The sequence below is a fragment of the Bos grunniens genome, chromosome 11 (assembly GCF_055505025.1).
Source record: "Bos grunniens cultivar Pamir isolate PY7600 chromosome 11, Bosgru_T2T1.0, whole genome shotgun sequence".
Lineage (NCBI taxonomy): Eukaryota > Metazoa > Chordata > Mammalia > Artiodactyla > Bovidae > Bos > Bos grunniens.
The window spans coordinates 104,457,846-104,738,361 of record NC_141175.1 but is presented as its reverse complement, the minus strand read 5'-3'; the positions used below and the strand labels follow the sequence as shown (position 1 = coordinate 104,738,361).

Genomic DNA, 280,516 nt, shown 5'->3' with positions numbered 1-280,516 from the left:
ACATGCCACCAACCCTTCAGGCTATCTTCTCCACCTGGAACATTCTCCCAGATCTGTGTGAGGCTCACCCCTTGCTTCATCTAAGCCTCTGTTCAAATGCTACCTCCTTGAAGAAGCCTTCCCCCATCAGACCACTCAAAAGAGTTTGGCCCCCATCCCTCTGTCCGTCTCCTCATCTTGCCTTGTTTTTTTCTCTGTAGAACTTAACTGCCAGGTATTAAAATAAGGATTTGTGTATTTTTTGTTGTCCTCACACTAGAGCTTAAGCTCCAACAGGTCAGGGTATTTGTTATTTCAACTGGCAGTCCCAGTGCACTGCAGGCACCGGATGCAGGAAATACTTGTTGAATGAATGAATGAATGGGCCTTACCAGAAGGTAAGCACCGGATTTTATTGGAGGGGAGCACGCTACTCCTATAACCTTGACTGAACCTAGTAGAGATGGTCGAGGAAAACTGGCTGGAGGAAGTGACGAATATAGACTTGAGAGAGGAGGAGGAGTCAGGGGTCACACACGATAGTTTTGGGTTTAAAACTCAAGAATGAATATTTCGATAAAACATGGAAATGTCTTGAGCTGAATGGCCAGAAAGGAAAATCACCCATGGGGGACCTGAAAGTCTGGTGACAAGTGTCTCCACCGATGCTGTGATAATGGACCAAAGAATGGTGCAGAGCCAAGGAAGACAGAAGCTGGTAAAGTGGTGTGGGACCTGTGCTGTTCATAGAAAGTCATTCATGGGCAACTTTGTTTGCCCTGTGCTGGATCCTTTGGGTCTCATGGTTTAAATCATCATTTGTGTTTTCCAAGTGTGATCTGATTGTTCTATCCAAAGGTTTCCCTGCCAAAATAAGTTACAGAGTTGTTTTCCAAGGGAGTCTGAGACCAGAGGAAAAGTAACTTGTCAGAGGTCAGAGCCCTGTGTAGATGTACTGGGCGTTTTTCCCACCTTGCCTCTGGAACTGTTCTTTGCTGGTTAACTTTTCAGGCATGTGGCTCATTTCAAGCTGTTGTCCATTCTATCTGTGTCAGCATTTTTATCTGGACTTAGAGACAGAAGTGTGAACCAAAGGGACTGAATCTATTATTATTTTTTCAAAAGAGGCATGCCAGTCCGGTGGAAAGGGTCAAAGGTCATAATTGCTTCTGCTGGCAGCTTATTCTGGAATTTTTCAGACAATACTTATGTTGGTCACTCACCACAGGTTTACTCATTTTTGTACATTACCTTCCACACAAGTATATTTCACTTAATTGTGACCGCAGTGCCTAAGCTTTTTAATAGTATTTTTATGACAACATATGTGTTTCTATACAGTCCTTGCAAAGACCATTTTAAATGACACGCATATGGATGGTCTTATCAGTCTACTTATGTTAGGAAAGTTGAAAATACATAAAAATGTAGAAAATACAAAAAAAATCATTTTGTTGGGACATTTATAGAGAAGTCTTGTTAGCTTGTCTATTTCCTTCCAACCAGGCAAAGTTCACATATAACAGGTTGAGGAACATTCCATAATGTCAAGCACCATACAGTCTTCTAAAACAACAATCCGGGGAGGATCCTCTTGAATAGTTCCTGTTGGTCGTTAGGAATTATTTTCCCAAGGATGCTCTGCTAGAAGTGAAGTGACCAGATACAGTAATTTCTGACAGAGATGCCAACTCCTAGTGTGGCTGGGATGGCGACAGGGTATTAGGCTGATCGCTTTGGAACCCATCATCCGTGCCCGAGTAGTGTTCACTTTTCTCTGGTAAAGTGTATTAATAACGAAGTAGCTGCGAGGATCCAATGAGGCAGTGATTTCGTGTGTTTAGGTACTTCGTTCTCTCTGGCAGGGGTGCAAGTTCATCTAAGGAGGGACTGAGTGTGTGTCACGTCCCAGACCCATAGCAGAGTCGCGCGCGATCAAGGAATACTTTCAATAAGCTTTAGCTTCCGACGCCCGGTCGTCGGTTCTTTTAGCCCTCTTCGAGATTTGGGTCGTTGGTGTCTGGGAAAACGGACCATCTCCCTTCGTTAAATTCTCTATCTGCAATTTCAGGAGCGCCACTCCTCTCGGCGGCCCAATTCCCGAGCCAGGGACTTCCCAGAGTACGGGCCTGGCCTCCCGGCGCTGGGGACGGCCGAAGGGAACTAGATCCCCGCGGAGAGCGGGCCAGCTCGCCGCCCAGCGTCCTCCGGGTTCTGCGGCCCAGGCCCACAGGGCCGAGAGCCCCACGCCCCCAGCCCGCCCCGGGATCGCGCCGCCGCTTGTTTACTCCCCGGCGCAGCCTAGTCCGACCCTGGGGCCCGCCTCCGCCCGCCGCCTATTGGCTGAAAAGACTCCAGGGCTGGCGACGATTGGCCCGGCGGAGGCGGAGAGGTAGGCTGCGCGGGAGGCCGAGAGGGGGCAGCAGGCGATGGCGGCGGCGGCGGGTCGGCTAGGCTGGTTGCTCGCCGCACTCTGCCTGGGCAATGCCGCCGGGGAGGCGGCGCCGGACCCGCGAGTGCTGGGCGTCTGTCTAGAGGAGGACGGAGCGGCGGGCGCGGGGTGGGCGCACGAAGGGGAGGTGCGGGCCGCGCCGGAGGCCACCTTCCGCTTGCGCCTCTTCGGCTCGGGCTTCTCCAACAGCTCCTGGTCCTGGGTGGCTCCTGAGGGGGCGGGTTGCCCCGAGGGGGGGCCGGCCGCAGCGCCCGACGAAGCGGCGGCCCCCACGGGCGAGTGGCGTGCGTTGCTGCGCCTGCGCGCCGAGGCCGCGCGCCCGCACTCTGTGCGGCTGGCGGTGCGCGGGGAGCCGGGGGGTTCGGCGGCCGAAGAGGCGGCAGCCCTCACGGGCGAGTGGCGCGCACTGCTGCGCCTGCGCGCCGAGGCCGCGCGCCCGCACTCGGCGCTGCTGGCCGTGCGTGTGGAGCCGGGCGGCTCGGCAGCCGAGGAGGAGGCGCCGCCCTGGGCTCTGGGCCTGGGGGCGGCGGGGCTGTTGGCGCTGGCGGCTCTGGCGCGGGGCCTGCAGCTGAGCGCACTGGCGCTGGCGCCCGCCGAGGTGCAGGTGCTGCGCGAGAGCGGCTCGGAGGCGGAGCGTGCGGCGGCGCGGCGCCTGGAGCCCGCACGGCGCTGGGCGGGCTGCGCCCTGGGCGCGCTGCTGCTGCTGGCCAGCCTGGCGCAGGCGGCGCTGGCGGTTCTGCTGTACCGCGCGGCCGGCCAGCGCGCCGTGCCGGCCGTGCTAGGCAGCGCGGGGCTCGTGTTCCTGGTGGGCGAGGTGGTGCCGGCCGCCGTGAGCGGGCGCTGGACGTTGGCACTGGCCCCGCGCGCGCTGATCCTCAGCCGCTTGGCGGTGCTGCTCACCCTGCCCGTGGCGCTGCCGGTGGGCCAGCTGCTGGAGCTGGCGGCGCGGCCAGGGAGGCTGCGCGAGCGCGTGCTGGAGCTGGCGCGCGGCGGCGGCGACCCCTACAGCGATCTCAGCAAGGGTGTGCTGCCCTGCCGTACAGTGGAGGACGTGCTCACGCCCCTCGAGGACTGCTTCATGCTGGATGCCAGCACCGTGCTGGACTTCGGCGTTCTGGCCAGCATCATGCAGAGCGGCCACACGCGCATCCCTGTTTACGAGGACGAGCGCTCCAACATCGTGGACATGCTCTATCTCAAGGACTTGGCTTTCGTGGACCCCGAAGACTGCACGCCGCTCAGCACCATCACCCGCTTCTACAATCACCCACTCCACTTCGTCTTCAACGACACCAAGCTGGACGCCGTCCTGGAGGAGTTCAAGCGAGGTAACTGTTGGGGAATCGCGGAGGGGACTCGAATGTCAGCTCTCTCTCCCCAGAGAAAGAGTGGGGTTTAGGGAAGCCTTGGGGAAAGGTCCCAACCCGGTGGACGACAGGGAGGCCTCTGCGCGGCCTTTTAATGAAGATGATGGTTTTTTAGCTCCGAATGATCCTGCCTTTGGTTCCGAAAATGACAGTACTGTAGACAACAAAAATCTTTTCCGGGCATGCTCCCAGTTTGGGGAGATATGTGTACTTGACTAACTCTCCAGCTTTTTACCGGGTCATTTTTGTGGGCTTGGGCTTTGTGGCAGGTCCAGACTCGGATACAAACTGAAAGAACATAGAGTATACAGTCTAGATACCTGGACGCTGCTGTTTGCACATGTGTAATACCAAATTAGCTGAACCTGTGATGTTTCCAGCGTGTCGTTGTTAAGGTCAGTGATGGGCTATTGCCTTCCTGGTTACAGAAAAGGGTATGATTGATCATTACTTCCTGTAGTGTGAAAGAAACTTCCACTTTAACCAGAAGCAACTTGATGGAGGCCAGTCAGTCTCCCCTTCCTTTAAAAAAAACAATAACCCAAGTAAGGGCTCAAGTTCTCTTAACTCCACATTTTTGTCCTCTCCTTTCACCTGCGTTCAGGTGAAAACTGAGACCCTCCCATTGTGAAGGTTCGGGTTCCCCTGCAGTCTCCCTCTCTGTGATTGGGCTTGAGGTCCTCCCCAGAGCTTGGTCATGCTTCTCACACCTGAACTTCTGTGGGGACACTTGTGGACTCTGAATGAGCTTGACCATAAAGACTGCATAATTGAGGCCGAGAAGTGAGCAAGGCCCCCTCATAATGACTTCCTGACATCTGTGAAGTCTCCAGGTCCCAGGATCCCATAGGAGGTTCCCTGTGAGCCCCTGGACTGTCAGGGCAGGGAGGCAAAGCTCTGCCATAGTGACCATTAGTACTGCTGTATGCCAGCCGCTTGGAGAAGGCAATGGCAAGGCACTCCAGTACTCTTGCCTAGGAAATCCCACGGATGGAGGAGCCTGGTGGGCTACAGTCCATGAGTCGGTCGTGACTGAGCGGCTTCACTTTCACTTTTCACTTTCACGCAATGGAGAAGGAAATGGCAACCCACTCCAGTGTTCTTGCCTGGAGAATCCCAGGGACCGCAGAGCCTGGTGGGCTGCTGTCTATGGGGCCGCACAGAGTCAGACATGACTGAAGCAACTTAGCGGCAGCAGCAGCATGCCAGCCACTAGTGGGCACACTTTAATCCTTTCAAAAGGCTGGGGTTTTAAAGAATTAGGCAGTTACTGTTACTACTGTTTCTCGGGATTGGGTGGGAGACTTTGATGGGCAGCTCTGGCTGCTGCACTGGAGAATCTCTGGATACTTCTACTTGTTTCCTCAGAATGTAGCCATGCAGCCCTGCTCTGGGGAGAGGAGCCCGGGATCCCGGCAGGCAGAGCCTCCCAGGAGCAAATGCTCCATCTCTGAGTAATACGGTATTTTCTGAGGCAGTGGTGGTTCTCGTGGCTGTGTGGCCAGCTGGCCTGGCCCTGGAGTCAGCAGGGGAGGGTACCATCTTGCCCCTGCCATCTTTCAGCTTGAGGCCAGGCTTGACCACCAGGGTGGTGGCTGCAGGCAGAGCATAGCACCCTGTTTAAGTGGTTTCCACAGATCACTGACTGGTGTGGAGACCAGAGTAGGGGGGTCCCCGTGGTTGGGGGGCCCAGTGAGGTGATGGTAGCCTGAACAAGGGTGCTCAGTGAGCATAGAAAGGAACACCCAAGAAGGCCTTGGAAGGTGGGCTTAGGATTTTGTGGTTTGCTGAGGGGTTGTGGGAGAAGGCAATGGCAACCCACTCCAGTACTCTTGCCTGGAAAATCCCATGGACCAAGGAGCCTGGTAGGCTGCAGTCCATGGGGTCGCTAGGAGTCGGACACGACTGAGTGATTTCACTTTCACGCATTGGAGAAGGAAATGGCAACCCACTCCAGTGTTCTTGCCTGGAGAATCCCAGGGACAGGGGAGCCTGGTGGGCGGCCGTCTCTGGGGTTGCACAGAGTTGGACACGACTGAAGCGACTTAGCAGCAGCAGCAGAGGGGCTGTGAGGCGGGAGGAGGAGCTGGGGATGAATGTGGGTTTGGCTTGGTGGTGGCCCTGCCTTTCCCTGAGACGGAGCACACGCAGGGAAGAGAGGGCTTGGGGTTGGGGCCGGGGCGGGCAGATGAGTTTGTTGTGAACACTGGAATTTGTGTGCAGTGGCCTGAGATGTGGGTTGCTAGGAGCAGCCCACGTGCAGTGAAGCACAAGTGAAAGTCTCAAGCAGGAGGGAAGGATCTGGATGTCGGTAGGGAGGTGGTCCTGGGGAGTGATCCTAGAAAGCCGAAAGAGAGGCACTAGCAGGGCAGGGGTGGATGGGCAGTGAGGACGGGTACTGAGGACAGCCAGGGCCCTGGAATGTCCTGGAAGCTGAGGGAAGGAGAGTGATCAGGAGAGGAGGCTTACATCATGTCCTTTGGATCCAACAACCAGGATACCCTTGACCTTGCAAGAGCAGTTGTGGCATGGCGTGGGGAAGCCGGGGTGGGGGCCAGCAGTGAAGGAGGACGGCCCAAGGAGACTAGAGAGCGGTGGCTCGGAGAGGCCCGGCAGGGCGGGAGGCCTTCTGCTCTGGTGGTGGTTTCGCGCCTTTTCTTCTTTAGCTTTTAAAACATTCTTAATTAGAGGAAAATTGTTTTACAATGTTGTGTTGGTTTCTGCTGTACAGTAACTCCAGCTATAATTTTACATATGTTCCCTTCCTCTGCTGTTTTTATTTATGTATTTAATTAGGCTGTGTGGCATGTGGGATCTTAGTTCCCTGACCAGGGATCGAACTGCAGCCCCTGCGGCCAGAAGCGTGGATCTTAGCTAACCACTGGACCACCAGGAACGCCCTGCTCTTTGGTTCTAGTATGCGGGAGTCCAGTAGGCTTAGGTCTAAATGTTGGTAGGAAGTTGCTGGTAGGGAGGGACAGCCACAGTGCAGGCTGGGGTGGTGGCCTTGGGGCAGCTCTGGAGAGCCCCCTTCTAGAAGGTAGTGGGTGGGGGTACAGTGTGGAGGTTGAATGGAGGACTCTTTGGTCCCCTTGACCTTCTGATTCCTGTGGACAGTGAGGGCCATTCTCAGGGCAGGATAGCCTTATCTTTCCTGTGTCACCTGAACTCTCTGCTTCTCCTATGCAATGCAGTCCTTTGGCAGCTAGCTTTGTGTTTCCTCACTGAAGTCCTCATTAACCCAGCCCTCTTCTTCATTCCTCTGCTCATGAACGTAGAGCATACTGTAGCCTCCGTGGTGCCCGAGGTTTTAGAAATCAGTCCCCTTCTTGTCTCTCTGCCAAGGGTATGAGGCAGGGGTCCCTCTGAATTCCCTGAGGCGGAAGGCCCTGGCATCTTGGCAGTTACCATTTCAGGCCCCATTCCTTTCTCTCTTCAGATTGTGGTTTGTTCTGGAACTTTAGAGTCTGGAAGAGGCCCTTTCCCCGGTGAGGTGCCCCTCAGTCAATGTGCAGACCTGAGGTGACAGCTGATTGTTTTGTGCACACGTTTCCAGGAGGAGTGTAGACTTATGGAGGTGTAGTTCAGTTCAGTTCAGTTCCTCAGTCGTGTCTGACTCTTTGCGACCCCATGGACTGCAGCACACCAGGCTTCCCTGTCCATCACCAAATCCCAGAGCTTAGTCAAACTCATGTCCATTGAATCGGTGATGCCATCCAACCATCTCATCCTCTGTCGTCCCCTTATCTTCCTGCCTTCAGTCTTTCTCAGCATCAGCGTCTTTTCCAATGAGTCAGATCTTCACATCAGGTGGCCAAAATATTGGAGCTCCAGCATCAGTCCTTCCAATGAATATTCAGGACTGTTCTCCTTTAGAATTGATTGCTTTGATCTCTTTGCAATCCAAGGGACTCTCAGGAGTCTTCTCCAACACCACAGTTAAAAGTATCGATTCTTCAGCTCTCAACTTTTTAAAAAATTTATTTATTTTAATTGGAAGCTAGTTACTTTACATTATTGTAGTGGTTTTTGCCATACATTGACATGAATCTGCCACGGGTGTACATGTGTTCCCCATCCTGAACCCCCTTTCCACCTCCCTCCTCATCCCATCCCTCAGGGTCATCCCAGTGCACCAGCCCTGAGCACCCTGTCTCATGCATCGAACCTGGACTGGTGATCTGTTTCACATATGATAATCTACATGTTTCAATGCTATTTTCTCAAATCATCCTACCCTTGCCTTCTCCCGCAGAGTCCAAAAAACTGTTCTACACATCTGTGTCTCTTTTGCTGTCTCACATACAGGGTTATCGTTACCATCTTTCTAAATTCCATATATATGTGTTAGTATACAGTACTGGTGTTTTTCTTTCTGGCTTACTTCACTCTGTATAATAGGCTTCAGTTTCATCCACCTCATTAGAACTGATTCAAATGTATTCTTTTTAATGGCTGAGTAATACTGCATAGTGTATATGTACCACAGCTTTCTTATCCATTTGTCTGCTGATGGATATCTAGGTTGCTTCCATGTCTTAGCTGTTGTAAACAGTGCTGCGATGAACATTGGGGTACACGTGTCTCTCTCAATTCTGGTTTCCTCAATGTGTATGCCCAGTAGTGGGATTGCTGGGTTATATGCCAGTTCTATTTCCAGTTTTTTAAGGAATCTCCACACTGTTCTCCATAGTGGCTGTACTAGTTTGCATTCCCACCAACAGTGTAAGAGGGTTCCCTTTTCTCCACACCCTCTCCAGCATTTATTGCTTGTAGACTGTTTGATAGCAGCCATTCTGACCAGCGTGAAATGGTACCTCATTGTGGTTTTGATTTGCATTTCTCTGATAATGAGTGATGTTGAGCCTCTTTTCATGTGTTTGCTAGCCATCTGTATGTCTTCTTTGGAAAAATGTCTGTTTAGTTCTTTGGCCCAGTTTTTCATTGGGTCGTTTATTTTTGTGGAATTGAGCTGCAGGAGCTGCTTGTATATTTTTGAGATTAATTCTTTGTCGGTTTCTTTGTTTGCTGTTATTTTCTCCAGTTCTGAAGGCTGTCTTTTCACCTTGCTTATGGTTTCCTTCATTGTGCAAAAGCTTTTAAGTTTAATTAGGTCCCCTTTGTTTATTGTTGCTTTTATTTCCATTACTCTGGTAGGTGGGTCATAGAGGATCCTGCTGTGATTTATGTCAGAGAGTGTTTTGCCTATGTTTTCCTCTAGGAGTTTTATAGTTTCTGGTCTTACATTCAGATCTTTAATCCATTTTGAGTTTATTTTTGTGTATGGTGTTAGAAAGTGTTCTAGTTTCATTCTTTTACAAGTGGTTGACCAGTTTTCCCAGCACCACTTATTAAAGAGATTGTCTTTTCTCCATTGTATATTCTTGCCTCCTTTGTCGAAGATAAGGTGCCATTAGGTGCGTGGATTTGTCTCTGGGCTTTCTATTTTGTTCCATTGATCTATATTTCTGTCTTTGTGCCAGTACCATACTGTCTTGATGACTGTGGCTTTATAGTATAGTCTGAAGTCAGGCAGGTTGATTCCTCCAGTTCCATTCTTCTTTCTCAAGATGGCTTTGGCTATTCAAGTTTTATTGTATTTTCATACAAATTGTGAAATTATTTGTTCTAGTTCTCTGAAAAATACCATTGGTAGCTTGATAGGGATTGCATTGAATCTATATATTGCTTTGGGTAGAATACTCATTTTCACTTTAGTGATTCTTCCCATCCATGAACATGATACATTTCTCCATCTATTTGTGTCATCTTTGATTTCTATCATCAGTGGTTTTTTTTTTTTTTTTTAATTTTTTTTATTTCTACCTGCACTATAAGCACTTTATCATCAGTGTTTCATAGTTTTCTATATATAGGTCTTTTGTTTCTTTAGGTAGATTTATTCCTAAGTGTTTTATTCTTTTCGTTGCAATGGTGAATGGAATTGTTTCCTTAATTTCTCTTTCTGTTTTCTCAGTGTATAGGAATGCAGGGGATTTTTGTGTGTTAATTTTATATCCTGCAACTTTACTATATTCATTGATTAGCTCTAGTAATTTTCTGGGGGAGTCTTTAGGGTTTTCCATGTAAAGGATCATGTCATCTGCAAACAGTGAGAGTTTTACTTCTTCTTTTCCAATCTGGATTCCTTTTATTTCTTTTTCTTCTCTGATTGCTGTGGCCAAAACTTCCAAAACTATGTTGAATAGTAGTGGTGAGAGTGGGCACCCTTGTCTTGTTCCTGACTTTAGGGGAAATGCTTTCAATTTTTCACCATTGAGGATAATATTTGCTGTGGGTTTGTCATATATAGCTTTTATTATGTTGAGGTATGTTCCTTCTATTCCTGCTTTCTGGAGGGTTTTTATTATAAATGGATGTTAAATTTTGTCAAAGGCTTCCTCTGCATCTGTTCAGATAATCATGGTTTTTATCTTTCAATTTGTTAACATAGTGTATTACATTGATTTGTTGATATTAAAGAATCCTTGCATTCCTGGGATAAAGCCCACTTGGTCATGGTGTATGATCTTTTTAATATGTTGTTGGATTCTGTTTGCTAGGATTTTGTTAAGGATTATGTTCATCAGTGATATTGGCCTGTAGTTTTCTTTTTTGTGGCATCTTTGTCAGGTTTTGGTATTAGGGTGATAGTGGCCTCATAGAATGAGTTTGGAAGTTTACCTCCCTCTGCAGTTTTCTGGAAGAGTTTGAGCAGGATAGGTGTTAGCTCTTCTCTAAATTTTTGGTAGAATTCGGCTGTGAAGCCTTCTGGTCCTGGGCTTTTGTTTGCTGGAAGATTTCTGATTACAATTTTGATTTCTGTGCTTGTGATGGGTCTGTTAAGATTTTCTATTTCTTCCTGGTTCAGTTTTGGAAAGTTATACTTTTCTAAGAATTTGTCCATTTCTTCCAAGTTGTCCATTTTATTGGCATACAGTTGCTGATAGTAGTCTCTTATGATCCTTTGTATTTCTTTGTTGTCTGTTGCGATTTCTCCATTTTCATATCTGATTTTGTTGATTTGATTCTTCTCCCTTTGTTTCTTGATGAGCCTGGCTAATGGTTTGTCTATTTTATTTATCTTCTCAAAGAACCAGCTTTTAGCTTTGTTGATTTTTGCTATGGTCTCTTTTATTTCTCTTGCATTTATTTCTGCCCTAATGTTTATGATTTCTTTCCTTCTACTAACCCTGGGGTTCTTCATTTCTTCCTTTTCTAGTTGCTTTAGGTGTAGAGTTAGGTTATTTATTTGATTTCTCTTCTGTTTCTTGAGGTAGGCTTGTATTGCTATGAACCTTCCCCTTAGCACTGCTTTTACTGAGTCCCTTAGGTTTTGGGTTGTTTTGTTTTCATTTGTTTCTATGCATATTTTGATTTCCTTTTTGATTTCTTCTGTGATTTGTTGGTTATTCAGAAGCGTGTTGTTTAGCCTTCATATGTTTGTATTTTTAATAGCTTTTTTCCTGCAGTTGACATCTAATCTTATTGCATTGTGATCAGAAATGATGCTTGGAATGATTTCAATTTTTTGAATTTACCAGGGCTAGATTTATGGTCCAGGATGTGATCTATCCTGGAGAAAGTTCTGTGTGCACTTGAGAAAAATGTGAAATTCATTGCTTTGGGGTAAAATGTCCTATAGATATCAATTAGGTCTAACTGGTTCATTGTATCATTTAAAGTTTGTGTTTCCTTGCTAATTTTATGTTTAGTTGATATATCCATTGGTGTGAGTTGGGTATTAAAGTCTCCCACTATTACTGTGTTACTGTTAATTTCCCCTTTCATACTTGTTTGCATTTGCCTTACATATTTTGGTGCTCTGATGTGGGGTTCATGTATATTTATAATTGTTTTATCTTCTTGGATTGATCCTTTGATCATTATGTAGTGTCCTTCGTTGTCTCTTTTCACAGCCTTTATTTCAAAGTCTGTTTTATCTGATATGAGTATTGCTACTCCTGCTTTCTTTTGGTCTCCATTTACGTGAAATATCTTCACTTTGAGTCTGTGTGTCCCTTGTTTTGAGGTGGGTCTCTTGTAGACAGCATATATAGGGGTCTTGTTTTTGTATCCATTTAGCCAGTCTTTGTCTTTTGGTTGGGGCGTTCGACCCATTTACATTTAAGGTAATTATTGATAAATATGATCCCGTTGCCATTTACTTTGTTGTTTTGGGTTCAAGCTTATACACCTTTTCTGTGTTTCCTGTCTAGAGAAGATCCTTTAGCATTTGTTGGAGAGCTGGTTTGGTGGTGCTGAATTCTCTCAGCTTTTGGTTTTCTGTAAAGCTTTTGATTTTTCCTTCATATTTGAATGAGATCCTTGCTGGGTACAGTAATCTGGTTTGTAGGTTTTTCTCTTTCATCACTTTAAGTATGTCCTGCCATTCCCTTCTGGCCTGAAGAGTTTCTATTGAAAGATCAGCTGTTATCCTTATGGGAATCCCCTTGTGTGTTATTTGTTGTTTTTCCCTTGCTGCTTTTAATATTTGTTCTTTGTGTTTGATCTTTGTTAATTTGATTAATATGTGTCTTGAGGTGTTTCACCTTGGGTGTATCCTATTTGGGACTCTGAGTTTCTTGGACTTGGGTGGCTATTTCCTTCTCCATTTTAGAGACGTTTTCAGCTATTATCACCTCAAGTATTTTCTCATGGCCTTTCTTTTTGTGTTCTTCTTCTGGGACTCCTATGATTCGAATGTTGGGGCTTTTGACATTGTCCCAGAGGTCTCTGAGGTTGTCTTCATTTAATTCTTTTTTTTTTCCCTCTCTACTCTATTTATTTCCACCATTCTATCTTCCACCTCACTTATCCTATCTTCTGCCTCAGTTATTCTACTGCTGGTTCCCTCCAGAGGTTTTTTTTTAAATCTCATTTATTGCATTATTCATTATTGATTGACTCTTTTTTATTTCTTCTAGGTCCTTGTTAAACATTTCTTGCATCTTCTCAGTCCTTGTCTCCAGGCTGTTTATCTGTAACTCCATTCTGTTTTCAAGATTTTGGATCATTTTTACTATTATTATTATGAATTCTTTTCCAGGTAGACTCCCTATCTGCTCCTCTTCTGTTTGGTTTGGTGGGCATTTATCATGTTCCTTTACCTGCTGAGTATTTCTCTGCCTTTTCATTTTGTTTAGGTTGCTGTGTTTGGGGTGGCCTTTCTGTATTCTGGCAGTTTGTGGTTCCTCTTCATTGTGGAGGTTCCTCCCTGTGGGTGGGGTTGGACGAGTGGCTTGTCAAGGTTTCCTGGTTAGGGAAGCTTGTGTCCATGTTCTGGTGGGTGGAGCTGGATTTCTTCTTTCTGGAGTGCAATGAAGTGTCCAGTAGTGAGTTTTGAGATGTCTGTGGGTTTGGTGTGACTTTGGGAAGCCTGTATATTAAAGCTCAGGGCTGTGTTCCTACATTGCTGGAGAATTTGCATGGTGTGTCTTGCTCTGGAACTTGTTGGCCTTTGGGTGGAGCTTGGTTTCAGTGTAGGTATGGAGGCTTTTGGACTTCCCTGGTGGCTCAGACGGTAAAGCGTCTGCCTACAATGTGGGAGACCCGGGTTCGCTCCTTGGGTCAGGAAGATCCCCTGGAGAAGGAAATGGGAACCCACTCCAGTATTCTTGTCTGGAAAATCCCATGGACGGAGAAGCCTGGTTGGCTACTGTCCATGGGGTCGCAAAGAGTTGAACACGACTGAGCGACTTCACTATCTATCTATCTATGGCGGCTTTTGGATGCGCTCTTATCGATTAATGTTCCCTGGAGTCAGGAGTTCTCTGGTGTTCTCAGGTTTTAGATTTAAGCCTCCTGCCTCTGGTTTTCAGTCTTATTCTTACAGTAGCCTCAAGACTTCTGCATCTGTATAGCACAGATGATAAAACATCTAGGTTAATGGAGAAAAGATTCTCCACAGTGAGGGACACCCAGAAAGGTTCGCTGAGTTACATGGAGAAGAGAAGAGGGAGGAGGGAGATAAGGGAGATGGAGGTGACCAGGAGGAGAAGAGGGGGAATCAAAAGGGGAGAGAGCAGGCTAGCCAGTAATCACTTCCCTGTGTGCTCTCCACAGTCTGGATCCCTCAGAGACATTCACGGAGTTAAACAGAGAAGAGAAGAGGGAGGAAGGAGACAGAGGTGGCCAGGAGGAGAAGAGGGGAAATCAAAAGGAGAGAGAGAGAGAGCCAGTCAGTAATCAGTTCCCTAAGTGTTCTCCACAGCCCGGAACACACAAAGAGATTCACAGTGTTGGGTAGAGAAGAGAAGGGGGAGGGAGGAGATAGAGGTGACTAGGGGAGAAAAAGGAGAGTCAAAAGGGGAAGAGGGCAATCAAGCCAGTAATTATACTCCTAAGTAAAAATAGGTACTAAATAAAGATTGGATTCTTAAAGGTACAAAATTGATAACAAATACTAAAAAGCAAAGATTAAAAATCTAGAGTAGAGGTTAGACTCTCAAAAGTACAATATTAAAAAAACAAAACTAAATCACAAAAATTATAAAAAATATATATATAATTTTCTTTAAAAGTAGGGTATTTTTTTTGCAAGGTAATAGGTTACAAAAATGAAAATTAAAGGAGTAATAAAGGACTAAAATTTTTTTTTTTAGTTTAAAAAGTGATAATAGTAAAAATATATCTAGGAATTTCTCTGGAGCTGTTGTGGGCAGTGTGGGGTCAGTTCAGTTTCAGATAGTTCCTTGTTCTAGCTTATACTTCTCAAGGTCTGTAGGCCCCTTCCAGTGTAGTTGGTGCTAACTATAGGGTTTTAATCTGTTGCACCTGTCACTTCCAAAGCGGTTCCCTGTTCTTTGTTTATTTTGGCTTCCTCTGTTTGCAAGTCTCTTCAGTATCTAACTTCCGCCCTGACACAGGGGGGCGAAGGGGGTCACTTGTTTAGGCTAACTTGTTCAGTTGTGCTGTGGGGAGGGAGGAGCACTGCAAACAAATATCACTGGTGTGTGTGGGGAGTGCTTGCAGTGTCTGGGCCACACTGGGTTTGCCTCCACTCACGGCGTGTGTGCTTTCCCGGTCTACACTGCTCAGGCTCCAGGTTGTTCTGCAGGGGGACTGTCTAAAGGGGGCCCTGGGCTGCGTGCACTTCCCAGGTCTAAGCCCCTCAGGTTCAGGTTCTCGGGTACTCCACAAAGGCGCAGACTCAGTTGGGCCTGCGTTTGTGCCCTTCCCAGGTCTGAGCAGCTCAGGCGCCCAGGTGCTTGGCAAGCGCGCTCTCCCCAGGTGGGGCAGGGCGTCTTATCGCCTCCCCCGTCCCAGCCTCTCAGTTTCGTAGTCTCAGGTGTGCTGTGTGTCTCCTCTGGGGAGCTGATCTCTGGCTGCGACCCTCCTGGTGGATGTCAACCATCCAGAATCCCAGGAAGACTTGGTTAGCAACTGGGAGCCTGCTCGCAGTTTGGTAGAGGATGCCATCCCTGGGGCCGAGATTGCCCCTCTCCAGCTCTGGCTGCAGCCCGCCTGCCTCCCTGCCTCTGGTGGGGCATGGGCCGGTCCGCAGCTGGCTAGCTCTCCTCTGGTATTCGCTCAGTCCTTTGTTCTGTGAGCGGGCCTGGCAGTGCCCTAGGTTAGAGCTTTTTGCGGAAAAGTTCTTTCTCTCTCTCTCTTTTTTCTCTGGCTATGCACAGTCTGGGTTGCTATCTCACGTTATCTCCCTCAGATTGCCCTCAGGGCATTCAGTGCCAGTCCTTACCCTAAGCAGTGCAGGACGCGCCTCCCTGTTCAGCCCCCGCTTGCTGGTGGTGGATCCCAGCGTCTGGGCTGATCCCAGCCCAGCTGGGCTGGATCCCAGCAACTCCGCTGGGAGTTGCCGTTAGGCACGTCTGTTTTATTTATTTATTTATTTATTTATTTTTCCTCCTGGTTATGTTGCCTTCGGAGATTCCAAAACTCCCCACAGACCCGCGGGTGAGAGGGTTTCCTGGTGTTTGGAAACTTCTCCTCTTTAACAACTCCCTCCCTGGGATGGGTCTCCATCCCTAACTCTTTTATCTCTCTTTTTATCTTTTATATTTTGTCCTACCTCCTTTTGAAGACAATGGGCTGCCTTTCTGGGTGCCTGGTTTCCTCTGCCAGTGTTCAAAAGTTGCTTTGTGGAATTTGCTCAGCGTTCAGATGATCTTTCGATGAATTTGTGGGGGAGAAAGTGGTCTCCCCATCCTATTCCTCCATCATGTTAGGACTGCCCCCTCAGCTTTCTTTATAGTCCAGCTTTCACATCCATACATGACTACTGGCAAAACCACAGCTTTGAGTAGACGAACCTTTGTTGGCAAGGTAATGTCTCTGCTTTTTAATATGCTGTCTAGGTTGATCATAGCTCTTCTTCCAAGGAGCAAGTGTCTTTTAATTTCATGGCTGCAGTCACCATCTGCAGTGATTTTGGAGCTCAAAAAAATAGTCTCTCACTGTTTCCATTGTTTCCTCATCTATTTGCCATGTGATGGGGCCAAATGCCATGATCTTAGTTTTCTGAATGTTGAGTTTCAAGCCAACTTTTTCACTCTCCTCTTTCACTTTCATCAAGAGGCTCTTTAGTTCCTCTTCGCTTTCTGCCATAAGGGTGGTGTCAGCTGCGTATCTGAGATTATTGATATTTCTCCTGGCAGTCTTGATTCCAGCTTGTGCTTCATCCAGCCTGGCATTTTGCATGATGTACTCTGCATAGGAATTAAATAAGCAGGGTGACATTATATAGCCTTGTTGTACTCCTTTCCTGATTTGGAACCAGTCCATTGTTCCATGTCCAGTTCTAACGTGCTTCTTAACCTTCATACAGATTCTCAGGAGGCACATAAGGTGGTCTGATAGCCCCATCTCTTTTAAGAATTTTCCGCAGTTTGTGGTGATCCACACAGTCAGGGAGACCCGGGTTCAATCCCTGAGTTGGGAAGATTCCCTGGAGAAGGAAATGGTAACCCAGTCCAGTACTCTTGCCTGGAAAATCCCATAGACGGAGGAGCCTGGTAGGCTATAGTCCATGGGGTCGGAAAGTGTCAAACAAGACTGAGTGACTTCACTTTTCACACAGTCAGAGGCTTTGGTGTAGTCAATAAAGCAGAAGTAGATGTTTTTCTGAGATTCTCTTGCTTTTTCAATGATCCAACGGATGTTGGCAATTTGATCTCTGGTTCTTCTGCCTTTTCTGAATCTAGCTTGAAGCGTGTGAGATGTGTGCAATTGTGTGGTAGGTTGAACATTCTTTGGCATTGCCTTTCTTTGGGATTGGAATGAAAACTGACCTTTTCCAGTCCTGTGGCCACTGCTGAGTTTCCAAATTTGCTGGCACATTGAGTGCAGCGCTTTCACAGCATTGTCTTTTAGGATTTGAAATAGCTCAACTGGAATTCCATCACCTCCACTAGCTTTGTTCATAGTGATGCTTCCTAAGGCCCATTTGACTTTGCACCCCAGGATGTCTGGCTCTAGGTGAGTGATCACAGCATCGTGGTTATCTGGGTCATGAAGACCTTTTTTGTATAGTTCTTCTGTGTATTCTTGCCATCTCTTCTTAATATCGTCAACTTCTGTTAGTAAGTAACAGATGGTGTAGTAAGTAGCACATACTTTCTGTAAAGCCATTAACCCCTGCCTTCTTTGTCAACCCTCAGTTACCTCAAGGACATTCAGCCAAAGGAGGAATTAGAAGAGGGGAGCTTTTCAGAGTCCATTTCAGATTCGCTGAGTTCTAGTTCATTGTTTGGCAGAAACCAAAGGATTGTCTCAGCTCTGAAAATAGTTAGACCTGCTCAGGCATTTGTGAGGGACGATCACACGGTACTTTTCTCATAGGATACATTCAAACAGTTTAAAAAAAAAACTGAAGTGAGAAGACAGGAATTTTAACTCCAATTGCATTTTTAGGAATGTTCTAGAAATTAGGTCCTCTAGCATCCGTGTCATTGGTGAGGGTTCTCAAGCCTGCTAACTAAAATGAGAACTCTGGAGCTTTCCCCGGCTTCCTGGTTGGTATTGGCAGGTATGTGGTCCATCTTGGCCTTTTGCAGGGAGCGTCTGTCTTGGGGCGTGTATCAGTGTTTGTAGTCAGCCAGCCAGGGCCCCGTATCTTGTGAGCATTTTACCCGGTCAGATGAGGAACTTGAGTCTCTCCAGCTGCCCTTTCTCTGTGTGCCTCTTAGCCCTTTCTCCTGGTTGCCTCCTGGACCCCTCAAATGTTCTGTCTTAAGGTTAAGTCACGCAGCCAGTGTTTGAGGGATCTTCCAAGGCTCTGCTTTCTTCTGTTCATTATTGAATCATCTCCTCACTGAGAACTGAGCTTCTTCTGTAGAAGTTTAAAGCATGGGAGGACTTTGTCATTTCTGTAGTTTCCTGGAAGGAAGGGGATCCTCTCTGCTCCCAGGTGGCCATCTCGAACCTGAGCTTTGGTTCTCAAAATCCAAAAAGACTGTTGACCAATATTCTGTGTTGAGGCTCAGGCTTCCTCATGTGGCCTGATGAATTTATATTCAGTGGTTGTCTCTCCGGGACCTTCGTAGCAATGCTGCCTGCCCACTGGTGTCAGCCATTCCCAGCTCAAATATCATGGGCTGGGAAATGTGTAGAAGTTCCTCATTTGGTGTCTGTGTCTCAGCAGGAATGGGCGGGCAATGCCCCAGGCATCCCTCACCCATTCCTCATGGGAAGAGGGGAGGCAACTTAATGTGGGCTTTTCCACCTTTAATTTTTGCCCCGGGATGGTGGAACCCCCTGAAGAAGGCTGCTTGCATCTCTCCAGCTGGGCCCTGTGCTGAGGATGGTGCCTTGGCACCATGCGTGTCACCCAAAGAGAATGAGGCTCCTGAGATCCAGTCTGTTGTTCTCTTCAGTGAAAGTCACTTGTGCAGGGCATGAGGAGAGTGGACCCAGAGCCAGCTGTCTGGGTGCCAGATTGGGGGGGGCGAACACTGACTCTCTTGGCCTCAGTTTTCTCTGTAAACCGTAAAATGCAAATAAAAAATACTATGTGCCTCATAGAGTTAGTTGCCAGAGATTTGATAGGTTAATCAATGACTAAAGCACCTGGTGGCTGACACTCGCAGGCAAGCATACAGGACAGGCACGCCTCGGCTCCAGACCACCGTGATAAAGTGAGGCATGCAAATGGTTTGGTTTCTCAGTGCATATAAAAGTTATGCTTATGTTGCAGTCTGTTAAGTGTGCAATTGGCATTAGGTGTGAAAAAAACTATGTATCCTAGTTTAAAAACATATTATGGCTAAAAGATGTTAACACCATCTGAGCCTTCAGTGAGTTATAAACTTTGATGGAGGAGGGTCTTGCTTCCATGTCAGTGGCTGCTGGCTGATAATTATGGGTGGTGGTTGCTAAAAGTTGGCATGGCCACAGCAGTTGGTTTTTTTTTTTTTTTTAATTGGAAGGTAATTGCTTTACAGTATTGTGCTGGTTTCTGCTACACATCAATGCGAATCAGCCACAGATTCACATGTGTCCCCTCCTGCCCACCTCCCGCCCCATCTCATCCTCTAGGGTAAGCGCCCGACTGGGCTCCCTGTGTCACACAGCGTGTTTCCACTGGGCACCTGTTTGACACATGGTAATTCGTGTGTCTCCTTGTCCCCCTCTCCTGCCCCCACTGTGTCCACACGTCCCTTCTCTGTCTGTGTCTCCATTGCGGCCCTGCAGAAGGTTCATCCGTACCGTCTTTCTAAATTCCATGTATACGTATTAATACATATTTGTTTTTCTTATTTTGACTTCACTGTGTATAACAGGTTCTAGGTTCATCCACCTCATTAGGACCGACTCAAATGTGTTCTTTTCTATGGCTGAAGAAGAGATAAGAAAGCCTTCCTCAGCGATCAGTGCAAAGAAATAGAGGAAAACAACAGAATGGGAAAGACTAGAGATCTCTTCAAGAAAATTAGAGATACCAAGGGAACATTTCATGCAAAGATGGGCTCGATAAAGGACAGAAATTGTATGGACCTACCAGAAGCAGAAGATATTAAGAAGAGATGGCAAGAATACACAGAAGAACTGTACAAAAAAGATCTTCACGACCAAGATAATCATGATGGTGTGATCACTGACCTAGAGCCAGACATCCTGAAATGTGAAGTCAAGTCGGCCTTAGAAAGCATCACTATGAATAAAGCTAGTGGAGGTGATGGAATTCCAGTTGAGGTATTTCAAATCCTGAAAGATGATGCTGTGAAAGTGCTACACTCAATATGCCAGCAAATTTGGACAACTCAGCAGTGGCCACAGGACTGGAAAAGGTCAGTTTTCATTCCAATCCCAAAGAAAGGCAATGCCAAAGAATGCTCAAACTACCGCACAATTGCACTCATCTCACACACTAGTAATGCTCAAAATTCTCCAAGCCAGGCTTCAGCAATACGTGAACCATGAACTTCCAGATGTTCAAGCTGGTTTTAGAAAAGGCAGAGGAACCAGAGATCAAATTGCCAATATCCGCTGGATCATTGAAAAAGCAAGAGAGTTCGAGAAAAACATCTATTTCTGCTTTCTTGACAATGGCAAAGCCTTTGACTGTGTGGATCACAATAAACTGTGGAAAATTCTTCAAGAGATGGGAATACCAGACCACCTGACCTGCCTCTTGAGAAATTTGTATGCAGGTGAGGAAGCAACAGTTGGAACTTGTCATGGAACAACAGACTGCTTCCAAATAGGGAAAGGAGTACGTCAAGACTGTATATTGTCACTCTGCTTATTTAACTTCTCTGCAGAGTACATCATGAGAAACGCTGGGCTGGATAAAGCACAAGCTGGAATCAAGATTGCCGGGAGAAATATCAATAACCTCAGATACGCAGATGACACCACCCTTATGGCAGAAAGTGAAGAGGAACTAAAAAGCCTCTTGATGAAAGTGAAAGTGGAGAGTGAAAAAGTTGGCTTAAAGCTCAACATTCAGAAAACGAAGATCCTGGTATCTGGTCCCATCACTTCATGGCAAATAGATGGGGAAACAGTGGAAACAGTGTCAGACTTTATTTTGGGGGGCTCCAAAATCACTGCAGATGGTGACTGCAGCCATGAAATTAAAAGATGCTTACTCCTTGGAAGAAAAGTTATGACCAACCTAGGTAGCATATTCAAAAGCAGAGACATTAATTTGCTAACAAAGGTCCGTCTAGGCAAGGCTATGGTTTTTCCAGTGGTCGTGTATGGATGTGAGAGTTGGACTGTGAAGAAAGCTGAGCGCCAAAGAATTGATGCTTTTGAACTGTGGTGTTGGAGAAGACTATTGAGAGTCCTTTGGACTGCAAGGAGATCCAACCAGTCCATTCTAAAGGAGATCAGCCCTGGGATTTCTTTGGAAGGAATGATGCTAAAGCTGAAACTCCAATACTTTGGCTACCTCATGAGAAGAGTTGACTCATTGAAAAAGACTCTGATGCTGGGAGGGATTGGGGGCAGGAGGAAAAGGGGACAATAGAGGATGAGATGGCTGGATGGCATCACTGACTTGATGGACGTGAATTTGAGTGAACTCTGGGAGTTGGTGATGGACAGGGAGGCCTGGTGTGCTGCAATTCATGGGGTCGCAAAGAGTCGGACACAACTGAGCGACTGAACTGAACTGAACTGAATACTCCATTGTGGCTGTTTCTTAAAATAAGACTACAGTGATGTTTGCCACATCGATGAACCCTTCCTTTCACCAGCAGTCTCTCTCTAGCAGGCAGCAGAAATGTTTGGTAATGTTTTACCCACGGTAGACATTCTTCCAGATTGGGAGTGTGTCCTCTCAACTCTGCCAGCCCCTTATCAGGTAACTTTGTAGAATGTTCTAAATCTCTTCTTGCCATTTCAACAGTCTTTGCAACATCTTTAACATGAATAGCGTCCATCTCAGGAAACTGCTTTCTTTCCTCATCTATGAGAAGCAGCTCCTCATCTGTTGAAGTTTTACCACAAGATGGCAGCAATTCAGTCACTCTTCAGGCTCCACTTCTAATTCCCATTCTCTTGCTGGTCCCACATGTGCAGTTACTTCCTCTAGTGAAGTCTTGAACCCCTCAAAGTCATCCTTGAAGGTTGGAATTATCTTCTTCCAAACTCCTGTTAGTGTTGATATTTTGACCTCTTTTCATGAATCATGAATGTTCTTAATAGCTTCTTGAATGATGAATGTTTTCCAGAATATTTTCAGTTGACTTTGCCCCGATTCATTAGAGAAATCTTATCTATGACAGCTATGGCCTTATGAAATGTAGTTGTTAAATAATAAGACTTGAAAGTTGAACTTCCTCCTTCATCTGTGGGCCACAGTATGATGATGTGTTAGTAGGCATGAAAATAACATTCACCTTGTTGGACATCTCCATCAGAGCTCTTTGGTGACCAGATGCATTGTCAGTGAGCAGAACTACTTTGAAAAGAATCTTTTTTCTAAGCAGTAGGTCTCAACTGGGCTTAAAATATTCAGTAAACCACATTGTAAAATGACGTGTTGTCATTCAGGCTTTATTATTCCATTTGTAGAGCACAGGCAGAGTAGATTTAGTGTAGTTTGCATAGGCCCTAGGATTTTAGGAATGGTCAGTGAGCACTGGTTTCAACCTGAAGTCGCCTGCTAACTGCATTCAATTCAGTTCAGTTCAGTTGCTCAGTTGTGTCCAACTCTTTGCGACCCCATGAATCGCAGCACACCAGGCCTCCCTATCCATCACCAACTCCCGGAGTTCACTCAAACTCACGTCCATCGAGTCAGTGATGCCATCCAGCCATCTCATCCTCTGTCGTCCCCTTTTCCTCCTGCCCCCAATCCCTCCCAGCATCAGAGTCTTTTTCAATGAGTCAACTCTTCACATGAGGTGGCCAAAGTACTGGAGTTTCAGCTTTAGCATCACTCCTTCCAAAGAACACCCAGGGCTGATCTCCTTTAGAATGGACTGGTTGGATCTCCTTGCAGTCCAAGGGACTCTCAAGAGTCTTCTCCAACCCAACAGTTCAAAAGCATCAATTCTTTGGTGCTCAACTTTCTTCACAGTCCAACTCTCACATCCATACATGACCACTGGAAAAACCATAGCCTTGCCTAGACGAACCTTTGTTGGCAAAGTAATGTCTCTGCTTTTCAATATGCTATCTAGGTTGGTCATAACTTTCCCCCTGACAAGAGGGTCAGCCTGTCCTTTGACACTTTGAAACCAGGTCTTGACCTCTCCTCTCTGACTGTGAAGTTCTTTATGGTATCTTCTTCCAATAGAAGGCTGTTTTGTCTACACTGAACATCTGTTTTTTTAGTGTAGCCACCTTCATTAATGATCTGAGCTAGCTCTTTTGGATAACTTGGTACAGCTTCTACATCAGCACTTGCTGCTTCACCTTACACTTTCTATGTTATGGAGTCAGTGCTCCTTAAACCTCATGAACTGATCTCTGCTAACTTCAAAATTTTCGTCTATAGCTTCCTCACCTGTCCCAGCCTTGATAGAATTGACAACAGGTTGTGGCTGGTTTGATCTTCTCTCCAGACCACTCAGACTTTCTCCATATTAGCAATAAGACTGTTTGGTTTTCTTGTCATTCACGTGTTCATTGAGTTGTTCAGTCGCTCAGTCGTGTCTCAGTCTTTGTGACCCCGTGAACTGCAACACGCTGGGCTTTCCTGTTCATCATCTCCCGGAGTTTGCTCAAACTCGTGTCCATTGAGCCAGTAATGACATCCAGCCATTTCATCCTTGTCGTCCCCTGCTCCTCTTGCCCTCTGAGTACTGCATTTATTTATATGCTTGTTTGTGTTTATTTTGAGGGAGTAGCTCTTTTAATTTCCTTCAAGAACTGATTGTTTGCTCTCATGACTTGGCTGTTTGATGCACGAGGCCTAACTTCTGGCCTGTCTCAAATGAGTCAGCTCTTCGCATCAGGTGGCTAAAGTATTGGAGTTTCAGCTTCAACATCAGTCCCTCCAATGAACACCCAGGACTGATCTCCTTTAGGATGGACTGGTTGGATCTCCTTATAGTCCAAGGGACTCTCAAGAGTCTTCTCCACCACCACAGTTCAAAAGCATCAATTCTTCGGCGATCAGCTTTCTTTAGAGTCCAACTCTCACATCCATACATGACTGCTGGAAAAACCATAGCCTTGACTAGATGGACCTTTGTTGTCAATGTCTCTGCTTTTGAATATGCTATCTAGGTTGGTCATTACTTTCCTTCCAAGGAGCAAGCGTCTTTTAATTTCATGGCTGCAGTCACCATCTGCAGCCTAGAAAAATAGTCAGCCACTGTTTCCTCTGTTTCCACATCTATTTGCCATGAAGTGTTGGGACCAGATGCCATAATCTTAGTTTTCTGAATGTTGAGCTTTAAGCCAACTTTTTCACTCTCTTCTTTCACTTTCACCAAGAGGCTGTTTAGTTCTTCAATTTCTGCCATAAGGGTGGTGTCATCTGCGTATCTGAGGTTATTGATATTTCTTCTGCGTATCTGAGGTTATTGATATTTCTTCCGGCAATCTTGATTCCAGCTTGTGCTTTATCCAGCCCAGCGTTTCTTACGGTGTACTCTGCATAGAAGTTAAATGAGCAGGGTGACAATATACAGCCTTGACGTACTTCTTTTCCTATTTGGAACCAGTCTGTTGTTCCATGTCCAGTTCTAACTGTTGCTTCCTGACCTGCATATAGGTTTTTCAAGAGGCAGGTCAGGTGGTCTGGTATTCCCATCTCTTGAAGAATTTTCCACAGTTTATTGTGATCCACACAGTCAAAGGCTTTGGCATAGTCAATAAAACAGAAATAGATGTTTTTTTGGAACTCTGTTGCTTTTTCGATGAAACTAAGCTGTGTAGGGCTACCTACATGTGAAACTAGTTTTGATGAAACTAAGCATGTGTAGGGTCGTGGTGGAGAGATCTGCCAGAATGTGGTCCACTGGAGAAGAGAATGGCAAACCACTTCAGTATTCTTGCCTCGAGAACCCTATGAACAGTATGAAAAGGCATAAAGATAGGACCCTGAAAGATGAACTCCCCAGGTCAGAATGTGCTCTATATGCTACTGGAGATCAGTGGAGAAATAACTCCAGAAAGAATGAAGGGATGGAGCCAAAGCAAAAAGAACACCCAGTTGTGGATGGGACTGGTGATAGAAGCAAGGTTCGATGCTGTAAAGACCAATAGTGCATAGGAACCTGGAATGTTAGGTCCATGAATCAAGGCAAATTGGAAGTGGTCAAACAGGAGATGGCAAGAGTGAACATCGACATTCTAGGAATCAGCAAACTGAAATGGACTGGAATGGGTGAATTTAACTCATGACCATTATATCTACTATTGGGGGCAGGAATCCCTTAGAAGAAATGGAGTAGCCATCATGGTCAACAAAAGAGTCCGAAATGCAGTACTTGGATGCAATCTCAAAAACGACAGAATTATTTCTGTTTGTCCAAGGCAAACCATTCAATATCACGGTAATCTAAGTCTATGCCCTGACCAGTAATGCTGAAGAAGCTGAAGTTGAACGGTTCTATGAAGACCTACAAGACCTTCTAGAACTAACACCCAAAAAAGATGTCCTTTTCATTATAGGGGACTGGAATGCAAAAGTAGAAAGTCAAGAAACACCTGGAGTAACTGGCAAATTTGGCCTTGGTGTACAGAATGAAGCAGGGCAAAGGCTAACAGAGTTCTGCCAAGAGAACACACTGGTCATAGCAAACACGCTCTTCCAATAACACAAGAGAAGACTCTACACATGGACATCAGCAGATGTTCAACACTGAAATCAGATTGATTATATCCTTTGCAGCCAAAGATGGAGAAGCAGTTGGTGGTGCCCCCCAACAACAACAAAAAAATAGTTACAGTAGAACATCACAGATCGCCACAACAGATACTATTATATCTTGTTATATCTTATTATTACAGTGAAAAAGCTTGAAAATCAGCAAAAATGACCAAAATGTGACACAGGCACTGAACAGATGCTCTTGGACAAATGGTGCCAGCAGGCTTGCTCAATGAAGGGATGCCATAAACCTTGCATTTGTAAAAAAAACGCAGTGTCTTTGAAGCACATTGAACCATGTAGGCCTGTACTGCATCTCATCATTTCTCAGATGCATGATTTTTTTGCATTTTAACATCTCTCTAGTCTCATAATTGATGATGTCTTGGATTTGATGAAATACAGTAAATGTGATCTTTTTATTCTTTTACAGCCTCATTCCTTTTTAAAAAAAAAATTGAGTTCATTGTGTTGGTTTTATATATGTATAGTGGTTTGAAGTTTTTTTTTTCTTTTTTTACTTCATATGTTTTTTTAAATTATTTATTCAGTTTTGGTTGCGCTTGGTCTTTGCTGTGGTACTTGGGCTCCTCGCTGCGGTGGCTTCTCTAATTGTGGAGCATGGGCTCAAGGCCTGCAGGCTCAGTAGACAGGCTTATTTGCCCTGCAGCACGTGGGATATTCCTGGACCAGGGATTGAACCCTTGCATTGGCAGGTGGATTTCTTTACCACTGCACCATTAGGGAAGTCCCTTATTCCTTTCTTGACCATCTGGTTAGTGGTCTAGTAGTAATAGCTTTTGGTTGACTCTGGACAGTTTCATTCCATCCAGCTTTGGAGCAGCAGCTGCTGTTGCTGCTAAGTCGCTTCAGTCGTGTCCGACTCTGCGCGACCCCATAGATGGCAGCCCACCAGGCTCCCCCGTCCCTGGGATTCTCCAGGCAAGAACACTGGAGTGGGTTGCCATTTCCTTCTCCAATGCATGAAAATGAAAAGTGAAAGTGAAGTCGCTCAGTCGTGTCCGACTCTTTGAGACCCCATGGACTGCAGCCTACCAGGCTCTCCCGTCCATGGGATTTTCCAGGCAAGAGTCCTGGAGTGGAGTGCCATTGCCTTCTCTGGCTTGGGAGCAGAGGTCTTCCTATATCTGATTACTGGGGGCAGGGGAATGGGCTGGTGAGGAGCGTGGAGCATAGATGCTGAAAGAATGAGGCAGGGCGTGATGCTTCCAAAGAACGTGCTTCTGAACCCGGTCCCCTGCATTGGCACTGAACCCAGGGCATGTAAAGTAGGATTCACACACAGACGTGAACTTGCCTTTCTGCTTTGCCAGAAGATTCCTGAAGCAAGCACACCTTTGTGTGCAAGTCCAGGCCAGCCTCTACCCTGCGCTTTTTTCACTAGTGACAAAAGGCATGGCTGAGATGAGTTTGCTCCAGTTCTTGTACCCAGATCTGCACAGCCTGGGCCAGTAGTCACTACCCACCTGTGGCTGCTAAGTTCTTGAAAGGTCACCAGTCTGAATTGAGGTTGAGGTGTGCAGTGAGTACCGAACACAGAGCAGATTTCCAAGACCTAGTACCCCCCAAAGGCAAAGTATCTATTCATATGTTTATGCTGATTGCATTTTGTGATATTTTGACTGTACTGAGTTCATCATAATATATTATTAATTTCTTTTTATATTTTTTAATACAGCTACTCAAAAATTTTGCTTGGCATTCTATTTGTTTGGACAGGCATAAAGGTTTATAGCTTCCCTGGTGTCTCAGTGGTAAAAAAAAAAAAAATCCACCTGCCAGTGTAGGTTGTGGGTAAGTCTCTGGTTGGGGCACCCCACAGTCATTCTTGCCATGACAGAGGACCCTGGCGGGCTACCGTCCATGGGGTCACACAACTTAGTGACTGAAGAACAACAATAACAGGCTTATAGAGGGGAAGCACTTAGCTGAAGCAGAGTAAATTCTTGAGGTTTCCGCAACAGTCCCCAGCATTCTGAGGCTGGGCTTCTCTCAAGCTTACGTTTTCTCTTTAAATGAGCAGCTGCCTGACCTGAGGAGGAAGGACGAGAGTCACAGCCTCATGCTCTTCCTCCACACAGTTTGGGCTCTAACTGCCCAGGTTACCACTGTCTTCATACCCCTGCATGACTTTCGTGAGAACAGAGGGCAGCGTTCAGAATTGGGGACGCTTCCCTTGGAGACTTCCGACGTGGCCCCCTTGGCTCCTGCGTCCAGATGGTCCCTGGGGAGCCGGCGTCTCTGGCGTCAGGGCCCTGTGTCCTCAGTCCAGCTGCTCATTACCGTGTCTGTTCTGGTCCAGACGCCTCCTCGGCTAAACCATGTTTGCAGCGTGGAGTCACGCAGACCTGGGGTGACTCCAGCTGTGCCGCTGCCTGGGGGTCCTTGGGCAGGTGGATGTGGGGTCTGAGATTTAATCCTCACAGGCACTTGGAAAGTTAGGTAGTGAGAATCTAGGAATAATCTCTCCTGATGCATGGTGCGTCGTGGGAACACAAATCGGCTTCCGTCCTTCTGGTGGGCTTGTCAGTTGGGACGAGGGAAAACAAGAGGCCTCCAGCAAGCTGTAATGTTAGCGTCCTCTCCCTGCAGGGAAGTCCCACCTGGCCATCGTGCAGAAGGTGAACAACGAGGGCGAAGGTGACCCCTTCTACGAGGTGCTGGGCCTGGTCACCCTGGAGGACGTCATCGAGGAGATCATCAAGTCCGAGATCCTGGACGAGTCTGAAGACTACCGTGAGTCCGGGCGTCTGTGTGTTTCCAGCTCATCTGGTCTCAAGTTTATGGAGACATGTGTATATCAGAGGCTGGAGGTGCCCATGTTGTTGGAAGTGGGGCTGGATCTCGGGGCAGAGCTGTCATGTCCCCAGGCCCGTGTCCTTACCCCTGCAGGGGCTGGGATTGCCTCTCACTGGAGGTGGGGCTCACCTGTGGCTGGACTGTCCCACTGGTGGCTTTGCAGTCCCGGCACTGGACCAGGCTCTGGCCTGAATGGGCGCTGCCCAGTCTTCCTCTTCCTTGCAAGGCCTCTTGTGCTGTTGTACATTATAGAAGTTCTCAAAGAACCCCCAGCTTTACTGCCGAGAGGTTCTTCCCCAACCAGATGATCTTGGGGCCTGTGGTTGTGTCTTAGGAGGGCCTGCCTCTCAAGTGGCTGCGGTCTGCAGGGCAAACACAGCCCGTGCTTGGTGGGGACTCACAGGGGCCCCAGAAAACTAGCTGCCCGCCCCTGTGAGTTTGCACGTGAATCTCTTTACCCGTGTGCCTGTTCCCCAAATGCGACGTCTCGGTTCGGCTCCTCAGACAGCCATAGGCACGGGGTCTGCAGATCAGCGGCTGTTTGGCACGAGTGATGCTCATACTCACACTTCCTGGAGGGGGGCTGCTGTTTTATGTAAGCTTTTTGCTGTTACATCTGCATTATCTGCTCCCAACTTCAAGGAGGGAAGCAGGCCTTTCTGCTACTTCTCAGGCCATCCCTGGAACGCAGGCCGCTGCCCCTCTGACACGGGTACTGGATCATTGGCCTGGTGGGGGTGGCAAGGCAGGTTCCGGCAAAGCAGCGGTGCCCGGGACAGGGCCTGGGGTCCTGACGCCATTCCCGCAGGAGCCCCAAGGCCTTGGAGGCGGGAGCGGCAGCAAACCCCTCTGTCCGGTCGTGTTGGTGGAGAGCTCCTGGCGCCTCAGCAGGCCCTCTTCACCCCACCCCAGGAGACACCATAGTGAAGAAGAAGCCTCCATCTCTGAACGCCCCTCTCAGGCAGAAAGAGGAGTTCTCCTTGTTTAAGGTGTCTGATGACGACTGTAAAGTGAAAATCTCACCTCAGCTGCTCTTGGCCACCCAGCGCTTCCTGTCCCGAGGTGAGAGCCGGGGTGGGCCTCGTCCCTGCTCTCTGGCTCACCCCGCTGCCCCCTGCCGTTTCTGGCGTTCCTCTCTTCTGCCCTGTCAGCATTTTGGTTCACCGGAGGGTGGCTGTCCTCTGCTGACGACAGAGAGCCGCATCCGGTGGGTGTCGGGGAGGCTGGGGGAGCTGAGACGGGCAGTGGTGTGCTGACACAGGCTGTGCTGGGCCCAGAGGACAGTGTCCCCATCCCTCTTTCCCGCTGTGGGGCAGAGGTGGACGTCTTCAGCCCGCTGCGGGTCTCTGAGAAGGTCCTCCTGCACTTGCTGAAGCATCCCAGCGTCAACCAGGAAGTACGGTTTGATGAGAGCAACCGCCTGGCCTCCCACCACTACCTGTACCAGCGTAGCCGGCCGGTGGACTACTTCATCCTCATCCTGCAGGTACGTGCCAGCCGGCCTGCAGCCCACCGCTTGCCCAGGATGTGGGGAGGGTATAGGAAGAGGAACATCCAGGTGCATGCCCCCTGGATAGGCGGGGTCCATGCTCTCTCCTCCTGTTCTTTGCTGGCAGGAAAGGTGACCTGTCCACCCCTCTCCCTGTCCACTTTTCCTCCCTCTCTCCTCGCACCTCCCAGGGCAGGGTGGAGGTGGAGATCGGTAAGGAGGGCTTGAAGTTCGAGAATGGGGCCTTCACCTACTATGGGGTTTCCGCCCTGACAGCACCATCCTCGGGTAAGCTGGGCACTCCTCTTGTTGCTGGAGGTGGGGGTGGGTGGGCACTCTGGGGGCTCCCCAGGCCCCTCTTGCAGGGCGGTCTGCCTGGGGACCTGCTGGCCCTTACCGTCTCCTGGCTGTGTGGAGGGGAGGGCAGGGTTTCTTCAGGCCTCGTCTTTGCTGTTCTTCCCACCCCTGCCAAATCTGTCCCCGGAGGAGCGCATTTGCCCTCCTGTCCGGAGTGCCGGGCTGCATTCCCTCGCTGGGGTGATCAGTAGGGTGGCTCTCAGAGGCTGGGCAGGGCCTGGCCGCTCCCCCGTTGACAGCTGACGTCACCAACTGTCCTTTCTGCAGTTCACCAGTCCCCTGTGTCCTCGCTCCAGTCCCTCCGCTACGACCCACCGCCCGAGCCCACTGACGGCACCTGCCTGTCTGCGTATTGTCCCGACTACACCGTGAGGGCTCTCTCGGACCTACAGTTCATCAAGGTGACCATCTGGGTTGCTCCTTAGTGCTGGCTTTTAACCAGCTTTGTGTCCCCAAGGGCTAGAGTGGCTGGTCACACGTTAAAATGGATTAAATCGTGATTGAGTCTCAGAACAAAGCCTTGTAGCTGCTCTGAAGGACAGGTTGCCTGGCCGCTCTTTCTGCTGGCGGCCTAGGCGCCCAGAGTCCTTGGGGACCTTAACGCCGTAGCCAGTGGCCCCGGGCGCTTCCTCTCCCCTTGTCCTGCAGGCTGTGGCTCCACCCCTAGTTTGAGTGCTGGAGGGCAGGAGGGGCTGCTGTGGGCCTGCGTCTCACTTTGCCTGCCTGCCCGCACGAGTTGCAATGCTTCCTGCACCCCAGGTCACTCGGTTGCAGTACCTCAATGCACTCCTGGCCACCCGCGCCCAGGCGCTGCCACAGACCCCGGAGAACACAGAGCTTCTGGCCATCCCTGGCAGCCAGACAAGGCTCCTCGGTGACAAGGCGGCCACAGCCCCAGGTAAGCCCGGGTCCTGCAGTGTCGACCCAGGGTGAGTGTGCCCTCTGCCCTCCCGGCTGCACACACACGGTCCTGCTCTCTGCCTCGCCCTGCCCTCCGTCCGTTCTTTCTCCTTTCATCTCCCCATCCTTTCTGTCTCCCTTCTTGTGTTTTTAATAATTTGGACAATACTGAGCTACAGCCCAGCTGTCATTTTGAGTAGAGCGCATAGGTCAGCATTTCCTCTCAGGGGCCTGCAGTGGGGGTTGGCTTATTTAGGGAACACAGTTAACCCTTGAATAACATGGTAAGGGGCGCCAGTTCCCTGTGCAGTAGAAAATCTCTGCTTGTCACATGGTCAGTCCTTTGTATCCGCAATTCCACATCCACAGATTCAGTCAGCTACAGCCTGTGCAGTGCTCTAGTATTTACTATCGGAAAGAAACCCACATGTAAGTGGACCCACGCAGTTCAAACCTGAGTTGTTTAAGGGTCAGCCCTAGTTGCTAAATGGGAGTAAGGGTGGATTCAGACACACTATTGGTCATTTAGGGAAGATCCCCTGGAGGAGGGCCTGACAACCCTCTCTAGTATCCTTGCCTGGAGAATCCCCACGGGCAGAGGGGTGTGGTGGGCTACAGTCCTTGGGGTTGCAAAGAGTCAGACACAACTGAATGACTAAGCACAGCACAGTGCCTGGAAAATGAAGATTTAGGTCCAGTGGGCCTGACTCAGAGATTGGGTGGCAAGTAGACCCCATCCCAGAACCAAGAGGGGCACCTGCTGAGGCGTTTGTTCAGTGTACCCCTCCAGTGGGACTCCGCTGGGAGCAGGAGAAAGAGGACTCTGCAGGGGGAGAGGGGAAACCCCACCCTAACTGTGTAAGGAGGGAAAGCAAAAAGGAGTCTAAGCTAGGGGCTTTGGGTGGGCGTGGCAGGACAGGTGAGAGAGCTCTCCTGGCCTGGTTGTTCAGGAAGCTCCCGGGTGCGGCCCTGAGGGCCAGGGTTTGTGGGGCTTTGGAGAGGCCGCAGGGGGCCTGCAGGGGTCTGACTCCCCTTGCTCCACCCCCCAGCGCATCCCACCCTCCAGTGGGGACACCGAGATCTTCCTGAAGGCTGCCTGTGCCTTGCACTGTTTTGAGAGCCCGCCCTGTCCTGACTTGGCTAAGATAACTTCCCTGAAGCTCTCAGAAGTGGTAGTTGTTACACCCATTTTCCGGATGAGAGTTGGAGCCCAGGAGAGACAGGCACTCTGGCTTAGAACCTGGGCACACCCTTGGCCAGTGGGTTGTGGTGCCTCACAGGAAATGGGTCTGGTTACTGGAGCCACAGTTGGGAAGAAAACATGTTTCAGTAATGGCCAGGTGCTTCCTGAGATGTCGGGGGCAGAGCCCACCCCGGGCCTCGCTGTGGCTCCACTCCATGAGTCTGGTGCTGGTGAAGGACTCCTGGGTTATACTGGGTCCTGGAGCCGGGCACAGTCTCAGCCCTTTCTGAATGAACAGATCGTTCGTTCCCTTCAGCCCGCTCCCGTGTTTACCCACCGTGATCTTCTTTTATTTTGTGAGACACCCCCTGCACAGAAATTCACACCATCTCTTTAGACTCAGGTCTCGAAATCCAGGGTGATTTTGTTTTTCAGAACGTGAGCCCTTTGGTTTTAGTTTTCTCACGTGTGAGCCTTTTCTGGCGAAGCTCTCCAAGCCCATTGCTGCCTGAGCGGGGTTGCCAGGGAGAGCCGCGCTCAGTGCTGAGCCGCCCAGGCCCCTCTGGCTTCGTGGCTTCGCCTCAGCCGCGCTGCTGATCAGGGGCCCTGCGGGTTCAGCTCCGGAGCTCGCATCCTCTCTCTCTCCCCTCCTCCCCACCTCTTCCTCTGCTCTCTCTCTAGCCTTCCCGGTAGACCTTTCCCTCTTTGGCACATTTGGAAACTGCAGTTGATAATTGACTGTGGACTAGTGAGCATTTTTTGTTTAAGACAACACCCCAGGTAAATATCTCTCCTTTTACTTTACCTCCTCTTTGCTTCCCTTCCCCAGCCTGTTAGCTACTGGCGGGGCCCTGCAGACCTCTCCCCCCAGAAGGGAGGCTCTTCTCTGTGAGGGATGAGTGGCACTTCCTGTCCCTTGTTGCTGCTTCTCGGGTCATTTTCCTAGAAGGCAGGAGGCCTGGCAGTGACCGTTCCTGCTGGCGCCAGGTGTGCTATCAAGGGCAGGTGTCTCCCCCCTGGCCGTGTGGCCTTGGCCTCCTGTGGGCAGCAGCCCTGCCTCCCCTGCCTCTCGGTGATGGCCTCTGTCCTCACAGTGGTTTTCTCTCATGAGGCTGACCAGGCTGACCATTTTCCTAACTAAATCCTCCCGGCTCTGCCTCAGTGCCTCCCGAAGAGGCCTGAGGCTCCCCTGCCTCACCCGCCCACTCCCTTCCTAAAGAGGATTTACACCTGATTTCATAGGACCCACTCCCTTGATTGATGCTCTAACGCTGACTCTCCTCTCCTCTCTAGGATCCAACCACAGCAGACCCGGCCTCCCAGCAGAGGAGAGCCCCGGGCGGAACCCGGGAGTTTAGCTGCTTGTCAGGCAGCCCCAGGTCTGGGGAACAGACAAGCACGTGGGGAACTGGAGCAAGCCGGAAAGCAGCTTCCTGCCAGCCCATCCCGTCCCCTGCAGGCCACGTTTTAGATGGCCTTGTACATGCAGGTCCTGGCTGTCCTCCGAACCAGACATCAGTGCCAGGAACCTTCAGCAGGTTCTGCGCCCCCACCCCTAGAACATGGGGGTCAGTGGGGGCCAGCCCTCCAAGTCTGCTTCCGAATGGAATGAAAGGAACAGCGTCATCTCCAGTCCCCAGGGCCAGCCTCCCTGTGACAGTGTATTTATACCTCTTCCGGCCAAGCCATGATGTGAGCGCGGTAACTGCCTTCCTGTGGCCGTGACCTGTACTCTCTCTGCTTTATTTGCCAACCTTCTGCTGCTGGCAGCATTTCTTGAGCAAACCAAGAGCACCATTGTGGGCTGGGGGTTCACATCCATGGCCTTGGCCACAACCACCTTGTTGGCTTCCCTTATGACACTATGCTTCGGAGCACGCACCTGGCCTGTCCCACGTGCCAAACCTGGAAGCAGCTGTGTCCCTCCAGGCCCGCTGCCTCCCATGGAGGTGGCTTTTCCTGCCCTGTCCCAAGCCCAGAGCGAGCACACTGGCCCCTGGGGGGCTCAGGAGCCCCTCCTTCCTGCCGCGCCTCCACCTGCCTGGCTCAGTGACCACTAACAGTATTGTCGTTTTCCACGTGTTAAGAAGAGGGAGGTCACAGGTGAGGGGAAGGGCTGCTGTGATGCGCCTGGTCCGCTGTCGTCGGATCCGAGTGGGTCGCCGGTGGCCCCCGAGGTGCTGTGTGGCTAGAAGGCGCCTAGAGAGCAGCAAGGGAGGCAGGGCTGGGTGTGGCCCAGGTAGACCCCCATCACCTTTCTCTGGAAAAAAGGTGACATCACAAGTTTTTCTTAGAGCTCTGAAACATTTTAAGCTCTTGGCTTCATTCCCGTTCCAGCTCTCTGGGGCTTTAGAGAAGTGGGAACAAGAAGGCGTTTTTGTCGTCTTCCGGTTACCTACATCCACCTTCCATGGTGCTTTAGCTGTGCAGAAACTGGGGCATCATGGGGACCCCGGGGAGGGAGGCAGGAGGATTTCTGGAACCTTTCTCAGTGGCATTTGGGTCCTTATCCAGGATCAGTGGGCGTGAAGGCCAAAAACAGTGGCAAGCTCACTTAGAAACTCTTCTCAAGGAATTCTCTCCCAAGAGCAAACCCAGGTGGGAAATAGATACTTGAAAATTTTTTCTCTCTGCAGAAGAGTGTTTGTTAACCTTGGCTGCACGTTGGAATCACATGGCAAGTCAAATATACTGCTCCCTGGGCCGCTCCCCCCAGCCCACCCACCCAGGGGTTCTGATTTACTCAGTCCAGGCATCAGGATTTTATTCTGTAAAATTATTTTATATTCACAGATCATGCCTGCTTACCTGAATGTTAACATCTTCTATAACCTTGGTGCACTTATCAAAATTAAAAAATTAACATTGGTACAAAACTATTAACTAAATTACAGACTTCACTTAGGCTTTTATCTAATTTTCCATAATGTCCTTTTCTGTTGCAGGACCCAGCCCAGGACACCAAGTTGCATTTAGAGCTCTTGCCTTTTCCCCTATTTTCTCCTATAACTTTCTACTTTGAAATAATGACAGATTCATAGGAACTTGCAAAGATAGAGATCCCATGTAGCCTTCCTCCAGTTTTCCTCCATGACGACACTGTCTTGCATAGTTAGACTACAGTATGAAAGCCAGGAATCTGCCTCTGGTGCAATGTGGGTATGTAGTTCTGTAGCATCTTATCACATGTAGGTCTGTGTAACCACCACTTCAGTCTAGATGCAGAACTGTTCTCACTAGGATCTCCCCACAACGGACAACAGACGCTCTTAACGCCACACCCACCCCCTCTGGCCACTGTCCCCAATCCCTGGCAACCACTAATCTGTACATCATCTCTGTAATTTTGTCATTTCAAGAATGTTGTATAAATGGGATCCTACGGTATGTAAGTGTTGGGACTGGCTTTTCTCACTTGGCACATTGTCCTGGAGTCTCCTCCAGGCTCCTGCACGTGTCAGTCAATCATTGCTTTGTGATTGCTGTGTGGTATTCTACCACAGGCTCACTGTCCTGTCTAAGGACATCTGGGTGGTTTCCAGTTTTTGGCTATTCCAAATAAAGCTGCTATGAACATTCATCACAGGTTCTTGACGCAAACATTGGTTTTCTTTTCCCTGAGGTAAATGATTAGGCATGCAGTAGCTAGGTCTATATGGTTATTGCATATTTAGGTTTTAAAAGAAACTGCCAAACCTTTTCAGAGCACCTGTACAACTTTACATTCCCACCAGCAATGTGTTGAGTTTTTCCATGTCCTCCCCAGGACTTGGTGGTGTCAAGTATTTTAGCCCTCCTGGTAAGTGTGTAGTGCTGTCTCGTTGTGGACTTTATTTGCATTTCCATAATGTGTATTTTTTCATGTGCTTACTTCACTTTGTGAAAAGTCTGTTTGTCTTTCGTCCATTTTCCAGTTAGATTGTTTGGTTCTTTTACTGCTGAGTTTTGAGAATTACTAGGCTTGATTGGGTTTTTGGTTTGCAAATATTTTCTCCCAGTCTGTAGCTTATTTTTTTTATCTTAACGGGATTTTTTATATAGCAGAAATAAATTTTGATGAATTCCATTTTACTCATTTTTTATGGATCATGCTTTTGGTATCATGAAATGGCAGCCCACTCCAGTGTTCTTGCCTGGAGAATCCCATTGACAGAGGAGCCTGGCGGGCTACAGTCCGTGGGGTCGCAAGAGTCAGACATGATTCAGCGCCTAAACCACCTAAGAAATCTTTACCTAGTTTTTTTTTCTTTTTTTCTTTTTTTAATTTAGACTTGATTGTGAAGATTGTTTTTATAAAGTGTTTATAGTTTTTCATTGCATTTAAGTTTGTGATTTTTTTTTTTCTTAATCATTTGTTTTTGGCTGTGCTTGGTCTTTGCTGCTCGGGCTTTTCTCCGGTTGCCAAGAACGGGGCTGCTCTTCGTGGCAGTGTGCAGGCTTGTTGCCAAGAACGGGGCTGCTCTTCGTGGCAGTGTGCAGGCTTGTTGCCGAGAACGGGGCTGCTCTTCGTGGCAGTGTGCAGGCTTGTTGCCGAGAACGGGGCTGCTCTTCATGCAGTGTGCGGGCTTGTTGCCGAGAACGGGGCTGCTCTTCATGGCAGTGTGCGGGCTTGTTGCCGAGAACGGGGCTGCTCTTCATGCAGTGTGCGGGCTTGTTGCCGAGAACGGGGCTGCTCTTCATGCAGTGTGCAGGCTTGTTGCCGAGAACGGGGCTGCTCTTCATGCAGTGTGCAGGCTTGTTGCCGAGAACGGGGCTGCTCTTCATGCAGTGTGGGGCTTGTTGCCGAGAACGGGGCTGCTCTTCATGCAGTGTGCGGGCTTGTTGGGGTGGCTGCTCTTGTTGTGGAGCTCAGGCACAGTGGTTGTGGCTCATGGGCTTAACTGTTCATGGTATGTGGGATCCTCCCAGACCAGGGATCGAGCCCGTGTCTTGTACATTGGCAGGTGGGTTCTTCACCACTGAGCCGCCAGGGAAGCCCTTTGTGATCCATTTTGAATAAAGGGTGTTTTTTCTTTTTTTGCCTATAGATGTCCATTACCTTAAGTACCATTTGTTGTAAAGCATATCTTTCCTCCAGTGAATAACTTTTGGATCTTTTGGCATATTAATCTATTTCTGGGTCATCTCTTCTGCTCCACTGATTGATGTGTCTCTCTCCATTGGTACCACCCTGTCTTGATTACTGAGTGCTGCTGAGTGACTTCAGTCGTGTCCCCACTCTGCGACCTCATGGACTGTAGCCCACCAGGCTCCTCTGTCCATGGGATTCTCCAGGCAAGAACACTGGAGTGGGTTGCTATGCCTTCCACCAAGGGATCTTCCTGACACAGGGATCAAGCCCACGTTTCTTAACTGTCTCCTGCATTGGCAGGCAGGTTCTTTACCACTAGCACCACCTAGGAGCTATTTAGTAGTTCCCTGAAATCAGTAGACTGATTTCTCCCATTTTGTTCTTCTCCAGAGTTGTATGTTTTAAATTTTCAAATAACTTGTCTAATCTACAAAAAAAAAAAACAACAAAACTTTGCTGGGATTTTATCAGGAACTGGTTAAACCTGTGTATCAATTCAGGTGGCACTGACATCTTTATTATAACTTTCAATCCGTGCGTATGTCTCCATCTATTTAAATTTGATTTCATTCATCAGCACTGTGTAGTTTTCAGCCTGCAGGCCCTTACACGTTTTGTAAGACTCACACCTAAGTGGGTTTCCTTTTTAGCAAATCGTAAGTACTACTGTGTGCTTTAGTGTTCAGAATCATCACTAGTATATAGAAAAGGGTTTTGTATCCTGAGAGCATTCTAGGTGCTGTTTTCATTTTTTTTGAAAAGAAGATTCCTTAGGATCACCTTCATAGACAGGCATGTCAACTGTATAAAAATGCTTATTCCTGGGCCCACCTTGGGGTTCTGATTTACTCAGGCTGGACATCAAGGCTTTGTGATGTTTTAACCTTTTGGCCATACGGCATGCCGGATCTTAGTTCCCTGACTAGCGACTGAACCCCTGCCCCCCTGCAGTGGAAGCACGGGACCACCAGGGGATTTTCAGAATTCCCTGAACGTCAGGATTTTTTCAAATTAATTTTTTTGACTGTGCTGAACCTGCGTTGCTGCGCTGGTTTTCCTCTAGCTGTGAGTGGCGCCATCCTAGCTGTGGCTTCTCGTGGTGCTGAGCGCAGACGGTAGGCCTGTGGGCTTCAGTAGTGGTGGCTCCCAGGCTCTAGAGCGCAGGCCCAATGGTTGTGGCTCACAGGCTTAGTTGCTCTGCATGTGGGATCCTCCTGGACCAGGGATTGAACCCTTGTTGCCTGTGTTGGCAGGTGGATTCTTAACTCCTGAGCCACCAGGGAAACCCAACATGAGGATTTTTGAAATCTTTCCTCCTCATTCTAACAGGCAGCCTAGCTGAGAAACACTGCCCTGCCTGCCTGCTCTGCTTTCAGGGGCTGGTCTTGCTCTCAGGCCAGCACGGTGATCAGGCCTGGGGTTTGCTGCTGAGGAAGACGAAGCCCAGAGCCAGTGGAACTGGCCCTTCTGGCCCAGAACAGACAACCAGGCCATGGTGGATAATCAACCAGTTTTAATGAACAAAAAATAGTGATGCGTATAAAAAGGTATTTCTGTCACTTAAGTGTCCCCATTTTCTAGATGGGAAGTTGTCTTCTCCGTGGACTTGACCACCTGTTCACCTGTGGCCCCCATGTCTGGGTGAACGGGGGGCTTTGTCACAATAGGGCAGGAGCTGCCCGTGTGAGGGGAAGGCGTGCGGCCGTCCTTCGGAGCTCTTGCCAGCTTTTGCACCGAGTAGAAATTGCCTTGTCCTCAGCCTGAGAAGGCGGCCATTGAGACGAAAAATAACTGCTGCAGAGTGGCTATCAGCCCAGGCTCCTTACGTGAGGGAGGCTGACCTCCGTCCCGGAGCCCATCGCTCTGCCTGTGGTTCTCCATTTGGGGCAAAGTTGTTCTCAAAGGTTTGCTTTCTGGTTTCTGGCATTAAAGGGCCCAGCCCCGCCAGCCGTAGAGGTACAAGTCTGCATGTGCGTGGCGTGACCCGGGAAGGATGGTGAGAGGAAGCTTTGGGGAGTGTGCAGGGAAGGATGGTGAGAGGAAGCTTTGGGGAGTGTGCAAAGGCTGTGCCTTCAGCCACCTCATCAGGGGAGAAGGGGAAGGAGCAGGCGAGCTCAGAGCCCTCCACGTCCTGCCCTGAAGGAGGGCGAAGTGGCGTGGCCACAGGGGCCAGGCCACGGTGCCGCGCTCGGGCCAGGCCACGGTGCCGCGCTCGGGCCAGGGGGCGTCCGCGCCCAGGGCAGAGCAGGGTTACGGGCCACCGCCCCAGAAGCTGAGTGGGCCACAAGCAACCCCCAGCACCTGGGCACTTCTCTGCAAGGAGCTGCCAGCTGGCGGACGAGTGCGGCAGGCGGGCCTGACCGAGAGCACAAGGCTTCCCTGGGGTAAACGTTAGCTCCAGCTCGTCAGCCCTGGGGCTGCTGAGGCAACCGGGCTGGGGCTGGCCTTCTGTACTGGGGGGCTCAGACCCGCTGAGCAGCCCCCTCCAGACAGCAGACCCAGCTCAGAGCCTCAAGGCTGAAGCATCTGGAGCCACTCCGGACGCTATCAGGGTTGCTGCTGATAGGAACTGAGGCCCCTGGAGAAACCTGTGCCTAAGGGCACCTGTGTGGCCTGGATGGCGGTGGCCATGCGACATGTCACCCCCTGACGGCAGGTGGGCCCTCGTGGAGGGCTGAGCTGGGTCATCTCCTGGCCACAGGCCTGGTGGACACTGAGGAGCTGTATCCTGCACTGGCCCTGGAAGCCTGGGGCTCGCTCCCTTCCCGTTCCATCCTGGCGCCAGCCCCCTGCTGCCCCTCGACTGGACCCAGTTTCCTGCCCTGCATACCCGGGTCCTCTGCTTCGGCCCCCAGCTCGCGCCCTGCTGGGCACGGCTCAGCCCCAGACTGCAGGTAGGAAGGCTTTCCTACCTGTCCCCCTCGGAGTGGCCCTGTCTGACAGGGCTGCCTGGAGACGAGGGGTCAGGCCGGGGTGGGGGGTGTACCAAGGAAGGACCACGGGGAGGGCGGGGGGTGATGGGGCTGGAATGAGGCTGTGAGTGGCCCGCAGGTCGTCAGCACCGGGTCCGGGTATGCCTGACATGGGCCTGCAGTGCTTCCTGAATGCCCCTCTGCCAGTCCCGGGCCAGCTGCACTGGGGTCACTGAAGCCTGGAAGGAGGGCGCTGGCTCAGTGCCCAGTCTCGTCCCTGAGCCACCCACCCCGCCCAGCCGCCCGCCCGCACTCACCGCATTGCGCACGCCCAGCCCAGCTCCGTAGAGCAGCAGCAGCTTCATGGCTCTGTAGCGCCCGTGCCGCACTGCCTCGTGCAGAGCCGTGTCACCTTCCTGTCGAGAGGGATGGGGTGTCATCCTCCTCAGCCCCGCTCCCCGGGAGGGGCAGGCAGGTCAGCAGGCGCCACGCGTGGCTGAGCTAGGGCTCCCTCAGTCCCCGGCCGCGGGGGTGAGCATCCCCAGCCTCTGGTGACCAGACGCTGACCTTGTCCTGCGCGTCGATGCGGGCCCCACAGGCGATGAGGTGCTCCAGGCAGTCGCAGTGTCCCGTGCGCACGGCCACGTGCAGGGGTGTGCTCCAGATCTGAGGGAGCAGCGAGGGGCGGCAATGTCATCACAGGCTGGCACGGCTGTGTCCCGACCCCAAAGAGCATCGGGCTTCCCCCGGCCCGTGCCCTCACCTTGTCTCGGGCGTTGACCTGGGCGCCCCAGTTTAGCAGCTGTTTGAGGATGTCCAGGTGCCCTCTGCGGCAGGCCCAGAACACTGGGGTCCTGTCCAGCTGCAAACAGAAGCACCCAACTCACCCTGATGTTGGGGGAAGCCAGTGGGAGGCTCGCCGTGGGGGTGGCCCTTCCCTGAGTCTCACCAAGTCCCGAGTGTCCACGGCCACACCTGCCTCCAGCAGCTTGTTCACAAGCTCACAGTGACCCTTCAGACAGGCCCAGTGCAAGGCCGTGCGGTGCAGCTGGGGAGAGTGTGGGAGGTCAGGTGCAGGAAGCTTGGCCACCCTTGGCGGTCCCACTCCCTCCCCACTCAGGAGGCACCATGGGACTTGAGCCCCATGGAGCAAAAGCCCTGTGGTTTCCGAGGCATTCACCATGCCTGCACCACCCTCGATACCTTGTCATGGGCATTGGGGTCCCCTCCGTCTGCCAGGTACTTGTCAATCAGGGCCTCCTGGTTCTCAGCAGCTGCCTTCAGGAACACCTCCAGGCCCACGGGTTCCAGCTGGGCCTGTGGCTGCGGCTGAGTAAATTCAAAGTGTTAGTCGCTCAGTTATGTCTGACTCATTGTGACCCCATGGACTACAGCCGTCAGGCTCCTCTGTCCTTGGGTTTTCTGCAGGCAAGAATACTGGAGTGGGTTGTCATTTCCTACTCCAAGGGATCTTCCTGACCAAGGGATTGAACCCTGGTCTCCTGCATTGCAGGCAGATTCTTTACCATCTGAGCCACCAGGAAAGCCAGTTAAGTTCAAGGACAAGGCCCACTCACTCGAGAGGCTGTTGGGATGCACGGCCTCACCAGCCTAACCAGAGAGCCGGCTGAGGACCAGCGCACTATCAGCTTATACAAACAACAGATTAAAAAAACCTGCCCCCAGGGACTTCTCGGGTGGTCCAATGGTTGAGAATCTCCCTTGCAATGCAGGGGACAAGGGTTCCATCCCTGATGAGGGAACTAAGATCCCATATGCCACGGAGCAGCTAAACCCACACACCAAAACTACAGAGCTTGTGCACTTTGAAGTCCGAAAGCCACAACTAGAGAGTCCATGCGCTGCAACCAAAGATCCAGAATGAGGCAATTAAGACCCCACACAGCCAATTACGTAAATAAATATAAACTTTAAAAACACAATCCTGCCCTCAGAAGACTGACTGAACAGGTATGGGGTGGGGTTATGGATTGAGCTGTGTCTCCTCCAAGCTCATAGGTTAAGGTCCTAACCCCAGCACTCTGAGCATGACCTTACTTGGAAATGGGGTCACTGTAGCTGTAATTGTTTAAGATGAGGTCATCCTGGAGTAGGTGGGCCCTGTTCCAATATGACAAGTCCTTACTGAAAGGGGACATTTGGATACAGGCATGCACACATGGAATGCATTGTGGACTGTGTGAGCTCAGAGCAGAGACTGGAGCAACGCATCCACAAGCCAAGGAAATGACAGCAGATTACCACCAACCCCTACGCCGGGGAGAGGCATGGGCAGATCCACCCCCCAGAGCCTCGGGATGAACCAGCCCTGATCAGAGATGAACCCTTGATCTCGGACTGCCAGCCTCTGAGCAGACCGTACATACACAGCTGCTGTCTAAGCCCCCAGCTTGTGGTACTTTGTTCTGCCAGCAGCCGAGGCAGACTGACACCGGTGGCAAAGGGGTCTCCAGGTGGGGGCTGGGCAGCTCCTCCCCAGGTCTTTCATGGGGACAGGAGGCTCCAGCTCATGAACTCCAGCCCGGGTGTGGCACCCTCGCTCACCTTGACCTCAGGCTGGGGTGCCTTGGGGGGGACCCTGCGTTTCAGTCGCTTTTCTTTCCGTCTTTGAACCAACTTTTCCAAATCAGCCAGGTTCTCCAAGTTAGTTCTGGAACTGTTAAATCTTTCAAGCTGTGGCAGAAACAGGACCATGCCAGCCGTCAGCCGCTGGAGCCCTGGGGCATCTCTTGGTTGGTCTCACCCTCGTCTTTAGGCAGCAGGAGTGCCCACCCAGGCCATCAGCCCCTGAGCCCCGCCGCTCAGCCTGCCCGCACCCAGCCCCCCGGGCCGCCACCTCTGGCCACTCACTCTCCTCTTCTTCTCCTCGTCCAGTTTCTGCCTCTCCCGGGCCTCGGCCTCCTGGGGCCCCAGCCTCCAGCTGCGAAGGCCCCCTCCAGGATCAGGAACTCCATGTCCACATTCCAATTTCGTCCTTTCAACTCTCTCTCCACTTACCTGTAGGAACAGATGAGGACAAAGACTCAGGAAAATTAGGAGGAGCCCTAAGGCAATGGCTACCCACTCCAGTCTTCTTGCCTGAAGAATTCCATGCACAGGGGAGCCTGGTGGGCTGCAGCCCATGGGGTCGCAAAGTCAGACACGACTAAGTGACAAAACTTAGCAAACACAATTGTGCTGGACGGGGTCCTGCCAGGAGCTGACACGCAAGATCAATGAGCCTACCTGGACCTGTGCAGAGTGCCGTGGCGGTCCACCCGCTCCTTGTTGGCTCTCACCACCTACAGCATCGTCTGAGACCCAGGAGGGCAGCTGGCTGCTGCCCACTCTGTCCTGTCAGCAGAACCCAGCAGCAGGCGCCTGACACCGCATCTATTTATACTGCTGGGCCGCATCCAGGTGAGCTCAGGGCCTCCCTCGTGGGTGGCTGTCCTTAACATTCCTACCAGATCACGCCACACTGCCACCTGACCCCAGGTGGGGGCAGGGGGTAGGGGGACCGCGGAGATGCTCCTGGGTAAAATGCGAAATCCCCGCATTCACTGGCTCTTTGGGAAGCTAGCTCTTTCCTCCCGGTGCCGAAGATGAAATGAGTTACTGGGGCTGCGCTTAGGGTGGAGCCCATTGTACAGCGAACCATTTTCTCCCTCCCCTGGCCCCTGCCCCCAGGATTCAGAAGCCGGCGGCACCCAGGAAGAAGCAAATTGAGGAGAGAGAAGAGGCTGGGACGATAGGATGGCAGAGGTTATGGCTTCCAGCCACATGGAACTATTCCATTGCCTTCTAAAGTGAACTCAGGCAATCAGACAGTTCCTGGGCCCTGCAACCCGCCTCCCAGCACAGGCTGAACTGGCTGGCAGTGGGGCTGGGGGCACAAAGTGACCCCTGCGGCCTCCATGCCCGGCCTCCTGCAACAGACAGCCTGAAGCGTCACCGGCGTCCCTGCTTCTCTCTCTGCCCAGGGAACGCAAGCACCTTCTCCCCTTCCCCAGGCAAGGCGGTCAGACCCTCCAGACCATTTCCCCAGCAACGACCAGCAACACAACCCAGCTCAGCCAGCACCTGGGCCATACTCGTGTCTCCCGGGGTAACGTGCCACTTCCCAATCCTCTTCTGCCATCATAGTCAAGGGCAGAACCCACTGAACTCAAGGAATTTCTTGTCGACCATTGCCTGGCCCCTTCCTGTCTCCTCCCTCTCTCGCTCCCTAGCCCCTCCAGTGAGACCTGGGCAGACCGACCAGAACGGAACCACATGTTTCTACTCCTCAAACCTCCAGAGGCTGCACGAAGCAGCTGCCCAACACCCTCGTTCTGCTGAGACAGTCCCGGGGTGCCCAAACCACTGCCCGGCCCCTGCCCCAAGTCCTCACCAACTGCTGGATGCTGAAGTTCATGGTCCCCCCACTCTTCAGGCCCTCAGTGAGAGGAGCCGAGCAGCTCAACCCTTTTATAGTAGAGCCAGCCGGGGGGCAGGGGGAGGGCAAGGCAGAGGCCTGGGCCCAGGCCAGATAACTCTGTGGCTCTGTAACTCTCACCAAAATACTGCCTCGGGCACTTAGCCTGTGCAGGCAGGAGAAAGAGCTGTTCTCAGCTGAGTCAGCTGCATCCTCAGACACCCCCATCCTGCACCTACTCAGAGGTGCTTCAACCAATCAACACACATCCTGGACGCGGGGCCACCAGCCCAGGTTCAAGGGGAAATATCTCCCATTCTCCCAAGTGTGGGCTTCTCAGGCAGCGCTAGTGCTAAAGAATCTGCCTGCCAATGCAGAAGATGCTGGTTTGAACCCTGGGTCAGGAAGATCCCTTGGAGGAGGGCATGGCAACCTACTCCAGTTTTCTTGGCCTGGAGAATCCCAAGGACAGAGGAGCCTGGCAGGCTACGGCCCATGGGGTTGCAGAGTCGGACACAACTGAAGCGACTTAGCACACATACATGCTCCCAAGTGTAGACACCATGGAGAAAAAGAAGTGTGAGCCTCCGTGTTGCTGTGGAGGGAGACCCTGGGAGACAGCGCAACTACCCTGGCAATAGGAGGCCAGAATCCTGAAGTGGACCTCCAAGGGAGAGACCGAAGAGGCTGATTTCTGCCTCAGGAAGCTCCCTGGCTCCTACAGGAAGAAACCAAGTGACTTCCCACCTCTCGGCCAGTTTCCAGCCTGAAACCCGGCTGCTCCCACTGGTTTCCTTCCCCAGGCAACCCCCTGCCCCCTCACCACTCCAATGGTCAAGGTCAACATCCTAAGCTAGGCCACCTCAGGAGCCAAGCCCAGTCTGTCATTGGCACCTCACGCCTCTGGAAGAGACTTCCATGGCTCACATGCAGGTCCCCAGCCAGATGCCCTGCCGGGTCAGGGGCACATCCTTCCCCAGCAAGGTGAGGTTCAGATGCGCTCCAGGTCTAAGAACAAACGTTAACCATTAACCCAGTTGCAAAGCGATTCATCTGCAGCTACTGGTCAACCTTCCTGATTCTCCCCAAGACACCAAGCATGCCTTCCACCCAGCTGTGCCTTGAATTTCTGCCTTGACCTTTGAAAGGAAACCTGATAGCTGGTAAGATTCGGCCTGGAAGCCATATGAGCAGAGATGAGCAGGACGGGTGGCGGGGGAGGGAGAGCCGTGGGTCCAGGGCCGCCGAGGGCCCAACTGCAGTTGGCTCTGAGCACCCAGACCTGGGGAGCCCAGGGCTTTTTAGAGCAACTCTTCTGTGCTTACGGCCCAGGGTGTTTTTCTCAAAGGTGACTTTTGGCCTGTGGTCCTGAGGAAGGGAAGAGTTACCTGGAGGAGAGTGAGGTGAAACCGACAAAAATAAGCAGGATTTGAACTCGGACTCCACTGCCTGCCACCGACACCACGACTCCTCTCCTCCAACATCCCAGGGCGAGGATATCGACGCTGTATCTGAAATGCTCAGCGGAAGACCGTTGGTACTCACATGGAGCTAACTAGTATTAATTTATCGTTGGTATTACTTTATTGAAGAAAAAAATTACCTCTTATAAATAAGTCCACACATAGCAAATCACGCTCAGGACCCCCACCTGGGGAAACAGTGGGTGCAATTTCACACACCTCCTCCTGAGTGTGTGTGAGCGTGTTTGAGTTCCTATGTGGCTCTACCTACTCTACTGTGGTCACGACTCAGCACTCTCTCCAGGTCAGCACAGGCTGCACTCATGGCTGGGAACCTCAACTCTGCCCATGTGGCTCCAAGACCGGAGTCTTATTTGTCCCCCTGTTGGGAGCACTGGGTTTAGCTCTACTTTTTTTCTTCTTTTTTAAAACATTTCACCCCATGCTCCGGTGCACATCTTTGTAAATGCATCTGTAAATAAACATCTTTGGGGACTTGCGGTTAAGACTCTGCTTCCAATGCAGAGTACACAGGTTCCATCCCGGGCGAGGGAACTAAGATCACACACACACACACACGATAACTTTGTATACATGGATATTTCTCTAGGGAGCTACAGAGAAACTAGAAGTATTGGTCTTGCTCACTTAAATTTTCGTAGATATTGCCAAACTGCCATCCACTGTACCAATTTTCATAAACAGGTAACAACGAACACAGTTAAGACAAGAGACAGCATGAAAAAGATATATATGGATATACATATACAAAACAAAGGATCAATGTCCAAAATACATAAGTGACTCCTATGAATCCAGGAAAAAATTTTTTTAATTTTAAAATTTAAGTTTGAACAAGGTCACAGAAGACAGGCATTCAACCTCACTGGCAATTAGCAATGAATGCAACATAAAACAACAGCACCTTGTAGTCTCAGACGGAGAAGGCGATGGCACCCCACTCCAGCGCTCTTGCCTGGAAAACCCCATGGATGGAGGAGCCTGGTGCGCTGCAGTCCATGGGGTTGCTGAGGGTCGGACAGGACTGAGCGACTTCACTTTCACTTTTTACTTTCATGCGTTGGAGAAGGAAATGGCAACCCACTCCAGTGTTCTTGCCTGGAGAATCCCAGGGACAGGGGAGCCCGGTGGGCTGCCGTCTCTGGGGTCGCACAGAGTCGGACACGACTGAAGCAACTTAGCAGCAGCAGTCTCTCAGACAGTTAACATGAATGGAATTATGGTATAGATGCAGGTGCGGGTCAGGTTTTCGGGAGGTGGGAGCTCAAATGCTGTCTGCAAGGCTCTGGGCGCCCCCTCAGTGCTCCTCAGATCTTCACTTGTCTCATCCCCACAGGGACCCCACCACAGTCACTCCTATCTGAGCGATGGAGACACGGGACACAGCAGGTACCGTGACTTGTACCGAGGTCGCCTGGCTAGAAAGCAGCTGTTCATGTGTCCCATATTCCATAGCTTCTTCTCATGCTTACATAGATTTATATTTTCAGATTTGGGTCTTAACTCCAAATTTATTTTTGTGCAGGGGATGAGGTAAGGCTGTAACTTTATTTTTTCTAAATGGATAGATGTTTCCACACGAGCTAATTTAGAATACGATCATCTGTCCAGGCGACAACCCTGGCAGCCCCCGCAAGCTGAATTCCCTCGCTTCGAGGGGTCAGAACGTGGCTCTGCCGGTCCTTCGGCCTCAGGCTCTCACCCTGCGGCTCGGGTGCTGTCCAGGCGGGGGCTGGGAGAGCTGTCCGAGTCCTCAGTGCGCTGCTGAGACAGGAGGCGGCGACTCAGCTGGCCAGCAGGTCCCGCAGGTCGCTGTTGCCAGGCAGCAGGTCGCAGGCGAGCCGGGACTTCCGGTCCCGCACAGCCTTCAGGGCTGGGCTGTGCTGCAGCAGGAGGGAGCAGATGTCCACGTGACCCTTCTCGGCAGCCTGCGGGGAGAGGAGCCCGATCAAAAGCTGAACCCCACTGCGCCCCGCTCTTTCTTGCTCTACGTCTGGGGCTCTTTAGGTCCTAAAACAGGTCTTGCTGGCTGGCTGAGCAGATTTCCCTTGACTCCGGCCAATGATGTGTGTGCAGGGCGGTGGGGCACCCTGGTGCTGCTCGGGCAGTCGGCTTGAGCTTTCCCTCCTGCGCCCTTTGCTCAGGGGCCATGCTTCTTTGCTGAAGCCTGCACATTAACGACAAGTACAGAGGACGTCCCTGGCATCCAGTGGTTAAGACTCTGCACTTACACTGCAGAGGGTGCAGGTTCAATCCCTGGTCCAGAAAAATTCCACGTGCCACAGGGATCTGGCAAGGAACCAAGATCCTACATGCCGCCAGGTGCAGCCAAAGAGGGGAAAAAAGAAAGAACAAGTACAGTGGACCACAGCCTCAGTGGTCCAGTGGCTGAGAATCTGCCTGCCAATGCAGGGGACACAGGCTTAATCCCTGGTCCAGGATATCCCACATGCCACAGGACAACTGAGCCCACATACCTAGAGCCACGCTCTGCAACGAGAAGCCTGTGCACCACACTAGAGTAGCCTCCACTCGCTACAACTAGAGAAAGCCCATACACAGCAACAAAGACCCAGCACACGCCAAAAATGATAAAATTAAAAAAAATAAAGAACAGCATCTATACAAACATGCGTATTGTGTAGAGGGGGCACCATGGGCACAAGAACATCAGACATGGCCCTTGTCCTGGGGAACTTTCAGATGAGCAGAGAGAAATAGGTCTACTACCCAGGTTTCTCCTCTTCCCTCTGAGATAAACAGTTCAGATGTTAATTCTAACCCACATCCTCCAAAAAAGAACAGAGTTAGGTGACTTACACAGATTATCTTACTCAACGTCTCCAATAACCATCAGAGGTAAGAAATACTATTGTTTCTATTTTATAGATGAAGAAACTGAGGCTTATAAAAATTGAGTAACTTGTCCAAGGTCACAGAGCTAGCGTAGCAGCCTGGGGAGTTCTAAGTCAGGTCTGTCTGACCCCAAAGTTCGAGCTCTCAATAGCTGTATCACTCACTCTATTCCCCGCTTCTTCCAACAGACAAGGGCTCCTGAAGGATATCAAATATTAGTACCCAACACCATCTCAAATTTGAATCTAAATCTTTACTAGGCATAAATATCTTGATGAGGACAGACCCAGGGTTCTGAATATTATTGCTTCAATTCAGGCAGGTGAGTTATGAGCAGTTGTGAGACGAATTCCAAGTAATTTTTAGCAAAAAAAAAAAAAAAAAACCAAGGTGCCAACATTTGCAGAAGGGAGGGAGGGAGGGAGGGAGGCTGGAAGGAAGGGCCGGGTGATTCAGATTCCTCACACATACTCGCTCTCTGAATTTCTCGAAAATGCTGCAAGCCGTGGGTGAAAGCAGCTGGTCTGTCCCCGGGAGTGTCCTGCCTGTCAACACTCATCGCGGGCGCTGTGGTGGTGAAACACTCGAGCAACACCGGTTCAGACCACTGGGAAATGAGCAATCTGCCTCTCCAACCGGCAAGGGTCTCCACACAAAAGGGCCCCCAGCTGGTCTCTCAGCATCTGAGCCTGGTGCTCTGGCTGCAAGAGGAAACAAGGCCAACTCCAGCCGCCCCAGTGAGAGAGGCAGAGATCATGGAGAGGGGGCTCCAAGAGGGAGGAGGCAGGAGGCAGGTGCAGGGTGCTCTGGGCATCCGGGTGGGGGAGCTGCCCTCCGCAAGGAAGAGGAAGGTCTCTGAGCGTGTGATGGTCCAGAAAGAACACACACAAGCCAGAGGGCAAAGGGAGAGGAGAGGCCTCCGGACAGCAGGAGCCGCTGCCTGTGGCTTGCAAGGGATACAGAAGTGGGTTCTAGAGACGGGAGACGGGGGCTTCCCTGGTGACTCAGTGGTAAACAATCTGCTGCCAACACAGGAGACACGGGTTCATCTGGGAAGATCCCAGATGCCGAGGAGCACCTAAGCCCGTGGACCATGACTGGAGCTATGGTCTGAAGCTGGGAGCGGCAACCACCGAAGCCTACATCTCTACAGCCTGTCTTCCAGAACTAGAGAAGCCACTGCAATGAGAAGCCGCTCACTACAATGAAGAGGAGCTCCTGCTTGCTGCAACTAGAGAAAAGCCCACACAGCACAGCCAAAAATAACCAAATAAATACAATTACTTAAAAGAAAAAGAAAGAAAGAAACTGAAGACAACAAGCGGGGCCTGAGCATAACAGGCAAGGGGACGGGAAGGAGCTCAGGACAAGCCAACAGGCAGGCAGGGGCCAACCCCAAAGGCCTGTTAACCAGCTTAAGGACTTGGTAGAAGCAAGCCTTCAGAAGATTCGAAGGCATAGTGTGGTCCGAACTGCGCTTTAAACCATGGCTCTGGGAGAAGATCAAGTGGGCTAAGAGAGGATCAGATTATACACACAGGCCTTACAGACGCATCAACTGCCTTTCAAAGATAAACAAGAAATTGGCAAAAGGGGACGCCCTAACACATGACTGACCAGAGACATATCAATACGTTTTCAGACAGTGATACAGTTAACTCACTGTGCACTGCTGGAGTTAAAACTGATCAGGGTTCATTATATAACATAACCGTCGGCATCATTTACATTTTGCTCCATTAGGTTCCTGTCCCAACGCTGTATATGCTATAAATGTAAAATTTTCAAAAATGATGCATCGAGAAATTTTGAGTGAAGAATTTTTTGGTGAATTTTATGAAGATACTTTCTCCAATCCTCCAAGTGACACATATGCTAGTGTCTAAGAAGATGCTAGTTCTCCAGAATAAAGCTCTGATTCAGACGATACGAATGTTAGACCAACAAAAAGACAGAATGCTCCTTTGCTTCTACAGCAGAGTGGACTGAAGACAACGTGTCACAAAAATCAGAAGCCTTTACAGGTGTGTCCAGTGGTAACTGCTGAATGTAATAACCCACAACGCGTGTGCTCAGTCACATCCGACTCTGTGCAACACCATGGACTGTGGGCCGCCAGGCTCCTCTGTCCACGGGATTTCCCAGACAAGAATACTGGCGTGGGTTGTCATTTTCTCCTCCAGGGGAATCTTCCCGATCCAGGACCAAACCCACATCTCTTGCCTTGGCAGACGAATTCTTGACCACTGCCCCACCTGGGAAGCCCAATAACTTGCAAAGTGTTGGTGAAATAACAGAATTAATTTTTGGCCAAAAGAAAAATCGCCAGCCACAGGTGTTAATTTCTGCAGAAAATCCCCTCAGTCAATAAAGTGACCCAGAAGACTGAGCTGCTGGGAAGGGGGGCGGGGAGCGAAATTTGTGTCCAGAGCAGGTATTCTGTGCTCCTCAAGCTGTTCACTGCGGGTACGTGTTTCTAGGCAGAAAACTTTTAATTAAATGATCACTCTGGTCACAGTGTGGAAAGTGGACTAGAAGGACAGGCAAGGGTAGGTACAAGTTTCAAAACCTACGTGAAAAAAGCATTGAGGATGCATCACTAAAAGAAAGAAAATGACACCTTATGTTTTGCACTAATTTACGTGCACAGGAAACTGGCTGGAAAATTATATGTTAATCCTCAAGTGATGATAGGCGAGCACTGAGATTACAAATGATTCCAATTTTCTACTTTACGCTTTGCTGTTCTCCCCATGTTTCCTGCCATGAACATGTTATACCTTTTTTATTTTTGGCTGTGCCGTGTGGCCTGTGAGGTCTTAGTTCTCTGACCAGGGATGGAACCTGGGCCCAAGCAGTGAGAGTGCCACGTCCTGAACACTGGACAGCCGGAGAGTTCCCATGTTCTAGGTTTTACCATGACAAGAGACAGGTTCTCGCGGCCTGTGAGACTTCTGAGCGGCCACGCACCTTGTGCAGACTGGTCATGCCGTCGGCGTCCACCAGCCTGGGGTTGGAGCCGTGCGAGAGCAGGAGCCGGGCAATGTCCGTGTGCCCGCAGTAGCTGGCGCGGTGCAGGGCGGTGGCTCCCCCGTGGGTCTGGGCGTCACACTTGGCCCCACTCTCCAGCAGGAACTGGCACACGGCGTAGTGCCCATTGCGGCTGGCGTAGTGCTGCGGTGAACAGAGCCGGGGTCAGGAGGCAGAACCCTGGGCGAGGGCCACAGCGGCGGCCGGAGCCCCCTCTGGCAGCTGGGTGACCAGGGCGAGCCTGCATGCCTAGCTTCAGATTCAGCCACTGGAAAGTGGGAATAATAACCATTCCTTTTAAAAATATGTTTGTTTATTTTGGGGTGTGTCAGGTCTTAGTCGCGGCATGCGGAATCTTTCCTTGAGGCACTCGGGCTCAGCAGTTCCCAGGAATGTGGGATCTTGGTTCCCCAATCAGGGGTAGTACCCGTGCTCCTGCATGGGAAGGTGAAATCTTAACCACTGGGTTGCTGGGGAGTCTCAGTAATTACCACTCCTATCTCACAGCATCATTATGAAAGTGAAGAGTGAAAGTGTTAGGCGCTCAGTTGTGTCTGACTCTTTGCGACCCTATGGACTGTAACCCAAGAGGCTCCTCTATCCATGGGATTTTCCAGGCAAGAATACTGGAGTGGGTTGCCATTCCCTTCTCCAAGGGATCTTCCCGACCCAGGGATGGAACACAGGTCTCTCACGTCTCCTGCATTGGCAGGTGGATTCTTTACCGTTATGAAAATGATGTTAAACAATCAGTGAAAAGCACCTCGGCTAATTAAAAAAAAACCAGGTTCATAAGATGCTTAAACAGAAACCCTGCTGGGAGAGAAGAAAGAGTGGGAGAAGACAGAAGGCAAACACCATCCCCGCCCAGAGAGCAGGAACCCAGAGCTGAGGCTCCTCCCCAACTCACTAGAGCCGTGTAGCCTGTGGAGTCAGGCTGGCTGGGGTCCACTGCCTTTTGGATTAAATACTTCACTCGGCCCAGGTCTCCGTTCAGGGCTGCTGACCAGATTCCTGCAGAGGCAGAACCCAAGCATTGAATGATGTTCACGGACTGGGGGCTTCTAGCACTTCCTTTACCTCTCGACCTCAGTCTTCTCATCTACCAAATGGGAATTCGTCTGCTCAACAAATGTGAACTGAGCACCTCCTCTGAGCTGTGCACTGAGGGGCGCTGGAGCAAGACAGACCAGGGGCGTGTCTAACCAGGACAGGAGACTGGCCAGACACAACTTCCCTTCTTCCCCACTTCAAACACACCAGTGTTGGATAAAGTACTATTTAAGATGCTTGAATATACAGTCACAACCGAACACTGTCAGGTGTCAGCCCCAAGTGAAAACCACAGGCAAAGTGGTGAGCAGGCATCTAATCTGTGGAATCCTCAGAGTCCTCGGAACCCTACACACATCTCAGGGGCTCTGGCTGGAAGGCCTGAGCAGAGTCGGGGTCAAAGGTGGCAGGCCGTGCGGGTGCTGGGGAACCAGACAGAGCAAGGCTCTGCGCACACAGCTGTGGGCACCATGGACAGTCTGGGGCAAAGGAGTTACCCCGCTTGACGCACACGTAAGGATGACACCTGCAGTGCCGACAAACAGCCCGGAACAGCGCAGCCCCCTGGTCTGAAGCTCCATACCCTCGGGGTGGGTGCAATACCCTGGAAGCAGACTCTGCCGCCCGGTCCCTCTCAGACCCCGGAGCGGGCCTGGGTGTCCCGGGGTCGCACCAGGTGGAGAGTCGGATCCCGCCGCACCACTGCGGAAAGTTACCGAAGCCAATGCCTGTTTCTCGACCTGCAGACGAGCCGGCGTTTCTATTGCCAAGCTCGCGCCAGGTCCCCGGCGGGCTCTCATTACGCGGGAGCTGCGAGCCCACAGCCGGCCCGCGCTCCGACCAGACCCGCTCCCACCCCCACCCCGGCCGCTTCCCTCCAGGGATCCCGGTTCACGGCCACCTCCTTGGCCCCGGGGGCCTGCGGACGCCGGAAGGCGCCGGGCCGGCAGAGCCGCGCGCCCCCTCACCCCTCTCGAAGTCCATCTCGTCCAGCGTCTGCTGCACGCCGGGCGCCGCGCTGGGGTGGGAGCAGCAGGGGCCATCCGCGCAGGGCCGCGGCGCCGCCATGTCGCTCTCAGCGCCCGCCCACCGGCTGCCGGGCGCGGGCACCGCCACGGGCCAGCCTGGGCGCGGTCTCGGCGTACCGCCCGGTCTGACCATTCGGCGTCCGCACGAACCACGGGGCCGACCAATCAAGCGTCTGAGTCTGGGCCCGGGAGCCAATCGCGACGGCAGGGCGGGACCTGCGGCGCTGTGCCGCGCCGGCCCGAAGCGGCCACGAGAGGGCATCCCAGGCTAAGCGGAGGCCCGGGCGCGCCCGCTGAGACGCAGGACCGACGCTTGGGGAGGGCAGCCGGCCTTGTATGTGCCCCCCCTCCAGGTTCTCCTGGTCCCACCGGGATCCCCAGGGTCAGGGGTCACCAGGCGGGCCCCAAGGCCCTTCCCCACCTATTTCCCCCACCATCTCGGGCTCAGATTGATGGGTCCTTACGGCCGCGCAGTGACCAGTTGAAAGGCCAAGACCCCCTCCTTCCTCTTCTGCCCACTTCCTTCTGCTGCCCACTTCTTGGAACGCCATGGGAGGCAGATGGTCAGAACTTGTATTGGCTCCTGAAACCACCTTCAAGTAGGCCCGGGGTAGCGGCTCGGGGGGCAGGGAAAAGAAACTGGAACCGTCACCCCGCAGTGGACACCTAATTTACTGAATCAACTTCCTTCGGCTGTGGGTTACTGACCGTGCAGGAAGCTAGCTGCTCAAATCAGCACATGTCAGGCCTCTGTTACAGCAGGACACCGCAGCAGCTTGTTCCAGCCGCAGCAGGCCCCTCAGACCGGTCAAGGGTACAGAGGACTCTTCATTTCCACTGCCTGTGTGTGGGCGTGAATTATAGAAGCCAGGCTAGGTCCTGGTTTTCTTAAAAATATCTTGGCCCTGGACAGGCTCCTTCCTATAGCAAAGGGGCTTGGTGCCTACCTGTGGCAGTGGAGGAAGTCCCACACTGCATGGTTATCTGAAACATTCAAGACTAACATTCCTGGAGGGAAAGGCTGCAAGTAATCATTCTCCTCTTAAAGTGGCGGGGAGCCCCATCCTCACATGAGCCAGTCCACACAAGTTTAAGCTGCTTCTAGGACGTTCCTCTCCACAGCCCCCACTCCCGTTTTCCCTTCCCAGAGTGCTGGGAAGCCAGCCCCCTCCCCCTCTACTGCTTCTCTCCCCCAAGCCCCGACTTCTCCCTTTGGCCAGAAGCCACGGTTGGCTCCCCAGAGGCTGTGGCCCTGGTCTGGTTCCCAGCCGACCCACCACTGTGGGAAAACACTGGAGCCTGGCCTCTGGACCCCGCTCTAGAGGGGCACAAGCAGGAGGGGGGCCGCTGAAGGGCGGACTGAATGAGGCTGGTCCAGCCCCACTCAGCCCATAGGGAGCCTCCCTCTTGGCATCCAGGTTTCAGCCCAAGTGTCTTATCTCCATGACAAGAACGGTTTCATTTTCTCCATTTTATTTGTCAATATAAAAATACTCAAATATTTACAACAAATAAATACGCGGGGACACAATAAGTTACACTGCTGGGAGCCCTCCTCCTAGGGCTGGGAGAGGATATGCCAGATCCACAGCATGTCCACCCCTCTCGCCTCCCACCCCCTCCCCCCCACACACAACCTTTCCCAGCCCTGCCAGGGAGGACAAGTATAAAATACCACTGAACCCCAGGGCCAAGTGGGAGGCCCCTCCCAACCCTTCCCCCCAAACACACAGGAGGCTGCATCTCCCTCCCCCCCACCCTGAAAACATTCGTAGCCCTGGGAGCAGGACCAGGCCCCACCCCAGAGCCCTGACTCCCCCAAAGGGGCACAGCACCCTGCCCAACCCACCCCCATATGTACACGGCTGCCCCCTACTGGGGACAGGTGGGGGCAGGAGAGGCAAAGTGCTGCGTCCCCTTCCCCTTCATAGCTCCAATGACCCACCAGGAGGACCCCAGGTCAAGGGAAGACTTGACAGAAACAGGAAGACTGCGTCTCACACACGCGCACACACACACACGCACACGTGTGTACGTACATATGCGCACACATCTGCATTCACACACATACGTACACAAACACACCCACATCTGCAACTTCTGCCTTGAAAAGTTTTGGCTGTTGGGGTCCCACGCGTCTGTGATCCACAGCCTCACAGAGGAGGAAGGTGCCCTCTGCAAGGCTGGTGCCCTGGTAAGCCACACCAAGTGGCAGTGCCCGTGCTGGCAGAGCAGGTCCTCATGGCCGGGCGGTGCCGGGCAGAGCAGGTTGCCCACGCCATGTCCCTGAGGTAGCTGGTGCCTGTGCAAAACGTAGGGAGCCATGCCTCCCAGGCTGCCGCCCGAGGGCCCCTCATACTGAGGACTCCTCGGGGTTGGAGTCCGGCAGCGGCTGGCGCTGCTGCAGTTTACGCCTCAGTTCGTCGGCAAGCTCGGGCAGAGGATGCCCGAGGCCGCCGCGGTCCTCCCCTCCCAGCTGGAGACGCACGTAGCCATTGGCATTGGAGTTCCGGCCACCTCCCAGGTGGAGCCGTGTCGGAGAAGGCAGGGGCTGGCCGGGGATGCCGGGGGGCGGTGAGGGGGGCCCACCGCCGGGCTGGCACCGGGCGTGGCCAGGCACGATCTTGAGAGAGCCATCTGAGTAGTAGTAGCCCACAGGGTCCCAGAGCTTCTCGTCTGTCTCAGGGCCAGGCCGGAAGGGGGTGCTGGTGGGCTCCTTGGGCAGCTCCAGCGGGTACACCAGGGTCCTCTCGGCCGCCTTGGCACCTTTCTCCAGCTCCTCGCGCAGCCGCCGGCGCAGGGACAGAACCAGCAGCAGCAGCACCAGGCACACGGCGCCCAGGGCCACCACAGCCAGCCACACCAGCCCCAGGTTCTCCAGCGGGGCCCGGGCCTCCAGCGTCACCGATGGGCCCGCCACCACCGCCACGAGGTAGCCCTCGGCAGCCAGCCGGGCCCCCTGCTCCTCCGAGAAGCAGTGGTAGGCGCCGGCGTGGCGGGGTTGGGCAGCCATCACCACCAGGGCCTGCAGCCGGGCATCGTAGAGGAAGGAGCCAGGCTGCTCCGCGGGCAGGTCACGGCCCCCGAAGGTCCAGCGGGCGTGGGCGAGGTTGGAGGAGAGACGGCAGGGCAGCACCAGGTCTGTGCCTGCCACCACCGTGATGTTTTTGGGTGTGAGCCTGACTGTAGCGGCAGAGAAAATGAGAGTCAGTGGGTGCAAGACGCCCAGGCCAAGGGGGGACAATGACACCCCGGTTCTGGTCCCCCGAGGCCCGTACACCCTACAAGGAGGACTAAGACAACAGCTCACCTTTCTTACTGCCCCGGAAATTACAGATGCTTGAGGTATCCGAGACCGTCACGTGCTGGATCAGCAGGGACCTGGTGGGGGGAGAGGGATCCATCAGCGTCCCAGGTCCTGCCACCCTCCTCTCCCCGCTGGTCCCCGCACACGCAGAAGCCCCCCTCACCCGGAGTGACCGCCCACGGCCACGCAGCGGCTGCTGTTGGCGTTCCAGGCACAGTAGGGGTCCCGGGCGAGCACACAGTCGGCACAGGAGCGGTACTTCATGCAGTCGGCTGGGGGCAGCTGCACCAGCTGGGAGCGGGAGCCCGCGAAGAGCAGCTTCTGCCAGAGAAGCACAGGAGGGAGACTGAGCCAGGTCCGGACACGGCCCGGGCGGGGGCTCGGATGACTGCCAGGGCGCCGGGGCCCAAAGCAGGAAGTGGGCTGTGCTCGCGTCCCAAAGCGGGAAATCTGAGGGCTGGGAAGGCACGGAGGGCTTACTATAAGCCAGGAGCAATCCTAAGCCCCTTACAGCCGTGACCTTGTTAGAAACAAACAGCAGACCTGGGAGGCTGAGAAGTATCCTTGTGCCTGCTCACTCACACCCATGTATACACATTCTCACACTCACACAAACCCACTCACACACACTCACAGTCCCCCCACACACAAGCGCACACACATACTCTTACACTCACACACACTCACTCTCACATACACTCTCTCTCTCTCTCTCACACACACACACGCACGGCTCCAGAATAGTATAAATAGCGCAGGAAGTTCAGTTTCCGCAGATCCCGTCAGCCTCACAATAGCACCAGCAAAGCATAAGGCATTTTCCTCTGTTTCAATGGAGATCGCCAATCTGTGTGTTTCTGCAACTACAGGCTTTCTTTCTGCCATGGTTCCACGTTCTGGGGAACAACCCGAGCCTCCAGAGTTGGGAAAAGCCAAGCATGTGAAAGTGCCACAGACACGCGGGAAGAGAGTGGATGGGGGAGGGAAGCTTCGAGTGGCACTTCAGGGAACTGCTGACTACGCTGGGGGCCGGGGCTGGCAGGCAAGGAGGCATCACGCGGGCGTCAGGAGCCACAGTGGCACAAGGCCGGGCGGGTGGCGGCACAGTCCCCTCAAGGGGCCCAAAAACAGCTGACAAGCGCCGTCAGGACCAGGCTGTATAGAAGATAGGGCGCCCGCAGAGTGCAGATTCCACGAGCGTTCTCGCTTCCCTCTCGGGCATCTCCCCGCCCCTGGACTGGCCAGGCACACGACTGGGGGCCATGCGGGGACACGGTGGGTGGGGCCTGATGGCTACCTTGCTCCGGGACAGGACCAGGCTCTCCACAGGCTCCTGGTCAAACAGCTGCAGCTCCTCAATCAGGTGAACCCAGGGCCCCAGGCTCACGGCCTTGAGCAGCCAGCCGTCTCCTGCAGGGGTTGGGGGGAACAGGTGTCAAGAAAAGGGCAGGAGGGTCCCGGGGTGGGGCTGTCTCTGGATCTCCCTGCTTCGGGCACACAGGCCTTCGCCTAGCCCTCAGCTGCCACGCCCGTACCCACCTGTGCCGATGAACAGCACGGTGTAGGTGGCCCCATCGAGCCCCGTGACGCGGTCCGCCACCAGGTGGGTGAGGTTGGCGTTCTTCTTCACCAGCAGGGGGCGGCCCCAGCGAGGCCGCACCTGCTCCTCCATCAGCGGGTGCTTCTTGATGAAGTTGAGGATGTTGTCGGGCAGCTCCAGGGAGCTGGTGTAGCCGTGGCGCCGGTGCCAGTTGTTGATGCACTGGGGGGGGTGGGCAGGGTTTGGGGGGCAGCTGTCAGCCCAGAGGGCAAGGCACCAGAGCGGAGAACGTGCGCGCATCCCCGCCTGGGACAACTCACCGAGCCGGGCCGCGGGCTAGGGACAGGGTCAGTGTAGCGGCCCCACTTCTGGGCCTGCTCGTGGTACTCCTTGTAGGGCCCCTCGAACACCTTCTGGATCTCCTCCAACTGGTACTCGCACACTGCTGACAGGTCCATGTCGCCCCTGTCACAGCAAGGGAGGGACCCCAAGGGTCAGAGCTGGGGTGCCCACAGCTCAGGGCGTGCAGCAGAAAGGGAGGGCCCACAGGCACAAGAAGGCCATGGCCACGTGTGATGTGGTGGCAGCTCAAAGCACCACTGGGGGCACCTCTCACGGAGGGGTGGTGAAAAGGGCGGGAACCCAACATCATCCTGGACCCCCAGGACCTCCCCCAGAGGCCTGCCCCATCAACCATCCCTAACCCACAGACCCGCTCCTCCCCACCCCCAAGGGCTCCTAGCGAACTCACCACCGCGCCCGAAAAACCCCGAAGAAGGTGGTGTTGTGCCAGGAGGCATCCTGGAGCGTGTGTAGCGCCTGCAGCCGGTTGAAGTAGAGCTGCCAGTCGGGCGCGGAGCACACCAGCCGTGCCTTCAGAAACGTGGTCCACTTCCTCTGCAGCGTCCGCGCGCCCCCCACGTCGCCCTGGCAAACAGCAAGGGGACGCCACGGCCGGTCAGCCCTGCTGGGCTGCCGGGCACACAGGGCGCCCGCCCCGGCGGTCTGTACCTTGCAGACGCGGGCCACGCGGGCCACCACCTGCTCGGCGTAGCAGTCGTACTCCACAGCACGCTCGCTGAAGAAGAAGTACACTTTGTCGTCGTCCCCCGTGTAGCTGCCCACGCTCTCCGGGACGTAGGCGGAGCCCACGAAGTGAGGCTCTGGGGGGAAGGGGGGGGGTGTGTCAGCCCAGACATCGGGCCCTCCAGGTGCCTCCCACACCCAGCTGGCTTCTCAGGTCTCACCGTTGAGCCAGAAGGCCAGGTACTCGGTCTTCATGGCGTGATGGGGCCCCATGTTCCGCAGGATGACTGGCTCCGTGCCCAGGAAATTGTTGAGCGTGGCCGAGTACAGCTCACCGTCTACAGGAGACACGGGGTCAGCCCATGCAGAGGCGAGGTGCAGACACTCAGGCCACGTGGTCCCAGAGTGGGAACAAGTCCTGGGCACCCCCAACCTGCAATGCGACAGCCACTCACCCACAAGGAGGCCGGTGTGGCCCTTGGCCGGGTCATAGGGGCACTTGCCCTTGCCATCCTCAAACTCACTCCGCTCCAAGGTGAAGGTGAGCATGTCCTAGGGGTGGGGACAAGGCCGTGAGAATGCAACAGGGACAGGCCTGGGGGCTGGGGGAGAGGAGCAGCACTCACAATGTAGGTGCACTTGGGCTGGAAGGCATAGGTACCGCACACGTACAGGTGGGATGTGTTATATGGCTGCAGGAAGCGGATGAAATTGAAACACTCCGTCTGGGGACAGAGAGGCATCTGTTAGTCTGAGTGCCTGGAACACAGGGACCCCAGGACCCAGACCAGCACTGGGACGGAGCAGAAAGAGCGTGCATCATGCACCCCCCGCCCGCCAGCAGGTCCCAGAGAGCCGACCTGGTTACTCTTCCCTTTCTGGATACACTCAGCCTTCTTTTCCACTGGCGCCTCCCATGAGATCTGAGGACAGGGAGGGAACGCGTCAGCATCGCTGCAGGTACACACCAAGCATGTGTCATCAGCGCGGCTCGTGGCAGCAACATGGGGACTCCAAGTGAGAAGACACTGTCCCCACTCTCTGGGAGCTTATTCCAGAGAGGACCAGGGCCCCCGCTCCCCCAGCGCAGCGGTCCCAGCGAGTGCTGCAGACTCGTGAGCGAAGCGACATGCTCACCGGGGAGGATGGGGTGGGGGCGGCCAAGCCCAGGGGACAGCCTGTCCAAGCGAAGCCCCCAGGTCCTTCCTCTCTCACCCCCATGTGCCTCCCGCTCCCCCACCTCTCACCACTCCCTGCAGCTCCAGAGCCTCCACACTGAAGGCAAACAGGGCCTCCCGGGCCCCGACGTACAGGAGCCCCGTCTGCTCAGTCAGGGTCAGCGTCAGGAAGTCCTGGATGCCCGTCTGGGAGAAGCGCCGCACCACCGTGGCCAGCTCTGCAGGAACAAGGCCGGAGTGACCAGGGCTGGGGTGAGTGGACCTTCCCGGGACTCCAGGCATCCCCTCTCCCCCAGAATTAGCCCTCCTCTGACCAGTGTGGTCACCGCACATTAGAGCCAGCACCCCACAAGCAAATGCCAGCCAAGCTCCTCTGACCAGCAATAAAGGGCATTTTCTGAATAGGCTTTTGACTCTGACAGCTCCACCCAGGCCTCCCTGGCTTTCCCCACCCAGGGAGGCAAATCTGGGCTGGAGAGGAGGAAGGAAGGATATCTCAGCCACAGCTTCCGGCCAGAGGAAACCATCAGACTGATGGCTCTCACTCTCAGGGTCAGTAGCCACCTCCCCATCCCGCCCCCACTTCCTTCTCTGCTCTGTTGCCCACTGCCCCCACCAGGGTCCAGCCTTGCCCTGGCTCCTGATCCAGCTGGGCAGGATGGACGGAAGTTGAGAGCGTTCCTTGTCTTAGAGAACCCTTCCCTCCAGTGGGTCCCAAATGCAGGCTGCTAGGGGTACGAGCAGAGCCGGCCATGGGATGTGGAGACGGAATCGGGCTGGGAGACCAGGGATAGTGCTGCAGCCTGGGGCTGGGGAGACCTGCTGCCATCCGTCGAGCAGGGTGCCACGACATTCATGTAGCCACAGGATTCCCACGTCAACCCCCAAAACAGCTGCTGGACTGTCCTCAGGGTCCCCCTAAACCACCCTTAGTGTTTGGAGCCAACGATGGGCCCAGACACAGACCGGCAAGGGAGGGCTTCGTTAGCACCGAGGAGCCTGTGGGAGGTGAGCTCATCCCAGGTCCCCAGAGCGCACGGATGATACAAACACCTGACATCACCTCTGCATCCAGGTGTGTGTGCACAGAAGGGCTGTCAGGCCCACTGACCCCCTCCCCCACAGGAGCATGTGCACACACACACCCCACCCAGGGCCATCAGATGGCACGCGTATCAGGTCAGCAGAAGGGGGAGTCTATCATATCAGGGTTGCTAAGGGGGCTCCTGGGGGCACAGAGCTTGAAGACTTGGGAGTGGGCAGTAACACCCTTTGCTTCGTGCTTATCTCGGCTCAGGTTTCTCTCTTTAGGCTCTCAGTGCTAGGGATAATTCCAGAAGTGAGATGTGGGGAGAGAGGTGAAGAATGATCACTCTTGGATAACAAGGCAGCCAGGTCCTAAGCGTAAGGAGGGCCACCCCGGATCCTGGCCTAGACAACCAGTTCTGGGTTCCTAGAGTCACTCATATTTCTTAGAAAGCTGTGTCACGTACATGAGGGCCTTGAGCCCAACTGCAGAATGAAGCCAGACGTTCCAGAAGGCAATTACTTAGCACCCATCTTCCCCCAGCAGTCCCTCCTGGCCTTCTGCTCCCCAGCCTTCAGACACTCACCCCCAGAAGATACCGTCTTCCGGGGTACCAGGTTCCACCACACCTCAGCCCCAAGGCCCAGGCCCCACAGCTCCAGTACCAGCAGCCAGACGGCCCAGTGTGGGGCCATGGCACACGCCCGGGCGCCGAGCTCCAGGCCAGCTGCCCTGCTGGGGGAAAGAAAGGGTCAGAATCATAGCCAGAGAAAACAGACCGGAAGGGGGCCCACACAAGCCGTGCCAGGAGGCACTGACAGAACAGAGGATCTGATCGGGCCTCCCAGGGCTCCCCCCACTGCCCCAGCCCTGGGAGCCACGACCTAGTGTCCTCCCGCACCTGGCCTCCCTCCCCACAGCTTCCAAAGGACCGTGGGGTCTCCCCGAGGGAGCGGGGAGAGCTGAGTCAGCTGTAAGAGTGGACACTCAAAGGTCCTCCGGCCCTCCCCCACTTCTCGACAGGAAGTTGTTTAAGAAAATAAAGAGAGGACCCTCCTCCTCCCCCACTCGGGCCTGACAGATTGGAAGGACTTCTTAAAATAACCTCTGCGATCAGGACCTGGCCCTACTGGGGCTCCAGTCAGCCCAAAGGGGATGAACCTGTAAGTGGGGCAGGCGGTAGGAAAGGCCCCCGAGAGGACTCGGTGCATCAGGCCTGCGGGGGTCGCGGTCCAGCCTCTCCCCTCCCCCAGCGCAGACAATAGCCGGGCAGAGCCCAAAACCCCGTTCCACATCACAGGGCTGAAGTGGGGCCGGGAGCTGGGCCCCCTGCTTCCCGAGGCCCCTTTGTTGCCCAAGAAGGCAGGCAGGAAGTGGAATGGGATGGGCGTGGAAAGGACCGGGGCTTCATCCTGTTCCACGCACAGCCTCCTAGGAGACACCAGCCCTCGGGCTGAGGGGCCGCGGGACAGATCTCTGGTCTCATCAGGGATCTTTCCTGCGGCGCTTTCAGGCGGGTGCAGGGGCAAGTAAGGACCTGGTGGGGAGCGTCGGGGGGTTCCTCCTGAACCGCGGGGGCGCCCGGAGCAGGGCCAGCGCCTGCTGCGCTCTCCCGGGGTCTGATGAGCCTTCCCAACTCAGGGATCGCGCCGGGACCCCGGCCGGGGCAGGCCATCTGGATTAATTTCCACTGCTTCGGCCCTCCAGGGCACAGAGACACAGAAGCTGAGGATCTGTTCACCCCAAAGCAAAGGGTCCAGTTGGGACCCCGTCCTGGGTTCCCCCTCGATTCTCCCCTCCCCCAGCTCCGGGGATTTGAATGCAAACAAAGCGGAGGCTCTGGGAGCGTGGCGGAGCCCGACTGACGGACGCCCCCTGTCGGCCCAGTTCCCCAGCGCGGGAAGGGCGGCGGGGGGCGGAAGGGGGGCGGGGATGCGTTCACCCCCCAACCCGTCCCCAACACACTCCCAGCCTTCCCTCGGTTCCTTACCCCAGGCCCAGGCCGGACCCCGCAGCGCGCTCCGAGGCTCTGCCGGCACTACTCCTCCCTGGGCGGCGGAAACGGGCAGCCCCGGGGGGTGGAGGTGTGTAGAGGGGTGCGGGGTCCCGGCGGCGCGACCCCCACCCACCCTTGCCCACCCCGAGCGGCGGGCTGCGGACGGCGCCCCAGCAGCTGCAGGGCGAGCGCTCCAGCGGGGACTGGGCGGCGCGGCTCCGGAGCCTGGCTTTCCAGGACAGCCCGCCTCCCCAGCGGAGCGGGCGCGCGGCCGGGGGCCGCGGCAGGGAAATCCGATCTCACAACATCGGCCTCCGTCCAAGCCCGCCCCAAACTTTCCGTCGGGGGTGGGGGAGCCGGGGGCAGTTCGGGGGCCTGGAAAAGATCGCGGGCGTGGACCGGATAGTACGAGGGACCCCCCCCCCCCGGCACCCTGAGCCCCATTCCCCATGGCCAGTCCGTGCCTCCGGACCCTGGGGCTGCGGGCGACGCTAGCCCCGCTCGCGAGCCCCCGCGAAGCAGCCCGCGGGGGGCGCAGGGAGGCGCTCGGGCGGACAGCTGTCCTCGCCGCCGCCCTTCCCTGCGCCCCCAGACCCTGTCCCTCGCGCGTGCGGCGTCCCCTGCTCGAGTCTGGGGACAAAGCGGCGGCCCCGGAGAGCCCCTTGGCTCTGGCTCCGTGCAACCCCGGCCTCACTCACCTCTTCTTCGCTGCTTGAATCTCTGGGCGCCGCCCTCGCGTTCGGCTCCGACCACGGTCCGCCTCTTCCCGCGCGCCGCCGCCCGCCCGCCCGCGCGCGCCTGCCCGCCCTGCTCCGCTGCCCCTCTGCCACCGCCCCTCGGCCCGGCTCGGCTCGGCGCCCCTGGGCTCGGGCTCCCCGCGCCACCGCGGCGGGCGCCGGCTCTTTCTCCGCCGCTGCCGAGGCTCTCCGCCACCTCCCCCCTGACGTCAGGCGGGGTGGGGGCTGTCGTCGGAGGCCGGGGGCGGGACGCGAAGGCCCGCCCCGGAGGGGGCTGCGACCCGCACGCCTCCCTGTTCCCTGCCTGGGGGCTCGGACCCCCGCCCTTCCCGGTGCCAGGCCGCCCCGCGCCCAGCAGCAGAGATCTGCGCCACCGCGCCGGGAGGTGGGGCGGGGGAGGAACATCGGGCCCTAGCAAGGCGGGTGTCGGACTCACCCGGTTTTTCCGAAGTGTCCCCCAAAGCCAACCGTGCTGGCTGGGCAGCCCGGTTCGGGAAGGGGTCTAAAAGGCTCCCCACGCTATGGTTACTGGAAAGAAGGCGGGCGGGCCACCTCCTGGAGAGTATCCCAGGCTTCTCTTTGGGGCGCACCAGAGTGGTCTTTTGGTCCCCGATTCTGTTTCCTTTAACTCCCACTGACCCCTGCGATCAGACCGGAACGGGCCTCACCAGCCAGGAAGACGGACACCCCCCCCCCCCGCCCCCGCCTCAAATCTCCCGAGACCTTGTGTCTCTTGTTTCTCGAGCTCCAGAAGGGACCCGCTCAGCGACCCCCTAGTCCTGATCCGGGTGAAACCACCCTCGACTCCAGTTGCGCTGAGCTTACCCTCAGGAAATGACTCCTCCTGGTGCCGCTAGAAGGCTGAATAACAAGTGACATGAGCCCTGACGTTCAGATGAAAGGGACTGAAGGGAGCCACGCTGGAGAAGGACTCGAGCCTCCGCCCACAGCCGCTCCTAGAAGTATCTTGTAGCTCTGGCCTCCTGGGTGGTGCTGGGCTGTCCTCCTTGTCAGCTAGTTAGTCCTCTGAACTGGGCAGGTGAACAGAGGAACCCCAGGGAGGCCACCCCACTGGGACCTGGAGACAGGTGCCACCTCCTGGTCAGGGACAAAGGGCAGAGGTGAAGAGACTGGCAGCCCAGTGGCTTGGGTGGTAACTTTAAGCATGGTGCAGCCCTGGAGGGGAGGGACCCTTTAGGGCCTTGTCAGCAGATCTGGATTATAAATCAGTCCCGACAGGAGCTTTTGTTCTGGGTTAAAACTTGGCATCAGAAAAAGTGGAGACCAGAAGAGTAGTGGAGATAATTGGGAAAAGCAGCCCAGTTTGGATTCAGTAACAATTGGGTCTTTGCTGGTATACATAAAGGCCCCTTCTCCTGCACTGGCCACAGCCACATCTCCCAGCTCCTTTGCACCAGAAAAAGAGAAAAAAAAAAAAAAATGCTGAGGCCTTGGAGATACTGGAGATAGGGGGTGAGCCAGTGAATCAGCAGGGGTGGGCAGGGAAGGCTCTGTTCTAGTTGACAGGGCGGGAGATGTGTGACCCCCTTGTCCCAGTTAGACCCTGCTTCCTTAATTTAAGGGCAGGTAAATCCATAGGCAGGTACGCTCACATTTGGGTCTGTGCTTTAGACTTTGGAACCTGCCTTCACTCTGTCCTCATGACCACCCTTTACAAAGTAGGTACTGCTTCTCTCATTTTATAGATCAGAGGAGTGGCAGAAAGGCATAGCCTGCCCAAAGTCACACTGATAACTAGCAAGGTCAGAATGTTAAATCAGGCTTTATGACTCCTGATCCCATCTCTCCACTAAGTTATGGGATATCCTAATGTTTAGGCCACGGACACTTCGTTTTCTGCTGTCTTTCCTCACCTCTAGGTGTGAGGATTACCAGGCCAAGACCTGAGCTCTTGGCCCCACTTGCAAGACTGGCCCCAGTGGAAACTCTCTGAAGGGGTTTGGTTTCACTGGCAGGGACGTCTTCTGTAGCTCAAGGCGGGCTTCTTGGTTCCTTATCACAGAGCTGTTCCCTTTCAAACGCTCCTTGTGTGCTCCCCTTTTCTACCTTGCTCATTTCCTGCTAGATTCTCTTCCTTTCCAGTGCTCGCCTTTTCCGTGGGTGGGTGGGCAGGGGATAAAGTTTCCTGCATGACTGTTTGCTCGTGATTCATACTTTAAAATGAGGGTTTCCCTGGTGGCTCAGATGGTACAGAATCCGCCTGCCAATGCAGGAGATACGGGTTGGATCTCTGGGTCAGGGAGATCCCCTGGAGGAGGGCATGGCAACCCACTCCAGTATTCTTGCCTGAGAAATCCCATGGACAGAGGAGGCTGGCAGGCTACAGTCCATGGGGTCGTGCAGAGTCAGACTGAAGTGCAAAGTTGTACTTCAGTGCAACTAAGTGACTGATCACACTCTTATGGAAGGGGCCCAGCATTCATACCTTAGGCCTTGACAGTCCCTCTTACTTACCCCATTTGTTTAACTGCTTGTGGCCAAGAAAAGGCAGATGTGCTAAATGCCGCGCCCCCCTCCCCCTCGGCCGCCAGGTTCCCTAAGGACCTACTGGCAGCTCATGCTGGTCCCTAGAGACAGATCTGGGAGTCTTATCTAGATAGCTAGGCCCCCCTTGTCCCCATGTCTTGGTCACCCGCCATGGTGCCCGTTCCTTTTAACTCCAGCTCGCCAGAGGCTGCCTTTTGCCAGGAGCGGGGCCCAGGGTTCACGGTAGGGTTCTCTAGTCCACACTGCTTGGCCAACTTCCAAGGCAGTCAGGAGCTGCAGTCAACCCACAGCGGGGAAATGAAACAGCCTGGGTCAGCCACCCTTCAGGGATCTGGGGGCCTGGGGACCGAGGTGAGTGGGGACAGAGGAAAAGGACTTCCTCCCTCCACTTCCTCCTGAAGGAGGGTTATCAAAGCTGTCCACCTGGGAAGCTCTTCCCTTCCAGCCCCTCCCTGCCACCATCACCGAAGGAAGCAGGAAAGCATCCGTCATCACAGCCCCGGATGCTGCGTTTCCAGTGGCCTCCATCAGGATATCCCCCAGCCTTTTCCCAGGCGCTCAGGGATCTGGAAAGGGTGAGTGGTGAAGTTGCCAGCATCACTGTGAATTTCTGGCCTCAAGGAGGCTGACTCTTTCACTGGTCCTGGACTGATTTTAGAAGATCTGGTCAGCTCCAAGCCAGTTCCAGAGAGGGCCCATTACACGTCCCGAGGGATACCACACGCCCTTGGGTGACCTGAGTGCACACCTCTGCTCAGGTTACAGTGGGGCCTCTGGAGGGCCTGAGCTGGCACCCACACCTCCTCCCTCCTTGGTGTCTGTTTCTCTCTCGGGGGTGAGTGTGCTTGAGGGGAGGGGGCGGTGCACAAGAGCCCGGCCTGGAGAGGACGGGGTCCTGAGCTGGACACTCGAGCCCTCTCTCTGAGCCTAGCAGGGGCGGCTTCGAGAATTTGGAAAAATCCCCACTTCAGTTTCTTAGGCCTCCCTTGGCAGCGAGAACAAAGAAGGGAAATTTCAAAGGTGATTTCCAGGTTTCCAGAGCAAACTGAATAGCCGAGCACTAACCGTCAGGATGTGCAGTGTCAGGAGCCGGGGCCGCCCTGAAGGGGGCTGAGGAGGTGGCTTCCCGCAGCCGCCACTCTGTTATCAGAGGATCTCAGGCCTACCTGATGCTCCTGGGGCCTCAGCAGCGCCCTGGCTGAGGGGGCCTGTGACATGGCCAGGAAAAGAAACCAGAACTCCCAGGCAAGCTGCCTGCGCCTCCAAGCCTCCCTGGCAGAGAGCTTCTCCACCTCTCACCTGGCAAAGGCAGGGAGACAACCTGCATGGTGCCTGGCGCCCTGCTGTGAGCTCATGCCCTTTGAATTATAGATGCCCCTGACTCCCAGCAGCTCCCCAGGTGATGCAGTGGTAAAGAACACACCTGCCAATGCAGGAGATGCAAGAGACATGGGCTCGATCCCTGGGTCGGGAAGATCCCCTGGAATAGGGAATGGCAACCCACTCCAGTATTCTTGCCTGGAGACTCCCATGGACAGAGGAGCCTGGTGAGCTAGTCCATAGGGTCGGAGTCCGACACACCTGAGTGACTGAGCCCACACACCGGCTCACAGCATTCTGGGGACCCAGTGAGGACCTCCAACAAGCCCAGGGAGTGATGGGCTGCCCTTCCGGTCTGCAAACTGAGGCACTTGGCCTGGAAGGGCCTTTATTTTGGGGGAGTCTCTCTCCTCCTTAACCAGTCTTAACTTGGCATGACAGAACAGAGGAGAGGGACAAATAAACAGAGACAGTCACAAGCACAGCCATGGTGAATGCGGGCAGACGCTAGGGGCTGAGCTGGATCATGGGCACGGGCCCAGTGCACAGGGCTACTTCCTCTTCAACTCCTGTGGCCCCTGCAAAACCCTTTCCAACCTAGAAAGGCTGAGGAAGGGCCAGAGACTAGCAATGGATTCTCAGGGCAGAGAGAGAAAGTGATACCCAGAGAAAGTGATACCCATGGATATCCTGGGGGTGCCGAAGGATACCTGCTCTCAAAGGGAGCAGGTCGAAGACATCTAGCGCCCCTTTAGGGATCAGGGCCCACAAAACCTGATCTTGGGTAAGGCCAAGAGAAAACAAAAAGTATTGGGAACTAACCAACCCCGCTCCCAACACCTAAGTCTGGGAGTTGATTTCAGAGCTCAACAATAAACCGAATTAAGGGTAATTACAGCCCTCATCTACCATTTCACCCCATGGCTCTTCCCCAGTGGCAGCAGGGGGGTGGTTTCAGACTGGTCCAAACGGATGTTCCCCACCCCTGCTCCCAGGGTTTCTGACAGCTTTCAGGCCATAGCCAAGACTATTCATAAACCCTGAAGGTTTAATAAACAGTCCTCTGCTGCAGGGGGCAGGGCAGGGCCTGAGACCCAGTCACACAACTGGCCCCGGGTGAGAATTCTGCAAAGCACAAGCGGAGAAATCAGGAAACTGGACGCTGGGCACAGGCCCTCAGTAAAGGATCGGAGGAACTCTTCTAAACCACTGATGCTGAGACTTTAGTGTGCAGAAAGAACCCTCACATAAACAACACAGGGAGAAGTGGAGGAGGGTGGGGAGGATGGTGGCTGGGGGCTTGGGAGGCCCAGGGAAACCAGAGTTTTGGAGACGATGGTCTTGGGGAGCAGAGACAATGGGGAAGGGATGGAGACGTGCAAGGCAGAACCCTTGCCCAGCGGGCCTCAGGGCAGCGGGGGAGGCAGGCGCTCGCTTCGGCTGGTTGGTCTTCCCCTGGCCTCCATCCTCCATGACTCGTTACCTAGGCCGTGTTCAGTTCTTGCGAGCCAGAAGCACCAGGCCACCCTTGCCCTGCTCCATTAGACACCTTCCCAGAGGCTGAAGTACTGGGCCTGCGGCAAAGAGAAAAACATGGTGTGATGGCCTGGGCCCGTGGGGCCCACGGACCTGATGTTCCCTGACTCTCCATTGCCCCTTGAACATCCACCAAGGCTTCCTCCTGCCACTCGCTAAGCCCCAGGGCTCCGGGGGCTCCTGTGCAGGTGAGAATGCGGCAGGTCAACAGGCCGCCCGGCCACAGCTCTGCCTTGTTTCCCTCTACTGCCAGCTCGCAGGCCCAGGCGGTATGAGGGGAAGCTGGGGCCTGGCCCTGGCTCGGCCAGGCCGCCAATCATGTTTCCTTCTTCTCCTGACAAGCACACCGCTTCCCACCAGAGACCAGTGTGATCTAGTCCCTCAGGGGTGGAGGGTGAGGCTTGCTCTCCAGCTTTCTCAGAGACTTGTGCAATCTGAGACCCAAGCCACAGCTTGTGGCTGATGTGTCAGCCCCAAGTCAGAGGTTACGGGCCGCTGGGGGGTGGGGCACGGAGGGGAAGGAGAGCTGGGGGTTCAGGGGCAGTGGGAGGGGAGTTGGAGACAGAGTTCTTAGGAGACCCAGCTCATCTCTATCAGGGGCTGGGGGTGGGACGGCTGCTTATTGGCAGAACCGACAAGAGGCCAGAAGCCAGGCTGCCAGAGGGGCTGGACCGTGCTTAATTCTGCAGGCGTGCAAGTCAGGCTGGCTTGGTGCCTTGGTCTTGATATTTGCAAGCCACAGCCTGCGTGATGGAGCAAGCTGTTTAACCTCTCAGTGACTCTTCGCTAGCTTGACCATCTGTAAAATGGGATCGCAACAATACCTGCCTCATGGAGGGGGGCGGTTATGTGGATTTATGTAGAAGAGGATCTTTGTTCAATAAATACTAGCTATGAATATTATCACAAATCAATCCTAAAGGAAATCAACCCTGAATATTAATTGGAAGGACTGATGCTGAAGCTGAAGCTCCAATACTTTGGCCACCTGATGTGAAGAGCTGACTCACTGGAAAAGACCCTGATGCTGGGAAAGATTGAGGGCAGAAGGAGAAGGGGGCGACAGGATGAGATGGTTGGATGGCATCACTGACTCAATGGACACGAGTTTGAGCAAACTCTCGGAGATAGTGAAGGGTGGGAGCGCCTGGGTTGCTGCAGCCCATGGGGTCACATGCAAAGAGTTTGACACGACTGAGTGACTGAACAATTATCACTCCGAGAGTCTGAAAAATCAGGAGCGCAGGATCACTGCTACAAAAATTAGGAGGGACCAGAGCTGCTAAGAGTCGGGCCCGACTGAGCAACTTTACTTTCACTTTTCCCTTTCATGCATTGGAGAAGGAAATGGCAGCCCACTCCAGTGTTCTTGCCTGGAGAATCCCAGGGACGGGGGAGCCTGGTGGGCCACCGTCTCTGGGGTCGCACAGAGTCGGACACGACTGAAGTGACTTAGCAGCAGCAGCAGCAGAGCCGCCTGGGTGTGTTCCTCCCAGCAGAGTGGGAGGCCAACCTCAAGCCTGCAGGACAGCTGGGCAGAGGGTGGACAGCTGGTGCCTCTGGTGTCCCTTCCTGGCACCGCTCTCGACAAACCGGCCCTCTGGTCTAGGCGCCTCCCTCTCTCTGGGGTGAAGTTTCTCTTTGCCTTTCCCCAGGAGTCAGCTTGTCTGTGTCCCCCTCACTGCACCCTGCCTGCCCTGGGCACTTGCCCCTTGGTAAGAAGGACGACGGTCCACCAGGGATGCATCTCCCCCACCCCCACTGCCCTCTCCCATCTCCCAGCCAGGAGCCTGGCAGCTGCAGAGGGGGTAGACACTCTGCGGGCTCTGGTCAGTCAACTGACCACTTCCCTCCCCTTCCAAGCCTGGGGGCGAGTGGGGTGGGGGCACCACCTGGGGCTGGCAGTGTGCCAGCAGCTCCTGCCAGCGGATGTAGGTCTGGGCAGCTAGGTCCTTGAGTGTGGTCTGATGCATGGCCTGGGGGCTCTCCCGGATATGGGTGTTGATGTGGCGGTCCAACTGCATGCAGAGCAGCTGCAGCTCTCCCTGCAGAGGCCACGGGAGGGCAGGGAGGGCGGGCCACAGGGTAGGGGAGGGGAGCACGGAGTTAGAGAAAGAGGAGGATGGGTTTGAGTGACTGCTCAGCAGTGGGGCAGGAAAGGGAGGGGAGGCATGGGCGACTGGGGGCATGGGTCAGTATCCCTTCAGAGGGCCTGCTGGGAGGAGGATGAGGCCGGCTCCCCCAGGCCTGCTCTTTTCTCAGCCTCCCACTCTTTCCAGTTCCTGGCAGTGGGCTGGGCTCCTCCACCGCCAGCCCCAGCCCAGCCTCTCTCAGGAGACTCACCCACTGGTCTGGAGTAAGGTCCTGGCAGCTGACCACCACCCCGGCCAGGGTCAGGAGGCTGTGGCACAAGTAGCAGACCTGGGGAGAGACGGGCTTCCTTGACTCCACTGCTGCAAGCCCAGCCTGGGTTTCCTGTGCCAGCAGTGTCTGGGAGGCATCTTCCAAGAGGGGTCTGGGCCCCACTCACTCAGCACTCTCTAGGGCCCTGATGAATGACCATCCTCTCCTGCTTCAGTAAAGGAAGAACTCTCTGCCACCTGGAAATTCACACTGTCCCCCAGCCCTGGGGCTCCCGTGGACACCCCTTCACAGACAGATGTGCAGGTCAGTCTGGACACCCTCGCTGTGCTGACCTGAGGAGGCACAGAGGGAAGGAAGTCTGGTTGAGCATTTGCCCCCTCACCCACCTACTCATGCCCTTGCTCTTGCCCCCTGGACAACCAGGGGTGAACTTAGGACCAAGGCCAGTTCTATCTGATAAGAGGATGCTTTGATCCCCTGGTCCCCTTGGAGGCTGTTGGGGCCCATTCGTTTATGGGACATTCACCTGCTACACAGAGGGAATGAAGGGCAGGGCTCACCTGCCCCGAAGACGGGCGAGGCTCCTGCTGTGAAGACAGCCAGCTCCTGGCACCCAGCGGGCACACCCCTCCCCCACTCAGAGGCTCCCACTGCCTCGTCCCCTTCAGGCTCCTTCTAAGATAGGAAGGGTGGCAGGAAACACCCCACCGTGGTGCCCCGGGCAGATAAGCCACCCCGAGGCTGTGCTGGGAGGGGACAGACAGGCTCCAGAGGTGGCCAGCCGGGCTCCGGCTTGGTGATAATGAGGTGGGAGCTCAGAGTCAGCCGAGGTTCCCCTGTTCCCCCACTTCCCCTGCCCTTATCACCCTCCCCCTTTACAGCATCTGGAGGTGCCCCAGAAATAGTGACAGCCTCTTTGCACAGAGTCGGCGGCCTCCTAGGGGCAGAAGCTGGAGCCATGTTTGAGGACAGCAGACACTGTGGAGTGTAGACATTCTTCTCCCACTCAAACACCATGTGCAAAATCCGAGGACACAGGCCACCTGCCCCGCTCCTCCAGCAGCACCTGTGCTGCCCAGGCCCCAGCCTGCTCTTTAGCACAACGTCTGAGGCCTGCAGGTGGCCGATGCCATGGGCTGGCCGGGTTGGGACTTGACACCTGGCAGCAAGGGAAAAGTAGGAGACCACTGGGTGTGCCTCCAGGCCATGATGCCCCCGGGGGTGCTGGGGAACGATCCAGCATCCCTAGCCAGCTCCATCTGCAGGATTCCCCTTCCCCAGCCTGGCCTTGCCCTCGGAGGCCCAGGGCATTTGGAACTCCTGAGCTCTGCAGTCCTGGCAAACGGCTCTTTCCCGCCACCTCAGCCCCAGAGAGCAGGCTCAGGCCTGTGTACCAGACGCTGTACCCTGACTAAGACACCGCCACAAACACCCAGACGCTAGAGGGGAAAAGGTACTTCAGGAAGGCAATTGTCTGGTCCATGAATACTGAATGAATCTCAGCTTCGCCTTGGCCGGGAAGGAGAAAGGGTCCTTCCACCTTTCGGGGAAGGAGGTCGCGGCGATGTGTAGTAGTTCTGAAGGCTTCAGGGAGGAAGTGACTAAACCCAACCAGGCCCCAAAGGAGCAGTAGGATTTGAGGTGAAGATGGCCCTGTGGGGGCAGGAATCACACCAGCAGATAGACCCCAGGGGTTGATGCAAGAAGCTGAGGCAGGGCTCACTTCTGGGAGACCGATCGCTGCTGGGGAACCAGCTGAGCTGGAGCAGAGGGAGGGAGGGGCACCCTGGAAACAGCTGGCTGGCGGCACAGGGGTCAGACAGCGGGCAGTGGAGGCCACTCAGAGCTGCTCTGGAGCAGGGAGACCAAGCAGTGGGGGACAGAGGGGGTTAGGGGGCACGTGGGGAAAGCAGACACTAGAATCTGTTGGGATAGAATCCACCCAAGTGGAACCACCAATCTGAGAAGAATTACAGCTCCTCCTTCATCTTTTTTTTTTAAGATTATTTCTTTACACTGTGTGTGCTTTCCTCATATAATCAGAATATAATGAAAAAAATTTTACATTAATTTTAAAGGAGACAATGCCAATTATAACTGACCATGTCCAGTTCGGTCTGGGGTGCGTGTGGGGCGGGGCAGAGGGCGGAGACCTTGGAAAGCACCGAGCCCGAGGCTGGTCTTGGAGAGGGGCTTTGAGCAAGTGGAGGGAGAAGCTGAGAAGGGGGGACGCCAAGGAAAACATCCAGGGGCAATGACTGCAGGGAGGGTGGCTGGGAGGGGCAAGCTTGGGAGTGTGGCAGAGGGCAGAGAGAACCTGAGGCTTGTAAACATTTACTTGTTTACAGGTGACATGCCAGCTGGACCACTGGCTCAGGTGGAGGCTCTGGCCCGCCTTCCCCTGGCCCCTGACCCCCAACTCCTCTCAGAACTATCTTCCTGGCTGGGAGGCGTGGTGAGGGTGGGCCTGGGATCTGAAAACAGCCCTGGAGGGAAGTCTGTGCAGTGGGGAATTACTGAGAAAAAAAAAAACAAAACAGGTTTCACAATTTCATTCTTATGCCGATTCCCATCATTGAATCTGGAGGGAAAATCCCAGGAATACGATCCTGAATATGGGGCTTTTTTTTGGCAGGGGGAGGTGAGGGATTGGAAGGAAAGCTGACCTTTTCCAGTCCTGTGGCCACTGCTGAGTTGTCCAAATTTGCTGGCATATTGAGTGCAGCACTTTCACAGCATCATCTTTTAGGATTTGAAATAGCTCAGCTGGAATTCCATCACCTCCACTAGCTTTATTCGTAGTGATGTTTCCTAAGGCTCACTTGACTTCCCATTCCAGGATGTCTGGCTCTAGTGATGTGAGTGATCACATCATCGTGATTATCTGGGTCATGAAGATCTTTTTTGTATATTTCTTCTGTGTATTCTTGCCATCCCTTCTTAATATCTTCTGCTTCTGTTAGGTCCATACCATTTCTGTCCTTTATTGTGTCCATCTTTGCATGAAATGTTCCCTTGGTATCTCTAATTTTCTTGAAGAGATCTCTAGACTTTCCCATTCAATTGTTTTCCTCTATTTCTTTGCGTTGATCGCTGAGGAAGGCTTTCTTATCTCTCCTCGCTATTCTTTGGAACTCTGCATTCAGATACTTATATCTTTCCTTTTCTCCTTTGCCTTTATTGTCACCCTGCTTATTTAACTTATATGCAGAGTACATCATGAGAAATGCTGAATGAAGCACAAGCTGGAATATAACCTCAAATATGCAGATGACACCACCCTTATGGCAGAAAGCAAAGAACTAAAGAGTCTCTTGATGAAAGTGAAAGAGAAGAGTGAAAAAGTTGGCTTAAAACTCAACATTCAGAAAACTAACATCATGGCATCTGGTCCAATCACTTCATGGCAAATACACGGGGCAACAATGCAAACAGTGAGAGTCCTTATTTTTTCGGTTCCAAAATCACTGCAGATGGTGACTGCAGCCATGAAATTAAAAGACGCTTGCTCCTTGGAAGGAAAGCTATGAACACTCTAGACAGCATATTAAAAAACAGAGACATTACTTTGCCAACAAAGGTCCATCTAGTCAAGGCTATGGTTTTTCCAGTAGTCATGTATGGATGTGAGAGTTGGACTGTGAAGAAAGCTGAGCGCTGAAGAATTGATGCTTTTGAACTGTGGTGTTGGAGAAGACTCTTCAGAGTTCCTTGGACTGCAAGGAGATCCAACCAGTCCATCCTAAAGGAGATCAGTCCTGGGTGTTCACTGGAAGGACTGATGCTGAAGCTGAAACTCCAATACTTTGGCCACCTGATGCAAAGAACTGACTTACTAGAAAAGACCCCGATGCTGGGAAAGATCGAAGGTGGGAGGAGAAGGGGACAACAGAGGATGAGATGGTTGGATGGACATGAGTTTGAGTAAGCTCTGGGAGTTGGTGATGGACAGGGAAGCCTGGCATGCTGCAGTCCATGGGGTCGCAAAGAGTTGGACAAGACTGAGCGACTGAACTGAACTAAGGTGTGGGAACAGCAAGAAGGAATAAGTAATTCTGAAGAAAAGCCCTTTAAATCACCTTTTATAAGTCGATTTTCCAAAGGACAACACCTACCTGGAAGGATGACTGGGAGCATGTGAGGGTGACCCCTGCAGGTGGGCCTAAGTGAGCGGAGGCCCTTTAGGAAAGACTGCTCTGATTGAAGGGAATAAGGTACCACCTGTGGTCAGAAATCAGGACCCAGACAGCAGTCTTGACAGTGGTGCTTTAGGAAAAAGGGGGCTTCCCTGGTAGCTCAGACAGTAAACAATCTGTCTGCAATGTTGGAGACCAGGATTCGATCCCTGGGTTCAATCCCCGGGCAGGGCATGGCAACCCACTCCAGAAATCTTGCCTAGAGAATCCCATGGACAGAAGAGCCTGGTGGGCTACAGTCCATAGGGTTACAAAGAGTCAGACGTGACTGAGAGGCTGAACACTCTAGAAATAAGGACTTTGTTAGCAGCAGAGTCGCGTAGACCATTCCTCCACTCATACCCCCTAGACCCGCGGTCTCTGCTTTGAGGGGACGAGGGGAGGTAAGGCAGTGTGTGTCCTCTGGTTCAGACACAGGGACAGACCAGGGCACTGGGGGCCTGCCAGGATTCTCCTGAACCCCCAGCCTCCCCCAGGCTCCTCTCCCCGGCCCTGTTTCTGTGAAGGTCAGAATGTGAGCGCAGAGGGGGCTCCGGGAGGCCCTCGGGGAGATGGGGTGGTTCGGGTTGGGCAGGAGACAGTGAACAGCCAGGTGTGAGGGCTGCGTTTCCTGCTCCGTTTGAGCTGTGACCAATTCCTGAACTCAGCAAGCCCCATCCTGTCCTGCTGGCACCACAGAGACGTAGGGAAGGGAAGCTGGGCAGAGGCCAAGCCTTGGCAGGCCAGGGCCGCAAGCGCTTGGTGGCCCTTCCTCCAGCCCGCGCTCCCTTTGTTGTTGTTTCATCGCTCAGTTGTGCCTGACTGTTTGCGACCCTGCGGACTGTAGCCTGCCAGCTCCTCTCTCCTTGGGATTCTCCAGTCAAGAACACTGGAGTGGGTTGCCACTTCCTTCTGCAGGGGGTCTTCCCAGATCCAGGGATCAAACCTGAGTTTCCTGGGTTAGCAGGCGTGTTCTTTAGCCCTGAGCCACCTGGGAAGCCCAGGTCCTCAAGGGCAGGTGTGTTTGTGTATGCGGGGATAGGGGTCGGCGTGGCTTCAGGGTCACCCAGCAGTGCGGGGGGCATGCCCCTGGTAGGGGTTCGTGTCCCTCCAAGCCTGGACATCTTGTCTGTAGAATGGGCCCCTCCCCAGCTCCACAGCTCAAGCCACCCAGTCCCTCCAGACTGGCCGTGAGTGGAGGCTGAGAAGCCCCCATGGGAAACAGGGCCTGGAAACCTCAGTCAACAACTTGGGGAGAGGCAGAGTCTGAGACACGGGACGTGCCTGAACCCAATGCTGACAAGAAAGGATGGTCCCTTTCCACCGCGGCCAGCGGAGCCTGCGGCTTCCATCTTCTGGGTCTGGTGGGCGGGCTTTTCTGAGAAGAGCTGTGCTGGATGCCTCCTTCCCGGCTCCAGAGCCTGGAGGCCGCCCTGTCCTCCCCCTGGGGAAGGATGACAAGGCAGAGAGATAGGAGACAGGCCCGCAGGGCTTGTCACCGTGAGGGGCTGGGGGAGGGGAAGGCCACTGCCTCCTTTTCTGGCCCAGCTAGTTCCAACCCGGGAACTGCTGGCCAAGTCTCCGTTTGTAGAGCTTTCGTCATAAGATGAAGGGAGAAAGGGTGGACGTTTCCCAGGAAATTCATGCTTTAGAAAATTCCCCTCTAGCTAATGCCAAGGGAGCTGGCTGTGCGTTATTTACCCTAAGAAAGGGCAGAGAGGGGGAGGGAGAGGATGTCCCAGGAAGCCTCGAGAACTGTGCAGTTTCTCCCACCTCGGATCTGACCAAGAGCCTAGGATCACCCGAGGTAACCCTTTGAACCCAGCCCCCTCCCCAGACGCTGCCAGCCTGGGGCCCGGGTGAGGGTGGGGTATGGGAGACCTTGCCCTTGGTTGGGGGATCCTTCAGGAGCAATCCAGCCAGGCTCTGGGGTGGCTGCTGTGGGGGGTGGGAGGTGGGAAAACTCAGGCTGACCAAGGAACACCCGCTGGGAAGGACAGACTGACTCAAAGGACCTTCTAGCCAGTCTGCCGGGGCCCAGGAGCACACGATGCACAGGCATGGTTCAGCAAGCTGGCCTTCAAAGCCGACTGCTGCCCGGGCCCCTGCCTGGGGTGCCAGGACCCCAGAGCAGCTCCCCTGGGCTCGCCGCTCCATGCTCACAGGCTCTGGGAGAGAGGCTGTCCTGGGGCCACAGTCCACTCTGCTCTCAGCCCCATTTGGAACACCTGTGCCATAGGTCCCATCGCTACCACCTGTGGGTCCCCTCGGGGGGTTTGATCCCTTGGAGATGTTAGGTAGGTAGAATAGGGAAAAGGAGTCCAAAATGGCCGTGGCTAAAAAAGACAAGGAAGGTCCGAGGACCAGAGTGAAGACTTCAGGCAGAACAAACAGAACAAACAGCACTCCTGGCTAAGCCCAATTTGCATAGGGCAGGCCCAGGTGGAGGAAAAAACTTATAAAAGGAGGAGCCAAAGCGTTTTCTCACGGACTCTCTCTCCCGCGTGCATGCGCGTGTGCTCTCTCTCTCTCTTTCTCCCTCCCCACGCACTCCTCCACTCTCTTCTCTTTGAGTCTTGGATTCTCCTGCTATCTTCTAAATAAAATGGAGCTGTAACACTAATTTGCCTAAGAGCTGTAACACGGTTTGTCCAAGACCCGAGAGCTGTGATGCACCGAGGGCTTTAATGTCCGTTGCTCCAAATCTTTGTTGTGACAAGACAAAGAACCGAGGAACATACACTCACATGACATCTATAGAAGATAGAACATACACTCGCGTGACAGAGACACACACATGCTGAAGGTTGGTTCTAGTACCAGTGAAGTCTGGGAAAGACTGAACCATTTCAAGCCCAAGGCTAGAGCTGGGTCCTAATGCATTCTCTTCCTTGCTTTCTCCATTTGTCAAACTGAGCCCTATAGCCCCACTGCACAGTACCCTGACCCAGCACACTCCCACAGAGGCCACAGTAGATGTGGAAGCTGAGCTTAGAGAGGTCCCCTGACTGCATGACTACCTCCAGTAAGGCTTAGGAGTGAAACCGATGTGCGTACATGCTCCCTTAAGCTGGACGAGCTGTGAATGTTTCCTAACAGATTTAACCCTGGGGGCTGCAGGCCAGAGCCCCAGGAGAGGCTGGGCAAATAACAACAAAAATAACTAGTCATGAATAATCCTGAAGTGGGCCTCCCCGGTGGCTCAGTGGTAAAGAATCTACCTGGAGTGCAGGAGATGTGAGTTTGATCCTTGGGTCAGGAAGATCCCCTGGAGGAGGAAATGGCAACCCACTCCAGTATTCTTGCCTAGGAAATCCCATGGACAGAGGGGCCTGGCAGGCTACAGTCCATGGGCTTGCAAAGACTGGACACAACTGAGCGACCCCAGGGGCTCATCAGGTAAAGAATCTGCCTGCCAATGCAGGAGACACAGGAGAAGGGGGTTTGATCCCTGGGTTGGGAAGATCACCTGCTAAACAACAACTAGAGGAGAAAATGGCACCCCACTCCAGTACTCTTGCTTGGAAAATCCCATGGACAGAGGAGCCTGAAGGGCTATAGTCCACCAGGTCGCAAAGAGTCAGACATGACTTAGCAACTAAACAACAGTCCTGAGGTAGGGTACGTGCGGGGTCCCAGGCCAAGAGCCTCAGTGTGGTGACAGACAGATAAGAGGGGATGCACTTCCCTGGGCAAGCTGCTTCTGGACCTGTCCTGGAGGGTGGTACCTTCCAATACCTCTAGGATGCTATTTCTTCCTATCTTCTTCCATCCCACAAGTTAACTGCATGATTTATTCTTCTTGCTCAGGCTGCTCCTGCTCCAACATCACACTCTCTGACCTTGGCTTCAGTAAGCCCCAGAAGCAGCAAGTGGAGGGCGGTGCCCAAACGAAAGCCGAGTTTGAAAGTGACTGACCAGGGCAGGTCACTGGTCACAAGTCCCAGAGAGAAGGAAATGACAGGGACGCACGCAGCATCACCAGGAAATGACATGATGACACAGCACCTCTTCCCAGCCCAGGGTCCCTGAGAGCCCAGGCCACAGAGGCCAGAGAATAGACGTCACAGCCGCAGGCCTGCCAGACTCAGCCCGGGGGCCTGCGAGGCCAGACACTCAATGCTGTAAATGAAAGCGCCTCTTTAGGCAAGGGCGTGGGCGGAGCCCTAAACAAGGAGCAGGATGAGGCCGACAGGGTGATGGGAGATGGGCTGGCAGCCTCCAGTGGGACCAGGACTTCTGGCTCAGCCGCCAGGAACGGCCACCTCCTAGACAGCTGCTCTCAAAGCCCCAGCTGGGCGGAGAGATGTGATATGACGTCTCTGTTGAGGCTGTGAGAGGACCCCGGGGCCCAGCCTGGGTCCCCCTCTACAGATTCCTCAGAAGATGAGCCCCTCACCTGCTCTTTTAGCTGTCTACAGGAAGTGCGTTCACAGACCTGAGACCCTGAGCTCACTGGAAAGGGACGGAGGGATTCTTTTTCAGCTGTATCCTGAACTTGGAATTGGACCTGGAGTGGCCCTGGTCCCTGGGCTCAGCAGTGAGATACGGAAGGAACTGGGTGCCTTGGTGGGGCCAGGTGGGAAGGAGATGAGTGTGTTAGACGCTCAGTCGTGTCCGACTCTTTGAGACCCTATGGACTGTAGCCCGCCAGGCTCCTCTGTCCATGGGATTCTCCAGGCAAGAATACTGGAGTGGGTAGTTGTTCCCTTCTCCAGGGGATCTTCCCGACCTGGGGACTGAAGCTGGGTCTTCCGCGTTGCAGGCGGATTCCTTACTGTCTGAGCCACCAGGGAAGCCCTGTGAAAGAGATAAGCTGAGGCAAAAGCAGGAAGGCTGAGGGATTTTTGTTCCTGTGGATCTGCTGCAGGGGGTTATCTGGGAACATCTGCCCCGTCCAATGTCCACGGGTGGGAGGAACCAAGGGGCTGTAGGCAAACCCTTGTGAGCGCGCTCCCACCCAGCCTACTCTTCCTTTCTGGCTTCCTGCTGGCCATGGGGTCAGGGGAGATGACAGGCAGGGACTGACAGCCCTTTCTGCTTCTTGGCTGGGACAGAGACCCTGACCCCAGGGGGATCTGGAACCGAGGCCCTGCTCTGCCGGCTGCCCTGAGAGGGATGGGATTCTCAGTGCCTCTGTCTGGGAATCTATGTCTGGGTGTGCGCGAGCACATCAGTGCATGGGTGCACTGCAGGGAGCCCCTGAAACTAGCCGGGGTGCGGGTAAAGGCCTCCTCCAGGAGAGGAGAGGCCCCTTGGAGCAGTGGCTTCCTGCTTTCTCTTTCTTATCTTTCTTACTCACTGAGTTGTTGGGAAGCACTTCCCTCCTTACATTTCCCAAATGGGGCTCTGAAGACCAGAGGGATGCTGTGGACACTCAGGTTTCCCAGTGCCCAGGATCCCATCCCCTCCTTCTGTCAAGTCCCAGCCTCCCGTCCCCAACACCCAGGCCAAGGTGCCCCATAGTGGGGACTTCAGCCCTGACTCCAGGTGAAGCCCAGTAGTCTAGGCCTGCCAATCACTGTATGCCTGGCTATGTGACTGGCTGAGAGGTGAGCACACGACTCAAGCCAAGCCAACCACACTCAACTGTGGGACTCTGTTAGGATCTAGCACAGAAGCTCTTTCTTCTCCCTGGCTAGGGAGTCGGCTTAAAACTCTATATTAAAACAACTAAGATCATGGCATTCGACCCCATTACTTCATGGCAAACAGAAGGGAAAAAGGTGGAAGCAGTGACAGGTTTCTTCTGCTTCGGCTCTAAAATCACTGTGGAAGGTGACTGTAGCCATCAAATTAGAAGACGACTGCTTCTTGGCAGGAAAGTTATGACAAACCCAGACAGTGTGTTAAAAAGCAGAGACATCTTTGCCGACAAAGGTCTGTATAGTCAAGGCTATGATCTTTGCAGTAGTCATGTATGGATATGAGAGCTGGACAATAAAGAAGGCTGAGCACTGAAGAATTGATGCTTTTGAACTGTGGTGTTGGAGAAGACTCTTGAGAGTCCCTTGGACTGCAAGGAGATCAAACCAGTCCATCTTGAAGGAAATCAATCCTGAATACTCTTTGGAAGGACTGATGCTGAAGCTAAAGCTCTAATACTTTGGCCACCTGATGAGAACAGCTGATTTATTGGAAAAAACCCTGATGCTGGGAAAGACTGAGGCAGAAGAAGAAGAGGGCAACAGAAGATGAGATGGTTGGATGTTGTCACTGATTTAATAGACATGAATTTGGGCAAACTCCAGGAAATGGTGAGGAACAGGGAAGCCTGGCGTGCTACAGTCCGTGGGGTCGCGAAGAGTGTGCTCTCACTGCTGGGCCCTGGGTTTGCTCCTTGGTTAGGGAACTAAGATCCTGCAAGCCGGCCCTGCTCCCCTCCACTGGCCTTCTCGAGACTGGTGGGTGGGGCTGGGTATACAGAGATGGGGAAGGGTTCCTCACCAGACTGTACCTGCTCAGGGCAGGCATTTTAGTGAGCGCATTAGACCCTAGCCCCTGCCCTCAAAGGCGACTCTGTTCAGGCGTGTGAAGAAATGGGCGGACAAACCAAGGGCTGAATAAACAGACTGCAATGATCACCAAGGACAGAAGAGACGGGCCAGGCATCACCAGGAAGGAGGACCAGCAGGAGCAAAGACAAAGGCCGAAGAGCAGCAGGTTTCTGGGAAGGGCACCCGTTGCTCGGAATCAAGTGGAGTGGTTTGATTCACAAGAGAAGAACTGCATGGATGGAGCAGGGTGAGCTGACAAAGCCCTTGGATGGTGGGGTTTGAATGTGATGTGACAGGCGCTCAGGTTCACTTTTTCCTAAGAAAGAATAGGAGGAAGACGATCACAGAGTTGTCCAGGAGGACTTGAAGGAGGAAGAGATGGAAGTGGGCTGTTAGGTCAGAAGCCGATGAGTCACCCGCCTGGGATGAGGACTGAGCTTAAGGAGGGACCCTTGAAGGGTCCTCAGGAGAACTGAGCCCAGGGTGGGGCAGGGCAGACAGCAGGCCCAGAAGCTGCCGAGGAGGCCAGCTGGCTGGGCTTAGCAACAGCTGCCTGCAGAATCCACGCCTCTCCTCCCAGCTCAATAACATCACTTGAAGCCCGGCTCACACACTTGCAAAGAAGCCAGAATTCCTGGGAGTTGGAATTCAAAGTTGGTCTCAGCCCTGGCCCCCTGTGCCTTCAGATGCTCAGAGGTACCCGCTCGGAAGAGGCCTGCAGCCACTCAGGTGGCTGTGACGTGTGGCTGGGGCACAGGCCTCCCCTTAGGGTCAGCTGCCCAGAGGCCACCTCTTCAAAGTTTATTTCAAAAGATGTCAGATGTTCCTCGTTTTGGAGGAAGTGAGGAGGAACCCACAACAGACTAGCCAGGGAAGGGATTCAGGAGTCCAGAATAGCCACAACCCATTCTTCAAAACCAGCCAGTTCTTCCCAACCCTCCTCCTCTTGGCCTGACCAAGGTCCCCAGCCCTGTGGGCACAGCTCTCCCTGTGGTGCAGGGCAAGGGGCAGAAAGTTCAGGGAGAGGCAGAGAGGGGAGGGAGAGGGAGGGCTTCCCCCTCCACCTGCCCTTCTAGGTGACACGGGGCTAGATGCCTGTGCCCCAGCCAAGCCTGAGAGACTCCTCGTCCCCTTGCTGGTGCTGCCTGCCTGCGCGAGAATGTAGGGTGCAGAGGCGGCTTGGAGAGCCTGAGGGCAGCGGCACCCTCCCTTCCTCTCTCCAAACTCCCCAACCACACCCCAGTCACTTAAGGCCGCTCTTGGCAGGGTCACCCGACACAGGGACAGGCCGGCGCAGGAGCAAAAGTGGTATAACTTGTCTGTCAACTCCATGAACACCTGGGCACACCATGAAGATATACACACAGGGGATGCACAGGACACACACACACACCCGCGCACGCATACACAAGACATATGTGCACACGCATGTGTGGCAGGCCCGTGCCCTTTGCAGAAGATGTGCAGAGATACGCAGAGGTGCAGAAATCCCAGCAGTGAGTTCAAAGGAATCCATGCAGTCGGGTGGGGTTCACCCCAGAGCTTTACCCGACCTCAGAGCACACCCCGCCCCTTCACCTCTCCATGAATGCACTTCTCCTATAAACAAGCCGTCCCAAAGCCTCGTGAGCACAGATACGGGTCAAAGGCCCCGTGCCCGGTGAGGACGCTGATGGGGGCTCCTGCAACTGCCAGGCTCAGTTTGGGTGGGGTGGCTTCTTGCAGCTGGGCCCTGGAGGACAGGGACCACCACAGAGGCAGAACCTCCAGTGGGTCCTAGGCTGTCTGTCCCGTGAGGACACTGTCAGACCATGAGGAGGATGCAGCCTGGAGGCAGAGGAGACGGGACTGGCTCCACACAGCCCCAGCCTTGGGACACCTGGCTCCATGGCCTTTGGTCTTCTTTCTACACAACGAGAGATAGTTAACTTCTCGAAATCTCCAAGTTCAACCAAACCGAGGGGTAAACCTCCACCCTACCATAAAGATCCTGGTTCTACATGTGGTGTGTGCTAAGTCACCTCACTTGTGTCCAACTGTACACCCCTGTGGACTGCAGCCTGCCAGGCTCCTCTGCCCATGGGATTCTCAGGCAAGAATCCTGGAGTGGGCTGCCACGCCCTCCTCCAGGGGATCTTCTCTGCTTGGGGATCGAACCTGCGTCTCTTACACCTCCTGCACTGGCAGGCGGCTTCTTTACCACTAGTGCCACCTGGGAAGCCCTCTTGGTTCTATAGACTTTCCAAATCCCTAGGGGAAAAACAGAACCCCAGATTCCTTCATGGTAGCATCGGTGAAGAAGATAGCCCTGGGGAGAAGCCAGAAAGGGCAGGGGAATGCCATCAATAGGAACATCACACGTAGCGGAGTTTAACATGACCAAAGCATCAGTCATCTGGATAAAAGTGAGTAAGTCAGTCTGGCCAAATATGGTTTACACATGTCGGCTACAAGAAAACAGAAAGCCCCCAGGAAACCCTTGGTTCCAAGCTGTATGGCTGAGCTGGCTGCTCTGAGTCCAGTTACATGAAGTCTGTCTGCACAGGAGCCGAAAGGACAGCCTCACACACATGGAGGCTGCTTGCTGACCTGGTGCCCATGGACCAGAGGGAAGCACCTGGAGGCCAACTCCCAGAGCACACACGTGCACTGAGACACCCGCTCCCACCTGCAGACCCGCAGGGCCCCGGCCCATGCAGGTCCCCAGATCATCACTTTGACCGCAGTGATCCTTCTCTGGGAGACCCTGCCTTCTCAAACCAGGCAAGCCCAGCCCCGCCCCGCCCCCCCTCCCCCCCCGCAAAAGCACCCAGGGGGCTGAGCAGCTTCTTTATCCAAAAGCACTTTAAATATCGTATGACATCACGTATATGTGGAATCTACAGAGAGATGATACAAATGAACTTACAAAACAGAATCAGACTCACAGACTTGGCGACCTTATGGTTGCCGGTGGGGAAGGACGGGGGAAGGGATACTTAGGGATGGACACGTACACACTGCTATATTTAAAACGGATAACCAACAAGGACCTACTGTGCAGCACAGGGCACTCTGCTCAGTGTTATGTGGCGGCCTGGATGCGAGGGGAGTTTGGGGGAGAACGGAAAGATGTGTGTGTATGCGTGAGCCGCTCCGCTGTGCATCTGAAATGATCACAACACTGCTGATCATGCTAAGTCGCTCAGTCGTGTCCAGTTCTTTGTGACTCTATGGACAGTAGCCCGCCTGGCTCCTCTGTCCATGGGATTCTCCAGGCAAAAATACTGGAGTGGGTTGCCATTTTTTATTCTATGGGCTACCCGGCCTAGGGATCAAACTCATGTCTCCTGTGTCTCCTGCATTGGTAGGTGGGTTCTTTACCCAACTGAATCACCTGGGAAGCCCTAGGCAGGAATCTTACTAGCTGATAATTACAAACATTGGCTGTGATTGGTTTTCTCATAAGCTGGTGACACTTCTGAAGTCAAGGGCCTCCCACAGAAGAAGCCCAGGCCATCAACCCTTGTAGCCTTAATGAAACGAGGACATTAGAAGACAAGGAGGCCTGCCGGTAAAGGCTGGTCTGAGGGCAGAGGGCATGCAGAGGGAGGGTGCTCTCCAGCGGAGGGGTGGGAGGCCCAGAGCGGGTGGAAGAAGAGAGTTTAGACAGGGAGACTTGCAACTGCATTCATTCACTTCTTCACTCATTCCATCATCTAGTGCCAAACCCAGCAGGCGATGCTGGGACAGCAGCTGTGCCCACAGTCTAGCCAGGGAGACAGACAAGTCAAAGGACAACTGCAAAGCCAGGGAACCCGAGAGGAGACAGAGTCATGCCATGGGCATCTGAGCACCCAGCCTCTCGGGAAGCAGCTTCCCAGGGGAAGCAGGAGCTGGGCCAAGGCCCCAGGCAGAGACAGGATGGGGGAGGTGGGATGGAGGCTGGCACGAGTGTTTATCCGCAGCTGGAGAAGGGCTGTGACCCGGCAGCCTTGGGCAGGAAATCTCCTAGACAGAAGGGAGTGGGAGCCCAGGGGATGGGGCCCAGCGCTGGGAAGGGCCTGTCCCCCTTTTCTCCAGGCTGGGTTGCCTTGGGCCAGCCTCACTCTGGCCTTAGTTTCCCCTCTGCACCCCAGGGAGAAAGAAGGCAGACACTTTGAGCTCTGCGGATAAAAGCTCAGCGAGCCCCGACCACCACTCCCTGTAAAACAGGGCGGATGACGCCACTGCTTCTTTTGGCTGGTGAGCAGCCTGATCACCTTTGAAGATGAAACACGCTGGGGCCTAATGAGGAGTCAGTCAGCTGAGTGGGGAGTGGGGCTGGGTGGCGGGAGTCTACTTACCTGCCCCACCTAGCCCCTCCCAGTCAGAACAGTCCCCGGCCCAGGGAAACAGGATGCTTCACATTGCTGTGCAGACCCCGTGTCCCCCCACCAGCCCTGCCCCTCCTCTGGTGTAGGCTCCCCACCTCTTGGGCCAGGATCAATCCCATGGGCTCGCGCTGCCACAGAGGCATGCAAGAGCTGCCTTGGCCTCCCTAGAGCAGCATACCCTACATGTGTGGGGCGCCTGGCCGAGACATGCCTGCCCCTTTCAATATGGCAGCCGACCAAGGGGACACTTCACAGCATCCTTCACATGCGTGAGTGTGTTAGATGCTCAGTAGTGTCGAACATTCTGCGACCCCATGGACTGTAGCCCACCAGGCTCTACTGTCCATGGGATTCTCCAGGCAAGAATACTGGAGTGGGTAGCTGTTCCCTTCTCCAGAGGATCTTCCTGACCCAGGGGTCGAACCCAGGTCTCTTGCATTGCAGGCAGATTATTTACCGTCTGAGCCACCAGGATTACATGCATGAAAACAATCCTCAAGAATAAAAGGATACCCTGAGCCTGCTACTCCCCTCTGTTCCCAGGCTTTTGAAGGGACATCTCCTACCAGACGAGCTCTGGAATGCAATGAGCCAAATGGCACCCTCTGGCCAGGCAATGACACCACCTCTGCGAGGCAGATGAGGCCCAGGGGTGGCCCCAATGTGCCTTGGCCAGACCCAGACACAAGCCTCCACTCTCCTCTCTCAACCTTCCCTTCTTCCTGTCACTTTTCCCATCTCTAGCCCAGGCCTGGGGCCTGCCCACTTGTGTTCTGCTCAGACGTACCGTCCCCATGGGCTGACCCCACCTATGTTCTCGAGCCCCGCACCCCTCATCCCTCAACAACCAGACTCAGTCTTCGTAACAGGCTCCAGATTCAGGGGAAAGGGACAAGAAAGAAGACAGGCTCTCCTGGGAGGCAGCAGCCTCATAAGTGTGCTCACGTCAGGCTCAGCTGAGAACCTTCTCTCCATGTTCCAGGAGAGGAACGTACACCTGGGGGTGATCACATCTTCTTAATAGTTCCTTTGTGTTCATTAAGTAATTAATTCCTTATCTGATTTTGAGAATGATGCCCAAAGGCTGGCCTCCTGATCGTTAACATCCAACCTCCAGGAGAGCTTTAGGAATTAACCACCTTCCGAAATTAGGAAGATGCCTATCTGCATCCTTCATCCCCCATTCCCCAGGGATGGAGGGATGGGGGTGCTCATTGAGGGAGCACAGCTTGGGAATCCCAGCCTGAAGGCCCTACACAGTCACCCCGGCTTGACATTCACCCCAGAGGCCACAGGCCTGACCATTCCAAGCCCCACGACCTGCAGGCTCTGGGGCTCCTTGTTGCTCCTGACTTACTCCAAGTGTAATTTTCAGGCAAGCTGAGTGAGGTCTGGGAAGCCACTTTGGAAGAACTGGGAAAGCTTAGGACTCGGCCTTAGTGAGGACCACAGGCATAGGAACAGGGAGCTAGACTCGGCTCTGATAGCCAGAAACAGGCAGCTTCGTGCGTGAGAATGTTCCCTGTGTTGCTTGTCTACGGCACTCCTTCCCACCCCACTCCCCTCACCAGCAATTCAGTTCCTGTGTCCTCTCCAACAAAGCCACGCCAGGCTGCAAAGGACGCAGCAAACCCCACAAGCCTGCGTGCCTGTGCCCACAGCGCGCCACCTCTGTGAGGGGTGCCAGGGACAGGCTCTGTGGAGGTGGGTGGGAGCAGCTGGTCGGGCGTGGTCCTGTGCGGCAGGGGTTTTGGGAATGGCAGCCTTAAGCTCCCGAGGCTGTGACGTGTGGACAGCCCTGCCATCCCTGGGGTGGCGCCCTGGTGGAGGCGGGCAGGGGCTGGGTGCTCACCTTGTGGTCGAGCTGGGCACTGGCTTTTGGCTGTTGCTCCTGGCCAGGCAGCACGGTCTCAGGGCCCAGGTACCGCCTCAGGGATGATGGCCTCATGAGGCTCAGGAGCTGGCAGAGCGAGGACAGCTGGGGAGGAGAAAGGGGGCGTCACTCACGAGTTCTTGGGGCGCTTCGGGAATGCGTGGCGGGGATACTCCGGCTGGCAGGAATATGGGCTCTGGAGCCAGACCGTTGGCTCCTCTCCCTTGGGAGTCGTGTGGCCTCTTGGAGCCTGTCCCCAGCTGTGGAGTGGAGACAAGCTCCCCCATTCTTCCTGGGGGAGGAGGCTCACGTGCTCATAGGTAGTGGCCCAGGGCAAGCATCCTTGAGACCAGGGGGCCCCAACCTCTGGGATCTAATGTCTGATGATCCGAGGTGGTGCTGATGTAATAATAATAGAAATAAAGTGCATAATAAATGTAATGCGTTCAAGTCATCCCCAATCCCCGCCCCTCCAATTCAACCAGTCCATGGAAAAACTTTCTTCCACAAATCTGGTTCCTGGTGCCAAAAAGGTTGGGGGCTGCTGCTTCAGACAAGTGAAGGAGGACACGCAAGCGCTTTAATCCACAGCCCGGGACTGAGCAGACACTCGGTTTAGAAGAAACAAGACCAGAAAGAGGGTCTCCGCCGCCGCCGGACAAGACCTTCCCACTCTGAGCTGCTGCTGCTCAAGCCCACTGGTTACTATGGGGGTTGTCAACCCTATAGGAAATCAACTCAATATTCATTGGAAAGACTAGTGCTGAAGCATCAATACTCTGGCCTCCTGATGCAAAGAGGTGGCTGACTGGAAAAGACCCTGCTGCTGGGAAAGATCGAAAGCAAGAGAAGACGACGCAGGATGAGGTAGCTGGATGGCATCACCGACTTGATGGACATGAGTTTGAGTGAGCTCTGGGAGTTGGTGATGATCAGGGAGGCCTGGCGTGCTGCAGTCCACGGGGTCGCTAAGAGTCAGACGTGACTTAGAACCCGAACAACAACACAGGGCTTTCAATGCTCTTGAAAGAAAAGAGGCTGAGAACTGCCCCCAAGCCCATGTCTGAATGTGAATGATGACTGCACTCATCACATCCTCCCCAACCCCTCCAACCTTTTTCCTTCCAGAGAATTTAAAAGCAAATCTAAACCTCAGATCATTTTACCCACAAAGATCTTCTAACAGAAAAGGATAAGGACTTTTTTCCCCTTGTAAAGTAATCACATTATTTTCTTGCCCAACACAACTAACAAGCATTCCTTACACGACCCCACACCTGTGCTCAGGTTTCTCTGATCGTCTCAACAATGTCTGCACGCAGTTGTTTTGTTGGAATAGGATTCCCCAGGAGGTCCACACGGTGCCCTTTGGTTATTATGACACTGGGCCTGCTAGCCGCCCTGCCCTGCACCTAAACCGCCCACCCTCTGTGAACGTGGGCACACGCAGCTTCCTAAGTCAGGGGTCTGCAGCAGGCTACCCTTCCTGCCCAGCCCTTGCACCTGGTCTCGGCAGTCTCGACTGGGCCCCAGCAAGGACAACCAGCTGCCCCAGGGTTGACTGAAGGCTGGGGCTCCAGAAGGCAGGCAAGTCTTGGGCCCCTCTGAGGCTGCCTATAGCCCTGGGGAGGGAGGACCCAGAACGAAGGTGTGGGGCCAGGGAGGTTCACAAAGGCGCCATCTCTTCAGATGTAGCAGGTGTGGGCTGGCCCAAAGGGCGAGGGCTAAGCCCTGGGCCAGCTCCCGCCTGATCACAGCCCGGTCCGGCACACCTGGCTTCCTCCCCAGCTCAGCCGCAGACACCTGCTCAGCACCTCGGCCAGTCACGGGCTGAGACAGCCCACAGGAGCAGCTGGGCTGGGTGAGGGCTAGGAGTCAGGCCCGGGGCCCTTGGCTGCTGGAAGGCGGCCAGGGCTTTTTGGCTGAGCGTCTGATCCCTGCAGAAAGGGAGAGCAGGCAGCAGGGAGACAGAGCGGGGAGGTTCTGGGCAAAGACAGGCACCATCTGGATTCTCACCAAAACCAGGGCTGTGCTGCCTTGCTCAGGCCTTCCAAGTCTGTGGATAGTTTCCACAACAGTCCTGCCTGCTCCAGGCTCACAGCTGTGCACGCACAGGGCGAGCTTAGCAGCCCACAGCCCCAGAAGCAGCCCTCCGGCGGGCAGCTCCACCCCGGCCAGGACCCTGGGCAAGGGTGGGGGCAGGCAGGGGCCCACAGGGCAGCGGGCTGGCTGCTCCCATGTTTTTCCTCTCCAGGAAAACAGCTTCACTCTGCTCAGCATGGCAAGCTGCTGCCTTCTGATTGCTTATTCTCTTTTGTTCCCAGCTCTGGCAGCCCCAGCCGTTCCCTCTCCAGCAGACACACCCTTCTCTGGGATGAGGACTTATTTGGGCCGCATGGGTCCCCGGCAGGGCCAGGCTCTGACCAGCATGTATCCCCGCTCCACCCCTACTGCTGAGAGCTGTCTCTGCAAACAGTCAGCCCTTCAGGACAGACATCCCCCGGCAAGAAGCAAACTATCACCCAAAAAGGCAGGCCTCCGCTGGCCTCAGCGGTTCGTCTGGCCAGAGGCAGCAGACCGTTCCCAGCCAGGCAACTGTCCACACAGCGGTCACTCCTGTGCTCAGACCCCAGCATCTACTTCTGTTAGCTCAGTGGAGAAGGCCAGGACATGAACATATTATTGACCAGAGATGTATTCGTATGTCTGTTGATACCCGACCTTTATGAGCTGCAAAAGTTTCAATATTCACTTATCAGAAACTAAGGCCACAGGTACTAGTTTCTGCAAAAATCCTCTAGTCAGTAATGAAAGTGTCTGCAAGGCCCAAAGTGCCCCTACTGTTCCCCGGAGCCTGTGCCCTGCGTGGACCTTCTGACTCGACACTGCGTGGCTGCCCCGACCTTCTTCCAGCCTTCTGCCGCCTCCCCCTCCCGTCTATCCTGCGGGCCCACAGCACCTGCACTTGCTAATCCCCTTCCGGCATGACTTTTGTTTTCCAAGCAGTTAGCACCTTCTGACACTGGACAGGAGGCAGTGATCAAGATCATCCCCAAGAAAAGAAATGCAAAAAGGCAAAATGGTTGTCTGAGGAGGCCTTACAAATAGCTGTGAAAAGAAGAGAAGCAAAAGGCAAAGGAGAAAAGGAAAGATACACCCATTTGAATGCAGAGTTCCAAAGAACAGCAAGGAGAGATAAGAAAGCCTTCCTCAGTCATCAATGCAAACAAATACAGAGAAACAATCGAATGGGAAAGACTAGAGATCTCTTCAAGAAAATTAGAGATACTGAGGGAATATTTCATGCAAAGATGGGCACAATAAAGGACAGAAATGGTAAGGACCTAACAGAAGCAGAAGATATTAAGAAGAGGTGGCAAGAATACACAGAAGAACTATACAAAAAAGATCTTCATGACTCAGATAACCATGATGGTGTGATCACTCACCTAGAGCCAGACATCCTGGAGTGTGAAGTCAAGTGGGCCTTAGGAAGCATCACTACAAAGCTAGTGGAGGTGATGGAATTCCAGTTGAGCTCTTTCAAATCCTAAAAGATGATGCTTTGAAAGCGCTGCACTCAATATGCCAGCAAGTTTGGACAACTCAGCAGTGGCCACAGGACTGGAAAAGGTCAGTTTTCATTCCAATCCCAAAGAAAGGCAATGCCAAAGAATGCCCAAACTACCGCACAGTTGCACCCATCTCACATGCTAGCAATGTGATGCTCAAAATTATTCAAGCCAGGCTTCAGCGGTATGTGAACCATGAACTTCCAGATGTTCAAGCTAGATTTAGAAAAGGCAGAGGAATCAGAGATCAAATTGCCAACATCCATTGAATCACTGAAAAAATGAGAGAGTTCCAGAAAAACATCTATTTCTGCTTTATTGACTATGCCAAAGCCTTTGACTGTGTGGATCACAACAAAGTGTGGAAAATTCTGAAAGAGATGGGAATACCAGACTACCTGACCTGCCTCCTGAGAAACCTGTATGCAGGTCAAGAAGCAACAGTTAGAACTGGACATGGAACAACAGACTGGCTCCAAATAGGAAAAGGAGTACGTCAAGGCTTTATATTGTCACCCTGCTTATTTAACTTATATGCAGAGGACATCATGAGAAATGCTGGACTGGATGAAGCACAAGCTGGAATCAAGACTGCCGGGAGAAATATCAATAACGTCAGATATGCAGATGATACCACCCTTATGGCAGAAAGTGAAGAAGAACTAAAGAGCCTCTTGATGAAAGTGGAAGAGGAGAGTGAAAAAGGTGGCTTAAAACTCAACATTCAGAAAACTAACATCATGGCAAATAGATGGGGAAACAATGGAAACAGTGAGAGACTATTTTGGGGGGCTCCAAAATCACTGCAGATGGTGATTGCAGCCAAGAAATTAAAAGATGCTTGCTCCTTGGAAGACAAGTTATGACCAACATATTAGACAGCATATTAAAAAGCAGAGACATTACTTTGCCAACAAAGGTCCATCTAGTCAAAGCTATGGTTTTTCCAGTAGTCATGTACAGATGTGAGAATTGGACTATAAAGAAAGCTGAGCACCGAAGAATTGATGCTTTTGAACTGTGGTGTTGGAGAAGACTCTTGAGAGTCCCTTGGACTGCAAGGAGGTCCAACTAGTCTATCCCAAAGGAAATCAGTCCCGAATATTCATCGGAAGGACTGATGCTGAAGCTGAAACTCCAATACTTTGAACCACCTGATGCGAAAAACGTGTCTCATTTGAAAAGACCTTGAGCTGGGAAAGACTGAAGGCGGGAGCAGAAGGGGACAACAGAGGATGAGATGGTTGGATGTCATCACGGACTCAACTGACATGAGTTTGAGTAAGCTGTGGGAGTTGGTAATGGACAGGGAAGCCTCGCGTGCTGCAGTCCATGGGGTCGCAGAGTCGGACACGACTGAGGGGCTGAAGTGAACTAGCACCTTCTGATATGTGATGCCATTTACTTGTTTGCTATGTTTATTATTATCTGCTTGTCCGTCCCTACTAGGATGTCAGCTCCACGAGGGCAGGGGTGGTCCCTGCAGTGTTCCCAGAGCCGCGTATAGCAATGGCGCCTGGCACAGCTGTGTCCCCTTATCCAAAGTTTCACTCTCCATGGTTTCAGATACCCGTAGTCAACCAAGATCTGAAAATGTTAAATGGAAAATTTCAGAAATAAATAATTTGTGGGACTTCCCTAGGGGTCCAGTGGCTAAGATGGGGTTCTCAATACAAGGGGTGTGGGGTTTGATCCCAGGTCAGGGAACTAGATCCCATATGCCACGAGTAAGAGTCCACGTGCTGCAACTATGACCTGGCTCAGTCAGGCGCCCACAAGCAGCCTGCACCGTACCTCCCGTGGAGAGCAGGGGCTACTGTGTGTGCTTAATACGTGTTTGCTAAATGAGTGAACAGATGAACAGCAGGTCAGGTCTGCAGCTGGTCTTTCCACAATAGATGCAACTCTTTGTCCCCCTTGATTTCAGCCATTTGAAGCCTATATTTTCCAAACTCCAGACTGGAAGGCACGGCTTGACAAAAGAGGCTTATGGTGTTGCAAGAGGTGGCCTGGGATAAGAAAGAAACTCCCAATTTCTCTCCAAACCTGTTTTGCCTATATCTTGCCTGTCTTAGTAAAGGGCTTCTCCATCCTGCCAGTTGCACAGGTTCTGGAGCCCTCCACGTCTCCTTTCTCTTACATTCTACTTCCCGCTGGCTGTACTTGGGAAATGCGCCAAGAACCTAACCTGCTCACCACCTCCGTCACCATCTCCCCAGGCCACATCGCCAACAGCTCTTACCAGGATTACTGCAACTGTCTTTTTCTACCCCACCCTAGGGGCACTAGTGGTAAAGAACCCACCTGCCAATTCAAGAGACAAAAGAGATGCAGGTTTGATCCCTGGGTCCGGAAGATCCCCCGTAGGAGAGCATGGCAACTCACTCCAGTATTCTTGCCTGGAGAATTCCATGGACAGAGGAGCCTGGTAGGCCACAGTCCATGTAGTGACATGGAGTTGGACATGACTGAAGTGACTCAGCATGCATGTACCCCACCCCTAACAGTCTAGTCTCAATGCAGCAGCCAGTGTAATTGTAAAAGATTTTTATGAATCAAGTTATGTCTCTCCTGTTATCAACACCTTCCTGCAGCTCTCCACTTTGGCACGGAAGTCCAGCTCTCTCCTGAGTCCCCACTTACCCCTCTGGCCTCAACGCCTCTTACTCCACTCTCAGCCCTCTGCTGCAGCCACACTGGCCTTGCCTTTTCTCTAATCTAAGAGGCCTTTGTCTGCTCCAGTGCCTTTACACATGCTGTTCCCTCTGCCTGGAATGTCTTCCCCCCAAGAAACCTGTGTGACTTCTTCAGGTCTGTGCTCAGATGTCCCCTTCTCTGTTCATTACTATAAAGCAGCGTCTTCTCCCAACACTCCCTTCTCCTCCCTTCTCCTCTTTATCAGGCTTTATTTTTCTCCACAGCACTTAGCACCATCTGGAATGCCAAAGATTTGCTTCTCTCCTGGTGCCTGTGTCTGTCTCCCGGAGAGTTCTAGGAGGGAGGGACTGAGCTCTGTTCAGGGCTGTGTCTTCCACACCCTGAGCTGTGTCTGGAGCACACTGGTGCCTGGAGTCCAAACCCTGCTGTTTCTGGGATATTCTCAGGATTCACAGGAGCAACAAGAAAGAAGCAGTTTGATCCTAAGACTCTCCTGGAAGATGCAAGCCTTGGGGCTGGTGTGTTCCAACCACCTACAGAAGTCCTGTCACTCAGATTCAGTTCTCCAGCACCCGCTTCTGCTCCTGGGGCCTTAGGCTGCAGCCTCAGACAGAAACGCAACCCATCCAGGCCCTGGGGGCTCCTCCTGCCCAGCAATGCCCCGAAAGCCCCTGCCTGGGCACTCACCCCAGACCTTCTCCTCTGGTGAGCCCGTTCTCACCCCTTGAACTGCCCTTCACGGTGAGTCAATTGCTAAGGTTTATCAAGCAAGTAAGACAGAGATTCGATCCCTGGGCTGTGAAGATCCCTCGGAGGAGGAAATGGCAACCCACTCCAGTATTCTTGCCTGGGAAATCCCATGGACAGAGAAGCCTGGAGGGCTACAGTCCATGGAGGTCACAAGAGAGTCAGACATGATTTAGCGACTAAACAACAACAGCAAAAATCAAACCTGTATATATGGATGAAGGAAGTGGGAGGGCTGGCCCTTGTCCTCCTGTCTGCCGTCTGGGACCAAAGTTCAAGGCACCAGCTGGGTGCATCGGCATGAAGCAGCAGGTATGGTTCAGGCTGTCCCCACAATGGGAGCCGAGGAGGAAGGGGCTGGACGAGCAGAGGCGGCACGCTGCAGGGGTCCAGGGCACAGACTCTGCAGTCAGGGCACCTGGGTTTTGCATCCTAGCTTCACGGTTCTTCCACCTCATGACCCTGAGAAATTTCCTAGTTGTACCTGCCTCCATTTCCCTATCTGTAAATGTGGATGGCATCACTGACTCAATGGACATGAATTTGAGCAAAGTCCAGTAGATGGTGAAAGACAGGGAAGCCTGGTGTGCCTCAGTCCATGGGGCTGCGAAGAGTGGGACGTGACTGAGCGACTGAACAACAGCAAAGCGGGGACAAGAGAACCAGACCTGACCACTGGGCCTGCTGCAAGAGGCGAGTCCTGTACAGGGCACCGGGGCTCAGCTGTGCTCCGTGGCACGTTAGAGCCAACACTCTGGTTGGCATGTGATGGGTGGAAAGGAAGAAGTGCCCTGGGCACAAAGCCGCGTACAGAGGGCGGCCAGGCTGGCCTGTGAGGAAGGCGGGGGCAGCCCTGGCAGCCAGGGCTTCGAGGAGAAGTGGGGAAAGGGGGCATGTGGGCGGGACGTGGGTGGCTCTGGGCTTGAGGCGACCCTTTGAAGGCGTGTCTCCTAAGGAACCGTCTGACAGGCCCAACTGGAAAGGGGAGCGCTTGCAGCCCGGAGACCTGGGAGGAGGCCGTGCGGCAGTCCTGGGCTTGCAGGGAGGACAGACGGGGAAGCGCACGGGAGGGATGGCTGAGGCAGACCCCAGCCGGTCCGTCCTCCCCTTCCGTCTGGCGTGGGTCTGCACGCGCTGCACTGCCCGCCTGCTGATGGTCTCAGCTCCTCTGCACAAGCACTGACTCATCCTTCAGGACCTGGTTCAGGACGTCTCTGGAAGCCACTTGGCTGCCTGGGCCAGAATTAGTCATTGTGTCCTCAGCCTGGCTCGCTCACAGCCTCTCCTTTGAGGTTGTCTCCGGGTGCGGAGCCTGTACACGAGAGGTGCACCACTGGGGTTTCATGAATGCATGGTGGGCATGCGGGCAGGTGGGTGACTGGTGTGGCAGGACAGTCCTGGAGCTGGGACCCACCGGGCAGGGCTGGGCCTGGCCGGACAGGCTGGGAGCACCCAGGCCAGCTCTCCCTGGGGGAGGCCTGCCTCCCACCCCCGCCAGCCCTGCTCACCTGCCTCCCCTGCGGGTCCCCCCCAGGACCAGACCCCCGGCGCTCCCCCTACACCACTCTCCTCACCCTCTCCGGCCTTCATCACGCTCCCCACACTCTCCGCTGCACAAGCTCCAGCCAAAAAACAAATCAAAACAAAACCCCAAGCCTTGACCTGGCCCTGACGCTCTAGCCAGCCTGTGTTTTCCTGGTTGCTGCCAAGTGCCGCCAGAAGGTGGCTACTCCCACCCCCCACCTGCGGCCGGTCCTGCCTTTTCCGATCTCGACACTCTGGCCTCGCACCTGCTCTCGCTTCTCTGCAGAGTTCACAGGTTGCCCTGCAGTGCCTGTCTGTTAGGCTGCCCCCGTCGCCCGGGGCCTCCTGGGACCACTGGTCTCGCTCCCACCGCATCTCTGCCTGCCCTGCACCTGTCTGGTCCCTCCGTCCTCTTTCTCGCAGAGGCTCTGTCATCAGGCCCAGTGTGCAGGCCACCCCTCAACTCCTCACTGTCCTTCCCAAGCTCTCTGCCTGGGGAACCATCCTTGAACACCCTGGAGCTCAGCCCTGGGTTCCCTCAGCCCACGAGTGTGTGCTGAGGTCCTGTGTGTGCCAGGTACTGTGCTAGGAGCTGACAAGCAAGAGTGAGCATAGACCATTTGGTCCTTGCACTCAGGGAGCTGCTCTTGGGTGTGTGTGTGTGTCTCTCTGTGTGTAACATAGACCCTGAATAAATTAAAAAATTATTCAGGAGGTGAGCATCATGTGCTGTGTGTGCTTAATCGCTCAGTCATGTCTGATTCTCTGCGACCCCATGAACTGTAGCCCACCAGGCTCCTCTATCCATGGGATTCTCCAGGCAAGAATACTGGAGTAGGTTGCCATTCCCTTCTCCAGGGGATCTTCCTGACCCAGGGATCAAACCCAGGTCTCCTGCAGGTGAATCCTTTACCAGCTGAGCTACCAGGGAAGCCCAGTGAGCACCATGAGTACTTTCAAATAGGGTGCTGATGCCAGGGCACTTTGGGTTGGGTGGTCAGGAAAGGCTTCCTGGAGGAGGTGACACTTCAACTGGAACTGAAGTGACCAGAAACTCCTGCCAAGCTTGCCCTGCGCCTTTTGCAGGGGAAAAGCGTGAAAGGCAGAGGGGGCAGCCGGGGCAAAGCCAGGGCCCACTTGGATGAGCCCACCCAACCAGTCACCTTTCTGAGCTCCTGCACTGGGACTGTGGTCTCTCAGGCCACCCCACCCCAGGAGGGTCCAGAACATTCTCGGCACTCTGGCCAAGGGGTGATGCTGCCGTGCCGTGTGCACCTCCAGTGACTAGAGACTCAGCCTTTCCCTGGGACTGCCTCGCCTGGCTCACGCGGCGGAGCTAGATGGCTCAGCTGTCCCCGGCAAGTCTTATGGGTTCCAGGGAGACTACTGGGGTTGGAGGCAGGTAAGAGCATTCTCACCTTCCCCCCAGGCCCCCCAGGCCTCCCCCCACCCCACATCCTGGGCGGTTGTGACCCACGCTGCCTCCAGGGCCCCTTAACTACTGCTCTCTGAGCTGCAAAGAGATTGCAATCAGAGCTTCCTGGAGAGAAGAGGGAAAAGGAAAGAAGACCCTTCCTCCCCGCTGCGCCCAGCACGCTGACATGGGAGAGCAAGGAAAGAAGGCCCTTCCTCCCCGCTGCGCCCAGCGCGCTGACATGGGAGAGCAAGGAAAGAAGGCCCTTCCTCCCCGCTGCGCCCAGCGCGCTGACATGGGAGAGCAGGCAGTGCTCACAGCCGTATTCGTTTTCACCTTCGTCGTTCTTCCACCTATAAACGTCACAGACGCTGGGGCTGGGGAGGAGGGAACGGGAGTCGGAGGCCAGCAGGCGCAGTTTCTGTTTGGGAGATGGACAGTGGTCCTTCAGAATGGTTAGAGCTCTGCACTTAAAACTGCTAAGATGGGGACTTCCCTGGTGCTAAGCGGCTAAGACTCCAAGCTCCCAAGGCAGAGGGCCCGGGTTCAATCCCTGGTCAGGGAACCAGACCCTGCATGCTGCAATTAAAGATCCTGCATGCAGTTGCTGGGGGGAAGGGACAGTTAGGGAGTTTGGGATGAATTTGTACACAGTGCTATATTTAAAATGGATAACCAGTAAGGACCCACTGTGTAGCACAGGGAGCTCTGCTTAATGTTATGTGGTGACCTGGATGGGGGGCGGCTTTGGGGGAGAATGGGAACATCTATATGTGCGGCTGAGCCCCTTTCTGTTCACCTGAAACTACCACAACATTGTTAAGCGGCTACACCCCAATACAGGACAAAAGGTTTAAAGTTTGGAGGAAAAAAAGATCCAACATCCCCAACTAAGGCCCAGTGCAGCCAAATGAGTAAATATTCCTTGGGGGCCCTGATAGTTAAAGACTCTGCCTGTGGTGCAGGAGGCCTGGGTTCCATCCCTGCGTCAGGAAGATCTTCTGAAGAAGAGAATGGCAACTCACTCCAGTATTCTTGCCTGGAAAGTTCCATGGACGGAGAAGTCTGGCAGGGCTGCAGCCCATGGGACACAAAGAGCTGGACACGACTGAGTAACTAACAAACACACACGAAAATTGTTAAGGTAGTAAAAAAAAAAAAAAAGTCAAAATAGTAAATTTTATGTTATGTATATTTTACCACAGCTTTAAAAAAAGCAATACCGGCTTCCAGCTCATTGCTTTATCCTCAGTGGCTGGCACAGAGTAGGCGTGCAGAAAGTGACTGTTAGATGCAAGGATGTGAGCAGAAAAGGCAAACCCACCTTGAACTTCCCTGGCCTGAGGCTCCCAACCTTCAGGAAAAGTGGCAGGAGGGGCTGGCCGGCTTCCCCCAGCCCCCAGAGGATGCTGAGGCAAACACTTACCTGGGCCTTCTCCTGCCAGAGAGAGAGCCTCTCTTGCTGGTTCAGCAGCCGTGCCATGACCAGGAGGCTGAGCTGGCCTCGAAGCTGCCTGCGGAAGGGGAGACAGGGACTGAGGGCATGCACTCTGCTGGGCTTGTGGGGGTTAAGGTCGGGGGGTGGGCAGGGAAGTGTAGGACACACACCGAGAGGGAGCAGAGCCCCTCTGTCTGGGGAATTTTAGCTTTCTCCTTTGGTTTCCAGCATTTATGATTTATTTTAGAAGTTATAAAAAACATGCCAGATGGGAAAGTTTAAAAATAAGCAAAAAGAAAATAATTAATGAAAAAAAAGGTGGTGATTTCAGAGGCTAGCATAGTAGTGTTTTTCTTCTTAGTTTTTTCTTTTTCTCTATAAGTCAGAGATACCGTTCAACCACTTCTGTACAGACCATCGTCCTTTTTTTCCTTTGCAGCGTTAAGATCTTTCAGCCTGTGGAAGGTGGTAGAAAGTGGGTGATCGGGGCTGGTGAGGCCACATTTTGTTGTTTTTTTTCCACCCAGTATCCAGTGATTTTTCTTTGGAGAGTCCCCTCACTCCCACCCCCAGCCCAGATTCGGGTTCCCAGGCGAGCATGTGAGCCGGGCCTGGTCCATCAGCCCCTGTGTTCAAGCCACTGCAAAGGGGCCTCCAGGTCTCGACTGGGACCAGTGGAGTGAGTGCTCTTCCAGCAGGGCCACTAATCTGTTGGGAGGGGCTTCTATAGTCCCTGGTGCCCACCCTGCCTCTCTGGGGGGCTGGGGCAGGGGTCAAGGAGGCTGGAGGATGAAGCAAGTAGAGATAGAGCCCTCCCTGCCTGAAGCCTCCAACCCCCAGACCTATGCAGTCAGCGGATAAAGCCCCCTTTGCTTCTTCAGCAAGTCTGAGCTGTGCTCCTAAGACTAGCGCCAGTCCTGACTGATTCCCTCAGGGTGGAGTGGGTACTGGCTCTTCTACAGTAAAGCCTTATAATGGGGATTTCAGATGCTAATGTTTATGGCTCTGATTTTTTCTTTCTATTTTATTTTTTAAATTATGAAAATATGATAACACACTTACAGGAGACTTGGAAAATACAGAACAAAGTTACACATAGCTCCACGATATATTTGGAGAAGGAAATGGCAACCCATTCTAGTCTTCTTGCCTGGAGAATCCCGTGGACAAAGGAGTCTGGTGGGCTGCCGTCTATAGGGTCATACAGAGTTGGACACAACTGAAGCAACTTAGCAGCAGCAGCAGCAGCAGCCACGATATATTGGGGCTTTCCTTGTAGTTCAGTAGTAAAGAATCCACCTGCAACGCAGGTGACCAGGGTTTGATGCCTGGGTAGGGAAGATCCCCTGGAGAAGAAAATGGCAACACACTCCAGTATTCTTGACTGGAGAATCCCACAGACAGAGGAGCCTGGCAGGCTACAGTCTATGGGGTTGCAAAGAGTCAGACACGGCAGTGACTAAACCACCACCACCATCACTATGTATTACAATGATTTTTTAAGTAGATTAAGGTTTTTAATTCGAGTTTCAATATCAAATTCTCAAAAATTAATAGAATGGATATACAGAAAAGTAGAAGGATACAGTAGGCCTGAAAAGCACCACAAACCAATTCAATAGCATTAAGATTTACATAATTTTCACGCAAGTAGGATACAAATTCTATTCAAGTTTCCATAGACTATTAACCAGGAGATACTGGAACATATCCAGGGACATAAAACAAGGTGCAAACTTTTCATGGTCTAAAGGTATTAAAATCATAGAATCTGTTATCAGTGGAATTATATTAGAAATCAGTATCGAAAGATAAGTGAAAATAACCCACATATTTTCAAGTGCAATGTGACATTTACCAAAAGAGACCTTTGACTTAGTCGGGCTCTGGCTTTCATGGGTCCCTGAGGGCTGGGGTGAGTAAGGGGAGAGAGAAGAGGGGAGTAGAGACCAGAGGATGGGACTGGGGGTGGCAGTGGCCAGGAGGGGCTGGAGGGGGCGATGGGAGGCGGGGTGGGAGGGTTACATCTTCCTCACACTTCGACACATTTGTGGCCCCCACGGGCAGCAGAGGTCAGCCCCTGACATGGATTCTGCTGTGGCCACAGTCTCTAATTCCCGCAGAAAGCTATCACCAGAAAGCCCGGCGACCGAGGTGGATGTGCGCGTTTGTGTCCCCTAGAGCCGGAGGAAACCGAAGGAACATGGTGGAAAACACTTGGGTCAGAACCAGCTCCATAGAGGAGACATGCCCTCGAGCAGCAACACTGCTGGAGGGACCCCGCGGGCGCCCCCGCCCCCATCCCGGAAGGACACCACAAGGAACAGAAGGGTGGCACAAGGGGACGGCAGGCTGCAGGCAGTCCTCGGAAATGGCGTCTCCCCAAAGAAGTACTTGGGGGAGGCAGGACTGAGCCTGGCGCCCCCTCAGCGGGGCTGAAGGCGCCCCTGCAACTCCCCCAGGGCCTGCACCCATCCTGGCCTCATGTGGCGGGGGTGGGGAGCTCCTGGGTGGTGGGGAACGGAGGTGGGAATGGCCTCCTCCAACTTCCCATGGGGCTGAGCAGGTGGTACCTGAAGCAGGCACCTTATTTATATTCTTATTCAAGAAAATCAGAGGAATCAACAATGCAAGAAGCTCTTGATCTAAAAAAACAAACAAAAAACAGCATCAGGCAGCAGTGCCCCTTACCAGAAGGGCAGCCGTGAGAAAGAGCAGGGGACGCTCCCACACAGCTGGTGGGGACACAAACGCGCACACCCAGCTGGGTCACCTGCCGGGCGAGACCTGCTCACCCACAACCCAGCAGTCCTCCTCCCTGGCACAGAGATACAACGCAGGAAAAAACAGAGAGGCAGACGTGCAATGTCGGTGCACGAATGGACAGACGACTGGACTCCATCTGCAGCACTCAACAACCATGGATGAGCCAGGATTCCTTCCACCCAGCAGCGTGGGTGACCTCACAGCGCTGTGCGGAAGAAGCCATTACAAAAGAGTACATGTGTATGATTAAGTACAAAAACGGGGATCCTGCTATCCTTGGTGGGGGGCAGGTTCTGTTCACGTTTCATTTTATTTCGTTTTTTTTTTGGTCGCACCACATGGCTTGCAGGATCTTAGTTCCCCGACCAGGGATTGAACCTGTGCCTAGCAGTGAAAAGAGCCCTAACCACTGGACCGCCGGGGAATCCCCTCCTTTCGTTCTGGGTGCTGCGTGTGTTGGACTTGTGAAAACTCGCTGAGGACACACTTACAGTCGGTGTTTTGTTTGTATGCTGCAATTCAATAGAACGATTACTTAAAGAAGTTCAGCTGGGTGGGGGTGGGGGTGGGCTAAGGATTGCCCAGTTTAGCCAATAAAAATACAGGTGGTGGTTGTTGTTCAATCGCTAAGTGGTGTCCAACTCTGCGACCCCATGGACTGGCAGCATGCCGGCCTCCCTGTCCCTCACTATCTCCCAGAGTTATAGGATGATATAGGATGCCCAGTTAAATTTGAATTTCTTATAGATAAGGAATAATAATATCCTACAGACAAGGAATAATTCCTTAGCATAACTTCCTCCCATGTGATCTTTGTGTTGTATCTGGCGTCCCTGAGAGAGATCAGCCATCCTGGACTGGCAAGAGCTGCCATTAGGCAGCGCAGGGCCCTCTCTGACCCTGGTTCCCTCTGCAGAGCGCGTCAGTGTTCCCACCGACCACCTGAGTCCTGGGGAGAGGCAATCCCACCTGGACTCCGCCAAGAGACAGAAAGCAAGAGCCCCTCATCCAGCGCCCCCCATACCAGCCTTCTGCGGGTGAAGGCAGGCAGGGCCCCGCCCCACATCCGGAGCTCCACCCCGTCTCTCCTTGGGCTCCGCCCACCACCGCAGCACTGTCTGCCAGAACCTGCTCTCCAGCTGTTCCCCGCCAGCCCGGCCCGGCAGCAGCTGGGCCGGAGCACAGTGGGAGGTAGACGGACCCTGCAGCCCCTCCAGCCGCTGCTGCAAGGCGAACTTGCAGCGGGAGTCAGAAGTCCAGCATCTGGGCTTCATTAACCCAAATCCGAGCCTTCGGCAGCGCTCTTGCCCACAGCGGGAGGGGAGGGGCCGACCCTGGACGGGGGTGCAGGCAGAGCCAGGGCTGGTTCCAGGAGGAAGAGGCGGACAGAGCTGTTGTCCGGGGGTGAAAAATAAAGAGCAAAGCGCTAGAAAGAGTACCGAGGGGACGAATGGATGAAAGAAACCCACATCTGCGGGCGGCGTTCCCTGCTTGCCCACTGCCTTTCATCCCCACGGCCCTTCTCTGCCTTCTAAACACAGTCCCCTGCCCTCTCAGTTCCCACTGGGACACAGACAGGGAGACAGGACCGGTTTTCAATTTTACACTGAGAAGTTACTGGTCAGAGGAGGAAAAGCCAAGACTCATCCCAACCACCACCCAAACTGCACAGGGCGCAAGCAGGGGCGGGGGCAGGGAGGAGGGTGGGAGTGGGGCGAGGCCTGCGGCTCGGGTGGTTGACCCCACCCGGGAGGCCTCCCAGGAACTCAAAACAGGCGGACAAAGGAGGACGCAGAAAGCCCTGGAACCTTCCCAGCTACTGTCATATAAGGCAACGGGCTCAGCCCACTGCGCTCACACCAGGCCAGGCCCCTTCAGCGGCCTGCCCCCTCCACCCCGCGGGCCTCTGCAAGACCAGGACGCTGGATCAGCACACGGAGGGGCCTAAGGCGCAGGGAGGTTTGGAAATGACTTTTCCAAACCGACAGCAGAGCCCGGTCAGACGTGGAGCACAGGCGCTCAGTTTCCCAGCCTCCAGCCTCTCTCCCCCCAGGTCCTGCAAGGGGCAGCCTGCTGGGGCCCTGGGGGCAGCAAAGGCACCATGCCCGCAAGGGCCAGGAGGGTGCCAGGACCACCACACAGGTCAACGCAGCCCCTTCAGACGGGAACCGGGCCCTGCCGAAGCTGAACTGCCCAGAAAGGCCATCGGGCATCTGGCCAAATGTGTGAGCGGCCTTTTCCATGTCTCCAGGGCAGTTCAGGAAGCAACCACTGCGGCTGGTTCCCGGTGGAAACACTGCCCAACACCCTGCCCCAGGCCAACAGCGGGCCTGCCTCTCCTGGGCCGCTCAGGCCCCCTCACCCGCACTGCCTTCTCTCAGCCACCTGCCCCCCGGTCCTTCCCCTGGAGTCTCCTGTCTTGCATGTGAGCATGTGTTACCCGGGCAGGCAGATGGGGGCCTGGGCTCAGAGGTGCGGGTCACCTCCTCAGACGTCTGCCCGGTCATCTCACACCCACTGGGGCATAAACGTGAACACAGCACAGGGCTGACAGGAAGAGAAGGCGGCATGCAGCCAGCCTCGGACCCACACAGGGGGCTCCCACCGGGCAACGTGAAGGAGCTGTCTATGATCGCTGGCTTTGCCATGACTTATGCCCACAAGTGCTGGACATGCCAGGGGAGCCAGATACGAGGCAGAACACTGTATGGTCCCACTGGGACCCGAGTCTGAAGCTCAGCACAACAAATCCATGGGACGAAAGCTGCCGAAGTGGTTCTTTTCGCAGAGCGAATGCCTGGGAGGGGTCCAGGGACCTTCTAGGGGAGCAGGTGTTTCTGGCTGGTGGCGCAGTGATGGCTGCACAGACCTGGCGCAGTGCCCAGTGTCCACCTCTGATATGTCCTCTCCTGCATGTACATTATAACCAAACAAGAAGATGACTGCCCTTAGCAAACAAAGTTCCCATCGACAGTCACATCTGGACTGCCATCCTCCTCTCTCCCTTCCTCCCTCCCTTTCTCTCTTTCTGGTATTATGATGAAACCTAGACCCCTAACAACACCTGAAAAGTCACCTGGTCTCGTGTCCCGGGACCCGCATATCGGTCCATTCAGTCAGGGCCTCCGCATACTTGAAGAGAAGTCGCCAGGGACTTCCCTGGTGGTCCAGTGGCTAAGGCTGCGCTCCCAGAGCAGGGGGCCCGGGTTCGATCCCTGATCAGAAAATTAGATTCCACATGCTGCAACTAAGACCCAGCACAAATAAATAAATATTAAAAAAAAAACAGTTGCCATACTTCGCACACTATCCCTTCCCTCTAGTGCAACAGCTACTCTTCTGTCTTTTGGAATCTTTTTGCCATTCTGGGTGGGTTCTTCTGAAAGCCCTTGAGGTTGTTGACATTCTTTCTCATCAAGCAAGGCGCTCAGAACTGAAGTGGACCCTTATTTTGGGGGGAGCCCCTCGACGATACGCTCTTGACAGGTTGAGCCCAAAGTCTAGTTCACACACCTGACTGCCCAATCCCGTTTCCTAGATCCTGTTCTTCATTGTGCAGCTCAGTCTTTCTCTCCCACTCAGCCCATCATTATGGTCTTTCGAGATCTTCGGGGATCTTCACTGTCAGTTGCCTTCATGTTATGTATGAACCCGACCACTGTTCTGTTAATGGCCTCGTCCAAGACCTTGGGTCTGTGCTGGCCCACCTGTCAGTGGAGACAGAGTTCTGGGTGGTGCCCAGACCTGTCCTCCAGGTGGACTCTGATGGCCAGTGGCACCTTCTGATGACGAGTCCGTCTAATTGGACATCACTCTTCAGCCCACGCTTCTGTGTGTTGTGGCAAGATAGGAAGTGCATCTCCATCAAATGCCCTACAGAATCCAGACAGCCCTCTCCAGGGTATTCTGGTTAGCCTATCAAAAACTAAATGCGGCTAGGCTGGCATGATTTATTCTTAGGAATCCTAGAGAGCAGGGCTTCCTTTTCTATGTATGCGCTCACAAGCTTTCCCCTGGGGAGTTCTGTTGAGGAACACGTCAAGTCCACAGCGCTGAGTGAAGAAGGACACTTTTCTTCTTCACCCCCGGGGAGCTCTCCCTTCCCCAGAGGTCTCTGTGGAGTCAGGGCACCCCCACGTCGTGCAGGACGGACGTGGAGGGGACCTCAACTCATCCCACCCAGTTAGATGCTGCCATCCCGTCTCCCCCTGCTATTACAGGCTGCAATCCCCTTTGATCAATATTCTAGTCCAGGTGAAAAATTAGGCTCCTTCACAAAGAAGACAGAAACAAAACAGGAATTACATGGTGTTGTTCTCTCTTCACCAGGGTTATCATTTCCCTGTCAGCCCAGAAGAGTGCTCCTCGCACCAAAAATAACTACACAGGGGACATCCCTGGCGGTCCAGTGGTTAGGACTCCACGCTTCCACTGCAGGGGGTGTGGGTTCAATCCCTGGTCAGGGAACTAAGATCCCACATGCCTCTCAGTGTGGCAAAAAAAAAAAAAAAATATATATATATATATATACACACACATACAGAAGCTCCTTCCGTGGGCTTTAGCTATTCCCAAAAGAACTGTCAGCGGTTCATCTGGTTCATGTTATTTTTCCATGTGCCTTGCCTTCTTTCTCTCCTGTATCTTTCAAGATCCGAGATCATGCATGATGAGCTCTGGGTGCAGACCTTGCCGTCTCTAGATATTAATACTTCCTGCTTTTTCCTTCGCTGGGTCCATTTGCAATCCATGTTCAAAGTCTTACTGTAGGATCTTCTGGCCCACCGGAGCCACTCTGTCTTTGGAATCTGCTACTAAAAAATTCTCGCTCTCTCTGCTTTTTGAAATCTGCCCTTCAGAAGCCAGCTCTCCACCAGCAAGCTCCCTCTTCTGTGCCAGGATTCCAGGGACCCAGAGTGCAAAGTCACAGCCCCTGTCCTCAGGACACTCACAGCCCAAGGCGTCAACCAAGGGCACCAACAACCAGGATTCTGCATCCAGAGGTTTCTACAAAGCGGAGCTGCCTCCTCGGAGCCTAGTCTTGGGGTTGAGGAAGCACCGACCAGGCAAAGAGGCTTTTCGGCGAAGAGGAAACAGACTGAAACGTTCGAGACAACTGCTCCTCATGGGTTTGGGTAGTGGCACAGCTTCTGGATAGGGCTGGAGTGTGGAAGCCTGCAGGGGTTGAGGGGCTGGGGAACATGGAGGGACATGGAAGGTTCTGGAAAGCAGGCAGGAAGGCCCTAGCACACCAGGCAGGGCTGTTTGAATTTCATCCTGGGCACAGAAGTCTGAAGGATTTTAAGCGAAGGAGTGACAGGGCCAGATGTGCACCAGGAGCAGGATCCCACTGCCAGACAGCATGGGGACGGTCACAGTGGTAAGAGATTGGAGATGGCGAGCTTCGGCCAGCCTTGGAGGGTGACGTGGAGAGGCAACGGTTGTGGGAGATGGGGCTGCTTGAAGGACACTGGTTTGTACTCTCATTTTTCACTGCTACGCTCCACTTTGCCTTCAGCTTAACACCGCATCCCTGGTTGAGGAGGTTGGGGAGAGCGCGGGCAGCACAGCAGTGTTGGTGAGTTGATCGTTTGCGCTTAACTAGTCGGCAGACAGAGGCAGTGGCAGCCCCTCACACAACAATACGCCCTCCTTCCCGGGTCGGTCTGGGCACCGAGCCCAGTGGCTCAGCCGCCAGCGAGGGAGGGGGGACAAGGCCACCAACACGGGGGCATGGCGAGGGGAGGGGGCAGCTAACTGAGACCACAGGAAACATAGGGCAGCTGTGGAAAAGAGTTAGGGGCTCTTTCTGATCCAGTTTGGAACGGCTGCCAAAACCCACGCTGAAGTGGAAAGAGGGGCGGGGAGGACAAGCTGTGTGCAAGAGCAGACGAGAAATGGGGACAGGCTGGGTGGCACAGGCGTGGGGGAGGGGGACGGGTGCGTTTTCTAGAGGCACTCACTGGTCCTTGTTGAATTTTGTCCAATTGGAGTGCTTTATCTATTCAGAAAAAAGAAATACAACTTCTAAATAAATGAATAAATAATATCCGCCCCGATAAGGAGCCCTCTTTCTCAGCAAAGTGCTCAACAGCAGGGTTTACCCTACGTGGTGTGTCTGTTCGAAGGCAGGTAAGTCTGTTCCACGATATTCACTCCGAGTATTTAAGGAGCATCTGCCAAGGGCACCGGAGCCCCAAAAAGACACCCTCTGAAAGACACTGACTCCTGGAATCCGAAATCGCAGCTTGGCTAACAGATGAAGGGTGTCTAAATTCAGGATGTGACAAAAGCAGTTTCAAATCTTTTGGGAAGTGACGGATTATTAAGACTGAAAAGAATTGGTATTGGGTCACTGGCTCTTTGAGGGTGGGGAAAAACATCAAGTTAGATCCCTGTTTCGTACCTACAAAAAATGGATTCCAGATGGGATTAGGAGCCAAGAGAAACAAAGTTATATAAGTACTGAAAGAAAATAGAACACAATATTTTTATGCTCTTGGGGTGGGGAAGGCCTTCCTTTTTAAGCTAGAAAGATTCAATTACAAATCAACCCTCTGTACTATGTACAGTAACTTTTCTGAAAGTCTGAAACTATTCTGAAATGAAAAGTTTACTGGAAAAGGAAAAATAATCATTTTGTGAAAGGATAAACACAAAGGTTTAAAAAGGACAATTTACAGGCTTAGGAGAAAACATGGTGCCCCAAACATACGTAATAAGCAACTTACAAATCAATATAGTTAAGAAGAAGAGGGACTTCCCTGGTGGTCCAGTGGTTAAGAGTCTGCCTTGCCATGCAGGGGATACAGGTTTGATCCCTGGCTGGGGAACGAAGATCCCACATGCTGTAGAGCCCCTAAGCCTGATGCTGAACTATTGAGCCTTCACACCACAACTAGAGTCCGTGAGCTGCAGCGAAAGGTGATGCAACGAATATCCCACATGCCTCAGCTAAGACCAGATGCAGCCAAATAAATAAATATGTAAAAAAGAAGAAGAAGAAAAATTACCAGATAAAAAAATAGGTTAGGAATATCAAGAGATAATTTACACCAAAGGAAACACAGAAAAAGATTCTCAGTTTCACTGGCAACCAGGGAAATGAAAATCAGAATCACAGGATGAGACTTTTCACTTACCAGATTAACTAAAACTTAAAAACAACACTGAGAATGAGAGTGCTAATAAGAGTGTGGAGAAACAGGCATGTTCATGTCTATTATTGATTAGTATGGCTTCTTTTTTGGAGACCAAATTTTAAATATTCATACTTTAGGATGGCAGTTTCAAAGAACTCATCCTATCGAAGTATTTGCAGAGATGCACAAGCTTGCATACTGGACAAACATGATAACCAGGGACCGGCTGCACGCACAGCCGGGGAATACTGTGCGGCTATGGAACATGAGGCAGTTCATCACACACACGTGTGTAGGCACACCTAGGAGGAATTACAGGTTTGGTTCCAGACCACCACAATAAAGCGAACACTACAATAAATCAAGTCACATGAATCTTTTGATTTTCCAGTGCATATAAAAGTTGTACAGACCAGGAGAAAATATTTGCAAATGATGTGATTGGCAAGGGTTTAATTTCCAAAATATACAAACAACTATAATTCAATTAAAAAAAAAAACTCCCAAACAATCCAATTGACAAATGGGCTGAAGATCTAAATGAGACATTTCTCCAAAGAAGACATACAGATGGCCAATAGGCACATGAAAAGATAATAAATATTGCTAATTATTGGAGAAATGCCAATCAAAACAACAATGAGGTACCACTTCACACCAGTTATAATGGCCATCATTAGCAATTTTGCCAACAATAAATGTTGGAGAGGGTGTGGAGAAAATAGAACTCTCCTACACAGTTGGTGGGAATGTAAATTGGTGCAGCCACTATGGAAAACAGCATGGAGGTTCCTCAGGAAACTAAAAATAGAGTTGCCAAATGATCCATCAATTCCATTCCTGGGGATATATCCAGACAAAACTATAACTGGAAAAGATACATGCACCCTCATGTTAACGGCAGCACTGTTTACAATAGCCAGGACAGGGAAGCAATCTAAATGTCCATCAACAGATGAGGCGATAAAGAAGATATGGCACATATATACAACGGATACTACTCAGCCGTAAGAAAGAATGAAATGACGCCATTTGCAGCAACATGGATGGTCCTAGATTTACCATACTAAGTGAGGTAAGTCAGAAAGACAAAGACAAATGCCATATGATATCACTTTATGTGGAATCTAAAATATGACACAAATAAACATATCTACCAAACAAAAACAGACTCAGACACAGAGAACAAACTTATGGTTGCCAAGTGGGAGGAAGCTGGGGGGAGGGAAGTACTGGAAATCTGGGATTAGCAGATATAAACTGTTATATGTGGGATGGATAAACAACAAGGTTCTACTGTATAGCTCAGTATATACATTTAATATCTTGTGATAAACCACAATGAAAAAGAGTATGAAAAAGAATATATATATGTATAACTGAGTCACTTTTCTGTGAAGCAGAAATTATTAAATAAATAAAATTATTTCAAAAGTTGTATTAATTCTGTAGTCTATTAGTGTGCAACAGCATTATGTCTGAATAATAATATACCTATCTTAATTAAAAACATTGCAGTGTTACAAAATGCTATCATCTGAGCCTTCAGAGAGTGAGTCCTAATCTTTTCACAATAGTAACATCCAAGATCACTGATCACAGGCCATCATCACAAATATAATAATAAGGAAAAAGCTTGCAGTATTTCGAGAATTACCAAAATGTGCCACAGAGACATGAAGTGAGCAGACACTGTGGGGAAGATGACACTGGCAGACTTGCTCAATGCAGGGTCGCCACAAGCTTCACTTGCGAAAAACGGAGTATTTGTGAAGCGCAATCAAGTGAAGAAGCACAATAAAACGAGGTCTGCCAGTACACAGACACATTTCCATACATGTAAATATACATACACATGAAAGTGAAAACAACAGCTACAAATCACATGGCCTGGCTGGAGCAAACGGGAAATTGGGGCTGGGCCACAAGGGACCCGGAGGCCAGGCTCAGCCCTCTGCGCTTCTCAGCGCAGGTGACGGGGAGCAAGGCCGGGCAGAGACAGGACAATCACGTGCAGCCACAGAACAGACAGGCTGCGGAGGAGGAGCTGGAGTGTCTGTGAAGGCGTCGGGTCCCCCTGGAGGGGATCCAGGACAGCCTGGCTGGAAGGTGGGGAGAGGTGTCACTCTAGGTGGTGGTGTTTAGTTGCTGAGTCATGTCCGGCTCTTCGCCACCCCATGGACTGTAGGCCGCCAGGCTCCTCTGTCCGTGGGGTTCTCTAGGCAAGAATACTGGAGTGGGGTGCCATTTCCTTCTCCAGGGGATCTTTTTGACCCAGGGATCGAACCCAGGTCTCCTGCACTGGCAGGCAGATTCTTTACCACTGCGCCACCAGGGAAGCGCCATTCTAGGTAGTAGCAGCTGCAAACAGAGCTAGAGAGGAGAGGAGGGGACGCAGGGAGAGGCCTGCACAGGGAAGGGAGAGGGACTCCCTGGGGCTGTGCCCTCAAGTAGGAGAAGGAAGGAGGGGCGAAGGGGAGCCTGGAGTGGGTACAGAAAATTGGTCCTTATCTTCCTGCAGGCTGAGTTTGTTTGTTCAGCACATTCATTCACTCAAGAAGAATTTACAAAGTGCCCACAGTGTGCCAGGCTCTGTTCTGGATGAGGGGTGATATGACAGTGACCCCAGTAAAGGACCTGTTCACTGGAGGTGATAAGGAGGAGAGGCAGCCATGAACAAGGAACACACAGGACTTCCCTGGTGGTCCAGTGGTGAAGAATTCGCCTGCCGATGCAGGGGACATGGGTTTGATCCCTGGTCCGGGAAAATCCCACATGCCTCAGGGCAACTATGTCCATGTGCCGCAGCTACTGAGCCCCTGAGCTGCAACTACTTATATCTGAGCGCCTAGAGCTGCGCTCTGCAACAAGGGAGGCCACCGCAATGAGAACCCCGCTCACCGCAACCAGAGAAAAGCCCTCACTCAGCAAGGGAGACCCAGCACAGCCACAAATTAATTAAACGTTTAAAAAAGGGAAACAAATATAAAGAAATTTCTGGCTGAGATCAGCGCCGTGTAGAAAATAGAATGATTAACGGAGAGTTTGAGAGGAGGGTGTCAAGGGGATTGATGAGGGGACACTGTGCAGCTGATGTCTGAATGGCGAGGAGGAGCCCTACCTCCACGAGGACTGGGGGGAGCAGTCTGGAAGGCGGGTAGGGGTGCTGTGAGTCTGAGGCTAATTGCACAAGGCAATTGTTTTGCTAATAAGACCGTGTTAAGAAAATGAGGCTTTTTTTTCCGTTTGGTAATGAAGTCATTAGTGAGTTGTATTTTTAGTTCTTGCTCCTGGGTTTATGACACTGGGCGGGAGGAGGAGGTCTGTGGGGACTGATGGGGCAGACGGTGGTTCCTCCACACCCCACAGGGTGTCACGGGGGCGGGGATGAGCCTCAGAGGGCGGGGAGACGGAGGTGGGGCAGCACCCACCTGCTCCGGGGGCTCACGTCCAGGAAGAGCTGCACGAGTGCCAGCAGGTTGTGGTGGTGATCAGAGGCCCGACTCAGGGCGCAGCACAGCTGCCGGAGCTGCGGGGCACAGAGGGCATCCAGCTGGGCTTCCAGAGGCAGGGCGCCTCCTACCCTGACCTCCCATCAGCCCACTAAGCAGGGAGGCCTGGAGAGCAGAGGGGAGGACCGCTGGAGCAGCGTGGGCCCCGCTGGGGGCCGAGGGAGCACCCTGGCGACCTCACAGGTGAAGCCGGGGGCTTGGGCTTTGACTCAGGGGTCCACAGTACCTTTTCCGGCCACTCTCGGATGTTCTCCAGGAGCTGGAGCAGAAGCTGCTGGAGATCAGTCTTGGGCAGTAGGCGGAGTCTGGTGTCCAGGCCAGCTCGGCATAGCAGCTCAATCAGGTCCAGAAGGTTCTGGTCAGTGTAGGCCCCTGGCTGGGCCAGTGCGCACAGTGTCAGGAACTGGAGAGGAGAGAGCGCTAGGGCAGGGGTGCCTCCCTGGCACTGCGAGCTCCCAGCTGTGCTGGGAAGGAGCTGAGAAAAGTAACATGGCCTGAAGTCGAGCCTCCCAGGGTCGTCAGGGGCAGGCACGGGCGTGGAGGGAGCCAGCTTCAGTAGCATCCATCCTGGCAGCCAGCAAAGCGCCTGTGATGGTGCCCAGTGGGACCCCCTGAATTAGATGATGGGTGGGTCTGGATCGAGAGCGGGCACGGGGATGGATGGGACTCACCTTACAGATGTAGTTCAGGCTGCTGTCCAAGGCCACCTCCTGGAGGGCGTCCTGTTGCTCACTGTGGCTCAGGCTGGCCTCGCTACGTAACACAGAAGCACAGGAAGGGAAGCAGTCAGAGGCAGGCACAAGGGAAGAACTTAGGCGGGGGGAGGTGGTGCCTGCTGGAGAACAGAGTTCTTGGACGATCCATTCAACTCAGGGCCCTGGTGCCCTGTGTTTGCGGGTCTTTCTCTTGTTGTTATCGTTCAGTCGCTCAGTCGTGTCCGACTCTTTGCGATCCCATGAATCGCAGCACGCCAGGTCTCCCTGTCCATCACCAACTCCCGGAGTTTACTCAAACTCATGTCCATTGAATCGGTGATGCCATCCAACCAGCTCATTCTGTCGTCCCCTTCTCCTCCTTCCTTCGATCTTTCTCAGCATCAAGGTCTTTTCAAATAAGTCAGCTCTTTGCATCAGGTGGCCAAAGTATTGGAGTTTCAGCTTCAGCATTAGTCCTTGCAATGAATATTCAGGACTGATTTCCTTTACGATGGACTGGTTGGATCTCCTTGCAGTCCAAGGGACTCTCATGAGTCTTCTCCAACACCACAGTTCAAAAGCATCAATTCTTCGATACTCAACTTTCTTTATAGCCCAACTCTCACATCCATGCGTGACTACCGGAAAAACCACAGCTTTGACTATAAAACCACAGCTTCGGATCTTTGTTGGCAAATTGATGTCTTTGCTTTTTAATACACTGTCTAGGTTTGTCATAGCTTTTCTTCCAAGGAGCAAGCGTCTTTTAATTTTGTGGCTGCAGTTAACCGTCTGCAATGATTTTGGAGCCCAAAACAATAAAATGTCACTGTTCCCATGAACACAATGTCACATGTCACATGTCATGAACGCAATGAATATGTCATTCACTGCTGCGTAACAAATTACTCCCCCCAAATGGAGAGGCTTAAAAACAACAAATACGTATTATCCTGTGCAGTTTCCGAGGGTCAAGAACCTAGAAGCAGCTTAGCCAGGGAGCTCTAACTCAGGGTCTCTGGGGAGGCTGCCCCCAAGGCTTTCGTGGGGGGTGCCTGCTGTCAGCATAGGCTTGACTAGCCTGGAGGAACTACTTCTTAGGTCACTAGGGGGTCACCAGCCTCAGTCATTCCATGAGCTTCACCCCAGGGTTCCCTAACTTGCCCAGACTTTCTCTAAAGTGAGTGATCTGAGAGAGAGGAGATGCCCGCCTAAGATGGAGGCTGCAACCTTTTAGAACCTAACCCTGGAGGTGACATTGCTTCTGTGATCTCCCCTGGTCACATGGGCCAGCCTCACTCAGGGTGAGAGAGCTGCACAAGAGGGTGAACACCAGCACGTGGAGCCACCGGTGCCCCTCGGGGGCTGGCACCCCAACACTGGCACTTCAGGAGGGCCCCTAGCTTTAGTTTTCTGGGGCTTGGAAGCCTGAAAAATCATACTCCAATGATTCCTGCCACGTATTCCTCAAAAGCATTGTTTGGAGTTTCCCTGGTGGCCCACTGGTTAAGAATCTGCCCTGCAATGCAGGGGCCAAGGGTTCAATTCCTGGTCTGGGAAAATCCCACATGCTGCAGAGCAATTAAGCACCACAACTACTGAGCCTGTGCCCAGAGCCCGTGCTCCACAGCAATGAGAAGCCTGCATCGGCAACTACAGAGTAGCCCCCACTCGCCACAACTAGAGAAACCCTGCTCGCAGCAACAAAGACCCAGTGCAGCTAAAAACATAAATAAAAATAAACAAACAACTAAAATAAAGAAAATCCATTTAAAAGCGTTCTCTGTGCACACAGGTATGGTGAGTCTGTGCATGCACGGAAAAGCATGCTTCATTGTAGCTTATGTCAGGTTAGCTTCCAAAGTCTGCAAGTAAGGTGAAATCGGACTGAGAGAGATCCTCAACAACTCCCCCAAAGGTGTTCCACGACCATGCTGTCCACAGACAAGCCTGGCACGAACAGATTCCTCTTAGACAGCAAACAGCCTGGACGAAGACAGGCCACGGTCACATTTAAAACACCCTCTTTAAAGACCAGAGTCACACACAGTTTGGCGAGGGCACCCCACTCCAGTACTCTTGCCTGGCAAATCCCATGGATGGAGGAGCCTGGTAGGCTGCAGTCCATGGGGTTGCAAAGAGTCAGACACGACTTGAGCAACTTCACTTTCACTTTTTACTTTCATGCATTGGAGAAGGAAATGGAAACCCACTCCAGTGTTCTTGCCTGGAGAATCCCAGGGACGGGGGAGCCTGGTGGGCTACTGTCTATGGGGTCACACAGAGTCTGACATGACTGACGTGACTTAGCAGTAGCAGCTACAAGAAGGGAGGTGCTGGCAACACAGCAGACTCACATCTCTGCACAGGCCTGCCGGGCACATGCTCCCCGGGTGAAACCCTGAGCTTGGGTGTCCTTACTAAATGATGCTCTTTCTCTGGCCACGTGTATATCACTGGCATCAAATAAGTGAGGTGGCTTTTTAAAAATTAACGTGTTATTTATTTTTGGCTGTGCTCGGTCTTCCTTGCAGTGCATGGGCTTCTCATTGCAGTGGCTTCTCTTGATGCAGAGTGCAGGCTCTAGGCACAGGCTTCAGGAGGTGCAGCCACGGGCACCGGCCCAGCTGCCCCATGGCATGTGGGATCTTGCTGGACCAGGGATTAAACCCATGGCCCCTGCACTGGCAGGCAGATATCTCAACACTGGACCACCAGGGAAATCCAAGTAGGATGACTTTATGACAAGGCTCCCTGTGCCGTCTCTTCCGCTGCTGCAGTCTTACTAACTAGCTTGGAGTTCCTGATAACAAGGGACTCCCTACAAATGAAGTCCCCCGTGATGACAACGACACTGCCGACAGCAACAGCCTCTGGGGCCGCCGCCCTGGCCACGGTTCCCAGACGCTCCAGAGAAGAGGCTCCGCTCTTTCCTTCTCTATGCTGCTTCTCAGAGAGGGAAGAAAAATGCCATCTCTAGGCACCCAGGAAGTCGGTATCAACAAATCACTGCTGGAGTGGAGGAGTGGGGCCAGTGCTAGATAGGCCTGGGCTGGGCCTTTCTTCCAGGCCATTCTTCCTCAGCATTCGTGAGGGCCAGAGAACACGAACAAACGGTGGAAACTGGGGCTCACGCACTGGGCCTGGGTCAGAGTTGCACGGGAGTCCTGGCTTACACCAGTCCATGAGCGTGCGCAGGGCCGTGCAAACATGGGAGGCAACGCTTTTAGATTGCCCAAAGAGGCGGGGAGCCTCAGAGCCAACTTTGTGACTCTGCCTAAGTGGAGGGAGCTCTCAGACAGTTTCGTGCTGCTAGTGGGAGAAAGAGGGCAGAAATTGTGAGCTGGTGACTCATCTTCTCAGAGCTGGGGAGGGGAAGTGTGTCTGTGACAAGAGTCTCTCCTCCTGGGGATGGACAGAATGCCAGGCTTTCCAAGTGGGAAGATGCATGGCCTCCCCCTACTGCTGCCCCCGCCCCCGCCACACTGCGCCCCAGTGTCTCCCCAGGCTTCCTCTGCTGAGAACAGCCAGCAGGCAACATAACGGGTTCCCCTTCCCCACCTGCCTCTCTAAGGAGCCGCTCGCCTGGAACGTGGCATCTGAGACTGCTATTCTGGGAAGTGGCATCGGCTGATCCCCAGGCCTCCGCCGCGAAGAGGAATTCATAGTCTAAGGAGCCCACTCCTCTCCTGGATTCAGCAGGTTGGAATCAAGTTGAGGGTCCCACCACCAGCCTCACCAGCAAAGCAGCTTTCCCCCACCCCCACCCCCAGCCTTGACACTGGCCTGGCAGAGTTAGGGTTCCTGGCCCGTGGCCAGCACCCAGGAGCTAGAGTTTGGGTTGCAAAGGCATTGTTCTACACTCTTAAGAGAAGCGTGTTGGCTTCTAGCAACTGATCTGATTATTATTTGAGAAAAAAAAAATTAAGTGAAAGTGACCCTCTGCTCCTTTTCCTTGGGAAGACGGGAAAACCGAGGGTCTAGTTGGGGGTCTGGGCCCACCACACATTCCATGGGCAGGGCACGCTCCCAGGCTGGCACTGCTAAACCAGACCAGCGCTGTCAGCTGGGCTCTAGTGACCGAAGTCAAGGCAATGAAGAGGAATCGATGCTGAGCTAATGGGGGGGCGGGGAGGCAGCAACTTTTACCTGGATCCAATTACTCTGTCCCAAGGCCACCACCCCCACACTTGACAGGATGCCCTTTCAGTGGACTGATTGCCATTTAGCCGACTGGCCTCTGTATCAAGCCTCCCTCTCAGAGAACCCAGTGGGTGAAGGCCACCAGCAACAGGCAACAGCAGCAGGCTGCCAGTCCTCAGGGGCTGGACCTGCGGTCTGCGCTTCCCAGGTGGCACAGTGGTAAAGCAACTGCCCGCCAGCGCAGGAGACACAAGAGATGGGCGTTCCATCCCTGGGTCGGCAAGATCCCCTGGAGTAGGAAATTGCAACCCACTCCAGTATTCCTGCCTGGAAAGTTCCATGGACAAAGGAGCCTGTTGGGCTACAGTCCAGGGGGTCGCAAGAGTTGGACACAACTAAGCGTGCACACACACCTATGATCTGACCAGGGCTCTTCCTCTGGGCTTTGCAATCAGGGAGCAGCCCAGGAAGATCAGCCACTGCTCCCTCTCTTTCCAGGTGAGACCGGGGACACCTGATGAAAAGTCTGTATAGCTGAGCGTGGCACTGGTCCCCTCTGAGGATGCTCAGGCTCTCATCTGCTTCCTGTCCAGCGTTCACACTCTGGTTCCTCCTCTGCTGGCTGTCTCCCTCCTCAGGCTCATCACAGGGCAGAAGGCAACTCTATCTGCAATAAGGCAGACGTCAGATGATGCACGTGGTCCGGCAGCAGCAGGGCTGTTTCCTTTTGGAAGGAAATCTTGAAGCATTCGATGAGATGGTGATGAGTTTCAGGGAAATCTGGGATTAGGAACAGCTGGCGAGAGACCTGTCTTTCTCACAGCGACTGGAGAGATGGCAAGCCGTGGGCCCACACGTGGCCTCATTTCCAGTCTCGGCCACTGACGGCACGTGAGTGCCTCAGAGGAGCCCTAGATGGGGACATCCCTGGAGGTCAACACAGAAGCACCTGATGTGGAACCAACTGACATGGGACGAGCCTCTGAGGACGAGGACGATGGAGAGAGGGCACCCTGTCCTGAAGATGCTCTTGTGGCCCATGGAGCTGTGAAGGCTGCCACCACCTTGGTAGAGGAGATGCCAGAACTTTCTTGATGTTCCCTGAGTGCTCTAGAAGAGTCTTCCAACCCTGAGACACCCCGAGTTTCCCAAACACAGAAGCAAGCCAGCACTTCACCATCCCCCACCCCAGGGAGGTCACGGGAGAGGTCTCTCCTGGACCTGTCTGCTTCTTGAAAGGAGGCTATACTCCCAAAAGAACGTCCCTAGACTGAGTGGTTTGGCGGCTGGTCCCAGCCCCTCTTATAGAGATGCAATCTGTACAGGGGCAATCTTAAAGGAGCAATTCATCGGCCAGATTCTCTGGGCCAGTTTTGAATCCTCGGTGGAGAGCGTGTGCCAGCAGCCATCCCAAGGTGGGGGGCCCAAGGAAAGAGGCAGGGGTGTCAGAACAGCCGTCTGGGGCCGCGGCACTCTGGGCCTTGCCCTAGGACCACGGGGCTCTGCCTTGCTCCCACAGGGTGCTGAGAAGCGGGAAGCCTTCGTGCTGGGGGTTTGTGCTCTCAAGTATTTGTGCTAGCGTGCTCAGTTCCTCAGCTGTGTCCAATTCTTTGCCAACCCATGGACCGTTGCCCGCCAGGCTCCTCTGTCCATGGGATTCTCCAGGCAAGAATACTGAAGCAGATGCCCTTTCCTCCTCCAGGGGATCTTTCCAATCTAGGGATCAAACCCGGGTCTCCTCAGTCTCCTGCATTGCAGGCAGATGTTTTACCACTCAAGTGAGCCACCCTCAAGTATTTGAAGTGATGAATTTAAATGGCCACACTTCTACAAATCACCTGCCCCTGGGGGAAGGGGGAAGTTAGGGGAGTGTGGCTCTTTGCAGAGTAAATGGGGAGGTTAAGAGCCTCCAGTGCCACCTCCCACTTTCCAAGTGGACACCAGGTGCGCACCACTTTCCAAGCGTTCAGAAATAGCTCCTCTGAATCCTCAGGCCCTCCGGGCCCTCCCCTTCATGGACTTTTGTTTTTCTGAGTGTAATTCTCTCCCTGATTCCTCCTAGAAGGTGGTTCAATTGAAGCTCCGTGTTGGGGAAGAGACAAGTGACTTATTACACCTGGTGTGAATGCCAAGGAGGGGGAGGGGCAGGCGCAGGGCAGGCTGGCACAAGCACAGGGTATTTATAGCAGAGCGAGGGTGGTTTGGTCTGGTTTGGCTTGGCAGACAATTACCAAACACAGTGGTGGAACAGGTTCTTGAGAAAGCTCGGGCCATACCCTAGAGGGATGTCCGCCCACCACAGCCGGCCCCAGGACTACTTGGCAGGAGGGAGGGGGCTCGGCCTGTCCAGCGTCCTAAACACTCGTGTACGCGTGTGTGCTAAATCACTTCAGTTGTGTCCGACTCTCTGCGACCCTATGGACTGCAGCCCGCCAGGCTCCTCTGTTCATGGGATTCTCCAGGCAGGAATACTGGAGTGGGTTGCCATACCCTCCCCCAGAGGATCTTCCCGACTCAGGGATCGAACTAGCATCTCCTATGTCTCCTGCATTGGCAGGTGGGTTCTTTACCACTAGCACCACCTGGGAAGCCCCCTAAATAGTCAAGTCTCACACGGACTACTCAGAGAAGTCTCAACAAAAAGTTTGCCTTTACAACCCAGATCTAGTCCACCATCCATCCAACAAGAGTCGTTTCTGTATTGCACCAGTTAGCATCCCTGTCCCACCCAGCCCGAACCCAGTGCACAACGGGGCTGCAACAACACAAAACGGGGCATTGCAGACTTTCCACGCAAAGTGTGCCCGGCTGGCCACGAGCTGATGTTAGGTCATGTGTCAGGAGGGGCTTGGAGACAGACCAAAGGGACTGGGACACATCTTGGAAGAGGAGGGGCAGCAAGCGCTCTGAGTCAGGAAGGGGCAGGAGCAAATGTCAGCCTCCAGGGCAGTAAGACCTGGCAGTGCCTGGTTCTTCCCATCGCTGCCTTGAGCTGTGAGCACAGGGACTCACACACCGATCACCCGTGGTAAGACGCACAGTTCACTGTGGCCCCTCAGACTCTGTGCTTCACTCTTTGGGCTGGAGTCTGGAGTCTGCAGTCACCAGCCTGATGACTTTTTAACTTAAAAAAAAATGCACATAATTTCCAATAATCATCAGAAGAAATCTCTCCTTTATCTAACTAGTAAAATGCTCACTGAGCCCCAGCTATCGCCAACAATGACGACAATGGAGCTTTGCACAGTGACCGGCCAGGTGTATCACATTTATGGAAGAGGAGCTACTTTAGTGTTTCCAAGCAAGAATACGTGGGCTTCCCAGGTGGCGCAGTGGTAAAGAATCCACCTGCCAGTGCAAGAGACACGGTTCGATCCCTGGGTCGGGAAGATCCCCTGGAGGAGGGCATGGCAACCCACTCCAGTATTCTCGCCTGGAGAATCCCATGGACAGAGGAGCCTGGTGGGCTACAGTCTGTGGGGTCACAAAAGAGTAGGACACGACTGAGCATTAGGTGCATGGATGTATTCAGTTGGCTGATAAGTTCATTCAGGTTTTTCCGTAAGATGTAACACAAAAACCCCAATGAACTTTTTGGCCAACCCAATATGTTTAGAAGAGCCTCCTTTTTGTTTTTTTTTATATATATATATATTTACATTTTTCCTGAGGTGTAATTGGTACTGCATGTATTTAATGGACACGATTAGATAGGTTTGAACTGCTTTCAGTGGCCATGGCCGTGTGAGTAAGGGTACCAGGGAGGGGCGTACTCACCTCCCAGTGTGCTGTGTGGGCCCCAGGGGCCGCAGAGTAGGGCTGTGGGCTCCGAGGTTGTGGAACGTGGCTGAGACCTCTCGCAGTGAGGGGCACCACAGGTTCGTGTTCCCATCTGTCAGACCAAAGAAGGTGCGGGGGTTAGGGGGCAGAACAGGACGGGCTGCACTGGGCCCACGGCAGGGCCACGGGGACCAGCCGCACTCCTGGGCAGCACAGGTGTTTCCTGGAGGGTGAAGCCTCCAGAGGTTTCAGACACTTGTGGTGCTCTGGGAACCTGGATGCTCATTCTCCTGTCTTCAAGCTATGGCCAACTTGACGTGTGGGCCTGGGGAGGACGGCTCCCTCACCAGCTCCATCAGCTGCCCTGAGCTGAGCCAGGTGCTAAGTCCCCAACCAGAGGCCTCCAAACCACAAGACAGGAGACACAAGGCTCCCCAGCCGTGCACTCTCCGCCACCGAGGCCTGAGTCTGGCTTGGCACCTACTACGGACTCTCAATAGTGTCCTTAGGGCAACGTCTGGACGTTCCCAGGTCTACTGATCCTGCCGGAGGGCCTCCTCACAGTCCCGGAGGCGTTTTCTCAGCAAGCTCGAGCTTTGAGGACCATTCTCTCTTGACAGGAGCAATCATCTGACCTCCTCAACAAAGGGGAAAAACCTTACGGACTGGAGGGCCTTTCTTCCTTCAGACTGTTTAAGGATATTTTCCGAACTAGGAGAACAGAGAAGCAGAAGACAACGGGGTGGAGTGTGCTTCCCAAGCTGGCTGCACCTCTGCGGCCCCAGCCCCACGCTGGCCCCTCTCTCTCCTTCTTCTCCCTCTTCTGCATCATCTTATTTGCTGATCTGCTCGCTGCTCGTCTGTGTCTCCCCATTAGAATGTAAATCCCGTGAGGACAGGGGCCAGGTCCATGCTGTTTCTCCCTGCACACTCAGAGTGGCCGGTGTGTGGAGGAAGCTGAATGGATGGAAGGATGGATAAATGATGAAATGAATGAATGCATCCTACATAAGCCTGACCAAGCAGCAGACGGCTAAAAGGGAGACTGGTAACAAGTCACAGGACAGGCTGGCAGTGTTTCGGAACACAAACGAAGGGTCTGATGGAGGGTGAGCTGCAGGAATGCAGAACCAAGAGCAGCGCCGGCTTGAACCTTCACCGGAGGGCGAGCCTTCCGTCCTAAGGGTACCCCTTGATGGACCCCACCGTGTGTAGGATGCATGCCAGCTGCCAAAGACTAAAAGGTGACCCAGTAGATCCCTTGACCTCAGGGAGCTTGTGGTCTAGGAGGCGGAGAATCCAGGTGGATAAATCAATACAAAAGAGTATGTTGCTGTAAAACCCAGAGCTGGTGAAAGGTGGGGAACCTGCTCAGGCGAGAGAGACTTAACTGGGGGCTGGGGCAGGGGGCAGACAGCACAGGTAATTGGAAATGAAGCCCATGCCTAGCCAAGGGACGGAAGTGGCAGAGGGCATGAAACAGCGTGGGCGCATCTAGCCAGAAACAGGGCACTGAGATGTCTTGGCCACGGTCCCTCGTGGCGGCCAGCTGAGGGTCTGAGTCCCAGCCAGGGCCATGCCTTCGGGGATGGTGGCATTGAGTGTCTCTCTCTGGAAACACATCTCAGTTGAGGCTCACCCAACAGTAATGAGACTCTGGGAGGAGGAAAAACATTCTTGTGTTTTTTTCCTCTCGGGCAACTTAACAAGTCAGAGAATGGTAATAATACCCCTTGCCCAAGTCGCAAATGAGCTGGGAAGAATGAAGGCTGCAAAACACAATGAGAGAGGGCTGTCTGCCTGAGCAGAGCCCGAGCCGGGAAGTGGGTGGGAGCGGGGCTGTATGGGAGGCCGGTGACCTTGCCAGGGCGGGGAGGACTGTGTGGCAGGAGAATCGCCAAGGGCGAGGCCCCAGGGAGGCCCGGCTGGGTGGGACATCCTGCCCGGGCGGCCTGCAAGCCCCCTCCCCACGGCGGCCCCCGCAGGTGCCTCGCTCCAGAAAAGCCCTTGACAGCATCGCAGACCCCACTGGCCTGGGGCCCAGTCAGGCCTCACCCCTCTCCGTGTGCCTGCCCGGCCATTTACTGCACACCCCCGCTCCCCTGGGGCTGAGAGGCCAGAAGTTCCAGAGAAAGGGGTCTGGGTGGCCCCAGGATAAACCAGTCCCGTCAAACTGACAGCCCAGGAAGCTGGTTAAGTGACAACAGGCCTCCGGAGCCCGTAATTAACGCTGCCTGTAAGTAGGCCAGGCACTCAGCTTTTCCCGAGCACCGTGCGTCCCCAGTGAGGGTTTTCTGGAGAGCTGACACCGAAGAAAAGTCTCGAGAACTCGGTTTCTGTACGCCCACGGCGCGGTCATCTGAGGTGATCCCCCGGGGGGAGCACCGGGGCCCTGGGCTGATTCCAATGCCAGCCCCAACAGCCAGCGCATCTGGGCTCGGTTGAGAGGCTGAGTCTGAAAGCTCTCCTGGGGTGGAGCGGAGGCTTGGGCGGGGGCGGGGAAAAGAGGCACAGGCCGGAAATAAAAGCGACTTTTCCATCTGCGCCTCAGCAGCCTCTTCACTTCATGTAGCCACCCTTCTTCTGGCTCCGTCTGTGCACAATGGGGGAAACCACGCACATCCCTGCAAGCCTCTCAGTCCCCCAAGTTCCAGCCCCTCTGCGGGGGCTTCCTTGCACCTTCCTGACACCTGCCAGGACCCACCCGGGGCCTCAGGGGAGCAGGGTCTGCAGACATCTGTCCTTGTTCATGCCCTCCCCCGCCCCCAATCAAGCTGCTAACGCGCACTCTGAGTGTTGCTGTGGGGAGACCCAAGTGACATCATCTGATGGGGTCCCGATTTTCAGACATGGAGACCCCACAGGGCCACAGCAGGGGAGCCCCCATCAGCCTTAAATGGGAGTGCTGATTCCCAAAGGAATGTGAGCTACTGAACCATCACACATCTGAGCATGGGGCTCATGACTTTTTTTTTATTGTTGTTTCAATGGACGTGAATCTGAGTGAACTCCGGGAGTTGGTGATGGACAGGGAGGCCTGGCGTGCTGTGATTCATGGGGTCGAAAAGAGTCGGACACGACTGAGCGACTGAACTGAACTGAGTCACTAAGTCGTGTCTGACTCTTTGCAACGCCATGGACTGCAGCCTGCCAGCCTCTTCTGTCTATGAGATTCTCCAGGCAAGAACACTGGAGTGGGTTGTCCTTTCCTCCTCCAGGGGATCTTCCCCACCCAGGGATAGAACCCGCATCTCCTGCACTGCAGGCGGATTCTTTACCGATGTGCCACCAGGGAAAGGGAGGCTTAAAACCTTACTCTTTTTCATCCTCCCAACTCAGATTATTTAACTTCCCTCAGCATTTTTGTATTTAAATTTAAACTTGCTCTGTATCACAAGTTTTAGCCAATCAACTCTAGCCTTAGTCACATAAAATTGTTATTCAGAGGACTTCCCTGGCGATCCAGTGTCTTAAGACTCTAACTCCCCATGCAGGGGGTCCAGGTTCAATCCCTGGTCAGGGAACTGGATCCCACATGTTGCAACTATTGAGTTCACCTGTGGCAACTAAAGATCCCGCATGTAGGAGCCACAACTAAGACTTGGTGCAGCTAAAAAAAAAAATTGTTATTTAGTCAACAAACATTAAGTGAACACCAGGTGACTGAAGTTCTGGTCTTGTGGAGCTGAAGGTTTGATAAGGAAACAAACCATGTGCGTGGAAGTGAAGCATGCCACACCAGGAGGTGTAAATGGCATGGAAGGCGGTGGGTGGAAGGTCAGCGTGATGCAAGAGTGATGTAATGGTCAGGAGGAAGAGCCCTGCAGACCCTGGGTCCAGCCAGGAGCCCGTGGTGCTGGAGCTGGTGCCAGGCCCAGGGGTGGGTCAGGGTTAGGGTGAGGTGGGGACGGGAAGACACGGGAGGGGAGGGGACAGGCCTGTCCCCCGTGGGGCCTGGGCAAAGAACAAAGGGGATGTTATCAGAGGAATCTGCCATGTTTGTGGTAGAAACATAAAATCCCATCAAGTCCACATTTCACAAACACGAACATTTCATTGCCTTCAGGGCTCACCACAGAGGACCATGCCCCAGGGCCTTGAGGAAGCCCACCCAGACCCATGCCACTCACATCCCTGTCTCCCCTCCAGACCCGCTCTGCTCCGGTCTCCTTCCTGCTCCTCCTCCGCTCTGCAACCCTCACGGCCCCTTCACCTGCCCTCTTCTCACCGCGCCCTGGGGCTCAGGCCCTCTCCCCCTATGGCCTCCTTGCATGTAACACAGCCTGCGCCTGCCCCTCCACACACACACACACCCATCCATCCACTCACATACTGCACAGACACACACAACTCACACACACCCCACCACACACACACACACACCCATCCACACACACACACCACACACTGCATAGACACCATTCACACACATCCCCACCCCACCACACACACATACACTCATCCATTCACTCACCACACACACATACCACACACCACATTGACACACACCACACCACTCACACAATCTCCATCATATACATCCCTGTATCCACTCACCACACACACACCCCACACACGCACACCCCCCCAACTATTTACTTATACCCATCTATTTACTTATCACACATACACATCCCCCCCCCACCATGCCACTCACACATCTCCACACATATGTGTACACACCACTTATTCACACACACATCCCACAACACACACACACACACACACACACACACACACACACAGGGCTCGGTCAGCTCCTGGTCAACTGATCCACGAGCTGAGGGGGGGTGTGGGGTGCGTGAGGCCGTCCCCAGGCCACCTCTCCTCCCTGCTGCCCTCTGTAACTCACACCACTGTCACTGCCATCTAACACTATCGAGCCTTCCAGGCCCGTGTGTAGGTCAGACCTGCTTTGTGCCAAACCACCGAATCCCTGGTATCTGCTAGAATTAGCTTCAGCTGCAAATAACAAAGAGCTCCAAAACAAAACAAAAAACCCACCTGGGCTTAACAAAACTAGAGTTTCATTTCTTTCTGATGGAAGAGAAGTTTGGAGGTGGGTGGGCCACACCGTGCAGGAACCCAACTGATGAGTGGGATCATCGATGGCTCTGCTGCTCTGTTGTCCTCTGCAGGTGCCTCTTCTTGGGACCACCTGGTGGCCCAGGATGGCTGCCGGAGGCCAGCCTTTGCATCTCACCTCCAGGCAACCACTTCCTCCCTTTGCCACTTCAGTATGCATCCCTGGGCTGTCTATAAGGATGCCAGGCCCCCTCAGTGTGAGTCAGGAAGGCACCTGCAAACTGCCCTCTTAAATTTCAAAAGCAAGAATTTGAAACTTCTCAAACAAAGAGCTTCCCAATAACATCCCTGAAAGCACGGCCCACCAGTTCTCTCTACCTTTGGATTTTGGGAATGGTCCTGAGGTCTAGAACAAAATGAAGAAGACAGCAAATGCTGGTGAGCATGTGGAGCAACGGGAACTCTCAGTCGTGCCGACAGAACAGCACGGCAGTTTCTTACAAAATGAAACGTACTCTCACCGTACCACTCAGCAGTCGTGCTTTGTGCTATTTATCCAGATGAACTTAGAAACTGAACGTGAATAAAGCTGCAGCTTTATTCATAACTGACACACCAAAGCCACCAAAATGTCCTTCAATAGGCAAATAAACTACATCCAGACAATGGAAACCCATTGAGCAATAAAAAAATAAACAATCAAGCTATGAAAAGACATGGAAAAACGTCCAATGGATATTGCTACGAGAAAGAAGCCAGTCTGAAAAGGCTATATGCTGTATGATTCCAACTATATGATATTCTGCAAAGGGCAAACTATAGAGATGGTAAAAAGATCAAGCGTTGCCAGGCGGAGGGAGGGAGGAGCACAGGATTTTCAGAGTGAAACTAATCTATATCATGGGGCTCCCCAGTGGTGCTAGTGGTAAAGAACCCACCTGCCAATGCAGGAGATGCAAGAGGCATGGGCTTGATCGATCCCAGGGTCAGGAAGATCCCCTGGAGAAGGATATGGCAACCCACTGCAGTATTCTTGCCTGGAGAATCCCATGGACAGAGGAGCCTGGTGGGCTACAGCACATGGGGCTGCACAGAGTCGGACACGACTGAAGCGTGCATTCTGTGCGACAGAGACATGGTAATGAGGGACACATGCCATAAACCGTACAACAGAGTGCGAACCTTAGACAATGAGTTTCCGTTAATAATAATGGCTCAGTAGAGACTTCCCTGGTGGTCCAGTGGCTCAGACTCCATGCTCTCAATGAAGAGGAGCCTGGCGGGCTACAGTCCACGGGGCTGCAAAAGAGCTGGATGTGACTTAACAACTAAACAACAACTACTCTAAAAAAAAAAAAAAAATACAAAAAACTCTAAAAACCAAAATCAAGAGAGGAAAAGGTCTCCCCACACAGCACCTTTAGCAGTAGAGCCCGATGGTCTGAGGGACGGCGGTGTATTCTAGATTGGGGCCCCCCTGGGAACCTAATACAGTGCTTCCCAGACTTGTCTGCAGAGTTTGGAATCAGGGAGCAGCTTCAAAAGTTGCTGCTGCCTGTGTCCCACCCCAGGGACCGTGGTTTAATTAGCATGGGTGTGGCTTGGGCGGTAGAATTTTTAAGAATTCCCAAGTGATTCTAATACCAGACAAGTTCAGGAATCACTGAGCTAAGAAGAGCCGTGGTATCATGGGGCCCATCCTCACCTGCTCTGGCAGATAGTGTGGGCAGGGTAGGGGAGGAATCAAGGGAAGGCAGCCCTAGCTCCACATCACACCCAGGGCTCCCATCTTTGCCCCTAAGCCAGCTGCCTGTGGCATGATCTAGGGAGGTTTCAAGGTACCTGCACCCAGGCTGCATCCAGACCAGTATCAGAGGATGGGACCCCGGCCCCATTCTTTGTAAAGCTCAGGCACAGCTAAGAATTGCAGCGGCCAGAAGCTGAGTCCTGGGGGAGCTGCTGACATCCCCCGATCAGGGTCTGACGCCAGACGTTCGGGTGTGCTCACCACACGAAAGTCATCTGAGTCTATTCCCCTCATTTAAAAAGGTGGGTTGAGAGTCTTAGCAGCTAATGCAGCAGGATGAGCCCCTCTGATGCGTGGCCTCTGCTCCATCAACAGGCTTGCACACTTGCACACACCGGCCCCTTCTCAGCCTGGCTGTGCCTTACAGCCACCTGCAAGCTGAAAAGATCCTGTGCCTGAGAGCCCAGCGCACAGCAGGACATGGACTAGCCCCACTGAATGAGTGGATGCGTCTCAGGGACCACGTGTGTTACCTACAGTGGACATCTGCATCCCCTCCTACCAGCTCCTCTCATCCCATGCAGTCAGTGGTTGGAGAGCTGCAGCCAGTGGTTGGAGAGCTGCCTGTCTGCTCCTGCAAGGTTGGGACACGGGTCTGCTGGCCCCGTGGAGACCGGATTGCATGTGTGCTCCACCCTCACTCAGCAGCACCTTCCTGGTCGATTCTGACCACCACCTGTACAGCTGGCTCACAGGGGCCACGTCAGGAGCTGCTGGGTTCAGCTGGTTTTGCTCCCAGGACACAGGTACAGTGAGAGAAAAAGATAAAATGAGCTGGATTGGGGTCAGGCTGACCATATAGGAGACCACTTCATACGAAGACTGTGAAGCTCAGTCTTTCCAGCCCCCGGAAAGTGAAGTGCTAGTCGCTCAGTCAAGTGTGACTCTTTGTGACCCCATGGACTGCAGCTCGCCAGGCTCCCCTGTCCATGGAGTTCTCCAGGTAAGAATACTGGAGTGAGGTGCCATTCCCTTCTCCAGGGGACCCTCCTGACCCAGGGATCAAACCTGGGTCTCCCGCACTGCAGAAAGATTCTTTACAGTCCGTGCCCCCTTCCAGCCCCCTGACTACCTGCAAAACGGGGAAAATGACAGGATCTACTTGTTGGATGGTTATGGTGACTGAAGGAGATAGGCAGAGCCAGGGGCTCAGGGGCTGGCATGAGCTCTCTAGAGAAGTTAGCTCTCATTCTTAATGAAATCACGTTTATCATCACAACAAACAATAATGTGTTTCAAAAACGAGGCTCAGTTATGAAGCTGAATTACTATTATTGGTGCATTCCAACTGGAGACTCTGGAGAGGCTGTGCTGAGCCAATGACAGTTTCAAGGGAGCCAGGGAGTCGGGGGCAGATTTCCTGAGTGGTCCTCAAAGTGTCTTCCTGCCCATTTGGGTCTACATGACACTCTTGCAGCACCATCAGGGTTAGGATGGAGATTTAGTGCAGCTGGGCCCATAGAACTGGATCCCTGGGCCCTTCCCTGGTGGCCAAGTGGTTAAGACTTCACCTTCGAATACAGGGAGGTGTGGGTTCAATCCCTGGTGGGTGAGCTAAGATCACAGGTGCCTCCTGGCTAAAAACTGAAATCCTAAAACAGAAGCAATATTGTAACAAATTGAATAAAACTTTAACAAAATGGTCCACATGAAAAAAAAAAAAGTCTTTAAAAAAGAACTGGATCCTGGCCTGTCTCTCTTGGCCCGGGGATGGGGCAGCTGCCCTGAGAAATTTAGGAATAAAGGGCACCCACATAGCAATGCAGAGCGGGCCCTGGGCCCAGTACAGACGTGCTCCCTGTGTGTGTGTGATCCACGAGTAACAAGGCTGCGGGGAGCCCCGGGGGCAGCTGTGCACAGGCTAGGCCTTCACTCAGCTCCAGGAGGCTCTGAAGGGACTGCTTCCCACCCCCCGCCCCCCGCCAGCCCCGTACCTGGAGACTGCCCGGCCCACCGTGGCAGGCAGAGCAGGTGAAGTGAGGACAACTCCTTATAAGCCAGCGAAAAGCAGACAGTGTCAACTGGATCTAGAGACTAAGAAGTTTTTGACTGCTTAAAAATGTGAGAAAACAGAAAAAAGAAAAACAAAACCCAGCCATCCGAGAATAGGGTGAGAGATAAATGGCCAAAATAAAAAGCTGCAGAAATTAAAAGGAAGTACAGAGAGTATTTAGAACATTCGTGCTGCTCAGTTCCTGTGGTCTATCTAATGATCTCTGATTCATAAAGAAATACATTAAAATTTTTTTTATTTTGGCTGTGCTGCATGGCATGTGGGATCTTAGTTCCTCACCAAGGACTGAATCCCTGCATTGGCAGCTTGGAGTCTCAACCACTGGATGGCCAGGGAACTTCCTATATTTTGTTTTGATACTAGCTGTCATTCTGAATGTCCACTGTACACCAGGTGCTTCATATATGTAATTACTTATTGTTTAGTCCCTAAGTTGTATTTGACTCTTTGCGCATGCCAGGCTTCCCTGTCCTTTACTATCTCCTGGAATTTGCTCAAATTCATGTTCGTTAAGTTGGTGATGCCATCCAACCATCTCATCCTCTGTTGTCCCCTTCTCCTCCTGCCTTCAATCTTTCCCAGCATCAGGGTCTTTTCCAATGAGTTGGCTCTTCACATCAGGTGGCCAAAGTATTGGAGCTGCAGCTTCAGCATCAGCCCTTCCAGTGAACACCCAGGGTTGGTTTCCTTTCGGATGGACTGCTTTCGTCTCCTTGCAGTCCAGGGGACTCTCAGAGTCTTCTCCACACCGCACTACTAACGCTGAGGACAGCGCTCCGTGCTCGGCACCTGCCGCTCAGGTGAGGACTTGGTGCCTGACCGCCGAACTCCGCCTGGGTCCTGAGGTGGCCCGGACCTGCTGCACGGCCTCCCCACCCAAAGCCCAAGAAGGGTATACCAAGGGGAGCCCAAAGAAGACATACAGATGGCAACTGAGGCAATGCAAAGATCATCAGGCTTTAGGGAAAGGCAAATTAAACTGCAATGAGCTACCACTGCATACCTCTTAAAAGGACTGACTAAACCGAGTGGTGGGGAAGACGGGGAGCAACTGGAGCACGGCTGGGGGAGGCTGCATGAGAGCTTTAGAGAAAAGTGGGGCAGTGCTGTCTGAACAGCTTGAACACACATCTACCGTAGGACCCGGGCTACGCACGCATACATGCTTACCCTAAGGGCCCACACAGAGACCTACATGAGAACGTTTATATCCACTTTAATAGCTCCCAAACTGAAAGCAACCGAAATGTCCACCAAGAGGTGACTGGATGAACACACCGTGGTGCTGCCCCACAAAGGACACCACAAAGCTGCTGACTGGAGGAAACTATGATACACACAGCGCTGTTGGTGCATCTCAAAGCGACTGAAAGAAGCAAGACAAAAAAGTGCCCACTGCATGGTCCCACTTATATGAAACTATAGAAAATGCCTGGAGAATCCCATGGACAGAGAAGCCTGGCGGGCTATGGTCCATGGGTCGCAGAGAGTCGGACACGACAGAAGCGACTTAGCACGCATGCAGGAGTAGGAAATGCAAGCTGATCTGGGGACAGAAAGTAGATTGATCGTTTCGTAGGTGTAAAAGGGGAGAGGGATGCATTAATGACAAGGAGGCACCAGAAAGCTTAAGGGCCCGGGACAACGGACATTATTATTTTGATCGTGGTGAGTTTTATGGGTCTATGTTTGTGTTTTGTGTGTAAGTTGCACACGCTGAATGCATATAGGTTAAGGTATGTCAATTATGCCTCAACAAAACTGTCTTTAAAAAGATGAGTTAAAATGTAAATGTAAGTGTTGATGTTTTTCTTTGCACACCCAGGGGTAGGGGGGGCTGTTTCATCTTCCCCCACTCTGGAGAAAACCTTGACTTGTGCCGTGTGGCCTGTGGCCTCTCCTGACATCCGGGAGAGAGCAGGGAAACTTACAAGATTAACTCTCCATGGGAGGCAACTGTAGATAAATGTCCACGTGACAGAAGAAAGATGGTGTAAATAAACCCGTAAATACAAGAACACACACTAAGTGGATTGTGCATTAATTCCGCTCCTGAAAATCATTACAAGAAGCTATTGATTATGAGGAGAGGAGCGGGCTGTGGGGAATGGGTGGAGAGCTGGCATTCGCTTTTCAAATACCTTTCTCTTGTCCTATTGGAATGTTCTGAGCTTGATGCGTAGACCACTTCTGAGAAAATAAAAACAGGTTCCGGGCTACTAAGATTATTGGTCATCTTTTGGCATTATTCTTTTTTTTTTTAATCATTTATTTAGCTGAGCTGGAACTTAGTTACAGCACTCGGAGTCTTCTGAGCTTCATCGGGGCATTTGAGATCTTTAGTGGCGGCGTGCAAACTCTTAGTTGGGGGCATGTGGGATCTAGTTACTCGACCAGGGATTGAACCCAGGGCCCCCTGTATTGGGAGTGCTGCAGAGTCTTAGCCGCTGGACCACCAGGGAAGTCCCTGTTATTCTTCTTATAAGAAGTAATCCTATAGATATTATCTGGGAGGCAGGAAGGAAGGAGGGTTGAAAAGGAGGAAGGAGAGAGGATGCAAGCAATGACAGAAAAGAAAGTCACCCACAAAACGGGGCGCGTCCAAGAGAGCCCCAAAGTTCCAGTGACTACAATCCTAGAGCTCTGGCGACACAGGGAAAAAGCATGGCGATCAAGGGAGGCAGGACGCAGCTTCCCAAGACACTGCTCATGAAAACAAATTTCTTCTGAAAGCTAAATGTCACACCCACTGAAAAAAATATCCAGAGAATGTCCTGGCCAGAGTCGCTTTATTCTGATATATCCTCTCCCTCCTACACAGCTATCATAGAAGCTGGCAGGGAATGGAAGGAGTAGGTCAGAATGAACCACACCATCTTGAAAACTAATGGGAAAGAAGCTACACGTGTTTTACTTCTTGTCCAGTGTTTTGACCTCACTGACGAGCTCCTCTTCTCCAGGCACTGCTGCCTACTCAGTGTGACTGCCCTGGGTTACTGGCCAGTCCTACATGGGCACGGCTGAAGCATGTTTGTTACAGAAACATGAGGTCATTTCTCACAAGCAATTAGTTGCACAAGAACATGTTTGCTTTCAAAATCAAACTCTGCCATTAAAAAAAAAAAAAAACTGTTAGTGTTAATAAACAAGTTCAGCAAGGTTCAGGATATAAGGTCAATACAGAAATACTCTGTTGTATTTCTACACACTAGCAAGGAATTATCTGAAAAGAAAATGAAGAAAAAAGTCCCACTTATGATAATATCAAAAAGAAGAAAGTAGTAGGAATAAATTTAACAAAAAGAAGTGCAAGACTTGTATACCAAAAACTACAATACATTCTTAAAAAGAAATGAAAGAAGATCTAGAGAAATGGAGAGATAGCCCATGTTCATAGATTAGAAGACTCAATATTATTAAGATGGTAGTAACTCTCAAAGTAATTTATAGCTTCAACACAATCACTATGGAAAACCCAGCTGTCATTTTTGGGAGAGGTTGATTCAGTTCAGTTCAGTTCAGTCACTCAGTCGTGTCCGACTCTTTGTGACCCCATGAATCTCAGCGCTCCAGGCCTCTGTGTCCATCACCAACTCCCAGGGTTCACTCAAACTCATGTACATCGAGTCAGTGATGCCATCCAGCCATCTCATCCTCTGTCGTCCCCTTCTCCTCCTGCCCCCAATCCCTCCCAGCATCAGGGTCTTTTCCAATGAGTCAACTCTTTGCATGAGGTGGTCAAAGTATTGGAGTTTCAGCCTCAGCATCAGTCCTTCCAAGGACTGGTGTCCTTTAGGATGGACTGGTTGGATCTCCTTGCAGTCCAAGGGACTCTCAAGAGTCTTCTCCAACACCACAGTTCAAAAGCATCAATTCTTCGGTGCTCAGCTTTCTTCACAGTCCAACTCTCACATCCATACATGACCACTGGAAAAACCATAGCCTTGATTAGACGGACCTTTGTTGGCAAAGTAATATCGCTGCTTTTTAATATGCTGTCTAGGTTGGTCATAACTTTCCTTCCAAGGAGTAAGTGCCTTTTAATTTCATGGCTGCAGTCACCATCTGCAGTGATTTTGGAGCCCAACAAATAAAGTCTGACACTGTTTCCACTGTTTCCCCATCTATTTCCCATGAAGTGATGGGACCAGATGCCATGATCCTCGTTTTCTGAATGTTGAGCTTTATGCCAACTTTTTCACTCTCCTCTTTCACTTTCTTCAAGAGGCTTTTTAGATCCTCTTCACTTTCTGCCATAAGGGTGGTGTCATCTGCATATATGAGGTTATTGATATTTCTCCCAGCAATCTTGATTCCAGCTTGTGCTTCCTCCAGCCCAGCGTTTCTCATGATGTACTCTGCATATAAGTTAAATAAGCAGGGTGACAGTATACAGCCCTGACATACTCCTTTTCCTATTTGGAACCAGTCTGTTGTTCCATGTCCAGTTCTAACTGTTGTTTCCTCACCTGCATACAGGTTTCTCAAGAGGCAGGTCAGGTGGTCTGGTATTCCCCATCTCTTTCAGAATTTTCCACAGTTTATTGTGATCCACACAGTCAAAGGCTTTGGCATAGTCAATAAAGCAGAAATAGATGTTTTTCTGGAACTCTCTTGCTTTTTCCATGATCCAGCGGATGTTGGCAATTTAGTTTCTGGTTCCTCTGCCTTTTCTAAATCCAGCTTGAACATCTGGAAGTTCACGGTTCACGTATTGCTGAAGCCTGGCTTGGAGAATTTTGAGCATTACTTTACTAGCGTGTGATATGAGTGCAACTGTGCGGTAGTTTGAGCATTCTTTGGCATTGCCTTTCTTTGGGACTGGAATGAAAACTGACCTTTTCCAGTCCTGTGGCCATTGCTGAGTTTTCCAAATTTGCTGGTTGATTAGCCAATCCTAAAATTATTATTATTTTTTTTAATTTTTATTTAAACTAGGTCATGAAGTGAAGTGGCTCAGTCGTGTCCGACTCTGCGACCCCATGGACTGTAGCCTACCAGGCTCCATCCGTGAGATTTTCCAGTCAAGAATACTGGAGTGGGTTAATCCTAAAATTAATATGGAAATACAAGTGACCCAGAATAGCTAAAATGATTTTGAAAAGAATGAAGCTGGAGAACTCACACTTCTCAATTTCAAAACTGACTACAACTATGAAGGCCGAGAAGGGGATGACAGAGGATGAGGTGGTTGGATGACATCACCGACTCAATGGACATGAGTTTGAGCAAACTCCAGGAGTTGGTGACGGACAGGGAAGCCTGGCGTGCTGCAGTCCATGGGGTCACAAAGAGTCAGACATGACTGAGCAACTGAACTGATGATAATCAAGAATTTGTGGCACTGGCATTAGGACATATATATACCTCAATGGACTAGAACTGAGAGTCAGAAATAGACTCATATATCCATGGTTAACTGATTTACTGATTTTCAACAAAGGTGCCCAGATAACTCACTGTGGGAAAGCATAGTCTTTCAATAAATTATCCTAGGACAAGAGCATCTCCACATGAAAAAGACTGAAGCTGGACCCCTATCTCACACTGTATACAAAAATCAACTCAAAATGAATCAAAGGCCTAAATGGAAAGGCTACAGCTACAGAATCCTCAGAGTAAAACATAACAGGACACCTTCATGACCTTAGACAAAGCAATGCTATCTTGTTTGACATCAAAAGCATAGATAACAATAGAAAACAGAGCTAAATTAGATTTTATCAAAATTAAAAACTTCTGTGCATCAAAGGCCACCAGCAAAACAGTGAAAAGGTAACCCACAAGATGGGGGAAAATATTTGCAAATCACATATCCTGTAAGTGAAAGTGAAAGCTGCTCAGTCACATCTGACTCTTTGCAACTCTATGGACTATACAGTCCATGGAATTCTCCAGGCCAGAATACTGGAGTGGGTTGCCTTTCCCTTCTCCAGGGGATCTTCCCAACCCAGGAATTGAACCCAGATCTCCCGCATTGCAGGAGTACTATTTTACCAGCTGAGCTATCAGGGAGGGGTCTAGTATCCAGCGTATATAAAGAACTCCTGCAACTCAACAGAAAAATACAAACAATCCAATCAAAAAAACGAGTGAAGCAAACGAACAGATACCTCCTCTAAGAAGATACGAAACGGCCAACAAGTACAAGAGCAGGTGCTCCACATCCTTAGTCATTAGAGAAATGCAAGCCCAAACCACGATGAGATACCACTTCATACCCACTAGTATGACTCCTATCAACAGATGGACATAACAGATGTTGGAAAGGATGTGAAGAAACCGGAACCCTCATATATTTCTGGTGGGAAAGTAAAATGACGCAGCCCGTTAGAAAATGGTTTTGCAGTCCTTCAAAAAGTTGAACAGAGTCACCCAATTAGCTAGCAATTCCACTATTAAGCATATACCGGGGAGAACTAAAAGCATATGTCCCCATACACTTGTGTGGGAATGTTCATGGGTGCTTAGTCGCTCAGTTGTGTCTGACCCTCCGCGATCCCATGGCCTGTGGCCCGCCAGGCTCCTCTGTCCATGGGATTTTTCAGGCAAGAATACTGGAGTGGGTTGCCACTGCCTCCTTCAGAGGATCTTCCCTACCCAGGGATCAAACTGCATCTCCTGTGTCTCCTGCACTGCAGGCAGATTCTTTACCTGTCACAGTAGCGTTATTCACAATGGCCTCAAAGTGGAAATAACCCAATAGTCCATTAACTGATGAATGGATAAAATGCAGTATATCCATAAAATGGAATATTATTCATCCATAAAAGGAATAAAGTACTACTATATGCTACAACATGCATGAACCTTGAAAACATCACGCCAAGTAAAAGAAGCAGGCACAAAAGGTCCCATATTATGTCATTTCACGTACATGAAGTGTCTGGGATAAGCAAGCCTGTCGGGACAGAATGCATTAGGGGCTGCAGGGAAGTGAGGGGTGACTGCTGATACACGAGGTCTCTCCTGAAAGTGTTCCGGAATTAGACAGTGGTGGTGGCTGAACAACTCTGAATCATACTGAATCATACACTTTAAAAGGGTGAATTATATGGCACATGAACTGTATCTAAATAACAACGGCAACAACCACCTGTCCTGGTCTTGCCAAATGTTAATAAAGCTTCATGATGCCTGCAACGGTCCCCACTGTCCTCCAAGAGATGGCCCCAAATGTCCAGTCTTCTCTCCTACTCGGCCTACTCTTCCCACTTCCTCGTCTTCATGCCTGCTGCTCCCATTTCTCCTCAGCCAGGGCTATGCCCAAGGTTGCAAACAGTAGAACTATGTTCCACCTTCAGTCGAATATAGTCTGCAGATGGGCTCACAGTGGGGGTTTTCTGGGTTTCGTTTTTTTAACTGAATTTGTTACCACCGGGAGACGGCACATAAACAAGCGTAGTCTGGCTACAACAAATTCTGTTGGCTGTCAATCCAAGTGCCAGGCTTCCCTTCTTCCCAAGAAAGGGAACTCCAGTTTCACCTTGTGTCTGCTCAGGGACAGTGGCCCACCCCCAGCGGAGGAACCGTGTCATCCATTTATCTTTGAAGATAATGGCCGAGGGTGGCTACTGGAGCTCTGAGTCACAGCAACAGCAAAAGGCTCTGGCTCTATTAGCAGAAAACAGTTTTATTATATGTCAGAAACCAACTGACCTTAAAGTTCATGAAGCTTAAGCTCCAGGACACCTCACCTGCATGGCCCTGTGAGTGTTCTAGGTTAGGCAGGGAAGCCACGCTGCAGTCAGCAGGTGAACGTAAACAGTTCTGAAATATATCCTATAAAGAGATTGAGCGCAAAAGGCCCTGAGACTCCCAGGGTTTAATATTTATCCAGTACGATTTCTCGACTCATTCTCAGTAAACACTCACTTCCATATTTAATTTTCCATGTAATGAATTAGATGCTTCAGGTGTCAGAACTGCAGACAAAGATTTTAAAACAGCTGTTAGAAGTATGCTCAAGGTGGTAAATGAAAATATGCTCATATTAAATGAACAAATAAGAAATCCCAGTAGAGAAACATAAACTATTAAAAAAGAAACAACAAAGGACTAAATGGAAATTCCAAAACTAAAAATTCAAACATTTGCAAGGAGGCTGGAAAAAGTGAATCTGCTGTATTCTACCCTGGAGGTGTAGGACTCACGAGGTTGAAAATTCTTCAGACCTAGTCCATGTTCAAAGGGCGTTGGTAATCAGAATACAGGGAAAGGGTCCTCTAAAGCCTGTGATCCAGTTCTGTGTAATGAAACAAAATGGAAAGAATGTCCTGACAAAAAGAGAGAAAAAAGTACAAGAAGCTATGACCTCTTACCCTTCACCCTTGTCCTTTCTGCCTTGAATACTGATGTCTTGTGAGAACATGATGATGCTTGGAGCAATAACAGCCATTTTGCAACCTTGAGGGGGAGTGGTGAGAAGCGGGACACAAGCTAAACCAGAGCCCTGAGAGCATAAATCTGTTGAACATCCTATGGAACAACCTGGTTCTGGATTTCCTGTCATGTGAGATGATAAATGGCTCTTAACTGGACACCTGTTACTTAGTCTGAGCACATCCCAAGGAAGACACAGCTTCTCTTGAAAATGGAGAGATCTGGCAACATGGTACCTGCCACCCTCTTTAGAGAGGGCAGGAGCTCTCTAGTTACTGATCTCACTTGGTCCCCACTGCAACAAAGTTTGCAATCCCTGCCCTACACATCTGTTGAGAGATGGATCCATCAACCGCTCCCTCTTCTACAAAGCACTTCCCGATTCCCACCTCCCCCACCCCAACCCCATCCAACTAGAAGTAATTTTGCTGCAGTTCAATCTCTCCCTCCTTTCTGTCTCCTATTGTAACTGGACATTTAATCCGCTCCCACTTGACTGTCAGCGGAAAACATGCCTTATTCTTCCCTGTATCTCCTGCTCTCTGGTGAAGTCCCTGCATATATATGGGAGGCACTCAAGGTCTGTTTGCTGAATAAATGAACAAACACTCCTGCCATTAAGAATGTAGGCGCTCCAGAATATCCCACTCTCCAAGTTCATCAGGTGCTATGTGTTGCTTCTTAATCTAGGAAGACGATTCCCACCTTATTCCAACAGTCTAGCGAATTCTTCTCAGCCCTCAGCCCTAGTCACCTGGGCATACCCATGACAGTCACCTCTGAAGCCTGGATCCCAGGTCCTGCCAGAGGCCCAGACTTGTCCCTTAGGAAGCATGCGGGGATGAAGGCAATTGTACAAGACCTTTCCCAGGATAATTTGGGAAGAACTTCTGGTCAACCACAAATTCCAGGAAAAAGTAGATATTTACACACATACAAATCCCCTGCTTTACAAGAGAAAGGCTAGGCAACTTGAAAGTTCACATCCCTACCACAGACCCAAAGACCTCAGAGGGCAGCTCCCCCACAGGGGACAAGGACACTCAGAGCACCTCATGGTGCCGACAACTCTGAGAAGCACAATTTCCTTTTGCATCAAGCCTGAGAAACCTGTATGCAGGTCAGGAAGCAACAGTTAGAACTGGACATGGAACAACAGACTGGTTCCAAATAGGAAAAGGAGTATGTCAGGCTGTATACTGTAACCCTGCTTATTTAACTTATATGCAGAGTCCATCATGAGAAATGCTGGGCTGGAAGAAGCACAAGCTGGAATCAAGATTGCCAGGAGAAATCAATAATCTCAGATATGCAGATGACACCACCCTTATGGCAGAAAGTGAAGAGGAACTAAAGAGCCTCTTGATGAAGGTGAAAGAGGAGAGTGAAAAAGTTGGCTTAAAGCTCAACATTCAGAAAACGAAGATCATGGCATCTGGTCCCATCACTTCATGGCAAATAAATGGGGAAACAGTGGAAACAGTGTCAGACTTTCTTTTTTTGGGCTCCAAAATCACCGCAGATGGTGACTACAGCCATGAAATTAAAAGACGCTTACTCCTTCGAAGAAAAGTTATGACCAACCTAGATAACATATTCAAAAGCAGAGACATTACTTTGCCAACAAAGGTCCGTCTAGTCAAGGCTATGGTTTTTCCAGTGGTCATGTATGGATGTGAGAGTTGGACTGTGAAGAAAGCTGAGTGCCAAAGAATTGATGCTTTTGAACTGTGGTGTTGGAGAAAACTCTTGGACTACAAGGAGATCCAACCAGTCCATTCTGAAGGAGATCAACCCTGGGTGTTCTTTGGAAGGAAATGATGCTAAAGCTGAAACTCCAAGACTTTGGCCACCTCATGCGAAGAGTTGACTCATTGGAAAAGACTCTGATGCTGGGAGGGATTGGGGGCAGGAGGAAAAGGAGACGACAGAGGATGAGATGGCTGGATGGCATCACTGACTCGATGGACGTGAGTTTGAGTGAACTCCAGGAGATGGTGATGGACAGGGAGGTCTGGCGTGCTGCGATTCATGGGGTCGCAAAGAGTCGGACACGACTGAGCAACTGAACTGAACTGAACTGGGTCTAATTTAACCGTACGAATGCTTCCTGAACTGGCAGTTGATTTTCAGTTCCAGCTCTTGGTAGATTCTCTCCTGGCACCTGACTCTTGACTCTGTAATTGGCCTTTTGTTTTTCAAAATTATGTAAAAAACAGGTAATACAAAAAGTACCATCTTAGGCATTCTCAAGTGCACAGTTCAGTAGTGTTAAGTACATTCCCATTGTTCTGCAACCTTCATCACTACCCATTTGCAGAACTTTCTCATCCTCCCAAACTGAAATTCCATACCCAGGAAATACTAACCCTTCCAGTCTCCCTCCCCCAGGCCCTGGTAACCACTATTCTATTTTCTGTCTCTATGGATTTGACTACTCTAGGTACTTCACATCAGAGAAGTCCTACAATATTTGTTCTTTTGTGTGTGATTGCTTTTTCTCACTTAGCATAATGTCCTCAGGTTCATCCACGTCATAGCATGTGATGGAATCGCCTTCCTTTTTAAGGCTGATTAACACTCTGCTGCACGTACAGGCCACATTTTGCTTATCCACGCATGTGGACGTTTGGGCTTTGGGTCACTTCCTCTGTTGGGCTATAGTAATGCTGCTGTGAATGTGCATGCATGCGGGCGTGCTTAGTCACCTCAGTCCTGTCCGATTCTTTGCGACCCCATAGACTGTAGCCCACCAGGCTCCTCTGTCTATGGGATTCTCCAGGCAAGAATACTGCAGTGAGTTGCCCTAACCTCCTCCAAGGGATCTTCTTGACCCAGGGTTCAAGCCTGTGTCTCTTCTGTCTCTGGCGTTGGCAGGTGGATTCTTTACCACTAGCGCCACCTGGGGAGTTCGCTGTTGTGAACACGCTCGGGGGGAGGGGGTGGCAGGGGTACTGATAACTGCTCCAGTCCCTGCTTTCAGTTTTTTTGTGAACCAGACCTTTGCCCAAATCAATCAAGATCTTGACCTTGGGCATGGGATTCTGGGGGCCAGTCTCTATTCCAAGGGAAGGGAAAAAGACATCTCCCACCCCACACCCTACACACGATGCCAGGAGAACTGCTCTGTAGTGGAGGGGGCCCTCCCAGCTGAGCTGAGACTGGGACCGAGGAAGCCGTTCCTGGCCCCACCCCCTCCCAACAGGGCGAATCAGGGACAATGTGGCCAAGGAACAGAGAGGAATGGGACGCCCCCTCTGCCTCTGTGTCTCTGAGGGGACACATACCACTGCCTGGAGGAGAAGAGTGGGACAAGGGAGGCCTCTGTTGCCCCAAAGGGCAGGCCAGCCGCAGAGGCGGCCCCAGGGGCTCGAAAGGGCAGCCGGGACTGCAGGGGCAGAGGTTATGTAAAGGCAGAGGAGGCTGAGACTGGTGCTATTCAGAGGACCTCAGTGAGAGGGGTCCCAGGCGTGGGGGTGGGGCGTGGGGGAGCCGGAGGAGTCTGGAATGCTCTCATCTGACAGATGGCCCCTAGCTCAGCCAAGTCCTCCAGGAGGGGAGGCACAGAGGCAGAAATCCAAAGGGCTGGTGGCCGCTGGGAGTAGGGTGGGGTGGGGGTTGGTTAACGGCGCGTCGTGGGTCTATAACCTCGGCCTTCAGAGCTCGGTGCTCCTGTGTTTAGTGGGAGTGTGGGTGGACTGCAGCTGGTGGGCAAGGTCTGGACACCAGTGGGTCTCCCTGTCTGCCGTAAGCAACTTTCAATAGGTTATTTGATATTTTTTGGTGCCAAACTGTCTAGGTTCAGGCACCAAATGATGACAGGCGGGGAAAGGTGCAGTCACTAAAGGGGAAATTAATTGCGTCTGTGCACTCTGAACATCTTAGGAGTATAAAAACGACTAAGTGTACGCCTTACATGTCAGGACCGAGGTACAGACTCAAGGCTCTTCCCCCAGCCCGGTCCAAACTTCGGGGCTCTGCAGATGCCCTGGGAACTGAGGAGGGCTGCTGCTGGGGGCTCAGCTTCAAGAACCACCCCCCACCTTGGTGACTCCAACTCAGAGAGCTTCCCTGATTCAATGCAGAGGCTCCTGCAACCCTCCCAAGCAAACTGGCACTCTCGGTAAGAAACTGGAGGCCAGCCGTCCCCATAAATCCAGAGAACCCCCCTTCCAGAATGTTCTGGGATCCTAAGGTTGTGAAGTCAGCCTGGACTTGGCCCCTGTGATGTGATTCTGAGGCCAGATAAGGTGGCAAGAAGCCTGTTGGCTCAGCTGTTTTCCTAACGCTGGAGCCAGAGCCCAAGAGGGCCTGATGTCTACATGTCCCCACAGTGATGCAACACCCCCACCAGCACCTGCCTGCATGCTGGACTGGGGGCGGGGTGGGGGCGGCGCCGACAGCTGGGCACTGGGTGGGCTCCCCAGCTTGGGCCCCCAGAGTGCAAGCTGCCACCCTGCACTTCTGACAGGCACTAACCAGACTGACGGAAGAGCCCGTCCAGGCTGAGGTCCCACAGGAGACCAAAGGCTCTCGAAGAAGTTTCTGGAGGCCATGTCAGCAGCTAGGAGGAGAAAAAAAAGAAAAACAAATTAGTTGGGTCATCACTACGGAGTAACAGTAGTAAACCTTTATTACGTCATATTAAACAAGTCCCATTTAATCCTTACAAATCCACATGGTAGAAAGATACTGTCATTACTGCCACTTTGCAGATGATGAAACTAAGCTCAGAGAGGTCAAGCAACTTCCCCAGGGTCACAGCAAGTAAGGAGCAAAGCCAGTAGTCAATCCCAGGTCTAGGTGACTTGACTTCTCCTACTCTGTCCACCGCCCTGTGTGGGAGTCTTGTTCCTTTCGCTGCTCACGCCCTGAGGCCCCAGCCATGCCCCTCAGGGCAGGCACCTGTGTAGGGAAAGAAGGAGCTCAGAAGCACTAACTAAGCTGGACAAGGTCAAGTTGGCTCCTCTTCGTGAGCCTCACATGGCTTCCAGCTCAGCGCCTTATCTCACAGGCATGGGTGATCTCTGACTGCAGAGACCTTTCAGGACCAGGGCTCCCATCACCAAGGGCTGGGAAAAACTGTTGGCCGAGGGCCCAGAGCTGAGTCTAAGGAGAGTCTCTCACTCAAATCACTCAAGAGCACACACCCCCCCTCCCAGTGCAGTCTTCCTCTGATAACTGGCCAATGCAGGGGCTCAAAGGCCAGGACCCTTGCCTCAACTGGGACAACTCTAAAGTGCAATCCCAGTTCCAGGGCCCCCTGCCCTGCTGCCGAGGACCAGCCGTGACCTCTCTTGCATTAGTTTTGCTCCTCAGCTTCCCTCTCTGCCCTCGCCTGCTGCCTCCTTCCCTCACAGGTGCAGTTGTCTGCTTCCAAGAGATCTAAGACACCAGAACTCTGCCTCCCTCTTCCTCTCCTAACTTCTTCATAGCTAAACACACAATCACTCCCCAGCAAGAACATGAATTCAGTGACAGCATATGCTTCCAGGTTTTGGCCTCCGAGGCTCACCTGAGAAGTCCACTCTAGGGCTCTGAGGACGAGCTTACATAATTGGTGAGCACTAAAGCTGAAGCCTGAGCTTTCCAGGTGGCTCAGTTGGTAAAGAATCAACCTGCAGTGCAGGAGACATGGGTTCGATTCCTGGGTCGGGAAGATTTCCCTGGAGGATGGCACTCCAGTATTCTTGCCTAGAGAATCCCATGGACAGAAGAGCTTGGTAGGCTACAGTCCATAGGGGCGCAAAGAGTCAGACACGACTGAGGTCACTGAGCATGCACCAAGGCTGAAGCCCACTCACCCAGTGCCCACTGTTCGCCCCGCCAAAGCCCTGGGAGCAGGGAGGCTGGCAGGCACCAGGAACTGGTTCCCATGGGGACTCAGGATGGCCCTCTGGAGATGCAGTTGAGGGAGCAGGGTTGGAGAAGTCTAACTCCCCAACCTCTGGCTCTAGAATTAATCCCAGGTATGTGTGCCGGCCTCCAGCAGCCTTGTGGCCCTGCTCCCCTAGCTGCCTTTGCTTGGGGGTGGTCCCTTAACCCCTCATAGGCCAATTAGGCTCTTCTTCCTGGGGGTTTATTTGACCACGGAGAGCCTGGGGCATAGAGAGAAGCCGAAGTCTATCCTAGGATCCTGACCTGTCTCCAATGTGATTCCAGCTCCTGTGAGGCCCAGTGCTGTCCCTATCCTTGGAGCCCACGAATCACCCCTGCAGCTTCACAGGAGGCCCCCAGCACCTTCGGGGATCCCCCATGGATTTGCACTTCTCTGAACTGGAGTCCTCATCAACAGCGTGAAGTACAGGGAGCCATGTCTACCTGGGATGTGTGTGTGCATGTCAATCACTCAGTCGTGTCTGACTCTTTGAGACCCTATGGACCGTAGCCCACCAGTTTCCTCTGTTCATGGGGATTCTCCAGGCAAGAATACTGGAGTGGGTTGCCATTTCCTCTTCCAGAGGATCTTCCCAACCTGGGGATGGAACTCCGGTCTTCTGCATTGGCAGGTGGATTCCTCACCACTGCGCCACTGGGGAAGCCCTCAACGGACACCTGGGTCACCGCTGCCAGAATCTTTCTGTCCCTGCAGCTCAGCACGCAGCCAGTCCTCAGCCAAGGTCTGTGAGAGAACAAGTGCTGCTGCTGCTGTGGGAAGAGAAGTTCCAAGCGGCAAGAGAACCTAAACCTCGGGAGTGAAGCGTCAGAGCCCACCCTAAGGCCTGCGGGGTGGTCACGTGAGTGGGAGAGGTCAGCACCCTGCTCGCTCTTTCCCTCCAGAGACAAGATGTTGGGCGGGGTCTCCCGAGAAGACACCCCCAAGGCCAAGTGCACCCCTTGCATGGATCTGGCTTCAGCTTTTGTTTCTCCTTCCTGAAGATGGAGAGCCTGGCCTCCGGGTTGACATCATTCCTTCCTGATGGTGTCCAGGCCCTGGGCAGAGCAGCGGGTGGGACCAGAAGGACAAGGCAGGCCACGGGAGTTCCCCACTCGACCTTCACATGGGATTGCTGAGCCCAGTTTACGGAGTGAGAGACAGAGACACAGCTACTGCTGCTGCTAAGTCGCTTCAGTTGTGTCCGACTCTGTGCGACCCCATAGACGGCAGCCCCATAGACGGCAGCCCACCAGGCTCCCCTGTCCCTGGGATTCTCCAGGCAAGAACATCAGAGTGGGTTGCCATTTCCTTCTCCAGTGCATGAAACTGAAAAGTGAAAGTGAAGTCGCTCAGTTGTGTCCGACTCTTCGTGGACCCCTTGGAGCCTACCAGGCTCCTCCATCCATGGGATTTTCCAGGAAAGAGTACTGGAGTGGGGTGCCATTGCCTTCTCCGGACAGAGCCGCTGTTAAATGACGGCCCACGTCCTCTGCTGCCGTGCCCCTCCCCCACAGGCGACAGAGGCTGGGGAAGAGACCAGGCGGGGCTTGTGCACACCTCCATGCTGTGCCAGGGTCACACAAGGACCCTCTGTGGCCAGCATCTCAGACTGGCTCTATGTCTGTCGTGTGCTGGGCAAGGAGAGAGAAGCTGCACTGACAGGACAGGGAAGAATGGCCACTGTGTCCCCTGTGTCGCCCGGAGCCTGGGGGAGCAGCAGGGAGGGGCAATGGGGAAGGACCCCAGTGGGAAGGAGAGCTGGAGGGCTGTTTCTGGAAGGCAGCCAGTCTGCCGAGGCTGAGGAGTCCCAAGAATGATCCGCCCCGCATGGCGGCTCTAATTTACAGCCGGGGTCCAGGCTCCAACTGGCAGGAATGAGACCAGCTGGAGCTTGGGACCTGCTGTCCCCGGCAGAGATGGTCCAGGGTGGGGGCCAAGGCCTCATCCCCGTGCCCTGCATACAGATCCCAGCAGCTGGTGCCTGGGCTTTCCCTGCTGGCTGCTCCTCGCTGTCTTTCTCTGTGTGAAGGTTCCGAGCCTAGGGCAGAAAGCAATGTTCCGCCAAGGCAAAATGTTCTGGCAGTGACCAGAAAAAAGGGAGGTGAAGACAGAACAGCTGTTCTAGGCTTTTCCAGCTGACCCACAACTCCACAGCGAGCACCCCAGCTCCATATCCACGAGGGCCCCTCACACCTGCAAGGCCGCTGCCCACGGGACGAAGGCCCAGACCCGGGGCCTGGAGAATGGCCTGCACACAATGGGAGCACCTGTTGAGCAGGAATCACAGAGAGGCAACACTCTGCAAGGCACACGCGCTGGGGGTTCCCGGCGTGAGGTACAGGCCGGTGCCTGCACGTTCCTTACTCCATCACCACAAGTCTCCCTCCCTCCTCCAGCCTCAGCGAGGACCAACCCAGCAGCCCCACGGGCAGGAGGGGGATGGGAGCCCCGCCCCGCCGGCCAGCGGCCCTTCCCCGGGTGCTGGGCCGGCTCGCTCCCGCCACCTAGCGGCAGTCGCGGTCCTCACCTGTAACAGCCACCGGAGCAGGGGTATGGGGCGGTCGCCCACCGGCAAGTAGACGCTGCTCAGGAGGCCCTGGCGCAGGAAGGTGAGCTGCCGGGCCGGCGAGGACCTGCGGGGGCAAAAGGACAGAGCGGGAGGTCAGGGAGGCGACCCTCCTCCGTGACCCTCTCAGCGAGGCTGAGCGGGGGCGTCCGGATTTCAGCTTCTCCGGGACTAGAAGCGGTCACTGCTGTGGACAAAGACGCTCAGTGCAGGCAGCTGCTGGAACAGAAAACAACCCACAGCGCCATTCAGAATCATCTGCTGCCCACGAACACGTCTCATGATGGCTTTTGCTTTTTTTTTTTGGCCGCGCCCTGCCAGGCTTGCAGCATCTTAGTCTCCCCGCCAGGGCTAGAACCCAGGTGCCTGGCAGTGGAAGGGCCAGGGAAATTCCCCTCTCAGTGTTTTACACACAGGACTGGGGAGAACAGTTTGTTTTTCCTGCGTGATGGAGGGGGAAACTGAGGTGCTGACCAGTTTTGAGAAGAGTCTGGGTTGTGATGAGGAGCGTGCCCAGGAGCCTCGCCTCTTAGCCCGGCTGCAGCCGGGGGACAGGATTACAGGGCAGGACAGGCGGCGTGGGGCGGGCGTCTGGGTCCGGTTACACAGAGCATGTCTGCCCCATCTTGTGTTTTTCCAAAACAAAGGGGACACCTGAGAAGACGGGAAAAGAACAGGCAGGGGCCCAGGACGGGGAGATCTGGGGAAGGAAATAACTGAGGGTGGCAGAGGGGGTCTCAGGAAACCATGTGAACAGCAACGGTCCTGACCGGGGGGCGGAGCGGGGGTGGAGGGGCACCCCGGGAGGGGGACCCCCGTGCTTCTGGGGCCATGATTTCATGGCAAGCTATCAGGCCTCACCCTTCTGCCCTGAGCTGCTGGCGAGGGGAGGAGCCCTGGTTTGAGCTCACTGTCACCCTGGGAGATCACCTGGACCCATGGGACCCCCGATCCCCGACAACGAGGAGTTGATGTATTTTGTGTGATTTTCGGGCCTCTGGTGGAAGGTGCCGGACTTCACTCACCTCCTGTACTCCTGGCATTCTGGGGAAGTTGGGTTTGGGGTTGAATCCTCCCTAGAGGACAGGGAAGATTGGCATGCTAAAGTCCACGGAGTCACAGAGTCCAACACAACTTAGCGACTGAATAACAACAACCTAATACTCTCTCTGAGTCTGGTGAATGCCTCTTTGCTCTCTTTCTAGATAATGTCCTAAAAGCAATTAATAAGGATTCCAGATAAATGAAACCGTTAACTTCATGTCCATTTTTCTTTTTTTGACAACCAAATCCAGGCAAACAACATTTCGGACGGCATTTAAAGTCATGACTCTAGATAGAAATTTCCTCGGCCGGCCCACCCTCCTCCTCCTCCTTTTAAAAAGGACATCATATTTTAATCTGCCAGGAACAGAATGCTCCAAAACAAAGATGCTCCTCCAAGCCAAGTTGCTGTCTCTTTGAGTATATCCAGGCAATTTACAAATTGTGTACTTTTTCTCCACCACCCCCCCAAAATCATTTAAGTTCAGAGGAGAAAGCAGCTTTGTTCCTGTGTTTGTGAAGCTGACGGTTCTAAAGCAGACCTTTATTTGTACATACAAACACGTGTATACCCCAGGGCTGCTGGCACACACCGCTTCTGCCCCACGTGCCCAGTCACACAGCCACTTCATGTGCTGACCCCGGCAATGCCTGTGTGGTTCATGCACAGCCCCGCAAACGCAGACAACAGCCAAGCCAGCCACGTCTGGAGGACCTCACAGATTGGCAGGGCCTGGCCGGGGGCCATGTGTAAGGAGGCCGGCGCTCCAGGGACTCCAAGAAGACGCTGGCTCTGGCATTCTGCTCAGGGGGCACCCGCCAGCTTCTCTGTAGGGGAATGGATTCTACAAGCCCCTGCCGGCTCAGATCAACACATTTCCAACTGCTGCTCAGAGAGAGAGAGACGCCTCTTGCTTGACGATGTCTCCCTTCTGCTACACACTTGGCAGTGCGGTTTCTGCCAGAGGAAGGATCAGTCTGCCTTGGGGTTCACTGCTGTTCAGTTAGGCTTGGTGTGTAGGACCAGGGGTCAGAGATTAGGCAGCAAAGGGCATGGTTCAGCTATGCCTGGAAGCAAATGGCTGTCAAAGAATTCAGCTAGACGAGATGCGAGGAATCCCCTGTGAGTGTGCTCAGTGAAAGGGCACTGCTGCCTTCCCTTGGCTGGACCGCAAGCCCTGCCACCCTTCAGGGGAAGGACAGAGAGATGGCAGGAGGAACCTCCTGCTTGGTGGAAGGGCAGGGAGAGGCCTGGCAGGCAGAGACCACTCTGATCCGAGGTCTGCAAGTGGGGAGGCCCCGGGGGGAGAAGGTGAGCGGGTTACGGAATCCACTGAGGTTAGATGTAGAAAAATCCCTGGCAGGTTCACAAACTGAGAATGCTGACTCGGGGTCCAAGCGGGCACCCATGCCTGTGGCAAAGCCAGCGCCAAGGCTGGAAGTTATCCTGAGAATGTCAGAATGCCATGGGGCGAGCAGGGAGGAGCAGAGCCTCCTCTTGGAGGCAGATGCAGCTCCGGCCCAGCTGGGCGTGAAGCCCCAGCTGCCAGCCCTAAGGATCCAGGGAGGGGAGGTCCCCACCCCAACAAGGAGTGGCCATGGTCAGAATGCGCTAATCCCCAGCCTTTGCCCACAGGGCAATGGGAAAAGGAAGGAAGGAAGACAGGGTGTGGGGTGGGGGGATCAGCAAGAAGGGGGAATCACACAGAACAAAGGCCCCAGCCTCAGTCAGCATGCTGGGCTCCTGGTGGAATTCTGATCTTCTGCTTGGACTGTGTGTTCCTGATAAGGCCCAACTCAGGATCTCCCAGCCCCCATCTCTGGTCTAGTCTACGGGCAGCAGCCCCAGGGGGGAAAGTCTTTAAATGCCTCGGGAATCCCAAGTGACAGCAGAAAGGTAAACACCGAGTGTCGTTATTTATAGGGCATCAGTTTCTGCGCCTTTGCCAGGCTACTAAGATGAGAGCTTCAGTGAGACGCCAAGGGGGACCAGCCACCAGTAGCGGTCCCAGTAGCTCTTCTTGTCCCCTCCTTTGTTTAAAGATCAGCGAGCCGAGGGCTTCCCTGTGGTCCAACGGTTAAGAATCCACCTGCCGATGCAGGGGACACGGGTTCACTCTCTGGTCCAGGAAGATGCCGTGAGCCACGCAGCAACTAAGCCGCGCGCCACAGCTGCTGAGCCTGTGTGCCCTAGAGCCCCATGCTCCCCAGCAAGAGAAGCCACCACAAACAGAAGCCTGAGCACCGCAACTGGAGAAAGCATGAGTGCAGCAACGAAGACCCAGCACAACCCAAAATACATAAATCATCTTGTAAAAAAGATTAAAAACAAAAATCAGTGATCCTAGCAACTGCCTGGAGGGCCACTCTCACTTGCTCTGGATTTGGGGGCAGGCGCATGCAGTGGGGCGGCTGAATGCTGCCCCTGCTCTGGGATTGCTGGATTTATTTCACCCGGTCTTCCCCTGCCTGCCAGGAAGACAAGAAGGAGGTCTTGGCAAAACAGGAGCTGGGGCCTGGGCCTCAGGGAGGTCTGATGCCTGAGCACCATTTACATCACTGAACTCGGACCCATGCCGCCCCCGCCAGCTGAGGCCATTGCTGAGGAAAGTCCCCAGTGGCACTTCCAGTGTCCTGAGAACAAACTGCAAACTGCAGGTGCACCCAGAGGACAAACGTGGGTCCTGACACCCCCACACACACTGGGGGGAGGGTGGGGAACAGGGAGGACCCAAGGCGCTTCAGCGGGCAAGCTCTACCCCCGAGGCGCTGGTTCCTGTCTTAGAGCTGCCCTGGGGCACTAGCTGCTCTAGGCCCTGTCACGAGGCTTGGATTTCCCGCTGAAGTGCTGTCAGGGGACGAGGAAAGAGTTCAGCCACCCTCCTCCTCCGCTCCCCCGCCCAGTACCAGCTTCTGTCACAGCAGCATGTGACTCTGGTCTCAGGGAAGTGACCTGAGGTCACACGTCCAGCAGGGTGACAAATGAGAGAGGACGGTCCAGGCACCTCCGGTCCTACTGCTGCAGTTCAGGGAGGAGTTCAGTTCAGTTCAGTCGCTCAGTTGTGTCCGACTCTTTGCAACCCCATGAACCGCTGCACGCCAAGCCTCCCAGTCCATCACCAACTCCCGGAGTTCACCCAAACTCATATCCATTGAGTCGGTGATGCCATCCAACCATCTCATCCTCTGTCATCCCCTTCTTCTCCTGCCCTCAATCTTTTCCAGCATCAGGCTCTTTTCAAATAAGTCAGCTCTTCACATCAGGTGGCCAAAGTACTGGAGTTTCAGCTTCAACACCAGTTCTTCCAATGAACACCCAGGACTGATTTCCTTTAGGATGGACTGGTTGGATCTCCTTGCAGTCCAAGGGACTCTCAGAGTCTTCTCCAACACCACAGTTCAAAAGCATCAATTCTTTGGCACTCAGCTTTCTTTATAGTTCAACTCTCACATCCATACATGACCACTGGAAAAACCATAGCCTTGACTAGATGGACCTTTGTTGACAAAGTAATGTCTCTGCTTTTTAATATGCTGTCTAGGTTGGTCATAACTTTCTTTCCAAGGAGTAAGCGTCTTTTAATTTCATGGCTGCGGTCACCATCTGCAGTGATTTTGGAGTCCCCCAAAATAAACTCAGCCACTGTTTCCACTGTTTCCCCATCTATTTGCCATGAAGAAATGGGACCGGATACCATGATCTTAGTTTTCTGAATGTTGAGCTTTAAACCAACTTTTTCACTCTCCTCTTGAAAGAGGCTCTTTAGTTCCTCTTCACTTTCTGCCATAAGGGTGGTGTCATCTGCGTATCTGAGGTCACTGATATTTCTCCTGGCAATCTCGATTCCAGCTTGTGCTTCTTCCAGCCCAGCGTTTCTCATAATGGACTCTGCACATAAGTTAAATAAGCAGGGTGACGATGTACAGCCTTGACGTGCTCCCCTACTCAGGGAGGAGAGGCGCACGTAAAGCTGCGTAGGTCCGACCCGGGAGACACCAAGACTGCCTGCTCTTGCTCTGAGACGAACTGCTGGCTTAATCTGTGCCAACATTCCCCACTGTGTACAGTGGAAAGAAAGATAACATCCCTCTTCACCAGACAGCAAGCAGAGGTGAATCTACTTCAAGAAGTGATTTTTTACTTTTGTATACCTTTTGTTCATTCAGCGTTAAGTCATGTCCGATTCTTTGCAACTCCATGGACTCTAGCCCATTAGGCCCCTCTGTCCATGGGATTTCCCAGGCGATAACACTGGAGTCGGTAGCCATTTCCTTCTCCAGGGGAACTTCCAGGGCTCGAACCTGCATCCCCTGCATTGGTAGGCAGACTCTTTACCACTGAGCCACCATGCAAGCCCAAGAAGTGATTTTTTAAAACTGTATTCATTCTCCCCCCAAACCACTAATGATTACACAAAGTGTGAAAATACAGAGAAGTCGAATGAAGAGACTGAAAGTCACCTGAAATCTCACCTGAAAGGTGAGAAACCGAACCATACTGCTCTTTGAGAGAGGAAGTAACCTTTTCTTCTTCCTGCATCCTCACATTTCCGGCTGCCCACAACACACTAATTATTGAATGGCTAGTAATCCCCACTCTCTGTCTCGACTTGAGGTCTTTGGCACAAACAGGAAATAAAGAATGACCCCCAGGCTAAAGGGCGACCTTCAGGAAGTGGCCCTTCCCCAGTGCCTGGCAGGCGTCCCCTGACCTGGCCTCGGGCAGGGCACAGACACTCCTGGCCCCAGGCCCCATCTCCGCTCTGCTTCCTTAGCAAACTTGAGGGAGGAGGGTCTGGACTCTCTGCTCCAGGAGGCTGGCCGGCCACCTGGCCCCATTAAGCACAGCTGCTCTGATCCCAGGCCACCACTCCACCGGCCATCTCCTCTGTCAAACACTTCCTGCCCGCCATCCAGCCTGGGGCAGAAAATCTGCCATCGGCCCCAAATCCCGAGGAGAAACAGCTCAGGAAGCCACCTGCCTCCCCCCTCTTATGTCCTCCCTGTCCAGCCGCTTCTCTGTCCCTGTGCTTCCTCTGGTTCCACTATCTGTCTTCTTTCCCTTCATTTCTTCCCCTGCCCCCTTTTCATCATCTCTTTATGAGATATATTTGTTTTTTAAAAACTCTTTATTTATTTGGCTGCCCTGGGCTTTAGTTGTGGCATGCAGGATCTTTAGTTGCAACATGTGGGATCTAGTTCCCTGACCGGGGATCAAACCCGGGGCCCCCTGCATTGAGAGCTTGGAGTCTTAGCCACTGGACCACCAGGGAAATCCCTAGATGTATTTTCAATTTGGCAATGGGAAATTTTACCACTGTTCATACCCTAAGACCCAGTCATCTCACATCACATCCAGAGATCTATTCCAGAACTGCTGACAAATGTTTCTGTATAAGGATACTCTCTACCACACTGTTTACTATCAGGGGGAAGCTGGAAACCACCTGCATGTCGAGAAAAAGGAAGAAGATGGTTAAATATGTCGGGCATCAGTGACATGTGAGGTGTTATTTCGACATTAACATTACTTGGTCTGATTGCAACATCTGGGCCTTATATTTAGATTCTTCTTTCAACAACATATAAAAAAAAAAACACTTAGCAATCACAGAAATCTGAATGCTGATCGATATTAATGATATTAAGACGTGCAAAGATGGAGAAGCTCTATACAGTCAACAAAAACAAGACCAGGAGCTGACTGTGGCTCAGATCATGAACTCCTTATTGCCAAATTCAGACTTAAATTGAACAAAGTAGGGAAAACCACTAGACCATTCAGGTATGACCTAAATCAAATCCCTTATGATTATACAGTGGAAGTGGGAAATAGATTTAAGGGACTAGATCTGATAGATAGAGAGCGCCTGATGAACTATTGAATGAGGTTCGTGACATTGTACAGGAGACAGGGATCAAGACCATCCCCATGGAAAAGAAATGCAAAAAAGCAACATGGCTGTCTGGGGAGGCCTTACAAATAGCTGTGAAAAGAAGAGAAGCGAAAAGCAAAGGAGAAAAGGAAAGATATAAGCATCTGAATGCAGAGTTCCAAAGATTAGCAAGACGATATAAGAAAGAAATAAGAAAGACTTCCTCAGCAATCAATGCAAAGAAATAGAGGAAAACAAAAGAATGGGAAAGACTAGAGATCTCTTCAAGAAAATTAGAGATACCAAGGGAACATTTCATGCAAAGATGGGCTTGATAAAGGACAAAAATGGTATGGACCTAACAGAAGACATTAAGAAGAGGTGGCAAGAATACACAAAAGAACTGTACAAAAAAGATCTTCACAATCCAGATAATCATGATGGTGTGATCACTCACCTAGAGCCAGACATCCTGGAATGTGAAGTCAAGTGGGCCTTAGAAAGCATCACTACGAACAAAGCTAGTGGAGGTGATGGAATTCCAGTTGAGCTATTTCAAATCCTGAAAGATGATGCTGTGAAAGTGCTACACTCAATATGCCAGCAAATTTGGAAAACTCAGCAGTGGCCATAGGACTGGAAAAGGTCAGTTTTCATTCCAATCCCAAAGAAAGGCAATGCCAAAGAATGCTCAAACTATCGCACAATTGCACTCATCTCACACGCTAGTAAAGTAATGCTCAAAATTCTCCAAGCCCAGCTTCAGCAATATGTGAACTGTGAACTTCCAGACGTTCAAGCTGGTTTTAGAAAAGGCAGAGGAACCAGAGATCAAACTGCCAATATCCGCTGGATCATCAAAAAAGCAAGAGAGTTCCAGAAAAACATCTATTTCAGCTTTATTGACTATGCCAAAGCCTTTGACTGTGTGGATCACAATAAACTGTGGAAAATTCTGAAAGAGATGGGAATACCATACCACCTGACCTGCCTCTTGAGAAATTTGTATGCAGGTCAGGAAGCAACAGTTAGAACTGGACATGGAACAACAGACTGGTTCCAAATAGGAAAAGGAGTTCGTCAAGGCTGTATATTGTCACCTGCTTATTTAACTTATATGCAGAGTCCATCATGAGAAATGCTGGGCTGGAAGAAGCACAAGCTGGAATCAAGATTGCCAGGAGAAATCAATAATCTCAGACATGCAGATGACACCACCCTTATGGCAGAAAGTGAAGAGGAACTAAAAAGCCTCTTGATGAAGGTGAAAGAGGAGACTGAAAAAGTTGGCTTAAAGCTCAACATTCAGAAAACGAAGATCATGGCATCTGGTCCCATCACTTCATGGGAAGTAGATGGGGAAATAGTGGAAACAGTGTCAGACTTTCTTTTTTTGGGCTCCAAATTCACTGCAGATGGTGACTGCAGCCATGAAATTAAAAGACATGTACTCCTTAGAAGAAAAGTTATGACCAATCTAGATAGCATATTCAAAAGCAGAGACATTACTTTGCCAACAAAGGTCTGTCTAGTCAAGGTTATGGTTTTTCCTGTGGTCATGTATGGATGTGAGAGTTGGACTGTGAAGAAAGCTGAGTGCCGAAGAATTGATGCTTTTGAACTGTGGTGTTGGAGAAGACTCTTGAATCCCTTGGACTGCAAGGAGATCCAACCAGTCCATTCTAAAGGAGATCAGCCCTGGGATTTCTTTGGAAGGAATGACGCTAAAGCTGAAAACTCCAGTACTTTGGCCACCTCATGCGAAGAGTTGACTCATTGGAAAAGACCCTGATGCTGGGAGGGATTGGGGGCAGGAGGAGAAGTGGACGACAGAGGATGAGATGGCTGGATGGCATCACCGACTCGATAGACATGAGTTTGAGTGAACTCCGGGAGTTGGTGATGGACAGGGACGCCTGGCGTGCTGCGATTCATGGGGTCACAAAGACTGAGCAACTGAACTGAACTGATTAAGTGTATATTAAGACACACATATTAAGTGTAATAGTGTATTGAAGTTATGTCTAAAGATAGTATTTTAGAGACCCAGATTGAAGGACTTAAAGGAATTGTATGTGTCTGGGACTTGCTTAAAAATGATCTTGAGGGGACAGGGTGAGTGGGCAGGTGTATGGAAGAACCAAGACTGGCTCTGAGTCAGTAACTGATGTTGACTGGTAGGTACGCATAGGTACCCTTTGCTTCTATGTGTGTTTGAAACTTTCCACGATAAAAAGCTTTAAAGGAAACACATCAAAACACTGTTATTTTTCTGTTATAAAATAAGATGGGCTAGCCGGAAAAGAGAACAAGGTTCTTGTGTTCAAGTCCTAATGTGTCCCTAACCTCCATGTGCCTTATGGGCTGGTGGGGAGCGGTCAGGTGGTCTCAACTTCATCTCCCAAGTGGCCGGTGCCCAGCAGGGCACCAGCCCGCAGTGGAGGGCCGATGGCCTGAATCCTGCAGGCTTTCTCGCTCTTATTCTTAGACATGTAAACTCACAATCGCAAGAGTTGCATGTTATTGTGGTAAAGTTTTCAAAAATCCCCTAAAAAAATCAAACATAGTCAGGGGTTATGTGATAATGCCTGTGAACAAGTCCCACCAAGACGAGGACCAGGGCAGCTGTCCTGATGTTATGCTGAGTTGTCCTTGTGGCTGGGGACAAACTTTCCAGGAGGAAGAGAGGAGGGGATGATGGGCCCTGGGAAACTGCTGGACGGCCAGGAAAGTGGTTCCAGTGTTGATGGAGACATAACCCCAAGGGCATGTGTGATGAGTCTGACCATGCAACGGGGCCATGGGGGAGGAAAAGGCAGCACATAACAGATGCTGAATATCTGCTGCAGTGTAAGATTCTGTGAAGGATATACATCTAAATTAGTGAAGAAAATACCATAAGCAGAAATGTGTGTACTGCGTGTTCCCTAAAGGCTGACACACCCACACTGGGAAAACACAACTTCCGAAGGCCTCCTCTGGGGTGGTCCTCACTGCTGGGCTCCTCAAGGGAGGGGCCTGGTCAAGCCGCACGGATGTTTACCTGAGGAACAGCTTTTCCAGGGGGTTCCGTGGCTTCAGCTGTGAACTGTCCAGGATGCAGGGCACAGGGTGGTGCCTGGGAAGAAACACGGTCTCGCCCGGATGCACTGCTGGGATGGCCTGCGGTGGCACGGAGAATCTCTCCACCAGCGTCCTGGCAAATCAAGGGGCAGGGGAGAGCCGGGCATCAGCAGGCGCACCTTGTCTGTAGTCTGGAGGGAGGCCAGGGAAGGCCAGATGGCGGCCCCTCCCCGCAGCCCCCGCCTGGTGGGGACCAGACCGGGGGCACAGCGCCCCCTGCTGACGGAGGGAGAGCCCGCCAGATGGAGACAAAGGGGCTCGCTCCCACTCCCTGTCGGACCCCAACCCCTCTCTCAGGGCCTTAGTGCAGGAGCTGGAAGTTCTGGTCCCCAACCCTGCCCCACTCGCAGGCTCTGGTCCAACGTCCACTGAGTGCCCACGAGTGCAGGTGCCAGATGCTCAAGATGAGGCAGGCGTGGGCTGCCCATGCTCCCCCAGGACAAGTGTAAGGGGATCACAGCGAGGCCCTCCAGCGAGTGGACCAGCCCCAGAGCAGCAACAAGGTGCGGGGAGAGGCTTGGGAGAGAAGCCCCGGATGGTGCAGCAGGCCAGGGAGGGCCCCTGCAGCATGATGAGGGGGCCAGGGCTCTTTCTCTGAGCAGCATCCTCAAGGCCTCGTGAGCAGGAGGACTCCCCAGGGAGCCTGGGAAATGCAGAGGCCCAGGCCCGCGCTGCTCTGAGAGTCATTTAGTGAACCAGAGCTAGGTCCCACAGATAGGGAAGGAACAGGCAGAAGAGGGGACACATTCCAGCTCTGTGGGGATGTGTATAAGGCAGGAGGTGAAGACTGTCCCTCAGAATGAGGCCAGTCGCAGCGCTATGCAGGATGGAAGGGTCTCCCTTACACAGAACGTGGAGGGTGAACACAGCCAGCCACAGAACAGCAAGAGTGTGTGTGTGTGTGTGTGTGTGTGATGCAGGTACACAGACATGCACACAACAGCCTGCACACATCTGACACACCCAACCACGGTCCAGGGTCATCCTGAGGGAACAGGATGGGGGAGGGGAAGGAAGGGGAGACATTTCCTGTTTACATCAAAGAACAGTGTTCGGCTTGATTTTGCACTAACATAACATAAACTCAACAGTAATAATAACAAAATAAAGCAAGCCACAGGCACTGCACCCCTTCTTCTCATCACAGGAAGGCCGGTACCCAGGCTGCCAGCTGGGCCCTGGGGCAATGGACACGGAGGGGACACGGCCAGGGCCTCCTGTGAGTATCTGGGGCCCGGCAGCCAGCGCTGGAGGTGCACGAGCTGGGCTGGGGGCCCACCAGCTGCTGGAGGAGACCTGTCACTGTCCTGCCAAGTGACCCAAGGTAAGGAAGGTCATCCTAAGGGTGAAACGGCACAACAGATGTGAATGACATCGGAAAACCGGACAGATTCTGACCTTGCAAACTTCGGAAACAGCCTCAGCAAACCACCATACAAATGGCACAACAACTTTAGTTTTGTTAATTTATTTGCCGTTTGAGTTTTTGAGTATCTGCGGCTTCCTATGTCCGCAAAGAGTTGGACACGACCGAGTGACAGAGCAACAACAACAACGGCTTCCGAGGTTGCTTTTATAATTTTAGAAAAAGTACAGATTATTAAAAGTCTGTAAGAACCAGATTCATCTGCAAAAAGCTCTCAGCTCCTGACCCCAAACCATCGCTCAAAGGGAGTTTTGTGATATTAAATACAATGTATGTGCATTATTAAGAGCTCTGAGATGACTCTAATTGAGAACTTCCTGTGCAGCCCAGAAGTGAGGATAAAGGATGATGCTGTGGTATAAATATCCTCCCCTCCCTGGCACTGGCACACACATAAAGGGCTTTTAACTTTAAGGGCTAGAGAATGCAGGATGTTGTCTGTTCAAGACACAGGCTACCCTTGGATTAGAAGCAGCTGATCAGCTCGGGATGACTGGGGGCCTTCCTCTGCCGGCCAAGGGTGAGGGGTTACGTGACTCCTGGTCACAGGGGACCTGTCCGCCAGATGGGGGCCAGCCCCCCGGCCTAGGCCTCACCCCTTCTGAACCCGTACTCCTGCATGGCACCTCCCACCCACCCCGGCCCCACTCAGGGATGGAAGAGGCTGCCGGGCTTTGTACATCAGTGAGTAATTTTCTTTGAAGCAAAGAACCGAACTGACCCATCAAGATGATCGCACATCAAAACGACCACCTCAAAGTGGCTGTTGTCAGAAGAGGCTGTCTCAGAGTACTACTTGAAAAGGTCACGTGCCCAGAGTATTATCAGCATGATATTTCAAAGCCCAGAGCACCAGCTGCCCAGGTTAACTCCCTTTCTGTGGGGAATTTTAAAAGCATCCAGGCCACAACTTCCAAAATCCTGGATGCACTCGGGAGAAAGGGAAAGAGCTAGGGAGATTATCCAGGCTACAGAAATGTCTTAAACCATTTATTTCCAAGGTTCTCCATCCAGTGAGTGGGGACCGTGGGAAGTGAATCCCCAGCCCTGACAGAGAAAATTGCGTCATTACTCATGATGCCACGAAAGCCTCTGGCCCAAACCTGCTGATTCCATCTGCCAGGAGTCACCGTGTGCCCGTCAGGCACCCTTTCCCGGCCTCTGGGCAGCACGTGGAAACTGGGGCCAGCTACAAGGCTGCTGCTTAGTTTTTTAGTCCAACTCTCTGTGACCCCATGGACTGTAGCCCGCCAGGCTCCTCTGTCCTTGGGATTCTCCAAGCAAGAACACTGGAGTGGGTTGCCATTCCCTTCTCCAGGGGATCTTGCCGACCCAGGGATCAAACCCGCCTTTCCTGCACTGGCAGGTGGATTCTGGACCACTGAGCCACCAGTTAGGAGGCAGATGTCCCTAATCCAGGCTGCGGCCACCTCCTGCCCATTTCTTTTTTTTTTTTTTTTAATTTTATTTTTTAAAAAAAAATCACATGCTCCCCATCCTGAACCCTCCTCCCTCCCAACCTCCCCATACCATCCCCCTGGGCCTTCCCAGCGCACCAGCCCCAAGCATCCAGCATCGTGCACTGAACCTGGACTGGCATCTCGTTTCATACATGACATTTCACATGTTTCAATGACATTCTCCCAAATCTTCCCACCCTCTCCCACAGAGTCCATAAGACTGTTCTATACATCAGTGTCTCTTTTGCTGTCTCGTACACAGGGTTATCGTTACCATCTTTCTAAATTCCATATACATGCGTTAGTATACTGTATTTATGTTTTTCCTTCTGGCTTACTTCACTCTGTATAATAGTCTCCAGTTTCATCCACCTCATTAGAACTGATTCAAATGTATTCTTTTTAATGGCTGAGTAATACTCCATTGTGTATATGTACCACAGCTTTCTTATCCATTCATCTGCTGATGGACATCTAGGTTGCTTCCATGTCCTGGCTATTATAAACAGTGCTGCGATGAACATTGGGGTACACGTGTCTCTTTCCCTTCTGGTTTCCTCAGTGTGTATGCCCAGCAGTGGGATTGCTGGATCATAAGGCAGTTCTATTTCCAGTTTTTTAAGGAATCTCCACACTGTTCTCCATAGTGGCTGTACTAATTTGCATTCCCACCAACAGTGTAAGAGGGTTCCCTTTTCTCCACACCCTCTCCAGCATTTATTATTTGTAGACTTTTGGATCGCAGCCATTCTGACTGGTGTGAAATGGTACCTCATAGTGGTTTTGATTTGCATTTCTCTGATAAAGAGTGATGTTGAACATCTTTTCAAGTGTTTGTTAGCCATCTGTATGTCTTCTTTGGAGAAATGTCTATTTAGATCTTTGGCCCATTTTTTGATTGGGTCATTTATTTTTCTGGAGTTGAGCTGTAGGAGTTGCTTGTATATTTTTGAGATTAGTTGTTTGTCGGTTGCTTCATTTGCTATTATTTTCTCCCATTCTGAAGGCTGTCTTTTCACCTTGCTAATAGTTTCCTTTGATGTGCAGAAGCTTTTAAGTTTAATTAGGTCCCATTTGTTTATTTTTGCTTTTATTTCCAATATTCTGGGAGGTGGGTCATAGAGGATCCTGCTGTGATGTATGTCAGAGAGTGTTTTGCCTATGTTCTCCTCTAGGAGTTTTATAGTTTCTGGTCTTATGTTGAGATCTTTAATCCATTTTGAGTTTATTTTTGTATATGGTGTTAGAAAGTGTTCTAGTTTCATTCTTTTACAAGTGGTTGACCAGATTTCCCAGCACCACTTGTTAAAGAGATTGTCTTTAATCCACTGTATATTCTTGCCTCCTTTGTCAAAGATAAGGTGTCCATATGTGCGTGGATTTATCTCTGGGCTTTCTATTTTGTTCCATTGATCTATATTTCTGTCTTTGTGCCAGTACCATACTGTCTTGATAACTGTGGCTTTGTAGTAGAGCCTGAAGTCAGGTAGGTTGATTCCTCCAGTTCCATTTTTCTTTCTCAAGATCGCTTTGGCTATTCGAGGTTTTTTGTATTTCCATACAAATTGTGAAATTATTTGTTCTAGCTCTGTGAAGAATACTGTTGGTAGCTTGATAGGGATTGCATTGAATCTATAAATTGCTTTGGGTAGTATACTCATTTTCACTATATTGATTCTTCCAATCCATGAACATGGTATATTTCTCCATCTATTAGTGTCCTCTTTGATTTCTTTCACCAGTGTTTTATAGTTTTCTATATATAGGTCTTTAGTTTCTTTAGGTAGATATATTCCTAAGTATTTTATTCTCTTCGTTGCAATGGTGAATGGAATTGTTTCCTTAATTTCTCTTTCTGTTTTCTCATTATTAGTGTATAGGAATGCAAGGGATTTCTGTGTGTTGATTTTATATCCTGCAACTTTACTATAATCATTGATTAGTTCTAGTAATTTTCTGGTGGAGTCTTTAGGGTTTTCTATGTAGAGGATCATGTCATCTGCAAATAGTGAGAGTTTTACTTCTTCTTTTCCAATTTGGATTCCTTTTATTTCTTTTTCTGCTCTGATTGCTGTAGCCAAAACTTCCAAAACTATGTTGAATAGTAATGGTGAAGGTGGGCACCCTTGTTTTGTTCCTGACTTTAGAGGAAATGCTTTCAATTTTTCACCATTGAGGATAATGTTTGCTGTGGGTTTGTCATATATAGCTTTTATTATGTTGAGGTATGTTCCTTCTATTCCTGCTTTCTGGAGAGTTTTTATCATAAATGGGTGTTGAATTTTGTCAAAGGCTTTCTCTGCATCTATTGAGATAATCATATGGTTTTTGTTTTTCAATTTGTTAATGTGGTGTATTACATTGATTGATTTGCGGATATTGAAGAATCCTTGCATCCCTGGGATAAAGCCCACTTGGTCATGGTGTATGATCTTTTTAATGTGTTGTTGGATTCTGATTGCTAGAATTTTGTTTAGGATTTTTGCATCTATGTTCATCAGTGATATTGGCCTATAGTTTTCTTTTTTTGTGGCATCTTTGTCAGGTTTTGGTATTAGGGTGATGGTGGCCTCATAGAATGAGTTTGGAAGTTTACCTTCCTCTGCAATTTTCTGGAAGAGTTTGAGCAGGATAGGTGTTAGCTCTTCTCTAAATTTTTGGTAGAATTCAGCTGTGAAGCCGTCTGGACCTGGGCTTTTGTTTGCTGGAAGATTTTTGATTACAGTTTCAATTTCCATGCTTGTGATGGGTCTGTTAAGGTTTTCTATTTCTTCCTGGTCGAGTTTTGGAAAGTTGTACTTTTCTAAGAATTTGTCCATTTCTTCCTCGTTGTCCATTTTATTGGCATATAATTGTTGATAATAGTCTCTTATGATCCTTTGTATTTCTATGTTGTCTGTTGTGATCTCTCCACTGTCATTTCTAATTTTATTGATTTGATTTTTCTCCCTTTGTTTCTTGATGAGTCTGGCTAATGGTTTGTCAATTTTATTTATCCTTTCAAAGAACCAGCTTTTGGCTTTGTTGATTTTTGCTATGGTCTCTTTTGTTTCTTTTGCATTTATTTCTGCTCTAATTTTTAAGATTTCTTTCCTTCTACTAACCCTGGGGTTCTTCATTTCTTCCTTTTCTAGTTGTTTGAGGTGTAGAGTTAGGTTATTTATTTGACTTTTTTCTTGTTTCTTGAGGTGTGCCTGTATTGCTATGAACTTTCCCCTTAGGACTGCTTTTACTGTGTCCCACAGGTTTTGGGTTGTTGTGTTTTCATTTTCATTCGTTTCTATGCAAATTTTGATTTCTTTTTTGATTTCTTCTGTGATTTGTTTGTTATTCAGCAGCGTGTTGTTCAGCCTCCATATGTTGGAATTTTTAATAGTTTTTCTCCTGTAATTGAGATCTAATCTTACTGCATTGTGGTCAGAAAAGATGCTTGGAATGATTTCTATTTTTTTGAATTTACCAAGGCTAGCTTTATGGCCCAGGATGTGATCTATCCTGGAGAAGGTTCCATGTGCGCTTGAGAAAAAGGTGAAATTCATTGTTTTGGGATGAAATGTCCTATAGATATCAATTAGGTCTAACTGGTCTATTGTATCGTTTAAAGTTTGTGTTTCCTTATTAATTTTCTGTTTAGTTGATCTATCCATAGGTGTGAGTGGGGTATTAAAGTCTCCCACTATTATTGTGTTATTGTTAATTTCTCCTTTCATACTTGTTAGCATTTGTCTTACATACTGCGGTGCTCCCGTGTTGGGTGCATATATATTTATAATTGTTATATCTTCTTCTTGGATTGATCCTTTGATCATTATGTAGTGACCTTCTTTGTCTCTTTTCACAGCCTTTGTTTTAAAGTCTATTTTATCTGATATGAGTATTGCTACTCCTGCTTTCTTTTGGTCCCTATTTGCATGGAAAATCTTTTTCCAGCCCTTCACTTTCAGTCTGTATGTGTCCCCTGTTTTGAGGTGGGTCTCCTGTAGACAACATATGTAGGGGTCTTGTTTTTGTATCCATTCAGCCAGTCTTTGTCTTTTGGTTGGGGCATTCAACCCATTTACGTTTAAGGTAATTACTGATAAGTATGATCCCGTTGCCATTTACTTTATTGTTTGGGGTTCGAATTTATACACCATTTTTGTGTTTCCTGTCTAGAGAATATCCTTTAGTATTTGTTGTAGAGCTGGTTTGGTGGTGCAGAATTCTCTCAGCTTTTGCTTATCTGAGAAGCTTTTGATTTCTCCTTCATACTTGAATGAGATCCTTGCTGGGTACAATAATCTGGGCTGTAGGTTATTTTCTTTCATCATTTTAAGTATGTCTTGCCATTCCCTCCTGGCTTGAAGAGTTTCTATTGAAAGATCAGCTGTTATCCTTATGGGAATTCCCTTGTGTGTTATTTGTTGTTTTTCCCTTGCTGCTTTTAATATTTGTTCTTTGTGTTTGATCTTTGTTAATTTGAGTAATATGTGTCTTGGGGTGTTTCGCCTTGGGTTTATCCTGTTTGGGATTCTCTGGGTTTCTTGGACTTGGGTGATTATTTCCTTCCCCAGTTTAGGGAAGTTTTCAACTATTATCTCCTCAAGTATTTTCTCATGGTCTTTCTTTTTGTCTTCTTCTTCTGGAACCCCTATGATACGAATGTTGTAGCGTTTAATATTGTCCTGGAGGTCTCTGAGATTGTCCTCATTTCTTTTAATTCGTTTTTCTTTTATTCTCTCTGATTCATTTATTTCTACCATTCTATCTTCTAATTCACTAATCCTATCTTCTGCCTCTGTTATTCTACTATTTGTTGCCTCCAGAGTGTTTTTAATTTCATTTATTGCATTATTCATTGTATATTGACTCTTTTTTATTTCTTCTAGGTCCTTGTTAAACCTTTCTTGCATCTTCTCAATCCTTGTCTCCAAGCTATTTATCTGTGATTCCATTTTAATTTCTAGATTTTGGATCAATTTCACTATCATTATTCGGAATTCTTTATCAGGTAGATTCCCTATCTCTTCCTCTTTTGTTTGGTTTGGTGGGCATTTATCCTGTTCCTTTATCTGCTGGCTATTCCTCTGTCTCTTCATCTTGTTTAAATTGCTGAGTATGGGGTGTCCTTTCTGTATTCTGGCAGTTTGTGGAGTTCTCTTTATTGTGGCTATTCCTCACTGTGTGTGGGTTTGTACAGGTGGCTTGTCAAGGTTTCCTGGTTAGGGAAGCTTGTGTCAGTGTTCTGATGGGTGGAACTGTATTTCTTCTCTTTGTTCAGTCGCGCTGTGGGGAGGGAGGGAGGGATGCTGCAAGCAAATAACACTGGCGTGCGCTCGCAGTGCCTCAGCCACACTGGATCTGCCCCCGCTCACTGCGCGTGTAGCCTCCCTGCCCACACTGCTCGGGCTCTAGGTTATTCCGCCGGGAACAATCCAAGGCTGGCCCTGGGTTGCATGTACCTCCCAGGTCCAAGCCGCTCAGGTTCAGGCACTCGGATAGTCCTCAGAGGCGCAGACTCAGTTGGGCCTGAGTATTGTGCTCTTCCCAGGTCCGAGCAGCTCAAGTGATGAGGTGTTTGGCGAGCGCCAATGCTGCGACTTATCGCCTCCCCGCCACTCGGTTATCTGGGCGCAAAACCGGCGCACCTTCTTAGGCAGATGTTAACCGTCCAGACCCCCAAGAAGTTTTAGTTAGCAAAGAAGCCTGCTTACAGTTTTATAGATAATGTCTCTCTGGGGCTGCGATTGCCCCCTTCCGGCTCTGGCTGCCTATCACCGGAGGGGGAAGGTCTGCAGCCGGCTATCTCTGTTCAATTCTTTGTTCCGTGCACGGGCCTGGCGGTCTTAGGTTGGGGCTGGCTTTTCGCGTAGTAGATATCCCACAGTCTGGTTTGTTAGCCCAAATTATTTCGCTCAGATAGTGCTCAGGGTATTCAGGCCAGATTCTTACTCTAAGCGATGCAGCCCGCGCTGCGCCTCCCTGCCCAGCCCCCGCTTGTTAATGGCGCCTGCAGGCGTCTGCGCTGCTTCTCCACTGGGGGAGTTACCGTAGGACTCGCAATCTTCGAGTTTTAATTGTTTATTTATTTTTTCTTCCTGTTACGTTGCCCTCTGTGCTTCCAAAGCTCGGCACAGATTCGGCAGTGAGAAGGTTTCCTGGTGTTTGGAAACTTCTCTCTTTTTAAGACTCCCTTCCCGGGACGGAGCTCCGTCCCTCCCTCTTTTGTCTCTTTTTTTGTCTTTTATATTTTTTCCTACCTCCTTTCGAAGAGTTGGATTGCTTTTCTGGGTGCCTGATGTCCTCTGCCGGCATTCAGAAGTTGTTTTGTGGAATTTACTCGACGTTTAAATGCTCTTTTGATGAATTTGTAGGGGAGAAAGTGTTCTCCCTGTCCTACTCCTCCGCCATCTTGGCTCCTCCTCCTGCCCATTTCAATTAATGAGGCTTTCACTGCCACACAAGCAAGCTCACCATTGCTACCAAGCAGCACAGCCCAGCAGGCTGTAAAGGCCCTCAGAGCCAGAAGGAACTCTTTACAGTTCACACGCTTCACAGACAACCCGCTGAGCCCCGATCTGAGGGGAACCATACAGGGGTCCTGAGAGAGGGGGCCCCGGGGAGTCTGTGTCCTGTGGACACAGGATGCTGACTCAGTGTAGGCATTCCAACCAGACCGCCCAGCTCAGGCCTGAATAGCGCCACCTGGTCACACGGAGAAAGCGAAGCCTGGACAGGCGGACAGTCCAGGGCGTGTGGACCAGCCTGCCCCGGGGTCACGTGGGGGCACGCGGTTCCTGAGGGAGGGAAGGAAAGAAGGAGGGAGGGAAGGAAGAATGGAAAGGAAGGCAGACAGACAAACAGAAGGATCTGTCCTGGCTCCACTTTCCCCCTCAGCTGCCGCCCGATCTCCTCCTTTGCCCTCCCCTCTTGGACTCCTCTGAACCGTTTCCAGGCAGACTCGCCCCTGGTCACGCACCGGAGCTGCTCCTGTCAAGGTCACCGTGACCCTGAGGCTGCACCCTTGGGCCGTTCTCTCTACACCATCTTCCCTGGTGATCTCATCTGGCTTTGCGGTTTTAAATGTCACCTATACATGGTGATTCCCAAGCTGGGCTCTCCAGACAAGGAGGTCCTTGTCTTGGTCTGGCCCCAGGGGTCCCACAAGTGAACACTTGTTCCCGTGCCTGCCACCACCCCCAGCCTGCGTCATTCAGCCCTCCCCAATTCGAGCCAACCCCAACCATCCATCTGTTCAGGCCTCAATTCAGGGGGTCCACTCTGATTCCTCTCTTGCTCCCACAGCCTCCATCCAGCTCATCAGCAAACCCTGTCAGTTCTACCCTGAAAGTCTACCCAGAACTTGCCTCCTCCTCCTCCCCTGTCCTCACTCTCTTGGATTACTACCACGGCCCCCTGTGCCCCCCCAGTCTACCCTGGACGCAGCTGCAGAAGACCCTGCTCAGATGAGTGGCAACCAGCTTCACGCAGCCCCGACCTCCACTCCCCACCTCCGCCCCCTCCTCACTGCTCCCATGGCAAGGCCCTCCCAGGGCCACCCCTCGCCATCTCCAGGACTCTGCTGAAAACCTATCTGTTCTCAGAGTCCCCGACCCCTCGTCCAACTCTCACAGCACCCCCAACACTGCCGATGCCCACTGTCTCCTTGCTCATCAGCCCTGGTCACCAGCTTCCTGCATTCACCACTGCACTGCTGGTTTCCGGCCCTGACCCCAGGCAGCGCGAGGGCAGAGACCTCTGTCTGGCTCTGTTCCTGTTGCATCCCAGAGCCTGCACAGTTGTTCAGTCACTAAGTCGTGTCTGACTCTGTGATCCCGTGGACTGCAGAGACCTCTGTCTGGCTCTGCTCCTGTTGCATCCCAGAGCCTGCAGTTGTTCAGTCACTAAGTCGCGTCTGACTCTGTGATCCCGTGGACTGCAGAGACCTCCGTCTGGCTCTGTTCCTGTTGCATCCCAGAGCCTGCACAGTTGTTCAGTCACTAAGTCGTGTCTGACTGTGATCCCGTGGACTGCAGCACTCCAGGCTTCCTTGTCCTTCACTATTTCCACAGAGCCTGATGCAAAGTTGGCACATAATGGATGCTTGTTGGATAGACCGACAAACGGAGAGACAGATGGATAGACGAATGAATGGAAAACCGGGTGCCCTGAAGATGGATTCAACTGTGGTCCTTGGGCATCTCCATGGTACAGAGGAATCCAGCCCTGGTTCCGGCCAATAGGCCAGGAGACTCCAGCCCAGATGACGCCTCTGACAGAAGCCACTTCCCTCCCCCTGCACAGGGTAAGACAAGCGTGTCGCGCGGCTGTACTCTCTCTTTCAAAAGCAGTGTTCTTCTGGACTGTGGCTTGGGATCTGGTCCCACGAGTTTGGGCAGACAGTCAGGGAAGAACAGGCCATGTTTTACACCTGTGTATCCTCAAAGGCCCACACTAGACCCTGACACACAATGGGAGAATAAATATTTCTCGAATCAATGAACAGATGTGGGATTACGAGGAGGCAGCTTGAAAACTTATCAAGAGCACACAAACCTCTGGCTGAAATGGTCCAGGGACTTCCCTGGTGGTCCAGCGGCTAAGACTCCATGCTCCCAATGCAGGGGGGCCCAGGTTCGATCCCTGGTCAGGGAACTAGATTCCACAGGCCACAGCTGAAGACCCCACGTGCCTGTGTGTGTGCTCAGTTGCACTCAGTTGTGTCCAACTCTTTTGTGACCTCCTCTGTCCATAGAATTTCCCAGGCAAGCAGACTGGAGTGTGTTGCATGACGCAACAAAAATCAAAGATCCCGCAGGTCACAACTAAGACCCAGCACAACCAAATAGATAAATATTGAAAAAGAAAGAAGCTGTCCAAAACAAAGGACAGGTCAGCACTTCAACCCTCTGTCTGGACAGGCGGGTGTGGACTGGGCCCTGAGTGGGTAGACCCTCCCTCCTGAGGGCACCCTCTCCCCCAACCTGTCCCCACTCCCCTTACCTGTGCTCAGGCGTGAGCAGCACTTCATCTTCATTAAGATCCCAGGCTCTGAGGTCAGCATAGTCCAGAAAAAGTAGCTTCTCTTGCTCCTGCTCCCTGCAAGGAGGTGAGAGGTGTCAACCAGGGTCAGCCCAGGGCCTGTTCATCCAGCTCCGTCACAGGGCCCCAAGGGCATCCCGGAGCACAGCCAGGCCCAGGCACAGGGACCAGGGAGCCCAGGGCCCTATCTCCCTGCACAGAGGCTCTCAAACTCAGATTCCAGCAGTGGGGCTGGGGAAGAGGGTCTGCGTTGCCTGAAAGACGACAATTTACACCACACAACTTCAATGTGAAGAGCTGACTCATTGGAAAAGACCCTGATGCTGGGAAAGATTGAGGGCAAGAGGAGAAGGGGGCAGCAGAGGATGAGATAGTTGGATGGCATCACCAACTCAATGGACATGAGGTTGAGCAAACTCCAGGAGCTGGTGAAGGACAGGGAAGCCTGGCGTGCTGCAGTTCATGGGGTCACAAAGAGTCAGACACAACTTAGCAACTGAACAGCACCACACTGGGTCCTGGGCCTTGCCTTTCTGCTGCCCCTGGGCCCAGGTGCCCCAAGCAGGAGCAGCCCCTGTGCCCATGGCCGCCCTGGGCCTGCCTCTCCGGCCCCAGGGCTGCTCCTCCCTTCCTGTGCATGCTGCCCCTCAGCCTGTTTCTTCCCGCAGCCCTGAGCGCCTCAACTCCCTTTCCAATCAGCCCCACTGCAGCCCTGTGAGCTGGCCATTACTTTGCAGGAAATCAGCTCCCTCACCTTCGGCCCTGACCACACACAAATTCTGAGGGACACCAGTCCCCGCTTTGACCTTCTTATTCCCTCCGGCTGTTAAAGGAGTCCTGGGAGCCCCACCCCTCCAGCCCTTGCCTCACCCTCTGTGTGTGCACCCTGGCTTTGCCCACAGGTCCTCGGTCTCCAAGGTTTTGTCTCCTGCCCAGCCACTGTCTTGGACTGGGCTAGCTGGATGACTGCCAGCCGAAGGGGGACAGCCCTTGGTCCTCAGATGCCCAATTCTGAATTCCACTTCCCAACACAGGCCCCAGCCACCCAGGGTGAAAAGGTCCCACGGGAGCCAGCTCATTGCCACTCTCTTCCTCCCTCTCACACCTCCTGCCATTCTCCACAATGCCGCCTGGGCACTCTCTCTTAAACACATGGAAAACACACCACAACCTGCTTGAGGTCCCTCTGTGACTCGACCTTGTGTTCACGAGGCCCCGGTTCACATCCTGGTTGCAACTCCTGCTCTGGCCTGCCCCCACACTCTAACACAGAGTATTCCAGTCCCAGCACCGTCTGCCCGACATGCCTTTAGCTGTGTGGTCATTCCCATTGCCCTCCCAACTGTAATCGTCCATGGTCCAAGGACAAGGACCCCCTGGGGATCCCGTCCTAACCTTCAGGCTGAGTTAGGTGCTCCTTTTCCAGCCCGCTCTGTGTGTGCTCAGTCACTCAGTTGTGTCCCGACTCTTTGAGGTCCCCTCTGTCCATGGGATTCTCCAGGCAAGAATACTGGGGTGGGTTGCCATTGCCTATTCCAGGAGATCTTCCCAACCCAGGGATTGAACCTGTATCTCTTGCGTCTCCTGCACTGACAGGCAGATTCTTTACCACCAGCGCCACCTGGGCTATGAAATACCAGAATCACTGTGTTCAGTTTCCAGGGGAAAATACGATAATGCATGCCACACATGTGTTTAACCCTCTCCGGTAGGGCAAGAATATGGGGCTGGGAAAAACAGAGGCCACTGAGACGTTATTCCGATAAGAACCCGAGCGTCTGGCAATAGCAGTGCCTCTCTCCATGTGTAACTTCCACAAAGGGAGCGTGCAGCCACTGAGCGAAAACAACCCGAGAGATGCGAAGAGGACACAGAGAAGCAGCCTGTGGACAACGCGCTCCTGTCAGACGCAGTGCAGGTCCAGGGTGGAGTCCACCTGTGCCCCGGCCACCCCAGTCCCTATGGACAACGGAGGCGTGGGGTTCTAGTATCTTCACTGCAGGTGGGACCTCAGTGCAAGCCAACCACGTCATCTGCTTCCCAGGGGAGAAAGAGCACTTGTACTGGTTTCCATTCCCCCACTGTGCCTCCCTAAGGGATTTCCGGTTCTGATCCCCTGTGACTTTCGCTTTAAGAAACCAACTTCAGGCTTCCCTGGCAGCTCAGTGATAAAGAATCCACCTGCCAATGCAGGGCACACGGGTTCGATCCCTGGCCCAGGAAGATCCCACATGTTGCAAGACAACCAAGCCCGCGCCACAACTCCCGAGCCTGTGCTCTAGAGCCTGGGAAGCCCGACTTCTGAAGCCTGAGTGCCCTAGAGCCCTTGCTCTGCAACAGGAGAAGCCACAGCAATGAGGCCGGCTCGCCGAAACTCTCCCCTCAACTAGAGAAAGCCCGTGAGCAACAGTGAAGACCCAGCACAGCCATAGCTAAACAAGTCCTTTTTAAAAGAGGAAAAAAGAAACCAACTTCTACGTGAGACAGGCTCACTGTAATCCCAGAGGGAGGGCAGGTGAGCTAGAGCAAGCGCTACAGGAACACTGCTCAGGGGCTGGCCTGGGCCAGGATGACCGGGAAGGCCAGCTCCTTATGGCTGCCCCTGACCCCCCAGCACTGTCAGAGCCATCGTCAGGCTGCACGCCTCCATGTCAAAGCCATCTGTTTCCTCCACTTCCCTCGAGCCCTTGGATGGGAGCTGAATGAGCGCCATACTGGCAGGAACTGGGCTGAACGGGGCTCAGGTGGAGAGAGAACCAGAGCTAGGTCTCTGTGCGTGCTCCGGTGCGGCGCTCTCTGCCTCGAAGATGCTATGCTGTCCTCTGACCCCCTGACACTCCGAGTGCTGGTTACGCACCAGGGCATACGGGGCACTCACTTGGGAGGCCTGCTGAGAAGGGAGGGGAGTAGGCTGCTTTATCCTGGGAGGAATTTGCTCTGAGTCTTCGAGTACAAACGAACGCTGTAAAATTACCGCTAACCTCAAAGAAAAGAAGATCGTCCCCGCTCACCTCTTCTCCTGCAGTAAGTAATCCAAGCTGTTGACATAGCACCCTGAGCTCCCAGAGGTGAGCTGGCGAAACCATACAGGAATGGGCGTCAAAGACAAAGACAAAGGGAGAAAAAAGACTGATCAATGTTAAGCCCTCTATTTAAGTTTTCTTTTCTGAACAGGAAGTATATTCACTCAATTAAAACAATCGGAAGGCATAACGGCACACAGCCCACGGACTTCGCCTCACCGCCACCCCTGGCCCCCGGGGCCCCTCCGCACAGGTGGCCTCAGGTGTCCACTGCTGGAGACCCTGTTCACACAGAGAAGCAATCAGGAATACATCAGACTCTCTTTCAACACAAATGGTAGTGTAGTGCACCCGCTATTCTGTACTGAGCTCTGATTTTCAATTAACAATATGTAATCAGGGTCATTCCATATCAATACTAAAGAGATAATTAAAAAAAAAAAACACCACTTCCATGGTATTCTGAAGTATGATAATGACACAATTTACTAGTTCACTACTGATAGGCATTTTGGTTATTGGCAATCTTGGGCTGTTACAAATAAATAGGTCCTATTCTTAGAATACATTTCCTGGATCTATGGGCGCTCAAATGTTCCCAAAGTCTTCCCAGCAACCATGGTTTATTGCTAGGAATGCAGTTCATCACTCAAGTTCCCACTTCAGAATTCCCAAGTCGCTGGACCACAGTTAGCCTGAGGCTTTGTGCCTGACCTAGCCCAGATCCATGAACTCAACCTGGGCTGCGAAAGCCTTGAGGGGCCCCGCATCACCCCAAGCATTTCTGTTAGGAGTTAGGGGCAGAAATAAAGGGGGAGACAGTCCAGCCTCAGGGGCCCAAGCTCCCAGTCACGAGGGCCCAGGGGCTGAGGAGAGGTCAGAGGGTGTGGAGAAAAACTTATGGTCAAGGGGAGGGGGCCAAAGGAGGGTAGCTGGGGTGTGGCTGAAGAGGAGTGGCTACAAAGGGATGGCCTGTCGACGACTCTGGAGAAGTGGCCAGAGAGGGGTGGCAAGGAGAGGAGGCCCCGACTTACCGAGGCGTGGGCGCCCATCCCAGGAGTTGCAGCCTCTGGGCTGGTCCCTGCCACGTTCCAGAACAGCTCCCCCAGTGAGGGCAGGCCTCCTAGTCGATCCAGGTCCTGGGGCTCCTGCTCTGACACCTCGGGGTGCTGGACAGCCAGCCTCCTCAGGCCCCGAGGCCCTGGGGCTGGGTCCCCCCTCTTGGCCTGTGGGACGCTCAGGTTCAGGAACTCCACAGGCGGCGGGCTCCAGTCATTGGAGACCGTGTTCCCGGTGGCCTGCATCTTGGGCTTTTTTGATGACTTGGAGGCTGGAGCAGAGGCGGGACTGCAGAGGCGCCGGGTGGGGTGCGGGAGCCCCTGGTACAGGGGATGGTCGAAGCAGCTGCCCTTCAGGCTGGGCAGGAGGATGGGCCTGGTGGTGGCAGCCTGGTCATCTGTGGATGGGACACAGAGCTGTGGTGTCCCCAGTGGCCCACCACCATCCCAGCCCCTGGGCCACTCTGACCAAGGAGGGCGCAGCAAGCAAGGGGAGCCTATCGACTGGGTTTTCCACTCCCTCGTGGCCCCAAACCTCAGAAGGGCTCCACCTGCACAGGTGAGAGATACCTACCTTCTCTCCAAGGAAGGTCTAGCACCGCCTTCCTGGGCCCGGCCATAGGCAAGCCGCTGGGAGTTTTCTCCTGGAAGGAACCACCTGTCAGGTGAGGCTAGCCTTCAAAAGGGCCGAGCGCTTGAGAGGAGGGCCCTGGGCCCCTGGGTGCCCGGGAAGGAACTGCCCTCCTCCAGCTCCACGCCAAGGACCCAGCAGATGCTCCATGAACATCAAGTTGCTAAGGTCAAGGAGGCTCCATCTGACCTCTCATTTCAAGGACGCGATGTGCAAGTGTACAGACATCAACATTTACAAAACCTGTATGAAATGAAAACCAGCACAGCCCAGACGAAAGGCCATATTCTAAAATGATATCCTGGGACTTCCCTGAAGTCTTAACCACTTCCCTAGTCCAGTGGTTAAGACTCTGTGCTTCCAATGCAGGGGGTGTGGGTTCGATCCCTGGTTGGGGAACTAAGATCCCATATGCCATGCAGCACGGCCAAAAAATAAAAATGAAACGACATCCTGTGCATCTTGCTTGCTTGGTGTCACCCCTGTGAGGTTGTCTGTTAAGAAGGGGCTGGACAGGGCTGTCTGGTCCCTGCCATCTCCCCAGCATCAGCACAGACCTGGCACACGGAAGGCTGGGTGCATCTCTGTTGAATGAATGAATGATTTCAAGAGACCCTGGGGCTCCAACGAGCCTCCTCCTGTGTTAGCAGCTGCCTGTCCTCAGCTAAGGTGGACCCAGCCACATATACAGACATCTCTCATCATAGCAGGCCCAGGCTCAGACAACCTGAAACGCAGATGAAAGGCTAATGTCTGAATGACTAATGATCAAAGAAAATGACAGTTTACAAAAAAAGCTCAAATACTCAACGAGGGTTCAAACTCAACAATAATAGAAGAAACCCAAATCAATATGACTATGAAGTATTATTCAATAATAAGAAAACAATCAAAAACTTAAAAATTTATAATAACGAATGCTGGCATGGCTATGAAGACGTGCATGACTGTTAGCACTGTCTAACTGGTGTATACTTTCTAGAGAGTAATCGAACAATACAAAAATCACTGCGAGATGTCCAAATCAGGGAGTCAGGAACCCCGGAAATCTGTCCCTCCACAAATGCAATAATTAAGCTGGAAAAACCCGTCAGGACCAACACTTATGGAACTCTGAAACTAATAAAAAACTAACAACAATGAGGGGAGTGTTTAAAGAAGAAGGATCTGCTAGATGTCAGTAAGCCTGTGATCTGCCTTTTGATCTGACCTTCCCAACACCCCAGCTCCCAGCTCAGGGGCAGCGGTGGGGGTGGCATTAGTGGTGTGGCTTGCTGGTGCCAGCAAGGCAAAACAAACTTTGTTCTTCAAGAACTGTGGTTGTGTGTGTTGATCTGTTTTGCAGCTCCCAGAAGAATCAACTCACGGTCTTGCTTTTGTTTTACACCCACTCCCGTACTGGAACTTTCTTAGGGCTGGAGTGTCCTGGGTGGCATCTATTGAAATCATTTAAAGATAAATCTACCAGTCAGAGCCACCTGGGGCAAGGAATTGACAGGTGGCACAAGCAGCCAGAGAGACCGAGTGGCCCAAAAAGGAAGGGGCTGAGGAAGCAGATGATGGAGGAAAAAAATAAGTTTTAAAAAGTTCCCATGGGACTTCCTGGGTGGTCCAGTGGTTAAGATGTCTCACTGCCAATGCAGGGGGCATGGGTTCAATCTCCCGTGTTGGAACTAAGATCTCACATGCCAGTGTGGTATGGCCAAAAAAAACAAATTAATAACTAAACTATAAGTTAACAAAAAAAAAAAAAAAGAGAGAAAATGAGAAAATTCTGGACTGAAAAATATTCCAAATTTCTAAAATAAATAAATAGTTCCCAATAGTGTCTAGAAAGCCACATGCACGCCCAGGACTAAGGCATGCCGGTGAAAGACCCGACAAACCCGTAAGCTTTCTCCTCTGTTCACTGTTGTTATTGTTGTTTGGTCAACAACAACACAACAGTTGCGTCTGACTCTTTTGCAGCCCATGCGACTGTAGCCCACCAGGCTCCTCTAACCGTGGGATTTTCTAGGCAAGAATACTGGAGTGGGTTGCCATTTCCTTCCGGAGATCTTCCCGACCCAGGGGTCGAACCTGTGTCTCCTACATTGGCAGGCAGATTCTTTACCACTGAGACTACTCATTAGGCTCCACATAATTAGGGAGTGAAGGTTAAGGCAGAGTTGCCAAAGGCGTGGCTAAGTGTTGAAGGGAGACTCCAACTCAGAACCAATCTGCAGACCCTAGAAGAGTTTCGTCATTGTTTGGGCTCTAGGCATTTCAGGAAATCTATAAAATTGCCAGCTGGCCATAAAGCTAAAGAACAGTAACTTTGGGGACTGCATACAACAAAATAATTGTCTTTTGGGCTTCCCTGGTGGCTCAGATGGTAAAGAACCTGCCTGCAACGCAGGAGACCTGGGTTCAATCCCTGGATTGGGAAGATCCCCTAGAGAAGGGAAAGGCTACCCACTCCAGTATTCGTGCCTGGAGAATTCCATGGACTGTATAGTCTATGGGGTCGCAAAGAATCGGACATGACTGGGCAACTTTCACTTACAAAAATAGTTTTGAAAAGTCATTACATGAACACATGAACACCACCACTCACAGCCAGTGGCAACAGTGAACTCTCATTTCCAGAGTTACTACGTTATAACAAGAAAACTGCCCCAAACCAAGCAAATGCTTTGCTGCTCACAAGTCCATGGAGATGATAAGATAAAACATAAAAAGAATCAGAAACCGCTGATACAAAGAGACCAATTCCACGTAAAAAGCTGTGTGCTGAGGGGATGGGGGGTGAGGGGGTGGGAGGGGGAGGCTATGTTCTCTCTTTCAAATCGGTTTCTTTTCTGAGCACAAGTGCTTTCTGTGTCTTCCTAACAATGCGGAGCTCACTAAGTTTAGGAGACACAGCACAGCCTTTGTTCCAGTCCAGAGTCGCTGGCTTTTGCCATTCCACTTTCATGATTATGACAAGCAGCTCACTCTGGTCCCTGAGAGCTCAGCAGTTGAGGGCTCTGGATGGGAGGATGATGGGGTTGCCAAGGGGTGGGCCATCCTGATGAGTGAGGAAGCTGCACTTTCATCCCCACACTGAGGCGGGGTGGGGTAGGGTTGGGGTCCGTGCTCTTCCTGCATCACTTGAGTGCACAGTATCTCCATACTCCAGTGCCAAGCCCAGAAGGAAGCTCAGAAAACTAGGCGGACTTCCCTGGTGGTCCTGTGGTTGAGAATCTCCCTTGCAATGCAGGGGATGTGGGTTCGATTCCTGGTCGGGGAGCTAAGATTCCCACATGCCTCGGGGCAACTAAGCCCACATGTTGCAACTAGAGAGCCCACACATCACAGCTAGAGAATGAGCGCCACAACTGCTGAGCCCGCGTGCAACAAGGGAAGCCACGCACCACAAAAAAGACGTAGCACAGCCAAAAGAAAAAAAACTAGGTTGTTGATGCTATCGTACATTTATGTGTCAGCTTGGGTGGTCTTAACGAAATACCATAGGCTGGGGGGTTGCTTCAACCACAGATTTATTTCTCACGGCTCTGGAGGCTGGAAGTGGCAGATCCAGGTGGTGGCAAGGCAGGGTGCATTCTGAGGGCTTTTCTTGTGCTTTGTGGCGGGACTGCCATCTCTCTTGCCCTCTCTCTTATGGACTCATGGGACAGGAAGTGAGACGGGGCAGGGAGAGGGAGACAAAGTGAACCTAAGAGTGGGCGCTGGTCTCTTCTTTTGCTAAGGTCACTAATTGCAGCATGGGGTCCCACCCTCATGACCTAATCTAACCTTAATTTCCTCCCAAAGGCCGCATTTCCAAATAATATCACATTGGGGGTAAAGGCTTCAATGCAAGCATTTGGCGGGAGATGGACACAGTTCAGTCCATCGTGATATGCAATATATCAAACATTACTATGCTAGGTACAAATCAAATGCATCAATTTGAATGGACAATACACATGCAGAAAAGGGAACCACAGTGAGAATACAGCTCGATGAACTTCCACCAAGTAAACACACCCAGGTAACCATGTTGTCGTAGCTGTTGTTTAGTTGCTAAGTCATGTCTGACTCTTTCGAGACCCCGTGGACTACAGCCCACCAGGCTCCTTTGTCCATGGGATTTCCCAGGCAAGAATACCAGAGAATTCCTTCTCCAGGGGATCTTACCGACCCAGGGATCAAACCTATGTCTCCTGCATTGGCAGGCAGATTCTTTACCAGTGAGCCACCAGATAAGCCCAGGTAACCGTGACGCAAGTCCAAAAAATAGCATATACCAGCACCCCAGAGTCCTCCTCACACTCGCTCCCAGTCAGGACTCCATCCTCTGCTCGAAAGGTAGGCCTAACCCCGCAGATGTGTCTGCCCGTTTTCCGAGTAATGTGTAATGAGTCACACAGTGTGCATTCTTCTGTGTCCGGCTTCTTTTGCTCAGGGCCGTGTTTTCAGGGCTCTGCAGGGTTTCATTGTGTGAATACAGGCTCAACTCTTCTACTCCAGAGGGACACATTCGTTGTTTTCAGGTTTTGACTACTATGAATAATGCTTCCATGAACACTGTTACACTTGCATTCTGGACACACACAGCCACATACCCACACACCCAGCCACACGCATTTCTGTGGACAATGCACCTAGGTGTCAAATTGATGGGTCACAGGAATAGTTATGTTCATTTGCGGTAGAAAAGGTCAAAGGATTACAAAGAGGTAGAACGGGTGGGACCTCCCTGACGGTTCAGTGGTTAAGAATCCGCCTGCCAATGCAGGGAACACATTTGATCCCTAGTCTGGGAAGATTCCGCATGCCTCAGGGCAACTAAGCCCGTGCACTGCAACCACTGAAGCCCACGTGCCTGAAGCCCTTGCTCTGCAACGGGAGGAGCCACCGTAAGGGGACGCCTGTGCACCGCAACTCAAGTAGCCCCTGCTCGTGGCAACTGAAGAAAGCCCGAGCGCAGCAGCGAAGACCCAGCACAGCCAAAAATTAAATAAATAAGACAAAGAATTCCACATGACCCGCATCCAAATCTCTCCAATGTTAATATTTCACTACGTTTGCTTTATCACTACCTCCAACGTGTGTGTGCATGTGTGTGCACATGTATGATCTTGACTGTTGAAGAGTACTGGCTACTTTGTAGATTCTCTACATTTGGGTTTATGTGACGCTTTGTCATGACTGGATTCAGGTTATATGTTTGGGGCAGGAACATACAGATGCAGTGGTATGTCCTTTGCAGAGCCTCATATCAGAAGGCACAGATGTCAATTTGTTCCATTAATAATGTTGCTATTAATAACTTTCATCTCCTGGCGAAGCTGATATCTCCACCAGCATATCACTATTTTCTTTTTGCTGTAATTAATCAACATCTTATGAGAAGATCCTTTGAGACTATGTAAACACCCTCCTTCTGATCATACTTTCATTTCCTAGTTTCAGCATCAATTGATGATTCTCACCTCAATTTTTACAGTAATGGTTGAAAACCCGTGTTTGTTTTTAATGACTTCAAATTTTGCAAAGATCTTAAAGTAATAATCACTGTGTGTGCATGTGTGCTCAGGCCCTTCAGTCGTGTCTGACTCTTTCTGACCCTATGGACTATAGCCTACCAGGATCCTCTGTCCATGGGATTCTCCAGGCAAAAATACTGGAGTGGGTTGCCATGCCCTCCTCCAGGGGATCTCCCCAACTCAGGGATCGAACCCAAGTCTCCTGTGTCTCCTGTATTGCAGGCAGATTCTTTTACCATTTACCACAGTAATAACCAGTACTTCTCACAAATCAAATGGGAACTGGAAGATCATTAGACAGTTCAGTCTTTCAGTCATGTCCAGCTCTTTGTGACCCCATGGACTGTAGCACGCCAGGCCTCCCTGTCCATCACCAACTCCAGGAGGTTACTCAAACTCATGTCCATACAGTCGGTGATGCTATCCAACCATCTCATCCTCTGTCGTCCCCTTCTCCTCCTGCCTTCAATCTTTCCCAGTATCAGGGTCTTTTCCAAAGAGTCAGTTCTTCCATCATCAGACGTTTACCATTAAAACATCCTGAGAGTCCCCTTCAAAGATTAAAAATAAACAAACAAAAAACGGCAAGCTGGTGGTGGCACTGGAGATGGCTGCTTCTCAGGCAAAGTATAACCCTCCCTTGAAGGCCTGAAAGGCAGCCAAAGAAGACAAGATCACTTCTCCTCAAAGTCTCCACTTCTGTACAAACCACCTGCAGGCAATCCTGGTGCAAGCTGAGAAAAGACGTTTGGCATGCTCAAAGCATCTCATTCTAGAAGAAGCACACAAGGTCACCCAGGGCAGGGGTGCGGGCAGGATCAAGGCTGGCAGATCTGGAGGGCTCTAGGGTCAGCTCATGTCTTCTCTGAAGACAAAGAAGAAGATGAACTTTGGCCCATGTTTCCAGGACAGTCTCACTCCTGTCTGTAGTTCTCCCCAGGCTGGGACCTGCTCATCTGCTCAAACACCAAACCCAACACAGACAACCTGCTGCACCAGCTGGAACCCTGCTCTCCTGCGGCTTAACTAGCCAGGCTCTCTGGGGGCAAAGTCACCGAGCGAACTGACATAGAAGCAGGTTCTGAAATTTATAAGTGGACTTTCATTGTGTTGTTTAGTCTCTAAGTCTTATCCGACACTTTTTGCGACCCCACGGACTGTAGCCCACAAGGCCCCTCTGTCCACATGGTTCTCCAGGCAAGAATACAGGAGTGGGTTCCCATTTCCTTCCCCAGGGGATCTTGCTGACCCAGGGATCCAAACTGAATCTTCTGTATTGGCAGGCAGGGTTTGTTTTTTTTTTTCTTTTACTGCTGCGTCACCAGGGAAGCCTGTAAGTGGACTAAGAAGTCCCAAAAACTCATTCTGAAAGCTGAGGATTAGAAATAAGAAAGATGAGGGCTGGAGAGAAAGACAGCCTCCAGGTTAGCTCACAAACTCAGCAACCCACAAGGCAGCTGCATGGAGGACTGAGGACCGTGAACGGAGTCTTGACCCAGAACATGATTCCTATGGGATGCAGACTGACCTGGGCACTGGACAACAACTTGCCCCAGAGTGTCCAGTACAGTTCCACTCAGCAAACCCAATTTAGCATGTCTGATGCATCAAGCCTTGTGTTGAGCCCTTGGACACCAAGGAAGGGGAAGAGAAGGTCTCTGCCCTTGAACTTGCAGCAGTGGGAGGTGTCTGCCAAGAGACAGACCCAGGGTCACCAAGACTCCAGCAGATGGAGCCTGGGCCCCACTGCCCCAACAGGTGTATTCAGATTGGCTGGCTGTGAGCAGGCTCGTGGGCTAGGGCCACCTGCCCAGTGGGCAGCCTAAGCCTGGTTGCCGCAAGACACCTGTCACTCAAAGCTACCGCACTGTCAGTGGCTGTACAGCAGTCCAACTTTCCCTATAAAGGAGACACAGCCGCCGGCTGTTTCTTTCCTCTCCAACCCACAAAGGAATACATTTTCATGCTTGTACCTGTTGCTCCTGGCTTTTACCAACCCCTTCCCTCCAGTTCCTTAAAAACATTAGCATCTTCAATGAAGAAATGAGCCATGCTGCTGCTAAGTCACTTCAGTCGTGTCTGACTCTGTGCGACCCCATAGATGGCAGCCCACTAGGCTCCCCCGTCCCTGGGATTCTCCAGGCAAGAACACTGGAGTGGGTTGACATTTCCTTCTCCAGTGCATGAAAGTGAAAAGTGAAAGTGAAGTCGCTCAGTCGTGTCTGACTCTTAGCGACCCCATGCACTGAAGCCTACCAGGCTCCTCCATCCATGGGATTTTCCAGGCAAGAGTACTGGAGTGGGCTGCCATTGCCTTCTCCAGAAATGAGCCATGGTACAGTCTAATAAGGGATCATCTTTTCTGCCTGAATCACCAACTCTGAAAACTGCAACTCATCGGAGCTAAGATAATACTGATTTTAAAAGCACTGTGGGGACTTCCCTGGTGGTCTGGTGGTTGAGACAAACCAGGGGGCACTGGTTTGATCCCTGCTCTCCCTGGTCAGAGAACTAAGATCTCACGTGTTGCTTCATGTGCCAAAAAAACAGAAAAGCCCCGTGACTTTCTGTTCAACAAAAAAACATAAAAAGCTGCTAAGTGAACGACGGCACAAAGGAAGTCACCATCCATCATGGGGCCCAGCTCAACGCCGAGCTGTGAAATGGAAACAAAGACGCATTCCAGAATGGATGAAAATGATAATTATGGTTAGTAACAGGCTCCAAGCACTGCGCACGAGGTGTCGAGACAGGACGCAGCGCGAACAAAAGCGATGATGTCAGGGCCCTGCGCCAAACAGGGAGACACACTTAACTGTCTCAACTTTACTTCTGCCGTTGTCTCCCTCCCAAGCCCCCACCACCCAACATCCAGGGCCTGTTCCTCCTTGTTCTCACACATATTCTTTCCAGGTTAAGAAAACCATCTTAGGGACTTCCCTGGTAGTCCAGTAGCTAAGACTCCAGGTTCTCAAGGCAGGGGGCTTGGTTCAATCCCTGGTAAGGTGACAAGCTCCCACGGGCCACAACTAAAGACGTGCATGCCGCCACTAAGACCTGACACGGCCGAATACACCATCTCAGAGCATGGGCCTCTGGTCCAGCCATGCTCCTTCCTTCCCAGTCCAGCCCAGGAACCGGGTTCCATCTTCCAAACACACCCCACTGCAGGGCTGGTGCTTCCCCAAGTCCCTCAAACCCCAGCCCAAAGCTGTTAATGCTTGGCCTCTGTTCCCAGCCTCTCCCACTCTTCAGCATGCTCTCATGTGTGATTTCAGCACATCACCTCACTTTTTTTGTTCATTTACTTTCCAGGTTACAAGAAAAATAAAACAATCTGTCTTAAAACGTGACTACCAGGCCAAATAATTACAGGTACCAAAGTGTTTTGAGCCTTTGGTATATAAAGAGATCCAAGATTAACTCAGAATATAAGTGTACTTCTTATGAAGATCACTTCTTCAAGATGCCATATTCCTAACACCGTGCTTTGTATCTGTCCTTTTAAACAAATATTTAATAGCTCAGGAATGTTAGTCAGGGCAGAGGCTGCCATCAGCAAGGACTCAGCTCACAATGTGAAAGATGAAGCGAGATGAGTTTTATCCACAAAGAAAAGCCAAAGAGTCTCCAGCATCATAAACCACACATCCATCAAACAGGGAACAGGCTGGGAAGAGAAAGCCTTTCTGGAAAGAAAAACAGCAGTGACCCTTTGTGCCCTGGGGAACATGAAAAACAAGCAAACAACAACAAACCATCAAATCAAAACATAAACTGATTCCAAATCAGTCTGAAGAAATTTCACCCCAACAAAGCAAACCGCGGCTTGGCGACTGCGCCACCGACAGGGCCTGCCCATCTTGGTCAAGGCAGTCCCAGAACAGATCAGAGTCAAACGCAAACACGTAAACACACCCGTAGAACCAAGGAATCCATTAAAATACAATACAGAAGGAGAGCTGACCAACGCTGGGCTTGGGACCTACCGCAGTTGGGCGGGGGCGGGGGTGGGGGGGGGCGAGTGGGCGGCGGGGGAGGGGGCGGGGGGGGGCGGGGGAGGAGTGGGGGGCGAGTGGAGGGAGTCGGGGGAGGGGGGTACTGTTGCTGCCATGCAGCTTGAGGATCCTTAGCCTCAGTTTCCTCACCTGTACAATGGAGCTGACCAGCCTACCCCCTGAGTCACAGGACCAAAGGCCCCACCGGGCGCCCACACCATGGAGGCCTGACAGGGCGGGACTCAGGAGGGCCCGGTTGGTGGCAGGGGACCCGGCCAGCTATTGGGGAAAGGGAGTGGGTAGAGGCCTCTAGGGTGGTGGGAGTGGAGGACGGGGGACCGGCGGGCCGGGTGGGGACAGGCGCAGGTCTCCAGGGCCTCCCCGCGCCCAACGCTGACCTGGACACAGCAACAGAACCTCGGTACACGCTGCATCCGCTATGGCTGCTCTCACTCCCCCCTCACCCCGCCGCGCAACACGCATGCGCAGCCGCACCACGTGCGCGCCACATGCCCGCCCTCTAGGGTGCGCGCCTGCCCCGGTGGCTCATCGCAACAGTCTGCTTCGCTCCCACTGCTCCTACTCAGACCCCACCCCCTCAGGAAAATCCCGGCGGAAGTCGCCAAATCCTGGGCATGATGGCTTCCGTTTTTCCGTTGAGAACACCGAGGCCCAGGGGAAGAGGGCCACTTGCCAAAGGCACACAAACAGAAGGAGGTGGCTTCAACATTTCATTCCAGAACAGACCTGCCCTTCCCACCTCTTTGGTCCTTTTTGAACTGTGAGACCCTACAGGCCTGTTGTGTTGAGAACACTCCGCTCGTAACCACCAACCACATTATGGTTCCTCACACGTATCTGAGTGTGTATGAATACTCACGTGCACTTTGGAGGATGCTGGCCCTCAGATTCACACTCAACAATGGATTGAGCCCCAACCCAGTGCCTGGCACGGAGCTGGGCCATTAACACATTATTCCTCTTTATCCGGAGAAGGCAGTGGCACCCCACTCCAGTACTCTTGCCCGGAAAATCCTCTGCCAATTCTGTCATCAGTTAAAACCCCCATCCTGCTCTTCTGGGGGACTGATTTTTAGTTAAGTGAAAGTGAAGTCGCTCAGTCGTGTCCGACTCTTTGCGACCCCATGAACTGTAGCCTACGAGGCTCCTCTGTCCATGGGATTTTCCAGGCAATAGTACTGGAGTGGATTGCCATTTCCTTCTCCAGGGATCTTCCCGACCCAGGGATTGAACCCAGGTCTCCCGCATTGTAGACAGCCGCTTTACCGTCTGAGCCACCAGGGAAGTCCGATTTTTTTTTTTTTTAATTAGGCATCACAAATAACTTATTAAAATGATCCCCTGGCATGGTTTTTAAGACAGGATGGTGGCAGAGCTGCTGCTGGAACTCTGGGGAAGCCCATACTCTGCGGGAGCCCCTATTCTGGGACAAGTGATGGGTGGAGAGGCAGCAGCCCTCCTGTGCTGAGAGGCCCTCCCAGCAACATTGCTTCTTGATTTTCTTTGATCAATACCTCTAGGGGTTTGGGCCCTTTAATTCACCTTACTTCCAGTTGTCAAAAGGGATAATGGGGAGGTTCAAAGGATCCTATCTGAACTTCTTACTGTTCTTTTGAGAATTTCTGCTGTTTTAAATGTTTTAAACATACATAGGTTAGACCCATTTCAATGAACATCATTTCTAAGTTTAAGATAGACAGGCAAAATTGAAAACAACTTACACAGTAATAATGCTTTTCAGTATATAAAATAATGCTTTTCAGTATATATCCGACTCTGTGCGACCCCATAGATGGCAGCCCACCAGGCTCCACCATCCCTGGGATTCTCCAGGCAAGAACACTGGAGTGGGTTGCCATTTCCTTCTCCAACTAGCTGATTTCAAAATTATTAGAGAAAAGATTAAAAATCAAAACCACAAAGAGGAGAAAGACCCAAATGTGGCCAAGGGGACTAATGTGATTATGTGAATGACTATTAAATCTGTCTTTGAGCTTCTTGGAAGCAAGAAGCAAAGTGTGGGGAGATGAAGGGTTACATGCTTCTCTATATAATACAGAGTCTCTGTGGTCAAAGGAAATAAATTTTTTCTCTTTATTTTCCATTCCAGGAGTAATTTCTCATGTGGGGTTTTATACAAGGACATTGCATAACAAAATGAATAAAGTTTTCAAAAACCAGGTGCAGCAGAAGACAGATAAATAATTGTCCTGTGTAATGTGTTTGTCCATTCAGCAATCATTCAATAAACACTGAGCACCTACCATGCCTTGGCTGCTGAGATGCAAAACACATGCAAAAAGATAATTATCCTGCAGTGTAATCAACTGTAATGGAGGTATCTTTGATGCTTTGGGAGTACCCAAGTGGGATGATACCCTGCAAATATGCAAAGACATGAAGGTTAATGTTGCATCTGAGTACTGAATTGTCACCTCTCAGCAGGGCAGGACAGGACTCAAAGGTGACAGCCAGCTTGACAGGAACCTGGAGGGCCAGCAGGATTCGATTCAGTACCGAAGGAACAGAGGCCAAACAGAGATGGCAGGAGCTGGGAACAGGGTAGTTACAGGAGTACACACGGGAGTCGGTGGGTAGGCTCCAGCAGGGGCCATCCTGGGGCTACTGCTGAGGAAGAGCCACAGCCTGATGGGGGAGGGGGCAGAGGGAGAGACGCGAGGGGAACTCCAGTGAGTCAGCCCAGAGGACAGATCCCACTACCTGGATGAATGGACTCAAAACGAGTTCAGTTGGCAACCAGGTGAATTTTAAGGATCCACAGAGTGTCCAGGGGGTGAAATCTAATACAAAGTTATTCCTGTAGGTGAACAGTAGAATATCAAAACAAAAACTGGTGAGGGTGGCGCTGTGCAAGAATCTGCTGATGGACCCAGAGCATTTGGGAACTAAGATACTCCCCACTGGGACAGAACTGAGATCGGAGGATGAGGACCGAATAAAGGGTGTATACTATGGGCTATCCTTGGTATGTCACTTTTCCACTTTTTTTTTATTCTTTAGACCTGTATGTGTTTGTTATTGGCTGTATGGCACATAGGATCCTAGCTCCCGGACAAGGGACTGAACTGGAATCCCCTGCATTAGAAGCATGGAGTCCTAGCCACTGGGCAGCCAGGGACTTCCCTTTCGACCTGTATTTAGAAGATGATTTGGGCTCAGGCTCTCTGATGTCATTCTGGGAGGAGAAAATTTTTTGAAGCTTCTTCACTGAATCTTCTGCTTACTCTGAGGGTTAGTCATTCAGTCGTGTCTGACTCTTTGTGACTCCATGGACTTTAGCCTCCCAGGCTCCTCTGTCTGTGGGATTCCAGGCAAGAATACTGGAGTGGGTTGCCATTCCCTTCTCCAGGGGATCTTCCTGACCCAGGGATTGAACCCAGGTCTCCAGCATTGCAGGAAGATTCTTTACTGTATAAGCCGCCAGGGAAGCCCTACTCTGAGCTGAACAAATGTCCAGTTCAGATGAGTTCTCCCAATTACCCTGAGGATTCATGAACTTATTTGTTGACTGTATTCACATACAGGTGTGCCTATGTATGATGAAGTATTCCCATTGATTTACAGAAACAGAGTAATTGTCTTTCATGGTGACAACTGGAATTTGTTGAATACTTACTACATGCTGGAATCTGGCACTTGGACAAAGAGAGGAATAAGTTGGATGTGGTCCAGGGGGCTAACCCTGGAGGAGTTCGTACTCCTGGGATGAACTCCTGGGTTCAGTTTAATTTTCTTTAAAGTGGGCCTAGCACAGGGACTTCCCTGGCAGTCAGGTAGTTAAGACTTCGCCTTCCAGTGCAAGGGGTACAGGTTTGATCCCTGGTCTTGGAGCTAAGATGGCACATGCCTCACAGCCAAAAAACCAAAACATAAAACAGAAGCAATATTGTAACAAATTCAATGAAGACTTTAAAAATGGTCCACATCAAAACAGAAATCTTAAAAAAATGGACACAGCACCTACCTCTGGAGCTGTTTTCCGGACAAAGTGCTCAGAACCATGCCTAACACAGTGTAAGTGCTGGCATTAAAAAAAAAAGTCTATTCAGAACCACCCTATGACCCAGAAATTCCACTCCTGGGCATATATCAGAAAAAAGCACACTAATTCAAAAAGATACACCCCAGTGTTCATAACAGCATAATTATTTACAATTGCCAAAATATGGAAGCAGCCTAAGTGTCCGTCAACAAATGAATGTGAAGTTGGAGGTAGATGCCCACTCCTCCCAGGGTGAGCAGTGGGAGTTCATTCCCTGTGGACAGAAACTCCAAAATATCAACAGGACAATCCAGAGAGGAGGCTGAGCCCTGCCTAGATAAGAAAGAAGAGATCACATATTTGTCTAAGTCAAGAACTTCCTGACTAGAAAGCTTCTTGGAGGTCAAAGGGAAGTGATGCCAAACAACGCACAGGCCCCTTTGCTGGACTCTGTCTTGGCTGAGAGTTGCATGCACACACGTGAAAGGATCCTGTGCTGTGCTTAGCTGCTCAGTCGTGTCCTACTCTTTGTGACCCCATGGACTGTTGCCAGCTCCTAGAGGATCCTGAGATATACCAAATACAGACTCAGAACCAGGCAAATCAAAATGATTGGCCCAAGGAAACCTGGAAGAAATGCCCCATAAAAGCTATTTAAACTGCTTCAAGAGAGCGACTCTCTGAGGCTGGCCCTGTATCTATCCATGTGTACTGTACTCTTTTTCCTCCTAGTAAACACTGTTTGTTTCACTACTTTCCATCTTTGTGGGAATTCTTTTCTGCAAAGCTGAAGGGCCGGGGCCTTGTCACTGACTACTGGTCTAGTAGCTAGTGGTCAGGATTAGATCCCAAACTAGTGGCTAGGATTTGGTGCTCTCACTGTCATGGCCCCACCTCAATCTCTGGCCAGGAACTGAACCTCACTTCAAGGCCCTGCAGGCTGAGGCCACCCGAGATCATATTGATTAAGAAAATGAGGTCCATTGTAATAGCTATAAATACCCACAATGGAATATGACTCAGCCATAAAAAAAGAATGAAAATTTGCCATTTAAAGCAACAAGGATGGACTTGGAGGGCATTATGCTAAGTGAAATAAGTCAGAAAGAGAAAGACAAATACTGTATGATACCACTTATATGTTGGAATCTAAAAAATACAACAAACTAGTGAATATAACAAAAAAGAAGCAGACACAGATATACAGAACAAACTAGTGTTTGTTTGCGGGGAGAGGGAGGGGCAAGATGGGGGAGGAGATTATACATAGTAACAGATAAGGATATATTATACAACACAGGGAATATAGTCAGTATTTTATAATAACTGTAAATGGTTATAACATGTAACATATACATGTTATATATATATAACATATATAACATATAACCATTTACATGTAAATAACATGTAAATGGTGCATGTACACTAAATAGTTTCAATCATGTCCGATTCTTTATGACCCTATGGTCTGTAGCCCACCAGGCTCCTCTGTCCATGGGATTCTTCTGGAGTGGGTTGCCATGCCCTCCTCCAGAGGATCTTCCCGACCAGGGATCAAACCAGCATCTCTATATGTCTCCTGCATTGGCAGGCGGGTTCTTTACCACTGGCGCCACCCAGGAAGCCCAAGTAAATGCAATATAACCTTTAAATATTGTGAATCACTATATTGTATACATCTATAGGAGAAGGCAATGGCACCCCACTCCAGTACTCTTGCCTGGAGAATCCCAGGGATGGAGGAGCCTGGAGGGCTGCAGTCCATGGTGTCGTTGAGGGTCAGACACAACTGAGCGACTTCACTTTCACTTTTCATTTTCATGCATTGGAGAAGGAAATGGCAACCCAGTCCAGTGTTCTTGCCTGGAGAATCCCAGGGACAGGGGAGCCTGGTGGGCTGCCAACTATGGGGTCGCACAGAGTCGGACATGACTGAAGTGACTTAGCAGCAGCAGCAGTATAGTTTGTGTAATATTCTACAGCAACTATATTTCAATAAAATTTTCATCATTAATCAGTATTTTAAATCAGTATTCATAGTTGTTTATATTTACCTAAAGGAACTCTTGGAAGGATACACAGGAAACCAACACAAGCAGTTGCCTCTGGGTACGTGTTGGGGGAGGGGGGAGTGGAATGTGGCTTCTGCCTTGAATCCATCTCAAGAAAGTAGAAGAGAGGGGGTTGTTCTTCACTTGGGCCAAGTTCACACAAGCTTGAAGGAATGGGGTCATAAAGGACTTAATCTGCATTTCTATCACCAGAAAGAGCAGCTCTGACTGGACCACAGAGGCCCTGACCTCTTACAGAAGCAGAGGTAGCGCTAGTTTTTAATTATCACAGGAGTGGTGGAGACGGTTGCTGTTGAGGGCTCGCCCCATCCTGCACCAGAGACAGCTCAGAGCCCTGGAGGGGGCCTGAAGGCCACGCGACAAAGTGGCTGAGCCTCTGGTAGGCTGTGGGGGCCAGGGCCCTTCTGGAGGAAAAGCCAGGTCTGACAAACGTTTTTGTGTAGATGCTGCAAACCCAAAATGGGTCGCCTCGAACCACTGTCAGCATGAAACCTGGGTGGGACTGCCGCTCAGAGGGATCTGAGGAGGCTTCTTATTTAGTGTGTGTGTATGTGTCTGTGTGTGTAAGAGACAAAAGCAGGAAGCATAGGACAGCTCGCACGGGAGAAAAGTGAATTACTGCCCTTCCTTTTCCCAGGACCCTTCTCTCACCCACTGATTCCCCTGCCGCTCCATGGAGCTCTGTTTATTCTTTCAGGGAGGAACCTGACCCCAGCAGGGAAGTCCTAGTATTCCTCTCTTCCTCTCCACCCATCTCTTCCTTTCCTCTCCTTCCCCCTCCATCTCCCACCCTCCTGCTGGGCCTGCCCACAGGATCTGCCAGTGTGTAGAAGGTGCTCAGGGTTTAGGGAGCCCCAGAGTCGGACATGACTGAAGCGGCTTAGCAGCAGCAGCAGCAACAGCATGGGATGGTGAGGACCAGGGCGGGCCTCGGTGGGATGTTCTGACCAGCTGGGCTGGGTGGTACTGGCACCTGTGAGGCTGTAGCAGCAGGGGGCGCTGTGCCCTGACCAGAACCAGGCAGAAGGGGTGGGGTGGAGGAGCTTTCTTGCCCAATCTCTCCCTTTCCATCCTCCTCCCTGCCCCGCTGCAACCAGAGGGTAAGAGAGTCCCTTGATGCAAGCCATGAAGGTCAGTTCCCCAGGCAGAGAGAGGGGTGGAGGGTGGATCTGGAGGATAACGTAGAGAGCGACCAGCCTGCTTCTCCGGCTGGGACAGCCCGGTCAGATGGTTCCACCAGTCACTGACATCCTCAGTTCCTTTCTCCCTTGCCCAACATTAAACTTGCCCAACCATTTGCCTTCTATTTTCCTGCTTCCAAGGTGGCTGGAGAATGTCATACACTTGGACAGGCTTGTGGCAGTTGCCCTTGGCTGAGCCGCTGGTGTTGGAAGCTTGGCAGTTCTCTCGCTCATTGCCCTGAAGCCCCAGCCCTGCCTACTTGTATTTCACTAAGCCTCCCTTCCCTCCTCTTTGACCCTCCCTTCTCCCCTTCCCTCTGGTCTTGGAGAAACTGGGTCTCTCTCCAGGGCTCTTCCTCCCCTCTGCATTGGGCACCCTCGGCTGGCCCTCAAGGATGCTCAGACAGTCTTTTTCTCACACGGTGCCTCTGTGCACTCAATCTGTCTGCTCAGGCAAGCTGCCTCTTCCCCTTGTCTGCATCATCAGCAACCACTTGCACGTGTTCTCACCCAACCGGCCTTCCGACTGCACTGTGCCGAAACTGTCACCCTGTAGGCCTCCTATATGCCAAGCCCCAGCCTCTCTTTACAATCTTGTTTTGATAAGACACCTTCTTGTTGTTAACCCTTCTCCTTGCCTCCCCAAATTAAGCTTCCTCGACCTTGCCTTTCAGCCTCTTGGCTTTTCTCCCTCTGCTGGAGGTTGGATCTCAGCTCCATTTCCATCACTCAAGTCCCACTGGAGCCTTCTGCTTCCAGCCAACTCTCCCCAGCTAACCTGTCCATCCCAATATGCACCTCATGATTCTTTAGGGCCTGCAAAATCAAGTTATCCAGACTCACCTTTCTCCTCCAAGTGTCCCCTTCCTCTCCTTGTCTTCTCTGCTAACATACCTTCAGGGACTCCCCTTCTCCCAGATAAATGAAGGCCAAATACCCTTGCAAGTCTTTGGCATTCCAACCACAACTTATTCTTTGCTGTTTTTCCAAAGGCCTCTCTGCTTTTTCCCTTTGGAGATTTTAGGACCAGTCCTGACACCTGCCTCCTGGGGTGGGAAGTTAATCGTTCTCCCCATCATGTATTCTCACAGCACTTTTGACAAATTCTAAGGAGCTGGGTTTGGATCCGGTGTTTTTATTAGCTCTGTGACTGTGGCCAAATAGCTTAACCTCTCTGAACCTCTGTAAGGTGATAATCTGAGTCCAGAAATAACCTTATACGTTAGTGGTCAATATTCAACAGGGCACAAAGACAACGGGAAAAATAGTTTTTCAACAAATAGGAAATGTCCAGAATAGGCAAATTCGTAGACAGAAAGTAGGTTAGTGGTTGTCAGGAGCAGATGGGAAAGAGAAGAGGGGGTGAATGCTAATGGGTACTGGCTTTTGAGAATGTTCTGGAATTAGTGATAATGACTGCAAAACTTTGTGCATTTACTAGAAACCACTGAATTGTACACTTCGAGAATGAATTTTACAGTATATAAATTATATCTGAATTTTTAGAAATTAAGTACACAAAGAAAGAGAAAGGTCCATTTCACAGGGTAGTTGTGACAGTCAACTGATGCCAAGTATGGGAGTGCCTGTGCTGCCTTTAATGCTGAAAGGGTGGCTGTGTATTCACCTTTCTCTCCCACTAGAGCGTCAGCTAGGCTTCTCAGGTGGCTCAGTGGTAAAGAATCTGCCTGCAATGCAGGAGACCCGGGTTCGATCCCTGGGTCAGGAAGATCCCCTGGAGAAGGAAATGGCAACCCATTCCAGTATTCTTGCCTGGAGAATTCCATGGATAGAGGAGCCTGATAGGTTACAGGCCATGGGGTCACAAAGAAGATACAATTTAGCTCCCAAACAACAACCCACCCTCAGAGAACATGATCCCAGTGACAAAGCTAGAAGATGAAGCCAACATTACAAGTCCAGTCAGCCTGACTGTTTTCCCCATACCGACTGTCATCACTGCATTAGGGATCGACAATCTCAGTGTACAAAAGCAAGGGGATAGGAAGCTAATATTAACAGATAGCTATTTCTGACATAAAAATTATCCACACTTCCCCCAAAAACACAGGAAAAAAATAAGACCAGCCAACTATGGGAGGAGAAGCCAATGTAATGGCTAGTCTTTACTGGAAAGAAGAAATTCCACATCATATTCTGAGTGCATTAGTGCAGTGGCTCAGTGGGCCAGCTGGTGTGGCACCAGCTTGTAATGGGTTCCACAGCTGGGGCATCGCTGGGCCTCGCCTTTGTGCAGCCAGAACCAGATGACAGTACTGTTGTCTTCTTCACCTGAAAGAAAAAAGGTAGCTGAAGGCCATGCAGCCTAGAAGAAGGACTTTCACTGTTAACCTACTGCCCTCAGACACCTCTGAGATGCAAATAGTTATGGTTGACACCTTAAGGTCAGTTCAAGCTGATCCCATTTTTCAGATGAAGGAACTGAGGCCAAGTTTACCTCTGAGTAAACTGACCTCTGACCAGTTCCTTATTAGGTCCTCACAGTTTCCTGCCTGTGTAGAACCCCAAAGCCGGGTCCGTTTTGGCATGTACAGCTAGTGCCTGACGTGGTGTCTGGCAAAGAGAAAGTACGGTATTTTCTAGATGAATATTTCTGCACGCCACCTCTCCACTGAGGCAGTATTATTCATGTTCCAGGCCTCTTTACAGTGAGGGTGACCTACTTTGGCAAAAGGGCCTGAGGGTCAAAACCTTTAAAACATTTATCCACGTATCTTTACACATATACACTCGTGGACAACAGATGTGAAAAAACTAGTAGACATCTTCCATACTAAACAGATATTAAATTAAACAAATGGGTGAGACTTCCTGGTGGTCTAGTGGCTAAGACTCCATGCTCCCAATGCAGGGGGCCTGGGTTCCATCCTTGGTCAGGAAACTGGATCCTGTATGCTGCAACTGAAAGATCTCACACGCGGTAACAAAGATCCCGAGGGTCACAACTAAGACCTGGCAGAGCCAAATAAGTAAATGTTAAAAATAAGTAAATACATAAACAGAGACTTCCCAGGTGGTTCAGTGGTTAAGATTCTGTGCTTTCAATGCAGGGGCCGTGGGTTCCATCCCTGGTTGGGGAACTATGATCCCACATTCTAAACAGCCAAAAAATAAATAAGCAAACAAACAAAAGGGTAAGAAAATAGTAGAGAAGCACTTACAGATGCAGCCCACTATCCGCTTGTTGGTGATGGAGGGGACTAAATTAGGGTCCTCCTTGGTACCTGAGGTTGCCTTTGGGGCAAGTATATTGTATGGGTCCTGAAAAAAACAAAATAAAGGGTCTATTATGCCAAATGATTCCTACCCTCTAGGGACTACCAATACTGTTCCCAAAAGCCAGGTTTCCTGGAGGGAAGGCTCCCCAGAGAGAAGGCTGCTCTGATCCCATCCAAGGCAATGAACTCTCCCAGAAGGCATGGAACATTCTTCTCACCTGTCCCTTGCGAGCAGCCAGCATGACCTCCCTCTCTAGCCCAGTCGCCTGCTCTTCATCAGTAGGAACACCACCTAAAGGAAAATAAAATAATGATGTCGGCTGAAATGATAAAGAGGGAAAACGCACATAAGTCAATTTTTGCTTACAGTCTTAGCGGGCCCAGAGGCTCCCACAGTCTACCAATAGCCACTGTCCCTTAAGAACCAGTCACGTTACCCAAAAGTGGAACACGGGGTGATCTTATCTTCCTTCAACCACGGAGGCCGATTTTTCTGCCTTTTTTTTTTTTTTTCTAAAAGCAGGTTAATCAACATCCAACTGGAGACGGGCGCAGGTCTGAAGGGCGGCTTGGCCCCTTCACGCCCCGGTTGCAAACCCTGCCCACCAAGGTCACCCGGCAACTCCGTTTAGGAATTTTTCGCAACCCGGTCACTTTGGTGGTCAGCAGCAGCTGCGGTCGAGAATAACAGGGAGAGGTCCGCAGAGCCTCAGGGCTTTGGGGCCGAGGAGATGAAAGGCCTCCCCCACCCCGGCCTTTGCTGACCTAACACCAACCGCGGGAGGGCAACGGCGCACGTTGCCGGCGAGTACCTCCAGACGCCATAGAGCGCACCACGGAGACTCCATTTGGACCCCGGGCCCTCAGGGCCTGGGACGCCAAAGCTCCAAATCCACGGAGTAACCTTGACGCCATCACGCCCGCTACAAACACCAGCACTTCCGGGAGCAGGCTCCTGAAACAGAAGGGATTTCCGGGGGAGGGCTTTTTTCCCCTTCCGCTTCCTTCCGGCCCAGACTCCGCCTTGTTCACGTGATCTTTCAGGGGCGGGACATCAGGAAAGGCTGCGCCTGTGCACCTCTGCCTCATTGCCCACTCCGTGCAGCCGGCTAGGGGCGGGGCTAGTAACGGTTTCAGTTGTGGGCATCTGGACACCTGCCGTTTGCTAACGCTGAGGTTGGGTGGAACTTGTTTTGCGCCTGTGAGACTCAGTGTCGTCGTCCGAATGGGGCAACCCCACTGTAGTTCATATGCTTTTTGGCTGACAATTGTGCTCGGGCGACGTGGAGGCTGCTGATGGAAGACATGAAGCCAGTGCCCGTCAGGATACTTGCCACACATCAAGTGGTCCCCATTTAGCAGTAGCGTCCCAAAGGCCACAGTATTAATTGTGATGGAGACAAATTGTGAGGCTGGGTCTCCTGGCAGTGTGACAGCCACTGTGAACGTGGGGCCCGACTTATAAGAACTTGGACAGAATCTGCCGGCAGACCTAGCATCATTTTCCTGTAGCTGTGGCTTTGAGGTGGTGAGATCCAGGTCTGAGGCGAGGCTGAGGAAGGGGGAAAAGGTAGGGCCATGTTGTGGGCCCGTCCCAGAACCAACCCTGGAGGAGGGCACGGCAACCCACTCCAGTATTTCTTGCCAGGGGAATCCCATGGACAGAGGAACCTGGTGGGTGGCAGTCCATAGTATCGCACGGTCGGACACGACTGAAGCGACTTAGCACACCCAGAACCAAAACCCTTGGTGATGTGAGGTAAAGGGCTGGCTACCTCCGGAAGCTGTTAGCTAAGAAGAGGATAAACAAGATTCCCCCTTGGGAAGCGGAGTTGTTACTGGTAATGGAGTCCCAGAATGTACTAGGACGAGTTCCCCGTTGAAAACTGGAAAGATCTTCCATAGCTCCCCCCGCCCCCACTTAACCACGAGCTCGGGTGTGCAAGTTTCTTAGGGTGGGCTTTGTAACACTGCCTTCCATGGGCTCCTAGGCCCTAATTCCCATGGTCAGTATAGCCCTGTCACAGTCTGGCTACATGCAGTGTCTGTTTCCCTACCTGATTTAAAAAACAAAACAACCCTTTAGAGCAGAAATTATGTTCTATTCATCTTTGAATTCTCAGTGTCTTGCAGAGGCTCAGCATGTAAGAGGATCAAGGGAACTTTAGTAAATTTATTTCTTGGAGAGAATCTACAGAATCAGTTTTGTAGGGCTTCCCCTGCCCCAAGGAGATAAACTTGAGGTAAATTTGGGAGGGTTGAAGTCCCAGGTGTTCCCACCTGCCCTGTGCAGGTTATATTTTCAAAAGGATCAGGTGGAGCATCCCTTCACATGAGCACAGTCTTCATGGGTGCCTCTCCATCAAGGAGAAAAAAACATCTCTAAGACCAAAAATGTCTTGATTCTATTGAAAGGCAAGTTTTGCTTTGAATGACTTCCACCGTTCTATCTCCCTTGCCCCCACACCAAATTAAATTGGAAAAAAAATCCCTTAAGTCCTAGAATGTTTCCCAAGAATTTGATTTGTAACTATGGTGAGATGTTTAATGCTGGGGTGGGGAGAAGCAGTGGTCTAAAAAACAAGTGTTCTGAGTGAAACCCACCAGCCAACTCAGTCACTTTTTGTTTTGGCCACCATTTCCTAATCTGTAAAACTATCACTAGACTAGGTTAGTATTTCCTGAAGTGTATTCCATGGATTCTTGGTTTCAGAAGATGCTCTCAGTTTAAAAGACTTGGTTAAGATAGGGAGGGCTTCCCAGATGGCTCGGTAAAAAATCTGCCTGCCAGTGCAAGAGATGCAGGAGACGAGGGTTTGATCCATAGGTTGGGAAGATCTCCTGGAAGAGGAAATGGCAACCCACTTCAGTATCCTTGCCTGAAAAATTCCGTGGACAGAGGAACCTTGTGGCTATAGTCCATGGTGTCGCACAGAGTCGGACACGACTTAGAGTCTGAGCATGCACTTTGTGTGAAAGAGAGGGAAGTTCTGCATTTGATAACTGCCCTTTTGGGGATGAACACACTACTACGTTAAAGACTCTGATTAGACCTGCAGCAGAGAATGCTATTTTCGTTTTTCCACCTTAATTGACCATTCTTTGCCAAGAAACACCTGCTAATTCAACTCTCAGCAGACCAGGGAGAAATTCCCTTCTGATGTGTTACAGTTCTTGATCATAAAATGGTTTATTCAAGCCTATAAAATGGAAATAGAGTTGAGGCTTGTTTCTCCCTCTCACAGTACGCTTTCCTAATCATAGGAAATTTTTTTCAGGTCCCTATTCAACTCACAAAAGCACTGGGATTGTTCACTCTAAGCTGGTGAGCTCCAGTGTCAGGGCCAGGCTCCAGGGCATCCCCATCCATCCCCTCCTGCCTCCAGCTCTCATTACCCTCAGTTTACACTCCTGCCCCTAGATCTCTTTCTGAGAAACAGCTTGGCTTGGGCAACAGTCTCCCACTCCTTCCTGCTCCATTGTCTTTGCCATAAGAATAAACTTTTATTTGAGTATTATTTTTTATTTTTATAGGATAATTCTTAGAGGTCAAAATAAATGCTCATTGTAATAAACCAAATGACATATAGGTTTTAAGGAACAAGTTGATTGTTAATAGTTTCGTGTTTATCCTTTTTCTTTTCTCTATGCCAGGGTTTCTCAACTTTTGTGCTGTTGACATTTTGGACTGGAAAATTCTTTGCAGGGTGTTGAGGGGGGGAGGTGCTTTCCTGTGTGTATTGCAGGATGTTCAGCATCTACACCATTAGCGCTCCCCAGTGGTGACAACCAAAAATGCCTTCATAGTTCACAGTGAAGTTGCTCAGTCGTGTCCAACTCTTTGCAACCCCATGGACTGTAACCTACCAGGCTCCTCCATCCATGGGATTTTCCAGGCAAGAGTACTGGAGTGGGGTTCCATTTCCAAAAATTCCTTCAGCCATTACCATATGTCCCCTGGAGGGCAATGTTGCCCCTGATTGAGAATCTCTACTCTGTGCTCCTATGGTCATACTCAAGCACATGCACATATTGAGATATTTCTTAAAAATGTACAGACATGTAAATGAACATAAAATAGAAAAATCACTACTATACAAATTATAAGTTGCTTTTTATTTTGTGGGCATCACAGATCAATACAGAGGTCTAACTCATTTTATGTAATTACTACATAGTAGTCCCTACTATCGGAGAAGGCGATGGCACCCCACTCCAGTACTCTTGCCTGGAAAATCCCATGGATGGAGGAGCCTGGTAGGCGGCAGTCCATGGGGTCGCTAGCAGTCGGACACGACTGAGCGACTTCACTTTCACTTTTCACTTGCATGCATTGGAGAAGGAAATGGCAACCCACTCCAGTGTTCTTGCCTGGAGAATCCCAGGGACCGGGGAGCCTGTTGGGCTGCCGTCTTTGGGGTCGCACAGAGTCGGACACGACTGAAGCAACTTAGTAGCAGCAGCAGCAGTCCCTACTATGAGAGTAATACCTATGAATTTACCTAATCATTTTCTGCTTGATGGATATTCAGATGGTTTATACATTTTTGCCTCTCAAGCAATGCTGCACTGCACATCTCTAGTACATGCAAAGTTGCTTCAGTCATGTCCAACTCTTTTCAACCTTATGGACTGTAGCCCACCAGGCTCCTCTGTCCATGGGGATTCTCCAGGCAAGAATACAAGAGTGGGTTGCCATGCCCTCCTCCAGCGGATCTTCCCAATCCAGAGATCAAAGTCTCTTATTCTCCGGCATTGGCAGGTGGGTTCTTTACCAGTGCCACCACCTGAGAAGCCCAATTATATAGCCATAAATTCTGGAGCCTTCATTTCTGAGGAATAGGATCAGAATTCTGAGGAATTGTGTGCATCAAGCATAACAATAAGTTCTGTCAAAAATTTTAAAAATTACTGCAAAATATAATATAAAAAATACTACAAACATTTCTGTACAGGGTAACAAATCTATGTGCTTCCAACCAGGTCAAGAGCTTTGATAGTATCTGTACACCTTTTTTTTTTTTAAGAAAGCTTTGAAGAAAATATGACAAAATATTAATAACTTAAAAATCTACATGGTGATTAAAAAAAAAAATTCTGCCAGACTGTGTTCCCAAAAGTTTGGAGCAGTTCCTGCTCCTGCCAGCTGGGTATGTGAGTCCTAGTTCCCAACTCCACATGTGAGCGTTACCCATGCTGTGCCCTGCTGTGTTGTCACTTCAGTCGTGTCAGACTCTTTTCAGTGGTAGCCTGCCAGGCTCCGGGCAAGAACACTGGAGTGGGTTGCCATGCCCTCCTCCACATGTGAGGGGCACCCACCTTTTGCCGAATCTGTCCACTGTTGGATGAAAACTGAGATGCTGCTGGAGTCTGCGTTTCAGTTCCCTGACCTCTAAGAGAGCTGGACTTATTTTCATAAATTTAGTGAGTATTTGCATTTCATCCACATCTTTGTCAAACTAGTTATTTGTGGCCTTGTTGATGACAGCCATTCTGACATGTGTGAGGTGATATCTCATTGTGGTTTTGATTTGCATTTCCCTGATGATTAGTGATGCTGAGCATCTTTTCATGCATCTGTTGGCCATCTATATGTCTTTGGGAAAGTGTCTGTTAAGGTCCCCTGCCCATTTTTTAATTGAGTTTTTTTTTTTTTTTTAATGTCGAGTTGTATGATTTCTTCAAGTACCTTGGATATTAACCCCTTATTGGATATGCTGCTGCTGCTGCTGCTAAGTCACTTCAGTCGTGTCCGACTCTGTGCGACCCCAGAGACAGCAGCCCAACAGGCTCCCCCGTCCCTGGAATTCTCCAGGCAAGAACACTGGAGTGGGTTGCCATTTCCTTCTCCAATACATGAAAGTGAAAAGTGAAAGCAAAGTCGTTCAGTCGTGTCCGACTCTTTTCGACCCCATGGACCGCAGCCCACCAGGCTCCTCCATCCATGGGATTTTCCAGGCAAGAGTACGGGACTGGGGTGCCATTGCCTTCTCTGCTTATTGGATGTATCTTTTGCAAATATCTCCTCCCATTCAGTGGGCTGCTTTTTATTTTGTTGATACAAACCTGTTCTATTGATCTGTATGTCTGTTTTTGTGCCAGTACAATACTGTTTTGATTACTATATCTTTGAAGTATAGATTAAATCAGGGAGCATGATGCCTCTGTCTTTATTCTTTTCATGATTGTTTTGGCTATCAGGGTATTTTGTGGTTCCATAAAAATTCTGGAATTATTTGTTCTAGTTCTGTGAAAAATGCCTCTGGTATTTTGATAGGGATTGCAGTAAGTCTGTAGATTTAAGTACCCCTTCTTTTTCTCTGTCTTTTAAAAATTTTAACCAGTTTTCCCTTAAGAAGAATCTCCATACATTTCCAGACTGCAGTAGCTGAATACTGGTTCCCCAAGGATGTCCAATACTTTGCCCATGTGGTGCAAAGAGCTGACACATTGGAAAAGACCCTGATGCTGGGAAAGATTGAAGGCAGAAGGAGAAGGAGGTGGTGGAGGATGAGATGGTTAGATAGCGTCACCGACTCAATGGACATGTATTTGAGCAAACTCAGGGAGATGGTCAAGGACAAGGGAAGCCTGGTGTGCTGCAGACCATGGGGTTGCAAAGAGTCAGACGCGACTTAGCAACTGAACAACAACAACAAAAACGACAAAGATGTCCATGTCCTAATTCCAGAATCTGTGAATATGTTAAGTTGAATGGTAAAAGGTTATTAAGGTTGCAGATCCTTAATTCCAGTTAAGGTTGCGTATCAACTGACCTGAAAATAGGGAGAGTATCCTGGATTATCTAGGTGGGCTCAGTAATCACAAGGGAGGCAGAAGAGGGTCAGAAGGAGATGTGACTGTGGAGGAATGTTCAGAGAGATGCAATGTTACTGGTTTAAAGATGGAGGAAGGGGATCACAGGTCAAGGAATGCAATTAACCTCTAGAAGCAGGGAAAAGCAAGGAAAAGATTCTCCCCCAGTCTCCAGAAAGAAACACAAACTTGGTTGTCATAGTGATTTCAGCCCATGAGACCCAGGTCAGACTTCTAAAGAACTGTAATGCTTCCATGGCATCAGTAGATCAGTTAACTCCTGTATCCTGGGTTAGTGGGTCTCAAATTTAGCTGCACATTAATTAGAATCACCTGTAGCCAGTACTTTGGCCACCTCATGTGAAGAGTTGACTCATTGGAAAAGACTCTGATGCTGGGAGGGATTGGGGGCAGGAGGAAAAGGGGACGACAGAGGATGAGATGGCTGGATGGCATCACTGACTCGATGGATGTGAGTTTGAGTGAACTCCGGGAGATGGTGATGGACAGGGAGGCCTGGCGTGCTGCGATTCATGGGGTCGCAAAGAGTCGGACACGACTGAGTGACTGAACTCAACTGAACTGAACCGGAGCTCTTTCTGTTCCCAATACCCAGATCGTATCCAGACCATCCAAGCAGAATTTCCAGGGGTGAGATCCAGGCATTATTACTTTAAAGTTCCTCAGGTATTTTCAACATGCAGCCAAGGTAGAGAACCTCCACCTCAGGCTAACCAAAAAAGCATGGAGAAGCTCTTTTTCTTCCCTCTTGGTAACTGGGACCCTGGGGTCAGAGAGGAAGTGTAAAACTACCGCCCCCCCCCCCCCAACCCCAACTAAGAATACCAAACGTATACTTTTGGATAGAAATGGGCTCCATTTGAACCTTTGGCCATTTAGTAGCTTAGAAATTGGATCCCATCTCTCCTCATTAGGCAAGAATGCAGATAGCTCTCTCTTTTCATATTTATTATTCATTTTTGGCTGCCCTGGGTCATCATGGCTGCGCACGGCTTTTTCTAGTTGCAGTGTGGGGGCTTCTCATTACAGTGGCTTCTTTTGTGGAGCATGGGCTCTAGGCACACGGGCTTCAATAGTTGCAGCATGCAGCACACTGGCTTAGTTTCTCCATGCCACGTGGAATCTTCCTGGACCAAGGATTGAACCCACGTCTTCCAATCCACATTGGAAGGCAGATTCTTAACCACTGGACCTCCAGGGAAGTCCACAGGCAGCTGTCTGATGGTATTTATTAAACAATCTGCAAAGACAGAACAAAGATTTTTTTTTTTCCTGGAACAATTTGAGCAAGTCACTGATCGGATGCCCCATCACAGGAGAATGGGTGTTTCCTACAGACGTTCTCTTGTGTAACTCCAGTATGACTATAAAACTCAGGATATTACAACTTGTACTTTTTTTACCATTTAATCCTCAGAGCCTATTCAGGTTGTGCTAAATGTTCCAAGAATGTCTTTTATAGCAAAGATCCAGTTTGTGGTGCCTTTAGTTGTCATGTCCCTTTAACCTCCTTCACACTGGAACATTTCTTCAGCCTTTCTTGATTCTTATGACCTTGACACTTTTAAGGGCTTCCCTTGTGGCTCAGTTGGTAAAGAATTCGCCTGCAATGTGGGAGACCTGGATTCAATCCCTGGGAAGATCCCCTGGAGAAGGGGAAAGCTACCCATTCCAGTATTCTGGCCTGGAGAATTTCATGGACTGTATAGGAGATACCCCACGTCCAAGGTCAGGAGCGGCGGTGGCAAGGAGATACCCCATGTCCAATGTAAGAGAAACCCCTCTAAGATGGTAGGTGCTGAGAGAGGGCATCAGAGGGTAGACAGACTGAAACCACAATCATAGAAAACTAGCCAATCTGATCACATGGACTACAGCCTTGTCTAACTCAATGAAACTAAGCCATGCCGTATAGGGCCACCCAAGAAGGTCAGGTCATGGTGGAGAGTTCTGACAAAATGTGGCCCACTGGAGAAGGGAATGGAAAAACACTTCAGTATTCTTGCCTTGAGAACCCTATGAACAGTATGAAAAGTCAAAAAGATAGGACACTGAAAGATGAACTCCCCAGGTCAGTAGGTGCCCAATATGCTACTGGAGATCAGTGGAGAAATAACTCCAGAAAGAATGAAGGGACGGAGCCAAAGCAAAAACAACACCTAGTTGTAGATGTGACTGGTGATAGGAGCAAGGTCCGATGCTATAAAGAGCAATACTGGACAGGGACCTGGAATGTTACATCCATGAATCAAAGCAAATTGGAAGTGGTCAAACAGGAGATGGCAAGAAAGAACGTCAACATTCTAGGAATCAGCGAACTAAAATGGACTGGAATGGGTGAATTTAACTCAGATGACCATTGTATCTACTACTGCAGGCAGGAATCCCTTAGAAGAAATGGAGTAGCCATCATAGTCAACAAGAGAGTCTGAAATGCAGTACTTGGATGCAATCTCAAAAATGAAAGAATGGTCTCTGTTTCCAAGGCAAACCATTCAATATGGTTTGTAATCCAAGTCTATGCCCTGACCAATAATGCTGAAGAAGCTGAAGTTGAACATTTCTATGAATACCTAACGACCTTTTAGAACTAACACCAAAAAAGATGTCCTTTTCATTATAGGGGACTGGAATGCAAAAGTAGGAAGTCAAGAGACACCTGGAGTAACAAGCAAATTTGGCCTTGGAATACAGAATGAAGGAGGGCAAAGGCTAATAGAGTTTTGCCAAGAGAATGCACTGATCATAGCAAATACCCTCTTCCAACAACACAAGAGAAGACTCTACACATGGACATCACCAGATGGCCAACACTGAAATCAGATTGATTATATTCTTTGCAGCCAAAGATGGACAGTCAGCAAAAACAAGACTGGGAGCTGACTGTGTCTCAGATCGTGAACTTATTGCCAAATTCAGACTTAAATTGAAGAAAGTGGGAAAAACCACTAGACCATTCAGGTATGACCTAAATCAAATTCCTTATGATTATACAGTGGAAGTGACAAATAGATTTAAGGAACTAGATCTGATAGAGTGTCTGATGAACTATGGATGGAGGTTTGTGACATTGTACAGGAGGCAGGGATCAAGATCATCCCCAAAAAAAGAAATGCAAAAAAGCAAAATGGCTGTCTGAGGAGGCCTTACAAATAGCTGTAACTAGAAGAGAAGCAAAAAGCAAAAGAGAGAAGGAAAAATACACCCATTTGAATGCAGAGTTCCAAAGAATATCAAGGAGTGATAAGAAAGCCTTCATCAGTGATCAATGCAAAGAAATAGAGGAAAATAATAGAATCGGAAAGACTAGAGATCTCTTCAAGATGATTAGAGATACCAAGGGAACACTTCATGCAAAGAGGGGAACAATGAAAGACAGAACTGGTATGGACTTAAAGGAAGCAGAAAATATTAAGAAGGGTGGTAAAAATACACAGAAGAACTGTACAAAAAAGATCTTCATGACCCAGATAATCACGATGGTGTGATAACTCACCTAGAGCCAGACATCCTGGAATGTGAAGTCAAGTGGGCCTTAGGAAGCATCACTACGAACAAAGCTAGTGGAGGTGATGGAATTCCCAGTTGAGCTATTTCACATCCTAAAAGATGATGCTGTGAAAGTGCTGCACTCAATATGCCAGCATATTTGGAAAACTCAGCAGTGGCCACAGGACTGGAAAAGGTCAGTTTTCATTCCAATCCCAAAGAAAGGCAATGCCAAAGAATGCTCAAACTATCGCACAATTGCACTCATCTCACATGCTGGTAAAGTAAGCTCAAAATTCTCCAAGCCAGGCTTCAGCAATACATGAACTTGAACTTCCAGATATTCAAGATGGATTTAGAAAAGGCAAAGGAACCAGAGATCAAATTGCCAACATCCACTGGATCATGGAAAAAGCAAGAGAATTCCAGAAAAACATCTATTTCTGCTTTATTGACTATGCCAAAACCTTTGACTGTGTGGATCACCACAAACTGTGGATAATTCTGAAAGAGATGGGAATACCAGACCACCTGACCTGCCTCTTGAGAAATCTGTATGCAGGTCAAGAAGCAACAGTTAGAACTGGACATGGAACAACAGACTGGTTTCAAATAGGAAAAGGAGTACATCAAGGCTGTATATTGTCACCCTGCTTATTTATCTTATATGCAGAGTACATCATGAGAAACGCTGGTCTAGATGGAGCACAAGCTGGAATCAAGATTGCTGGCAGAAATATCAATAACCTCAGATATGCAGATGACACCACCCTTATGGTAGAAAGTAAAGAACTAAAGAGCCTCTTGATGAAAGTGAAAGAGGAGAGTGAAAAAGTTGGCTTAAAGCTCAACATTCATAAAACTAAGATCATGGCATCCAGTCCCATCACTTCATGGCAAATAGATGGGGAAATAGTGGAAACAGTGGCTGACTTTATTTTTGGGGGCTCCAAAATCACTACAGATAGTGACTGCAGCCATGAAATTAAAAGACGCATACTCCTTGGAAGAAAAGTTATGACCAACCTAGATAGCATATTAAAAAGCAGAGACATTACTTTGTCAACAAAGGTCCGTCTAGTCAAGGCTGTGGTTTTTCCAGTAGTCATGTATGGATGTGAGAGTTGTGGACTCTAAAGAAAGCTGAGTGCTGAAGAATTGATGCTTTTGAACTGTGGTGTTGGAGAAGACTCTTGAGAGTCCCTTGGACTTCAAGGAGGTCCAACCAGTCCGTCCTGAAGGAGATTAGTCCTGAGTGTTCATTGGAAGGACTGATGTTGAAGCTGAAACTCCAATACTTTGGCCACTTGATGTGAAGAGCTGACCCATTTGAAAAGACCCTGATTGAGGGCAGGTGGAGAAGGGGACTTCAGAGCATGAGATGGTTGGATGGCATCACCAACTCGATGGACATGAGTTTGGGTAAACTCCGGGAGTTGGTGATGGACAGGGAGGCCTGGCGCGCTGTGGTCCTCGGGGTCGCCAAGAGTCAGACATGACTGAGCGACTGAGCTGAACTGATAGTCCATGGGATCGCAGAGAGCTGGACATGACTGAGCAACTTTCACTTTTGACACTTAAAAAATTACAACTTGGGTTTGTCTGCTGTTCCCTCATGATTGGATTCAGGTTATGTATCTTGGGCAGGAGTAACAAGAGGCGATACTGGACCTGTCTCAGTGGGCATGCAATGTTGGTTTGTCCCACTGCTGATGAAGGGGCTTTCCTGGTAGCTCAGCTGGTAAAGAATCTGCCTGCAATGCAGGAAACCCCCGTTCAATTCCTGGGTCGGGAGGATCCCCTGGGGAAGGGATAGGCTACTCACTCCATTATTCTTGGGCTTCCCTGATGGCTCAGATGGTAAAGAATCTGCCTGCAATGAGGGAGACCTGGGTTCTATCCCTGGGTTTGATCCCTGGGTTGGGCAGATCCCCTGGAGGAGGGCATGGCAACCCACTCCAGTATTCTTACCTGGAGAATTCCATGGACAGAGGAGGCTGGCAGGCTACCGTTCAGGGGGTCGCAGAGAATCAAACATAACTGAGCGACTAAGCACAGCATTTTGCTGATGAGGTGTCCCCTTTGGTCACTTGACTAAAGTAATGTCTGCCAAGTTTCCCCACTGTGAAGTTGCCTTTTAATTATTATTATCAGAACTTAAAAAAATACTTATCTATTATCTATAAATAGTTATTTATTTACATATACATATATCCACTTTTTCAGAGAAGGCAATGGCACCCCACTGCAGTACTCTTGCCTGGAAAATCCCATGGATGGAGGAGCCTGGTAGGCTGCAGTCCATGGGGTCGCTAAGAGTCGGACACGACCGAGCAACTTCACTTTCACTTTTCACTTTCATGCATTGGAGAAGGAAATGGCAACCCACTCCAGTGTTCTTGTCTGGAGAATCCCAGGGACAGGGGAGCCTGGTGGGCTGCCATCTATGGGGTCGCGAAGAGTCAGACAAAACTGAAGCAACTTAGCAGCAGCAGCAGCAGCATATCCACTTTTCAGATTCTTTCCCCACATATCCCATTACAGAGTATTAAGTAGAGTTCCCTGTGCTATGTTTTATATATAGTAGTGTGTATATGTCAATCCTGATATTCCAACTTATCCCTCCCCCATCCCAATAAACATGTTGGTTTTCTACATCTGACTCTACTTCTGTTATAATTAAGTTCACTGTAGCCTTTTTTAAGATTCCACATATACGCAATATCTCATTTTGTCTTTCTGTGTCTGACTTACTTCACTCAATATGATAATCTCTGGGACCATCCATGTTGCTGCAAATGGCATTATTTTGTTCCTTTTTATGGCTGAGTAATATTCCATTATATATACATACCACATCTTCTTTATCCGTTCCTCTGTTGATGGCCATTTAGGTTGCTTCCATGTTCTGGCTATTGTAAATAGTGCTGCAATGAACACTGGAGTACAGGTATCTTTTTTATTTATGGTTTTCCCTGCCCTTTAATTATTAATAAGTATCTAATTGGAAAAGACTCAGATGCTGGGAGGGATTGGGGGCAGGAGGAGAAGGGGACGACAGAGGATGAGATGGCTGGATGGCATCACCGACTCGATGGACATGAGTCTGAGTGAACTCCTGGAGTTGGTGATGGACAGGGAGGCCTGGCGTGCTGCAGTTCATGCAGTCGCAAAGAGTCGGACACGACTGAGCGACTGAACTGAACTGAACTGAATGGGGTAATACTTTGAGATGTCAATATCCTATTCTTCATCAAACTTTCAATTTATTAACCTATGTCAGTATAGACTCATGCTTTTATATTGTATTCAATAAATCATAATTCATAACTGTCATTATTTTTTGAAGTTTAATTTGTTCCAGATTTGACCACTGGAACATCTTCAGGCTGGCTCATGGTCTTTTGACAGGTCCCTATCAGTCTTGTAGCACTTCTTCTATCCTCTGACACAAAATGTCCCAGGCTGTTAATAAACCCATGAGGTAGGTGCTATTATTATCATCCCCACGTTAGAGATACAGAAACCTAGGAGCAGCTCAGGATTATGCAGCTAGTGAGTTATGGTAGCAGAATTGTGAATCCAGACCATTTAGCTCAGGCCTGAGTTTTTCTCCCTAACTTTTTATTCTGAAATAATTTTAGGCTTACAGAAATGTTGCAAAAATAGTACAGAGTTCCTGACTACCTTTCACCCAATTTCCACTGACATTAACCTGTGACATTAACACACAGTGCTGTTAATGGAAACCAGGAAATTCATGTTGATGCATTACTGTTAAGTGATTTTGCCAGCTTTCTCAGTAAGGTCCTTTCTGATCCACTGCATTTCATCATCACAGCCTCTTTTGTCTCCTCCAACCTGTGACAATTCCTTAGTCTGTCTTTATATCTTGTCACTTTTGAACAAGACACCTGGTCCATTCATTTGTAGAATGCCCTCAGTTTGGGTTTGCCTGCTGTTTGTTCCTCGTTAGACTGAGGGTATCCAAGAACACACAAGTGACATTGCAGCCTCTTAATTTATCACATCAAGAGAGTGACTCATTACCTGGGATGTAAACTTGGATAATTTGATTAAGGTGATATTTACTAGGTTCCTCCCCTGTATAGTTACTACTTTTTCCTTTTTAAACTAGTAAGTACCTCACGGGTATATACTTTGAGATAATGCAAATGTCCTTACTTTTGCTTACTAGTTTTTGGATCCATTTCTGCCTGCACCAGTGGTGACTGGGATGTTTGCCTAAGGGTGATTTTCTTTTCCTACCATTCCTTCTACATTCATTAACTAATTTAGTAAGAATGAACTGCCCCTGCTCCCCTGTGTATCTATTTATTCAATTATTTTTCTCAGACTAGACTCATGATTAATGACTTACCATCCATTACAGACCTGACTACTGGTTGCTCCTTCAAGTTGGTCCCTGAGTCCTTTAGACAAGCCCCCTCTTTTCTGAGCACTTTGCTTCCACAAGATATCCCAGGTTCAGATCTCTGCCCCAGATCTGCAATTTGTCCAAGGAGCTCTGACTCCTTCCTTTGAAGAACTGTATTTAGAAACCAAGACCTGGGTATTTTATGTGCTTACTCCTACTGGGGTGTCACTGCCTTCAACATACATCTATGGTAACCATGCACCCCCAGCTGACTGCCCATCACCCAAGACACTGCTAAAAGCCCTCTCAAGAGCCCTGACACGCTCGCTCCAACTTACCCCTTTGGTTTACCTCACATCATGGCCAGACCACTCACCCTGCCCTGCTGCTCTGGCATCACTCTGGTCCTTGTCTTTTTTTCTAGCCCCATGGGCCCCAGGCATTTCTTTGAACTCTTACCTCTCCCAGGAACATGCCCTGTTTACCTGGCTAACCCCTCCTGGATAAAAGCAAGTCAGCCTGCCCCACCTCCTGGCTTAGACATAGCAATTCTGTACTGAAACAGGCTGTTTACCTTTCTTCCCTGATATGTATGTTTTGGGGAGCAAAGATATGTCTTGTTTACCATTGGCTCCAAACACATAACACTTCCTGGACCTACTGTATGTGTTCAAGTGTTTGATGGAGGCGGAAGAGGGCAGTCACTCCAAACTCACTTCTCACGGCTCCCTCCTCCTCTACCGCCCTTCCTCTCCATGCTGCTCAGCTTCTCCCTTCAGAACCCAGCTCATTGGCACAGCCGTCTACATCTCTCCCATCACCCGCCCTTCTTGTCTGAACTGGGAACTTGCATCAGTGTTGGTGTGTCGGCCTCAGCTTCATCGCAGCCAGGCAGCAGAGGTGCTCCAAATAGAACAGGTGAGAACACGGGCCCACTGAGCCCCACCTGCCACAAGGCCCCATCTGGGAATAAGGGGGAGGAGGGCAGCATGCCACCTGCTTCTCCTGGTGCACTGCAGCAGGCGTGTAAAGAGCCTGGGGAATTGTGCCACCAGGCTGAGAGCCCAACCTCCGGGGCCTCCCGTGCTGCGTCGCCCCACCAACCGCTGAGGCTGCAGGCTTCTGAGCCGCCACCAGAGCCCCACTGCTTTGGTCCCCAGGGATGTGTAAGCAAACAGTGCAAAGAAACACATGAAAACAGAGCCGTGCGCTGGGCCTTTTCCATAATTATTACTATAATGACTTACAAAAAAAGTTTTTTCAGGCAACTGTGTTGAGTTATTGTACATATGTGGGAGAGGGAGATGGGGGTCCTGGCCATAGGGTAAATGAAGACCTCTTTCGTGGGAGAAGGAAATGTGCCTCCCCTCTCCCCCACTAGGTCTGACTCCTGATTAAGTGGCTTCCCCTCAACAAATGAAGACCATTAACCCTTCCTGTCCCAGGTACTGGGGTAGAGGAGAGGGAGCAGCAAGTCCATGAAGTGCTTTGATGGGGAGAAAGCACAACCCGCTGTGGCTGCCCAAACCCCATGCATCCTGTCCTGGTTCCACAGGGCTGGACCCTGGCCCACACCCCCTCACTGGGGTCAGAAGACTGCCCAGAACTCAGTCTACACCAAAGCACCCACCTGGGAAGACAAGAGGACAGAGCGTGAGGGGGTCAGGGACGCCAAGGTGTGGCCTTCTGGGCTGCCCGGTTGGGTCAGGATAAGGATGTGGCACAAGGAGCGGTCACACAGCAGAGGGAACTGCTGGTGCCCACCCCCCAGCCCACCCCCCCCGCCCCGACCCCACCACTCCCCAGGGCTAGTCACCCAGGCATCCAGGCACTCTCGGAGGGGTTCTGTCAGAGGCAATGGGGGCGTTCCGGTGTCTGGCCTTGGAGCTTGGGGAAGCAGAGAACCATGGGCCTAACTGGCTCTGCCAAGGGGGACACCCAGAACCATCCAAAGCTGGGCCCCTCAATTCCTATCTTCCAGCTCCAGCCTCCCATCCATGCAGCTAACTGTGACCGTGTGTGTGTATCTGTTATGTGTGTGCACGTGTGCACATGTGTGTAGGGGAGGCTTAGGGAAGCGCTGTGGCACCACTTGCCCAGGGTTCAGGGCGTGCAGGGGGTCCAGGCCTCATCTGTGAACCCAACCACAGAGGGTTAAGGACTCTGGTTCCCCCTTCCTCCCAGAGCTACGCCTTCCTCCTTGGCCACTAGAAGGTTTTTCGATGAATAGCCCGGGAGCCGTCCTCTTCATACTCCTTTTTGGATACCCACATCTTCTTAAAAGTGTCCAGTGAGGCCAGGATAGAGCCCCTGTGAGGAGGGAGGGACAGCATTCTTGGGGACCTGAGGGCTGAGCCAGCCACCCGCCCTGGGCGCCCAGGACTCCACTTTTCTAACCTGCGGGGGACATCCCCCCGCCTCCACCTGGCCTGGACCAGCCCAGGAAAAAGTGTCCAGAGCACAGCGGCCTCCTCCTAGGGCCTCGGCTCTGGGTCCCGCCTTACCCGATCCACGTGGAGTACAGCCGTTCCTGAGGGGCTGAGATCTGGAGGGAACAGCACAGTGTAACTGCCCTGCCCTCCCAGCACCCCCATCCCAGCCTTGGGGGCATTTCCCCCAGTGCCTGCAGCGAGGCCTCAGCCAGGAGCCGGAAGGGCAGCAGGGCTGGGCTGGGTGTGAAGTCAGAGGACATCTAACAGTGCTTCTTGCCCTTCCCTCCCCAGGTCAAAGTTGCCCAGCACCCCCATGCCCTACAGGGACTCCACACAACCTCACCTTGATTTTGACGTCCTTTGGGGCAAGCTTCTTTACTTCACTTAGTAATCGATCACCAAAGCCTGTGAACACAAGGCTGGCTGAACCCAGGGTTCACATCTGACCTTTCATCACTAGCTCCCTCACATCCAACTTCTGGTGCCTCAGCCCCAGCCACTTTTTTTTATTTTTTAAGCTACTATTTTATTTTTTGGCCATGCCATGCAGCATGTGGGATCTTAGTTCTCTGACCAGGGATCGGACCCATGCCCCCTGTAGTGGAAGTGTGCAGTCTTAACCACTGGACTGCCAGGGAAGTCCTTGTTTTAGTCATTCTTGCCAGGAGTAAGGGTGGAGAGAACCACACCAAAGGCAGAAAAGATCCAGCAGTGTGCCTGCAGGTGGGCCCGCTTCCCTCTTCAGGAAGGAAGGCAGCAGGAGATGGGACCCCGAGTCACCCACCACTGCCTGACCCCTACCCTCTCCCCCTTGACACTCCAGAGCCAAAACCACCAGAAGCAGTCAAAGGCAAACGATGAGTCAGGAGAACAAGCAGTCACTTCCATCCAGTAGACAGGCAAACGTCTCGCACAGTGCTGGGACGGGGCTGGGGGACTGCCGTAACTGGGGGAGCCTCTCAGGAGGGAAACTTGTGATATCTACCAGGTATCAAGTGCACACATGTGTACCCTCTGACTCAGCAATTCCATCCCTAGGATTTATCTTTCAGGTATCTTCCCATTACGTGAAATGATAGTGCATGCAATCACCCAGTGGAACATTTTTGTGATGAGAGAGAATTTCACCACCTCCAAGGCCATCAGCAGGTTAATGGTTCAATGGCACATCCAGCCCTCAGGGCCAGATAAAGAGAACCTACACAAACATCTGCCGTCTGTGGAGCAAAATCAACAACACAGGAGCTGGAGAGTATGCTCGTGTTCCTGCTCTGTCGCTAAGTCAGGTCTGACTCTTCGAAACCCCATGGACTGTAGCCCGCCAGGCTCCTCTCCATGGAATTCTCCAGGCTAGAATACTGGAGTGGGTTGCCATTTCCTTCTCCAAGGGATCTTCCTGAGCCATGGATTGAACCCATATCTCCCGCACTGGCAAGCTGATTCTTTACTACTGAGCCACCTGGAAAGTCCAGAGAGTAAAGTCCAGGGCTAAGTAAAAAGGATGCTTTATCTAGGCACAGATGTTACCTGAGAAACTAACAATAACTGTGGGGAGGGAACTGGGTGACCAGGGCAATAGAAGGCAGACTTCATCGAATACATTTTAGACCTCATCAAACTTACCATCTATTTGTAAACAAAATTTAATTTCAAATCTATCCCTTAAAAAAAAAAACAAAACTCACTGAACATCAAAAAAACCCACAGAAAATGGGCCATGTCCCAGGATTTCAGGAATTGGGGTGCAGTCTGAGGGCCACACTACCTGTGGCCTCCAAGCCATACCATCCCAACTAGGTACCTTTGAAAAGCGTGGAGCCACCAGAAAGCATGATGTTGGCAAACAGCGTGCGGCGCAGATCCATGTCAGACTTGTGGATGGCGAAGACCAGCACCTCATGGAGTCCCTCACTCTCATCCCCTATCAGGTCTGGCTGGAACAGCAGCTCAGGGGCCCGGAACCGCGCTGGTCCCACCTTCGGAACACAAGATGAAGTTAGTCCCGCCTCCTCCAGTCCCGGCATCATCACCCGCCTGCGTCCGGCCTGAACTTACGTTGAGCGTGCTGCCGTCTGGCAGGGTGTACTGCACCTTCTCTGTCTCCAGAGCCTCATCCTTCTGCGGGTTGATGGACAGGTAGCAGGCCCGCTGCGGTGGGCAGAGACAGGGCTCTCAGGAGGTGGCCACAGGGACCTGCACACCCAGGGCTCAACCTCATGCTGGGTCCGACCACCCCCGCTTCCCCACTCCCTGCCCCGAGTCACCTCTTTGATGGTCCGGACGACCTCAAACTCAGCCGAGGTGTGAAAGTCCGCCCCCTCCTTGCGCAGCAGCAGCCGGAGGTAGCGGGAGACGTCGCGGCCAGCAATGTCCACCCGCATGATGGAGTGGGGCATGGCGAAACCCTCGTAGACGGGGACGGCGTGTGTGACCCCGTCCCCCGAGTCCAAAACCACTCCAGTCGTGCGTCCTGTGGCGTACCTGTCACCAGGTCAGCATCCCTTCACCTCAGCCACTGAGGCACTGGGACCTCCGCACCCCTGGAAGGGACCCCGGGGCGTGTGCATTATCTGATCTGAGAAAGGGACCCACAGGCCCCCCAGTAGGGATCGTCATCGGAAGGCTGTTTGTACAGGGAAGTCAGGCGCCACGGCATCCCAATCAGGAGGCCAGAGATGCGAGGACCAGGGCCAAGGGAGCACTCACAGGCTGAGCACGGCCTGCATGGAGATGAACAGGGCCGGCACGTTGAAGGTCTCAAAGAACACCTCCGCCGCCTTCTCCCGGTTCTTACTCGGGTTGAGCGGCGCTTCCGTAAGAAGAACAGGATGCTGCAGGAGACGGCAGGGTTGCGGGCAGGTGCAAAGGCAACGTGCAGGCCCCGCCGGGATCTTTCCAGAGAGCCACCTACCCGGGAGCACACAAACCTGCCGTCTCCCATCCCTCCCGAGGGCGCCAGCACGTCATCTGCCAGCAGTGAGTCTTCCAAAGACCCAGCGCCCCCTGTAATATTCTACCTGGCAGCCGCTAGCTGTGTGGACCCACACCCACACAATGCGGGGCGGCAGGGACCCACACCCACACAATGCGGGGCAGAGGGGTGGCAGGGACCCACACAATGCGGGGCGGAGGGGCGGCAGGGACCCATACCCACACAATACGGGGCAGAGGGGCGGCAGGGACCCACATCCACACAATTTGGGGCGGAGGGGAGGCAGGGACCCCCACCCACACAATGCGGGGCAGAGGGGCGGCAGGGACCCACACCCACACAATGCAGGGGCTTCATGCCAGACAAGAGCCAGAGAAAGTGTGGAAGCCTGACGCAGACGCCGCAGGCGGGGCAGGGAGAGGGCGCCGCGGCCCCACCTCCTCCGAGAAGGTCTGCAGCTGGTCCTTAGAGTAGACGTACTGCCAGATCCGCTCCATGTCGTTCCAGTCCCTCACCACGCCGTGCTCCATGGGGTAGCGGATGGCCAGCAGCCCCCGGTGCTCCTGCAGACCGGAGGCTGGAGGTGGCAGCAGACACTCACCCAGCAGCTGTTCTCTGCCCTCCGGGGGGCCACCCCTTCATCCGCTCACCGGGGGTCCCTGTGCCCCTTACATCCTTAACCCGGCATGGGTTCATCTGCCCAGTTGTTTCCCTGGCTCTGAGAGTCCAGTCCAGGACCACAGAGGGTGGTGGCATGCTCCCCCGAACCCCAGAGTGCCCCCATTCCTTTCCCCACGGCCCGTGTCCTCTACGGTCACTACTAGCACATCCTTCCCTTCCAGCCTCACACACAGCCTGACCTCCAGCTCCACCGCCACTTCAGTTCCTGTCCTCATCAGCGCCAGGAGCCTCTGTGACGGCCGATCCTACGACAGCCATCCTATGTGGCCCCTCCTGCGGCCACGTGCTGCCACCTCTCCTCCCAGCTCTTCAGCCAGTACAGGTGTGTCTCGCAGAGACCTGCCCTTCAACGTCCCCCCACAACGCGGTCCTTCTGTCCAGTACCATTCTCTCACCCACAGCTGCGGCTCCTGCTGACCGCATTTTCTGGGTCCTCAGCACCCCTTCCTGTCTTCCCCAGGTGCCTAAACTGCACTTGCTGGTCAGTCCCTGCCACCCCCGCCCCCACTCGCTCCTCCTCCCAAGGGCCTCACCTGGCTGTGCAGTCCCTTCCCCACCCCCTCAACCCCCCAGCTGGAGCACAGAGCTGGCCTTCTCGATCAGTCATCAGTCCAAGTGACTCATTTAACCAGTTCTTTCCTCTGTGGCTTCTAAAGGAAGGGGCAGGAAGTAGTCTTACTGTGTCGCCTTACACAGGAACCCTGGACCATCTCACAGAGCAAATGGACCACAGTGCTTATGACACCCAGTAGATGGTCCCAGAGAGGGCCCAGGGCCCTCTGACCACCAGTCAAGGCTCCTAGGACAGAAGACCTCAACCCAGGCACAGACAGGCACCACAGATGTTACCTCTGCTTTTGGTCCGATAAAGAGGTCTCCTTCCAGGGCTCCAGCCATCACCCGCATGTGCTTGGGGCGCCCGACACTGCAGGGACAGAAAAGTCAGGGAGATGGGCAGGGGCCATAGTCGAGCCTAGTCCAGGAAAACCAAAGTCCGACTCCAATGGTCAGAAGCTAGGCCTACAGGCCATGGGACCACAGAGCAGGCCTTGGAAGGACAGAAGACTCAGGGTCAGAAGAAAAGGGGTTCCCACCATTTCCCATCAGCCCTCCCAGAGAGGGCCAAGAGGTCTGGAATGTCAGCCCTGGCAGAGGGTCTGCTTCTGCAGCCATGATGACTCAGCCCTCACTGTGGATTTCACGGGGGTAGAACAAGGTGGGGTGGCCCCAGGAAGCAGGGCCATGGCTCCTTCGTAGACCCCTCTCTCACTCAGTCAATCCCGTCCTTCTTCCTGCCAGGGCTTCTGAAACACAGATGCAGCTCTTGGCAGAGTGGACGAGCTACCATTCCAAAATCTCACCCAACTTCCCTGCACATCAAGAGGAACCTTTAATTACACTCCAGGTGAGTTCAGAAAGGACAGCTGAGGCCTGGATACCCCATGCAGGCTTTGTCTTGACATGGCCAGTTACTTCAGGGGCCTGAGGACTCCCCTACCCTGGCTTTGGCCACTAAGCTCTAAGGCCCGCAGGATTTGAGACAAAAGACCATCAAGGGAAAACTTCCCAATGGGCTTGAGCGGCCAGTGGAGTGCCCCCAAATTTCCCTGGGTTTCACTCCCCTCTCTCCTCTGCCATCACTGGCATCATGCAGGGAAGGATTCCCCCTGACCGCACAATGTATCTTCTAGAGTCTGAAAATAAATGAGCCCTGAAGAGAGCATTTCCTGGGGGGAAGGAGCAGCAGTAACTCCCCATTCTTTCTCCTCTGGGTTTAGGTCTCTCTTGTGTTCTTGCTGCTGCTACCATGCCCTGTTCCCAGGGGAATGCTGGTGGTAGCTCCTCCTTTCCAGCTCCAGGAGGGACCAAAACCAGACTCAAGAGGGGTGGGGGAAGCCCAGAGCACCTGTCTTCTTCCATAGCCCTTCACAGCACCAGCTTCACAAATCTGGTGCTTTCCCTTACAGGCAGGGGCAAGAGTTAGCCTCAAAGAGAGTTGTGACACAAGACCCATGTTCTCCCCAGAAGCAAACCAAAGGGTTAGGAATACTGCCTGAGCAACACTTACTAGTTCGGAAAACAGTATTTGGGAATCTGGTCTCCTGCAAAGCCAGCCTTGATCACCCCGGAACCCTGCAAAGAAAAACAGCAGCTAGATTCCAACATTCATCTCCAGATGAAGGTGGTGCCCTGCTGTGGAGAGGGCTTCCCCCGACAGTAGCCTGGGAAGGAAGCCCGAGATCCTGCCAAGAGGGCAAGGCCATTTACACATACACCAGTGGTTCAAAACTAGGGGCAACTTTACATCTCATCCCCCTAATTTGAGGGCTTCCCAGGTGGCTCAGTGGTAAAGAATCTGCCTGCCAATGCAGGAGATGTGAGGTCAATCCCTGCGTTGGGAAGATCCCCTGGAGAAGGAGATGGCAACCCACTCCAGTATTCTTGCCTGGGAAATCCCATGGACAGAGGAGCCTGGTGGGCTGCAGTCCATGGGGCCGTAAAGATTCAGACACAACTTAGCAATGGAGCATGCATGCAGCCCCAAATCTGACAATGTCTGAAGACTGGGGGCAGAGGCTGTTATTGCCATCTAAGTGGGTAGAGGCTAGGGATGCTGCTAAACATCCTACAGAGCACAGGACACATCACTAAGCATTATCCAAGCCGGAACATCACCAGTGTGGAGATGGAGTACACCCTCCTAGGCACACTTGTGGGTCGGCTCCAGGCAGGAGGACTCCTTAGCAAGAAGCAACCCTTAAGGTTGGTTGCTTATGGGTTTTTTTCCAGATGTTTGAAAAAGCACGGCCCACTCCCCTCAGCAGCTATGGACCACAGACAGGACTGGCTGGGGAAGATACTGGGTGCATGGGGACCAACTAGCACTCCTCTTCAAGTGGCTTCCCCAGAGACAACAGGAGGAGAGCTTGGTCCTGCCACTGCTCCAGCATGGAAGCTGGATGGAGACTTTTAAAGGGATCCTGGTATCTAGAAACCTCCCACCCACAGCAGGAATCAGCATCTCAACCTCTCTCTCCACCACCCATCACCACCCCTGGGGCCTGGAGAGCAGAAATAAACATCCCCTAGAGTTTGGGGGAGAATGGATACATGTGTACATATGGCAGAGTCCCTTTGCTGTTCACCTGAAACTATCAGAACATTGTTTTTTAATTGGCTATTCTCCAATACAAAATGGGCTTCTTGTGTGGTGTTCATGGTAAAGAACCCGCCTGCCAAAGCAGGAGACAGAAGAGATGCAGGTTTGATCCCTGGGTCAGGAAGAGCCCCTGGAGGAGGGCATGGCAACCCACTCCAGTATTCTTGCCTGGAGAATCCCATGGACAGAGGAGCCTGGTGGGCTACAGCCCATAGGGTCACAAGGAGTCAGAAATGACTGAGTGAGTGAGCACGCAGGCAATACAAAATAAAGTTTTTTTTTCAAAATAAAGTTTTTTAAAAAGAGAAAGAAACAGCCCAGTGGGACCAAGCAGGTTGTTCTCAAAACTCAAACTTGTTGAGTAGCCTGCCAAGAAAGGAAGTGGCTGATCCTTCCTGAAGCCTGATGGAGAGCATCCCCAAGCCCAGCTTCAGCTATCTTATTAAACACCCCTGCTGTGACTCAGGGCCCTCACATGGTTACTCCAAAACAGACAGCCATTCAGAGATTACATGGGGATCATGTGCAAGGGAGACAGATCCCAGAAAGAGCAGTGAGTCATTATTAAAAACTCCAAGGCCCACTGTTCAGAGGTAGACACTCAGCTAGGGGCAGATCCACTGATCCCTGCCCTTTATCTTCTTCCTATAGACCAGAAAGCATGCTGAGCTGAGCTACGGTGCTGAAGGACAAGACCACGATGGAGCCAGGCAACTTTCCTCTGAGGTTTCCAAGCCAGACCCCCAAACTGCTTACAGGTCCTGGGAAGAGTGGTCCTGAATTCTCTCCACTGCCCTCCCAGCTGTGGAACATCCCCTTGGCTCAGGGAGCACTTAAGGAAAGGGTCAAAGCAGGCGAGTGCCCAGTCAGGCAGCGGCGGGTATATGGTTGGCAAAACTTAACGTGCATTTCCGCAGTCCCAGGAAAAGGGCGTAGTGGGGCCTGCCTACCCTGGAAGTGCTGCCTCGGGGTGCAGCACTTGGGAAGAGCTATTGTAGAGGCCCGCAGGTTAAGCGTCCCCAAAAGATGGGGCCAGCAGTGTGCAAAGGGGCAAACACTGTCTTTCCTCCAGTAGGAGGGCAGCCAAAGCCTGAGGAGAGGTAACGGGGCTGGGGTCGAAACCCATCCAGTGAGCCTACTCTCCACCGAGAAGGGTCCGGGGTGAGTCCCCGGGCCTGGCATATCGGTGCATCGGTCGGTCGCCCGGCTGTACCCCGGCTCTCTAGATGCTGATCAAGCGCTGCCAGACACATGGGACCCCTTCCTCTCCCGACCTCCCCGCCTGCTCAGGGAGCGCTGGGGCTGGGGTTCTGCCACGCTTGCGGGGGGCTGGTCCCGCGGCTCGGGATACAGGGCCAAGTGGGGACAGCCCGCAGGAGTGGCGGGCCGGCAACGAGCCGAGGACCAGGCAAGACGGGCGGGGGTCCCTGCGGACCTCGACTCGTCCACCCCGCCCTCCCCCCCGGTTGCCAAGCCTCACGTTGTCGATGACCACGGGCTGGTTGGCGATGATATCGTAGGACTCCATGGCCGGGCCGGGCCGGCCCTGCCCAGCAGGCGGGCTGCAGTAGTAACCAACGGCTGGCAGGCAGGCAGGCGGGCGGACCGGGACCACCGCGGCTCCTGACGCGCTGCTGCGCCCCTCCCACCCCAAGCACGCAGCCTACGCGAGCCCGGCGGAGAATTTCAAGAGGGCGGGCCCCGCGGCCAGTCACCGCTCCCACCTAGGCAGATTGACACCCGGAGCCGGGGGCCCGCGAGGGCAAAGGGGCGGGGCCGTCGGGTGCTGGCCAGCCAATGGAGGCGCCGGGAAGAACTGCCTGGGCGCCTCCAAGGTAGGCTGCAGCGCGTGCGGGTGACGTCATCGCTCCGCGCTTAAAGAAGGCGCGGTCGGAGCCGGCGGGCTGGTAGTTTACTCGTCCAGGACTCTTGTTTCTTCAGCGAGCAGTCCCCAAGGAGGCCGGCGGTGGATTTTTCACACAAAGCATTTCTTTATTGAGCACTGAGGAAGATCCTTTTCCTTATAAAAATGATAATTTCGTGATAACGGTAGCACGTTATCACGTGAAGTGAATGCAGCACCAGCTTAGTGCTTGCGCAGCACTTCTGCTCATTTTACATAGATGATTATATTACACCCTTGCAATTACTTAGGTGTTATTTTCCGATTTTACAGATACGGGAACCGAGGAGCCTCAATGCGTGTGTACCTTGCCCAACAGTTATCCTGTTGGCAGCAGCTGGGAAGAGCACGCGGGGAGCCTCCAACGGCTCAGGGGTCCACAGGGCAAGAAGATACTCAGTCCTGAATTCATTGAGCAGACTGAGCTATAGTTATTTGCCGCTCTATAGAACTTTCCCACTAGACTATGAGATTAAATTTGGCCAAGTTGAAGCACAACATCATACAGGAAAGTGCAGAAATCGTTAAGTGTACATTTCAATGAATTATTAACTTGTGAACACTGAGCTTAAAAAACAGCATGAGCAGCACTCCAGAAGCCTCCCACCCCTCTTGCTCACTGCCCTCTTCTTCCTCGAAAGGGACTGCTATCCTCCAGTCTACAGGTCACCACAGGTTAGTTTAGCCTATTTTGGAATTTTATGCAAGTAGAATCATAGTTATGTGTTCATTTGTATCTGGTGTCTATGCGTTCATAAAATGGGTCAGCGTGCAACTGTTTAAAATAAGGAAGGAGTTCTATATAATCTGATATGAAATACATCAGGACATATGGCTAAGTCAAAGCAAAGAAAGGCAGTCACACTGTCCAGAAGGTTTTATGTGTGAATGGCTCTGAAGAATGTCTGAGGAACCTTCAAGACTTTTTAATATGGGGAAGGGGGACCACTGGCAAAGGTGGGGGAATGAAGAGCAAATTCTTTGTACAATGTGAACTTTTATTTTAATTTTTTAATTTGTTCATGTATTTGTGCATGGGTGCTGGGAAGCCTGGTGGGCTGCCGTCTATGGGGTAGCACAGAGTCGGACACGACTGAAGCGACTTAGCAGCAGCAGCAGCAGCAGCAGCTGAGTTGCTCAGTTGTGTCCAGCTATTCTGTGGCCCCACGGACTGTAGCCAGCCAAGCCCCTCTGTCCATGGAATTTCCCAGGCAAGAGTACTGGAGTGGATTGCCCTTCTCTTTTCCAGGGGATCTTCCTGACTCAGGGATCGAACCTGCATCTCCTGCGTCTTCCGCATTGCCATGCAGATTCTTTACCACTGAGCTACCTAGGAAGCCCCTGTTCATGTATATATTACTTTTTCCTTATTTTTAAGTTGTGGTAAAATCCATGCAACATACAATTTACCATCATAACCCATTAAATTCTCTTAATTTCGGGTATAGTTGGTTTGTAATGTGCAGTTTCAGGTGTACAGCAAAGTGAATCTGTTATACATATGCATATATCCACTGTTTTTAAGATTCTTCTTAACTCATTTTAAAGTATATGGTTCAGCAGTATTAAATAACATTTGTAATATTGTGCAACAATTATCACTATCCATCTCCATAACATTTTTCACCTTATAACACTGAAATGCTGTACTCATTAAACAGTAACTTCCCATTTCCCATGTGACAGAATTTCCTTCCTTTTTATGGCTGAAGTATATCCCATTGTATGTACATACTATATTTTGCTTATCCATTCATCTGTTGATGAATTCTTGGGTCTCTTCCACATTTTAGCTATTGTAAGCAATACTGTGAACATTGGTGTATAAATACTTCTTCAAGACTCTGCCTTCAATTCTCTGGGATATATAACACGATATGGGATTGGACTGGATTAAAGATTTACTGAGCATGGCCCCACCCATCAGAGCAAGACTCAGATTCCCCACAACTAGTCCTTCCCATCAGGAGGCTCCCATGAGCCTCTTACCCTTATCCATCAGAGGGAAGATAGAATGGAAACCACAGTTACAGAAAACTAACCAAACTGATCACTTGGATCACAGCCTTGTCTAACTCAATGAAACTATGAGCCGTGCTGGATAGGGCCACCCAAGATGGATGGGTCATGGTGAAGAGTTTTGACAAAACGTGGTACACTGAAGAAAAGAATGGCAAGCCACTTCAGTATTCTTGCCTTGAGAACCCCATGAACTGTATGAAGAGGCAAAAAGATATGATACTGAAAGATGAACTCCCCAGGTTGGTAGGTGCCCAGTATGCTACTGGAGAAGAGTAGAGAAAAAGCTCCAGGAAGAATGAAGAGGCTGAGCCAAAGCAAAAAAGAACACCCATTTGTGGATGTGACTGGTGATGGAAGTAAAGTCTGATGCTATAAAGAACAGTATTGCATAGAAACCTGGAATGTTAGGTCCATGAATCAAGGTAAGTTGAAAGTGGTTAAACAGGAGATGGCAAGAGTGAACGTAGACATTTTAGGAATTAGTGAACTAAAATGGACTGCAATGGGCGAATTTAATTCAGATGACCATTATATCTACAAGTGTGACCAAGCATCTCTTAGAAGAAATGGAGTAGCCCTCATAGTCAGCAAAAGAGTCCAAAATGCAGTACTTGGATGCAATCTCAAAAATGACAGAATGATCTCTGTTTGTTTCCAAGGCAAACAATTCAGTATCACAGTAATCCAAGACTATGCCCCAACCAGTAATGCTGAAGAAGCTGAAGTTGAATGGTTCTATGAAGACCTACAAGATCTTCTAAACTAACACCCCAGCATATGTCCTTTTCATCACAGGGGACTGGAATGCAAAAGTAGGAAGTCAAGAGATACTTGGAGTAACAGACAAATTTGGCCTTGGAGTACAGAATGAAGCAGAGCAAAGGCTAACAGGGTTTTGCAAAAGAACGCACTGGTCATAGCAAACACCCTCTTCCAACAACACAAGAGAAGACTCTACACATGGACATCACCAGATGGTCAATACCGAAATCAGATTGACTATATTCTTTGCAGCAGAAGATGGAGAAACTCTATACAGTCAGCAAAAACAAGACTGGGAACTGACTATGACTCAGATCATGAACTTATTGCCAAATTCAGATTTAAGTTGAAGAAAGTAGGGAAAATCACTAGACCATTCAGGTATGACCTAAATCAAATCCCTTATGATTATACATTGGAAGTTTCAGATAGATCCAAGGGATTATATCTGATAGATAGAATGCCTGAAGAACTTTGGACAGAGGTTGGTAACATTGTACAGAAGGCGAAGATTAAAACCATCCCCAAGAAGAAGAAATACAAAAAGGCAAAATGGTTGGCTGAGGAGGCCTTACAAATTGCTGAGAAAAGAGCAGAAGCAAAAAGCAAAGGAGAAAAGGAAGGATATATCCATCTGAATGCAGAGTTCCAAGAATATCAAGGAGAGATAAGAAAGCCTTCCTAAGTAATCAGTGCAAAGAAATAGAGGAAAACAATAGATTGGGAAAGACTAGAGATCTCTTCAAGGAAATTAGAGATACCAAGGGAATATTTCATGCAAAGATGGGCACAATAAAGGATAGAAATGGTATGGACCTAACAGAAGTAGAAGATATTAAGAAGAGGTGGCAAGAATACACAGAAGAACTGTACAAAAAAGATCTTCATGACTCAGTTAACCACGATGGTGTTATCACTCACCTACAGCCAGACATCCTGGACTGTGCAGTCAAGTGGGTCTTAGGAAGCATCACTACGAACAAAGCTAGTGGAGGTGATGGAATTCCAGCTGAGCTATTTCAAATCCTAAAAGATGATGCTGTGAAAGTGCTGCACTCAGTATGCCAGCAAATTTGGACAACTCAGCAGTGGCCACAGGACTGGAAAAGGTCAGTTTTCATTCCAATCCCAAAGAAAGGCAATGCCAAAGAATGCTCAAACTACTGCATAGTTGCACTCATCTCACACGCTGGTAAAGTAATGCTCAAAATTCTCCAAGAAAGGCTTCAACAGTATGTGAACCGAGAACTTCCAGATGTTCAAGCTGGATTTAGAAAAGGCAGAGGAACCAGAGATCAAATTGCCAACATCCGTTGTTGGATCATAGAAAAAACAAGAGAATTTCAGAAAAACATCTACTTCTGCTTCATTGACTATAGCAAAGCCTTTGACTGTGTGGATCACAACAAACTGTGGAAAATTCTGAAAGAGATGGGATTACCAGACAACCTTACCTGCCTCCTGAGAAATCTGTGTGCAGGTCAAGAAGCAACAGTTAGAACTGGACATGGAACAACAGACTGGTTCCAAACAGGGAAAGGACTACATCAAAGCTGTATATTGTCACCCTGATTATTTAATTTATATGCAGAGTACATATAAATGTGGAATGCTGGACTGGATGAAGCACAAGCTGGAATCAGGATTGCAGGGAGAAACATCAATAACCTCAGATATGCAGATGACACCACTCTTATGGCAGAAAGGGAAGAGGAACTAAATAGCCTCTTGAAGAAAGTGGAAGAGGAGAGTTAAAAGATGACTTAAAATTCAACATTCAGAAAACTAAGATCATGGCATCCAGTCACATCACTTCATGGCAATAGATGGGAAAACAGTGGAAACAGTGACAGACTATATTCTGGGTTCCAAAATCACTGCAGATGGTGACTGCAGCCATGAAATTAAAGGACGCTTACTCCTCGAAAGAATAGCTATGACAAACCTAGACAACATATTAAGAAGCAAAGACATTACTTTACTGACAAAGGTCCATCTAATCAAAGCTGTGGTTTTTCCAGTAGTCATGGATAGATGTGAGAGTTGGACCATAAAGAAAGCTGAGTGCCAAAGAATTGATACTTTTGAACTGTGGTGTTGGAGAAGACTCTTGAGAGTCCCTTGGACTGCAAGGAGATCAAGCCAGTCAATCTGAAAGGAAATCAGTCCAGAATATTCATTGGAAGGACTCATGCCACCCATGCTTTGGTCAGTTTGTGAACAACTGACCAATCGAAAAAGACCAAGACCATGATGCTGGGAAAGATTGAAGGCAGGAGGAGAAGGGGATGTCAGAGGATGAGATGGTTGGATGACATCACCGACCAGATAGACATGAGTTTGAGCAAGCTCCAGGAATTGGTGACAGGGAAGCCTGGTGTGCTGCAGTCCATGGAGTTGCAAAGAATCGGACACGACTGAGCGACTGAACTGAACAGACTGATGGGATTGCTGATTTATATTAAAATTCTGCTTTTGATTGCTTTAAGAACTGCCAAGCTCTCTTCCATAGTGGATATGTTATTTTTCATTCGCAACAACGGTGCACAAGGATTCGACTTTCTCCACAGCCTCATCACGGTGGTTATATTCGGTTTTTGTTTTGTATTATAGCCATCCTAATGAGTATGAGATTGTAGCTCATCATTGGTTTGATTTGCATTTCTGTAGTGATTCATGCAGAGAAGGCAATGGCACCCCACTCCAGTACTCTTGCCTAGAAAATCCTATGGATGGAGGAGCTTGGTGGGCTGCAGTCCATGGGGTCGCTGAGGGTCGGACACGACTGAGCGACTTCACTTTCACTTTTCACTTTCACGCAATGGAGAAGGAAATGGCAACCCACTCCAGTATTCTTGCCTGGAGAATCCCAGGGACAGGGGAGCCTGGTGGGCTGCTGTCTATGGGGTCACACAGAGTTGGACACGACTGAAGTGACTTAGCAGCAGCAGCAGTGATTCATGATGTTGCATAGCTTTTAATTTTCTTATTGGCCACTTATGTATCTTCTCTGGGTAAATGTCTACTCAATTCCTTTACCCATTTTTTCAAGTTTCTTTTTAAAAATTGTTTCCTTGTTTGTTTATTATTTTTGGCTGTGCTGGGTCTCTGTTGCTGTGCGCAGGCTTTCTCTCTTTGCGGCGGGTGGGGGCTACTCCCTTGTTGCAGTGTGCAGGCTTCCCATTGTGGTGTCTTCTCTTGTGGAGCATGGGCTCTAGGTGTTCGGGCTTCAGTAGCTGCAACACAGGGGCTCACTAGTTGTGGCTCGCAGGCCCTAGAGCGCAGGCTCAGTAGTTGTGGCTCGAAGGCCCTAGAGCGCAGGCTCAGTAGTTGTGGCACACCGGCATGTGGGATCTTCCTGGACAGGGGATTGAACCTGTGTCCCCTGCACTGGTGGAGATTCCTAGCCACTGTGCCACCAGGGAAGTGCTTTTGATATGTTGCTTTTTAAAATGAAATATGAAATGGAAATGAAAAAGTATTTGCATACCAAACCTCTGAGCTTTAGAAGTGCCAGGGTCCAGCTTGTGAAGAGTCCTCAGGACTCTTGTCAGCAGGACAGTGGTGCTGGAGAAAGAGTGCCTGAGGCAGGGCCCCCAAGGTACATTCTGTTAAAGGTCATTTGGCACCTTTGTTAGTTATTAGTTGACCTCGTGCGTATGGATTTATTTCTGGACCCTCTGTCCCATTGATCTGTATGTCAGTACCACATGGTCTTATTCATAGTAGGTTTCTCTATCTTGAAATCAGATAATGTTAAGTCCTCTTTTGTTCTTTTTCAAATTGTTTTGAAAAATCTGGATCCTTTGACTTCTGCACAATTTGGGGATCAGCTTCTCCATATCTTCGAGGAAGCCTCTTGGAATTTTGATTGGTTTTGCATTGAATCTATAGGTCAGTTTGAGGAGAGTTAACATCTTAACATAATGTCTTCTGATCCATAAGTGTGTCTCTTCTCATATTAGATCTTTTAAATTTTATTATTATTATTATTGAAATATAATTGGTTTACAGTGTTGTGTTAGTTTCTGGTGTACAGCAAAATGACTCAGTTATATATACATATATGTACATATAAAGAAGTATATATTCTTTTCCAGATTCTTTTTCATTGCAGTTTATCACATGATATTGAATATAGTTTCCCGTGCTATACAGTACGACCTTGTTATTACTTTATAATAGTAGTTTATATTTGCCAGTCCCAAACTCCTAATTTATTCCCCCCTTTCCCCCTTTGGTAACCATAGGTTTGTTTTGTCTTTCTGTTTTGTAAATAAGTTACTTTGTATTATATCTTAGATTCTACATATAAGTGATATCATATGATATTTATCTTCTGTCTGAATTACTTAATATGATAGTCTCTAGGTTCATCTGTGTTGCCGCATTATTTCACTCATTTTTATGGCTGAGTAGTATTCCAGTGTGTGTGTGTGTGTGTGTGTATATGTGTGTGCGTGTGCTCAGACATGACTGACTCTTTGCAACTCCATGGACTAGCCCTCCAGCTCCTCTGTCCATGGGATTTCCCAGACAAGAATACTGGAGTGGGTTGCCATTTCCAGCTCCAGGGGATCTTCCTGATCCAGGAATCCAACCTGCATCTCCTATGTCTTCTGCCTTGCAGGTGGATTCTTTACCACTAATGCCACCTGGGAAGCCAATATGAAGCAAAAGTGAAAGTCATTCAGTTGTGTCCGACTCTTTGCAACCCCATGGACTATACAGTCCATGGAATTCTCCAGGCCAGAATACTGGAGTGGGTAGCCTTTCCCTTCTGCAGGGGATCTTCCCAACCTAGGGATTGAACCCAGGTCTCCCACCTTGCAGACAGATTTTTTACCACTAATGCCACCTGGGAAATCTATATGTATAGGACCAAATCTTGATGGATACTTAGGTTGCTTCTGTGTCTTGCCAATTGTTAAGTAGTGTTGCTGTGAAGATTGGGATGCATGTTACAACATTATTTCTGTTTTATGTTTTTTGGTGTTTTGCCCATGAGGCATTTGGGATTTTAGCTCTCTGACTAGGGATCAAACCCATACCCCCTGCCTTGGGAGGTGAAGTCTTAACCACTGGATCACCAGGGAAGTCCCTGTGATCCATATATCTTTTCAAATTAGAGTTTTCTCTGAATGTATGCCCAGGAGTGAGATACATTTTATTACTTTTGAAAGTTTTTGGTGTATAGATTTTAGAGTCTTCCATCAGGTTTATCCCTAAATAATTCCTATTTTTTATGCAAGGATCAATAGTATTGTTTCTCTAATTTAAACTTTAATTATTAATTGTCAATAGGTAGAAATAAAATTGACTTAAAAACAATAATAGATTTTATAGTTAGAGCAGATTTAGGTTTACAGAAAAATTGTGCAGAAAATACAAAGTTCCCCTATACCTCCATAAATGCCCACCCTTCCTTGCTGCAATTTCCTCAGTTCTTAACATTTTGCATTACTGTATGCATATGTTGCAACTGATGAACCAATATTGATACATTATTATTAACTAAGGCCTATAGCTTACATTCGGAGAAGGCAATGGCACCCCACTCCAGTACTCTTGCCTGGAAAATCCCATGGGCAGAGGATCCTGGTGGGCTGCAGTCCGTGGGGTCGCTAGGAGTCGGACACGACTGGAGCGACTTCACTTTCACTTTTCACTTTCATGCATTGGAGAAGGAAATGGCAACCGACTCCAGTGTTCTTGCCTGGAGAATCCCAGGGATGGGGGAGCCTGATGGGCTGCCGTCTATGAAGTCGCACAGAGTCGGACACAACTGAAGTGACTTAGCAGCAGCAGCAGCATAGCTTACATTGTTTCCCCTGTGGCTTAGCGGTAAAGAATCCACCTGCCAATGCAGGATATGCAGGAGACGGGGATTGGATCCCTGGATTGGGAAGATCCTGGAGGAGGGTATGACAACCCACTCCAGTATTCTTGCCTGGAAAATTCCATGGACTGAGGAGCCTGGTGGGCTACAGTCCATGGGGTCACAGACAGTCAGACACAACTGAGCGTAGTGACTGAGCACAGTGTAGCACATGGGTTACATTAGGGTTCACATTTTGTGTTTTACTTTCTGTGGGTTTTTGACAAATGCATAATGTATCCACCATTACAGTATCATTCAGAATAGTTTATGGCCTTAAACAAATTCCCTGTTTCCACATATTCATTGTTCCCTTCCTCCCCCTCCTTTTTTTTACTGTCTGTATGATTTTGCCTTTATACATAATGTCGTACAGTTGGAATCATGCAGTGTGTAGTCTTTTCAGGTTGGCTTCTCTCACTTAGAATTACGAATTTAAGGCTCCTCCATACCTTTTTGTAACCCGATAGACTCATTTCTTCTGTTGCTGAATAGTATTCCATTGTCTGGATGTATTGCATTTTTTTTCTTCGCTGCACCCCTCAGCACTCAAAACTTCCCTAACCCAGGATCGACCTTGTGCCCTTTGTGTTGGGAGCACAGAGTCTTAACCCCTGGACCACCAGGGAAGTCCCTTGCAGTTTGTTTATCCGTTCATCTATGGATGAACATCTAAGTTGCTTCCAGTTTTCGGCAATTATGAGTAAAGCTGTGGTAAACATCCATGTGCAGATTTTTAGGTGGACATACAATTTCAACTCATTTGTATAAGTACCTCAGAATATAACTGATGGATGGTAAACCTATGTTTAGCTTTGTAAGAAACTGCTAAACTTCGTTGCAAAGTCGTTGTACCAGTGTTGCATTCCCATCAGTAATGAATGAGAGTTCCTGTTTCTCCACATCCTCTACAGCATTTGATGTTGTCAGTGTTTTGGACTGTAGCCATTCTAATGGGTGTGTAGTGGCATCTCATTGTTGTTTTAATTTGTAATTTCTTAATGACATATGATGTTGCACATCTTTCATATGAATATTTGCTACCTATATAGTGTAGGAAATATGGTGAGGTGTCTGTTCAGGTTTTGCCCATTTTTTAATTGAGTTGTTTTCTTGTTGAGTTTTAAGAACTCTTTGTAAATTTTAGAAGCAAGTCCTTTATTACATGTGTATTTGCAAATATTTACTCCTGGTTTGTAGCTTGTCTTTTCATTCTCTTAGTACAATTGGTTTTAAAAACGTTTAGCTACCCTGCTAAACTCACTTATTTTTTCCTTAGGAATTCTTAGATTTTTTAACCTAGATAAATCAAGTCAACTAAGAATAAAGACAGTTTTACTTCTTCCTCTCTAATCTGTATGCCTTTTATTTCTTTTTATTGCCTTACTGCATGAGTAGACCCTTTAGGACAAAGTTGAATGGGAGTGGTAAGAGTGGACATCCTTGTTTTGATACTGAACTTAGGGAGAAAACATTCAATCTTTTACCATCTTGTTTGTGATGATGTTACTTTAGGTCTTTCATAGATTCTCTTTATCAAACTGAGAAAATTCTCTTTGTTTTCTAGTTAATGGGAGTTTTATCCTAAATGGATGTTGGTTGGTTTGGTTGGTTGATTTAGTCACTAAGTCGTGTTTAGTTGCTAAGACTATTGCAACCCCATGGACTGGAGCCTGCCAGGCTCCTCTGTCCATGGGATTCTCCAGGCAAGAGTACTAGAGTGGGTTGCCATTTAGCTTTCATCAAGTGCCTTTTCTTTAATATGGGGCTTTTTTCTTTTTTAAAAAAGATAAGTGCTTTCTGTCTTACATTACTATTAAGGTTATTTATTTCTTCTTGAGGAGGCTCTATTAGTTTGTGTTAAGGAATCTGTACATTTTATCTAGTTGTTGAATCTATTGGCAGAAAGTTTTTTTAAAATAATTGTACACTTATCTTCCTTTAAATCTGTAGAATCTCTAGTAATGTCTACTTTCTCATTCCTGATATTGTTAATATGTTTTCTGTCTTTTTCTCTGATCAGTCTGGCTACAGTTTTGTATTTTATTGATTTTCTCAAAGAACTAGCTTTTTGTTTCATTGATTTACCACCCCCCCCCGCCCCCAGTTGTTTTTATGTTTTAAAAAGGTTATAAAAAACAACAGCAAAGGAAAAACAAACATAGTCTGCAAAACTTGAAATATTTTCTATCTGGCTCTTTACAGAAAAGATTTATTGATTCTTACTCCATACTTGGATGAGTATGTAAATATAGATGTTGTTGAACTGAAAGTAGACTGCTGGTAATTTCTCCAGGAAAAAAGAAAAAAAGAAAAGGGACTTATTTTGGGATCCACAGAGAATTCCAATCTGGGGTCTTCAATCATGGTGTGCTACGGTTAAGTCCCTGCACGGCAAGAGAGGGAGAACTCTTTTATAAAGGAGAAAAGCAAGTTGGGGGCGGCTATAGCAAACAAAGAATCCACAGCTTTTCACTGGCGGAGCCCTTGCTGGAAATGAAGAGGAACGGTTTCTTCTTCCTGTTGGGCTCTGAGAGTAAGAGCGCCCCCTTGTGGTCTCTCAACTCTAAATAGAGCTGAGGTTTGTGTTCATTAATTTCTTATATTTTTCTGTCATACCTTGGTACTTAACAGTTCTGCCTGGAAATAAGAGAATCAGGGAGGATAAAGTCTGTTGATCATGTAAAGGCACCTGGTAGAGCACACATTGTGTCCTCAGGTTGCAAAGCAGCCCATATTCTCTTCCTCCGGTGATGTGAGCACATAGAAGGGAAAGGAGGGGTAAGTGGGAGAGGAGGTGGTGAAGACTTTGGGAATGACCTGTTGGGATCAACAGTGGCCTCTCATTTCACCCGCACTGAAGTGAGGATGGGATGCTGCTGGCTGGTGTCTGCTGTGGCAGTAGAGGTGAACCAGCTGGCCAGGTTTGGGGACGTATTTGACAATCAGAGGATTTGCTCATGTGATGCGTGGTGAAAGAGAAAGAGGAGAGTCTGGGGTGTACTCTGGATTTGGGCCTGAACAAGTAGAAGGATTCATTTGTTGCTGAGATGGGGGAAAGTGGCAGGAGTGGGCTATAGGACTTGAAAGACGGATGCTTGTGCATCTGGAATTTGAAGCTAGCCATTGCTTTGGTTTTCTTGACCCTCAGCATTGTGTGAAATCTCCTTGGTTACAGTCCCTCAGAGGACTCCATCTCCAACCTACTTCCAGCCCACGCCCAGGCCCTTCCAGGGTCTTGCTTGATTGAAGCCTCCCCAATCTCTTGCCCAGGTCTTTTCCACCTCTGGGAATTTAAGTAAAGCCCAATTCTGTAAAGAGCAATATTGCATAGAAATCTGGAATGTTAAGTCCATGAATAAAGGCAAATTGGAAGTGGTCAAATAGGAGATGGCAAGAGTGAAGATTGACATTTTAGGAATCAGCGAACTAAAATGGCCTGGAATGGGTGAATTTAACTCAGATGACCATTATATCTACTACTGTGGGCAAGAATCCTTTAGAAGAAATGGAGTAGCCATCATAGTCAACCAAAGAGTCTGAAGTGCAGTACTTGGGTGCAGTCTCAAAAACAACAGAATGATCTCTCTTCGTTTCTAAGGCAAACCATTCAATATGGTTTGTAATCCAAGTCTATGCCCTGACCAATAATGCTGAAGAAGCTGAAGTTGAATGGTTCTATGAAGACCTACAATACCTTCTAGAACTAACACCCAAAAATAGATGTCCTTTTCATTATAGGGCACTGGAATGCAAAAGTAGGAAGTCAAGAAATACCTGGAATAACGGGCAAATTTGGACTTGGAGTACAGAATGAAGCAGGGCAAAGGCTAATAGAGTTTTGCCAAGAGAATGCACTGGTCATAGCAAACACCCTATTCCAACAACACAAGAGAAGACTCTACACATGGGCATCACCAGCTGGTCAATACTGAAATCAGATTGATTATGTTCTTTGCAGCCAAAAGATGGAGAAGTTCTATATAGTCAGCAAAAACAAGACTGGGAGCTGACTGTGGCACAGACCATGAACTCCTTATTGCCAAATTCAGACTTAAATTGAAGAAAGTAGGGAAAACCACTAGACCATTCAGTCAGTCAGTCAGTCAGTTCAGTCACTCAGTTGTGTCCGACTCTTTGCAGCCCCATGAACCGCAGCATGCCAGGCCTCCCTGTCCTTCACCAACTCCCGGAGTCTGCCCAAACCCATGTCCATTGAGTCGGTGATGCCATCTATCCAGCCATCTCATCCTCTGTCGTCCCCTTCTCCTCCTGCCCTCAATCTTTCGCAGCATCAGGGTCTTTTCAAATGACTCAGCTCTTCGCATCAGGTGGCCAAAGTTTGGAGTTTCATCTTCAACATCAGTCCTTCCTATGAATACCCAGGACTGATCTCCTCTAGGATGGACTGGTTGGATCTCCTTGCAGCCCAAGGGACTCTCAAGAGTCTTTTCCAACACCTATGACCTAAATCAAATCCGTTACGATTTTACAGTGGAAGTGACAAATAGATTCAAGGGATTAGATCTGATAGAGTGCCTGAAGAACTGTGGATGGAGGTTCATGACATTGTACAGGAGGCAGGGATCAAGATCATCCCCAAGGAAAAGAAATGCAAAAAGGCAAAATGGTTGTCTGAGAAGGCCTTACAAATAGCTGTGACTAGAAGAGAAGCAAAAGGCAGAGGAGAAAAAGAAAGATGCACCCGTTTGAATGCAGAGTTCCAAAGAATAGCAAGGAGAGATAAGAAAGCCTTCCTTAGTGATCAATGGAAAGAAAGAAAGGAAAACAATGGACCGGGAAAGTCCAGAGATCTCTTCAAGAAAATTAAGGGATACCAAGGGAACATTTCAAGCAAAGATGGGCACAATAAAGGACAGAAATGGTTTGGCCCTAACAAAAGCAGAAGATATTAAGAAGAGGTGGCAAGAATACACAGAAGAACTATACAAAAAAGATCTTCATGACCCAGATAATCACGAGGTGTGATCACTCACCTAGAGCTAGACATCCTGGAATGCTAAGTCAAGTGGGCCTTAGGAAACATCACTACAAATAAAGCTAGTGGAGGTGATGGAATTCCAGCTGAGCTATTTCAAATCCTAAAAGATGACGCTTTGAAAGCACTGCACTCAATATGCCAGCAAATTTGGAAGACTTAGCAGTGGCCACAGGACTGGAAAAGGTCAGTTTTCATTCCAATCCCAAAGAAAGGCAATGCCAAAGAGTGTTCAAACTACCGCACAGTTGCACTCATCTCACATGCTAGTAAAGTAATGCTCAAAATTCTCCAAACCAGGTTTCAACATATGTGAACTGTGAACTTCCAGATGTTCAAGCTGGATTTAGAAAAGGCAGAGGAACCAGAGATCAAATTGCTAACATCCGTTGGATCATCAAAAAAGCAAGAGAATTCCAGAAAAACATCTATTTCTGCTTTATTGACTATGCCAAAGCCTTTGACTGTGTGGATCACAACAAACTATGGAAAATTCTTCAAGAGATGGGAATACCAGACCACCTGACCTGCCTCTTGAGAAATCTGTATGCAGGTCAAGAAGCAACAGTTAGAATTGGACATGGAACAATGGACCGGTTCCAAATAGGAAAAGGAGTATGTCAAGGCTGTATATTGTCACCCTGCTTATTTAACTTATATGCAGAGTACATCATGAGAAATGTTGGACTGGATGAATCACAAGCTGGAATCACGATTGACAGGAGAAATATCAATAACCTTAGATATGCAGATGACACCACTCTTATGCAGAAAGCAAAGAAAAACTAGAGTCTCTTGATGAAAGTAAAAGAGGAGAGTGAAAAAGTTAGCTTAAAACTCAACATCCAGAAAACTAAGATCATGGCATCCAGTCCCATCACTTCATGGCAAATAGATGGGGAAACAGTGGAAATAGTGACAGACTTTATTTTTGGGGGCTCCAAAATCACTGCAGATGGTGACTGCAGCCATAACATTAAAAGACTCTTGCTCCTTGGAAGAAAAGTTATGACCAACCTAGACAGCATATTAAAAAGCACAGACATTACTTGGCCAACAAAGGTCTGTCTAGTCAAAGCTATGTTTTTTCCAGTAGTCATGTATTGATGTGAGAGTTGGATTATAAAGAAAGCTGAGCGCAGAAGAATTGATGCTTTTGAACTGTGGTGTTGGAGAAGCCTCTTGAGAGTCCCTTGGACTGCAAGGAGATCCAACTAGTCCATCCTAAAGGAAACCAGTCCTGAATATTCATTGTAAGGACTGATGTTAAAGCTGAAAGTCCAATACTTTGGCCACTTGATGCAAAGAACTGACTCATTGGAAAAGACCCTGATTCTGGGAAAGATTGAGGGCAGGAGCAGAAGGGGACTTAAGAGAATGAGATGACTGGATGGCATCACCGACTCAATGGACAAGAGTTTGAGTAAACTCCAGGAGTTGGCGATGGAGAGGGAGGCCTGGCATGGTGCAGTCCATGGGGTCACAGAGTTGGACACGACTGAGCGACTGAACTGAAGCAGGACATACTTGCAGCATTTGCGTTCATAGGGTGAGTGTTCTCTTTCTATAGGAGATTTTAGGTCATTTGGGGGCCATTGTGTTTCCTCTCCACCAAGACATGTAGCAGAAGCCAGAGAATCAGTGCCTGGGCTTAGGACTTCTTTTTACATTTACCGGAATTTGAAGCTGGACATGTTCTGTCTTCCAGTTATGCTGAGGATGTGAGTTTTGTCTTGTGGTATATGTTATTTTTGTTGTTTTTGTTTTCTTGAAGATATTTTAGGGAAGTAACATTTTTGCTGCTTCAATTACCTCCTGTTACGGGTTGAATTCTGTCCCCACCCCAGATGTATATGTTGATGTCTTAACACCAGTAGTTCAGAAATGAGGTGCATTAGGGTAGACTATAATTCAATATGACTGATGTCCTTATAAGAAGAGAAACTTTGGACACAGGTGATTGTGGAGGGAAGTCACAAGGAGAAGACAGCTGCCTACAAGCCAGGTTGAGAGGCCTCAGAAAGAACCAACTCTGTCTCAGACTTCTGGTCCCTGGAACTGTTAGATAATAGACTGATGTTGTTTAACCTCACCATTTTGTGGAACTTTGTTAGGGCAGCCCCAACAATCCAGTACATCTGAGCTACTCAGAATTCGACTCTATAACTTTTTCTGTAACTTCTCCCTCCATCCCATCCCCTCCTCAGATTTCTTTCACCCTGTCACTGCATACAAAGCAGGACTGGCTACATAACTTGTAGGACACAGTGTATAATGAAAATACAGGAAGGAAAAGTACAGTTAAAGGTGCTAAAATATAAAGACATTTTCCCCCTTTGGAAATACTTTAATCTTATGAAATGTAATAGGGGAAATAGTGACATATGAGTGACAGCATCAACTTATATTTTTATTTATAACATTTTTGGTGCTATACTTCTGTTAAAGAAGAGGGCAGCAGAGGATGAGATTTAGGTAGCATCACGGACTCAATGGACATGAGCCTGAACAAACTCCAGGAGATAGTGGAGGACAAGGAAGCCTGGTGTATCATAGTCCGTGGGGTCGCAATGAGTTGGACACGACTTAGGGACTGAACAACAACAACAATTCTATTATGTGATGCAATAAATAACGATACTTTTGTAATGTGATATGTTGATTTGTCCTAAGATTTTTCTGGCTATTCTAGCTACTTGCAGTTCATTTAAGTTGATTTAATTGAGTTTTTGTCAGTTGCAATAGAAGAGTTCTGGTTGCCTCCAGGAGGCGGTGCCTGGGGATGAAGGAAGGCAGTGCAGAGCCCAGGAAAGTGAGTGGAGAGGCTGTTGCCTTATGGCGGCCTCTCCCTTTCCGGTCCTGGCCCATAGACACCGCCCCCTCCTTCCCACCGTGCACCTGCCCAGCCCCTTGCTTCCGTTTCCGGGCGTGACGTCACAGACTGTGGGTTCTGAAGTATCCTGGAGTTAAAGGCTGTTGTGTCTGAAGTGTTTTGGGAGATTGCTCCTCTGTAATGGTACACAGACAATGGCAAAGAAGAGGGAAGCAGAGGCCCTCTTCTTTGTTCTCTTCCTGGATTACTGGCAAGGTGCAGAGCCACCCCCCCCGCCCCCACCTTTCCATCTGACCAGAGGCGCCACCCGAGGTGTATTGTGGCAGGTGGAGATGCGCGTGAAGACTCACCGTGAGCCTGAGTCAGGCAGGAGACGGCGCTTGCCTCCCATGGGTGCTGGAGTGAACGCAGGGTTTCTCCTCGCTCTACCTGCTTGACCTCCCCGGATTTATCTTAGGGATTCTTTGCCAAGGAGAAAGGAGAAACGTTAACAGTATTCCTAACTTTGCACATTACTCAAAATCCAGAGCTCCGTGCGAGAGTAGCATACTTGCACATTTTAACTTTTCCTTGTGAAAAATTTCAAACAAACAAAAAATTCAAACATGTACAAAAGGAGAGAGATTAGTATTAATATAGTGAACCTATATGTGCTAATCAGTCACATCTTGTTTTGTCTATCCCCTCATATACACACACACACACAGTTTTATTTTTTAAATTTTTATTATTTTCACACTATTTTTTTTCCTTAATTTACTTACCTTTGATTGAAGGATAATTGCAACATTATGTTGGTTTCTGCCATATAGCAACATGGATCAGCCATAAGTCTACATTTGTCCTCTCCCTCTTGAGCCTGTCTACCACTTCTCATCTCATCCCACCTTTCTAGGTTGTCCTGGAGCCTGAGTTTGAATTCCCTGAGTTTTATAGCAAATTCCCATTGGCTATTCACACACTGTACTTTAAACAACAGCTTGATATATTGGTCACATAACACAAAATACACCCTTTACAGTGTATATTCATGGGGTTGTGAGCCACCACTATCTAATTTTAGAACATTTTCAGCACTCCCCAAAGTAATATCAAACCCACTTGCTACCAATCCCCATCCCCCATTTTCCACAGCCCCTGGCAACCACTAACCCACTGTCTGTCCTACGGATTTGTCTATTCTGGGTATTTGTATATGGAATCACACACGATATGGTCTTTTGTGACTGGTTTGTTTCATTTAACACGTTTTCAGGGTTCATCCACATGGTAGCATGCCTCAGGAATTCATTCCTTTTTATGGTTGAATGATATTCCATTGCATGGACTTACCCCATTTGGTTGATCCATTTATCAGTTGATGGACGTTTGGGTTGTTTCCACCTTTTGACTATCTGAATAGTGCTGTTATGAACATCTTATGAGTGTGGCTTTTTCAAAGTGAACATTAGATTTCCATGCTCCACTTTTAGGATCTTATTGCAATTGGAAGCACTTGTGCTATTTACTAAACTGATTGGCTGACCACATTCTGGGACATTCTCTCAATGTAAAGAAATTGGGTCTGTGGAGAAAAGCAGTAGACACAATCCTTATGATGGAGGAAACTACAGTACTGTTTTCCAAAAATGCAGTAGACCAAGAGTACAAAACAGTGTCATCTGTCATGAAGGACAGAAGTACATTATACAGCAGTCAATCAGGGGTGAATTCAAGGAAAGGGAAGATAGTAACTCCTCTTGTTCTTGTTGTTGTTCAGTCATTAAGTCCTGTCTGGCTCTTTGTGACCCCATGGACTGCAGCACACCAGGCTGCTCTGTCCTCCACCATCTCCCCTAGTTTGTTCAAATTTATATCCATTGAGTCGCGCATACTGTCTAACCATCTCAATCTCTGCCAGCTCCTTCTTTTGCCTTCAGTCTTTCCCAGCATCAGGGTCTTTTCTAATGAGCCAGCTCTTTGCATCAGGTGGCCAGAGTATTGGAGCTTCGGCTTCAGCATCCGTCCTTCCAATGAATATTCAGGGTTGATTTCCTTTAGGATTGACTGGTTTGATCTCCTTGCAGTCCCAGGGACTCTCAAGAGTCTTCTCCAGCACCACAATTTGAAAGCAACAGTTCTTCAGCGCTCAGCCTTCTTTACTGTCCAACTCTTACATGCATACATGACTACTGGAAAAACCATAACTTTGACTATAGGGATCTTTGTTGGCAAAGTGATGTCTCTGCTTTTATTTTTTAATGTCCCTGCTTTTTAATACACTGTCTAGGTTTGTCATGGCTTTCCTTCCAAGAAGCAATCATCTTTTAACTTTGTGGCTACAGTCACTGTAAAGGGTTTTTGTGAACAAATATTTTAATGCATGGGCTTACTTACACTTCCACCTTAGTGATTCTTAGTGATTCACAGCTGTCTCAGCAAGAGGAAAAATTTTGTTCCCTTCATTCACCAAAAAGCCATCATATCCACGCACTATTAACCACTAGTCAGCAATTTCCCTGCAGAGTGGGGACCTGTCATGTGCACATACTACTCAATGTCTTTTCAGACTGTGAGGAAACCATGAGGTAGAAGTTCAGATTCTTGAGGAAACTTCATAAATACTGTGTGGAACTCAGAACGGGGTCAGGGGGTTGGGCACTGTGCCCTAAAACACTTTCATTAAAGCACAAGTTTCTCCTTCCTGATGGGTTTGCCCACTCCTTAGGGGCCAGACGGAGAAGGTGATGGCACCCCACTCCAGTACTCTTGCCTGGAAAATCCCATGGACGGAGGAGCCTGGTGCGCTGCGGTCCATGGGGTCACTAAGAGTCGGGCACGACTGAGCGATTTCACTTTCCTTTTCACTTTCATGCGTTGGAGAAGGAAATGGCAACCCACTCCAGTGTTCTTGCCTGAAGAATCCCAGGGACAGAGAAGCTTAGTGGGCTGCTGTCTGTGGGGTCACACAGAGTTGGACACGACTGAAATGACTTAGCAGCAGCAGCAGCAGCAGGGGCCAGAAAAAGGGGCTGACCTTGAATCAGGAAAGTATGTCACAGACATCATGACCTCCAAAAAGAAAAGCCTGATATTGTGCTCAAAGGGCTTCCACAGTGGCTCAGTGGTAAAGAATCTGCATGCAATGCAGGAGACGTGGGTTTGATCCCTGACTTTGGAAAATTTTCTGGAGGAGAAAATGGGAACCTACTCCAGTATTCTTGTCATAGAAATCCCATGCACAGAGGAGCCTGGAGGGCTACAGTCTGTAGGGTCGCAGAGAGTGGAACATGACTGAGGGACTGAGCACACACACGCATAGCTCAAAATCTCCCCAGGCTGTTACAGTCTTTTTGCACCATTAATTCATGTCCTTGACGTAGCCACATGTGGGTCAACAGGAGTCTTAACACCCATTCATGCTGTCCCAGGGGAGATGGCTGACCTGGTCCATCTCTGGTTGCATCTTCATTTTTTCAATCCTGAATGACAACATCAGGAATTCCTTGTATTTATCAAGTCAAATTAGGATAACCTTAGGCCCTTAAGCCCCTCCTAAATACAAAATCCTCAGGATCAGTGCAGAGTATGCAGCAGGATTGTTCCCTTTATTCCAAAACAAGAAAGCATCACATTTCCAGAATGGTCAGGCACTGCCCATTGACCTCATTACTTGTGGAGGGGAGACTTTTTGTTGAATATCTCCTGAGACGTGTGTCCATTTGTCTCCGTTCCTCCCACAACTGAGTACTGAGCATACCCTTGCTTGGAACCAGCTCTGTTTACTGTCGTCCATCATAGATAATAGCACAGAGTTGGGATGAAGGGTGAGCATTCTTAGTCTGAAGGTCACATTGGTGAATTTCCTCCCCCTCCGCACAGCCCTCCTGTGGTCCGTAGCTTTCCCTCCAGCCTCAGAGGAGAAAACCACATCCCACGGAACCTCACTGCCCAAGGTCATGCAGTGTTCAAATGTCATACCAGAACCCAAGTCCAGTGCTCTCCCTCTAGAGCAGGCCAAGTGCGGGATGCTCCTCTCAGAATACCATCCCAGAGAGTGACGATTTCAAAAGAATCACATGCAGCTCCTAAGTGAAATACTGACTCACAGCTGAGGCTTATTTTCCCCACAGGTTCAAATGCTGAATCTTCATCACATTCAAAAATTTTGGACAAAGGACTGGCTAAACTCTTTGGTAAGTACCTCTCTCATGTGAAATGGTCAGGCTGTATTTGAAGAGTCTTATGCTTGTCCGTGGTGGTCTCCTGGATAACCTGCCCCTGCTGCTGCTCTGATGGGAAGGAAAGTGCTTTGCCTTGAGGCTAGAACAGATTTTCTAGATGTCAGAATCTCAAGATTTATTTAATCTCAAATTAAATAAATCATTGAAGATAAATAGTTGGAAAGGATTGTGCTCCTTAAAGAAGGGTCTATGTAGCAGTAGCAGGGCCCCCATCAGGGAACTCTACTGGAAATGCAGTGTCAGACCCCAGCTGAGACCAGCTGCGTCCATCTGTTCAGAGGATTTTTGCTTGTGTTAGGGATGGGCAGGGCTCCCTAGGTAGCACAGTGGGAAAGAATCCATCTGCCAAGCAGGAGACATAAGTTCAATCCCTGGGTTGGGAAGATCCCCTGGAGAAGGAAATGGCAACCCACTCCAGTATTCTTGCCTGGAAAAATCCCATGGACAGAGGAGCCTGGTGGGCTACAGTCCATGGGGTCACAGAGAGTCGGACGCAACTGAGCACAGCACACAGGGATGGGCAAGGCCCCACGGCTAAGATAATCCTCCTTCTAGGTACTCAGCCCTTACTGCACATGAGAATCCTCTGGGGAGATTGGTAGAAAGGGACACCCAGGCCCACCTCCAGTGATCAGATTCCTTGGTTTGGGGTGAGACCCTTTCATGAGTAGTTTTCTAAGCTCTTCAAGGGATTCTGTGCTGGGACTTACTGGTCTACTCCAAGCCTCTCACTTAATATTAGAGAAAATCTGAGGTTTAGGGAAGTCATCTTTAGCAGAGCTGAGACTGACGAAAAACACTAAAAATCACAGTCCTCTGCTGAAAGAAGCCGTCTAGATTCTAGAGAAATCTTTCCTCTCTGGCAGCTGTGTCATCATGAGTGGACACTGAGAGTCGTCTCTGGTCTGAGAAAGAGCTCCCAGGTGTGTAAGTGTTGATGCTTCCTCTGGGTTAGGAGCTGGGAAGGGGGACTTCTGTCTACACGAGATGTGGATTGTTTTTCCTGTCTCATGTCAGGAATTCTAAGTTTGGCCTTTTCCCATGTGTGCTATTACAGAAGCTTCATTAAATCTTCACTGTCTGGCTGATTGATCAATGGTCTGTGACCATGATTGAAGGGCTTTCTCCATGGCTCAGCGGTAAAGAATTTGCCTGCCAATGCAGGAGAGGGGGGTTCAATCCCTGGGTTGGGAAGATCCCCTGGAGGAGGAAATGGCAACCCTCTCCATCTCCAGTATTCTGGCCTGGAAAATCTTATGGATAGAGGAGCCTGGCGGGCTACAGTCCATGGGTTGCAAAAGAGTTGGACATGACTTAACAACTAGACAACACCATATATGTACATATACACACCCTGTAAGTTAGGAATATGGAATTAACAGATACACACTAATATATATTAAAATAAATAACAAGGATTTACTGTATAGCACAGGGAACTATTGGACTAGGAAATGGCAACACACTCTAGTAGTCTTGCCTGGAGGATTCCATGGACAAAGGGCCCTGGCGGACTACAGTCCATGGGGTCACAAAGAGTTGGATATGACTGAGCGACTGAGCATGCACACAGGGAACTATATTCAATATTTTGTAATAAACCTATATGGAAAAGAACCTGAAAGAAATATGTATAACTGAATCACTTTGCTATGTACCTGAAACTAACACAATATTATAAATCAGCTATACTGCAATTAAATTTTTTTTAAAAGGGAAGGAGAAATTAACGTATTTCCAACATGTAGCTATGAAAGAGTACTAACACTTTATAACTGTGGGGACTAAGTAGGGGCTGCCGTATCTGACTGATACCTTATGTCTATGGACAGGAGAGACCTTGAGGGGGACCTTATTAAATATTGTTGTCAGCTGGATTCAGAGCTCAGCCTGCCGGACAGGGCCCACTGCTTTCTCCTGCAGGCCACTCAAACTCGCGTCTGTCCTCTGCTGCCTTGGCTGAGCTGACTTTCCTCTCCCATGTGCTGCTGACCCTTGTCTCATTGCTCTTGGGTGGCTGCGTTGGTGTGTCTGGGCTTGTCTCTGTGTATTTATGCCTCTCCTTCGTGTCTGAGTGGCTCAGGGACACAGACCAGGAGGCAGATCTGTCCTCTTTGTTTTGTTTGCTTTAAAATATTTTATCATTCATTCAGTGCCTACTATGTATGTTATACAGAGTTTATTTGTCCAATTTATTTTCTTATTCTTTTTAAAACATTAGCCATTTTATATGTATTTTTTTTTAATTTATTTACTATTTATTTGGCTGCATGGGGTCTTAGCTGTGGCATGTGGAGTCTTCCATCTGCGTTACAGCAGGCGAACTCTCAGCTGCAGCACACGGATTTAGTTCCCTGACCAGGGGTTGAACCTGGGCTCCCTGCATTGGGAGTGCAGAGTCTTAAGCACTGGGACACCGGAGAAGTCCTATTTGTACAATTTAGATTTCAAATGTTTATTTTGACCTTGTTAGTTTGAAGTTAGACCACATTTCACCTCCAAACAGTGCTACTAATAGTAAGCCATTTCCCATGTAGGTTCATAAACAGACAATCACCTTATGCACGTCCAGCTTTATGAGCTATAACTGATACATAGTATCATGTAAGTTTAAGATGTAAATGTGATGATTTGATACATTATACATTGCAAATTCAGTAACACCATAGTGTTAGCTAATTCTTCCATCATGTCACATAATAACTATTTCTTTTTTTGTGGTGAGAACATTTAAGATCTACTGTCTTGGCAACTTTCAAGTATCTGATATAGTATGATTAACTGTAATGACTACACTGTATTTTAGATCCCCCAAACATACTCATCTTATCACTGGAAGTTTGGACTCTGACCTATATCTTGCCATTTCCCCCACCCCTGACTCCTGGCAACCACCATTCTACCTTCTGTTTCTGTGAGTTCGACTTTTAAATTCCACCTATACATGAGATCACATAGCATTTGTTTTTCTATCTAACTTATTTCACTTAGCATAATACCCTCAAAAATCCATTCAGGCTGTTGCAAAAGGCAGGATTTCCTTCTTTCTCATAGCCGAACAATATTCTATTGTGTTGTGTGTATAAAACATATTACCTCTTCTTTATCCATTCATCCACTGATAGACACTTAGATTGTTTCCGTATCTTGGCTATTGTGAATAATGCTGTAATGAGAGTGAAAAAGTTGGCTTAAAGCTCAACATTCAGAAAACGAAGATCATGGCATCTGGTCCCATCACTTCATGGGAAATAGATGGAGAAACAGTGGAAACAGTGTCAGACTTTCTTTTTTGGGGCTCCAAAATCACTGCAGATGGTGACTGCAGCCATGAAATTAAAAGACGCTTACTCCTTGGAAGGAAAGTTATGACCAACCTAGATAGCATATTCAAAAGCAGAGACATTACTTTGGCAACAAAGGTCTGTCTAGTCAAGGCTATGGTTTTTCCTGTGGTCATGTATGGATGTGAGAGTTGGACTGTGAAGAAAGCTGAGCGCCAAAGAATTGATGCTTTTGAACTGTGGTGTTGGAGAAGACTCTTGAGAGTCCCTTGGACTGCAAGGAGATCCAACCAGTCCATTCGGAAGGAGATCAGCCCTGGGTGTTCTTTGGAAGGAGTGATGCTAAAGCTGAAACTCCAGTACTTTGGCCACCTCATGCAAAGAGTTGACTCATTGGAAAAGACTCTGATGCTGGGAGGGATTGGGGGCAGGAGGAGAAGGGGACAACAGAGGATGAGATGGCTGGATGGCATCACCAACTCGATGGCCGTGAGTCTGAGTGAACTCCGGGAGTTGGTGATGGACAGGGAGGCCTGGCATGCTGTGATTCATGGGGTCGCAAAGAGTCGGACACGACTGAGTGACTGAACTGAACTAAACTGAACTGAACATGGGAGTGCAGCTATCTCCTTGAGATACTGTTCTCATTTTCTTTGGATGTATACCCAGAAGTGGGATTACTGAATTAAGATAGTTCTATTTATAATTTTTGAGAAACATCCATATTGCTTCCCACAGCAGCTGTACCAATTTACATTCCCACCAACAGTGCACAAGAATTCCCCTTTGTACACGTCCTTGTCAGCACTTGTTATGTCTTGTCTTTTTGATGAGAGCCATTCTAACAGGTGTGAGGTGACATCTCATTGTGGTTTTGATTTGCATTTCCCTGATGGTTAGTGGTGTCAAGCACTGTCTCATGTATCTGTTCATCATTTGTATGTCTTCTTCAGAAAAATGTGTCCCATTCCTCAGCCCATTTAAAAGCTAGATGGATAATTTTTTTTGCTATTGAGTTGTATAAATCCTTTATATATTTTGGATATTAGCCTCTTAACAGCTCTGTGATTTTCACATATTTTCTCCCACTCTGTAGGTTGCCTTTTCATTTTTTTGATGGTTTCTTTTGCCGTGCAGAAGCTTTTTAGTTTGATGATGTCTCATTTACTAATTTTTGCTTTTTTGTTGCCTATGCTTTGGATATATCCAAAAAATTGTTGCCAAGACCAATGTCAAGAAACTTTTATTCTCTGATTTCTTCTAGATTTTAAAAAATGAATGAATGAATGAATGAATGAATTTTTGCCTGCATCAGATCTTAGTTGCGGCATGCAGTATCATTTGCTGTAGCACTTCATCGTGGCACTCAGGCTTCTCTTTAGTTTGGCATGGGCGCTTAGTTGCCCTGTGGTTCTTTAGCAGCTATATAGTTTTAGTTCCTTATGTTTAAGTCTTTAATCCATTTTGAGTCAAATTTTGTGAGTGGTGTTAGTGATCAAGTTTCATTCTTCTGCGTGTGATTATCCAGTTTTCTCAACACCATTTATTAAAGGACTGTCTTTTCCTTGGCTCCCTTGTCAAATATGAGATGACTGTATACGCTAGGGTTTATTTTGGCTCTTGATTCTGTTCCATTGGTCTCTGTGTCAATATGTATAATAGTACCATACTGTTTTGATTGCTAGAGCTTTATAGTGTAGTTTGAAATCAGAAAGTGTGATGCCTCTAGCTTTGGTCTTACTTCTCAGGATTGTTTTCGCTATTTGAGAGCTTCTATGGTTCCAAATGAATTTTAGGATTGTGAAAAAATGCCACTGGAATTTTGATAGGGCTTGCATTGAATCTATAAATGGCTTAGGGTTGTGTGGACAATTTAATAATGTTAATACTTCTCATCCATCAACACAGGATATATGTCAATTTGTTTGTGTCTTTAAATTTATTTCATCAAAATCTTGTACTATTCACTGTATAGATAGATCTTTTACCTTCTTGGTTCATTTATTCCTAAATGTTTTATTGTCTGTGATGCTGTTGTGAATGAGACTTTTTTCTATATTTCTTTTTCAGATATTTCATTGTCAGTGTACTGAAATGCAACATAATGTTGATTTTGTATCCTGCAACTGTATTGAATTTGTTGATTAGTTCTAACAATTGTGTGTGTGTATACGTGGAGTCTTTAGAATTTTTCTGTATATGATCATGCATGCTAAATCGCTTCAGTCATGTCCAGTTCTTTACAACCCTGAGGACTGTAGCCTGCCTGTCTCCTCTGTCCATGGGATTCTCAGGGAAACATACTGGAGTGGATTACCATGCCCTCCTCCAGGGGATCTTTCCAACCCAGGGATCCAATCTGTGTCTCTCACAGATGCATTGACAGGCAGGTTATCACTAGCACCACCTGTCAACTGTGAAAAAGGAGATAATTTTACTTTTTCTTCTATGATTTGGATGCCTTTTGTTTCTATTTCTCGCCTGGTTGCTCTGGTTAGACTTCCAGTACTATGTTGAGTAGGCACGATAAGAGTGGCCACCTTTGTCTTGTTCTTAATCTTAGAGGAAATGTTTTCAACGTTTCATGGTTGAATATGGTATTAGCTATGTGTTTGCCACATAGAGCTTTTATAATGTTGAGATATGTTCCTTCCATACACAATTTGGTGAGTGTTTTTATTGTGGGATGATGATGTGTTTTTTCAAGTGGTTTTTCTGTATCTGTTGAGATGATCATGCAATTTTTGTCTTTGATTCTATTAGCATAATATATCATGTTTATTGATTTACATATGTTGAACTATCCTTGCATCTCAGGGATAAATCCCACTTAATCCCCTTGCTTGATCCTTTTCATTTGCCATTGAATTCAGTTTAATATTTTGCTGAGAATTTGACATTTGTATTCATTCATCAGTGATACTGGTCTATAGTTTTGTTTTTGTTTTGTAGTATTCTTATCTGGCTTTGGTATCAGAATAATGCTAGCCTCATAACATAAGTTTGGGAGGGTTCCTGCCTCTTAAATTTTTTGTAATATTTTGAGGAGGATTGGCATTATTTCTTCCTTGTTTGGTAAAATTCAACAGTGAAGCCATCTGGTCCTGGGCTTTCCTTTGTTGGAAAGGTTTTGATTACTGATTCAGTCTCCTTATTCATTATTTGGTCTATTCAGATTTTCTATTTTTTTCATGATTCAGTCTTAGTAAGTTTATTGCTAGGAATTTATCCATTTCTTCTACGTTCCAGTTGATATATATTGTTCATAGAGATTTCCTATTATTCTTTGCATTTCTGTTGTATTAGTAGTAATTACTACATTAGTAGTAATGTCTCCTCTTTTTTGATCTTGAGTCTTCTCTGTTTTTCTTGGTTGGGTTAGCCAGAGGTTTGTCAGTTTTGTTTATCTTTTCACCAAACTGACTCCTATTTCTGGTAAAATTTTCTGTTATTTTTCTGGTATCTATTTCATTTACTTCTGCTGTAATCTTTGTTATTTCCTTTCTTCTTCTAACTTTGGGCTTACCTTGTTCTTCTTTTTCTAGTAACTTAAAACATTTTTTTTAAATTATTATTTAAAACTATTTTGGCTGTGCCATGTGGCTTACAGATCTTAGTTCCCTGACTGGGGATTGAACCTGGGCCCCTGGCAGTGAAGGGCTAACTCCTAACCAGTGGACTGCCAGGGGATTCCCCTTTTCTAGTTTCTTGATATGTAAAGTTAGGTTGTATTTCATTTCACTTTATGTCATTTCCACTTTTATGGAGATATAATTGACACATAGCGCTGTATAAGTTTAAGGTATAGAGCATAATTATTTGATTTACATGCATCATGAAGTGATTATCATAAGTTTAGTGAACATCCATCATTTCATAAATACAAAATTAAAGAGGTAGAAAAAAATTTTTTTTCTCTTCATGAGAACTCTTGGACTTCCCAGGTGGCTCTGTGGTAGAGAATCTGCCTGCCAATGCAAGAGATTCAGGAGACAGGTTCCGTCCCTGTGTCGTGAAGATCCCCGGAGAAGGGAACGGCAACCCACTCCAATATTCTTGCCTGGGACATTCCATGGACAGAGGAACCTGGCGGGCTATAGTCCATGGGGTCTTGAAGAGCTGGCCACGACTGAGTGACTGAGCACAATCTGTATATATGTATGCACACACACTATACCTTCTTTATCCATTTATCTACTGATCGGCACTTAGGTTGTCTCCATGTCTTGACAATGAACATAGGGGTGCATTTATCTTTTCTCATTAGTGCTTTTGTTTTCTTTGGATCAATACCCAAGTGTGGAGTTGCTGGATTGTATGGTAGTTCTGTTTTTAATTTTTTCCCATACTTTTTTCTGTAGTGACTACACAAATTTACTTTCCCATCAACAGTGTATGAGGGTCCTTTTCTCCACGTCCTTGCTGACACTTGCTGTTTGTTGTCTTATTTATTTGGCTGTGTTGGATCTTTGTTGCTGCGTGCAGACGTTTCTCTAGTTATGGCAAGCAGGGGCTACTCTCTAGCTGTGAGCAGGGACTTCTCACTGTGGCATAGCACGGGCTCCAGAGCTTTCAGGCTTCAGCAGTTGCCTACGTGGGCTCAGTGGTTGCAGCTCCCAGGCTCTAGAGCACATGCTCAGTAGTTGTGGCACACGGGCTTAGTTGCTCCGTGGTATGTGAAATCTTCCCCGACCAGGGGTCAAACTCGTGTCTCCTGCATTGGCAGGCGGATTCTTTACCACTGAACCACCAGGGAAGCCCTTGTTGTCTTTTTGACAATAGCTATTCTGACACGTTGAAGTGATATCTCATTGTGGCTTTGATGTGCATTTCACTGACGCTTAGTGATGTTGAGCATCTTTTCACATGTCTGTTGGTCATCTGTGTGCCTTCCTTGGGAAAAAAATCCAGTCAGGTCCTCTGCCCATATCTGCTCCCAGGACAGGAGGTAAAGGAGTGTGGAAGTGCAGCCCCAGCATTACCTTTGCATCCATCTGAAGGTCTAAGAGTCTTCCAGGGTCCCAGGGGTCTTTGGAGGAGATGTGCATGTCCCACTGCCCTCCCTCCTGCCAGGGAGGGTGGAAAGGAAGTGTTTTTCTGAGGTCTGGTTCCTTTGGCTCTAATCATAATTAGGCATGAAAGGAGGTGAAAGTGGCTGGTGATGGAATGCTGTGGAATCTGTGGCAGATATCTCTTTTTTCTGTCACATACTAACATCTTTGTTTTCTTTGTGTTTTATGTCTTTCTTCTTCCTGCATATCATTCCACTTGCACAGGGTTCCAATGAGCAGAAAGCAAGCAATTAATACTAGCTGATCTGGGCAAGGGGGGGGTCTTTTTTTTTTTTTTTTTTTAAGTTTTATTGATTGATTTTTGCCTGTGCTGGGTCTTCGTTGCTGTGTGGGCTTTTCTTTAGTTGTGGAGAGTGGGATTACTCTATAGCTGTGACGTGCAGGCTTCTCTTTGCAGTGGCTTCTCTAGTTGCGGAGCACAGACTCTAGGGTGTGCGGGCTTCGTTGGTTGTGGCACCTAGGCTCAGTAGCTGTGGTTCCCGGGCTCTAGAGCACTGGCTCGGTAGTTGTGGTACATGGGCTTAGTTGCTCTGCGGCATGTGGGATCTTCCCAGATCAAGGATCGAACCTGTGTCTCCTGCATTAGCAGGTGGGTTCTTTACCACTTAGCCACCAGGGAAGCCCTGGGGGTTCTTATAAGTAAGATGATGATCAGTAGTTTCCAAATACTTGGGCTTTGTTGCATGGTCCTCACACTGGCACTGTGTGTTAAGTGCTTTTACAAACATCGTTTTATTTACTTTTCACAAACATTCTATGTATTAAGTGATCATGTGCCCATCCTTCCAGTGAAGGAATAGAAGCTCAGAGAGGTGGAGTTATTTGCCCAGGATCACATCTTGGTAAACAATAAAATCAGGATTTGCTTCTAGGTCTGTGCCAAAAAGGGTCTCACTGTGAGAAGGTTTCTGGGAGAGGCATTAGGTTTCAGTGGCAGAAAATGATGTGTATCTTGTGGAAACAGGGAAGAGTTTGTTCTTATAAAGGGACAGCTTGGGGACAGTCTTGGAGGAGGGGAGAACGGCAGCAGCAGGAGCAAGAAGAAAAACTATGACATTAAATATAATGAAATCCGGGGCAAAATTTGTAGTTGCATATTTACAGAGGATAGTGTTTCCTGAATCAACCATCTAGTGTAATCACAATGATTCAGAAATGCTTTAGATAGACCAAGTTCCCCTTTTTAAGACAAGGCATTGTGTTGCATTTGCATCATTTATTCACCATATTTGTAGACTACTTGAGGTACTTACAGAACAGAATATGCTAATCCCAGATTACTGGTATTAACATACCTTTCTTTGCTTCACTTGAGATGAAATTCTACTGCAAGTGTTTTCCAAAGTTCCATTAGAAGAAACAAGAAGAACAGCAGACAGATCAATTACAAAGAGAGACATGCAAGAAAGCAAGTATATGTCTTTAAAACTCTAAGTACACACATTTCTAAAGGCTGATGTACCGGCCAGACCTCTTATTATTGCGCTGTGCTTTACTGCTTTTGGCACATACTGTGTTTTTACAGATTGAAGGCTTGTGGCAACTCTTCATTGATCATGTCTCTTGGTGCCATTTTCCCCAACAGCACGAGCCCATTTAGTGTCTCTGCATCACATTTTGGTAATTGTCACGATATCTCAAACTTTTTCATTATGATTGTATCTGTTATGGTGGTCTGTAATCAGTGGTCTTTTATATTATTACTACAACTCATTGAAGGCTCAGATGATGGTTAGTATTTTTTAGCAATGAAGTTTTTTAAAATTAAGTGCATGATTTTCTTAGACAATGCTACTGCACACTTAATGGATTACAGTGAAGACATAACTTTTACACACACTGGAAAAAAATCCTGGTGACTCGCTTTATTATTACATTAGCTTTATTGAAGTGGTCTGGAATAATTCAACCTGCAATGTCTCAAGGTGTGCCTGTATTGTATTATTTTTACTCCTCTAGCATTTTAGCATTCCTTAAACCGGGTAGGTATGGGGCAAAAACAAATTGAGATACGGAAGAAAGAATTGCTGCCTATGGAATTTATGGTCTTAAGTATGAATCGCCTTGTATTTAGGGGTGATCCCTGAAGTTTAAAAGTCAGACAGGTTCTCTCACTCTGGAGGCTGTTCAGGGGACAGGAACTAGACTTTCTAGTGGTGTCCTTTATTTCTGGTAGAATTTGTAATGACTCTATTCAGCAGCCCTTCATAGTTTAGGGCGCATGTGCTCCACTCACTGGCTTCTGAGAAGGAAGCCCTCCCACATCCCTTCCCATCACTGCCCCCATTGTAGCCACTGGAAAACATTTGCACTGAGAAGCCAAGCTGATTTCTCTGTTCACACTGATGCTCAAATGCGAAAGCTGAGGGAAAGAAGCTGGTCACAAATGCCCAGAACATGGACATTAGCCCAAATCAGACAAGGGACTGAGAAATCCTTTAAGGTGACACTGTGTGCATTAGGATAATATTAAACTTAGGTAATATTTATTGGAATAAGCCAGGCATGCATGCCATGTTGAAATTGCAAAGCTGTTGGCAAACCTGTTTTATAACTAACACCCCTCCTGGTGCATTTTATAAACCACATGATTAAATCAATGAATTTGTACTGTGTAATAGTGATGGTGTGTCCCGCACAATATCTTATTATGCCATTGACTGACACTGTGTGTTAAACACATTTTAGAAAGTGCTTGAGTGTGTCTATTCCTAGTAATCACCAGTGTCTCATGAACAGAGATATGGGCATTTGTCATTCACTGGATCATAGTAGTCATACTTTAATCATTTGGCATGCATGAGGTAGGCCTTCCTATTGATTATTTCTTTGTAGAGTTGAAAGTTGCCATGTGCACAGATTACTCAATGGCTATGCAGATTATGAGGAAACCATAAGAAAACTGGTGTTATCGCTGGTTTTGAGTTAAAAGTTCATATTCTTGCAGACACTTCATGAATGCTCTGCGGCATTCAGAATAGATGGCTTCTGTGGCCTGAAACACCTTCATGAGGGCACAAATATAGCCTCCCTGATAGGTTTGCCCTCTCCACAGGGGCCAAAGAAAAGGATTGACCTTGATCTTGAATCAAGAAAATGTGTTCAGACCCTGAGACATCACAACCTTCATTAAAAAAGCTTGATAATATAGCTCAAAATCTCCACAGGTTGCTATAGTCTTTTGGCACAATTAGCTCATGTCCTTGATGTAGCCACATGTGGGTCAGTAGAAGTCTTAACACCCATCCATGCTGTCTTAGGGGAGATGGCTGACCCAGTCCATCACTGTTTGCAACTTCATTTTTTTCAATCCCAAATGACAACTTCAGGAATTCCTTGTGTTTATCAAACAAGTCAAGTCTGGATGACCTCAGGCCCCCAGGCCCCTCCTAAGTGTAAACCTACAGTGAGGTTTAGTACAGAGGATGCAGCAGGATTGTTTTCGTTCTTCCAAAGCAAGAAAGCATCACATTTCCAGAATGGTCAGACACTGACTGTTGGCCTTATTGCCTGTGGAGGGGAGAGTTTTGGTTGAAGAGCCACTGAGACGTGTGTCCATCTGCCTCCCTTCCTCCTACAGCTGAGCACTGAGCATACCCTTGCTTGGAACCAGCTCTGTTTACTGTCGTCCATCACAGATAATAGCACTGAGTTGGGATGAGGGGCGAGCACCCTGAGTCTGACGGTCACATCGGTGTATTTCCTCCTCCTTCCCACAGCCCTCCTGTGGTCCACATCTTTCCCTCCAGCCTCAGATGAGAAAGTCAAATGCCACAGAACTTCACTGTCCAAGGTCAAACAGTCTTCAAATGTCATACCAGAACCCAAGTCCAGTGCTCTCCCTCTAGAGCAGGCCAAGTGCAGGATGCTCCTCTCAGAATACCATCCAAGAGAGTGTCGATTTCAAAAGAATCACACACAGATCCAGCAAAAGATTGACTCACAGCTAAGCTTTATTTTCCCATAGGTTATCCTTCACGAAAGAGCTCAAGAGAAACCGACTTTGCACTGAGTTCAAATAAGCGAGATGAACATTTGGCTAAATTGTTTGGTAGGTATCCCTCCCATGTGAAATGGTCAGGCTGTGTTTGTAGAATCTCATGCTTATCTGTGGTGGTCTCCCAGATAACGTGTCCCCGCTGCTTTGATGAGAAAAAAAAGTGCTTTGCCTTGAGGCTAAAACAGGTTCCCTGGATGCCAGAATCTCAAGAAATTAAGCAAAACATAGAAAATAAACAGCTGAAAGGATTCTGCTCCCTGAAGAAGGTCCCATGTAGCAGTGCAGGGCCACCATCTGGGAGCATTGGAAGTGCAGTGTCAGACCCCAGCTTGGACCCGCTGTGTCACACCAGTCTGGATGAGGTCCCCGGGTGACTTCTGCACGTGTTAGAGATGGCAAGGCCTTGAGGCTGAGACAGACTTTCTCCCAGGACCCTAACTGAGCATGAGAATCTCCTGGGAGATCATTAAAAAAGAGACAAGTGATCAGGTTACTTGGGGTGGGATGAGATGTTTGCTTAAGTAATTATTATAGCTCTCCAGGTGATTCTAGTCTGGTACTTATTGATCTCTTCCAAGCTCCCCTGTAACATTTGAGAAAAACCAAGGCCTAGGTAGAAGATTGGAGAAGGCAATGGCAACCCACTCCAGTATTCTTGCCTGGAAAATTCCATGGACAGAGGAGCCTGGTGGGCTGCAGTCCCTGGGGTCATGAAGAGTTGGACACGACTGAGGGACTTCACTTTCACTTTTCATTTTCCTGCATTGGAGAAGGAAATGGCAACCCACTCCAGTGTTCTTACCTGGAGAATTCCAGGGACGAGGGAGCCTGCTGGGCTCCCGTCTATGGGGTTGCACAGAGTTGGACACGACTGAAGCGACTTAGCAGCAGCAGCAGATAGAAGATGGTGGGGGTAGGAAGTTCTAGGAATACATCTCTTAACCAAAGCTACACCTGAGCTGGGAAGAGCTATCTTAAGCAACTAATTTGGAGCTGCTGCTGCTGCTAAGTCGCTTCAGTCATGTCTGACTCTGTGCGACCCCATAGACGGCAGCCCACCAGGCTCCCCCGTCCCTGGGATTCTCCAGGCAAGAACACTGGAGTGGGCTGCCATTTCCTTCTCCAATGAATGAAAGTGAAAAGTGAAAGTGAAGTCCCTCCAGTCGTGTCCGACCCCTAGCGACCCCATGGACTGCAGCCTACTAGGCTCCTCCATCCATGGGATTCTCCAGGCAAGAGTACTGGAGTGGGGTGCCATTGCCTTCTCCAATGTATGAAAGTCATAAGATATCAATTGAACACTTGCATTGTCCTGAAGAGCCTAATACATTTTAGTGAATTTCAGTGTTCCATGTAGAGTCTACCATTCTCCACCCTCCAGCCCCATGGCAGGTACCCAGGTGGTTGGCAGCCCACATTCTCAGTGTGCTTGCTGGTGCCAGAATGGGCAATTGGGAACCTTTTCCTTCAAAAACTTGAGTGTATGTTGATCACTGCCTTTGATCACTGAGGGCTGGCACTGAGGCTTGTAGTCGTTTCCCTTTCATGACCTGAAGAGGCTTCCAAGAAACTCTGTCAAGGATGAAAGAGATGGTGTTTTTGTTTTTCTCCTTTGGAAATACAGACACTTAAGGCTAGCTTTGTCAGGTCACTGAGTGACAGCAGACACAGGGAGCTGGAAACTCGGAACCCAGACACAGTAAGGAATACACACTTTGCCGGAACAGTTCAGAGAGGCCAAACTAAGCCTTAGCCCAGCTAAGGCTGTAGCCCTTGAAAGCAGAAACTGGCCATCCCTGAGGACTGGGAGAGGTAGATTTCCAAATTTATCAAAATATAATACTCAGCGTGTTTAGCTCTCAACAAAAAATTTTACAGAACATACAAATAAACAGGATAGAATGGCCCCTTCACAGGGTGAAAAAAAAAAGAAATGGATAGAACTCATCCCTGAGGAAGCCTAAAAATTGGAATTATTCATCAAAGATATTAAATTAACTGTCTTCCGTATGTTTAATGAGTAAAGGGAATGATAGACAAATAACTTGCAGAAACCAGGAAAACAAGGTTTGAACAAAGTAGGAATATCAATAAGCAAATAAAATTATAAAAAAGAGCCAAATAGAAATCTGAAGTTGAAAAGTACAGTAACTGAAATGAAAAACTCACTGGAGGGATTTGACAGCAGATTTGAGCAGACAGAATTAAGGATCCTTAACTTTGACCTGGGACATTTGAAATAATCCAGTCTGAGAAGGAGAGAGGAAAAGATGAAATGAATAAACGGAGCACAAGAGACCATGAGACACCATCAAGAATACCAGCATACATTAATACACCTTAGAAGTCCCAGAAGGAGAAGCGAGCAAGAGACCAAAAATGTCAGGAAGCAATGCTCTAATAAAGCTTCCCAAATCTGATGATTATTCACATTCAAGATGCTCTACAAACTCCGGGCTGGGTAAATGGAAGAGAGCCACGCTAAAGCACCTTATAGTCAAATTGTTGAAACCAAAAGACAAAGAGAATCTTGTGAGCATCAAAGAGAGAAGCGACTCATTATGTACAAGGGATCCTCAATAAGATTAATGGCTGACTTCAACACAAACATCTTGGAAGCACGAAGCAGAGATATGACATAACTGAAGTCCTAAAAAAAAAGTACTGTCCCCCAAGAATTCTGTATCTAACAAAACTATTCTTTGATGATGGAGGGGAAATCAAGACATTTCTGGGTAAACATAAGCTAAGAGATCTGCCCTGATAGAAATACTAAAGAGAGTGCTTCAGAGTGAAATGAAGGAATACTAGACAGTAACTCAAAGCCATAAGGAAAAAATAAAGAACGCTGGGAAAGGTGACTATATAGGTAAATCTAGAAGCCAATGTTATTGTCATTTTGGTTTGGTTTGTGACTTTCCTCTTTTTCTAGTATGATTTAGAAGACAAGTGGGTAAAACAATCTATGTAATAGATTTATAACAAATGTTTGTGACAAGATTTATAACAATCTATGTTAATAGGCATGCAGTGTCCATAGATGTAATCTAGGATAATAACAACATAAAAGGGGAGGGATAAAGATGTATTAATATATGAGCAGTGTGTTTGTATGCTATTGAAACTAAGTTGGTACTTTAGGTTGTTATAAGTTTAACATCTTAATTGCGAGCCTCGAGGTAAATATGAAGAAAATTTAAAAATACAGAAAAAGGTATGAAGGTGCAATCAAAACGTAACATTGCAGAAAACCAAAGAACTCCCAAAGAAAAGTAGTAATGGACGAACTGAGGGATAAAAAATATATAAGTGGAAACAAATAGTTAGATGGCATTAGTAAAGTCTTCCTGGTCAGTAATCACATTAAATGTAAATGAATTAGATGCTCATTAAAAGGCGCAAAGTAGCAAACTGGATAGAAAGAAAGGATCTCTTTGCTGTCTACAAGGACTCAGGGCAAAAGGATACAAAGAGGTTGAAAGTAAAACAATGGAAGAAGGTATTCCATGCAAATATTCACCGAAATAATATAGCTGGAATGGCTAAAAAACAGATTTCAGGTAAAAATGTTTACAAGAGACAAGGAAGCACATACACTGATAAGAATTTCAGTACAGAAAGAGGACATAACGGTCATAAACACATATGTACACAGCAGCAGAGCCCCCAAATATATGAACCAATAATGGACAGACTTGAATGAAGAAATAGTTCTACAATAATACTTGGAAACTTTAATATCCAAGTTTAAATAATAGATAAGACTAGATAATCAATAAAAAATAGAATACTTCCCTGCTATAAGCTAATTAGACCTAACAAACTTATACAGAACATGCCACCCAACAACAGCAGAAAATACATTCTTATCAATTTCGTATGTAATATTCTCCAGGATAGACCATATGTCGGCCACAAAACAACTCCTGAATACATTGAAAAAGGTTAAAATCATATAAAGTATCTTTCCTGATCACGTTGGAATGAAACTAGAAATTTATAACAGAAAATTGGAAAATGCACAAATATATGAAAATGAAACAATGAAAAATTGAAGAGGAGGGAAAACTTCCTAACTCATTTTAAAAGACCAGTATTACCCTGATACCAAAGCCAGATAGAGACACTGTAAGAAAACTACAGAGCAATATCACTTGTCCATATAAATGCAAAAAAATAAATGCAAAATTCCTCAACAAAATGCTAGGAAACGGAATATAATCCTATTAAAAGGATTATACACTAGACCAAGTGGGATTTATTCCTGGAAGTTAGAACAGTTCGGGCTTCCCTGGTGGCTCCCTGGTGCAGAGGTAAAGAATCCTCCTCCAATGCAAGAGACGTGGGTTCGATTCCTGGGTTGGGAATGTCCCCTGGAGAAGGAAATAGCAACCTACTCCAGTATTCTTGTCTGGGAAATCCTAGGGACAGAGGAGCCTGGCCAGCTACAGTCCACAGGGTCACAAGTGTCCCACGTGACTTAGTAACTAAACCAACACCAAAACAGTTCAACATAGGAAAATCAATCAATCAATGTAACATACTATTATACATTAAAAGAATGAAATAAAAAACCACATGATCATCTCAACTGATGCAGATAAAGCATTTCAGGAATTCCAGGTTTGCCCTTATTTCGTGTGTGAGATAAGGATCAATAAGTCTGGCTAATTGATCGTTGGTAAGTGACCATGATTGAAGGATTGAGTAGATGCAGATAGCTCTTGGAGTCACTGTATCCAGGCTTTCAGAAATTCCCATCTAGGAATGAGAGCACATTTCTCTTCTTAGCAGTTCCCCTGTGTCTCTGAATCCAGCCCCGCCTGTGTGAAAAGGGAGTGGGTGCATCTGAAGACGGTGTCTGGTGCAGAGTTTGGAGGGGTCCCATCTCCCCCTTGGGTCGACTGACATGCCCACTGCCAGGCCAGTGTTGATTTTGGCATTGGTGAGCCACCAATAAACTTGCCAGTCTCTCTGAGCAATCGTTTAGGAGCCGGTAGGTCATTGCATTCATCAAGGAAGGGGCTGTGAGAACTCATCATCTTGAATGAGTGAATGTGATGGCTAAACTTGGCATCCTCATTGTAAGCATTTAGCCCATCAGGTGAGTAGACCCCTCACCAATGTACCAATAGCTCTTGAAAAAGGATTCAGAATATACACAAAATAAACTGAATTTGTGATAACTATTTTCTGTGGCTTTGCAAAGTCAACCTAGAAGGACAGACAAAGCTGCTGTCCCCAGGGAAAAGTAGAAGACGGGAAACTTTTAAAAGGGAAGGAGAGGGACTTCCCTGGTGGTCTAGTGGTTAAGAATCTGCCTTGCTATGCATGGGACATGGGTTGGTTGCTGGTTGGGGAACTAACGTCCCACACGCTGAGGAGCAACTAAGCCCATGCTCCACAACTAGAGAATCCACCTGCTGCAACTAAGACCCAATGCAGCCAAATAAATAAATATTGTTTAAAAAATAAGGGGACTTCCCTGGTGGCGCAGTGGATAAGAATCCACCTGCCAACGCAGGGGGCGTGGGTTTGATCCCTGCTCTGGGAAGATTCCATATGCCATGGAGCAACTAAGCCCATTCACCCCAACTACTAAACCTGTGTTGTAACTACTGAAGCCTGCATGCCCTAGAGCCTGTGCTCCACAATAAGAGAGGTCACTGCAGTGAGAAGCCTGTGCACCACACCAAAGAGCAGCCCCTGCTCGCTGCAACTAGAGAAAGCTCTTGAGCAGCAACGAAGACCCAGCACGGTCAAAAATACATGAGTAAAAAATTTAGGAAGTGAAATGTGTTAGTCACTCAGTCGTGTCAAACTCTGTGACCCCCATGGACTGTAGCTCGCCAGGCTCTTCCGTCCATGGGATTCTCCAGGCAAGAATACTGGAGTAGATTGCCATTCCCTTCTCCAAGGAATCATCCCAACCCAGGGATTGAACCCAGGTCTCCTGCACTGCAGGCAGATTGTTTACCATCTGAGCCACCAGGGGAGCCCTAAAATGGAAGAAGAAGTGCATATATTAAAAAACTGTAACGTGAAAAGTTAGGAACAGTTTATAAACAGATTTCTTTTAAAAAACTTTTTATACACAGAGAGGTTTTTCTGGCTTAAAGATCTATTCTGCTTTATTTTTACCCTCCAGACTTCACCCATTTTTATGTGCTGTCCTGGGGAAAGTGTCAGAGGTGGGTCAAAATGACAACAAGAATAAGAAGGAAAATTATGACTCCATATTATGAGATTTGGGAGAAAGTTTCTAGCCACATATCTTTAGTGGACAATTTTTACTGCCCAGGACATCTAGTGGAATCACAATTTTTCAGAAATGATTTATATCATTAGAAGTTCCCTTTCTAACAGAAAGACTTTGAGAGTGTAATTTCATATATTTGTTGAGTTTGTATTATTTATTCACTGTATTAAGAGAGAAAAATTGTAAAATTTTTTTACAAAATTTTTACAAAAAATTATAACACCACTGCTGATATTAATACGCCTTTATTTACTTCTCTTGAGATGAAATTCTACTGCAAGTATTTTCCAAAGTTCCATTAGAAGAAACAAGAGCAGCAGCTGGCAGATCAATTACAAAGAGAGACACAAAAGAAAGCAAGTATACATGCTTAAAACTCTTAAGTGTGTGTTTTTCTGTTGGCTTATATTCTGTGTTGGAGGCACTGTGCTATCATCTTACCGTTCTTTAGAATAGCTACTTGTGCGGCAAAGACAAATTGAGATGTGAAGGAAAGAACTGTCTGAAATTTTCTCTATAAACCTCCGAGATGAAAGCGTGACTATCCCCCTATTTGGGGCAAATCCCTCAAGTTCATGGGCCAGACAAGTTCTTACTTTCTGGAGGCTGTTCAGAGGACAGAGACTGGAATTGCAAATGGGGTTTACCGTTTCTAACTTTTTGCTGAACACGCTTCATACTTCCACGTGCGTGACATGGCTTGAGGGAAATCCCAGGCCTGGGTGAGAGCTGGTGCAGTCGTTAGAGCCTCATTCCATGGATAAGATCAAGGACAAAAATCACTTGCCCTAGGGACATCTGTAGAAATAACAAAAGTGTAAAGCAGCTTCATAACATTATTATTTTTGAAGGAACACTTTGAGGATTAAGGCAGATCACAGGTCACAAGGACGGAATTGTGTGTCAGAAACTGCCAGCAGGGCCTGGCAGCGGAGGAGTGAGTGCTGTGTTGAAATTTTTGCATAAAGATGTGAACTTCGATTTCTGAGGTTCCATTCCCATGGCCTCTGCACTCAGCAACTAGCTGGTGCTTCTCTCCACAATAACATACAAACTTCCAAACACACATTCCAAGTACAATTTGCTTTCTACATTAGCATTAGCATTTGCTTTCTACATTAGCTCCCTGGATTGGGAGCTGCTTGGGATTAGTAGATGCAAACTAGTATATAGAGGATAAATAAAAACAAGGTCCTACGGTATGGCACAGGAAACTACATTCAATATCCAGTGATAAGCCATAATGGAAAATAATATGAAAAATCCTTTTTAAAAAAACACTGAAAATAGGGGCCTGAGGTGCTTTTAAGGATATACTGATAAATTTTTTTCAATTTTTTTCATGTGTTTCATCATCACAGGAGCAACTGTTGATGGGAATTCTCATGAACCAGAATTTTTCTTTGACAGCACAGGCAGAATGTCCAATAACGGTAAATGCAGATGGATAAAATTGGAGTTAGGGGTCAGTAAGTGATACCTCTTCTTCCCGTTGCCCAAGTTCAGAACAGAGTGTGAAGCTGAAACTAAGCTGAAGCTCCAGCAGATGGAGCTCAGACCATCTTCTCCAGGAATACTTGGCTGGCTGATGGGGTGCTTCCCCTGGAACCAGGAAGAGTGCTGTGACCACTGCTAAGGTTTGGGATACCCTTGCCTTCTCCAGTTCCCCTCCGCGAGAGATGTGGCTTTTGTAAAACTCATAGCATAGAGGAGCAGATCAAAATGTTTGCTCTCTGCAGAGAGACAGAGGCAGAGAGCTAGAGAGAGAGGGAAGGAGAAAGGAGCCAGTCACAAGCCCCTGAATCCTCCCAAACTTAGTAGTGAAGTCCCTCCTCTACCCCGGGGGCAGGGCTAGTGAGGGGCTGAGCACTTCCTGGAAGCGGTACCCGGAGGGCTCTCTCGATTCTTCAGAGGATGAGCAGACTCATCTCAGATCCAATTAGGATGAACGCAAAACGGGATGAAGACAGGATAAGGAGCTAGAATCCCACGCAGCATTTCTTCCCTTGACAGATTTAAAGATTTAAAAGGAAAAATAAGGACTTCCCCTGGCAGTCCAGTGGTTAGGCTCAGCACTTGCAGGGGCACAGATTTAATTCCTGGACAGGGAACTAAGATCCCAAAAGCTGCATGGTGCAGCCAAGAAAGAATCAAAAACAAAAAAGGCTAAATATGTCACTGTCTGAGCTGGCAACTCTGTAGTCTTTCCTGGGTGCAGAAATAGAAACTAGGTCAGTGGTTCCCAATCCCAACTATGCATCAGCCACAGGGAAGAGGCTGTGGAACGGAAAGAGCTTGTTCAATATCCTTCTTCTGGGACTTTCCCGGTGGTCCAGTGGTTAGGACTTCCGCACTTCCAATGCAGGGGATGAAGGTTTGATCCCTGGTCAGGGAACTGAGATCCCACATGCCGCCCCCACCTCCCCCTGCCAAAAAAAAAAAAAATCCTTATTTCCAGAAAGTAGAAAGTGTTAGTGGCTCAGTTATGTCTGGACTCTTTGTGATCCCCTGACTTGTAGCCCGCCAAGCTCCTCTGTCCATGGGATTTCCCCAGGCAAGAATACTGGAGTGGGTTGCCATTTCCTTCTCTGGGAGATCTTATTTCCAGAAGTGACCAGCAATCTCTAGAAGTGGAGTCCTGGTTCTGCACATCTTTTCATATTCTCTGAGTGACTTGGCTATAGTTGGTTAGACACCAGCCCCTGGCATTTGGAACCATTGGCTTAGATGGTTTTCGAAGATCGATTTACCACAGAATTCTCTTTAAAATAAATAGTTCTAATATCCCTGAATTTGCCCTACACATTTCCTTCTGTAAATTGCTTGATAGTCATAAATTAGATATGGTCGGGCATCTCTTTGGTACCTGGGTCTCCACTGAAAGCAGCGAGAGGATGTCTTTGTGCTGAGGACCACACTTGGGCGAGAGTGGCCTTATCGACACAGTCCACGTCATCCTGTTTTTCTGTGAAATGACTACCCAGGGTTCCTTTTAAGGACACCTGGGAGAACTTTTAGGTAAAAGAGTTTCACAGACACGACACTGAGCAGTGATTTGACATTGCTCGAGTCCTTACATTTTCTCACTAGACTAGCTGCCCAGTATCCCCAGGCCAGGACCTCCTTCTGTCTTCTGCTGAGTGGGCTCCCCCTGCTGGAAACATTACCAGTGGAGAACAGTGAGGGCAGCGTTTTCCTTTCAACTGATTGCCATGTGAAAGAACTGTCAGATGCAGACCCTGACAGTGAGCACTTGCTGCCTCCCTGTTATGACACAGGAGTCCCTGGTGCCCAATTAAACTTGGTCCCCTGGGAAAAATGTGCCGCCCCCTCAGACATTTGTGGCATATCCCTACTGGTCCTGTTGGTAGATTTCAACTTTTGTGTATTACCAAAAATGACATCACCTCTAAAACTGTCGATCGATCATCAGCTTTATTGCTTTTTCTCCTTGAGAAGAGCTTGACTGGATGTTTGACCACTTTCTAAGTACAAAATGGACTTATTTTCCTCTCTTTTCCCAGATCCCCAAGGTGTGCAGTGATCGATCTAAACTTGGTGTGAAGCCAATTCTGTATTTTCTTTGTAAACAAAGGATCACATTACAAATTGATCATCACATTTATCTTGCTAATCCTTAATGTTGGGTTTCTAGGAGTCTCAAAATTAGAAGAAATATGTAGACTAGAAAACTTCCCTTGGGACTCTAATGTTAAGTTGAATCATTTGAACTTACTGTTTTTACAGGTCAAAAATTGTCAAAGATCTCCGGTTTCATGCGGTTCAATCTAATATCTTGGGAATCCTTCAGGGGTCTCTGCTTAATGGTACAGGTTGTATACCTAGATCCTGGCTTCCTGCAGAGTATAGACGCCTCTGTAAGGATGTTACTTCTCTCCATCCACAATTCTTACACCAAACCAGAGGCAGCTGATTAACATCCCCATTTATATAGACACAAGTGAATGTTCCTTTTTTGTTCAACGGTTTTCCTTGGAATTTCATTCTTACTGTGATTTTAGGTAGAGCAGTGATAGGAGACACAAGAGATGCAGTTTCAATCCCTGGGTGGGGAAGATCCCCTGGAGAAGGGGATGGCAACCCACTCCACTGTTCTTGCCTGAAGAATACTGTCTCCCATGGACAGAGGAGCCTGACGGGCTACAGTTCATGGGGTCACAAAGAGTCACAAAAACTGCAGTTTTAAAATATGTCCATAAATTTTTTGATACCCCTCCCTTCAAAAAATGGAGCTTCATCTCCATTCCCTTGTTTGTGGGCTAAACGTAGTGACTTGCCTCTGATGACTGAATATGGCAGAAGTGATGGGCCACTCTTGAGATTAGGCCATAGAAGACATTGGGGTTTCCGCCTGGCTGTGTCTGGGATTGACTGGGGGTAAGTTGGCTGTCATGTTGTAAGGACACTCCAGCAGTTCTAAGGGGTCCCCTGTGATGGGGAGCTGAGTCCTCTTGCCTACAGCTGGTGCAGAGGTGAGACCTTCTGCCAACAGCTGTGTGAGCCATCTTGGAAGCAGAGCTTCCAGTGCTTTTCAGCCTTCAAATAACTACAGTCTGGGCCAACAAGACAGGTATAACTGGTGGCTCTGGTTCAGTGTCTTTCACGAGGTTGCTTGCAGTTGCAATCTCAGTTAAGACCTACCTATTGCTCTCCTTGGGAGAAGGCAATGGCACCCCACTCCAGTACTCTTGCCTGGAGAATCCCATGGACAGAGGGGCCTGGTGGGCTGCAGTCCATGGGGTCGCTAAGAGTCGGACATGACTGAGCGACGGCCCTTTCACTTTTCACTTTCATGCAGTGGAGAAGGAAATGGCAACCCACTCCAGTCTTCTTGCCTGGAGAATCCCAGGGATGGGAGAGCCTGGTGGGCTGCCGTCTTTGGGGTCGCACAGAGTCGGACACGACCGAAGCGACTTAGCAGCAGCAGCAGCATTACTCTCCTTCTCAGTGGTCAGCATTGTGCCAGGAATTGGGGATTGGAGGGGGCATTTTTGTCTTCCAAAAGCTCACAGCTAGTAAGAGAATCAGTGTCATTAATAATTCCTGGACAGAAACCTGCTATAATTGAAGGTATTTAAAAAATGTTTTAGGGACTTCTGTGGTGTGAAAGTGCTGCACTCAATATGCCAGCAAATTTGGAAAACTCAGCAGTGGCCACAGGACTGGAAAAGGTCAGTTTTCATTCCAATCCCAAAGAAAGGCAATGCCAAAGAATGTTCAAACTACCACACAACTGCACTCATCTCACATGCTAGTAAAGTAATGCTCAAAATTCTCCAAGCCAGGCTTCAGCAATATGTGAACCGTGAACTTCCTGATGTTCAAACTGGTTTTAGAAAAGGCAGAGGAACCAGAGATCAAATTGCCAACATCCGCTGGATCATGGAAAAAGCAAGAGAGTTCCAGAAAAACATCTATTTCTGCTTTATTGACTATGCCAAAGCCTTTGACTGTGTGGATCACAATAAACTGTGGGAAATTCTGAAAGAGATGGGAATACCAGACCATCTGACCTGCCTCTTGAGAAATCTGTATGCAGGTCAGGAAGCAACAGTTAGAACTGGACATGGAACAACAGACTGGTTCCAAATAGGAAAAGGAGTACGTCAAGGCTGTATATTGTCACCCTGCTTATTTAACTTATATGCAGAGTACATCATGAGAAACGCTGGACTGGAAGAAACACAAGCTGGAATCAAGATTGCTGGCAGAAATATCAATAACCTCAGATACGCAGATGACACCACCCTTATGGCAGAAAGTGAAAAGGAACTAAAAAGCCTCTTGATGAAAGTGAAAGAGGAGAGTGAAAAAGTTGGCTTAAAGCTTAACATTCAGAAAACGAAGATCATGGCTTCTGGTCCCATCTCTTCATGGGAAATAGATGGGGAAACAGTGGAAACAGTGTCAGACTTTCTTTTTTTGGGCTCCAAAATCACTGCAGATGGTGACTGCAGCCATGAAATTAAAAGACGCTTACTCCTTGGAAGGAAAGTTATGACCAACCTAGATAGCATATTCAAAAGCAGAGACATTACTTTGGCAACAAAGGTCTGTCTAGTCAAGGCTATGGTTTTTCCTGTGGTCATGTATGGATGTGAGAGTTGGACTTTGAAGAAGGCTGAATTCGAAAGAATTGATGCTTTTGAACTGTGGTGTTGGAGAAGACTCTTGAGAGTCCCTTGGACTGCAAGAAGTCCAATCAGTCCATTCTGAAGGAGATCAGCCCTGGGATTTCTTTGGAAGGAATGATGCTAAAGCTGAAACTCTAGTACTTTGGCCACTTCATGCAAAGAGTTGACTCATTGGAAAAGACTCTGATGCTGGGAGGGATTGGGGGCAGGAGGAGAAGGGGATGACAGAGGATGAGATGGCTGGATGGCATCACTGACTCGATGGACGTGAGTCTGAGTGAACTCTGGGAGTTGGTGAGGGACAGGGAGGCCTGGCGTGCTGCGATTCATGGGGTCGCAAAGAGTCGGACACGACTGAGCAACTGAACTGAACTGAAGTGTGGTGGTCCAACGGTGAAGAATCCGCCTTCCAATGTAGGGGACTCAGGTTCTATCCCTGGTTGGGGCAGGGATCCCTCATGCCCATGGGGCATCTAAGCCTGCTTGCCACAATTAGAGAGAGGCCCTTGTGCCACAGCAGAGACCTAGCACCACACACTCCCTGCCACCTAAACAAGTGTTTTCGGTTGTACTTGCATGGGACTTTGGAAGGTCAAACGAGAAGCAGGTCTGCTTCCTAAGGTGTTTCGAGTAGGGGGGTGTGAAGAAAGAAGGGGTCTGAGGAGCCCCTGCGGACAGTGGAGAAGGTGACACCCCACAAGAAAAGGAGGCTGACTGGACCCCTCTTGAGAGGCCAGGAGCCACTCTGGGCTACTCTGTGGGGACCAGGAAATCCCAGACCACACTGTCCGAATCTCTTCCTTAGCAGACCTTTCAAAAAACCAGAATTAATGGTAAAAAGTAAGACAGCTGGCTAGGAAGAGGGATGAAGAAATTATCCTTTTGAGAAGTGAAGTGTCTTGGAAAGAGTGTGCCCAGGTTTGTGGAGAGTTCAAGCCCTTAATGATTAGTAGTAGCTCCACTGAAGTGAGTTTAGTCTTCAATAACAGTGTAGCAATACATTGTTAACACAAGCAAAGGCTCATTTCTATGCAAGAGCCTCCTGAGAGTAAAACAAACGAAACCCAAAGAAATTCTAAAGATGTAAAACTTCAGCTTTTCCGTAAGGACAAAGTCAAAATTTCTTGGTTCTGGGCTCGTTCAAGATGATTTTTACCAGGTCTAGGATGTTACTGATGGACAGCTTGGATCAAGTCTCCACCGTGGAAATGCGGCCCGTGGGGCAGGGGGAGGGGGGGTTGTTCCTTGTACTTGCTCTTGTAATGGATTGCTGCTTTTCTCACAGTTAATGGCTTTCTAAAGTTGAAATAGAGCTTGAAAATTGACTGTATTTGGCGAACCTTGGTAATCGTGCTTATTTTTTGTCTCACAGAAAACAATCCAGCAGATGATCAGAATCACAATCCACCACATGTGGAAAACATCTCCCAAACTCTCCGAAGATCGTCAGGTAAATGAGAATTTATGACCATATTGGTGATAAGTGTAGATTGTGGCTCCTGATTCTGCTTTTTGTTTTTGTGTTACAGAGACAAGGAATGTCAAAATTTGTGTTTAAGTGGCAAGTCCATCTTTTTTTTTTTTTAACAACGCTATGGAAGAGCAAGGCAAACACAACCCCTTAGTAGATTAAATCTATGTTATCCAGAGTTTTCTGTCTGTAGTGGTTAATTTCTCAACTCTGATTGGACAAGCTGGCATTTCCAAAGTCAAGTAATTACCAGTCATATCAATCTGCACATTTTCTCTCTTTTTCTAAGCCAAATTGAATAAAGAACAAGTTTCTTTCTTTCTCCAGAAATAATTTAACCATGTGAGGCTGTTATCACATACTTCCTGGACAGATTCATCTGCAGAGTTAGCTGTAGATTTTCAACCCTGTCTGTTTCTATTAAACCATTCTGTGGTCCCTCTACCAATAAATGAATATTTGGGTGTATTTAATCTTCTGCATTGCCCTTGCAATTCAAGAAACATTCTTTTTAAAATTGAAGTATAATTGACTTAAAATAATCATATTAGCTTCAGGTATAAAATATAGTATTCCAATATTTTTATACATTACAAAATGATCACCATAAATTTAGTTATTGGGCTTCCCAGGTGACTCAAGCGGTAAAGAATCTGCCTGCAACGCAGGAGACCCAGGTTGATCCCTAGGTTGAGAAGATACCCCAGAGAAGGGAATGGCTACCGACTCAGGTATTCTTGCCTGGGGAATTCCATGGACAGAGGAGCCTAGCAGGTTATAGTCCATGACATCGCAAAGAGCCAGACGTGACTGAGCAACTCACACTTTTCAAGTTTAGTTGCTATCTGGCACCACACAAAGTTGCTACAATATTACTGACTATATTCCCTGTGCAGTGCATTACATCCTCGTGACATGTTTATTTTATAACTGGAAGTTTGTTCCTCTTAATCTCCCTCATCTGTTTCACTCCTCTGTTTGTGTGTGTGTGTGTGTATGTGTGTGTGTGTGTGTATGTGTGTGTGTGTGTGTGTATTTGTATTATTTTTTACATTCCACATACAAGTGAGATCGTATAATATTTGTCTTTGTCTGTCTGACTTACTTCACTTAGTATTATAATCTCTAGGTCCATCCATTTGCCACAGATGGCAATATTTCATTCTTTTCTTCATACAAATTTTAGAATTATTTGTCCTAATTCCTTGAAAAACGCCATTGGTATTTTGATAGGAATTACACTGAATCTGTAGATTCCAAGTGTTTATTTGAATTCCTCATTTTTTTTTTTCTTGTCTGGTTTCTCTGGCTAGGACTAATACCGTGCTGAATAAAAGTGGACAGAGTAGGCATACTTGTCTTTTTCTGATCTTAGAGGAAATTCTTTCAGCTTTTCACCATTGAGTATGATCTCTTAAGTTCGAATGCATTCTGATAGTCCTGCATTTCCACTCCTGCATCCTCGCCGTATTTAACGTTTTTGACGTCAGATTTTACACCTTTTTGTTCTGTGTATCCTTACTTTTTGTGGCCGTAGATGATTTTACTACTTCTGTCTTTTAACCTTCCTACTAGCTTTATAAGTGGTTATTCCACTACCTTACTGTATGTTTGCTTTTACCAATGAGATTTTTCCTTTTGTAATTTTCATATTTCCAGTTGTGGTCTTTTTTTTCTTTCCCTGCTTAGAGATGTCCCTCTAAGTTTTCCTGTAAAACTGCTTCAGCGCAGCCTTCGCATGTCTGTAAAACTCTTTATCTCTTTCTCAAATCTGAGTGATATTTGCGGGGTAGACTATTCATGGTTGCAGGTTTTTTCCTTTCACCACTTTGAACGTCGTGCCACTCCCTTCTGGTCTGCAAAGTTTCTGCTGAAATGTCAGCCGATAGCCTAATGGGAGTTTCCTTATACATGACAAATTGCTTTTCCCCTTGCTGCTTTGTGGGTTTCCTCTTTATTTTTTTCTTTTAAAATTCTTTTTATTGGAGTATATTCTTTATCTTTAATTTTTGCCACTTTAGATCTTGGCGCAGACTTCTTTGGATTCATCCTGTTTGAGACTGTGCTTTTTGGACCTGGATGCCTGTTTCCTTTCCCCGATTGGGGAAGTTTCAGCTATTATTTCTCCAAGTGAGTTCCCTGCCCCGTTCTTCACTCTTCTCCTTCTTGTTCTCTGCAGTGTGAATGTTAGTTTTCTTGATGTTGTCCCAGAGGTTTCTTAAACTATCCTCATTTTTTGGAAACATTTTTTAATTTAATATACATATTAATATATTCCAGGCTTCCCTGGTGGCTCAGTGCTTACAATGCAGGAGACCTGGATTTGATCCCTGGGTTGGGAAGATCCCCTGGAGAAGGAAATAGCAAACCACTCCAGTATTCTTGCCTGGGAAATCCCATGGACTTGGAGTCTGGTGGGCTACAGTCCATAGATTTGCAAAGAGTTGGACATGACTTAGTGTACACAAACACATTAGTATATATTAAGGGCTTCCCTTGTGGCTCAGCTGGTAAAGAATCTGCCTGCAATGTGGGAGACCTGAGTCGATCCCTGGGTTGGGAAGATCCCTTGGAGAAGGATATACACACTAATATATTAGCATATTATATTTAATTTAACACAATATATTAACATGTTATATTTTAAAATTTACTATCCTCATTTTTTGAAATGTTTTTTAACATATGTATTAATATATTAACATATCCTCATTTTTGAAATATTTTTTATTTAACATACATATTAATATATTAACATATCCTCATTTTTGGAAATATTTTTATTTTACTTTACTTTATTTTTAAAAATTAATTAATTTATTTTAATTGGAGGCTAATTACTTTACAATATTGTGGTGGTTTTTGCCATACATTGACATGAATCAGCCACGGGTGTACATGTGTCCCCCTGTCCTGAACCCCCCTCCCACCTCCATCCCCATCCCACCCCTCTGGGTTGTCCCAGTGCACTGGCTTTGAGTGCCCTGCTTCAGGCATCGAACTTGGACTGATGATCTGTCTCACATATGGTAATATATGTGTTTCAATGCTGTTCTCTCAAATCACCCCACCCTTGCCTTCTCCCACAGAGTCCAAAAGCCTGTTCTTTACATCTGTGTCTTTTTTGCTGTCTCACATATAGGGTCATTGTTACCATCTTTCTAAATTCCATATATATGCATTAATATACTGAATTGGTGTTTTTCTTTCTGACTTACTTCACTCTGGGTAATAGGCTCCAGTTTCATCCAGCTCATTAGAACTGACTCAAATGTGTTCTTTTTAATAGCTGAGTAATATTTCATTGTGTATATGTACCACAGCTTTCTTATCCATTCATCTGCTGATGGACATCTAGGTTGCTTCCATGTCCTGGCTATTATAACAGTACTGCAGTGAATATTGGGTACATGTGTCTCTTTCACTTCTGGATTCCTCTGTGTGTATGCCCAGCAGTGGGATTGCTGGGTCGTATGGCAGTTTTATTTCCAGTGTTTAAGGAATCTCCACACTGTTCTCCATAGTGGCTGTACTAGTTTGCATTCCCACCAACAGTGTAAGAGGGTTCCCTTTTCTCTGCACCCTCTCCAGCATTTATTGCTTGTAGACTTTTGGATCGCAGCCATTCTGACTGGCGTGAGATGGTACCTCATTGTGGTTTTGATTTGCATTTCTCTGATAATGAGCGATGTTGAGCATCTTTTCATGTGTTTGTTAGCCATCTGTATGTCTTTTTTGGAGAAATGTCTGTTTAGTTCTTAGGCCCATTTTTTGATTGGGTCGTTTATTTTTCTGGTATTGAGTTGTATGAGCTGCTTGTATATTTTTGAGATTAATTCTTTGTCAGTTGCTTCATTTGCTATTATTTTCTCCCATTCTGAAGGCTGTCTTTTCACCTTGACTAGAGTTTCCTTCATTGTGCAAAAGCTTTTTAAGTTTAATTAGGTCCCATTTGTTTATTTTTGCTTTTATTTCCATTACTCTGGGAGGTGGGTCATAGAGGATCTTGCTGTGATTTATGTCAGAGAGTGTTCTGCTTATATATTCCTCTAGGAGTTTTATAGTTTCTGGTCTTACATTTATATCTTTAATCCATTTTGAGTTTATTTTTGTGTATGGTATTAGAAAGTGTTCTAGTTTCATTCTTTTATAGGCAGTTGACAAGTTTTCCCAGCACCACTTGTTAAAGAGATTGTCTTTTCTCCATTAACATTAATATATTAACATATTATATTCAGTTTAACATAACATATAAACATTATTTAATATAACATATGAATATATTATATTTTTTAATTTGCTATCCTCATTTGTTAAAATTCTTTTTTCCCTTTTATGCTCAGCTTGGGTGACTCCCACCCCTCCATCTTCCAGTTTGTTGACCCGTTCCTCTGTATCACCTAATGTACTGTTGGTTCCCTCTAGTGTATTTTTTATTTCAGTTATTATTCTTCAAGTCTGTTTGTTTCTTCTTTATATTTGCTGACTCTTTGTTAAACTTCTCACTGTTCATCATTCTCCTAAGTTCACTGAGCATCTTTATGATCCTCCCGTGACCTCTTTTATCTGCTAGGTTTCTTCTCTATACTTTGCTTAGTTCTTTGGGGGTTTTGTTTTATTCCTTCATTTGAAATATCTTCATATGTCTCCACATTTTACATAATTGTGTTTATTTCTAAGTGTTAAGTAAATCAGTCATGTTTCCTTTTCTTAGAGAAGTGGCCTTATGTATGAGATTTCCTAGGGGGCCCACAGCCCACTTCCCTATGGTCTCCCAAGCTATGTGCTCTAGCAGTGCCTGCTCTGTGGGCTTGATGGGCTCTTTTGTTGTGACAGGGCTGGCTACTGTGGGTGCTGGTAGATGAGGTTGGCCCTTGACTTAGTTGGCTGCCAGGCCCTGCTGGGCCCTCTGGTGTTGCGGCACTGGGTCCTGGGGTGGCTGGCTGCAGAGCCCAGGAGTCGTGGGACTGGTGCCAGTCCAATGGTGGGAAGGCAAGCCCCCAGCACTGATAGACTAGAGGGAGGACTCAAAGACTCCACGATGGTGCTTGCCAGTCCCAGAGTCCTTGTGGAAGAGCAAGTCCCCCAAAATGGCTATGCCAGCGTCCGTGTTCTCAGGGGGGTCCCTATTGCGTCCTCCCTCTCTGGGAGCCTCTCTGAGATCAGCAAGGGGCTCTGACCAGAGTCCTTTCAAATTATTGCCTCTGTGCTGGGACTGAGATTTTGGGTGTATTCTATAAGAGCAGAGTCTCTGTTGGTTTTTGTTTATTTGTTTTGTTTGTTTTTTAATATTTATTCATTTGGCCGCACCAGGTCTTAGTTGTGGCAGGCGAGCTCTTAATTGTGGCATGTGGAATCCAGCCCCCGACCAGGGATCGACCTTGCCTTCCCTGCACTGGGAGCGTGGAGTCTTAGCCACTGGGCCGCCAGGGAAGTCCGTGGTTTTCTACAACTGTTTATCTCTTCTGTTTGCAAACCCTGCTGGTCTTCAAAGCCAGGAAGCTCATCTTCCTGGTGCAGGAGCCCTGGGCTAGGGAGGCCAAAGTGGGGTTTGAACCCCTGCTCCTTGGGGAGAATATCCACGGTTGTGATTATCCTCCTGTTTGCAGATCACCTTGCCTGCGGAGTAGGTCCTGATTATACCCTGTTTCACCATGGTTCCTTCTTTACATCTCCAGTTGTGGGAAATCTTTTCTACTGGTCTTCAGGTCATTCTCATAGATGGTCGTTCTGTAAATAGTTGTAATTTTGTCATGCTCGTGAGAAGAGATGAGCTCAGGGTCTTCCTATTCTACCATCTTGGCCACATACCTCAAGAAACATTTTTTAAATAGTATTTTGTGGTTATGAATTGTTTTCACGAACATCATACTATCAGGGAGATAGGTCTTATTATCTCTTGTTTTATACCAGTCGACCCTGGGGTCAGAGAGGCTCGGCAGCTAGTCGAAAGGCTCTTGCTAGGTCCTGTAGGTGTGGTCCCTGACCAGTAGCACCAGCATCACTTGGGGTGCCACACCCCAAACTTACTGAATCAGAAACTCTAGGGTGGTGCCCAGCAGTCTGTGTTCTAACAGGCCTCCTGGTGATTCTGATGCACACCCCAGAGTGAGAACCACGGCCTGGGTCTATCCAGGAATGTGTTAGATTAAAAAAATAAACAACGCACGCTCTGGAGCCTGTGTGCCTCATTAGAGAAAGCCCACACGCAGCAACTAAAACCAAGTGCAACCAAAAATGAATAAATTTAAAAATCCCAAAACACTGATGTACATTTTGACCTTTCTCCTGACTCCTCACTTTGACTCTGGAGGCATTAACTTTCATCATGAAAACAGAACTAGTCAGAGGCTGCTGGTTGTTTTCAGATGAACACGTTTTGTGTTTGTGTTTTGCAGATCACATTGCAGAGGAGCAGAGGGATCAAGAATCCTCTCTATTCAACAGGGATGTGAGTGATATGCAGTCAACGACCATCAATAAGGGGACACTTCAAGAAGCAGTCAGTCCAGGTATTAATAATAATCTGCACAGCATGAGCTAAAAAAGATGCCTCAGTATGGATGTCTTCAGAAGGCATCTGTTTGCCCTTCATGGTATTTTAATGGAACAGACTAAATGTCAGCACACCTTTAATTTACTCACAAAAGCATACAGACAGCAGTTAAAATTATGAATTGAATTAACTCCAGGAAATTAAAAAAAAAATCTGTCTTTTGGCCATGCCACGAGTCATTCGAGACCTTAGTTCCTTGACCAGGGATTGAATCAGTGCCCCCTGCAGTGGAAGCACAGAGTTTTAATCACTAGACTGGTACAGAAGTCCCTAACTCCAAGAATTTGCCCCTACCCTTTCAAAAAGATGGTCTTCCACGGTGGCTCAGATGGCGAAGAATCCTGCAATGCAGGAGACCTGGGTTCCATCCCTGGTTCGGGAAGGTCCCCTGGAGAAGGGAATGGCAACTCATTCCAGTATTCTTGCCTTGAGAATCCCATGGACAGAGGAGCTGGTGGTCTATAGTCCGTGGGGTCGCATGAGTCGGTCATGACTGAGTGAGCAACATTTTCACTTTCACTTTCAAAAAGATGCTACTCTGATGTTGTTTCTACACAGCTAGGGTCACTCATAACATAGGCATCATGTTCACAGTCCTTGACATTACTGAGCACTGATGCTTTCTAACAAGCAGGAGGGATTACATGCCAAAGGTTAACCTAGTCCTTGATCTTCACCTTGGATAGCCTGAGCTGGGTCCATTCAGAATGGATAGAAACTTACCCATCATGGCAGTGTGCTGGTACCAAGCCCAGGATACTCCCTTCACATAGCCACCCACTATCAAAATCATAGCTGGTTGTCACTTCCTAACTCTCAGGGATTAAATGCTGAATCATCCCAGCAGAGCCCTTAGAGCTGCTTGCTGCTGCTGCCTTTTGACATACAGCTGATGAAGGTGGGGAGTTGGCGGTGCCCCAGTTGACTCCCTGTATCCCAAGAAGGCCCTTGGCCAGCATCCTCCTGCCTGCATCACTAAGCTCCCCTCAGCAGCTCTCCACATCTGACTCCTATCACTCTACCTCTGTGCCCCATTTCCCTGGTTCCTGTGTCTGTTTTGGGTCACGTTACAAATGGGGTAACCGAAGCTCTGAGTCCCCAGTGTCAGCTGGGACACCTTCCTTTGAGCTCTAGCTAAGATTGCCTTGTAGTCCCCAGCCCACATGCAGGGACATTCCAAATCTACCCTCAAGCTTTCTGCAAGTCCTCAAGAGTCGAAAGAGCTTGGCATCATGCTTGCCTTATGTCATGAAATTCCCGCAAACCCACACACACACAAGGCAGATAGTGTGCATGGCAGAATTTCCTGAAGCTGGGAGTGGCAGGCAGCAGAGAAGAGACTGTATCTTTGCCCTATGAAAGCCTCGGACTGAAGACTTGACTCTGTTTTTCTTTTTTTGTTGATTGAGGTATAGTTGATTTACAATGTTGTACCAGTTTCTGGTGTACAGCAAAGTGATTCAGGATATAAACATATATATATACACACACACACACACACGCACACGCACACACACGCACACATATTCTTTTTCAGATTCTTTTTCACTACGGTTTGCTATAGGACATTGAATATAGCTCCCTGTGCTACACAGTAGGGCCTTGTTGTTTATGTAGTTCATATGTAATAGTGTATACCTGCTAATCCCAAACTCCTGATTTATCCCTGCCCCTCCTTGGTAACCATAAAAGTTTGTTTTCTACTTCAGTCTGTTTCTGTTTTGTAAATCAGTCCACTTGTATCATTGTTTGTAGATCCCACATGTGAGTGGTAGCATGTGGTATTTGTCTTTCTCTGTCTGACTTATTTCACTCACTGTGATCACCTCTAGGTCCAGTCATGCTGCTGGGACCAGCATTATTTCACTCCTTTTCTATGGTTTGGGCTGTCTTTCTTAAAAGCCGTCGCAGCAGGACTTTGACCTCCTATGGTGGTCCTACCTCCTCCCTCCGTCTTCACTCTCACCTTTTTCTCTTCCTCACCTCCTCCAAACCGGCCGCTTGGCTCCTCGCTAACTCGTAGCCTCAGCATCTCACCTTCACCACCAAAGAGGTCATGAATGTCTTTCCCTAAACATAGCCCATTTCTTCCCCAAGAGGACTCCTGGAGCCAGCAGCTGAGGTTTTCATCTGGGTTCCAAGCAGAACCAACAGGCTGTGCTCTGGGTGTGTATGGGACGGCCGCTGTCTGCTGACTCGGCTCTGTGTCTTCTCACATAGATATTCCGAGCAGGGGCATGCCGTGCTCACAGCTTCTGCAGTTCCTCCAGAAGAACATCATCGTCACTGCCGTCTCAGTGGTGGGAATCGTCACGGCCACGGGGCTGCTGCTGCTGGCACTGGTCATGTACATCAGGAAGAAACAGTCACTGTGAGTGGCTCTCAGGGCCCGCCTTCCTCCCAGGAGCCCACAGGTGTTTGTGCCGGCGTCGGCCCGGAGTGTCCTCTGACCCCGGATCCGGAGGAGGGCGGGGCCTCCGAGCCTGGCTGTGTGTCCGCACTGGTTGGCGTGCGTCCTGGACACCCTGCCTTTGGTTCCGATGCACAGCTAGGTTTGGGGTTTCCTGGTCTGGGCCGTCCTGGCCTCTGAAGGCCACCACAGCTCAGGCCACACCGCTTCTTATACTGAGGGCCACTGAAAGAGGAGACGGGACAGCCTCTGGCAGAAAGGTCAGAAAACAGGAACGTGGGGGTAGAAAGGAATGGAAAGGCCCAGCTCCGGGATTGTGGGGAGGGAGGCTCCGGAGGAGAGGAGAGGACGGCTGACGTTCAGCTAGCTCACGCTCCTGCAGCAGCGCTGGTTGTTAGAATATTGAAATATGCCTCTGCTGGTTGGTAAACAGCCCCTTCCCAGGGACCTCCCCAGACTTCCCAGTTCCCCATGAGCCAGCAAAGGAAGGATTAATGTCTGGCACATCAGGGAACCCTCCAGGACTCTGTTCCAACTGTGGCCGTCTTGACTAGTCAGTTTCCTCCTGTGCTACCTGTTAAATCCCTGGTTATCCCCCTGATGGGAGAGCTCAAGCACAGTGGCTCTGACCAGAAGCAGGCGTGACAAAGGGTTTACAACCTTATGCATTTGCAGTAACGGTACCTCGAAATTATCTGCCTCAGTCTGCATCCCTTGGGACACACACGGGGAAGATCAGCTCCCTAGGGCCGCTCAGGTCCTGCCCACCACTGTGTTGGATACTGAGCCTGTCCACAGGGAAAAGAGGGCCATGGTGTGTGGTGACCCCACCCGCCCCCATCACTGCAGTATTTACATTTCCCTACAACAATGGCATGGCTTTCCCTAAAAGTGTCCTTTAAAATGCCAAGGCTCCCAGGACCAATAACCCTTTCAGGCCAACCACCACCACCTCACACCCAGCAGTGGGTCCCTTGAAGTGAAAGAGGAGCCCTGAATATGGCAAATGTTAAGAGAGAAGATTTAAAGAGCTCCTGGGAATAACTTGACCCGTTTCGTGGTTCTGACCGGGGCCTGTCCATCAGATTCGCCATTTCCCTCCTGGGTCTTTCAGAAGTATCAAAAGAAGTAGTGAAGGCTGCGGCTCCATTCCAAAGACAAGAAGCAAAGCTGTGAAGAGCCTGGGTTGGTTATGAGAAAGTTGAGGGTCGGGGGGGGACATTTCCAGAGGCTCCATAATTCCCAGAGGCAAAATGAATTTCACATGTGACACACCTTCCTGACGGGTAGTACTCAGACTCCTCCCCGCTCAGAAATGTCAGCCTCTGTTGCCTCCCAGGGAATAGACCTTAGGAATTGCTACATATTTAGTTGTGGAGTACAGCTTCTGTGTGTTTTCTTTTAGACATTCTCCGGCAGACATCACATACAATATTTTTATAATGAATGGAAAGACTTGGTGGCAGAAGTCTCAAGACAAGAAGACCAAAAAGCATGCAGGAAAACAGAAACGGTTGAAGTTAAATGCCGGTATCTAAGCCAGGTGGTGAGCCCAGCCACCAGCACCTAAAGCTGTGACGTGAGGTGCTTCTCCATCCAGACGCATGGAAAGGCATTTGGATTTCTGGCTGTGAGGTGCACCCTAAAAAATGTACCTTTTCCTCTCAATTTTGAATGGACCAAGAAAACAGTTTTGACCACAGATTGCTCATATGGTAACAGCATTAATGGCTAATACAGGAGGCTTAGCATGTTTCCCCAGAGACTAACCTGACAAAATAATGGATTGATTTATTTATTAAAACATTGGTTCGTTTTTTTCAGCCATTCATTGAACAGATATGAACTGAACAACTAATATCCAGGTGGTATTAAAATACACGAGGCAGTCAGAAGTATTTGAATCAGGCATGGCTATCACAGGTTTCTGAAGACAAGCAAACAGCCAGCTGAAGCTCTCTGGTAGTCAATTTATGCCTCTGTGTCTCCACTGCTGAAGGGGCCAAGGGTCTGAGGCTTGGGGTCCAGAGAAGAAAGGAGGGGAGAGGAAACTTATGCTGGTCTTTCAAGAGCAAGAGAGTGGCCATTATAGCTCAGGCTATTCTTGCCCCTACATTGGAAGGCAGGGGCCGGAGAGAAGGATGCTACCTTCCTGTCTCCTGGAAGGGGGTTCCTGAGGCTGGAGGAGGTTGCCCTGCAGCTGCGTGTGTGACCACAGGGGTCCCTCAGGTGCTGTCCATGCCTTCCCATGTCACTTGAAGGGGACGCACACCTTACGTCTGGGAATGTGAAAGGGGCGATGGAGGAGCCCAGCCAAAAGCACACTCTTGGGGTTGGGTCTTAGTCATTCTGGGAAGGACAAGGACAGGAACGAGATCTGAGGTCAGAGGTTCAAGAAAGGGCTGTGGCCTAAGCAAAGTTCCCAATCAAGGGATGAGGGGACCTGGCCCAAGACATCTATGAGGAGCATGTTATTTGTAGACATTTTAATGACGGCCATTCTGACCGGTATGAAGTGGTACCTCGTTATAGTTTTGATTTGCAGTTCTCGAATTAGCCATCTTGAGCATCTTTTCGTGTGCCTGTTGAAAGTGAAAGTGTTAGTCACTCAGTCATGTCCCACTCTTTTCGACCCCATGGACTATAGCCTGCCAGGCTCCTCTGTCCATGGAGTTTTCCAGGCAAGAATACTGGAATGGGTTGCCACTGCCTGTTGGCCACATGTGTTTCTTTTTTTGCAGAAATGTCTACTTAGATCTTCTGCCCAATTTTCAATTCAGTTGTTTGGTTTTTTGTTGCTGAGTTATATGAGCTGCTTATATATTTTGGAAATTAAGGCTTTATCAGTTGCATTGCTTGCAAATATTTTCTCCCATTCTGTAGGTTGTCTTTTCATTTTATTTATGGTTTCCTTTGCTGTGCAGAAGCTTTTAAATTTAATTAGGTTCCATTTGTTTATTTTTGTTTTTATATCTATTGTCTTGAGAGACCTAAGAAAACATCGGTACAATTTATGTCAGAGAATGTTTTGCCTATGATCTCTTCTAGGAGTTTTATAATGTCATATTTTCGGATTCCCAGGTGATGCTAATGGTAAAGAATCCTCCTGCCAATGCAGGAGATGTAAGGGACATGGGTTCAATCCTTAGCAGGATCCCCTGGAGGAGGGCATGGCAACTCACTCCAGTATTCTTGCCTGGAGAATCCCATGGACAGAGGAGCCTGGTGGGTTGCAGAGAGTTGGACACAACTGAAGCAACTCAGTACGCACCTTATATTTAAGTCTTTAAGCCGTTTTGAGTGTCTTTTTGTGTATGGTGTGTGGGAGTGTTGTAACTTCTTTGATTTACATGTGGCTGTCCGACTTTCCCAACACTACTTGCTGAAAAGACTTTTCTTCCATTGTATATTCTCACCGCCTTTTTGAAGATTAATTGACCACAGGTGAATGGGTT

General features: G+C 49.9%; 8 protein-coding genes and 1 long non-coding RNA gene across 46 annotated transcripts; 3 read left to right on the top strand and 6 right to left on the bottom strand.

Moving 5' to 3' along the window:
• The first annotated feature begins 2,393 nt into the window (after positions 1 to 2,393).
• On the top strand, positions 2,394 to 35,865 carry CNNM3 (cyclin and CBS domain divalent metal cation transport mediator 3). 8 transcript variants are annotated; one of them, XR_015137404.1, is made up of 10 exons: positions 2,394 to 3,759; positions 28,145 to 28,288; positions 29,264 to 29,413; positions 29,668 to 29,837; positions 30,032 to 30,128; positions 30,465 to 30,598; positions 30,957 to 31,095; positions 32,962 to 33,060; positions 33,574 to 33,972; positions 35,226 to 35,865. XR_015137404.1 is itself a non-coding variant. In XM_086328131.1 (9 exons), exons 1-8 carry the CDS (start codon positions 2,409 to 2,411, stop codon positions 33,009 to 33,011), a joined length of 2,235 nt encoding a protein of 744 aa, XP_086184257.1. In that variant the 5' UTR covers positions 2,394 to 2,408; the 3' UTR covers positions 33,012 to 33,060; positions 33,574 to 35,865. The 8 variants fall into 8 exon arrangements, 4 of the variants coding, with proteins under 4 accessions (XP_086184257.1, XP_086184255.1, XP_086184256.1 ...); XR_015137401.1 differs by having other exon boundaries at positions 29,629 to 29,837; XR_015137402.1 differs by lacking the exon at positions 32,962 to 33,060.
• Positions 35,866 to 38,847: 2,982 nt separating this feature from the next.
• On the bottom strand, positions 38,848 to 46,252 carry ANKRD23 (ankyrin repeat domain 23). Of its 5 annotated transcripts, XM_086328143.1 has the most exons (10): positions 44,657 to 44,710; positions 43,510 to 43,617; positions 43,135 to 43,281; positions 42,829 to 42,957; positions 41,467 to 41,592; positions 41,213 to 41,311; positions 41,027 to 41,125; positions 40,831 to 40,929; positions 40,581 to 40,679; positions 38,848 to 40,502 (listed from the first exon to the last, which is right to left on the bottom strand). In XM_086328143.1, the coding sequence occupies exons 1-10, from the start codon at positions 44,678 to 44,680 to the stop codon at positions 40,407 to 40,409; spliced, it is 1,026 nt and encodes a 341-aa protein (XP_086184269.1). In that variant the 5' UTR covers positions 44,681 to 44,710; the 3' UTR covers positions 38,848 to 40,406. The 5 variants fall into 5 exon arrangements, with proteins under 5 accessions (XP_086184269.1, XP_086184273.1, XP_086184270.1 ...); XM_086328147.1 differs by lacking the exons at positions 43,510 to 43,617; positions 44,657 to 44,710 and adding an exon at positions 46,069 to 46,252; XM_086328144.1 differs by lacking the exon at positions 41,027 to 41,125.
• On the top strand, positions 43,281 to 46,643 carry LOC147363748 (uncharacterized). The gene is made up of 2 exons (XR_015137410.1): positions 43,281 to 43,683; positions 43,954 to 46,643. It is a non-coding gene; the product is annotated as an uncharacterized LOC147363748 (long non-coding RNA).
• Positions 46,644 to 46,957: 314 nt separating this feature from the next.
• ANKRD39 (ankyrin repeat domain 39) lies at positions 46,958 to 54,198 on the bottom strand. 5 transcript variants are annotated; one of them, XM_086328150.1, is made up of 4 exons: positions 54,005 to 54,198; positions 52,961 to 53,064; positions 51,991 to 52,194; positions 46,958 to 48,092 (listed from the first exon to the last, which is right to left on the bottom strand). In XM_086328150.1, exons 1-4 carry the CDS (start codon positions 54,144 to 54,146, stop codon positions 47,949 to 47,951), a joined length of 594 nt encoding a protein of 197 aa, XP_086184276.1. In that variant the 5' UTR covers positions 54,147 to 54,198; the 3' UTR covers positions 46,958 to 47,948. The 5 variants fall into 5 exon arrangements, with proteins under 5 accessions (XP_086184276.1, XP_086184275.1, XP_086184274.1 ...); XM_086328149.1 differs by having other exon boundaries at positions 46,958 to 48,331; positions 54,072 to 54,198; XM_086328148.1 differs by having other exon boundaries at positions 54,072 to 54,198.
• Positions 54,199 to 55,587: 1,389 nt separating this feature from the next.
• Positions 55,588 to 65,906, bottom strand: SEMA4C (semaphorin 4C). 8 transcript variants are annotated; one of them, XM_086328118.1, is made up of 15 exons: positions 65,768 to 65,906; positions 62,796 to 62,941; positions 61,252 to 61,400; positions 60,865 to 60,927; positions 60,631 to 60,729; positions 60,460 to 60,556; positions 60,226 to 60,342; positions 59,990 to 60,141; positions 59,730 to 59,905; positions 59,299 to 59,443; positions 58,978 to 59,200; positions 58,736 to 58,848; positions 57,602 to 57,759; positions 57,442 to 57,512; positions 55,588 to 57,314 (listed from the first exon to the last, which is right to left on the bottom strand). In XM_086328118.1, the coding sequence occupies exons 2-15, from the start codon at positions 62,902 to 62,904 to the stop codon at positions 56,485 to 56,487; spliced, it is 2,502 nt and encodes an 833-aa protein (XP_086184244.1). In that variant the 5' UTR covers positions 62,905 to 62,941; positions 65,768 to 65,906; the 3' UTR covers positions 55,588 to 56,484. The 8 variants fall into 8 exon arrangements, with proteins under 8 accessions (XP_086184244.1, XP_086184246.1, XP_086184247.1 ...); XM_086328120.1 differs by having other exon boundaries at positions 62,796 to 62,944; positions 65,768 to 65,894; XM_086328121.1 differs by lacking the exon at positions 65,768 to 65,906 and adding an exon at positions 65,379 to 65,573.
• Positions 65,907 to 69,972: 4,066 nt separating this feature from the next.
• On the bottom strand, positions 69,973 to 185,257 carry FAM178B (family with sequence similarity 178 member B). Of its 11 annotated transcripts, XM_086328132.1 has the most exons (17): positions 185,205 to 185,257; positions 175,239 to 175,308; positions 174,641 to 175,062; positions 173,595 to 173,656; positions 170,545 to 170,640; positions 158,597 to 158,749; positions 148,595 to 148,700; positions 144,669 to 144,753; positions 122,959 to 123,073; positions 115,015 to 115,096; positions 114,570 to 114,746; positions 114,263 to 114,360; positions 100,912 to 100,999; positions 89,550 to 89,675; positions 72,650 to 72,727; positions 72,199 to 72,351; positions 69,973 to 70,344 (listed from the first exon to the last, which is right to left on the bottom strand). In XM_086328132.1, exons 1-17 carry the CDS (start codon positions 185,238 to 185,240, stop codon positions 70,312 to 70,314), a joined length of 1,980 nt encoding a protein of 659 aa, XP_086184258.1. In that variant the 5' UTR covers positions 185,241 to 185,257; the 3' UTR covers positions 69,973 to 70,311. The 11 variants fall into 11 exon arrangements, with proteins under 11 accessions (XP_086184258.1, XP_086184259.1, XP_086184260.1 ...); XM_086328133.1 differs by lacking the exon at positions 72,199 to 72,351; XM_086328134.1 differs by lacking the exons at positions 72,199 to 72,351; positions 72,650 to 72,727.
• Positions 185,258 to 194,179: 8,922 nt separating this feature from the next.
• Positions 194,180 to 196,263, bottom strand: COX5B (cytochrome c oxidase subunit 5B). Its single transcript, XM_086328153.1, has 4 exons — positions 196,138 to 196,263; positions 195,544 to 195,617; positions 195,269 to 195,368; positions 194,180 to 194,378 (listed from the first exon to the last, which is right to left on the bottom strand). The coding sequence occupies exons 1-4, from the start codon at positions 196,238 to 196,240 to the stop codon at positions 194,266 to 194,268; spliced, it is 390 nt and encodes a 129-aa protein (XP_086184279.1). The 5' UTR covers positions 196,241 to 196,263; the 3' UTR covers positions 194,180 to 194,265.
• Positions 196,264 to 211,235: 14,972 nt separating this feature from the next.
• Positions 211,236 to 220,894, bottom strand: ACTR1B (actin related protein 1B). 6 transcript variants are annotated; one of them, XM_086328115.1, is made up of 12 exons: positions 220,715 to 220,894; positions 218,143 to 218,207; positions 217,169 to 217,378; positions 216,924 to 216,999; positions 215,733 to 215,956; positions 215,168 to 215,292; positions 214,726 to 214,942; positions 214,517 to 214,609; positions 214,263 to 214,437; positions 212,805 to 212,866; positions 212,534 to 212,574; positions 211,236 to 212,339 (listed from the first exon to the last, which is right to left on the bottom strand). In XM_086328115.1, the coding sequence occupies exons 5-12, from the start codon at positions 215,748 to 215,750 to the stop codon at positions 212,237 to 212,239; spliced, it is 834 nt and encodes a 277-aa protein (XP_086184241.1). In that variant the 5' UTR covers positions 215,751 to 215,956; positions 216,924 to 216,999; positions 217,169 to 217,378; positions 218,143 to 218,207; positions 220,715 to 220,894; the 3' UTR covers positions 211,236 to 212,236. The 6 variants fall into 6 exon arrangements, with proteins under 6 accessions (XP_086184241.1, XP_086184237.1, XP_086184238.1 ...); XM_086328111.1 differs by having other exon boundaries at positions 215,831 to 215,956; XM_086328112.1 differs by lacking the exon at positions 215,733 to 215,956.
• A 16,931-nt stretch (positions 220,895 to 237,825) lies between these two features.
• C11H2orf92 (chromosome 11 C2orf92 homolog) lies at positions 237,826 to 278,888 on the top strand. The gene is made up of 11 exons (XM_086328116.1): positions 237,826 to 237,931; positions 241,744 to 241,806; positions 251,526 to 251,622; positions 251,796 to 251,830; positions 254,178 to 254,261; positions 260,733 to 260,825; positions 261,831 to 261,902; positions 267,997 to 268,074; positions 274,494 to 274,607; positions 276,872 to 277,022; positions 278,467 to 278,888. Exons 1-11 carry the CDS (start codon positions 237,826 to 237,828, stop codon positions 278,597 to 278,599), a joined length of 1,026 nt encoding a protein of 341 aa, XP_086184242.1. The 3' UTR covers positions 278,600 to 278,888.
• Positions 278,889 to 280,516: the final 1,628 nt, after the last annotated feature.

What these genes read in the sequence shown, in the direction of transcription:
- ANKRD39 (XM_086328150.1), bottom strand. Translation starts at nt 54,146, where the DNA reads ATGGCCCCTGCTGCTCCCACCCCAGCGCGGCGCCCGGCGTGCAGCAGA. An exon ending in AGGCCCCCGGGGCCAAGGAG is followed by an intron (nt 53,065 to 54,004) that starts GTGGCCGTGAAC and finishes CTGCCTCTGCAG; the next exon opens with GAATCTGGTCAGCAGCCCTG. An exon ending in GCATGACCAGTCTGCACAAG is followed by an intron (nt 48,093 to 51,990) that starts GTGCGTGGCCGC and finishes CTCTCCCCGCAG; the next exon opens with GCTGCCGAGAAGGGTCACGT.
- FAM178B (XM_086328132.1), bottom strand. Translation starts at nt 185,240, where the DNA reads ATGCAGCGTGTACCGAGGTTCTGTTGCTGTGTCCAG. An exon ending in CCCACACAGCACACTGGGAG is followed by an intron (nt 115,097 to 122,958) that starts GTGAGTACGCCC and finishes TGTGTTACGTAG; the next exon opens with CGAGGCCAGCCTGAGCCACA. An exon ending in TCCGAGAGTGGCCGGAAAAG is followed by an intron (nt 114,361 to 114,569) that starts GTACTGTGGACC and finishes TGTGCCCCGCAG; the next exon opens with CTCCGGCAGCTGTGCTGCGC.
- CNNM3 (XM_086328128.1), top strand. Translation starts at nt 2,409, where the DNA reads ATGGCGGCGGCGGCGGGTCGGCTAGGCTGGTTGCTCGCCGCACTCTGC. An exon ending in GGACGAGTCTGAAGACTACC is followed by an intron (nt 28,289 to 29,263) that starts GTGAGTCCGGGC and finishes ACCCCACCCCAG; the next exon opens with GAGACACCATAGTGAAGAAG. An exon ending in CCAGCGCTTCCTGTCCCGAG is followed by an intron (nt 29,414 to 29,628) that starts GTGAGAGCCGGG and finishes TGCTGGGCCCAG; the next exon opens with AGGACAGTGTCCCCATCCCT.
- COX5B (XM_086328153.1), bottom strand. Translation starts at nt 196,240, where the DNA reads ATGGCGTCAAGGTTACTCCGTGGATTTGGAGCTTTGGCGTCCCAGGCC. An exon ending in GCGCTCTATGGCGTCTGGAG is followed by an intron (nt 195,618 to 196,137) that starts GTACTCGCCGGC and finishes ATTTTCCTTTAG; the next exon opens with GTGGTGTTCCTACTGATGAA. An exon ending in TGGCTGCTCGCAAGGGACAG is followed by an intron (nt 195,369 to 195,543) that starts GTGAGAAGAATG and finishes TGTTTTTTTCAG; the next exon opens with GACCCATACAATATACTTGC.
- SEMA4C (XM_086328122.1), bottom strand. Translation starts at nt 63,504, where the DNA reads ATGTGGAACGGGGTTTTGGGCTCTGCCCGGCTATTGTCTGCGCTGGGG. An exon ending in TGGTCCTGTCCCGGAGCAAG is followed by an intron (nt 57,760 to 58,735) that starts GTAGCCATCAGG and finishes CTTCTCTGGCAG; the next exon opens with AAGCTGCTCTTCGCGGGCTC. An exon ending in TTTCCGGGGCAGTAAGAAAG is followed by an intron (nt 57,315 to 57,441) that starts GTGAGCTGTTGT and finishes CTGCCGCTACAG; the next exon opens with TCAGGCTCACACCCAAAAAC.
- ANKRD23 (XM_086328143.1), bottom strand. Translation starts at nt 44,680, where the DNA reads ATGAACTTCAGCATCCAGCAGTTG. An exon ending in GGCACTCTGCACAGGTCCAG is followed by an intron (nt 43,282 to 43,509) that starts GTAGGCTCATTG and finishes CTGTTCCTACAG; the next exon opens with GTAAGTGGAGAGAGAGTTGA. An exon ending in CCGTGGACACTCGGGACTTG is followed by an intron (nt 41,126 to 41,212) that starts GTGAGACTCAGG and finishes TTCTGTTTGCAG; the next exon opens with CTGGACAGGACCCCAGTGTT.
- ACTR1B (XM_086328109.1), bottom strand. Translation starts at nt 220,762, where the DNA reads ATGGAGTCCTACGATATCATCGCCAACCAGCCCGTGGTCATCGACAAC. An exon ending in AGCCCGTGGTCATCGACAAC is followed by an intron (nt 218,208 to 220,714) that starts GTGAGGCTTGGC and finishes TTTTCTTTGCAG; the next exon opens with GGTTCCGGGGTGATCAAGGC. An exon ending in ATGCAGGCCGTGCTCAGCCT is followed by an intron (nt 214,943 to 215,167) that starts GTGAGTGCTCCC and finishes ACCTGGTGACAG; the next exon opens with GTACGCCACAGGACGCACGA.
- C11H2orf92 (XM_086328116.1), top strand. Translation starts at nt 237,826, where the DNA reads ATGGCAAAGAAGAGGGAAGCAGAGGCCCTCTTCTTTGTTCTCTTCCTG. An exon ending in AGGACTGGCTAAACTCTTTG is followed by an intron (nt 241,807 to 251,525) that starts GTAAGTACCTCT and finishes GCTTCACTTGAG; the next exon opens with ATGAAATTCTACTGCAAGTG. An exon ending in AACTCTCCGAAGATCGTCAG is followed by an intron (nt 268,075 to 274,493) that starts GTAAATGAGAAT and finishes TGTGTTTTGCAG; the next exon opens with ATCACATTGCAGAGGAGCAG.